Source organism: Muscardinus avellanarius (genome assembly GCF_963383645.1).
Source record: "Muscardinus avellanarius genome assembly, chromosome: 19".
Taxonomy (NCBI): domain Eukaryota; kingdom Metazoa; phylum Chordata; class Mammalia; order Rodentia; family Gliridae; genus Muscardinus; species Muscardinus avellanarius.
The window spans coordinates 34966249-35250903 of record NC_137805.1 but is presented as its reverse complement, the minus strand read 5'-3'; the positions used below and the strand labels follow the sequence as shown (position 1 = coordinate 35250903).

Below are 284655 nucleotides of genomic sequence, written 5' to 3'. Positions count from 1 at the left end.
CTCAGCTACTTAGGCCCTTTGCAACTTAGTGAGACCCTGTTTCAAAATAAAGAATAAAAAGCCGGGCGTGGTGGTGCACTCGTGTAATCCCCACACTTGGGAGGTGGAGACAGGAGGATCACAAAGGTTCAAAGCCAGCTTTGCTGGCTTAAGAGACCCTGTTTCCAAATAAAAATATAAAATAGGTCTGGGAGTGTAACCAGGAGGAAGAAGGGCTTCCAGGAACCCCAGTACCACCACGAGAAGAGAAAGAAAGAAAGAAAGAAAGAAAGAAAGAAAGAAAGAAAGAAAGAAAGAAAGAAAGAAAGAAAATAAATAGGACTGGGGTTCGGAAGTCGAATGCCCCTGGGTTCCAACCCAGTACCTGCAAATAAATAAACAAACAAACAAACAAAGTACGATGTTGTCTGAGAATGTGACTCATTATTCAAAGAGTGTTTGGAATTTGAGGACCTCTTGGGAATACTGGAGTCTGTTAACACATCCGGAGGTGCGTGCCTTCAAGTTTCAAGTCATTATGTATATGACTGGTTCACCGTGTGGGATATCCTGACTTGGAACAAGACGGAGAAGCTATAAAACATCTATTCTCTGCTAATTTCCATTATTTGGGAGGCAGAAAGATTGAAAGACCAAAGCCAGCCTGAGAAATTGAGTGAGACCCTGTCTCAAAAGAAAGCCTTGAGAAGGGTAGAGGCTGTGGCTCAGTGGTCGAGCGCTTGCCAAGCATGTGAGGCCCTGGCTTCAGTCCCAAACACTGGAAAAAACCCAACAATCTGAGTGAACAAAAAGCCAGGCTTGGCCCCTGTGCCATCAGTACAAGGGGCTTTTTAGCCATCAAAAAAAAAAACTGAACTCAAGTATGGACCTTATATTCAGTAAATTAGCTTGTTATTAACTTAATACATCTACTCATGTCATTTAATTAAACGGCTGTGGTAAGCTGGGCATGGTGGCACACGCTTGTAATCCCAGCATTCGGAAGGCTGAGACCGGAGGATCGCCGTTCGCAGACAGCCTCAGCTACTTAGTGAGGCCCTCTGCAACTCAGCGAGACCCTGTTTCAAAATACAGAATAAAAATTGGGCAGGGGGTGTAGCTCGGAGGTCGAATGCCCCTGGGTTCCATCCCCAGACCCGCAAAAAAAAAAAAAAGGCCAAGGTAGGTAGAATATTCTAACAGTTACAGGTGTCCTATAAGTGATATATCTAACCTTGTTATAGATGTCTTATAAAGGGATTGAATAGGAGAGACCTGATTTCATCAAGTTATACTGCAAAATCATCAATTTATATTAGAGGATAACTACTTTTTTTTTTTTTTTTTGCAAAACACATACTTCTACTGTGTCCATTGTGCAATGGAGGAAACTAAAGTTCAAAATAGCTGGATAACTCACCCAAGGTTCCACAGCACGTGAGTGTCAGAATGGGGGTTCAAATCTGGGTGGTCCGACTCCACACCCTCCTGCTCACTGTCACAAGGCTCTTCCACAGCACGTGAGTGTCAGAATGGGGGTTCAAATCTGGGTGGTCCGACTCCACACCCTCCTGCTCACTGTCACAAGGCTCTTCCTGGCCTTCCCGCCCCTCCCCCAGTGCACACCTGGCCAGACCAGGGACACCTCCTTTCTGCTGGGAAACCCCCTGGCTTTGGGGAAGTTAAATGCCCTGGTCTGGGACTGGGTTCCAGCAACACTGTTCCTGATACGTTCTTGAACCCCTGAGATCACCAGAGTGTGCATCTGATGTTCCCGCAGCTGGAACACTGTTCACCATTCAAGCTCTGCTCCTGTCAGGTCCCAGGGGAGCCTCCCCTGCCACCCTAGAGCCCCTCCACTCTGTCCCTGTTATTTTTCCCTTTAACACTTGTCACAATCTGCCAATGTATATTTACTGCCAGGTCCCCTTACCAGAATAGAAGCTCCCTAAAGACAGACGTGTGTTGTGTGTGTGTGTGTGTGTGTGTGTGTGTGTGTGTGTGTGTGTGTGTTACTGGGAATGGAACCCAGGGGCCTTCTACCTCTGGGCTACACTCCCAGACCTATACTTTATTTGGAAACAGGGTCTCACTAAGGTGCTGAGAGCCTCACTTACGTAGTTGAGGCTGTCTTCAAACTTGCGCGATCCTCCTGTCTCAGCCTCCCAAGTACTGGGGTTACAAGTGTGCGCCACCACGGCCGGCTTAAAGACAGACTTTTTCTTACTTTTTTTTTTTTTAATTGACTCTGAGATACACATTTTCCCACAGTTTAGCCTTTTGAAAATCTGGATGCATAATTGACAGCATGTCCTAGTTTAATTGGTAGTACTTTTTTCTCTCTTAGCTGTATCTCCAATAAATAGTGAGCCTTTCAAGTGACAGTGTCAGGCCTGGGGCATGACTAATGCCTGGCACTCCAGTAAATAAGTAAAAATAAAAAATGACGTGTGTGTGAGTGGTGCTGGGGATGGAACCCAGAGGAGTTTTACCTCTGAGCTTCACCTTTTTTTTTTTTTTTTTTTTTCAGATCTGGGGGTGGAACCCAGGGGCATTTGACCTTCGAGCTACACCCCCTGCCCTATTTTTTTTTCTTTATTTTGAAACCGGGTCTCACTGAGTTGTAAAAGGCCTCACTAAGTAGCTGAGGCCATCCATGAACCATGATCCTCCTGTCTCGGCCTCCCAAATTCTGGGATTACAAGCGTGCACCACCACACCCGGCTTACACACACACACAATCTGTAGGGAAGCTCTTTTTCCTTTGGCAAGTTAGCCAACTGACGTGGTTTATAGATCAGTCACCCTACTCAGGGGCCTTTTACCTATTCGCTTCTTGTATATCCAGCAAGATGAGGAGTTTCTGAAGAGTAAGAATCATCTTTTACCTTTTTCCCTTATCTCCCCACCCCTTCCCCGGGCCCTGATTCCCCTGCCAGGTTAAATGACCACACACTGGCCGTGCCTTGTGCTCCCGCACAGGGCGCAGAGTCCCCTGCGTGTGTCCTGAGGATGTGAGCGAGTCCCTCGGTCATCACACTCAGCGTGCAGTTCCAGCTGCCACCAGCTCTTTAGCACCACAGCTGGGGACCGCCCATCCCCTGCACATCGGATTTGAACAGCACATTGTCTACTTTGGGTAGGGGATCCTGAGCACCAGAGGAGGGACTAGCTGCTCTTTCCTGCCATTTTCTGAAGCCCCTGTGGCCAGTTAGTTTCATAGTTGCTTTGTTGAAATGTTGGGGAACAGAAGAGGGAGTGAAGGAGGACATTCTGATGTCCTCCTGAGTGACCTGGCCCCCACCTCTGCGCTGGGTCCTAGGAAACCGGCTTGGGTTCCAGAGCTCCAGGTAAGCCTCAGAGTTCCAGGAGGAGCTGGAATGGTTGCTGGTGGCTACTGGTTGCCAGCAGAGGGCGCCACAGGACCTCAGATTCTCTGTCCTTGATTGTGCTATATCAAAACTTGAAGAGTCGAGGTAATGAGGTGCCTGCCTTCTCTCTCAAATTTTCATTCACTTGAACTTTGCAGTTTAAAGTGTACAATAACATCAGGAATCAAAAAGTAAAGCTACAGGAGAAAGGGATCTGACCATGAGAGGCTCTAGGAGTGTTGAGAGGGGCGTCCGGGGTGGAGGTAAGACCCGTTTCTTGATCTGATGTCAGTGACAGCAGTGTGTTCAGTTGGTAAAAGCCCACCAAACTGTAATATGGCATATGTACATTTTTCTGTGCGTATGCTTAAACATCAATAAAAAGTTTGAAAAACTTTCTTTAAAATCTACCTCTGTGTGTATGCCGTAAGATAGACACTGGGTTAGGGTGAACTGGTCCACTTTCCACTACAATTCTTAACCTTCTCTGAGTCATGAGACCCCTGAGAAAGCCACAAGGTGCAGTTTAAGAACTTTTGCAGAAGAGAAGACGAGCAGGTGGTCCACAGAGAAAGAGATGCAAGTGGCCCTTCACCACGTGGAAGATGCTCAGCCTTCAAGATGCTGGTGAGGCTGCGCTGAGACGCCAGTTTTAACCTATCAGATTGGCAGAAATCCTAAAGTTTGACAGCGTACTCTGTGGATGGGCGGGGTGGGGAGGACAGGCAGCGGCCCCTGTCGAGCATTGTGAGTTGGAAACCCCTGTCGGCGTGGCAATAGCTATCAAAGTAATAAACCTACTGATCTGCTGGAGCCAGCCGGCAAAAGTACGGGTTCCGAAGAGAGGCGTGAGGATGAAGAATTGAACTCTTAAGAATTCGATTCCAAGAGGTTTTTTTTTTATTAATTCTAACATGGGGGGACCACCAGCCTACTATCTCTACTGGCCAACCCCTGTTCCTGGGTCAGTATCTCTACTGGTCGACCTACTGGCTGACGCCTACTTCTGGGTCAATTATCATCTCTCTCTCCCAGCCGCTCCACTCCTGGGTGTTTATAGAGTTACAGTCAATCAACATCCCCATGCTATCACCACCAGAATACAGTGAAGACCAATCCAAAGCACATACATTACAGGTAGGGTAATCAGTACCCTCGTGCCATCACCACCTGATTTTCTCTCAGACCTTTTACTTTGAACTTTCCATAACCCCAAACCTTGTTGACTCTGGGCGAAGGACAGTCAGCTGAGTCAGAAATATTCTTTTAGGGGAAAACCTTAATGGCTTCCCACACTGATCTACCGGGTAGGTGACATTTGCATATATATAAAGTGTCTAAATATATAATGACTTAAGTAAAAGGCTATCCATTGCAATAGTACTTGCAAGAGAAAAAGATCAGGAACTACTCAGCTATCAGAGGACTGGAAGCTTCTCAGGTAGAGGACTGGAGGAAAGGCCTGGTGTGCCCACACAGTGACCTACCATGTCGCCGGAACACTTCCAGAAAGCTCTCTGACACTAAACAAGGAGCTGTAAGGTAGTGAGGGCAAACAGCAAGACGGGCAGCAAAGAACAGTATTTGTGTATCTTGCATCTGTGCAAGGAAAAACAGAACAAGAAGAGATAAGGCGCTGGACGTGGTGGCGCATGCTTGTAATCCCAGCATTTGGTTGTTGTTTTGTTTTTTGGTGGTACTGGGGTTCCTGGAAGCCCTTCTACCCCCAGGCTACACTCCCAGACCTATTTTATTTTTGGAAACAGGGTCTCTTAAGCCAGCGCGGCTGTCTTCGAACCTGCACGATCCTCCTGTCTCTGCCTCCCAAGTGCGGGGATTACAGGCGTGCGCCACCATGCCCGGTGTTTAATCCCAGCATTTGGGAGGCTGAAACCAGAGGATCGCGGTTCGAGGACAGCAGCCTCGGCTACTTAGTGAGGCCCTCTGTAACTTAGTGAGACCCTGTTTCAAAATAAAGAATAAATAATAGGGCAGAGGATGTAGCCCGGAGGTCGAATGACCCTGGGTTCCATCCCCAGACCTGCAACAGAAAAAATAAATAAATAAGATGAAGAAGGAGAAGGAGAAGAAGAAATAATAAGGGTTTCAAACTCTGGTGGGCCAGGGCAGGAAAGCCAGAGTTTTTAGGTTCTGACTTGAAACCTGTCATGTATCGTCTCTGCGAAACAATTCAAAGAGCCCCTGCGCTAAAGCTACTTGGCTGAGTCTCTGGGCATTCATACTTAGCATCACTGTCCAGTTGTAGAATGGCAGAATGGGTTTGGTTTTTTTATTTTTATTTTATTTTATTTTTGTTGGTGGTACTGGGGTTCCTGGAAACACTTCTACCTCTGGGCTACACTCCCAGACCTATTATATATAGTTTTTTGGAAACAGGGTCTCTTAAGCCAGCGAGGCTGGCTTCAAACCTGCGCGATCCTCCCGTCTCCGCCTCCCAAGCGCAGAGATTACAAGTGTGTGCCACCACGCCCGGCTTTGTTTTATTTTTATTTTTTTGTTGTTACTGGGACTGGAACCCAGCGACATTCTACCTCTTTTTCTTCTTTCTTTTGCTATTTATGTATGTGTGTATTTATTTATTAGTACTAGAGATTGCTTTTCTTTCTTTTTTTGTGGTACTGAGGATTAAACTCAGGGATGTACCACCTCCTAACTCTTCTTATTCTTTTTTATTTTGAAAAAGTCTAAGTTACAGAGGGCCTCATGAGATTGCTGAGGTTGGACATGAAACGTTGATCCTCCTATCTCAGCCTCCCGAGTACTGTGCCATCACGCCTGGCTACTATTGGAGATGGAACCAAGAGACATTCTACCTACAAACTAACACTCCCAGCTCATTTTATTTGTTTGTTTGTTTATTGTAGGTCTGGGGATGGAACCCAGGGGCATTCAAACTCTGAGCTACAACCCCTGCCCTATTTTATTTTCATTCTTTATTTTAAAACAGGGTCTCGCCAGGCGTGGTGGAGCACGCTTGTAATCCCCGTGCTTGGGAGGAGGAGACAGGAGGATCGCGCAGGTTCGAAGCCAGCCATGCTGGTTTAAGAGATCCTATTTCCAAAAAAAAAAAAAAAGTATAAAAATAAGTCTGGGAGTGTAGTTGGAAGTAGAAGGGTTTCCAAGAATCCCAGTACCACCAAAAAAATAAAATAAAATAAAATAAACAGGGTCTCAATAAATTGCAAAGGGTCTCACTAAGTAGTTGAGGCTGTCCGCGAACCGTGATCCTCTGGTTTCAGCCTCTCGAATGCTGGGATTACAAGCGTGCACCACCATGCCCGGGTCTATTTTATTTTATTTTTTGAAACAGCATCTCCCTAGACTGCTGAGGCTGATCTTGAACCTGCAACCCCCGCCCCCAGTCTCAGTCTCAGTCTCCCCAGGACTGGAATTACAGACATGCACCACCACGCCCTTGGTCTTTTTAACTTGAATTATGCTGGTTTTGTTTTGTTTTGCAATACTGGTTAGGGATTGAACCCAGGGGCATTCTACCTCCAAATCTACACCCTCAGCCTTATTTTTTAGTCTTTATTTTGGAACAGGGTCTCACTGAGTTGCCACGGGTCTCACTAAGCAGCTGAGGCTGTCCTCGAGCCTGCCACCGTCCTGTCTCAGCCTCCCAAGTACTGGGATCGCAGGCGTGCACCACCACGCCCGGCTCACACTGGTCTTAGCGACAGTCTCCGACTGATTCTACACTTGAACTTTTGCCTCACAGTCTCTGGCTCAGCCAAACGCCCAAGAATTCTATCTTGGTGTGACGTGTGCTCTAAACCAACCTCCCCTCTTAAGTGTCGACACTCAACTATAATTTTGAAAAGTATTTCTTCATTCTTGGCTTCCAGGTCTCTGAGCCTCTAATCCCGCCTTGAGGGGGAAAAAAGGGTTTCACCAGAAAGGCACACTGTGCCCTCAGAGTGGTGAGACCTTGCTCCAGGCCTCGTCTCTACCCGTCCCCACCTCTTCCCCTCCTGTCTGAGACCAATCTCTGCTCTTGGGCACCACTTGGGCTCCCTTTCCCACCTTCTAAAAAAAACACAGGGTTTGTTTATTTATATTTTATGTGTATGCAAACACACATCATGTCTTCTTTTCTTTTTCTTTTTCTTTTTTTTTGTGTGTGTGTTTTTGTTGATGGTACTGGAGGTTGAACCCAGAGGCATTCTGCCTCTGTGCTACACGCCAGCCCTTTCTACCATTTTATACTAAAACAGGGTCCCCCTAAGTTGTCAAGGCTGGCCTCGAACCTGCGATCCTCCTCTCTCATCCTCCCAAGTACTAGGACTACAGGTGTGAGTCACCTGCCCGGCTTATGGTTTTTTGTTTGTTTGTTATTTTGTTTGTTTGGTTTTGGGTTTTTTTTTTTTTGTGTGTGTGTGTGTGTGTGTGTATGTGTAGTATGGATTGAACCCAGGGGAATTCTACCTCCAAATTACACCCAGTCCTTTAAAAAAAAAAAATTGTGCTGTTGTTTGGAAGTAGCATCTTGCTAGGTTGCTGAGAGCCTTGCTAAGTTGCTGAGGCTAGTCTCAAACCTTTGATGCTCCTGTCTCAGCCTCCTCCTCCCCGAGTAGTGGGATTACAGGCATGTGCCACCACGCCCAGGGCTCACATATCTTAATTGGCTCTATTCGTGATTCTAGATTTGGGCAGTGGTCTAGACCAAAAATAGTTCAGAATGCCCCATTCAGTTATCTGTAGAGTGCGTGTGTGTGTGTGTGTGTGTGTGTGTGTGCACGCGCATGTGTGTTCCTGGGGATTGAACCCAGGCATATTCTACCTCTGATCTACACCTCCAGTCCTAGTTAGGTTGTTGAGTCTCTACTTGCCGTGGCTGTTCTTGAACCTGCCATCCTCCCGTCTCAGCCCCCAAGTACTGGGATTACAGGTATGCACCAACATGCCCATCTTTTCTCATCTTAAAAAAAAAAAAGCAGGGTGTGATGACACACGATTGTAATCCCCGTGCTTGGGAGGCTGAGACAGGAGGATCGCACAGGTTCAAAGCCAGCCTCAGCTACGTAGTGAGGCTCTCAGCAACTTAGTGAGATCCTGTTTCCAGATACGGTATAAAATAGGTCTGGGAGTATAGCCTGGAGGTACTGGGTTCCACCTCAGTACCACCAAAAAAAAAAAAAAAAAAAAGAGAGAGAGAGAGAGGGGGCAGAGAGCAAAACCTAAAACCCACAAAGCCACCCTTCTACTCAAGTTCCCCCTAAAACTTGTGTCATTTTCTCCCCTTTAGAGACATTGTCTGTCTATCTCTCGCCTACTGTAGCCAAACTTGCCAAGGTCACGCATGACCTTCTTGTCGCAGATTCCAGTGGCTGTGGTCTCAGTTCCTATGTCGCTGAGCCCCCAGGACGGCTGCGGGGGTCCTCTGGCCTCTGCTGGGTCCCTTCAGGGGACTCTCTGCCACCCACCTCTGCTTCTGAGAGGCCTCGCCCCACCCCTCTGCTCATCTGATCCTCGCTTCCTGAATGGTTCTGTGTCAGTGAACAGAGAAAGCTACTCTGGCTTGAGTAAAAAAGGAATGTGCTAGAAGGATATCAGGACTCTTGCTCAACAAAGGAAATCTGAACAACCAGGCCTTATCAGCCTGGGAACCAGAGCCTTTCCCAGGTGCCACAGTCCCTGGGGCATGGCGGTCAGAGTTGATTCCTTGAAGAGCTTACCCTGACACATGAGCCCTTCTGTCCAAGATTCAAGTTCCCAGGAGACAAGCTCTGAACTTGAGCTCCTGTACTGGGGTCACAGCTTACCTGCCACTGCCCGGGGTCTAAGAACACCCTGAGCGAGGTCCTCTGCACTCAGCGGACCTCATCTGCCCCTCACACTTCCACTCTCCAACGCTGGGGGGTTCAGCCCCTCCATTTACAGCGCGGTTCTGCTGTGTCGGACCTGAGGGGTTCTCCTCTCTCCTCCTCTGTGCAAGCTCCCGGACGCCCTCCAGGGGTGGCAGATGAGCTTGGGAGTTCAGAGGCTGAACCTGCCCTTTGCCATCTCCGCTGCTGAGTGGCCACTCAGGACTGTCCCTGGGCCGTTTGATTATAGTGGAACCACTATAACCCTGACACTGACCTGCTTAGAATCCCAAGAGTTGCCACACATCTCATCACCCGGCCTTTCTCCACCTGTCTCCTAGCACGTCACTGGGGCACGAGGGCACTTCCAGGTCACCACGTGGCACCCACAGGTCAGGAGGAAACAGGAGATGCTATTGCCAGCCATGCCATCTCCCAGAGCTGCTCTACAGCCTGTGTGTCAGCAGGGTTCTGTGACCAGGAGGCCGGTGCTGTGCCCGGGCACCAGCGTCCTCCAGGTCAGCCTTGTGGCCTCTCAGAGCCATGGGGGTGGGTGACCTTCGAGGAGGCCACTCCGAGACAGAACTCTGAACTCTGGTCTTGCCTCTGCAGCTCCGCCGGCCTTCGCCCTTCCTGCTGGGGGTGGGGGGTCGTCCGTCATCCCAGACTGTCATCTCCACCCTCTGATTTGTAGAAAATCTACCGTCTCATCCCATGTGCACTTGATGGGCAGAGGGAAGATTTTGGAAATTAGTAAACCCGTGTGTGTGTGTGTGTGTGTGTGTGTGTGTGTGTGTTGCTTTACATTGAACCCAAGGGTGGTCTACTTCTGAAGTACACCCCCAGCCCTATTTATTTATTTACTTATTTATTTATTTATTATCTATTTATTTATTTAGAAACACAGTCTCCCTAAGTTGCTGAGAGCCTTGCTAAATTACTGAGGCTGGTTTCAAACCTGTGATCTTCCTATTTCAGCCTCCTAAGTACTAGGATTACAGATGTGCTCCATTATGCTTGGCAAAACCAGGTTTGCTTTTTATTTTTTTATTTTATTTTATTAATTAATTAATTTATTTATTTATTTTTACGGTACTGGGGATGGAACCCAGGGGCGCTCTGCCTCCAAGCAATGTCCCCGGCCCTATTTTTATTCTTTATTTTGAAACAGGGTCTCACTGAGTTGCAAAGGGCCCCACTATGTAGCTGAGGCTGTTCGCCAACCGCGATCCTCCGGTCTCAGCCTCCCGAACGCTGGGATTACAAGTGTGTGCCACCTCGCCGGGCTCCAAAACCAGGTTTTTAAGCTGCTATCTCACTGTGGACTCAAGAAAAACCAAATTCTAACCTCAGAGATGGACAAGAAAGGCCATTGCTTGGAAGCTGAGGAGCAGCCTGCCAACTAATAATTAGGAATTATCAGTAACAGAAACACACTGGTTCTCATCTCAGTAAACATTCTTCACAGCCATCTTGGCAGATGTGCCCCTTTTGGGATGATGGAGCATGCTGACTCACCAAGACTGTGTGGAAAGACTGTGTAGTTCCACAAAAGAAAAGATGGGGTGCTGCTAGACAGAGGAAGGGGGGACAGGCAGAAACAAGAAAGGTCCCGCAGCCTCAGGCAGCGCCTGCGGTTGGCACCTGCCTGGATCTCCAGCCCAGTCTCCTCAGTCCACACCTGTGTCCAGTGTCCTGCTAGTCCGTTGCCACAGATCCCTGGAGAAACCTGGTATCTTTCATACTGAACAGGTCGTGGTCCCTCTAAGCCTAGTGGTCGGGACTTTGCTGGTTTCTCTCAGTCTAATGGAATCAGGTTGAATTTGAGTCATCACTCCCCTCTGGCTCCTAGGTTACATAAGATCCTACCCCATATTTGGAAATGTGTCTATGTGTGTGTGTGTGTGTGTGTGTGTGTGTGTTACTTGGGATTGAGCCCAGGGACATTCCACCTCTGAGCTACAAGCTCAGCCCCATTTTTTTTTTTCCCAGTACTGGGGATGGAACCCAGGGGCATTCTACCTCCGACTACACCCCCAGCCCTATTTTTTGTTTTTTATTTTGAAACAGCGCCTCACTAAATTGCAAAGGGCCTCACTCAGTAGTAGCTGAGGCTGTCCGAGACTCACGATCCTCCTGTCTCGGTCTCCCGAATGCTGGGATGACAAGCGTGCGCCACCACTCCCGGCTAGGAAGATTTATTTTCTTCTGGTTTGGGGTTCCGCAGTCCAGGTAAGGCCGGGCATGGCAGCCGGAGGAGGACAGAGGGGAGCACATGGGCTGTGCTCAGATCATGGAGTCTGAAGCAAGAGTGCGAACAAGGGGAGAGGGAACCACATATAATGTCCAAGGTCGCACCCCAGGACCTCCTCCAACCACACCCTACACCCCACATAAACCCGTTACCACGGATTTCTCCACCAATAGGATTACATCCCTCGCGACTCAATTGCGTCATCTCCAAATATTAGCAAAGGAGCTCTTTAGGGGACGTTTTCCAACACCTACCATCAATCTCATCTGGGGTGCTCTGCGCCTTCGGGGAGCTTTGGCAAAGCCTAGAGGCACATCGGGGTTGTCACGACCTGGAGATGGCAACGGAGGCGCTGTGGACACCTAGGGGTAGAGGCCTGGCAAGCCACTCAGCCTCTGTGGTGCACAGGACGCCCCGCAGCACATCATGGCAGCCGTTCTGAGAAGCCCTGCTCGCTCCGGCTCCTATCACTCTCCTTCATCTTGCCAGTCTGGTAGTTTGAAATTTGTATTTTGGGCCTCTTTAGTTTTTATGTATTATTGAATTTGTTATAATGAGCATGAATTCTTCTTTAATTCTGTGTGTGTGACACAGACTAGGGATCAAACCTAGGGCCTCGTGTGTTTAAGCAAGCATTATATCGCTGACTTAGAACACCTGCCCTTTTCACTGTAGTTTATTTATTTATTTATTTATTTATTATTTTTTTTTTTTGGTGGTACTGGGGTTCCTGGAAGCCCTTCTATCTCCGGGCTATGCTCCCAGACCTATTTTTACATTTTTTATTTGGAAACAGGGTCTCCTAAGCCAGCGCACGCGGCTAGCTTCGAACCTGCGCGATCCTCCTGTCTCTGCCTCCCAAGCGCGGGGATTACAAGCGTGCACCACCACGCCCGGCTAGTTTATTTATTTTGACAGACTGGGAATGGAACCCAGGGGCCCTCTAAGACCGAACTCCATCCACAGCCTTTTTTTTTTTTTTTTTTTTTTTTTTTTTTTGCGGTACTAGGGATGGAACCCAGTGGCATTCTATCTCCTCACTACACCCCCCAGCCCTATTTTTTAGTGTGTGTGTGTGTGTGTGTGTGTGTGTGTGTGTGTGTGTGTTACTGGGGATAGAACCCAGGGGCTACACCCCTGACCTATTTTATATTTTATTTGGAAACAGGGTCTCACTAAGTAGCTGAGGCTGGCTTCAAACCTGTGCGATCCTCCTGTCTCAGCCTCCCAAGCGCTGAAATTACAAGCGTGCGCCACCACACCCAGCTCTTATTCTTTATTTTGAAACAGGGTCTCACTGAGTTGCAAAGGGCCTCACTAAGTAGCTAAGGCTGTCCGCGAACTGCGATCTTCCTATCTCAGCCTCCCAAATGCTAGGATTACAAGCGTGCACCACCATGCCTGGCTTTTTATTTCTTATTGGAAACAGGATCTCACTAGGTTGCTTGAGAGCTTCGCTAAGTTGCCAAAGCTGGCTTCGAACCTGTGATCTTTCTGTCTCTACCTCCAAGAACAGGGATTACAAGCATGCACCACCACGCCTGGCTATGCAGTCTGGTCTTAAGGCTGAATTGTATACGTATGTTCCTACTTGTGTCCCCTTCTGAGGTTTAGGAAGAAGTCATGTATGAGCCTTGAGATGCCAGAAGAACTTCCAGTTCAAGTCCTTCTCTGGCCTTCAGGGTTTCTCTATTGCTTTTTCAAGATAACCTTATGGTGCACACTGGGATCCAGGACCTGTCTCTTGGAATCCTCTTAGCCCAGAGACACCAGAGTGTATCCCACAGCTAACCTTAGAGCACTCCTAATACCCACCAGGGACTCATCTGCCCAGACACCAGAAGAAAACCCTCCTGCTCCTGTCTCAGCCTGGAGTCTGAGCTGCATTCCCCAGTGAACTTCCTGCTGAGGTCTTGTGCTGATGAGCGAGCCCCTCCCTGCTGCCATGCGGAGCTGAGGCCTCGGCTTTCCCTCCACTGGGTCCATCGGCTGGCAGTGGAGAGGAGCCCAGTGCTCACCCCACCTGGCACAGCAAGGACTCCCGAGCAGCCAGTGCCAGAGCCAGCCTGGAGTCAGTGTCCTTGGGGGCTGGTGGTATGACCTGGATGTGCCCAAGAAGGCATCCCACGTGCAGAAATGGTACAGGCTTGTCTGCAGCCTTTGCGAAGGGCATGAAGCTAAATCATCCAACAGCCAGCTTTCAAAGTGGGTGGACATCTGCTGGCCCTGGGGCTGGAGACACAACATCTGCCAGCAGTTGTGCGAGGCTGGTGGGCAGCCCAGCGTGCTTTTCCAGTAAGGCGAAGGGTTGTGAAGCCTGTCTGGTGTCAGGGCTATCTCCACTCTCTTATGTCCACTCAAATCTGGCCGGTGGAATACAGTGTCCAGGCTGCGAGGCCACGGGTACCTGAGACTCCCAGCATTGCTGACCTCGTGAGAGCCAGCAGCAAGAGGCCCATGGGGCGGGGAGACCCAGGGAAGGGTCTGAATTCTGGGACTGTCCTGCTACCTGCACCAGGGACAGATAAATCACTTGACCTCCTGTAGGACCAAAGCGGGACCATGACAGGCTTCATCCATACAGGAAACACACTAGGCCTAAGTTTCAGTTTCCCGGGAATACAACTAACAGTCAAGCGCCAGTTTTGGCACCTGGGTCAGGATGAAAAACTCCCAACCAACCCCGGGAGGCACGAACCAAATGGGAGGCACCTGTATCCTGTCCTTGCTTGTGATAACAGCAGCAAAGATTCCTTTTGGTCGAAAGATAATTCCTTTGTAAATCACAGCCCGAGTGGCTGAAATGTATAAAACTGCCTTGAAACAAAGACTCGGGGTCCTTGTCTAGACTCCACTGCAGTGGAGGGACTTGGACTTGGACCCTAACTCCAGCTAGTTCCCCAATAAACCCCTGTCTGGTTTTTTGCATTATTGTGTGTGGTGGTGGTCTCTCTCCCCCTGGGGTCCCGGACTCTGAGTATAACACTTCTTTTCTTTTCTTTTTTTTTTTTTTTTTGGTGGTACTGGGGTTCCTGGAAGCCCTTCTACCTCCGGGCTACACTCCCAGACCTATTTTTTTTACATTTTCATTTTGGAAACAGGGTCTCCTAAGCCAGTGCTTGCAGCTGGCTTCGAACCTGCGCGATCCTTCTGTCTCCGCCTCCCAAGCGCAGGGATGACAAGCGTGCGCCACCACGCCCGGCTGAGTATAACACTTCTTGGGCCTCAGCTTCCTCACTAACTGTTATTGGAAGCACCTTCCTTCCTTCCTTCCTGTCTTTCTCCCTTCCTCCCTCCCTCCCTCCTTTCCTTCCTTCCTTCCTTCCTTCTTTGTTGTTACTAGGGATTGTGTCTCACTAAATTGCAGGGGCTGGCTGCGAACCTGCGATCCCCCTGCCTCTGCCTCCCAAGTACCATGATTATAGGCGCGTACCACCACCCTGGCTCCTGGTTTTTAATGCAATTTTCTCAAAAACAGTGCCAATTAGATAAAGTTAGCAAAAACAAAAACAAACAAAAAAAATGAGTTTGAGATTTAGCATTTGGAATAATTCCCGTTCCTGGGTGCTAGCTTTTCTCATTTGTAAGTCATGGATGCTCAGAACATTGGTGGGGCTGTAGGGAGAGGATGCAGGCACCCCAAAAGCGGATGCAGGCACACCCAAAGAACAGCTATAAATCCCACCCGCCCCAACACCGCGCCATTGGAGACTTGGCTGGATCCTTACAGACAGACAGTCTGCTCTTGACCTGGATTAATGGGTGGTGTTTTGGAGAATGAACCCCCTAGGCCCGTTAAATCTGTGGGATTGGGTTGGGGTTTTTACTTCTTCAGTTTACACAGAGATTCAAACTCGCTCCCAAACAAGAAGCACCGTTTTAAGCATTTCCTTCCTTCCTTCCTTCCTTTTTTTAACCACAAAAAAGTTACTTTTTGGTTAAATCCCATTAAAAATCTTTTTTTTATTTTTTATTTTTTGCAGGCCTGGGGATGGAACCCAGGGGCATTCGATCTCTGAGCTATACCCCCTTGCCCTATTTAAAACTGTGGATTGAACCCAGAGGCATTCCACCTTCGAGCTGCACCCCAGTCTGATTTTTAAATTAATTATATGGAAACAGGGTTTTGCTAGGTTGGTAAGAGTCTCACTATTAGCCGGGCGCGGTGGGCACTCTTGTAATCCCAGCATTCGGGAGGCTGAGACCGGAGGATCGCGGTTCGCGGACAGCCTCGGCTACTTAGTGAGGCCCTCTGCAACTCAGTGAGACCCTGTTTCAAAATAAAAAATAAACAATAGGGAAGGGGTGTGGCTCGGAGGTCGAATGCCCCTGGGTTCCATCCCCAGACCCGCAAAAAAAAAAGTCTCACTACTCGTTGAGGCTGTCCTTGAACCTATGATCCTCCTGCTTCAGCCTCCCAAGTACTGCGATTACAAGCCTGCGCCACCATGCCCGGCTTAAGTATTTTCTAGTTCTATATATATTAAAGTTTTTAGCCAGGCATGGTGGCGCAGGCTTGTAATCCCAGCATTCAGGTGGCTGAGACCAGAGGACTGCGATTCGCGGACAGCCTCGGTTACTTAGTGAGGCCCTCTGCAACTCAGTGAGACCTGGTTTCAAAATAAAGAATAAAAAATAGGGCAGGGGGTGTAGCTCAGAGGTCGAATGCCCCTGGGTTCCATCCCCAGACCTGCAAAAAATAAAAAAAATAAAGAAGATTTTTAATGGGATTTTACGACAAAGTAACTTTTTTGTGGTACTGGTGAAGAGTTTGAGATTTGCCCACCTTCCCAAATAACGGAGAATACACAAGGGATGTAATTCCAAGCAGGGTTTAATGCTGCAGCATGTTCCTCACCGGCAAGGGGCCTTCCCGGATCGACGGCACTCACCCGTGGGGAGGGGGAGTCAGTCGCGGTCCGGCGGCCCCTAGCCTCTGGTTCCCTCTAACTTTATAGCCGGAGTAGGGGGTGGGCACACACACCAGAGCCCCCCAAGGAGAAGCCCGAGAAAGATACATCCAATCAATTAAACTGGCAAACAGGCACAACCACTAAGTTTAAAGCAATCACACATCCATTTGAATTACAGCAAATGGTTTCACAGAGCTTCCTCCCCACGTCATTGCCCGCCAAGGGTCTCCTTTGTCTTCCCTATGGGGGGATGTGCGCCCCTACTTCAGGAGCCGCCCCTAGCTGGCAAATGTTTCCCGTCAGATAACTTTTATGGCTTCCAACATTCCTTTCGTATCACCCCTGTCTAAAACAAATGGCTATCTCCTCTGCTTGGACAAACGGCTGTCTCTTGACACTTATCTCCGGTACCTCAGCCAGGGTCTTAAGCAGGTTATAACAGAAGTAAGAAGTTTGCCCATTTATTCAATTCATTGCTCGCTCCATTCATTGCTTATACAAACTGCTACATTCCTATTCTAACTTTATACACTACTATTCTACATTATGTCCTATTGCTATATAGGGAGACTTGTTATATAGTGTGAAGGAGATTTTCTTAACCAAACCCTTAGGCTGGGAAAGATTCCTCTTCTTGTGTTCCCACACTGGGAGTTGAATCCAGTAACATTTTACCTCTCAGCTATATCCACAGTCCTTTTTATTTCAAAACAAGGTCTTTCTAGGTTGCTGAGAGTGTTGCTAAGAGGCTGAAGCTGGCTCAAACCTGCAATCCTCCTGTCTCAGCCTCCCAAGTGCTGGGATTGTAGGTGTGCACCACCACATCTGGCTCAGAAAGCAATTTTGCAACCTCTCAGTTTACTTACCAATATACGGACTTGTGGGGGGCACTGAGGGTACACCCCAGGGGCACCCTATCTCTGAGCTATTGTTATTTTTCATTTTGAAACGGTCTCACTAGGTTGTCGAGGGCCTTGCTAAGTAGCTGAGGCTGGCCTCGAACCTGTGATTCTTGTGTCTCGGCCTCCCAAGTCCATGGATGGACCCCTGTGCCAGTCTATGGATTTGTTTTGTAATACTCTTTGCCAACTTCTTTACTTGCTTAGCTAAGTTTGATTTAACAAACCCCCTTGTGGGCCATTTAGGATATTTTAATTGTTTTGTTGTTACAAGGAATGCAACACAGATACAAAAAGGATGAAGAAAAACAGAGAGAAAATAAGAAAAATGCAGAAATTATGAACACAAAATACCTTAAAGCACATAAAAGGGTACTAGTGCACAGTAATTACCAGTAAGACTGTAAACAAAGGATTAATAATTAATACTTATTTTCAACCAACTCTGTGTGTGTGTGTGTGTGTGTGTGTGTGTGTGTGTGTGTGTGTGTTTTCTAGGAATTGAACTCAGGGGCATTTCTATCTCCAAGCTACACCCCAACCCTTTTTATTTTTAATTTTTAATTTATTTTTGGATTGAGGAGGTAGATAGGAAGTAGGCAGATAGGGAAGAGGCCTCCGTAGAAAAACTTAATTTCCTGAGGGGCAACGAATACTAATTAACTTCCAAGGCTCCTAAAAGAGACCAGCTCTTCCAAGGTTCAGAGATAAGAATGACCAAAGCTTTACAAAACCATCTGTTTACTAATCAACAAACCCAGGAGACATCACTGAAGCAAGTCTGACACTCCTACTGAAAGGAGACCCTTCAAAGGACATGCAAATACCCTGTGCAAATCCTGAGAGCTGCTTCTCAGACTCCAACCAACAGAGGACATGCAGACATATATAAACCCCTAGACCAGCCACCAGGATGGTTACCCACTCTGGGAACCCCTCCCCGTTGGGGAGCTTCTCTCTCTCTCTCTGTCTCTCTCTCTCTCTCTCTCTCTCTCTCTCTCTCTCTCTCTCTCTCTCTCTCACTCTCTCTCTCTCTCAGGTCACATTAGCTTTGAGAGAAGGTGGGGCGCAATTGAAGGCACTTGGCCTGGGCTACACTACACTTGGCTAGTGACCTGAAGGCCTCTGCTGGACATCAAGGCCGACCAAGGCCCCTAGGGGTGACCTGCACTTCTTTTCTGGCAGATCGCGTGGACTTTGGGAGAAAGCAGTTTGCAACTGAAGGCACTTGGCCTGGGCTACACTCAGGTAGTGACCTGAAAGCAGCTGCTGGACACCAGAGCCCCGATAGCCCTTGGGGGGGTTTGGCCACTTTTTCCTATTTCTTGTTGCTTCCAATAAACCTTTTATTCCCCTTCCTGTGGTCTGCGGGTGTCATTCTTCGCTCACTGCAGACAAGAATCCGGTAAGGAAACGCTGAGTTTCTTCTCAAGAAACCCTGTTTCAATTTTACCTCTGAGTTACACCCCCAGCCCTTTTTATTTATATTTATATTTTTTCAGTACTGCAGATGGGACCCAGGGGTATCCTACCCCCAAGCTATACCCCTAGCCCTATTTTTTATTCTTTATTTTGAAACAGGGTCTCACTGAATTGCAAAGGGCCTCACTGAGTAGCTGAGGCTATCCTCCAATTTCCTTCCTCCTGTCTCAGCCTCCCCCATACTGGGATGACAGGTGTGAGTCACCACACCTGGCTTCAACCAACTATAGGGAAGTCAACACAATCCTATTGAACCCTGCTATTACAGGCGGGACCCCATGCCGGGGCCTGAATTCAAAAGGAGGCCCATCACTGACTCCCTGAAACTCACCAACAAGGAGAGCTCAACCTGGAGGCGAATTCCCCGCCAGCCTGAACCTGCCACAGCGGTGCCCCAGATTCCCTGGCTCCCCATGCCACTCTGACTGTGTGACCCTGCCTGCCCGTCTTAGAGGAGGCTGCGTCAAGCTCACACCGGACCCAGAGGTTGCTTGTGGACCTTGGGAACGGGAAGCTCAGGATTCTCTGAGTCAGCCCCTCCCTGCTTCTTTGAAACGCCTTTGCCCTGTCGACCTCCCCTATTGGCCCAGAACCTCATATAACAAGTCTGTCATTTTCTCCGGCCTGCTATCTAAAGACCTTTGGGTCTTTGGACAAAGTACCCAGTCCCCGGGCCGCTGCACCAGTCTGTGGGTCCTGCCCTGGCAGGAGGGGCCCCCGGCCCCACGCCGGTTCATCACACCACGCACATGCCCAGACCTTCCAGCAGAGAGCCCAGGAACAGATGGCCACAGCAGGGGGGCAGCAAGGCCCAGACCTTGGAGGACAGGCTACGCCAGCAACACCAGAAAGGCCCTGCAGCTTTGAGAGGTGGGTGGGATGGAAGGGAAGATGAGGCGGCCGGATAGGGGACCGAGTCTTCCATCCTTCCAAAATGAGCCCTTAGAAAGGAGCTGCTAATTCTCAGAGTGGACTCCGGGAAGTCTGGTTAACCTGCAGGCACTTGTTTATGTTTTGTTTTGTTTTTTGGTACTAGGGATCAAACCCAGGGACATTCCGCCTTTGAGCTACAGTCCTATTTTACTTTTTGTTTTGAAGCAGAGTCTTGATGGGTTGCTGAGAGCCTTGGTAGCTGCGGTCTGTCCTGAGCCTGTGATCTGCCTGTTTTAGCTTCCCAAATATTGGGGTTATAGGTATGTACTGTCACACCGGGCTCAACCTGTGGATTTTCTTTTTTTTTTTTCTTTTCTTTTTTTTTTTTTTTTTCCAGAACTAGGAATTCAATCCAGGGGCAATCTACCTCTGAGCTACACTTCCAGCCCTATTTGGGAGTTGAACCCAGAGGCTTTCTACCTCCAAGCTACATCCCCAGACCTATTTTTTTATTATTTATTTTGAAACAGGATCTCACTAACTTACAAAGGGCCTCACTAAGTAGCTGAGGCTGGCCACGAACCTGCAGCCCTCCTGTTTAGCCTCCCAAGAACTGGGATTTCAAGCATGTGCCACCATGCCGGAATCATTATTTTTATTTCTTTACTTGGAAACAGGGTCTCACCAGGGTGCTGAGCCTTGCTGTGTTTCTGAGGCTGACTCTGAACCTATGATCTTCCTTCTCAGCCTCCCAAGTACTGGAATTATAAGCATGAGCTACCACGGCCGGCACAGGCGTTAATGAAGCAGGATCTCATTACGTTGTGGAAGACCTCATGAAGGAGCTGAGGCTGACCTCAAACATGTGATCTTCCTGTCTGGGATTATAGCTGTGCACCGTCATACCCAGGAGAACCCATGATTTATGTTGTTGGGGTTTTTTGTGTGTGTGTGATAATGAGGATTCAACCCAGGGAAGTTCTACCTCTGAACCACATCCCCAGCCCTATTTAATGTTTCACTTTGAAATAAGGTCTTCCTAGGTTGCCGAGAGTCTCACTACACTGTTGAGGCTGGTCGCTCAACCTGACATCATCCTGGCTCGGCCTCCCAAGTACTGGGATTACAGGTGTGTGCCACCATGCCCTGCCTTCAAAGTCTTAAAAATAACATCACCTCTGCCGGGCGTGGTGGCGCACGCTTGTCATCCCCGCGCTTGGGAGGCAGAGACAGGAGGATCGCGCAGGTTCGAAGCCAGCCGCGCGCGCTGGCTTAGGAGACCCTGTTTCCAAATATAAAATGTAAAAAGAGGTCTGGGAGTGTAGCCCGGAGGTAGAAGGGCTTCCAGGAACCCCAGTACCACCAAAAATAAAAAATAAAAAATAACATCACCTCTGAGAATCAGGACCATATCTAATGAATGAAGTCAGTGTTCTAGAAATGAGAACCAAGAGACTGTCTAAAATTCTGGGATGGAACCAGGTGTGGTGGGTGGTGCATGCCTGTAATCCTACTATTTGTGAGGTTGAGACAGAAGGATCACGGGTTCAAAGCCAGCCTTGGCAACTTAAGGAGGCTCTTAGCAACTTTGTGAGGCTCTGTCTCCAAATAAAAAAATAAAATAGGAGCTGGGCGTGGTGGCGCACGCTTGTAATCCCAGTACTTGGGAGGCTGAGACAGCAGGATCGTGCAGGTTCGAAGCCAGCTTCAGCAACTTAGGCTCTCAGCAACTTAGTGAGACTCTGTTTCCAAATAAAATATAAAATAGGTCTGGGAGTGTAGCCCGGATATAGAAAGCCCCTGGGTTCTCTCCCCAGTACCACAATAAAACAAAACAAAATAAAATAAAATAGGGCTGGGGTATACCTCAAAGGTAGCATATTCCTGCGTTCCATTCCCAACACCACAAAAAAATGGGAGTGTGTGGCTTGGAGGCAGAATGCTCCTGGGTTCAATACCCAGTACCAAAAATATATATGTTTATATACATATATACTTACTGTATATGTATATAATAAGTAAAACCCGTGGAATAGAGACTTTACAGAGGTGTGCCACCACGCCCAGCTAAGCATTCTCGCTGGGTATGGTGTAGCACGCCTGTAATCCCAGCACTTGGGAGGCTGACACAGGAGGATCATAGGTGCAAGGCCAGCCTCAGCCACTTAGTGAGGCTCTTTGCAACTCAGTGAGACCCTGTTTCAAAATAAAGAATAAAAAATAGGCTCGGGGGTGTAGCTTGGAGGTAGAATGCCCCTGGGTTCCATACCCAGTACCACAAGAGAGAGAGAGAGAGAGAGAGAGAGAGAGAGAGAGAGAGAGAGAGAGAGAGAGAGAATGCTTATAAATATAAAAGTGCCCCTCCCTCTGGACTGGGGACTGTTTCAAAATGAAAAATGAATAAAATAGGGCTGCAGGTATAGCTCAGAAGTAGAATGCCCCTGGGTTCAATCTCTAGTACCACAAAAAAAAAAAAGAAAGAAAGAAAGAAAGAAAAGAAAAGAGTAGGGATTTTCCCAGAAAGAAGCACCCTTTCTTCATATATTCCTCCCTGGCTCTCCCAAACCCCTTTCTGTCCGTGTCACAGCTCTTGGCCAACTGACTGTGCTGTAATTGCCGGGCTCTCCACAGAAGCACAGACACTCTCCCGGGGAAAGAAATTAAAATGGCTTTTAAACATTTGAAAGGATGGTCAGCTTCACTCAATTAATGAAGTTCAAGTCAAGAATGCTGGCTAAGAAGTGCAGATAAAAGGACAAAATTAGAAATCATGATTTTACAACCCCATTGCCGAATCAGTCCAGGCGCTTGCTGGGAGAGGAGAAATGGGTCTCCCCCCCACCCCCCCGAAGGATGCGATTGCCACCTCCGCCCAGGGTCAAACTCAGCATCACCGTGCGTGCGACAAGGGGCACCTCTCACCGTGCGCACAGGAGCTGCAGAGGGAGGCACACCGCACCTGCTGGGAAGTAGCCCCCGAATTCCTGCACCAGCAGGGGTAAGCTAATTCTAATCCGTCCTTGGCATCTAGATACTAGTTTATAAGGAACAGAAGGAAGAGTCCAGGAAGCTTCAGGACACATGAGCAATGGGAGAAGTCCCGGAGTGGGACATTGTATTAGGCAGCTGGTCCGGTCTCTTTATAATGTTTGGGGGGGGGCATTCTAAATTAAAAGACACTTAAGATCTGGGCCTGGTGGCACACACCTGTAATCCTAGTACTTAGGAGGCTGAGACAGAAGGATCACAGGTTTGAGGCCAACTTTAGCAGCTTAGTGAGACTGTGTTTCCAAAATAAAAAGGGCAGGAGGTGTAGCGTAGAGGTAGAATGCCCCTGGGCTCCATCCTCAGTAACACACACACACACACGCACGCGCACACACACACACACACACACACACACACACACACACACACGAAAGCAGGAACAGGAAGGAAGGCTGACAGAATCTCTGAACCAAGGAAACTAATGAAACAACTGGGAGTTCATAGAAAATGTAGCTTCAAGTTTCCTAGAAGCCAAAGCAAAAAGGGAAAACCATGGGCCACGTTATTTTTGCTACCTAGTAGAAAAAAAGGACGCAGATTCCTTATGAGCCATGCTGATAGCATGAGAGAGAGTCCTGAGTCCCAAACTGAGAAGCTGGCCTTCCTGATTACACTTACAGCCATGCACTGCAGAGGAGTATCTGGTCAAGAACGGGCCACATACAGAATGATGACCCCACAGGATCACTTTATTTATTTATACATACATACATACATACATGCATACATACATACATACATAATACATACATACATACTAGGGATTGAAGCCTGGCATGTTTAATCTCTGAGCCACAACCCCAGCCCATTTATTTATTTCTTTGTGGTTCTAGGGATTGAACCCAGGAGCATTCTACCTTTGAGCTACACCCACAGTCCTATTTTTTTATTCTTTATTTTGAAACAGGGTCTCGCTAAGTTGCAGAGGGCCTCACTAAGTAGCTGAGACCGGCCGTGAAACTGTGATCCTCCTGGCTTGGCCTCCCAAGTATTGGAGTTACAAACGTGTGCCACCACGCCTGGCTGGCTTGCTTATTTATTTATATATGTATTTATGTATTTATATATTGTAGAAGTGAGAATGAAACCCAGAGGCATTCTACCTCGAAGCTATACCCCCCCAGCCCTATTTTTTTATTCTTTATTTTGAAAGAGGGTCTCACTACGTTGCTGAGACTGGTTGCAAACCTGTTATCCTCCTGGCTCAGCCTCCCAAGTACTGAGATTACAAGCATGTGCCTTGCCACCACGCCCGGCTATTTTTTTGTTGTTGTTGTTTTTGTTTTTCGAAACAGGGTCTCGCTAGGTTAATGGGGGAGGTTAATTGTTGGAGGCTGGCTTCGAACCTGCGATTCTCCTGTCCCAACCTCCGAGTACCGGGATGCCAGGTGTGCGCATCATGCCCGCTCACCTCGCCACCCTAGCTCACGTAGCTCCTTTTCGTAATGTTCATGGGACAGGATTGCCTAGTGACACATTTCTCCCAACTTCCCCCTTGTTAAACACTAAACACTAGGGGCTGTGTTACGGCTACTGTTTCAAGGTCGGCTTCTGTATTTGCTCAATGGTCAAATGATGTTCTAGTAAGGGAAGCATGGGCGCCTTAAAGAACTCTATGCAAAGTTCCCACGGATGGTTAAGACAGCCAATAGCAAGGGCACTGTGCCAGGGACCAGGGCAAAATGGGCTCCTGATTGGTCTCCTGGGTGCAGGTGTGACCTTGGGGCGGTGGGTCTCTGAGCCTCACCTTCCTCACTGGGGAAAAGCGATTATTGTGCAGATGAAAGTAGACGGTGCGTGTAAAATGCCAGGGCTGACGGATGCTTGCCTGCCGTTGTTTACCTTCAGACCAAATCATAGCTTTCTGGTAAACGCACAGACTCAGAGCCAGGCTGCCTGGGTTTGAATCTCAGCTCCACTACTTAGTAGAGAGGTGACCTTGCCCAAGGTCACTGAGCCTCTGGGTGCCTTGGTTTCCTCCTCTGTAAAAGGAGCCTAAGAGGATTCTCTTGAGGGCCTGGCAGTGTAAAGGCCCAGGGCAGTGCCTGGGCACCCAGCAAGGGCCATGCATTTGGGAAAGAAATCATGGTTCGTTTCCTTCTGCCCTTAGAGACCCTTTAGGGAAAAGGTTAGACAATAGTAACAGTGTCGCAGACAGTTTGCAGGCACTAATTTTAGGAAACAATAGATCCTAAGCGCCAGTTCATCCCTCTTGGAGGACTGAGAGGTGTGGACGCACTTATAAGGGTGGACTCTTTGGCAGGTGCCTGGCCAGACCTGAGCTTTCCGGGGGGCATGGCCCACTTCCCTGGGGCTCCTCTGCCCTTCCAAGGAGCCCACAGAGGACTCATAGCTTTTAGGTGCGGGCCAGGGGCGGGCCTAAGTGGGGAGGAGGAGGAGGAGGAGGAGGAGGAGGAGGAGGAGGAGGAGGAGGAGGAGGAGGAAGAGGGGGAGGAAGAGGAGGAGGAGGAGGAGGAGGAGGAGGAGGAGGAGGAGGAGGAGGAGGAGGATGGCGCTCCCGGGATCCCCTGGCCCCTCCCCCACCGCTCAGTGAGTAATGACATTCTCGGGGAAGGGAGGGAAGGAGGCAGGGAGGGAGGGAGGGAGGGAAGGAGAGGGCCGGCTCCCAAGGCCATGTGATGCTGGGCGAGCGAGAGGCGCCGCCGCCAGAGCCGCCTTCTTCGCTCCTCGCATTCCGGGCCGCCATGGCGACCCCCAACAACCTGACCCCCACCAACTGCAGCTGGTGGCCCATCTCCGCGCTGGAGAGCGATGCGGCCAAGCCGGTGGAGGCCCCCGAGGCGCCCGACGCGGCCAGCCCCGCCCATTGGCCCAAGGAGAGCCTGGTTCTGTACCACTGGACCCAGTCCTTCAGCTCGCAGAAGGTAGCGCCCCGCGGGCTGCGCGGCGCCAGGGGCAGGGGGCCGGGCGGGGGAGGGGTCCAGGCGCGGAGACTGCGGGGGGGGCGGGGGGGCCTGGGGCTTGAGGGCCCGCAGGTCGGGAGAGGGCCCACAGGGCTCTTCAGGAGGTGTCTGGCCCTGCCTGGGCCCCAGAGCAGTCCCCAGTCCAGAAGCATCTGTGGTCTGTGTTTCCCTCCCAGAAAACCCGGGTCCCTTGGGTGGGTGGGGGGCTGGGAAGAGACACAAAGGCCGGAGAAGGGGTGAGCGCTGCGGGGAAGGCGGCCTGCTTGGGGGGACGCTGCGGGCAAGAGGGAGAACCTCTCCAAGGTCCAGCACGCTGCCTCCCTGCGCAGCTGTCCGGGACACCGCAGGGCCCCCCAGGCCCCGGCTCCGCGCCCCTCCTGCTGGCTGGGGCTGGAAGGCCCGTCCCCAGGTGCTACCCACTTTAGCGTGAGCTGAGAAGGAAGGAGTTAATCCAGCTTCTCAAACCAGCCCTGCCAGCCCATCAGATCTGGGTTTAGCTCTTAAAGGGACAGACTGGTCCCGCCCCTTGGACCCTTCTCAGACCGGGGCTCTGGGGGCAGCCTGGTGCACTGGGGCTCCCAGTTTCTGGGCACGAGCCCGGGACTGCGCTTGAGACCAGGGCGCGTCTAAGGGATGCGGTCTGCAGTCACCCACCCCGGGCGGCTGCCCTGAGCCGGGCACGGCTTCAGCACCATGGCCAGTGCAGGGTCCTCAGGGCCTAAACTGCCCTGGTGCCGGGACCTCCTCTTGAGATCTTTTTGTCCCATTCATTAATTTTCCAGATGGAAAAACAGATTCTGTGAAGGGAACAAGCTTTGGAACCCAAGGGCTTGGGTTTGTGTCTTGGTCCAGACTCCGTTTCGTCATCTGGAATGGGACACTGAGAATGAGCCACCCCTAACGCCAGCCCTTCCTCAGGGTTGCTGACAGCGGGTCTGTCGAAGGGTGGCATAACTTAGCATTCTAGGCCAGCGCCACTCGCACTCCAGGGTGAATGAGAAGCACCAGGCGGTCCCGGTTAAGGCACAGACTGCTGGGTTGTGCACCGGAGGCTCTGGTTCGTTTGCACAGAGGCCTAGAACCCTGTGTTTCTAACAGGCCACCGGGTGATGCCAAGGAAGCCGTGCTGCCAATCACCTCTGAGCAGCCCCGTTAAGATTCAGGACTTTGAGGCTAGGAGGACCCTAGTGGGAGAGAGCTATCTCCTCACCCCCTCACCGCGGAGCTTGGGACAAGTCCCTTGGCCTCTCCAGAGCCTCAGTGTTACAACCTGTCAAGTGCGGCTAAGGCCGGATGTGGTGTGCATTTCTGTAATACCAGCACTTGGGAGGCTGAGACAGAAGGATTGCAGGTTTGAAGCCAGTCTCAGCAAGCTAGCAAGACCCTGTTTCAAAATTTCAAAACATAACAAGAAAGGGCTGGAGGTGTAGCTCAGAGGTAGAATGCCCCTGGGTCCAGTCCCTAGCACCACACACACACACACACACACACACACACACACACACACACACACGGCTAACACACTAACACAGCCCTTCCTCAGAGGACTATTGTGACAGTGGGATGACATGGTACATGAAAGTGCTGATGGCGGCTGGGCACAGTGGTGCACATCTGTAATCCCACTTACTGGGGAAGCTGAGGCAGGAGGGTTGCAAGTTTGAGGCCAGCCTGGACAACTTAGTGAGCCCCATCTCAAAATAAAATTAAAAAAGGGCTGAGAATGTAGTTCAATCATACAGTAGATATCTAGCATGTGGAAGGCCCTGGGTTCAATCTCTAGTATTACAAATACTACTACTACTACTACTACTACTACTACTACTACTACTACTGGTAGTAATAATAATAATAGTAGTAGTAGTAGTAGTAATAATAATAATAATAATAATAATAATAATGCTATTGGTAAGCCAGGCCATGGGCCAAGGCTCTGTTAATAATGGGTGTTATAAAGCCGGGTGTGGTGGCACACACTTGTAATCCCAGCATTTGGGAGGCTGAGACAGGAGGATCGTGTTTCACAAACAACCTCAGCTACTTAGTGAGGCCCTCTGCAACTGAGTGAGACCCTGTTTCAAAATAAAGAATAAAAAATAGGGCAGGGTGTGTAGCTCAGAGGTAGAATGCCCCTGGGTTCAATCTCCAGTACTGCAAAATAATAATAATAATAATAATAATAATAATAATAATAATAAAATAATAATGATAATAATAATAGTAATAATGGGTGTTTTGATGTCATTAGAGTGCTAGGTAATGGGGTTGGGGTGTAGTTTTATGGTAGAGCTTCCATTTAGCATGTGCAAGGCCCTGGGTTTACTTCCCAGCACCAAAATATTAAAAATAAGTGCTAGGAAAGGGAGGGCCAGAGTGAACCAAGGTCATTCTGGGACTCGTCCATAAATTCCACACTCACTGGCTGACACCAACTGAAGCCAGGCCCTGTGTGAGGTGCTGGGGGGTTGTAGATGAACCCGACTGACCTCCGGACTCCAGCATCTTCTTCCAGCCAGACCCTCAGGAATCAGGCCCCAGCGGCTGGACCTGGACAGGAGGCAGAGAAAGGGGTCTTCTAATCCCGTCTCCCAGGGGAGCCTCCTGTGCTTGCCTCAAGGAGTATTTCCTACTCAGCTTGAGCTCAGGGCTTGAGTATATTCAGGGGTCAGGACCGCCCACCACAACCCTACTTTTGACCAAGTCTCTGACCATGCTAGCCCGGTCAGCATCCTGCCTGCCCTCAAAGGCCTCCCCCTGTCCAGGGCCTGTGGTGGATTCCAAAGGTGGTGCAGCCTCACAGTCGGATGGTCCTAGGCTCCAGTCTCGGCTTGGCTGCTGCCTGGCTGAGTGACCTTGGAGGAGTCACTTGACCTCTCTGTGCCTCAACGTTCTCATCTGGAAAAGGGGGCTTTTCATCCTCCCCTGAAGAAGTGCTGGGGCCGTTGGGGGACAGAGGCGTACGCTAAGAACCTGATGTGTAGCAGGAGCTCCGCAGGCAAGCTCCCTGCCTCCCCTCCGGCCCTGATGAGCCTTGCTTGCACACAGAGAGACTCCCCATTGCGGAGCATCTGAGAAGCCTGTCCTTAATGGCTCCTGAGTTATTAATAGCAGAAAATCGCCCACCTGCAGGGCGGTGGAAGCCGCATGGGGCGCTGGGAGCTGTTCTAGACCCAGAGGACAGCAGGACAGTCCCCAGGTCCAGAGACCAGTCTTGGAGACCAGTCAGGGATTTGAGCTCAGCTTTGCCCCAGACCAGCCAGGTAGCTCTGCATAAGTTGCTTGAGCTCTGGTGCCTCGGTTGCCCAATCTGTACATTGAGAAGAGCGACAGAGCCTCCTCCATAGGGTCCTTGCAAGGTTTTGGCAAATGGACCCAGGGAGTCACCTAGAATAGCATGCAACATGTAGGACGTGCTCACATGTGGAGTTCAGAGCATGGTGGCGCACACCTGTAATCCCATCACTGGGAGACGGAGGCGGGATTCGAGATCAGCCCCAGGAACCTAGCGAGACCCTATTACAAAACAAACAAAAGGGCTGGGAGTATAGCTCGGAGGTAGAATGCCTCTGGATTCCAACCCCAGTACCGCCACCACCAAGAAAACCAAAGACAAAAAACATGGCCTCAGCCAGACGCCAGGCCCGCCCCAGCCCTGCACCCCAGGGACCGGTGACGCGTGCGGGCGTCTCGCCTAGGTCTCACTTTCCTTGGCTCTTTCGGGTGAGCGCAGTACCCATTTCTGGAGTTGGCGAGGGTGGGATGATGTCACACGGTCACACACCTAGCACCATGCCTCACGCAACTGCCCCTGACCGCGAACTCTCAAGCGCCGCGGTGGGTGGAGGTTTGGGGCACAGGATTGGGGGGGGCTCTGAATGCATTTCTGCAAGGCCTCCTCCGCTCTGAGGGCAGGAGTGAGAGCAGGGGTCAGGAAGGCAAGGAGGCCGAGACTGAGAGGGGAGGCAGCGCTGGCAGCCCCACAAACTGGCTGTGCGGTCTGACCCATTGGGTCTTCAGGAAAGAGGGGCTAGGCGTAAGATGCAAGCCAGGCGCACGCCTGCGACTGGTGCACACCTGTAATCCCACTACTTGGGAGGCTGAGACAGGAAGATTGCAAGTTCGAGGCTATCACACAGTAACTTAGCTAGACCCTGTTTCAAAAAAAAAAAATTAAAAAGGGCTGGGGATGTATCTTGGAGGTAGAATGCCCCTGGGTTCAATCCCCTGTTTAAAAAAAAAAAAAAAGAGCCGGGCGTGGTAGCGCACGCTTGTAATCCCAGCATTTGGGAGGCTGAGACTGGAGGATCGTGGTTCGTGGACAACCTCAGCTACTTAGTGAGGCCCTCTGCAACTCAGTGAGACCCTATTTCGAAATAAAGAATAAAAAATTGGGCAGGGGGTGTAGCTCAGAGGTCAAATTCCCCTGAGTTCCATCCCCACACCCGCAAAAAAGAAAAAAGATACAGCGTTCTTCCCGCCTCCCTCCTTCCCTGCCAGGCAGGGAGAACAGCCCTTCCTCGCTATGCATTCTTCTGTGCTCAAACCTGCCAGCTTCTTAAGAACCAAAATTGCTACCCGCCAGCTGTGCGATCTCGGGCAAATCACATACGGTCTCTGTGTCTGCTTTCTCTTTTGTAAAATGAAGATATCAGTAGGTGCTAGGACCCATCTCTCTGGGGTTTGCAGGGATGCAAGGAGCTGATACGTGTAAAGCTCTCACAACAGCGCCTGGCCGGTGGGCGTGATATGGGAGTGAGCTGCTGGGGGTGCAGTTGTTTCCCACCACATCGAGCCTCTGAGGACCATCCCAGCTGCTGCAGTACAAGTGGTTGAGGTTCCCTTGCCCGCTGGTTTTGGTGGCGCATGCCTGTAATGCCAGTACTGGGGAGGCTGGGACAGGAGGATCGCAGGTTCGCGGCCAGCCTCAGCAATTTATTTATTTATTTATTTATTTATTTATTTATTTATTTATTTTTGCAGGTCTGGGGATGGAACCCAGGGGCATTTAACCTCTGAGCTACACCCCCTACCCTATTTTTTATTCTTTATTTTGAAACAGGGTCTCTCTAAGTTGTGCAAAGCCTCACTGAGTAGCGGAAGCTGTCCAAGAACCACGATCCTCCTGTCTCAGCCTCCCGAATGCGTGGATTACAAGCGTGCGCCACCACGCCCGGCTCAGTCCCTGCAATTTAACAAGGCCCTCCGCAACTTAGTGAGACTCTGTTTAGAAAGAAAGAAAGAAAGAAAGAAAGAAAGAAAGAAAGAAAGAAAGAAAGGGAGGGGAGGGGAGGGGAGGGGAGGGGAGGAGAGGGAAGGGAAGGGAAGGGAAGGGAAGGGAAGGGAAGGGAAGGGAAGGGAAGGGAAGGGAAGGGAAGGGAAGGTCGGGTGAGCCATGGTGGTGCGGGCTTGTTCTTGGCCAGCCTCCGCTACTTAGTGAGGCCCTTTGCAACTCAGTGAGATCCTGTTTCAAAATAAAGAATAAAAAATAGGGCTGGGGGTATAGCTTGGAGGTAGAATGTCCCTGGGTTCCATCCCTAGTACTGCAAAAAAAAAAAAAAAAAAAAAAAAAAAAAGAATAAAGTAGGGCTGGGGGTGTAGCTCAGAAGTAGAACACCCCGGGGTTCAATCCTCAGTCCCGGGGAGGGAGTTGGGGGGAAGAGTTCCCTTACCCCCATCTTCTCAGGTTCTGAGTTGTTTTGGACCTGTGGGGAGCCCCTAGACCAGCCTTTGATCTCTAGAGGTAAGGGACCCAGGTCTGGCTCCCCCGGGGCAACAGTCCTGAGACCAGGCAGATGTGAGGAGAGCAGGAGCCGAGGAGCCAGGCATGTGGCACACAACTGTGCCTCCCAGTACTCCAAGGCTGAGACAGAAGGGGTCACAGGTTTGAGGCCAGCCTCAGCAACTTAACAAGACTCTGTTTCCAAAAAAAAATTATATATATATATATATATATATATATATATATATATATATATATTTTGTGGGTCTGGAGATGGAACCAAAGGACATTTGACCTCCAAGCTATATCCCCTGCCCTATTTTTGGTGGTACTGGGGTTCCTGGAAGCCCTTCTACCTCCGGGCTACACTCCCAGACCTATTTTTTATACTTTTTTATTTGGAAACAGGGTCTCCGAAGCCAGCACGCGCGGCTGGCTTTGAACCTGCGCGATCCTCCTGTCTCTGCCTCCCAAGCGTGGGGATTACAAGCCTGCGCCAGCACACCCGCCTTATTCTTTATTTTGAAACAGGATCTTACCAAGTTGCAGAGGGCCTCACTAAGTAGCTGAGACTGTCCGTGAACCGCGATCCGCTGGTCTCAGCCTCCCAAATGCTGAGATTACAAGTGTGCACCACCACACCTGGCTAATTTTATATATATATATATATATATATATATATATATATATATATATATTTTTTTTTTTTTTTTTTTTTTTTTTTTAAGGGGCTAGAGTGTAACTTGGAAAGTAGAATGGCCCTGAGCTCAATCCCCAGTGCCAAAACACAAACCACAAAAAAAGCAAGAAGGAGGCAGAGGAGGGCCTCCGTTTCCACCTGGCCTTGCTGGGCCCTGGCCCCCAGCCTGGCCTTGCTGCGCTTGACCTTTTGCTATCCCCTCCCCCTCAGAAGCCCGCTGTGTCTCCCCAGTCCTCAGGAGAAAGACCCAGAATCCTCACAATGGCCTCGGGCCCTACTGCAGGTCCTGACCTTGCTCCAGTCGGGACAAAGTCAGAAAAGGCCTGTGGATCCGTCTCAGAATACTGATTTTAATGGAATAAAATAAAATGTATTATTACATTAGAAGAGAAAGACTGACTGTCTTGGAAAGGAAACCAATCATACTGAAATACAGCTATCGAAATATTTTTGAAACAAAGGTGTTACATAATGATATGTGTGCTCCTGCCTTGATCCCTTACGTAACCCAGCCTGGTGGAGGTCCCATCACCGCGACTGTCATCTTGAAGTCGCGAGTCGGAGGTACCGTAGCCATGGTGGAAGCGAGGCGCATGCACCGCGTCGCTTTAGCACCTACGCCCGGAAAGGAAGCGCGTGCCGGGTGGCAGTTTCCGTTACCGAATATAAATACATTGCTATTCTATCCTGAATTTGCTCAGGGCCTCTTGGCCCTGGAGTCTCCATTAAAGCCCCTTTCTGAGCGCTGCTCCTTCTCTCTCTCCTGCCTGCTGCACTCACCACCAGCTGAAACACATCCACGCCCTCGCCATAGGCCTGTGCACTAGGCGTTTCCTCTGCCCCTTACTGCTTCCGGAGCTCCCTTCCTGGGGTCCCAGTACAGACCACATCCTCACCTAGTTCAAGCTTTTGCTCCAGTGTCACCTCCTCAGAGAGGCCTGCCCTGATGGACCACCCTATTTAGAACTGTCCCCTAAGCCGGGCGTGGTGGCGCACGCTTGTAATCCCAGCATTCAGGAGGCTGAGACAGGAGGACCGCAGTTCGTGGACAGGCTCAGCTACTGCGTGATGCCCTCTGCAACTTTAGTGAGACCTTGTTTCAAAGTAAAGAATAAACACTAGAGCTGGGGGTGCAGCTTAGAGGTCAAATGTCCCTGGGTTCCATCCCCAGTACCACAGACAAACAGTCACCGAAGCCGAGCATGATGGATGGCTCGGGCCTGGAATCCCAGTACTTGGGAGGTTGAGACAGGAGGATCGTAGGTTTGATGCCAGCCTCAGCAATGTGAGGCCTCTGAAACTTACTGAGATCTTGTTTCCAAATAAACAGTAAAATAAGGCTCAGAGGTAGAATGCCCCTGGGCTCAATCTCCAGTACCAGAAAAAATAAAAATTAAACCATTTTTAGGGCATGGTGGCAAACTCTTATAATCCCAGCATTTGGAAGGCTAAGACAGGATGATCATAGTTTATAGACAGCCTCAGCTACTTAGTGAGGCCCTTTGCAGCTCATTGAGACCCTGTTTCAAAATAAAAAATTAAAAATAAGGTTGGGGTGAATGAAAAGTAAGGTCAGGGTAGAATGCCCCTGGGTTCCATCCTCAGTACCACAAAATAAAAATAAATAAATAAATAAATAAATAAACAAACAAACAAACCAACCATGGCTCAGAGACTCCAAGAGCGATTTACAAAGTCACATGGCAACCTGAACGGCTGGGTGGGCAGAGATGCCCACTCAGGACATCACGTAAACAAGGGCCTGGCTGAGGACGAATGGTACCCAGCCAGTCACAATGAAGTGGGCAATTCTCAGACTCCCTGGGGGAAGGAGGTTTACCCAGAGATGACCGCAGCCTTTCTCATGGGTTGGTGACTGCCTGAGGGGGTGGAGCCCCCAGGAGGCCGAGGTGGCAGATGGCCCTGGTGGCTGCAGGCCCTTCCCTCCAACTCAGCTTCCTCTTGGCTCCCCTCCCCCTCGGGAGGGCACGTGGCTCTGGCCCCAGCTCAGCTAAAGGTGAGAGTCTCCTTGGCTGCCTGCCAGGAGCCCCAGGACAGAGGCCAGGGGGTGGTCCCTGGGGCAAGTGTCCTGCCAGGACGGATATCCAACTGTCTGGACCTGCCAAGGGCAAAGCCCAGTTCCACGTCTGTTTCCAAACCCATTCAGAGGTCCCAGGGTGCCCAAGAAGCCCGCTGGCTGGGCAGTCTGACTGCTGGGGTCAAAAGATGCCAGGCAGACAGGAGGAGAAGGACGGCTTGCTGCTGCCTGGCTCCTTCTCCAAGGCACAGCTCTCCACACTCACAGCCACGCTAACACACTCACCCGTACCTGAGCACGCACGTACACTCACCCATGCACCCCCACTCACACACTTGCACACGCCCACACACCCACACACACCCAGATGCCGCCAGGCTGCGGGCTCTCTGCAGCAGCTCCTCCCCAGCGGGGACAGATCATTGGTCCCTCCTGCTGCCAGGACAGAGGTGGAGCCAGCCCGATCCCGGCATGGTTAGAAGTACAGCGTCAGCTCCCGGCGGGGCTGCAGGGCACCCTGGGCAAGGAATCCAACCCCCTCAGGGTGCTGATGAGAAGAAGGAGGCCCAGAATGGGGCCGGGGCAGCTCTAAGGTCACAGAGCATCACTGGCCAGGATGTTGGGCTGGGTCCCTGGCTCTCGGCCAGGGCTCTGCGCACCGTGGGCCCACCTGCGGATGCACCTTTGACTGATGAGCAGATTACCCTGTGGGTGAGTGAGTGTTGGGTGAATTACAGGATAAATCACCTACCCTCCTCACGGTCCACCCATGGGAAGGGGGCGCTTCTCTTAGCTGGGGGTGGGGAGGACTGCTCTAGGTCTGCAACCAGAGGTGCAGAGGAGTGTGTTCATGCACACACGCGCGTGCATGCATGTGTGCTCAGGAATGGCAGTGTTAGGACCCATGCATTAGCCTCCTTGTCCGGGACGGTCCACCCACTCCATTTCAACCTCACATCAGCCTTGAAGGGGCAGATCAAGTTCCTCATTTAATGGAAACTAGAGGTCAGAGAGGCCCCATGCCTTGATGGCGCAGCCAGTGTGGACACAATACAGCTGAGCTTCAAGTCCCGCCTGCCTCCAAAACCCAGTCCAATGCAAGGTTCCTAGGACACCTTAGTAACCCCACGGTGTGGCAGACACCATCCCACAAGGCTTAATGCGCTGACTTGCTGCTGGAGACACAGAAATAATTTGAAGTCACCCAGGGAATGCTGGGGTTGGGACTTGAGCTGTCCGAGGTCCTGCCCTGGCTCCGCGCTGCCTCTTTGGGGTCTGGGCGGGAAGCTGAGGATGCCTAGGTTCTGGAGGACCGCTTCGGGAAGGACATGGATGCTCCAGTAGAACCAGCCCTTGCCTCCCTCAGGGACACCCTCCCTCTCCCCTGGACACCCCTGGAAGGTGGGAAGGATGGAGTCCAGCATCAGCCCCTTGCTAGGGGATCTGGGACCAGCCATCCTTTCTGAGTCTCAGCCCACACATCGAAGGCAACTGGGCTAGACAACTCCTAACCATCTTCCAGCTCAGGGCCAGGAGCAGCATGTTCAGCTTCCAGGCTGTTAGCTGCCACCCGCACAAATGTTTGGCTAGGAATCCCTAGATACCTAAAGAAAGACTGAGGAGAGGGCAAGCCGTGGACTCCCCACAGGGAGCCCTCAGAGGAGGGAGCACTGGTTTGGGAGTCAGAAACGACTCCAGTTTTAATTCTGCTGCTAACCTGCTCTGTCACCTTGGGTAATTTGCTTGCCTTCTCTGGGCTTTAGTTTTCTCATCAAGAAAAATAGAGAACATTCCCGATGCTGCCTGCCCCCAGCGGCTGCTGGCAGCTGGAGATCCTAGTCATCCAGTGGCCCCCCCCCGGGCTCTGCCAGGCTTTCCCTCGCCAGGGACAGCTCCTCTCAGCCTCAGAATGTGGCCAAGCAGGGGTCTGGGCTCAGCGTGGCCTGATTTCTAGAAAGGCTGGAAACCTGGATGTTTAAAATTTAAGTCTCAATCCAGCCAGGCGTGGTGGCGCATGCTTGTAATCCCTGGGGGGCTATTGTGAGCACCCAACCACGCAACCAAGTGGGAAGGTGTTTGGGCACAATAAAGGGTTCAACTGATGTTGGAAATTATTTCCCACCTCTCTCTGTTCTCCCAAGTAACTTGGGAAATCTCACTCTTGATTCTGACGATGATTAGAATTTCTGTGTGTTTCCTGGCCAGATCCACCCCAGGAGGCCAGAACAAGTGTCAGATCATGATAACGATAATCACAAATTAAGTGTCATCTCTGTGCCAGACAGGAACTATTAACACTCCGTTCTCAATTAAGGAAACCCGGGCTCAGAGGCGGAAGGCACTTGCCTACGCTCAGGCAGCCAGGAATCCCGTCCTCAGCGTGTCCAGGTGTAGAGCCCAGCCCCTAGCCACCAGGCAACATCCTCCTCCCCCGTCTCCAGATATGTGCCCCTGGGACAAAGCCCCCCACCCAAGCGCCCAAGAATGGGCTGCAAGCAACAGTGTCCCCTCCTGTGTGTGACCTCTGACCCCTCCCGCACGCCCTGCCCGCCCGGTCAGAGCCCGCCCGGTCTGCCCGCCTTCCCCGCTCTGACCCTGGCGCCTGCAGGTGCGGCTGGTGATCGCTGAGAAGGGGCTGGCATGCGAGGAGCGCGACGTGAGCCTGCCGCAGAGCGAGCACAAGGAGCCGTGGTTCATGCGGCTCAACCTGGGCGAGGAGGTGCCCGTCATCATCCACCGCGACAACATCATCAGCGACTACGACCAGATCATCGACTATGTGGAGCGCACCTTCACAGGAGGTAAGGCGGCCCGGCCCAGACAGGGGCCCCGGAGCTTGGCAAGCCTGGGGAAGCCCACCGGGGCTGGGAGCAAGGCCCCGCCCGCTCCTAAAAGGGACCTTGGGGCTACATGTTGCGCTCAGGTGGCCCGCAGGAACCACAGCGCCATGGCGGGCCCCACCTGAGTCCCCAGAGACCCACTCCTCCTGAACTCCGGGAAAGGGCATGGCCCAGACACCACCTGGATTGAGACTTAATTTGTGTGTGTGTGTGGGGGGGGGTACTGGAGGTGGAACCCAGGGGCTTTTCTATCACCAGGGTACACTCCCAGACCTATTTTTTTATACTTTATTTGGAAACAGGGTCTCACTAAGTTGCTGAGAGCCTCACTTAGTAGCTGAGGCTGGCTTCAAACCTGTGTGATCCTCCTGTCTCAGCCTCCTGAGCGCTGGGATTACAAGCGTGCGCCACCACGCCCGGCTGGATTGAGACTTAAATTTTAAACATCCAGGTTTCTAACCTTTCTTGAAATCAGGCCACGCTGAGCCCAGACCCCTGCTTGGCCACATTCTGAGGCTGAGAGGAGCTGTCCCTGGCGAGGGAAAGCCTGGCAGAGCCCGGGGGGGGGGCACTGGATGACTAGGATCTCCAGCTGCCAGCGGCCGAGTCCTGGGAAGGAGGGGGCCCGGGGCTTCAGCATGACATTTGGAGGTTCTGGGGTGTGGGGGGCAGGTGGCCAAGGCAGGGCCAGTTGCCCCTCCAGCCCGGCCCTGTCGGTGCCCGCAGAGCACGTGGTGTCCCTGATGCCCGAGGTGGGCAGCCCGCAGCACGCGCGGGTGCTGCAGTACCGCGAGCTGCTGGACGCGCTGCCCATGGACGCCTACACGCACGGCTGCATCCTGCACCCCGAGCTCACCACCGACTCCATGATCCCCAAGTACGCCACGGCCGAGATCCGCAGTGAGTGCCGCGGGCCCGGAGCCCCCGCTTGGGACAGGTGTCCCAGCTCTCACTCGTGCCCGCCTCTTCCCCGGCGTCTTCCTCCCCCTCTCGCCTTCTCTGTCTGTCCCAGAGGTTTCTGTATCTCACCCCTTCTTGCTCTCTCTCCTCCCCTCTCCAGCTTCTGTCTCCATCATCTGTTTCTGAGTACGTCTCTGTCCCTCTCTGAAAGCCCCTCTCATGCCCCTTCCTGGGCCGTTGCTCTGTCCTGTCACCCCCATACAGAGACTCCTGGCCATCTGTCCTGCAGGGGCTTTTGCTGTCTATAGGAACACACACACACACACACACACACACACACGGTCCCAGCCATGGGCACCTGGGGCGGGCCCCAGGAAGGGACCCCGAGGATGGCGTCGAGGGAGCTGAGTGGTTTCTGGGTTGGGATGATCACCAAGGGAGGCGGCCCAGGGGTGACCAGGCCCCCAGCGGGGTCCCTGGCTTCTGATTCAAGGTTGCCCGGGTGCCGTCCTAACCACATGGACCTGCCCACGGCCTCGTTCGTCCTTTGTGTTCAGCAGCACGTGAATGGAGCTGGGTGGTCAGAGGGCCCGCCCACAGCCGCTGATAGACTTCAGCCAGGCTCCCTGCAGACACCTCGGGGTCTCGCAGATAGGACAGACTCAGGGTCGCTAGCAGAGCCTAGTTGCGTGGCGAATGGTCACCTTCCGTCCCTCTCTCGTTCTCCTCTGCCCCGCTGGCGTTCAGAGGCGGGGAGGGGCTTCAGGCTGTAGGATTCAGCCCCGGCCCTGTAGAATCCTCTTGAATGGGACTCAGGACTCACTGATGCGGTCTTGTCCCCCTTAGTCAACAACATGTATGAGGGTCCGACAGGGGCCGGGACAGATAAGGACAGACACCATTTCTGCCATCCCAGGGTCACGGTTTCTTGGGAGCAAAGACAAGGATTAGGTAATTAAGTGCCAGGCTTAGAAAATTCAGAGTTTCTCAAGAGAGCACTGTATCAAACCTTGAAAAGCTCATGCCTTGGGCCTTGTCCTGAGGGTGCGCTCGGGCGTGTGTGCCAACAAGCCTGTACAAAGATAGCCCCTGCAGCACGGTTAGTCACAGCAAGAAAAGATCACTAGAAATAGCCCAGCTGTGCTTGGTTCAGGGACTTGGCAAATAAGTTATGGCTTCCAAGTAACAGAATATTGTGCAGATGTCTACAAAATAACAGGCGTGTAGAATGCTCTCATACTGGTGAAAGGGGAAAGAGTCGATTACAAGCCGTCTAGTGTGCGATTGTTCATGTACCTAAAGGGGTGGCCCTTGAGCCCTCCCAGCAGGGCGTGTTTCTGGAAGGATGTATAGCTGCCAGTCGTGCCGGCCTTTGGGGAGCAGAGCTCAGGGTCTGCGGAAGCAGAGGATTTGCTGTTACTATACCATCTTTACTATTTGATTGTGTGTGTGTGTGTGTGTGTGTGTGTGGTATTAGGAATTGAATTCAGGGTTATTCTACCTCTGAGCTACACCTCCATCCCTATTTAATGGTTTATTTTGAAACAGGGTCTCACTAAGTTGCAAAGGGCCTCACTAAGTTGCTGAGGTTGACCTCAAACCTGTGATCCTCCTGTCTCAGCCTCCCACGTACTGGGATCACAGGCATGAGCCACCATGCCTGCCTCCCTCATCCCTTTTTATTTTTTGTTTGAAACAGGGTCTTCCTAGGTTGCTGCACATTGCTAAGGCTGGCCTTGAACCTGAAATCCTCACTTTTTCAGCCTCCTAAGTACTGGGGTTATAGGCATGCGCCAACACGCCCTGCTTGGTTGAATTTTTAACAAGTATGTGTGTATAACCTGTACAAAAATGAATCGGTCCAATTTTGTTGTTGTTTTGGTGGTACTAAGGATAAAATCTAGTGCCATTCTACCTCCGAGTAACACCCACTAGCCCTATTTTATTTTTATTTTGAAACGGGATTGCTCTACTTGCTGAGGCAGTCTTCGAACCTCTCATCCTCCTACCTCAGCTTCCTAAGTACTGGGATTATAGGTGTGTGCCACACACCCAGCCCAATAAGCTTTATCTAGTACCAAGCAGTGGGCAGCATGAGGTCTGGGGACCCTCGCAGTTGCCCACCCCAGCCTCTGGGGTCATGGGGACATCTGAAGACAAGCAGAAGGCAGTGGGGGGTGAGGACAGCCACACCGGGCTCTGGGGAGCACAGGCGCCGTCCACGAGGGCCCGAAAGCTGGTGTGTGGACGCCTGGCCCGCAGGCGGTGACAGTGGTCGTGTCTGAGGCTGGATCAGGCAGAGGGCAGTGCAGAAACATGGATGGAGGTAACAGGAGCGGGTTTGCATTTTACCAGCTCACTCCCCTGAGAGCAGATCGATGGCTATTTTTGGTGCGCAGGGATGGCTGCCTGGCCCAGGGGCGGACGCAGCTCCTGGGGGACGGGGGCCCCTTGCCCTCTCCTGGCCATTTGAAGGCCGTGAGGATCTAAAGCCGGCCCCCGCTGGCCCCTCCTTTGAGGAAGGAGAGAGCATCTGAGGACTTCAGCCCGGATGGGGAGGAGGGGTCCACGGGAGCCAGGCTGCAGTGACCCCCACCCAGCCCAAGGCTTCCTTGGGCCCCGCCTACCCGCCTAAAGTAATGAGACCCAGCGGCTGCCCCAGGCCACCCAGCGGCTGCCCCAGGCCACGGGGCAAGAGAGCTGTTGTGCTGACCTTCACCTTCCTAGAACATCAATGATACTTCCAGCCCTGAAGCTGGGAGGGCTGGGAAGCTGGGAGGGCTGGGAAGCTGGGAGGGCTGGGTGTGTTTCCCGGGGACGGTATTAGCCAGGGATGGGGTGGTGGGTGATGAAACCGCAGAGGGCAAAGGCTCCCTCACCCCATTCCTTCCTTCATCCAGCACTCAGAGCTGCTCTGTGCCAAGCCTGAGCTGGGCTTGGGCTTGTTCTGTTTGTATGGTTGGTTGGTTATTGAGGGGTTTTTTTTTTTTTTTTTTGGTACTGCTTTTTTTTTTTCTTTTCTCTTTTGGTACTGGAGATGGAACCCAGGGGCATTTTACCTCTGAGCTACATCCCCAGCCCTATTTTTTATTCTTTATTTTGAAACAGGGTCTCACTGAGTTGCAAAGAGCCTCACTAAGTATCTGAGGCTGGCCATGAACCCGGATCCTCCTGTCTCCGCCTCCCAAGTGCTGGGATTACAAGCGTGAGCCACCGCGCCTGGTTTGTACCGCATATTGAACCTAGAGGAATTCCAACTCCAAGCTATATTCCCATCTTTATTTTTTTTTTTTTATTTTGAAACAGGGCCTTGCTAAATTGCTAAGGCTGTCCTCGAACTTGCGATCCTCCTGTCTCCGCCTCCCAAGTACTGGGATTACAGGTGTGCACCACCACACCCAGCCCGAGCTGGGTTTTAAGGGAACAGAGATGAAGGGACAGAGCCATGGCTCTGCAGGACCTTAGATTCCAGCGGGACGGTTATACACCCAGAGCCAAGTATGTTAGGGTCACAGTTCCCGTGTACAGCAAGCAGTATAGGTGGTGCACCGCACGAGGGCAAGGGAGACTTCTTCCAAGGACCATAGGTAGACGGCATTGTGCCGTGGAAGCCCTGATTACTGGGTTTGCATTCCCTGGCAGAAGGCGAGAGAGAAAAAGACATCAAAGGCAGAATCCGCTTCAGGACCCAGGAGTGCTTCATGGAGGAGGTGATTTTCGGCTGGGCCTGGAAGGAGGTCTCAGGAATAGAGGCTACCACTATTACAGGAGGAAGAAGCAGAGTGTGCAGAGGCCCGGAGGTTCGGCATGGTCTGGCGCCATCAGGGAATGGGAAGCACTTGGAGTGACTGAAATGTACCATCAGGGGACGGGAGCCATGGGGGGGGGGGGTGCTCCGTGAAAGAGCAGGGAAGGAGGAGAGGAGATGGCTTCTGCGGCTCCTTGAAGGCAAGTGAGAGCTGGGACATTCTCTGAGGGTATGGAGAGGAGGAGCCGGGGATGAGCTTCAGGCAGAGGCTGTGTGTGCACGTGTGTGTGCGTGTGCGCATGTGCGCATGTGTGTGTGCACATGGGTGCACGGAAAGCCTGTCTCCGGCACAGGTGGGAAGAGAGGGAAAATGGGGTGGGTTAAAATCATCCAGGTGAAGCTGGGCGTGGTGGCGCGCACTTGTAATCTCAGTACTTGGGAGGCTGAGACAGGAGGGTTGCAGGTTTGAAGTCGGCCTTAGTAACTTAGTGAGACCCTGTTTCAAAATAGAAAGATGCCGGGCGTGGTGGCGTGCACTTGTAATCCCAGCATTCGGGAGGCTGAGATCGGAGGATCTTGGTTCACAGACAGCCTCAGCTACTTAGTGAGGCCCTCTGTAACTTAGTGAGACCCTGTTTCAAATTAAAGAATAAAAACGAGGGCAGGGGGTGTAGATCGAAGGTTGAATGCCACTGGGTTCCATCCCCAGACCCACAATAAATAAATAAATAAATAAATAAATAAATAAATAAATAAAGTAGGGCTGAGAGTGTAGCTCAGAGCTCAGAGGTAGAATGCCCCTGGGTTCAATCCTGGGTACTACCAAAAAAAAAAAAAAAAGACTGGGGATGTAACTGCAAGGAGGAGTACCTCTAGGTTCAATGCCAATTCAATAATAATAATTGTTATTATAAAGAATAATTAATAATAATTATTGAAGAATATATTATTATTGAAGATACTATTATTATTATTAAAGAAGGAGAAACATAAAAGGATCTGGGATTGTAGCTTAGTGATGGAGTAACCATGGGTCCAACCCCCAGTATTGCAAAAAACTAAAGAAAGAAAGAAAGAGAAAAGAAGAAAGAAAGAAGGAAGGAAGAAAGTGTGGGGAAGGGCCGGGCGTGGGGGTGCACGCTTGTGATCCCCGCGCTTAGGAGGCAGAGACAGGAGGATCGCGCAGGTTCGAAGCCAGCCGCGATGGCTTAGGAGACCCTGTTTCCAAAAATAAAATAGGTCTGGGAGTGTAGCCCGGAGATAGATGGGCTTCCAGGAACCCCAGTACCACCAAAAAAAAAAAAAGAAAAGAAAAAGAAAAAAAAGAAAGTGTGGGGAAGTATGTGAGAGATGAGGACGGGCTCGCGGGCCGGGGCTGGGTGAGGTGGGGGCCTGGGGACCCCTCCCCAGGCGTCTGCTCGGCTCTATGGGGGAGGAGGCGCTGCAGGGCGAGGCCAGGCGGCTGGGGGACGCGGAGCCCGGGTTTCGGGTTCCACTTGTTTCCGGTGTCTCCTGCTCATCCGCAGGTGACGTCTCCTCCTAGCCAGGTCTCTTGGCCCTTTGCCCCAGCAGGTGGCCCTCTGGTCCCTGTTCCTTCCCCCTTGCCCATCTCCACGCTGCGTCATGGAGATTCCTCTACGTGCCCGTCTCTCTTGCTAGCCGGAGCCCAGGGCATGGCGGTGTCTCGTCCAACCCTGCGCGGTGCTCACTGAGTCTCAGCGGTGGGTGCTGTTTGGGAGCACAGACTCCCAGTCGTGTGGGGAAGGCGTGGGAGGTCCTGGGTGTCGGGATGAGACCTTTCCTGTTCTCTTCTCAGGACACTTAGCCAACGCCACCACGGACCTCATGAAACTGGACCATGACGAGGAGCCGCAGCTCTCCGAGCCCTACCTTTCCAAACAGAAGAAGCTCATGGTGAGTGCCCAGCCCTGCAGGTTCCTGGGGAAGGGGCGGAACTGAAGGATGCCCTGAGGAGCATCCAGCGAGGACGGGAGGAAGAGGGAAGTGGCCGAGCCAGAGCATAAAAGGCACAGCATGGCCTGCCACCTTGCAGCAGGGCCAGTCTTGAATGCACCCATATCAGGTGGCTGTTGGCTGCGGACTGCCTGCTGGGCTGTGAGGTCTGGGGGGAACCTCCCAAGTGTGTCTGGGCCAGGGGGCTTCCCACTGGCTAAGAGCATTTCCCTGGAAGAAGGGCGCCTGTGAGCCGCTGGCAGCCACCCCTCCACGCAGCTGGAGGTGTGAGATACCATTCCCACGACAGGCACTGGGCGCACTGCTGAAGCCCCACACGACAGTGCTTTGTGACGGTGGCCGAGCAGGGCTGGGTTTGCAGAAGGGGGTTAGCGCAGCTCCTTCCCGCCCTGTGTCCTGACCCGGTGAGCCTGTCCTGCCACAGGCCAAGATCCTGGAGCATGACGACGTGAGCTACTTGAAGAAGATCCTCGGGGAGCTGGCCATGGTGCTGGACCAGATCGAGGCCGAGCTGGAGAAGAGGAAGCTGGAGAACGAGGGTGGGTGTCTGCCCAGTCTTAGCCTCCCGGCCCCAAGATCTCCGGAGAGCTCTTGGCTGGTTAGAATCATGAGCTGTGTGGTCGGATAGACCTAGGTTCAAGTGCTAGCTTGGCCTCTTGGCCAAGTGCTAGAGCCTCTCTGAGCCTTGGTTTCCCTATATACACGGGGATAACAGGACCTACCTGGCTGGGCGTGGTGGCACACACCTGTAATCCTAGTACTTGGAAGGCTGAGATAAGAATATCACAAGTTCGAGGTCAGCCTCGGTAACTTAACCGAGGCAGTCCACAGCTTAGACCCTGTTTCAGAAAAAGGGAGGGCTGGGGCATAGGTCAGAAATAGTATGCCCCTGGATTCAATCCCTAGTACCCCTCCCCCCCAAAAAAGAGCAGAAACCTAATGCCTCATACTGCTAGAGGCTGAAAGTCCAAGTTCAAAGAGTTGGCAAAGATAATGGTTTCTCCTTTTTTTTTTTTTTTTTTTTTGGTGGTGGTACTGGGAATTAATCCAGATCATTCTTCCTCTAAGCTACATCCCCAGATCTTTTTCTTTTTTTTTTTAATCTGGAAACAGGCTCTGGCTAAGTTTCTGGGGGTCTGGCTAAGTTGCTGAGGCTGGTTCTGAACCTGTAATCCCCCTCTCTCAGCCTCCCGAGTACTGGGATTACAGGTGTGCGCCGCCGTGCCCAGCTGGGGCTGGTTTCTTCTTGGGTTTGTTCATGATTCGTGGCTTGCGGGGTGGTCTGGGCTCAGCTTGTCTCTATCCCGCAGTGGCGTGACTGGCTATGCTCCGTGATTTTGACCAGCCAGCATTCAGTTGGCTAGTGTCAGCAGGGCAGTGGTCCAGTGACCCCTCATCCAGCAGACTAACCCGGGCTCGTTCACATGAGGCAATCACAGGGTTACCAACAACAGCTTGAGAGCTAAGACCTGAGATGCAAACCTTCTTCCAGCTTCTGCTCCTGTCACTGAAGTCCAAAGGCACAGGGCAAGTAACACTGCCAAGTCCAGATTAAAGGGGTGGAGACCCAGCAGGCCAGCCTCCTGGGCACAGAGCAGGGAGCAGGGGCGGGGGCAGGGGACCTAGAAAGGCAAACTGAAGGTATGCAGCTTTGGACAGTCGCAGAGGATGGCCTCGGGAGTAGAGGACGGAAGGGCCCTCCAGGGTCCGCAGGAAGCCAAGGCCTGAACCTCTGGAACCATTTGGGGCCTGGTGAGAGGACTGAGCTTTCGTGTGTAAAGGCTGAGATTTTCTGAATGATTCTTAAGATGATATTGTCAGCCGAGAAAGACTCAGGAACAGGGCTGAGAGGTGAGGGAAGACGAGACACCACAGCGGCCTCCACAGGGAGTGGGAAGCCAGCCTACTCAAGAAATGTGATCGGACCCGCAGCGCCCAGGGCTCTCCTGGGCTTTGCGGCCTGCGCTTAAGGCGTGACTAGAGACCAGCCGCAGGAATCAGAAAAGCGCCAGCCACCGGCCCGGGGCTTTGTTGACAGGAATTCACAACAGGAAGAAAGGAGAAATGCAGAGGTCAGCACTCCAGAGACACGCCGGACAGGCACATGTGGCCACGCATGGTACCTGTCAGTGTCGCCTACAAACACAGGCACAGCAGTGACCCCCACACGCATGCTCAGAGCATGTCTGCAGATGTACAGCCAGGTGCACAGGAGCGTACTCTACGCATGTACACATACACACCACGTGGACACGTGCACGCGTGCCCACAGTCACGTGTATACACACCCTTGCTGTGTGGACTGGTGCAGGGAGATGCAGGGGTGAGCACGCACACTGCAGGATGCGGACACACGGATGGGTCTACGTGCGGGCCCAAGCCAAGCATGCGCTATGGGAACGCGCCTGAGCGTAGCAGACACGTTACATCCGTGAACATTCACATGTGGGAGACAGAAGAGAGTGTGATGGTCACAAGCACAGACTCTGGAACCAGATGGCCCGGGAGTGAGTCCAGGCTCTGCTCTGTCACTTGCCAGCTGGGCGGCTTTGACCAAGTACTTTGCCTTTCTGTGCCTCAGTTTCCTCATCTGTACACTGGGGACAATAATCACACCTACTTGCTGGGGTTGTAGTGAGGATGCAGGGCGCTGCGCCCCACTCACTGGGGCATGCCCTACCGCCGGCCACCCCGGCTCATCTCCCTCGCTGGCTTCTCCGTGTGGCCCAGTGTCTAAACCACAGCCGGGCGTGGTGGCGCACGCTTGTAATCCCAGCATTTGAGAGGCTGAAACAGGAGGATCGTGCAAGTTTGAAGCCAGCCTCAGCTACTTAGTGAGGCCCTTTGCAACTCAGTGAGACCCTGTTTCAAAATAAAGAATAAAAAATAGGGCTGAGGATGCAGCTCGGAGGTAGAATGCCCCTAGGTGCCATCCCCAGTACCACACACACAAACAAACAAACAAAAAATCAAAAAGCACAGAGGGCCCCCTCCCTGCCTGATTCTTGAGTGTGTACACTCACTCCCTTGCTGGACCTAGGAAGTCCACCTCTCGTTCCTTGCTTCTTCCCCTCCGTCACCCCGTGGCAGTAGCAGGGGTTCCCGCCCAGTCCTCAGGAACGCTTCCTTGCCTGCGCCCAAGCCCCTGCCCACCTCCTGCTTTCTTAGCTTGCTGGCCTCAGTCCTGGCCAACCTGACTCGCCACTGCGTCAGCACCTGTACCCGGGACCCTGAACTGTCCTTAACATGGCTGCAGAACACTGTGATGTGGCTCTAAGGTCCCAGGCAGCCTTAACGCCGCTGCCGGCCTCCCCTGTCCACCTCCAGGCCCTGCCCTCATCCCACCACTTCCCAATCCTCATCGCAGATGCGCCTTTCTGTGTCACCCAGAAAGTCAAAGCACCAGGGAGAGAGCTTCCCGGCCCTGGTCCCACAGCTCCCCACCCGCCAGCAGCAGCGTCCACGTGCGCGCGGTGTCCTGCCAGCTCTCAGCTGCATCTTTGTCCAACCCCACAAACACCTGTGAGATTGAAATGTTTCTTACGAGTGTGTGTGTGTGTGTGTGTGTGTGTGTGTGTGTGTGTGTGTGTTGGTACTGGGGATGGAACCCAGGAGCCTTCTATCTCTGAGCTACACCTCCAGACCTATTTTCATATTTTATTTGGAAACAGGGTCTTAAGTTGCCGATAGCCTCACTAAGCTGCTGAGGCTGGCTTCGAACCTGAGATCCTCCTGTCTCAGCCTCCCAAGTACTGGGATTACAAGTGTGGGCCACCGCGCCCTCGTAACTAGCGGTCATTTAATTACTCTCTTACTCTGGGCTGGGTATCTTACATCCGACGGTCACTTAGATTGGGTGACATATGGTCACACACGGTAGAGTAGATTAGCAAGGACGAAGTGGCCTTGAAGTAGCCAAGGCTGAGCCCGTCCCAGGGCACCAGATCCATCCGCGCTCCTGCGCCCATGGACACCGCATCAGCGATGGCCCCCTCTCCTATTACATCTCTGCTGGATCACCCCCGTCAACACGCTTTCCCTCGCCCCCCACTTGGACAGGCGTCCTTGACGTCTCACGGCGCGGGCCAGTCCTTCCCAATACAGCAACTCTCCTTCAGAGAGCCACCTTCACTCACTGTTTCTAGGTCCTTCCAACCAAGCTTCATCATTGCCTGCCTGCCTTCTCTCTCACCCCTCCCTCCTTCCTTTCTTTTTCTCTTTTTTTTTTCTTTCACGATTGAACCCAGGGGTGTGCCATCTCTGAGCTACACCCCCCGGCCTTTTTTATTTTTTGTTGAAACAGGGTCTCCCTAGGTTGCTGAAGTCTTGCTAAGTTAATGAGGCTGGACTCGAACCTGTGATCCTCCTGTCTCCGCCTCCCAAGTCCTGGGATTACAGGCTTGCGCCACCACGTCCAGCTCCATCGGTCACCATGAGGGTCACACGTTCCACAAGAAACTTCCGCTAGAGCTCCACTCCCGCCACCCCTCCTGCGGTGCCATGAGCCTTCGGAGGGAGGCACGGAGTCTTGTCATGTGTTGGCGCCCAGCACACAGGGCACACCACCAGGTCAACGGCTCAGAGATAGAATGCCCCTGGGTTCCATCCCCAGTACCAGGAGGACACGCAGTGAAGGGGGCTCGGGTTTGGGGCGTGGGGGGCACTGGGTTCGTGAATTCCTGAGCCGGAAGGATGGGCCTGTCCAAAGGAGAGAAGCAGGTTTCCCGAGAGAGCACACCTCGGAGGGGGCAGCAGGGGTCAGAGGGCAGAGGGGCGTGGCTTACTGGGGAGCGCAGTGGGCGGAGCCGTGGTTCTTCAGAAGCCAAGATCCCAGAGAGTGGTTTAAACCTGGGCAAAGGAATTGGACCGGAAGCTGAAGTCAGGGAGGAGACCTGAAGGTTTGGGGACCAAAGATGCCCCAAAATTCCAAATCTAAACAACCGAAGGAGACACATTGTACCAAGTGTGCTCTAAATACACAGGCTAATTTTAGACGCCACTTGCACATGTTGATAAATAATATAAAGCCATATGGTGAGTTCTCTTCTTAGGCTTTTTCCCCCTCCCTCAGCGGTGCAGATCAAACCCAGGGCCTTGCACATCCTAGGAAAATGCCCTGCCACTAAGCTATATTCCCAGCCCAGCTTCTGTTCTTTGGGTTATATCAAAGAACGAATGTAGCTGGGCGTGGTGGTGCACGCCTGTCATCCTAGTGCTTGGGAGGCTCAGGTAGGAGGATCACGAGTTAGGGGACAGCCTCGGCAAGTAGTGAGACGCTCAGCCACCTATCAGGACTGTTTCAGAATAAAAAATAAAAAGGGATAGGAGTATAGCTCGGAGGTAGAATTCCCCTGGGTTCAAACCCCAGTACCACAACCACAAAAAAAAAAGAATGTTAGTATTCTATTATTCCTTAACTGTTTTTTGTTTATTTAATTATGTGCAGTACTATTTTATGTTTTATATTTTTATTTATTTTTTTTTGGTTTTTGTGGTACTGGGGATGGAACCCAGGGGCATTCTACCTCCGAGCTACACCCCCAGCCCTATTTTTTATTCTTTATTTTGAAACAGGGTCTCACTGAGTTGTAGAGGGCCTCACTAAGTAGTAGCTGAGGCTGTCTGCGAACCGCGATCCTCCTGTCTCAGCCTCCCAAATGCAAAGATTACAAACGTGCACCACTACACTCGAATACATATATATATATATATATATATACATATATATATATGTATGTATATATATACATACATATATATACATACACACACATATATACATATACATGTATATGTATATATATGTACATATGTATGTGTGTGTGTATATATATATATATATATATATAATTTTTTTTTTGGTGGTGGTACTGGGGATGGAACCCTTCTACCTCTGAGCTACACTCCCAGACCTATTTTATATTTTGTTTGGAAACAGGGTCTCTTAAACCAGCAAGGCTGGCTTTGAACCTCTGATCCTCCTGTCTCTGCCTCCCAAGCCTGGGGATTACAAGCGTGCGCCACCACGCCCAGCGGTATATTTTTATTTTGACACAGGTTCTTAGTAAGTTGCAGAGGGCCTTGCTAAGTTGCTAAGGTTGGTCTCAAATCTGCAAACTTCCTGTCTCAGTCTCCCAAGTACTGGTATTTCAAGCATGTGTCACCATGTCCAACTCCTTAACCACTTTATAATATGTGTTAATACCAGGCCCTTAAAAAAACAAAACAAAGCCGGGCGTGGTGGCGCACGCTTGTAATCCCCGCGCTTGGGAGGCAGAAACAGGAGGATCGCGCAGGTTCGAAGCCAGCCCCACGCGCTGGCTTAGGAGACCCTGTTTCCAAATAAAAATGTAAAAATAGGTCTGGGAGTGTAGCCCGGAGGTACAAGGGCTTCCAGGAACCCCAGTACCACCAAAAAAAAAAAAAAAAAAAAAAAAAAAAACCAGAACAGAACATGCTGGATGCTGGATGTGGTAGTGTACACCTGTAATCCCAGCACATGGGGGGCTGAGACAGGTTAGAGGTCAGCCTTAGCAATTTAGTGAGGCCCTGTTTCAAAACAAAAAGATAAAATAGTGCTAGGGATACGGCTTAGAGGTAGAATGCCCCTGCGTTCAATTCTCAGTACCAAATAAATACATTAAAATAAATAAATAAATAAGTAGAACAAGTCTTGGGTTCAGATTTTGGTGGGCAGTAATATCCAGCTGGAATTTTATAGCGTTTTTTTTTTCCATTCTGATTTGCTTACTTTCTCATTGAAGAGAGTTTACGGGGCGGGGGGAGGGAAATGGGGCTGGAGGTGTAGCCTAGGGGTAGGATGCCCCTGGGTTCAACCCCTATTATGAAGTACGGAAGGCAGGCAGGCAAAAGTGGAATAGAGGCAGCAGCCAGGCGTGGTGGCGCGCACCGGTAATGCCAGTACTCGGGAGGCTGAGACGGGAGGATTGCTGGCTGGAAGAGAGGCTCAACAGCACAGCAAGACTCTCCGCAACCTAGCAAGACCGTGTTTCAAAAGAAAAATAAAAGGGAGTTGGAGGTGTAGCTCGGAGGTAGATGCCCCTGGGTTCTGCCCAGTACCACACAACGCACGCACGCGCAGGAGAGAGGTAGTCCATACTCATATGGACATGGGCATTACTCATTCACGGGGAGGAGAGGCCTCGGGGACAGGGGCGGGGACGCGGTCAGGGGTGCCGGGAGAGGAGCGAGTGCGGTCCCTCTCTTCCGCTGCAGGCCAGAAGTGCGAGCTGTGGCTCTGTGGCTGTGCCTTCACCCTCGCCGACGTCCTCCTGGGAGCCACCCTGCACCGCCTCAAGTTCCTGGGACTGTCCAAGAAATACTGGGAAGATGGCAGCCGGCCCAACCTGCAGTCCTTCTTTGAGAGGGTCCAGAGACGCTTTGCCTTCCGGAAGGTCCTGGGTGACATCCACACCACGCTGCTGTCGGCTGTCATCCCCAACGCCTTCCGGCTGGTCAAGCGGAAACCCCCGTCCTTCCTCGGGGCGTCCTTCCTCATGGGCTCCCTGGGCGGAATGGGCTACTTCGCCTACTGGTACCTCAAGAAAAAATACATCTAGAGCCGGGCCCGGGGCTTGGCGTGTGACTGTCGGTGTCTCTGTGCTGTGTGATTCCCAACGACCTCAGTAACTCGCTGTCCCTGAACGCCGGACAGCACCTCCCCGACCTCGTCCCGAGTAGTTCTTGTCAGTGTGAAGACATTCCGTAGTTTAGAAGTAGATGTCGCCGACGCCGTGACTTGAAGCCGCGGCTCTACTAGAGGAAGGAGCGAGGGAGAGAGAAAACCAGAAACCAAACACGGGTGCCTTTTCTTTGGATTCAAGGTCTCAAGACGGAACTGTGGGGACTGGTTAGGATCCGAGGTGAGTCCCGGGATGCTCCATCCACCAGGGCCCAGGTTCTGGTAGGTGCTGGGGGCTCAGAGACCCTGACCCCTCGCCTCCCCTTCCCTCCTGCCAGGGAACTCTTCCACAGGACAGTCGACGCCAGGACCCGACTCCTAACCTCTGGCTGGGGCTGGAGGGCCAGAGACCCCCGTGGGAGGCCCCTGAAGATCGGAAGGGGCTCCTTTCTTCTCCTGGACGTGGGCTAAGACAAGCACTGGCTCGAGCCAAGGCAGTGCCCCCCCCCAAAAAAAAAAAACAGACCATGGTTGGGACGGATCCCATGGGCACACGCTCTCGCTCTGCTCCGGATGTGGCCAGCGTGTCCCGTTTGGCACTTCAGTAGAAACCCCGGAAGGCCACCGCCCCTCTCTCTGCCCTCCACTTCCTGCCTTGAGTTGAGTTTTTCCACCCTGGACGGTGGGACCTTCAGCAAAAGCCATGTTGACCTTCTCCCAGAGGTCAGTCCCAGCTCAAGCGCAGGGGTGGGTCCCTCTCCGCCTCCTTTCCCACCCACCTCCCCACGATTCCTGGGGATCCCCCATGCTGCACGCAGGGGGGTCTCTGCCTCCCCTCCTGCTGCCCCCTTGGCCGGGTCTCACTTCCCTGTGCCTTTTGCATGACGGGAAAGGGTCTGGGTGTCACTGCGGCTCATGCATAGAAACCACTGGAAGCCCCCAATAAAGCGCCCAGGAGGAGCAGTGGCTTCTGCTTGGAAACCTGTCTGTCCGCCCAGCTCTGGTCCAGAGCTGGGGCAAGAGGCGGGAGGCCCCTGGTTTCGGGTGATGGCCTTCACACGAGCAAACAATCGCGTCTCGGTCTCAAGTTGCTGGGTCTGGGCTGGCTCCTGGGCAGACTTTCCGTAGCTCCGACCTTGACCTACTCGCTTGTTCACTGACGTTTGCTGGCATCAATTTTCAGGGGGTTCCCGGGGCACATGCTCCCTCACCCTAATTTCTGAGTGGGGGGAAATGTTAAGATGCCCAAACAACATTAAACTAGGAATATAATTTGGGGAATATAAGGCAGTTTTAGTTTTTTTCATTTTTGTTTTTGTGGTGCTGAGGCTAGAACCCAGGGCTCTTTTACCTTACAAAGCCCTCCGTCAGTCACATCCCCTCCTCTCGTTTCTCCTTCAGTCCTAGAGACCTAAGTCATATCTCAATATACTGTAATGTACAGATTAAATCGTGTGTGTGTGTGTGTGTGTGTGTGTGTGTGTGTGCGCGAGCATGCGTGTGTGTTTGTGTGTGTGCCTCTATGTGTGGTGCTGGGAATTGAACCCAGGGGCATTCTACCTCTGAGCTACACCCTCCAGCCCCCTCTTTTTTTTTTTTTTTTTTTTTTTGCGGTACTAGGGATGGAATCCAGGGGCATTCTACCTCCAAGCCCCATTTTTTATTCTTTTTTTTTTTTTTTTTTTTTTTTTTTGCGGGTCTGGAGATGGAACCCAGGGGCGTTTGACCTCCGAGCTACACCCCCTGCCCTATTTTTTATTCTTTATTTTGAAACCGGGTCTCACTGAGTTACAGAGGGCCTCACTGAGTAGCTGAGGCTGTCCGCAAACCGTGATCCTCCAGGTCTCAGCCTCCCGAACGCTGGGATTACAAGCGTGCGCCACCACGCCCGGCTATTCTTTATTTTGAAACAGGGTCTCACTGAGTTGCAAAGGGCCTAAGTAGTAGCTGAGGCTGCCCACAAACCACGACCCTCCCGTCTCCGCCTCCCAAATGCTGGGATTACAAGTGTGCGCCACCACGCCGGGCTCCCCAAGCCCTATTTTTAATCTTTATTTTAAAACAAGGTCTCACTAAGTTGCGGAGGGCCTCACTAAGTAGCTGAGACTGGCTGCAAACCCGGGATCCTCCTGTCTCAGCCTCCCGAATGCGGGGATTCCAAGTGTGCACCTCCACGCCCGCTTGTGGTTTTCTATTAACCCTTTTTTGCTGGATGTGAGTTTCCGGGGCACTCCAGGGCGTCCTGTTTCCAGTCTTCCATTCTACCATTGTGTAGGAGCCGCCCAGTGTGCCCACTGAGACCAGGACTGCTCTTCCGGCCCGCGGAGGAGCCTCTGTCTTTACCCCTAGTCCCAGTGCTATGAGGAGCTCAAAATGACCAAGCAGCAGTCTGAACTTCTAACTGATGTCCTCTCAACAGCAGCATTCCCTCCTTGGTAACTGTACTTTCCAAACCATTAAAGCCCACAGTTAGGTGGGCATGGTGGTACACCCCTGTAATTCCAGTACTTAGGAGGCTGAGACAGGAGGATCACAGGTTAGAGGCCAGACTCACTCAGCAAGTTACTGAGACTCCCAGCAACCTAGTGAGACACTGTTTCAAAACAAAAAATTAAAGATGGGGCCGGGCGTGGTGGCGCACGCTTGTAATCCCAGCATTTGGGAGGCTGAGACTGGAGGATTGCAGTTTGCGAACAGCCTCAGCTACTTAGTGAGGCCCTCTGCAAATAATTCAGCGAGACCCGGCTTCAAAATAAAGAATAAAAAATAGGCCAGGGGCTGTAGCTTGGAGGTTGAATGCCCCTGGGTTCCATCCGGAGACCTGCAAAAAAAATTAAAGTTGGGCGTGGGGGCACATGCTTGTAATCCCAGCACTTGGGAGGCTGAGACAGGAGGATCGCACAGGTTCAAAGCCAGCTTCAGCTACTGAGTGAGGCTCTCAGCAACTTAGTGAGACCCTGTTTCTAAATGAAATATAAAATAGGCTGGGAGTATAGCCCGGAGGTAGAGGCCCCTGGGTTCCATCCCCAGAACCAAACTAAACAAAATAAATAGATAAAAAGGGCCAGGGGTATATCTTGGAGGTAGAATGCCTGTGGATTCAATTCCCAGTACCAACTATGTGTGTGTGTGTGTGTGTGTGTGTGTGTGTGTGTGTGTGTGTACATATATATGTGTACATATATCCACATATATGTATATATTAGTAAGTTGGGTGTGGTGGCATACATCCATAATCCTAGAACTTGGGAGGCTGAGATGGGAGGATTCCAGATTCAAGGCGAGCCTTAGCAACTCAGTGAGACCGTTGCAAAATAAAAAGGGCTGGGGTGTAGCTTAGAGGTAGAATGCCCGAGTTCCATCCTCAGGCAACAGTAATACACACAGTGGGCTCCGATGCGTGGCTCCCGCTTCGCCCCAGCAGCGTCTTCCAGCTGGCTGCTCTGAAGCTCGGGCACCAGCTCGGCACCGCGGCGCCGCGCTGCCTCCCAGCTGGGGAGGCTTCAGCCGCGTGTTACAGGGGCCGGCACGTCTAGGCCTCTAGGTAAGAGAACACGTGGCCAGACCACAAAAAAAAAAACCCAGAGGTATGATCACCTCATGGCAGTTCCTTTGCCGTCAAGTCAGCTTTGGTCGGAAGCAGTGTCTGGGGAAATACCAAGACTGGGCCCCAGGCACTCTCCGTGAAGGCAGGCGGTGCTCGGGGAAGGCGAAGCCCAGCCAGGCGCAGTGGCGCACGCCTGCCATCCCAGGAGGGTGACAGGCTCGAGGCGAACCTGAGCGATGAGACGGGGTCTTGCTTCACATGGCCAAGAGGACGCTACCAGGACAAGATCCATCCTTTGAACTGTTCTGGGAAACAGCCCCCCCACTCTAGGCTAGTGGGCCCTGAAACCTGGCTGCAGAGTCTGAGTGAGCCGGGTCCCACGCAGGAGCTGCGGGACGCGGCCTTGCACGCGTGCTGATGCGCACGCTGCGTCCACGCTCATCAGCTAGCTCTGTGAGAATGCTCGTGGGTCTCCTTTGGCCTGCTTTTCTGGTAAAGTAAGTTCTGGTGATGGTGGTCCATTGGGACCTACGGCGCGCTGGAAGGACATTTCAGAATGCCTCCCACGCGCGAAACTTAAGCACTTCACCGGTACTAGTCCTCTCAACGCCTAAGGTAGGCGCTATCCTCCATTTTACAGACGAAGAAACTGAGGACCAGGGAGGTTAAGACACTTGCTCAAAGGCGCACAGCCAGGGTGGAAGGCAGAGGCAGGATCGGACCCAGTGTGTGGATCTCCTCACTCCATTTGTTTTTTATTTTTATTTATTTATTTATTTATTTTTGCGGGTCTGGGGATGGAACCCAGGGGCATTCGACCTTCGAGCTACACCCCCTGCCCTATATTTTATTCTTTATTTTGAAACCGGGTCTCACTGAGTTGCAGAGGGCCTCACGAAGTAGCTGAGGTTGTCCGCGAACCGCGATCCTCCGGTCTCAGCATCCTTGAATGCTAGGATTACAAGCGTGCGCCACCACGCCCGGCTTTCCATTTGTTTTTTATTTTTATTTTTTGTGGTAGTGGGGATTGAATCCACGAGCATTCTACCCCCAAGCTATACCTCAACCCCAGTTTATATTCTTTATTTTGAAGCAGGGTCTCACTGAGTGGGCAAAGGGCCTAAGTAGTAGCCGAGGCTGTTCGTGAACCGCGATCCTCCCGTCTCAGCCTCCCGAATGCTGGGATTACCAGCGTGCGCCACCACGCCCGGCTCATAGAACACTGCTTTTAATGGTTGGCTCACCATTAGGTGACACCATTGGGTGTCATTGTCTACACCCAGCTAGACTGTAGCCCATGGGAGGCAGGGGTCTGTTTCTGGATTAATGAGTGTTCCCTGAGCCTGACCCAGCACCTGGCACACTAGATGTTCCTCAATGATTGGGAAGCCATCTTTCACTCCCAAAATAGGGCTCAGAGACGGACCTGGCCGGGGACACACAGCTGTGAGCAAGTCAGCAGGGCCCAGGTCTTTCTGCCTCCAGAGTCTGTGTTGGGGAGAATGTCACTCATTCTCTGCGGCGACCAGACTGGATGCCTCATAGAGTGGCTATAACTTACGTACCTGACTGGCACGGGCTTTTGACACTGGCACTGTGTTCTTGCCCTTGTAGCAACTGTAATAAAAGTCTTCTATAGCTGGGCGTGGTGGCGCACGCTTGTAATCCCCGCGCTTGGGAGGCGGAGACAGGAGGATCGCACAGGTTCGAAGCCAGCCCCGCGCGCTGGCTTAGGAGACCCTGTTTCCAAATAAAAATATAAAATAGGTCTGGGAGTGTAGCCTGGAGGTAGAAGGGCTTCCAGGAACCCCAGTACCACCAAAAAAAAAAAAAATCTTCTATACATTTTCATAGCAAAACCCCCTACACTGAGATTGTTGAGCCTGCACTTTTTTTTTTTTTTTTTTTTTGGTGGTACTGGGGTTCCTGGAAGCCCTTCTACCTCCAGGCTACACTCCCAGACCTATTTTATATTTTTTATTTGGAAACAGGGTCTCTTATGCCAGCGCGGCTGGCTCTGAACCTGCGCGATCCTCCTGTCTCCGCCTCCCAAGCGCGGGGATGACAAGCGTGCCCACCACGCCCGGCTGAGCCTGCACATTTTAAGTCTGGATGCCACCAGGTAACCATCTAAACAGGTAGTACCAATCTGCCATGCCCCTCCCCTAAATTAGCAGCTGGTCTGCACAGTGTGTTCAACTGGAAAGCTGCCCAGATGCTGTGTTAGAGGTTGCTGGGACAATTTCTAATGGTGTCTAAACAGTACAGGATGTCTTCTAACAAAAACGACCCTCCTAGCCGGGCGTGGTGGCGCACGCTCGTAATCCCCGCGCTTGGGAGGCAGAGACAGGAGGATCGCGCAGGTTCGAAGCCAGCCGCGCGCGCTGGCTTAGGAGACCCTGTTTCCAAATAAAAATGTAAAAATAGGTCTGGGAGTGTAGCCCGGAGGTAGAAGGGCTTCCAGGAACCCCAGTACCACCAAAAAAAAAAAAAGACCTTCCTGATAGCTATCAAAAATGTTTTTGAGTTAGGCATGGTGGCACACATCCGAGTACTTGGGAAACTGAGCCAGGAGGATGGCAGGTTCGAGGCCAGCCTCAGCAACTTAGCAAGGCCTTCAGAAACTTACTGAGACCTTGTTTCAAAATAAAAAAAATAAGCCAGGGGTGGTGGTAAATGCTGTGATCCCAGCATTCAGGAGGCTGAGACAGGAGGATCGTGGTTCGCGGACAGCCTCAGCTACTTAGTGAGGCCCTTTGCAACTCAGTGAGACCCTGTTTCAAAATTAAAAAAAATAAAAATAGGGCTTGGGATGTGTAGCTTGGAGGTAGAATGTCCCTGGGTTCCATCCCGTGCCACAAAAAATAAAAATAAAAAAATAGAAAGAAGCCGGGTGTGGTGGCGCACGCTTGTAATCCCAGCATTTGGGAGGCTGAGACCGGAGAATTGCCGTTCGTGGACAGCCTCAGCTACTTAGGCCCTTCGCAATTCAGTGAGACCCTGTTTCAAAATAAAGAACAAAAAATTGGGCCGGGCGTGGTGGCGCATGCTTGTAATACCCGTACTTGGGAGGCTGAGACTGGAGGATTGCACAGGTTCAAAGCCAGCTTCAGCTACTTAGTGAGGCTCTCAGCAACTTAGTGAGACCCTGTTTCCAAAATAAAATATTTTTTTTTAACAAACAAACAGCTCTTATTTATTTGGGTGGTGCTGAGGTCTGAACCCAAAGGCTTCCTACCTCCGGGCTACACCCCCAGTTTACTAAGTTGCTGAGGCTGTACTCAAACCTACGATCCTCCTGTTTCAGCCTCCCAAATACTAGGATTACAGGTGCGTGCCACCATACCTGCCAGCTGAGTGTGCTTTTATTTTTTGCAGTACTGGGGATGGAACCCAGGAGCACAAAATAAAATATTTTAAAAAAAGGTCTGGGAGTATAGCCCCGAGGTAGAAAGCCTCTGCGTTCCACCCCCCAAAAAAAAAAAAATTGGGCAGGGGGTGTAGCCCAGAGGTCAAATGCCTCTGGGTTCCATCCCCAGACCCGCAAAAATAAATAAATAAATAAATAAATAAATAAATAAATAAATATAAAAAGAGCTAGGGTTGTTACTTGGTAGTAGAATGCCCCTGGGGTTTGATCCCAGTAACATATGCACACACACAGTAACCTCTGCCATGAAGTACCCACACACACACACACCCAGTAACTCAGGGTCACTGACTTTCACTCAGTGGCCGAGGCTCGTGGGGCTCCGGGCTTCCTCCGGGGTACTAGAAAGGAACACAGAGACTGCTGGAATGTGGGACTTCATCATCTCCAGTTTACTTTAATTTGCTTGTTTACACGCGCGATCTGTGTGTACATAACAGTGGCAAGAGCCGATCTCTAAATACAATCTGGTACCCAGACGAGGACAGATGCCCGTGGAGGCGTCGAGGCGTCAGGGAGGCAGACCGGGCCGGCTGACTCCCGCACCTGTGCCCGCCCCCCAGCCTCTTGTTCAGCACCTGGGACGACGCAGGACAGCAGACGGTCAGTGGGAGACCCAGGCTCCCAGCACCCCCAAAGTTTCTCTGCCTTCCCTGAGAGGAGCCAGACCATCCCCAAAGGCCCGACAGGAAAGGAGGCGGGGAGGTTGCCCCTGCGTGCAGCCTGCTCAGGACTGCGCAGGTACCACCTCGCCCAGCTCCAGCAGGGTCGCCTCCCCGACACAGGAGAGGAACCGAGGCTACCCTGGTCATGGTCACTGGGGTGGGGCCAAGATCGGCCACCACTCAGGTTCGCCTGAGCCCAAAAGCTCACGTAAAGTCACTGTCGCTGGGCTCTGGGCCACCGGTGCGGCTCAGAGGCACTGCACCCGCTGCCAGGCCCTGCAAAACATCTTAAAAAGGCGCTAGGAATGAGCCAGTGGCGGAGGGCTCGCTCACTGGCAATCCCCACATAGAGTTAATTTTAGTACTAGGCCTGCATCAGAAGTCGTGAGAAAAACATTGTCAGATTAGGCGTGAGGAATGAGCTTGGGGAGCCGCCCCGGGCCTGTCCCCTCTGGGTGCTGAGCGCGGCTGTAGGAGAGACATCAGTGCCTTGGACAAGCCCTGCCACCTACAGCAGCCCCCGCTGCTCCGGGCCGGAAACTCCGGGGCGTGCAGCATCCGTCCCCTCTGGCCCACCTGTCGCATCTCACCACGGCGCCATGGCGGTGCCTCGGTGCCTGTGTCTCCTTCCCTTTGGGACAACATCTCCCGCGTTGATCGATAAAAGTGGCCCGCGGCTCAGTAGGATACGAAATACATATTTTAAATATATCTTTGTATAAAAAATTTACCCTGAAGATTTACCAAGTTCCCTACCGCCTCAGCTTGGGTTAAGTCAGTTTCGAGGACAGCTTATCAGTTAATGCCATTTTCTGGCTCAATTGTGGGTGGGGGAGTGTCAAAGCAGCTCCCGGGGTGATCAACCAAAGAGCCAAGGGCTTAGTCTGAGACCTAGGGTGACAGGTCTGGGAGCGGGAGGGACATCTGTCAGAGTGTGCAAATGTGCTTTATAGGTGGGGTGACAGGATTGCTTCCTGTCAACCCTTCCCAGCATTCTGACAGCAAAGGTCAGAGGATGACAAGACTGGAGACTGGGAAGGGGCAGGAAAGGGAGGGCAAAGGTCACTGATTTCGGCCAGTGGGGCAGGCCCAGGCTCTGTGCCCGTCAGGAGGCGGGGCCACGCTCAGGCCACCTAAAGCCAGCTCTGCAAGCCTCATAAAGAGGCTCCTGGCCTCTGGCCATCAGAGGGTGGGTTTTACTTCACAGCTGAATTATCATACCCTAACCCAGAAGTAAAAATGCCTTGGGCCACGGCACAGGGACCAATGGACCCAGACAAGTATGACCTGGAAGTAGTCCAGCCTACAGCAGTGAGGCGTGGTCGGGAAAGTTTCAGTGCAAATATGCACTCGGCAAAATTACTCGGACTCAGCCTAAACTTCATCAGATGGTCAAAACGTCTGCTTCCCAGTTCTACAGAGGGAGCAACCTGTGAAGTGAAATTTAACACTACAAGCTCAGACTTTGGTTTATAAAGAGTAAATTAGTGTTCTAAAAAAAAAAACAACCCTCCAAACAATCTAGCGCTGAAGCGTAGCGCACGTGCTGTGAGTTATTTTCAGGAGTTTCGTCAACAAAGAACAAATGTCATCGTTGATATTAAAACGATGAAGCATTCACTCGAAATAGGAGAGAAAAAGCAAGCTTATTGCTCCAAAAACCATTGTATAACAGTAGACAAAATGGACAGATCGCCGCCGTTCGTTACATAAAGGTCACCGATAGTCGGTCAAAGAGGCACTGCAGTTTAACGGGGCCGTGTCGGTGGCTGACACAGCCAGTGGCGAGTGTTCAACGTTATGGGTGAAACAAGTACTGTGATCAAAGGGTGTCTTTCGGGTACTGGGGTGCTTTATATAGAACCCTGCTGGAAATAAATGCCTACCCAAAATTGACCGGGGGAAATATGGCTAAAAACAGCATTACACACACAGCCACTAAAATCAAATGACAACTAGAATCAAGAAGAGGGCGGCAGGAGTCCTGAGCTCGGGCCTCCCCAGAGCCACCCAATGGAGGCTTTCCTGACTGTCCTCTCGCTGGGTCGTAGCTCTCGTCTCTAGGGACCAAGGGGGGTGTTCCAGAATAAGGTCAAGTCTTTCCAGGACTGAGGAGTGCCCGACAGGAACCAGCGGTAGCTGTGGCCCCGGTGATGTCACCAAGGGCGCCTGAGGGCTAAGTCCACCCCACACTGCCTGGAAAGTGGCATCCATAATTCAGCCAGTAACTAAACCAAACGCGGGCAAACACATCGGCCACCGTCCTGCTCTGCGGTCCCCTATTTTCCTCTTTTATTTCTTGTAACTGTCCTGTTTCAAATTCAAACTAGCGCCGTGGGGAGGAAGCCCAGGCGAAAAGGATTTCAGATACCAGAAGCCGTACGTCCCATACCAGCCCAGCAAACCGAACAAGGTGCCAAACACTTTCTGGGACAGATCGTGGAAATACACGGCCGTGCACAGAAACATCCACACCCAAATGAAGGTCAGGAAGCCCAGGGCCACGACCAGGGTGGTGATGGCGGCGTGCAGGCGGTGGCTCCGGTCCGTCTTCACCTCCTGCAGCACGGCCATCTCCTCCACGATCATGAGGGCACAGAAGGTGAGCAGGAAGGAGTGGCCCGAGATGTCGAAGCCGTGCCAGAAGCCCCCCTCCCTGTGGCACAGCTGCTTGTTCCCGTGCTCCTCCCAGACCCGCTCCAGCGCCGGCGACTGGTAGCAGCTGCCGGTGTAGTGCTCAACGCTGGAGAAGAGGGCCGTGCACACGTACCAGATGGCCGTGCCCACAAGCAGCGTGCTCAGCCGCCGCAGCACCAGGCCGACCCTCCCCGTCAGGTGGTAGTTGGTGAGGGTGATGAAAGGCAGCAGGAGGCAGAAGGTCCAGGCCCAGGCCACTTTGACAAAGTACCTGCCGGAGGAGGAGAGCAGAGGTGAGGAGGAGGGGCCGAGTGAGAAACGTCCCTTGAAGCCACAGCTCCTGACGTCGGCCGAGTTCCTGGGCCTCACTCCTGGTACCTTTTTTGTTTGTTTGCAGTACTGGGGATGGAACCCGGGGGCATTCTACCTCCGAGCTATACCCCCAGCCCAATTTTTTATTCTATTTATTTATTTATTTATTTATTTATTTATTTGCAGTACTGGGGATGGAACCCAGGGGCATTCTACCTCTGAGCGACACTCCCAGCCCTATTTATTCTTTATTTTGAAATAGGGTCTCACTGAGTTGCAAAGGGCCTCACCAAGTAGTAGCCGAGGCTGTCCATGAACCACGATCCTCCTGTCTCAGCCTCCCAAATGCTGGGCTTGTAAGCATGCGCCACCACACCACGCCCGGCTTTTTTTTTTTTTTTTTTTTTTTTTTTTTTGTGGTACTGGGGTTCCTGGAAACCCTTCTACCTCCGGGCTACACTCCCAGACCCATTTTTATATTTTTATTTGGAAACAGGGTCTCCGAAGCCAGCGCGGCTGGCTTCGAACTGCGCGATCCTCCTGTCTCTGCCTCCCAAGCGCGGGGATGACAAGCGTGCGCCACCGTGCCCGGCTTACTTTCTGGTGCTTTTAACTATGTAATCCTTAATTCTATGGGCCAGGTGCTATCATGAGCCCCAGTTCACATATAAAGAAACTGAGGCACAGAGAGGTATCATTCCAAAGTGGGCATGGTAAGCGGTAGGCTGGGATGATTCAAATCTGGGGTCTGGGCTGGGTGCAATGGCACAGTCTATAGTCTCAGCAACTGGGGAGGCTGAGGCAGAAGGATCACAAGTTGGAGGCCACCCTGGGCAGCACTGTAAGAAATTTTTTAAAAGTCTGGGGGTGTAGCTCAGAGGGAGAGCATTTGCCTAGCTTGTGCAAGGCCCTGAGGTCAATTTTCAGTACAGAAGGGAAAAAAAAAATCTTGGATCTGTAGTTTCAGCACGACATTAAATGCTAGGAGCTTTCAGACGCTTTCATTTTCTTTTGCTAAAGCGCTGGGGATCAAACCCAGGAACTCAGCCGGGCGTGGTGGCGCACGCTTGTAATCCCCGCTTGGGAGGCTGAGACAGGAGGATCGCACAGGTTCAAAGCCAGCCTCAGCTACTTAGTGAGGCTCTCAGCAACTTAGTGAGACCCTGTTTCCAAATAAAATATAAAATAAGTCTGGGAGTATAGCCCGGAGGTAGAAAGCCTCTGGGTTCCACCCCCAGTACCACAAAAAAAAAAAAAAAAAAAACCCAGGAACTCATACGTGCTGGCAAGTACTTGACCACTAAGCCACACTTCCAGCCCCCCACATTCGCGTTGCACAGAACACTCACAAGTGCCTTGGGAGGAAGGTGTTATTTGTCCCATGGATGGAATCTGAGGCTCAGAAAAGTTCAGTACTGAGCTGGGCATGGTGGTGCACACCTGTAATCCCAGTACTTAGGAGGCTGAGACAGGAGAATCACAGGTTCCAGGACAACCTCAGCAGGTAGTAAGACTCTCATCAACCTAGGGAGACCCTGTTTTAAAGTAAAAATGTAAAAAACAGGGCTGGCGTTGTAGCTCAGAGGTAGAATGCCCCTGAGTTCAATCCCCAGTACCACCAAAAAAAAAAAAAAAAAAAAAAAAAAGTGTAGTAACTTGCCAGAGCTCTACTCAAACAAGTAGCAAACACAGATTCAAACCCCTTTGGCCAGCCTCAAAACCTATGGTTTTTCTATCATAACAGCATTTTCTTAAAATGTCTTGGAACAAAGACCTTTTACTTCAGTCTAGAAGACCCAGGTTCCAATCCTGACTCGGATGCTGTGGACCAGCTGCAGGAAACACACCCAGATGAGACTTGAGGCTAGTACCACTCTCACAATCTATTCTTAGCGCCGCCACTGAGGGTGGGTGAGGTCGGAGGGGGGCCAAGGACAGAGTGCTTCTCTCCTAGGTTCCAGCGGTTTCTCCGACACCCAAGGGCCTGTTGCTAAACTCTGCCCTGGCGCTGATAAAGACGGACTCGCCGGAGCCAAGACCTGTCAGGCATTTGAAGGAGCTGCCTGGGAAAGAAACCAGGGGCTGAAGGAGACAATGGAAGTCGGGCTCACTCTCAGGGGATGCTGGAAACACAGCTTCTGACGAATCAGACTCACGTTAAGGGGATAGTTTCATCTTTCAATTTCCCTTTATTACTCCAAAAGTGTTGTATGCAAAAAATTTATAATCTAGGAGTTTAAAAAAAAAAAAAGGCGAGTGGAGTTAAGGAGATGTCCCAAAGAGCCCTGCTGAAATTGCTTCTCTGGGCCCCTGCCATGCACTTTGGGCCGCTGAGAAGGTCCAGGAGATCCAGGGGAAAGGTCATTGCCTGGAGGGCTCCAGGGCTGAGCCAGGATCTTGGCGTGGGGATTCAGTCCCAAGCTGGGACAGACTCTCAAAAGTATTGGCAGGAGGGAGGCAGAATCTCCCAAAGAGGACAAGGGCCAGCTCCTAGCTCTAGAGGCGGGTGGGCTGATTCATCCCACCCTACACACTCGCAGACACACGCTCCTGCCCAGCCCGTTAGGCTCCAGCTGTCCCAGCAGAGTCTGCAAACGCGGAATGCCGGGGCACCGCCGTCCCGGGGCCCCGAGCCGCGCACAGGGGTTGTCAGGACCGGGAGGACCGGGAGCACTCCCGCCCCGGGCTCCGCCGCCGGCCGCGGGCGCGATGGCGCGGCAGGAGGACTGGGAGCACTCACACGTTGAGGACGTTGCGCTTGTTGCTCAGGTAGCTCTCGGGCAGCGGAGAGATGTCCTTGAGGAGGGAGCCCACCAGCATGGAGGTCACCAGCGTCCACGGCAGGTAGCGCCGCACGTCGTCCCGCACCAGCGTCCCGCGGAGGAACCACGCGCAGCGCTCCAGGTGCTCCATGTCGGACCTCGTCGGCCACCGTCCGCCTCCCAGTGCCCTCGCGGCCACCGTCTCGCCCTCCGCCCCGCCCGGCGCTGCCACTTCCCTTCGGGCGCATGCGCAAGGCCCGCGCTCCGGAGCCCGCGCGCTCCCTCTCGTGGCCCCTGGCGGGCACTGCAGCGGGCGCGTCTGCAGCTCCGGGCGTGCTCCTCTCCCTCTGCCCGCCTCGCCCCCTGGCGACGCGCTCGGGACCTGCAGGCGGCGCTTGGCCTGTGTAGCTTTTTTAAAATTATTTTTCGGTACTGGGGATGGAACCCAGGGGCATCCTACCTCCAAGCTATACCCCTAGCCCTATTTTTTATTCTTTTTTTTTTTTGGTGGTACTGGGGATGGAATCCAGGGGCATTCTATCTCTGAACTACACCTCCAGCCCCCCCCCCCTTTTTTTTGCGGGTGGGGGGATTGAACAGCCCAGGGGCATTCAACCTCCGAGGTACACCCCCTGCCCTATTATTTATTTATTTATTTATTTATTTATTTATTTATTTATCTTGGTGGTACTGGGGTTCCTGAAAACCCTTCTACCTCCGGGCTACACTCCCAGACCTATTTTTATACTTTTAAAATTTGAAAACAGAGTCTCTTAAGGTTATTTTTTTTATTTTGAAACCGGGTCTCACTGAGTTGCAAAGGACTTCACTAAAAAGCTGAGGCTGTCCGTGAACCACGATCCTCCTGTCTCAGCCTCCCAAATGCTGGGATTAGGAGCCTGAGCCACCACGTCCTGCTTTATTCTTTATTTTATTTTTGGTGGTACTGGGGTTCCTGGAAGCCCTTCTACCACCGGGCTACACTCCCAGACCTATTTTATACTTTTTTATTTGGAAACAGGGTCTCTTAAAGCCAGCATGGCTGGCTTCGAACCTGCGCGATCCTCCTGTCTCCGCCTCCCAAGCACGGGGATTACAAGCGTGCGCCGCCACGCCCCGCCTTTATTCTTTATTTTGTCAGGGTCTCATTGAGTCGCACAGGGCCTCACTAAGTAGCTGAAGCTGTCCGCGAACCACGATCCTCCTGTCTCAGCCTCCTAAATGCTGGGATTACAAGCATGCACCACTCTGCCGGGCTGGCCTGTGTACCTTGCTCTGGTCTGGGCAAAAGCGCCGAGAGGAGTATCTGCTGGAGGCTGGGGTAGAATAAACGCAGCCCTGCAGGGACTGAAGCAGTGGTCACAGTATCATTCAGGCTCTCGTGGGCACCTGGAGGCTTCTCCTCCAGCCAACCTTAGTTTTGTCAGCTGTCAAATGGGGGAGAGAAGAGGTCAACCTTCCCAAGGCCAGTTTATGAACTCTACAGTTCATTAGATTAGGGTCCGCCCCTTAATTAAACTGCTTGGAATCGCAGTACTTGAGAGGCTGAAGCAATCATCGCTGGTTCCCCGCCAGCCTCAGCTACTAGGTGAGACCCTCGGCAACTTAGCGAGACCATTTTCACAATAAAGAATAAAAAATTGGTCTGGATGTGTAGCTCAGAGGTAGAATGCCCTGAGTTCAATAATACCACACCCACACTCACATCCACACACACATGAGAATCAATGAGTGGAGCTAAAAGTAAAAATTTCTAAGACTTAAGACTTGATAAGTCGGGTCCCGCACTCATGTGACCTTTGCACGGGCTTTTTTTTTTTTTTTTTTTTTTTGCGGTACTGGGGATGGAACCCTGGGGCTTTCTACCTCCGAGCTACACCTCAGCCCTATTTTTAATTCTTTATTTTGAAACAGGGTCTAAGCTGGGCGTGGTGGCACAAGCTTGTAATCCCAGCATTCAGGAGGTTGAGACCAGAGGATCGTGGTTCATGGCCAGCCTCAGCTACTTAGTGAGGCCCTCTGCAACTTAGTGAGACCCTGTTTCAAAATTTAAAAATAAAAATAGCCGGGCGTGGTGGCGCACGCTTGTAATCCCTGCACTTGGGAGGCTGAGACAGGAGGATCTCACAGGTTCGAAGCCAGCCTCAGCTACTTAGTGAGGCTCTCAGCAACTTAGTGAGACCCTGTTTCCAAATAAAATATAAAATAGGTCTGGGAGTATAGCCCGGAGGTAGAAAGCCTCTGGGTTCCATCTCCAGTACCACCAATAAATAAATAAATAAATAAATAATAAAAAAACAGGGCTGGGGGTATAGCTTGAAGGTAGAATGCCCCTGGGTTTTATCCCCGTACCACACACATACACAAAAACAGGGCCTAGGTTAGTGTAGCTCAGAGGTAGAATACCCCTGGGTTCAATTCTTAGTACCAAAAACCAAAACAAAAGAATTGTTGTTGTTCTTGTTATTATTGGCACTGGGCATCAAACCTAGGTCTCTGTCCATGTCAATACACGCTCTATCAATCGAAAGAAACATTATTTATTATTATTATTATTATTATTATTATTATTATTATTGTTATTATTATTTGCAGTACTAGGGATTGAACCCAGGGCCATTCTACCTCTGGGTTACACCCCCAGCCCTATTTTTTATTCTTTTTTTTTTTTTTTTTTTTTTGTGTGTGTGTGTGTGGTACTGGGGATGGAACCCAGGGGTATTCTACCCCCAAGCAACACCCCAGCCCTATTTTTTTTTATTATTCTTTATTTTGAAACACAGTCTTAACTGAGTTGCAAGGGGCCTTACTAAGTAGCTGAGGCTGTCTGCAAACCGTGATCTTCCTGTCTCAGCCTCCCAAATGCTGGGATTACAAGCGTGCACCACCACGCCTGGCTCCCACTTTATTTTGAAACAGGGTCTCACTAGCTGAGGCTGGCCACAAACCTTTGATCCTCCTGTCTCAGTCTCCCAAGTACTGGGATTACAGGCGTGTGACACCAGCCCCAGCCAGGGGCTATTCCCCTAATCTTAAGGAATGCCCAAACCAGGGGTAGTGGCACACTGCTGTAATCCTAGTACTTGGGAGGCTGAGACAGGAGAGTCGCCAAGTCAAGGACAGCTGCCACACCATAGCAAGACTCCCTAAAATCTAGTGAGATCCTGTTTCAAAACAAAAAATAAAAAGAGAGTTGGGGGTATATCTTGAAGCTGGAATGCTCCTGGGCGCAATCCCCAGTACCATAGAGGGAAGGAAGGAAGGAAGGAAGGAAGGGAGGGAGGGACGGAGGGGGTCTCTGGTCCCTGCAGCCTGGGAGATGCAGGGAGAGCGCTGGTGGGTTTGGTTTGGTGGGGATGCCTGGAGCCATGGAGGGGAGAGGAGGGCCAGGGACCAGTTCTTGGAAGAGTTGACTTCTCTCTGAGCCCAGGTCTGCAGTGTGGCCAGGGATCAGCGGGAGGAACTGTGGGAAGCCTCATTCCTGGAAAAGCACCCAGCAGGTGTCCCTTTGTTGGCTGGGGCTTCTGAGCTAATTCACTGGGTTGGGAGAGGGAGAGACAGCCCAGTAATTCTCCCAGCAGGTGGCTCTCTATTGTCCACAGCCAGTGGCCAGCGAGCCGAGCGAGCACTAATTCCTTCCTTCTGAGCTCTTCCCCGCTGCCACGCTGCCCTCATTATTAACCTCTGGCCGCAGGGGATGCCCAGCCACTCCCTGGAGTGAGGCGGCTGAGCCAGCTGGGATCTGCCAGAGGCCCAACTGGAAGCTGCTCAAGTCGTCTGGCTGTGACCCTGACGACTCAACCCCAGGCAACCCATCCTCTGGGCGGCCCACTCAGCACAGAGTCAGCAGAGCTGGGGCCCAGCTTGGCCGTCCGTGGGCTGCAGGAGCCATGGAAGGACAGGCTTGCCCAGGACCCTGCACGCCCCTGAGCAGCCTTGAGGACCCTCCACTTCCTCCCGTGGCCTTGTCTCCAGCAGACCCCAGCCCCACCTCCAGCGGCAAGGCCTGGGAGGAGTTGGCTTTTGTTGCCTGGAAAAGTCTTGGTAAAACTGGAGAGAGGCCGGGAGTGGTAATGTACACCTGTAAACCCAGTACGAGGAGGCTGAGACTGGAGGATGACAGGTCCAAGGCCAGCCTCAGCAGGTGTGAGACTCATTAACCTAGAAAGACTTCATTTCAAAATAAAAATAAGAAAGCCAGGCCTGGTGGCGCACTCTTGTAATCCCAGCATTTGAGAGGCTGAGACCCTGAGGATCGCGATTCGCAGACAGCCTCAGCTACTTAGTGAGGCCCTCCGCAACTCAGTAAGACCCGGTTTCAAAATAAAGAATAAAAAATAGGGCAGGGGGTGTAGCTCAGAGGTCAAATACCTCTGGGTTCCATCCCCAGACCCGCAAAAATAAAATAATAAAAATAAGATAGGTCTGGTGGTATAGCTCAGAGATAGAATGCATCAGGATGCTGGCCGCCTGCATGGTAGAGGGAGCCATCAGGATGGAGGGTTTTTGTTTTTTTTTTTTTAAGATTTAAAGAAGTTTATTAGAAAGATAGAAATACAGAAAATAGAAATACAGCCCCATGCCAAAATGGCATGGGGGGGGGGTGACTCAAAATGAATACACCCTGGATGGAGATTTTGATAGCGCAGACAGACCATGGAGTGTTTTTTTTTTTTTTTTTAACCTAAGGGTGTTCTACCTCTGACTATACCCCTAGCTCTTTTTTTAATTTTGGTTTTTAGATAAAGGGTCTCACAAGCCGGACGTGATGGCACACGCTTGTAATCCCCGCGCTTGGGAGGAGGAGACAGGAGGGTCGCGCAGGTTCAAAGCCAGCCGTGCTGGCTTAAGAGACCCTGTTTCCAAATAAAAATATAAAAATAGGTCTGGGAGTGTAACCCGGAGGTAGAAGGGTTTCCAGGAACCCCAGTACCACAAAGAAAGAAAGAAAGAAAGAAAGAAAGAAAGAAAGAAAGAAAGAGAGAGAGAGAGAGAGAAAGAAAGAAAGAAAGAAAGAAAGAAAGAAAGGGAGAAAAAGGGTCTCATATTGGGTATGTTGGCGCACTTTTGTAATCCCAGCATTTGGGAGGCTGAGACAGGAGGATCGCCATTTGCAGACAGTCTCAGCAGGCCCTCTGAAACTCAGTGAGACCCTGTTTAAAAATAATGAATAGAAAATATAGGGCTAGGGATGTAAGCCGAAGGTAGAATGCCCCTGGGTTCCATCCCCACTACCACAATAAATAAATAAATAAATAAATAAATAAATAAATAAATAAATAAAATTTAGGACTGGGGAGGTAGCTCGGAGGTAGAATTCCCTGAGTTCAATCCCCAGTACAAAAAGAAAGAAAAAAGAAGGAAAAGAAAGATGGTGAGCCGGCATGGTAGCACATCCTTGTAATCCCAACATTCAGGAGGCTGAGACAAGAGAATCATGGTTCACGGACAGCCTCAGCTACTTTGCAACTCAGTGAGACCCTGTTTCAAAATAAAGAATAATCCAGGCGTGGTGTCGCAGGCTTGTAATCCCAGCATTCAGGAGGCTGAGACCGGAGGATCGTGGTTCGAGGACAGCTTCAGCTACTTAGTGAGGCCCTCTGCAACTCAATGAGACCCTGTTTTATTAATTTTCTTATTTTTTTATTTTTTTGGTGGTACTGGGGTTCCTGGAAACCCTTCTACCTCCGGGCTACACTCCCAGACCTATTTTTACATTTTTATTTGGAAACAGGGTCTCTTAAGCTAGCGAAGCTGGCTTTGAATCTGCGCGATCCTCCTGTCTCCTCCTCCCAAGCGCGGGGATTACAAGCGTGCGCCACCACGCCCGGCTTGAGACCCTGTTTTAAAATAAAGAATAAAAAATAGGGCAGAGGGTGTAGCTTGGAGGTCGAATGCCCCTGGGTTCCATACCCCCCCCAAACACACACAAAAAAGAATAAAAAATAGGGCTGGGGGTGTAGCTCAGAGGTAGAATGCCCCTGGCTTCCATCCTCAGTACCAAAAAAAAAAAAAAAAAAAAAAAAAAGAAAGAAACAACAACAAAACAAAACAAAAACAAAGAAAAGATGGTGTTTTAAGGGTTTTCTAGCAGTTTGAGAAGTCAGCAAAACTAGGTGGTGGGGGTTTGACAGATGGGCCTCTGCTCTGCTCTTGGAGGGAGGGATGGAGGGATGGAGGGATAGAGGGATGGAGCACGGAGGGATGGAGGGATGGAGGGATGGAGAGATGGAGCACGGAGGGATGGAGGGATGGAGGGATGGAGCACGGAGGGATGGAGGGATGGAGGGATGGAACACGGAGGGATAGAGCACGGAGGGATGGAGGGATGGAGGGATGGAGCACGAGGGATGGAGGGATGGAGGGATGGAGCACGAGGGATGGAGGGATGGAGGGATGGAGCATGGAGGGATGGAGCACGGAGGGATGGAGGGATGGAGGGATGGAGCACGGAGGGATGGAGCATGGAGGGATGGAGGGATGGAGCACGGAGGGATGGAAGGATGGAGGGATGGAGCACGAGGGATGGAGGGATGGAGGGATGGAGCACGGAGGGATGGAGGGATGGAGGGATGGAGCACGGAGGGATGGAGGGATGGAGGGATGGAGCACGGAGGGATGGAGCATGGAGGGATGGAGGGATGGAGCATGGAGGGATGGAGCATGGAGGGATGGAGGGATGGAGGGATGGAGCATGGAGGGATGGAGGGATGGAGCACGGAGGGATGGAGCATGGAGGGATGGAGGGAAGGAGGGATGGAGCACGGAGGGGAGGAATGGAGGGATGGAGGGATGGAGCACAGAGGGATGGAGCACGGAGGGATGGAGGGATGGAGCACGGAGGGATGGAGCACGGAGGGATGGAGGGATGGAACGATGGGGGGATGGAGGGATGGAGCATGGAGGGATGGAGCACGGAGGGATGGAGCACGGAGGGATGGAGGGATGGAGGGATGGAGCACGGAGGGATGGAGGGATGGAGGGATGGAGCACGGAGGGATGGAGGGATGGAGCACGAAGGGGTGGAGGTCTGGGTCCTCGCCGGCCGCTGCGCTCTCAGGGTCCAGCCGCCCGCGCAGGAATGTGCGGCGGTGGCCGGGCGGGGGGCGCTGACGCCGGGGCTTTTCCGCTCCAGCTGCGCGGGCCGGCGACGCAGCAAATTCCGCGGCCACACCTGGGCCGGGCGCGGCTGGGCGGGCGCCCTCCAGCAACACCGCCCGCGGCCCGGTGTCCCCACCCGCACCCTCCCGTCCCCCGGCCCAGCCTCCCAGGCGCCGGGCTCAGGTGGGCGCCCCGGACCGCACCTCGGCGCCTTCCTCCGGCCCCACCTCCCACCCTCATGGGGCTCCTGGGACCCCGCGAGAAGCACTTGAGACCCCAGCGCGGAGGGAACCAGACACGTTTACCTAAAGCTGGCGCCCCACGCTCCCTCGCACCGTCCTTACCTTTGGGGTTCTTCCCCAGCGGCGAGGCCTCTGCCCATGGCGTTTCCCCGGCCCTGTGCAGCGTCTGGACCCCCCAGGGACCCTGCCCCTGTCGCTCAGCTAACCTCTGCTCGTTTTTTCTATTATTTCTTTTTTCTTTCTTTCTTTTTTTTTTTTTTTTTTTTTTTTGCGGGTCTGGGGATGGAACCCAGGGGCATTCGACCTCCGAGCTACACCCCCTGCCCTAGTTTTTATTCTTTATTTTGAAACAGGGTCTCACTAAATTGCAGTGGGCCTCACCAAGTAGCAGAGGCTGGCCTTGAACCACGATCCTACAGTTTCAGCCTCCCGAATGCTGGGATTACAAGCATGTGCCACCACACCTGGCTTCTTCCAGCCCTATTTTATTTTTATTTTGAAACAGGGTCTCACTAGATTGACGAGAGTCCCTCTACTTGCAGAGGCTGTCCTCGAACCTGTCATCCTCCTGTCTCAGCCTCTCAAGTACTTAAATTACAGCATGCACCACCAGCTTCTAATTAATTAATTAATTAAAGCTGAGGCAGCTGAGACAACTGAGGCTGTCTGTGAACCGCAATCCTCCTGACTCAGCCTCCCAAATGCTGGGTTTACAAAGCATACGCCACCACGCCCAGAGATCTATTATCATATTATGGGTAATGAATGCTCCTGAGTTCAATCCCCAGCACCACAAAAGAGAGAAGGAGGAAGGCAGGCAGGCAGGCAGGCAGGCTGAGGATGTAGCTTAGAGGTAGAAGTCACCATCTAATAAGGCAGATACGTGTCCACTCCTGCCCAACACCACAGCACACTCATCTTCAAATACAGATGTTTTCCCACCCCGGGTATGTAGAAACACACCCTACATGCAAATATACAAACTGAGACACCCAGGGACTGAATGAACTGGGGCAGGCTCCTGAGCCAGACAGCCGTGGGTGGGAGTGTGGGCCCTGCCATGTCCTCACCTAGGACCCTGGGCAGGTCAGTGGGAAGAGTTAGAAGACTTGTGGGGGCCCAGGAGGGGCCCGCCCGCCGCCGCCGCTCCGTGTCAGTGGCCGCCACAGGAGCCGCTGTTGAGCCTTTCATCAACCTGAGTTCCTTGCACTAATCCTAAGCATTTTGTCAACGGAATTCCACAGAGCTTCTGTTTGAAGAGCTTTGTGGCCAACATTGAACACACCGTGCTTTGCCCGCCCAGCACGTTTAGTCCTCCCTGAATTTCTCATAAGGTAGCACCTATTTTTGGTGGGGAGGACTGGGAATTGAACCCAGGGGTAGTCTACCTCTGAGCTACTTCTCCAGCACAAGTATTTATTTATTTATTTATTTATTTATTTATTTATTTATTTATTTATGTTTGTGGTATTAGAGGCATTCTACCACTGAGGTATATATCCCTAATCCTATTTTTATTATTTATTTATTTATTTATTTATTTATTTATTTACTTATTTATCTTGTGGTACTAGGAATGGAGCCCAGGGGCGTTCTTCCTTCGAGCTACACCCCCAGCCATATTTTTTTATTCTCTATTTTGAAACATTATCTCCCTGAGTTGCAAAGGGTCTCCCTAAGTAGCTGAGGCTGTCCGCGAACCACGATCCTCCCGTCTCAGCCTCCCAAGTACCGGAATTACAAGTGTGTGCCGCCATGCCTGGCTAATTTTTTTATTTTGAAACAGGGTCTCACAAGGTGGTGGTGAATTTGGTCGCCATCCTGAGGATCCAGTTGTGTACACGGGCCTTGCACACGTTAAGGCAAGTGCTCTACCACTGAGCCATCCCCAGCATCACTAGGTTTCTGACTCTTTCTACATCGCTGAGGCTGTCCTCAAACCTGCGATCCTCCTGTCTCAGCCCCCCAGGTCCTGGGATTATGGGAATGTACCACCCTGCCTGGCTACACCTAACATTTCTACCTGCTGCAAAAAGCCTTTGTAAGTAGGATCAGAGAGGGTCCCACAGGTGGGGTGTCCAGGTGTTCACCTATATGTTGCCCCCGGTGAGGTTTTCTGGGTGTCTTGTGGGCTGTCTCTTCCTCCGTGTCCGTGTGTCTGTCTCCATGGAGAGGCTGTGACGGGGTGCACAGACCATCTCTACCACTCACTGGAGGTGTGACCCCGGGCAAAGGACACAGCCCTCGTGCCTCAGTTTCTTCGTGTGCGTGGAAATGAGGATGGTAATACCTGGTCCTGAAGATGAGGGTTCAGCAGTGTGACGCGCAGCTCATGTGAGTTAGATGTGATGACGTGTGTAAAGGGCGGGTTTTCGTGGATTTCTGCACACTACTGACTGTACGTGCCGCGGGTGTACAACAGAGACGATATGAGGGAGTGAGCCCCTGTGATTGGAGGGAGGAGGAGGTGCTTACGGGAGTGTGCACATAAACGTGTGTACCAGTCACATGTGCATCCTCCTGTGTGCAGAGACCTGTTACCACGCACGTCCTAGGGCATCCACGGAGGCTCACGGAAGCCTCAGAGCCCTCGTCTACGCCATGGGCAGCCTTGCTACCTCAAAGGCAGCCTCGAGGATGTGAAGTTCTAAGCCTGGGTCCGTGCTGAGCGTTCTGAAGGAGTCGGGCATAACTTGCCCTCCTGCCCACTAAGTGCCCAGCCCTTGGCGTCTGCCTCCCTGGATGCAAAGCTCTTCAGAGATTTGCAGGCGGGAGGCAGAGATGAGGCTGGATGGCCAGGCTCTCTGTCCTGTGGCGTGGTGGGAAAGCTCTGCAGGGCCTGGGCCTGCAGCCCCTGGCTGCTCTGTCTTCCGTGGTCCTCGCCCCCAGCGTCCCTGGGACAACACTGTTGGAACGCCAAGGTGTGTGCTTTGGTCGGGGCCATGGGAGTGGAGGCCAGGCAGCTGCCTGGGGTGGGAATTGCAAGTGTCTGGGGAGGACCTAGATTGAGCAGTACCTCTCATCCCCAGCCCTGCACTGCCAACCGGGCCGGCCTCAGCTTGTCACCCAGACACTGGGTTCAGCCTGGGGATCCTCGGAGGTCGCTAGAAGAGGAGGCTGAGGGTAGAAATTCCGCCTTCCTTCTTCCTTCCCCTCCTCTTTTATTTTTTGTGATGCCAGGAATTAAACCCAGGGAAATTCTATCCCCGAGCTACACCCCCTGCCCTATTTTTTATTCTTCATTTTGAAACAGGGTCTCACTGAGTTGGGGAGGGCCTCACTAAGTAGCTGAGGCTGGTGGTGCACCTGCCATCTTCCTATCTCAACCTCCCAAGTTGGTGCACGCCTATAATCCTAGTACTTGGGAGGCGGAGACAAGAGAATTTTAGCCAGCCTTAGCAATTTAGCAAGTTCCTCAGCAAATTAGCGAGACTCTGTTTCAAAATAAATATAAAATAGGGCTGGGGGTAGAGACTGGAGGTAGAACATCCCTGGGTTCAATCCCTAGAACCAAAATAAAATAAAGCAAAACAAACAAAAACTAAGCCCGGTTTGGTGGTACATGCCTGTAATCCCATTACTTGGGAAGATGGGACAAGAGGATCACAGGTTCAAGACCAGCCTCAGCAACTTAGCGAGATCCTGTTTCAAAATAAAAAATAATAGCCGGGCGTGGTGGTGATGCACGCTTGTAATCCCCACGCTTGGGAGGCGGAGACAGGAGGATTGCGCAGATTCAAAGCCAGCCGCGCTAGTTTAAGAGACCCTTTTTCCAAAAATAAAATAGGTCTGGGAGTGTAGCCTGGAGGTAGAAGGGCTTCCAGGAACCCCAGTACCACCAAAATAAATAAATAAATAAATAAATAAATAAATAAATAAATAATAAAATTGGGCTGGGGGCATATATGTTGGAGGCAAAATGCCCCTGGTTCAAACTCCAGTACCAAAAAAAGAAAAGAAAGAAAGTGCCCTCCCGATGCACGGTGGTGTGGGGGCAGAGAGCATTCTCCCTGTGTCTGGGGTCTCCGCAGGCGGGGGCATTTCCTCCTGGGCTTGCGGTCCCTTTGCCACATCCCTGCCCTGCCCAGCAGCTCAGCCCCAGCCCAGGCTCTCCAGGTGGAGGAGGAATGGCCGGGATGACAGAGGTGGGAGAGCAGCCCAGGGCTGGCAGGCGGAGCCAGGGCCCCAGGCTGGCTGGGCTGGAAGGGGAGGGGGCCGTGGGACCTGGGTCAGCTGCCGCTGGCTCCCTGGGCGCTGTTAAAGTCGCTGCGGCCAGGCGGGCTGGGTGTCTGCAAAGGCCCCGCATCCTCGGCCACCTCCCGCCGCCTCCAGGGGCTGCCTGGCCTGGTATGCACCCTGCAAGCCTGCGCCCTGGGCCCTCTCTTCCCTCTTGGTTCTCTCTCTCTGTTTTTCTTTCTCCCTTTGTCTTTCTGTCTCTCCCTTGTTCTTTTTCTATTCTCCCCCTGACTCTAACACCCTTTCTCCCCTCCCGCGACTCTCCTTCCCTTCCTAGTGTCTTTCATTTCGTGTCTGTCTGTCTGTCTGTCTGTCTGTCTGTCTCTCTCTCTCTCTCTCTCTCTCTCTGGTTCTGGGGATGGAACCCAGGGGCATTCTACCTCCGAGCTACACCCCCAGCCCTATTTTTCATTCTTTTTTTTGTGTGTGTATGTGTGTCTGGGGATGGATCCCAGGGGCATTCTAACTCCGAGCTACACCCCCTGCCCTAGTTTTTATTCTTTATTTTGAAACCGGGTCTCACTAAATTGCAGAGGGCCTGAGGCTGTCTGAGAACCGCCATCCTCTGGTCTCAGCCTCCCGAATGCTGGGATTAAAAGCGTGCGCCACCACGCCTGGCTCTATTTTTCATACTTTATTTTGAAACAGAGTCTCACTGAGTTGCAGAGGACCTCACTAAGTAGCTGAGGCTGTCCACGAACCTCCTGTCTCAGCCTCCCAAATGCTGGGATTACAAGCATGTGCCACCATGCGCTCACGCTCCCCCCCCTCCCTCCCTTCCTCTCTCTGCCATCTTTTTGGCCTTTTTTTCTTTCTTGGTTTCTCAAGTGTCCTGTTCCAGACCTCTGTCACACTCTGCCGCCCGGTTCTTTCCTTGTCTCGCTCAGGACCCCAAAGCTGCGGCGGCTCAGGGGCAAGAGGGCTCCGCTGCAGGGCTCGGGAGAGGTTCCCGACCTCTGTGGGCATGGTGGTGGGAGCCTCCCAGCGGGCGTGGTGAAAAGACCCGCTGTCTGCTGTTCATCTCCTGGGCGGGCAGGAGGGGGTGCCAGGCTTTGAAGTGGTCGTGCTGTCCCACCTCAGAGCCTGGTCTGACTTAGCCACTGTCTGGGCATTTCTTCTTAACACCCAACCTCTCAGCCCGCGGCGAGAAGAGGAAGGTGTGCTGGGCATCTGTCTAGGCCAGAGCTGGGGCCAGAGGTCTTTGCCAGATTCCCAGAGCGTCCTCTGGGCTGGGGATGCCCGGGGAGGGGGCTTAGGCTCTCCACTCTTGTACCCACCCTTTGCAGGCAGACGCGCGACCCTGGCCAGCAATGGCCCTGCTGCCCTGCACGCTGGGCCTGGCGGGCCTGCTCCTATGGGCAGGTCAGACAGTGGGAACCTTGACGACGCCCAATACCACCCTAGCCGGGCCTGAGAGCACTGCTGGGTGGCCCCTGAGCGGCCTGGGTGGGCCCCGGTACCGCCGCAAGCGCCACATCTCAGCCCGGGACATGAGCGCCTTACTGGATTATCACAACCAAATCCGAGCCAGCGTGTCCCCACCGGCTGCCAACATGGAGTACATGGTGAGTCTCTGTGCCTGCCCTAAAGCCCTTCCCAGCAAATGCCAGCCAGACAACTTGCCGGACGGGCCCCGCCAGCCAGATCTGGGTGTCTGGCGTCCTTTGCAAAAAGCGGCAGTAAAGTATGCCCATTTTACAGGTACAGAAACCGAGGCAATTGCCCAGACTCTCCAGTGAGTCTGGGGACAGGAGCACAGCTTAGGGAGCATCTTTGTGTACCAGGCACTGCACATAAGCCTCTTCCTTCAAGAGGATATTTCAGGCCAGCTATGGTGGCACACACTTGTAACCCTAGTGTTTGGCAAGATGAAACAGGAGGATCACCAGTTTCGAGGACAATCTCAGCTACTTAAGAATACCCTATTTCCAAATGAAAAAATAGAGGTGGGTGTGATGGCACATGCCTGTAATCTCAGTACTTGGGAGGCTAAGACAGGAGGATTACAGGTTCAAGGCCAGCCCCATCAACTTAGCTAGACCCTGTTTCACATAAAATAAATAAATAAATAAATAAATAAATAAATAAATAAATAAATGCCAGGCGTGGTGGCACATGCTTGTAATCCCAGCACTTGGGAGGCTGAGACAGGAGGATCGCACAGGTTCAAGCCAGCCTCAGCTACTTAGTGAGACCCTGTTTCCAAATAAAGTATAAAAAATAGGTCTGAGAGTATAGCCCGGAGGTAGAAAGCCCCTGGGTTCTACCCCCAGTACCACTAAATAAATAAATAAATAAATAAGAACAGGGTATGATGGTGCATGCCTGTAATCCCAGTATTTGGGAGGTTGAGACAGGAGGATTGCAGGTTTGAGGGCAGCCTCGGCAACCTAGAGAGATCCTGTTTCCAAATAAATAAAATAGGGCTGGGGGTGAAACTCAGAGGTAGAATGCCCCCTGGGCTCAATCCCCAGTACCAAAAATAAAATAAAATAGGGCTGAGAATATAGCTTAGAAATAGAATGCCACTGGGTTGAACCTTCAGTATCAAAAATAAATAAAAAAAAAATAAATAAATAAATAAATAAATAGGGGTACAACTCAGAGGAGGAATCCTCCTGGGTTCATTTCCCAACACCCCACACAGACACATACAGAGAGAGGGGGTTGGGGAGGAAAGAGAGAGGAGAGAGAGAGAGAGAGAGAGAGAGAGAGAGAATTTCATCTTAATTTTCCAAATGAAGAAATTGACACTAGGAGAATTAATTTGCCCACGGTCACCCAGCCGGGCTCCCAGCAGCTCTTCGGGCTTAACCAAAACAGTACCCAGCCAGAGTCTGCTCCACACAAGGACCTGCAGGAGGGCGGCTGAGGTTTTCTGACATCCCCAGACTCCCCCTTCCCAGCAGGCTTGTGGAGGGAGGCAGGGTTTAGCACCTGGGCTGAGGGCCAATGTCTTCCCCCAGAGAGGCCAGGCTGGTGTCTCTGGCTCCCGCCCCAGAAGCCAGACCCCTGGGGTGGAGGAAAAATCATTGCTCTTTATCACTGCCCTACCCTAGACCCTTGTGCTGGCCTGGAGAGACAGGCCTGGGCTCTCTTTAGGGAAAGACCGCCGGTCCATCCCATCCAAGGCAAACGCACGCTGCTTCCCAGCCCAGAAATGCTATGTGTGTCTGTGTGTGTGTTACTGGGGACGGAACCCAGGGACATTCTACCTCAGAGCTACACCCTTAGTCCTATTTTATTTTTTACTTTGAAACAGGGTCTCACTAAGGCTGAGATCTTCCTGTACTAAGAGTAGAGGTGTGTACCACCACACCTGACTTATTTATTTTATTTTGAAACAGCATCTCGCACATCCTCCTGTCTCAGCCTCCCAAGTCCCGGGATGACAAGCCTGGGCCACCATGCCCGGCTCGGTCATTCACTTCTGTAGGAACTCCTGCTGGGCGAGGTTCAAAGCCTGCTAAGCCTCCTGGATACTGAGAAGCCTTCATCCCTTCCGGATACTGATGGAGCCTTCATCCCTTCTGGGGGGTATCGGAGAAAATAAATATTAACAAGACACATATACAACAGCAGGAAGTAACTTGGGAGGGGCAGGGACAGGAGCCAGGGTGGCAGGCAGTGTCGGAGGTGGAGAGAGACATTTATTTGTTCATCGACTGACTCATACATTTATTAACACAGGGGCTGACACACAGAGGCCCTCCATTTTTCAAACAAAGGCTGGAGCACCAGTGATGTGTCTGTGGCTCTGCGCCGCCCAACTGGCTTTTTTTTTTTTTCTTGGTGGTACTGGGGATGAAACCTGGGAGCATTCTACCTCTGAGCTACACCCCCAGCCCTATTTTTTTATTCTTTCTTTATTTTGCGGTATTGGGGATTGATCCCAGAGGCATTCTATCTCTGAGCTACACCCTAGCCATATTTTTTATTCTTTATTCTGAAACAGGGTCTCACTGAGTTGCAAAGGGCCTCACTGAGTAGCTGTGGCTGGGTACAGACCGTGATCCTCTTGTCTCAGCCTCCCAAGTGCTAGGATTACAAGCGTGCACCACCACGCCCGGCCCAAATGGCATTTAATTCTTGCTTCTGGTATAGAATAAGGAGAGCTATAAGTCTCCTCAGAGACTTCAGGTAGCATTAAAAAATGCTTTTTTTTTCCTTGAGTTTTTCTTTACAAACAGGGTCTCTCACTAGGTTGCTGAGAATTTCGCTTAGTCACGAGGCTGGTTTTGAATCTGGAATTCTCCTGTCTCAGCCTCCCAAGTACTGCCCTAGTTTTTATTTTGAAACCGGGTCTCCCTGAGTTGCAGAGGGCCTCACTAAGTAGCTGAGGCTGTCCGTGAACCGCGATCCTCCGGTCTCAGCCTCCCAAATGCTGGGATGACAAGCGTGCGCCACCACGCCCGGCTTGTTTACTCTTTTCCTAAAAGATAGGAGTCAGACAACTCCAGGGGGTGCTGGGCCCTCTTGGCATCTTTACTTCTCCACTACCTGACTTTTGCCCACAGAAAAGACACCTGATTAACGTTTCCTCGCTACTTAAGAAAGCCGGGGTCCTACACCACTTGCACCAGGACTGTGTGATGAATGGCTTGGTCAGTTCTCATTTCCCAGATGGATTGTCAGTCTTCAGTGCCCAGAAATATTGCTCAACATCTGATGAGTAAGCCAGGCACGGTGGCGCACGCTTGTAATCCCAGCGCTTGGGAGGCTGAGACAGGAGGATCGCAGGTTCCAGGACAGCTTCAGCAAATAGTGAGGCCCTCTGCATCTTAATGAGAGCCTGTTTCAAAATAAAAATAAAATAGAGCTAGGATGTATGGGGTGTAGCTCAGAGGTAGACTGTCCCTGGGTTCAATTCCCAGTAACACACACAGGCACGCACGCTGGGGTGATGGAACACACTTGTAATCCCAGTACTTGGGAGACTGAGACAGGAGGATCGCAGGTTCTTGGCCAGCCTTAGCAACTTAGCGAAGCCTGGTTTCAAAATAAAAAAATAAAATAATGTGTGGGTAGCCTGGCGTGGTGGCGCACTCTTGTAATCCCAGATTTCGGGAGGCTGAGACCGGAGGATCGCAATTCGCGGACAGCCTCAGCTACTTAGTGAGGCCCTCTGCAACTCAGTGAGACCCTGTTTCAAAATAAAGAATAAAAAATAGGGCAGGGGATGTAGCTCGGAGGTCGAATGCTCCTGGGTTCCATCCCCAGACCCTCAAAATAAATAAATAAATAAATAAATAAATAAATAAATAAATAGGTAAATGATGTGGGGGTGTAACTCAGAGGTAGAATGCCTATGGAGTCCACCCCTGGTAGCACCCCCCAAAAAAGTAAAGGAAGAATAAAGAATAAGTAAATTGTAAGATTCGGTGATCTCTCCATTCCTCTACGGATGCTGAGAATCCCCCAGGAGGCAAACGCCCAGAGCCCAAGGCCATGAGCATGAGGCGCAGGGAAAAGAAGGGCGCGCTGGAGCCAGACACCTGGGTGTGGATGTCTGCCATGGACCGCGGTTCTCGGAGGTCTCTCTGAGCCTTGGTTTTCGAATCTGCCAAAGTGGGTTTGGTGTAGACTCCCACGGGGCAGGGGTGCGATGGCAGCAGGCCCTGCGCATCTCTGGACAGTCGTGGCAATGGCGATTATTTCCCCAGGGGGAAGTTCACGGCCTTTCTTCCTCCAGGTCTGGGATGAGCGGCTGGCCAGTTCTGCTGAGGCCTGGGCCGCCCAGTGCGTCTGGGCCCACGGGCCCTCCCCGCTGATGAGATACGTGGGCCAGAACCTCTCCATCCATTCCGGCCGGTGAGTAAAACCTTTAGCTTCCCTTCATTCAGCCATTTAACAAGCGCACTGTGAGCACTGGCTCCTGTCCCACGAGGAGCCGGCATGGTAGCTGGGACTGACAGGTGACAGCGGGGTGAGCAAAGAGGCCCCTAGGTCGTGTCAGAGAGCGGGATCCATGTGAAGACTTAAAAAAAGGCAAAACAATAGCCGGGCGTGGTGGCGCACTCTGGTAATCCCCGCGCTTGGGAGGCTGAGACTGGGAGGCTGAGACGGGAGGATCGCGCAGGTTCGAAGCCAGCCTCAGCTACTTAGTGAGGCTCTCAGCAACTCAGTGAGACCCTGTTTTCAAATAAAATATATAATAGGGCTGGGAGTGTAGCCCGGGGGTAGAAAGCCTCTGGGTTCCACCCCCAGTACCACCAAAAAAAAAAAAAAAAGGTAAAACAAGGGAATAAGAGCCCTGGGGAACAGGGCTGGGGGCAGAGGTGGTAGGTGAGCAGAGTCTGAGAACATTCTGGCCCTTCAGGCCAAGCCTGGGGACCCTGGTGCTTCTGGCCCTGGGAAGTTATTTCTTTGTTCTGAACCTTGGCGCTCCTGCCCGTAAAACAGAGGTGTTGGCCGCGCTCCGCTCTTTCCTGACCTCGATTTCATAGGCCACCAGTAAAACTCCGAAGACATTTACAAGGGGCTGCCATGCCACAGTCGTCCCCTTGTTTTGCCAGCTAAGGACTCTAGACAGGCAGCGACCTTCCGGGTGGCGGTGACCCCGGCGGAGTGGGCGGGCGGGGCCGGGCGCTTCTGTCTGCACCTCTTCCTGGACCATTTGGGATGGCTGCCAGGCCTTGGAGCCATGAGGGCCCCCAGAGCCCCCAGAGGCTGGGTGGCACAGTCCCTACCCAAGGTCGCACTAAACTCTTCCTACTTGACTCCGGCCCTTCCCACAGCAGTCCTTCCTGAGCTCAGGGGAAAGAAGCTGCCGTAATTACCACGAGTGAGATTTCTGGATTTTCCCCCTTATTGAGCTTTTGAAAAAATCCTCTCTCTCTGTGTGTGTGTGTGTGTGTGTGTGTGTGTGTGTGTGTGAGAGAGAGAGAGAGAGAGAGAGAGAGAGAGAGAGAGAGAAAGAGAAAGAGAAAGAGAGACAGAGAGAAGAAATGAGAATAAGCCAGGCGTGGTGGTACACACTTATAATCCCAGTCCTTGGGAGGCTGAAACAGGAAGATCACAGGTTCGTGGCCAGCCTCAGCAACTTGTGAGGCCCTCTGCAACTTACTGAGACCTTGTTTCAAAATAAAGAATAAAAAATAGGGCTGAGGGGTATAGCTCAGAAATAGAATGTCCCTCCCTGGGTTCCATCTCCAGTACCCGAAAAGGAGAGAGAGAGAGAGAGAGAGAGAGAGAGAGAGAGAGAGAGAGAGAGGGAGGAATATAAATATTGGACATTGAACCCAAGAGCATTCCACCTCTGAGCTATACCTCCAGCCTTTTTTTTTTTTTTTTTTTTTTTTTGTGAGTCTGTGGATAGGACCCTGGACCCAGGGGCATTCTACCTCCAAGCTACATCCCTGCCCTATTTTTTATTCTTTATTTTGTTTGTTTGTTTGTTTGTTTGTTTATTTTTGTAGGTCTGGGGATGAAGCCCAGGGGATTTGACCTCCGAGCTACACCCCCTGCCCTAATTTTTATTCTTTATTTTGAAACTGGGTCTCACTGAGTTGCAGAGGGCCTCACTAAGTAGCTGAGACTGTCCTCAAACCACGATCCTCCTGTCTCAGCCTCCAGAATGCTGGGATTACAAGCGTGCGCCACCACTCCCGGTAGCCTCCTTTTTTTTTTTTTTTTTTTTTTTTTTTTGCTATTGAAACACAATCTCCCTCTAAAACACACAATGTACTTAAACATATCGAAGTCAATCACTAAGCCAAGCAAGGGAGGGGCGGGAATGGGGGTGGGAATTGGGTAGGGGTTAAATCAGCGATGAGTACATGTTTGTACACACAAGATTTTTACCCCAATAAGTTGTATGAATATAATGCACCAATAAAAAATTTAAAAAAATTAAAAGAATAAAAAAACCTACAATCTCCCTAAATTGCTAAGGCTGACCTTTGAACCTGCGATCCTCCCATCTCAGCCCCACAAGTACTAAGATTTCCAGTGTGCGCCACCGCGCCCAGCTCCCTTTTGAATATCTGTGCCTCAGTCAAACGCGTCTGCTGCGTCTTCAGACTGCAGGGGCTGCTCAGGTTGACACACAAGCCTTCTCCCCGTCTCACTCCTCTCCTGCCCTAAAATTTTAGGGAAGTTTTCCTCTCCTAAAAATGCCAGTGCCTCGGCCCGGGCGGCCCCCTCCCCTCACCCCGGGTCCTTTGTAGAGCAATGACAGGTACATACTTTGCGATCACTTACCTGTGCAGGTCCAGGTAAGCGCTCTGCAAGGCCCATCCCAGTGACCATTACTTTTTTTTTTTTTTTTTTTTTTTAACAGTACTGGGAATGGAACCCAGGGGCATTCTACTTTTAAGCTACATCTCAGGATGGAACCCGAGGCATTCTACCTCTGAGACACACCCCCAGCCCTATTTTTTATTCTTTATTTTGAAACAGGGTCTCACTGAGTTGCAAAGGGCCCCGCTAAGTAGCTGAGGCTGGCGGAGAACCGTGATAACTCCTGTCTCAGCCTCCTGAATGCTGGGATTACAACGTGCACCACCTCGCCAGGCTCCTTGGTGACCTCTAGATGGCACCTGGAGGGAAGGCCTGATGTGTTCACTAGTTCTACAGATGGACAAGTTCAGGTGGGGGAGAGAAAGCGCCTCCCCCAGGGCCACCCACAGTGCGAGGCAGCCCCAGCTTCCTCCCCTTCTCCCTCCCCAGGTACCGCTCCGTGGTAGATCTCGTGAGGCCCTGGTCAGAAGAGAAGCGTCATTATGTGTTTCCGGCCCCAAGGGACTGCACCCCGAACTGCCCCTGGAGCTGCAATGGCCCCGTCTGCTCCCACTACACCCAGGTACCTGCTGGTGGGGCTCAGGGTCCATGCGGAGCAAGTCCTGGTATCTCAGAAGGAGAATGAGGGGCACAGAAATGGGAATTAAAAGCTTGATGCACGCCTGTAATCCCAGCATTCAGGAGGCTGAGGCAGGAGGATCATGGTTCGTGGACAGCCTCAGCTGCTTAGTGAGGCCCTTTGCAACTCAGTGAGACCCGGTTTCAAAATAAAAAATAAAAAATAGGGCTGGGGGTGTAGTGCGGAGGTAGACTACCCCTGGGTTCAATCCCTGTACCACCACAAAAAAAACTATTTTGAGAGAAATGATATGACAATATTATAATCTATGGGCATACCACCCTGAATATCCCCAATCTCGTCTGATCTCGGAAGCTAAGCAGAGTCAGGCCTGGTTAGTACTTGGGTGGGAGAGAAATGATATATAACAGTATAAATGCGTCCAGGCCCTTGCTCCCCTTGGGGACGGGCAGACTCTGCCCTCCCACAAGACTTAAGCTGATATGTCCAATAGAACCACGTCCAGGGGCCATCTCCTCCAGCAGCTCGGCCCGCCGTCCTCCTCAGCCTCCTGTCTGTTTCCTCAGATGGTGTGGGCATCCTCCAGCAGGCTGGGCTGCGCCCTCCACACCTGTGACAGCATCAGTGTCTGGGGCAACACCTGGCACCAGGCGGTCTACCTGGTCTGCAACTATGCCATCAAGTAAGCCTGCGCCAAGCAGAGGGCTCAGGCGGGAGGGCGTCGGGAGGACTGATGGAAGGGGACTTGCACAACCCCGTCCTCTATTCGGGGTACCCTCAGGAGCGCACTTCAGTACTGTATTGTATTGGTTGATTTTTATACTGGGGACTGAGCCCAGGGGCATTCTACCTCTGAGCTACATCCCCAGCACTTTTACTTTTTTTCTTTTCTTTTTGGTGGTACTGGTTTTCCTGGAAGCCCTTCTACCTCTGGGCTACACTCCCAGACCCATTTTTATATTTTTATTTGGAAACAGAGTCTCTTAAGCCAGCAAGACCGACTTCGAACCTGCGTGATCCTCCTGTCTCCGCCTCCCAAGCACGGGGATTACAAGCGTGCGCCACCATGTCCGGCAGCCCTTTTGCTTCTTTTTCCTTCTTCTTCTTTTTCTTTTCTTTCTTTCTTTTTTTCTTTTTCTTTTTTTTTTTTTTTGCGGTACTGGGGATAGAACCAGGGGCATTCTACCTCTGAGCTATACTCCTAGACCCCTATTTCTCCTTTCTTTCCCTCCCTCCTTTCTTTCTTTCTTTCTTTCTTTCTTTCTTTCTTTCTTTCTTTCTTTCTTTCTTTCTTTTTCTTTCTTTCATTTTTTGCGAATCTGGGAATGAAAACCAGGGCAATCGACCTCCAAGCTACGTCCCCTGCCCTATTTTTTATTCTTTATTTTGAAACCGGGTCTCACTAAGTTGCAGAGGGCCTCACTAAGTAATTGAAGCTGTCCGCGAACCACGATCCTCCGGTCTCAGCCTCCCGAATGCTGAGATTGTGTGCCACCACGCCCGGCATTGTCACACACTTCTAATCCCAGTATTAGGGAGGCTGAGACAGGAGTACAGGTTCACAGCCATCCTCAGCTACTTAGTGAAGCCCTCCCAATCTTAGTGAGACCCTGTTTCAAAATAAAGAGTAAAAAATAGAGCCAGGCATGGTGGTACACGCTTGTAATCCCAGCATTTGGGAGGCTGAGACAGGAGGATCGCGGTTCATGGACAGTCTCAGCTATTTAGTGAGGCCCTCCACAACTTAGTGAGACCCTGTTTCAAAATAATAAAATATAGGGCTGGGGCTGTAGCTCAAAGGTTGAATACCCCTGGGTTCCATCACCAGACCTGCAAAAAAAAAAAAAAAAAAAAAATAGGGCTGGGGGTGGAGCTCGGAAGTAGGATGCCCCTGGTTTCAATTCCCATCCAGTACTGCAGAAAAGAAAGAAAGAAAGAAAGAAAGAAAGAAAGAAAGAAAGAAAGAAAGAAAGAAAGAGAAAGAGAGAGAGAAAGAAAAGAAAGAAAGAGAAAAGATATGAGGTGGCTTAGCCCGTCACTGAGTGCATCAGTCTCCTGGGTGGGGGTGATGGGGAATGAGAAAGTGGCTTGCTTGGGCCTCCGTTTGCGACTTCTCTGTATCCCTGAGAGGGAGGGCTCTCGGTTGGTTTTGCAGATGGAGAAACCCATGCTTCCAGTGGTGACTCCCCCAAGGTCACACGGCCAGCGGACTCCAGTGCTGCCGCTAGGACATCTATGTGGAGGCGGCTCGCCCAAAGCTTCTCCGCCCCCCTAACCCCGCTTCCCTGGGACCTTTTCTCTTCCAGGGGCAACTGGATCGGCGAGGCGCCCTACAAGATGGGGAGGCCGTGCTCCGCCTGTCCCCCCAGTTACCAAGGCAACTGCAACAGCAACATGTGCTTCTCTGGGCTCAGATCCAACACCCTCCGGTGGACCTGAGCCCTCCCAGGGCCGCGGGCGCCTCCAGCTGGGCTTGATCCTCCAGGGACCCTCCCGGTCACGGGATCAAGGAATCATTTAATCAAACAAACGACAGGCCTTGTTTTCGCCAGCTGGCAATCCCAGTACTTGGGAGGCTGAGACTAGTAGAGCGCAGGTTCCAGGACAGCCTCTGCCACTTACAAAGACCCTGTTTCAAAATAAAAAGGGCTGGGGGTTTAGCTCAGAGGTAGAATGCCCTGGGTTCAATCCCTAGTACCATAATTAATAAATTAATTAATTAATTAATTAATAAAGTAAAGAGAGAATAGGAGTTGGGTCTTTCCTACCAATCCGGCTTTTCTTCCTAAATCCCGCTTCCAAAAGATCTAGTGTGCATCAGAAAGAAGGTACTGGGGATGGAACCCAGGGGCATTCTACCTCCGAGCTGCATACCTAACCCTATTTTTTAATTCTTTATTTTGAAACAGGTTCTCACTGAGTTGCAAGGGCCTCACTAAGTACCTGAGGCTGTCTACCAACTGCGATCCCCCTGTCTCAGCAAGCTTGTGCCACCACGCCTGGCTTGACTTCCCTCTTTCCTTAGTTACAGCTTTCTTTTCTCTGGCTTCTAGGAGAAAGACCTGCATTTTTTTTTTTTTTTTTTTTTTTTTTTTTGGTGGTACCGGAGGTAGAACCCAGAGGCTTTCTACCTTCGGGCTATGCTCCCAGACCTATTTTTTTTACATTTTATTTGGAAACAGGGTCTCACTAAGTTGCTGAGAGCCTCACTAAGTAGCTGAGGCTGGCTTCGAACCTGCGCGATCCTCCTGTCTCAGCCTCCCAAGTGCGGGGATTACAAGCGTGCGCCACCACGCCCGGCAGACCTGCATCTTTTTTCTAAAAGTTCGGTTCTCTGGGAGCCAGGGCTGTGTGGAGCAGTATTTGCAGCTTAGTTCTGTAACTCTGCAGCTTCCTACCCAAGAAAATACATCAAGGAGATGTATATGTTAAATAACCTGGAACCTGAAACCCACCTTCCTTCATCCAACCCCAGCCAACCCAGGCAGTCCCAAGGACTTGTGGGTTCCTCCCAGAGCTGGGCGTATTTCAGGTCCAAGAGTTTTTAAAAGCGGTGAAATAGGCTGGGTGTGTTGGTGCATGGCTGCAATCCCACTTCTTGGGGGGCTGGGACAGGGGGGCTGTAAAGCCCCCAGCAACCTAGTGAGACTGTTTCCAAATAAAAAATAAGTTGGTCTGGGGGTGTACCTTAGAGATGGAATGCCCCACTGTTCAGTTCCCAGCAACACACACACACACACACACACACACACACACACGTAGAAATAAATTTCCGAGCTGGGCATGGTGGCACACATTTGTAACCCAGCATTTGGGAGGCTGAGACAGGAGGATCACGATTCATGAACAGCCTCTGGTTCTATTTAGTGAGGTCCTTGGCCACTCAGTGAGACCCTGTTTCAAAATAAAGAATAAAAAATAGGGCTGGGAGCCGGGCGTGGTGGTGCACGCTTCTAATCCCAGCATTTGGGAGGGTGAGACAGGAAGATCGTGGTTCGCGGACAGCCTCAGCTACTTAGGACCTCTGCAACTCAGTGAGACCCAGTTTCAAAATAAAGAATTAAAAAAATAGGGCGGGGGGTGTATGTAGCTCAGAGGTCGAATGCCCCTGGGCTTCATCCCCAGAACACACACACACACACACACACACACACACACACACACACACAAAATAGGAGGGCTGGGGGTGTAGCTTGGAGGTAGAATGCCCCTGGGTTCCATCCACAGCATATATATGCCGGATGTGGTGGCACACCCTTGTAATCCCAGTATTTGGGATGTTGAGACCAGAGGATTGCGGTTTTCAGACAGCCTCAGCTACTTAGTGAGGCCCTCCGCAACTTTTTGAGACTCTGTTTCAAAAATAAAGAATAAGCCAGGCATGGTGGCGCACGCTTATAATCCCAGCATTCCGGAGGGAGGCTAAGACAGGAGGATCACAGTTTGCGGACAGCCTCAGCTACGTAGAGAGGCCTTTCGCAACTTGATGAGACGCTGTTTAAAAAATAATTTTAAAAAAGACTAAAAAATTAGACTGGGGGTGTACCTCGGAGGTTGAATGCCCCTGGGTTCCATCCCCGGACCTGCCAAAAATTAAAAAATAAAAAAGAAATTTTCATGGCATTGTAAGAAAAGACTATATTCAAAAGTGGCTTGGCGGGATGATTTTACCTTTTTTATTTTTATTTTTTGGTGGTCCTGGGGGTGGAACCTAGAGGCTTTCTACCTCCGGGCTATACTCCCAGACCTATTTTATATTTTGTTTGGAAACAGGGTCTCACTAAGTTGCTGAGAGCCTCACTAAGTAGCTGAGGCTGGCTTTGAACCTGTGCGATCCTCCTGTCTCAGCCTCCCAAGCGCTGGGATTACAAGTGTGCGTGGGGGCGGTGCCTGGCCGGGTTGGGGGTGAGGGTTGGCACTTGAGATTTCGAAGAAAGACTGACTCTACAAAATGGAGCATAAAGCTATTCCTCTGAGAGAAAAGATCTGATTATATTCTCACAATTCACGGCAGGGAAATGTGCTCGTAGGCATCCCATCCATCTCTGTGCCCACCGCGCTGAAGCCGCCACACGGTCCAGCCCCGTGTTACAGGTGGGGACCCAGAGTCTCAGAGAAAGGTGTGACTCGGGGCGCCCCTCAGCCTGCCTTCCAGGCCCTGGATTCAAGTCTCCTCCAGGGCGCCTGCAGGACCAGGAAGCAGAGAAGAGAGCTGGCCTGGGCTCCCTCTGCCTGGCCGTCCTTTCCGGTTTTGGGGTCACAGCCTCCATTTTAGTCACCTGCCAGGCCACCCTCCAACTCCAGTCCTCTCTTTTCCTCTCAGTCTCTTTATAATAAACCATTTCTCCTTTCGCCAGCCATCCCACCCAGCCTCCCTAACACACAGAAGTTCTTTTGTCTCCAGAGATAGTAAAATCTCCTCCCTCGGACCTTGCCCTCCAGATGGGGCCCACTCCAGGCCCAACAGTAGGGAGCGCCCTTCAAAAAGCTGCTTCAAAAGGGAAAAAAAGCTGGGCATGGTGGTGCATGCTTGTTATACCAGCATTGGGGTGACAGAGACCAGAGGATTGAGGTTCAAAGACAGCCTCCGCTACTTAGTGAGGCCCCTTCGCAACTCAGTGAGACTCTATTTCAAGAAAAAAAAAAAAAGAAAAAAAAATAAAAAGAGCCGGGCGTGGTGGTGCACACTTGTAATCCGAGCATTTGGGAGGCTGAGATGAGAGGGTCGCGGTCCAAGGACAGCCTCTGCTATTTAGTGAGGGTCTTTGCAACTCAGTGAGACGCTGTTTCAAAATAAAGAATAAAAAAATAGGGCTGGGGGTATAGCTCAGAGGTAGAATGTCCCTGGATTCCATCCGTAATACTGAAAAAAATTAAAATGTTTAAAAATCCTAAAAAGTAAAAAATAAAACAGGGCTAGATGTGTACCCCAGAGGTAGGATGGTCTCGGGTTCAATCTCCCCTGACCCGTACCACAAAAAAAAAAAAAAAAAAAAAAAAGAGCTGGGATGGAAAAACTGCCCTTTCTTCTAGATCCTACCCCGACTAGTCCTGGATAGAGTTGTTTTCTTTTTTCTGGTTCATTCCCACCCAGGCCAGGATTTCTGCATGTCAGTCCTCTCCCCTAGTAAAGGGGTGTGTGTGTGGTGTGTGTGTGTGTGTGTGTGTGTGTGTGTGTGTGTGTGTGCGTGTGTGTGGCACTTGGGATGGAACCCAGAGGCTTTCTACCTCTGAGCTAAACCCCAGACCAATTTTCTTTCATATATATATATATAATTTTTTTTTTTGCAGTACTGGGGATGGAGCCCAGGGGCATTCATCTGAGCTACATCCCCTGCCCTATTTTTTATTCTTTATTTTATGAAACAGTCTCACTAAATTCCAGTCTCAGCCTCCTGAACACTGGGATTACAAACCTGTGCCACCACACCCGGCTCTTTTTTTTTTTCTTTTTTTTTTTGTGGCACTGTGAGGATTGAACCTTGGGGCATTCTGCCTCTGAGATACACCCCTACCCCTATTCTTTATTTTGAAACAGGGTCTCAAGCCAGGCGTGGTGGTGGCGCACGCTTGTAATCCCAACATTGGGGAGGCTGAGACCGGAGGATGGTAGTTCTCCGACAGCCTCAGCTACTTAGTGAGGCCCTCTGTAACTTAGTGAGACCCCGTTTCAAAAAATAAAGAATAAAAATAGGGCAGGGGCTGTAGCGCGGAGGTCGAATGCCCCTGGGTTCCATCCCCAGACCTGCAAAAAGAAGAAGAGGAAGAAGAAGAGGAAGAAGAAGAAGAAGAAGAAGAAGAAGAAGAAGAAGAAGAAGAGGAGGAGGAGGAGGAGGAGGAGGAGGAGGAGGAGGAGGAGGAGGAGGAGGAGGAGGAGGAGGAGGAAGAGGAAGAAACAGGGCCTCACGTAGTTGCAGAGGATTCCGGTGCTATGCCTCTTTCTGGTTTCTCCTTTCAGTTTATCTGAGGGTCAAAGACAGGGGAAGGCACGTGGGTGGGGAAAAGAGGGGAGAGAGGAAACACTCGTGAGAGAACAGGAGGAGGGGCGAGCAGCCCCTGCCAGACCCGCAAAGGCTCCGTCAGCCACCCCCCCCCCAAGAGATAGCTCCGTTTTGGAGAAGAGAAAAATGGGGTAAGTACCAGTTTCCAGATGTTCCAGTTCCAGTGAAATAAGTGCTCGAAGTTCATTGTTTGCAAACAATACCCTTCTTGGGCGTGGGTTTAAAATGTCCTTTCTTGTAAAACTGTAAAACGATGGTGATTTAAATGCTAAATTAAGATGGATGTGGTGGGGCACGCCTGTAATCACAGCATTCGGGAGGCTGAGACAGGAGGCTCGCGGTTCGCGGACAGCCTCAGCTACTTAGTGAGGCCCTCTGCAACTCAGTGAGACCCTGTTTCCAAATTAAAAAAAATAATAACAAATAGGGCTGGGAATGTAACTTGGAGGTAGAATGCTCCTGGGTTCATTCTTCAGTACCATGCACACACATACACACATAACAGAATAAAAATAGAGTTGGGGTTAGGGGGTAGCTTAGAGGTAGAAGGCCCCTGGGTTCAATCCCCAGTACCACAAACAACAACAACACTGAGTCTTGCTAGGTTGGTGAGAGCCTCACTACTTGCTGAGGCTGTCCTCAAACCTGTGATTCTCCTGTCTCAGCCTCCTGAGTACTGGGATCACAGGGGTGGGTACGACACTATACCTGGCTCTTTTTTATTTCATTTTGAAACAAGGTCTTGGTAGATTGCCCAGGCTGGCCTCGCAATTTTCCTTTTCTTTGTCCAAGATTTTATTACACATCTTTACACAGCAACATCCAGACTCCAGACACAGCTTCAAGGATACCCTGTTAAGCTGCAGGCGCTCTGGCTTCCGTCCTGCAGTTCTGAGATGGGGGCGATGGGCAGGATCTCATCTTTGGGTCCCGTGGTGCTCACGTGGTCTGGCGGAGCCTTCTTGGGACTGGGCAATGGCGCACAAACCTCCTGTGGCCACCTTTTCAGCGTAAAACTCTACCCAAAACCTCTTTGGAACTAGAACGGTCACTTCCCGGATATGACGACTCTTCCTGCCAAGAACACTGTGTCTTGGTGGCCAAGATAATGATTTCTGTCCTGGTTGGTGTCACTTGGACTTCAGCTCCAGAATAGCCACCTTCAGCCAGCTCCCAAGTGAGAAACCCATCCAGTTCAGCTTTGAAGATGGTGTCAGCGACAAACTCCCTCTTCTGGGAAATCTGCACCGCCATCTCGCCGCCTCCCGCCGGGGCCCAAGGGAAAGGCTGGCCTTGCACCTGGCAATCATTCCGCCTCAGCCTCCTGTGTGGCTGGGATGGCAGGTGTGTGCCACGGTGCTGCCTACGTGTTACTTTTTTTTTTTTTTTTTTTTTTTTGGTGGTACGGGGGTTCCTGGAAAGCCTTGTACCTCCGGGCTATACTTCCCAGACCTATTTTTACATTTTTATTTGGAAACAGGGTCTCTTAAAGCCAGCGCGGCTGGCTTTAAACCTGCGGGATCCTCCTGTCTCCGCCTCCCAAGCGCGGGGATTACAAGCATGCGCTACCACACCCAGCTACATGTTACATTTTTATTTTATTTTTGATGGTACTTGGAATGGAACGCAGGAATGTTCTACTTCCAAGCTACAAACCCAGCTTTTTTTTTTTTTTTTTTTTTTTTTTGCAATACTGGGGATGGAACCCAGGGGCATTCTACCTCTGAGCCTCAGTCCTATTTTTTATTTATTTATTTATTTGTTTATTTATTATTATTATTATTTATTATTATTATTATTACTACTACTACTACTACTTTACTGGGGATGGAACCCAGAGGCATTCTACCTCCAAGCCTCAGTCTTATTTTTTATTCATTATTATTATTATTATTATTATTATTATTATTATTAATTATTTTGCAGTACTGGGGATGGAACCCTGGGGCATTCTACCTCCAAGCTACACCCCAGCCCTATTTTTTTAATCTTTATTTTGAAACAGAGTCTCACTGAGCTGCAAAGGGCCTCACTAAGTAGCTGATCCTCCTGTCTCAGCTTCCCAGGGGCGGGGATTACAAGCATGCACCACCATGCCCAGCTATTTATTTTGAAACAGGGTCGCACTGAGTTGCAAAGGACCTCACTAAGTAGCTGAGGCTGTCCGAGAACCGCGATCCTCCTGTCTCAGCCTCCCAAGCACTGGGATCATAGGTGTGCACCACCACGCCCGGCTCCTTTGGTGACTCTTGGCTCATCCGTCCCACCACTACCAGGCTTGACTCTGGAGCCAGGCTGCCTGGGTGTACATTGAACTTGCTGTGTGCCATCAGTGGTTTAGTCTTATCTGTAAAGGGGACACTAATAGGTTCTGCCTCATGAAGCCGCTCAGAACATTACATGAATGAACGCAGAAAACACTTGGAGAGTGCCTGGCACATAGCAGGCGCTGTAAAAGGGTCTGCTCTGAGCACAGTGGTCACTGGACTGGATCCGGCACAGCCAGACCATGCCCACGCCGAAGGGGTGTTGGGGGGGTACTGGGGAGTGAACCCAAAGCATTCTACCTCTAAGGTACACCATCAGCCTGATTTTTTTTTTTTTTTCAGTACTGGGGAGGGAAACCAGGGGCGTTCTACCTCTGAGCGCACACACACACCCCCCGCCCTATTTTTATTTTTTATTTTGAAACAGGGTCTCACTAACTTGTGGAGGTACCCACTAAGTAGCTGAGGCTGTCTGTGAACCGTGATCCTCCAGTCTCAGCCTCCTGAATGCTGGGATTACAAGCGTGTGCCATCACGCCCAGTTCCCCAGCCCTATTTATTCTTTATTTTGAAACAAGGTCTCACTAAGTTGTAGAGGGCCTCACAAGTTTTCTGATGCTGTCCTGAAACCTGAGATCCTCCCCCCGTCAGCTTCCCAAGTACTGGGATTACAGGCGCGTACCACCATCATCCCCAGCCCACCACCTGCTTTTGCTGTTTTTTGTTTTGTGGTACTGGAGATTGAACCCAGGGGCATTTGATATTTTAATTGGAAGTAGGGTCTCCTTACATTGCTGACAGTCTCACTTAAGTTGTTGAGGTTGGCTTTGAACCTGCGATCCTCCTGTCTCAGCCTCCCAGGTAGTGGGATCATAGGCGTGGGCCACCGTGCCTGGCTCCAGCCCCTGTTCTTATAGATGAAGTTTAATTGAAATACAGCCTTGCCGGGTGTGGTGGCGCACGCGTGAAACCCCAGCATTCGGGAGGCTGAGACCGAAGGATCTGACAGCCTCGGCTACTTAGTGAGGCCCTCTGCAACTCAGTGAGACCCTGTTTCAAAATAAAGACTAAAAAATGGGGCACGGGGTGTAGCTCGGAGGGCGAATGCCCCTGGGGTTCCACCCTCAGACCCGCAAAAAAAAAAAAAAAAAAAAAAAAAAAACCCTCCCCTTCCTAAGGGTGCTTTCCACATTCAGCAGCTGAAATGTGGGGTTGCTGCAGAGATGCGCAGACATTTGCTGTCTGGCTCTTGAGAGAAAAAGTTTGCTTAGCCCTGGGTCTTTTGATTTTTGGTATTGAGGACTGAACCCAGGAGGCTTCTACCTTCATACACACCCAGACCCTTTTATTATTATTATTTTGTTTTTGAAACAGGGTCTCACTAGGTTCGCTCTTGTCTCAGTCTCCCAAGTACTGAGGTTACAGGCCTGTACTACCACGCCCGGCTTCCTGAGACCAGTATTCCCAGAGCTGACCATTCTAGGGGCAATACACAGAAGAACTGGACCACACTCTTTTTTTTTTTTTTTTTTTTTGGTGGTACTGGGGGTGGAACCCAGAGGCTTTCTACCTCTAGGCTATACTCCCAGACCTATTTTATATTTTATTTGGAAACAGGGTCTCACTAAGTTGCTGAGAGCCTCACTAAGTAGCTGAGGCTGGCTTCGAACCTGCGCGATCCTCCTGTCTCAGCCTCCCAAGCGCGGGGATGACAAGCGTGCGCCACCACGGCCGGCAGGACCACGCTCTGAGCTAGGATGGGAAAGTCTGGTGGGTCTTCCTACAGAGGGATTTCTTTTTCTTTTTCTTTTTTTCTTTATTGGGGATGGAACTCAGGGGCATTCGACCTCCGAGTTACACCCCCCCCCAGCCCTAGTTTTTATTCTTTATTTTGAAACAGGGTCTCACTGAGTTGCAAAGGGCCTCACTAAGTAATACCTGAGGCTATCCTCAAACCGTGATCCCAGAGTGATTTTGTTCTAAACTTTATTTATTATTTATTTATTTATTTAGGGTACTGAGGATTGAACCCAGAGGCATTGTACCTCCAAGCTACACCCGCAGTCCTATTTTATTTTTATTTTGAAACTGGGTCTCGCTCAGTTGATGAAAGTCTCACTGTTTGCTGAGGCTGTCCTCGAACCTGCGATTCTGCTGTCTCAACCTCCCAAGTACTGGGATTACAGGCATGTAATGGGCCACCACGCTCCACTAAAACTGTCTATATTTTACAGCAGCTTTGGGTTTGCAGCAAAACTGGGTGGAAGACACAGAATTTTTCCTCTGTGTCCACATATATAGAGCTTTGCCAGTAGCAACAGGACAGGGGTGTGGGTTGTTAGTGTACTTTGCTTTTTTGGTTTGGTACTGGAGATGAAACACAGAGGTGTTCTCTCTGAGCTATACTCCCAGGCCTTTTAATTTTTTTTTTTTTTTTTTTTTTGGTACTGGGCATTCTACCTCTGAGCTACACTCCCAGCCCTTATTTTGATTTTATTTTTGAAACAGGGTCTCTCTGAGTTGCAAAGGGCCTCACTAAGTAGCTGAGGCTGACTGCAAACCACTGTTCTCCGGTCTCAGCCTTCTGAATGCTGGGATTACAAGTGTGTGCCACCACACCCAGCTTCCTTAATTTTTTAATTAATTAACTAATTAATTAATCAATTAATTATCTTTGTGGTACTAGGGATTGAACCCAGGGGTGTTCTACCTCTGAGCTACACCCCCAGCTCTATTTTATTTTTATGTATTTATTTATTTTTGTGGCACTGGAGATTGAACCTAGGGGCATTCTACTTCTGAGCTGCACCCCAGCCCTATTTTTCTCCTTTATTTTTATTTTATTTTATTTTATTGCAGGTCTGGGGATGGAACCCAGAGGCATTTGACCTCTGAGCTTATACCCCCTGCCCCACTTTTTTTTTGAGGGTCTGGGGATGGAACCCAGGGGTATTTGATCTCCGAGCTATACCCCCTGCCCTATTTTTTATTCTTTATTTTGAGACAGGGTCTCACTGAGTTGCAGAGGGCCTCACTATAAGTAGCTGAGGCTGTTCGTGAACCGCGATCCTCCAGTCTCAGCCTCCCAAATGCTGGGATTACAAGCATGCGCCACCAAGCCTGGCTCCTTTATATTTATTTATTTATCTATCTATTTATTTATTTATTTAGCCTTACTGGGGATGGAACCCAGGGACATTTTATCTCCGAGCTACATCATTTTTTATACCCAGCCCTATTTTTTATTCTTTATTTTGAAACAGAGTCTCACTGAGTTGCAAGGGGCCTCACTAAGTAGCTGAGGCTGGTCTTGCTTGAACTGCGATCCTCCTGTCTCAGCCTCCCAAGTACTGGGATTACAAACAAACATGTGCCACCACTCCTGGCTTTTATATTTATTTTGAAACGGTTTTGTTTTGTTTTTTAATTGTGGTACTGGGCGTGGAAATCAGGGGCTTTCTACTTCCAGGCTAAACTCCCAGCCCTATTTTACATTTTATTAGGAAACAGGGTTTCACTAAATTGCTAAGGCTGGCTTCGAATCTGCCGTGATCCTCCTGTCTCAGCTTCCCAAGCGTGGGGATTACAAGCGTGGTCTGGCTGAAACAGGGTTTTGCTGGATTGATGATCACTCCTTGCTAAGACTGTTCCTCAAACCTGCCATCCTCCTGTCTCAGCCTCCCAAGTCCTGGGTTTGCAAGTAATACTATTATTATTATTATTAATTATTATTATTATTATTTTTTGGTGGTACTGGGAGTAGAACCCAGAGGCTATACTCCCAGGCCTATTTTATATTTTATTTGAAAACAGGGTCTCACTAAGTTGCTGAGGCTGGCTTCGAACCTGTGCGATCCTCCTGTCTCAGCCTCCCAAGCGCGGGGATTACAAGCGTGCGCCACCACGCCCGGCTAAGTAATACTATCTTTGAACAACAATCCAATTAAGGTCTTGACCTCCTTTAGTCCACAAATTCCGTGGGTGCAGGGAACACCCCAGCTTTGCCCTTTCTCATGTGACTGGAGTCTAGTACAGGGCCTGGCCCATAGTAGGTGCTCAATAGACCTGCTAGATGATTGCGAAATGGGGGGGGGGCGATTCACTCTCTTCTCTGTATTCACTGAGACTCTGGGCAAACGTCTTCCCTCTGGGCCTCAATTTCCTCCTGTCAGGGTTCAGTGTAAGCGTGACAGTGCCTGTGGGCTACTCCCAGCATCCCAGAGACCCTCGCCAAACTCAGTTCCTCCCTCCCCCTTGATTTCCCACTCTGCAGCCTTGTACCACACCCATCGTTGAGAGCCATAAAACCCCACCCAATCTAGACTCTCCACTCCCAGCCCCTCCTGCTCAGCCCCTTCCCTCCAGCTGTGGAACACAGGCTCCCCACCATGGGTTCCAGGTCCCCCTAACCCCAGGGTGCAGGACTGGGGCACGAGTGGACCTGAGGTCTGGCCAGGTCGCTGTTGTCATGGCGATAGCGACAGTCCCTAGCCGGAGGTTCCCTAAGTGACTGGTTACTCTTTAACGTATCCACCCACCTTGGGTGATTAGAAGAATCAATAAGATAACCGGTTGGTGGCAGCTGGCTGGGCTCACTACCTTCCTGGTGCACTGGCTCCTGGTGGCTGCGTCGCTGCTGCGCGTGGGCCCCGGCTCCTCCATGCCCCCCCAGTGTCCAGCTGGACGCGCCCGGCCATGGTCAGTGTGAACGCGCCCCTCGGGGCTCCAGTGGAGAGCGCGTATGGTGAGTAGGGTCTGGGGCTGGGGTTGGAGAAGGGCTGGACAGGACGACTGTGCTCAGGCTTTGAAGGCCAGAGGAATTCCTGCCCCCATGCTTCTGATGGACTCGAAGACCCTTCGAGGGCTCCGCTAGGTGGGTAGGAAGCCGGAGCGGGCCTGGGGCTTGTTTGGTCACAGTCTCCAATGTGGGCTTGGCCTGGTCTGGGCCTGAAGTGCTATGAGGGGCTGCCGGAGGCCTGGGGCAGGACCTCGGTTCACTTTGCCTGCCAAAAGACTTCCTTAGGTCTTTCCAAAATCCCATAGAGGATGGGGGTCCAGATGCACCCACAGATGCACGGTCTCTGCAGACAGCTGAGGCCCGCAGGGGGCCGGGCCCAGGTCATCTAGGTGGTGCATGGATTAGCTGGGGTTGAGACCTGAGGGGCTGAAAGCCGGGGAGACTGGGCCTGGTGTCTCCCTACCTCCCTGGGCTAGGAAGAGTTCCCCCAGGGGAAGAGGCCGGAAGCCCCATCTGGGGCGTGGCGTTGGGAGCTGGGAATGGGCTGGTGCCGGGTGTGGGGGGCAGCTTGACCCCCAAACCGCAAGTCACGCACTCGCCCCGCAGTAGGACAGCACAGCTGGGACGAATACGTTGAAAGAAAAGCTCCGTGCGGGGATGGGGATGTGGGGACGTGCGTGTTGTTTCTGACAACCAGACGCATGTAGGCAGCTACGTGTGCACACCTATTTGTCTAGAAAATTTTGTGGGAGGGCACCCAGAAACTGGTGACGGTTTTTTGCTTCTGAGGAGGAACATCTAAGAGGAGATTTGCACATTCTGAATTTTAAAAACTCAGTGCGTTTTGTAAACGTATTTGAGTGGTACATCCTCAGCGCAGTGCGCACAAGGTTAGGCCGAAGAGAGCAAATGCAGTTCGAGTTGTGCGATTAGACCACTCACCATTTTTGCACTTTTTTTTTTTTTTTTTGTGGTACTGGGGGTGGAACCCAGAGGCTTTCTACCCCCGGGCTATACTCCCAGACCTTTTTTATATTTTATTTGGAAACAGGGTCTCACTAGGTTGCTGAGAGCCTCACTAAGTAGCTGAGGTTGGCTTCGAACCCGTGCCATTCTCCTGTCTCAGCCTCCCAAGTGCGGGGATTACAAGCGTGCGCCACCACGCCCGGCTCCATTTTTGCGCTTCTGTTCCTTTCTCTGGAGACTATACTGCGGCCCTGGGCTCTTCGGGTCACCGTGTAGCCAGGCTGTAAAGCCCTAGACACCACCCACATTGTATACTTAGTAAATATCACTGTCCTCGGTAGCTGAGGACCAAGCCCCAGAGCCACAGGCTCAGGGACTGTTCTCCTGGCTAGTCTGGGGATTCTCTGCTTTTATCCACTTTCAAGCGTGAGAACCCACGCAGTGGGTCAGAGGCTGAGGAGTCGATGGGCTGGGGACCCGATCAGCAAGGCAGCCGTGTGACCTTGGGCAAATCACTTCTCCTCTCTGAAGCTATTTCCTCCTCTTAAAATGGAGATTGTTTAACTGGGAGAGGGAGATTAGAGGTTGTAGTAGCAGGGCCAGGCGTTCCTCTTGTTGTATTTTTGTGGTACTCGGGTTTGAACCCAGGGGCATTCTACCTTGGAGTTACAACCCCAGCCCTTCTTAGTTTTTATTTTGAAGCAGGGTCTTACTAAGTTGCTGATGTTCAAGGCTGGCCTTGAACCTGTGATCCTCCTGTCTCAGCCTCCGGAGTACTGGGGTTACAGGTGTGTGCCACTCTGCCTGGACTAGGCATTGCTTAATCCACAGTTGGGAGACTTGGTTGAATCTGTGGCCAGAGAAAGACTCATTGGCTCCCAAAAGGGGCAGGTCAGTCAGCTCCTGGGAGAACTGCTCAGGTCTTCAGCTTAAAGCTGGGTGAGCAGAAGGCCCCAGAGTGCCTCCCAGAGGATAATATAATAATAACTAACCAGACGTCTCTCACTGTCTTGGAGGAAGTCCCCCATGTTCAGTGCTCACCATACAGCCCGAGTTCATTAGATAGTCGCTGGCATGGTCAGATGGTAGATGAATGGATGGGTGGATGGATGGGTGGATGGATGAATAAATTGTTGGTTCAGCTGGGCGTGGAGGTGTACGCTTGTAATCCCAGCGTTTGGGAGGCTGAGACAGGAGGATCGTGGTTCACGGTCAGCCTCAGCTACTTAGTGAGGCCCTTTGCAACTCAGTGAGACCCTGTTTCAAAATAAAGAATAAAAATTAGGGCTGGGAGTATTCTCCAGTACTGAAAAAAAAAAAAAGTTGGTTGGATGCACTGAATAATCTGGATGGGCAGATGGCGTGTTTTGACTAATATCACACAACTAGAATGGGCGTCTACTCTATTCCAGAGGCCAAACTCTGGTGTGTATGTGTCTGCATGGTTTGTGTATATGATTTGGCATGTTCTATACCTATTATCATATTTAATTCTCATAACAGCTGTCTGAACTAAATAATATGGTTATCTCTAAGGACAGAAGAAGAAACTAAGATCAGGATGATGATGATGATGATTTTGGTGGTGGTGGTACTCAGGATTGAACTCAGAGACATTCTATCCAGCTATATCCCCAGATTGATTGATTGATTGATTGATTATTTATTTATTTATTTATTTTGAAACAGGCTCTTGCTAGGTTGCTGAGAACTTCACTAAATTGCTGAGGCTGGCTTCAAGGCTGCAGTCCTCCTGTCTCAGCCTCCCAAGTACTGGGAGTGCAGGTGTGTTCCACCATGCCCTGCTAGGTCAAGATCAATTTTTTAAAAATCCTTTGACTTGAGATCTACATACCCAGCCATTGCATATCCCTTGGCCAGGCTTCTAATATGAGTGGACTGAAAAAAGAGGGCTCTAATGGTTAGATTCACAGCAAATATCTTTAAAAAAAAAAAAAAAAGGACTTTCTGTTTCTGATAACGTAAACCCAGGTTAGCATCCTGGAACTGCATCTCCCCCCATTTTTGTGGTACTGGGGATTAAACTCAGGGGCATTCTACTTCCAAGCTACACCCCCAATTCTATTTTTATTCTTTATTATGAAACAAGTTCTCACTAAGTTGCGAAGGGCCTCACTAAGTAGCTGAGGCTGGCTGTGAACCTGAGATCCTCCTGTCTCAGCCTCCCAAGTACTGGGATGACAAGCGTGCGCCACCGCTCCTGACTTGTGGACCATTCTCCAACTGCCCCATGCCTTGTGGGTGTCAGCAGCATCCCTGGCTTCTGTCCAGTAGCATCTCTCCTCAGCTGTACCAACTGAGGATGTCTCCAGATGGCCTGACGTCCCCAGAACACACCAGACACCATTGTGCGACTCACAAGCAGGACTAGCTGCTGACTGTCCGCCACAGCTGAGTACATGGTGGCTCGTGTGCTGTGGGACTTGCTTTGGGTGCCGGGAGCTAGGTCAGAGCCGAATCCAAGGCTGCCCTGAGCCACTGTGGGGATAAGATGCCCTGGTGTGTAAGTTCTGGTCTGAATGGATTCCTGCCTTTATTATTGTCTTACCCTGTCCTCTTCTTCCTCCTCCTCCTCTTCCTTCCCCTTCTCCTCCTCCCCCTTATACTAGGGATCAAACCCAGGGGCATTCTACCACTGAACTACACCCCTAGCCCTTTTTATTTGCTTTGAAACAGGTACTCACTAGGGTGTTGATTCTCTTACCTGCAGAGGCTGTCCTCAAACCCGCAGTCCTTCTCCAAGTACTGGGATTACAGGCGTGCACCACCATACCCAGCTACCCTGTTCTTAGCTATTTATTTTGGCCCTTTGGTAGTTTATCATTCTTAAGTGCCTCAAATTTTCTTGCAGTCGGTCTATATTTGTCTTACTGTTTTTGGTATACCACAGGCATCTATAAATCCTGTCCTGTGTAGTCTTTGATGGAGGTTAATAGAATGGATAAAGGAACAGGAAGATGGATGGATGGATGGATGGATGGATGGATGGATGGATGGATGGACATCTAGGTAGGTGGCTAGGTAGAGAGATTGATGGCTGGGTGGATGGATAAATGGATGGAACAGACAGAGAGGAGGACAAATGAATAACTAGGAAGATGGATAAGTAGATGGATAATGAGTAGATAGATGGGCAGGTGGATCTGGAGGACGATCGATGATTGAATAAGGAGATGATGGAATGGATGGAGATGTGGATGCATGTGACAAATGAATGAATAAGTAGCTGAATGGATGAGTGGGGAGCCAGGCATGGTGGCCGTGCTTGTAATCCCAGGACTTGGGAAGCTAAGGCAGAAGGATCACAGGTTCGAGACTTAATGAGGCTCTCAGCAACCCAATTAAAATAACAAAAAAATAACGCCAGGTGTGCTGGGCGTGGTGGAGCACGCTTGTAATCCCCGCGCTTGGGAGGCTGAGACAGGAGGATCGCACAGGTTCGAAGCCAGCCTCAGCTACTGAGTGAGGCTCTCAGCAACTTAGTGAGACCCTGTTTCCAAATAAAATATAAAATAAGGCTGGGGGTGTAGCCCAAAGGTAGAAAGCCCCTGGGTTGCCAACTTAGTGAGAACTTGTTTCAAAACATAAAATAAAAAGGGCTGGGAGTGTAACTCAGAGGTAGAATGCCCTTAGGTTCAGTCCCCAGTAACTAACACACACACACACACACACACACACACACACACACACACACACGAGATGGATAGTTGGATGGGTGGATGGATGGATGGATGGCCTAAACCCTCTAGGTTTAATCTCCAGTATCAAGAAAAAACCCTGTTCTCCTGCTGACAGAATGACATCCTCCCTTTTCCAGCTCTGTGTAACAGCCAGAGGTGCTGTGAGACACAGCTGCTGGCAGCTCAGAGTCTGGGGTCCACCTGGGCTCAGATCTCCACCCCCCCACTTCTGTGGCCTTGGGGAGATTATTTAGTCCTCTAGACCTGGTTGTGATGAGTGAGGGGGCGGGAATGCTGTTAGCCTCTCCTTTGTGAGGCTGTAGTGAAGCTTTAATATGGTAATATCTGTGCTGGGCGTGGTGGTGCCTGCTGGTAATCCCAGCTTTTAGGAGGCTGAGATGGGAGGATCACAGTTTGGATAGCCTCAAGTACTTAGTGAGACCCTGTTTACAAAATGAAGAATAAAGCCGGGCGTGGTGGCACACACTTGTAATCCCAGCACTTGGGAGGCTGAGACTGGGGGATAGTGGTTCGCAGACAGCCTCAGCTACTTAGTGAGGCCCTTTGCAACTTAGTTAGCCTCAACTACTTAGTGAGACCTTGTTTCAAAAATAAAAAATAAAGCCGGGCATGGTGGCGCACGCTTGTAATCCCAGCGCTTGGGAAGCAGAGACAGGAGGATCACAGGTTTGCAGCCTCAGCTACTTAGTGAGGCTCTCAGCAACTTAGTGAGACCCTGTTTCCACATAAAATATAAAATAGGTCAGGGGTGTAGCCCGGAGGTTGAAAAGCCCTTGGGTTCCACCCCCAGTACTACAAAAACAACAACAAAAATAATTTAAAAATAGAACCGGGGATGTAGCTAGGAGGTAGAATCCCTCAGTAACACACACACACACACACACACACACACACACACACACACCCCGGCAGTATCTGAAACATGCCGTGTGTCTGCACACAAGCTGAGTGTCCGCACCTAGAATACAAGGTATGCTGGGTGCGGGGCTCATGCCTGTCATCTCAGCAACTCGGGAAGCTGAGGCAAGAGGAGAGGGGGTTCGAGGCCGGCCTAGGGGACGTGACAAGACTTTACCTCAATAAATACCAAAAAGGTCTGAAGATGTAGCTCAGTGGGAAAGTGCTGGCCTGGCATGCTTGAGATACTGAGTTCCATCCCTAGTACCACAAAAAAAGGGTGAGTACCACGTACATTTGAGCTTCTGCTCTTCTTACACTCCTAGCGTGTAAGCCTGTGAACAGGCTTATTTCCTGCCTGATATAAGTGAAGCATCTTTGCTGTGGAGAGCTGAAGGGGAGAGGCAGCTGGTTCTCGAATGTGACCCTCTGGCTGGAGGATGCAGTTGTCTAGCTCTAAGGCTTAGGTGGCCTGTGGTGCCTGGGGTCTGTTACCCGGTGTTTGGGGGCTAGTTCATGGGCCCCTTCAGGGTGGAATAGCAAATAGGGGGCAATAGCCAGGCGTGCTGGCACACACTTGTAGTCCTAGTACTTGGGAGGCTGAGACAGAAGGATCGTAGGTTAGAGACCAGCCTCAGCAACTTAGTAAGACTCAGAACTTACCAAAACCCTGTTTCCAAATAAAGGATAAAGCTGGGCGTGGTGGCCGCACGCTTGTAATCCCTGCGCTTGGGAGGCTGAGATAGGAGGATCGTGCAGGTTCGACGCCAGCCTCCGCTGGCTTAAGAGACCCTGTTTTTATTTTATTTATTTATTTATATTTTATTTTATTTTTTATTTTTTGGTGGTACTGGGGGTGGAACCCAGAGGCTTTCTACCTCTGGGCTATACTCCCAGACCTATTTTATATTTTATTTGGAAACAGGGTCTCACTAAATTGCTGAGAGCCTCACTCAGTACCTGAGGTTGGGTTCGAACCTGCGCGATCCTCCTGTCTCAGCCTCCCAAGCACGGGGATTACAAGCGTGGGCCACCACGCCCGGCGACCCTGTTTTTAAATAAATAAATAAATCATATATATATATATATATATATATATATATATATATATATATATATATTAGGTATGTGAGTGTAGCCTGGAGGTAGAAGGCCCCTGGATTCTATCTCCAGTACCACAAATAAATAAATAAATAAATAAATAAATAAATGCTAGAAAAGGGTTTGGGGGATAGATCAGAGAAAGAATGTCCCTGGGTTCAATCCCTAGGACCACAAGGAAGGAAGGAAGGAAGGAAGGAAGGGAGGGAAGGAGACACCTATTCTGACCACAGAGTAGGGAGGTGGCCCTCGGCAGCTGCTGTGAGCTCACTCAGCTCCTCCATCTCCTCTCCTGAGAAACCAAGGGTGACCATCACCTGTTGAGTAGTTGTCAGCTGATGGGCAGCGGGGCCCTCGGAGCTGAAAGAGAAGCTCAGGGCTCGCTCTGGGGACAACGAACCAGGGGCCTAATCAACCCACAACCTCTGACTCAATCAGACGCTCCATTTTGATTTGAATGAAACATTTCGTCGAAGGACCCCATGGATTAAAGATGTCTGAGAAGCTAGGAGACCAGACCAATGTTTTCTTGTTTTGTTTTTGGTGCTGGGGATTGAACCTAGGGCATTCTAACTCCAGGCCACACCCCCAGTCCTATTTTTTATCCTTATTTTGAAACCGGGTCTCACTGAATTGCAAAGAGCCTCACTAAGTAGCTGAGGCTGTCCTCAAACCACAATCCTCCTGTGTCAGCCTCCCAAATGCTGGGATTACAAGTGTGCACCACCACGCCCGGCTTTTATTCTTTATTTTGAAAAAGGGTCCCACTAAGTTGCAAAAGACCTCACTAAGTAGCTGAGACTGGCTATGAACCTGCAATCCTCCTGTCTCATCCTCCCAAGTACTGGGATTATAAGCATATACCTCCATGCCTGGCTTTTTTTTTTTTTTGAAATGTAGTCTGTCTAAGTTTGCTAAGGCTGGCTTCAAACCCCTGTGAACCTCCTGTCTCAGTCTCCCAAATAATGGGATAACAGGCATGCGCCAGCACACCCAAAACCAGACCAGGTCTGATTTTGATGCAGGAGTGGGTTGGAGAACTTATTGAATTGCATTAGTTTGGGCAACAGAAAGAGCTCAGTGGAGCTGCACCTGATGGCACACATTTATAATCGCAGTACTTGAGAGGCCGAGAGTGGGAGCACAGGCCCAGGGTCAGTGTGTGGTAATTTAGACCCTGTTTTGAGATTTTAACAAAACAAAACAAAATAGAAGGGCTGGGGTATAGTTCAGAGGTAGAATTAGGGTCCCTGAGTTCAATCCCTAATACTATAAAAAAGAAAAAGAAGTAGCTCAGTGGTTGAGCATTTACCGAGCATGCACACACATCTGGGTTCTACCCCAGTCCTGGGAAAAAAATTGCAAGTCTAGCCAGGCATGGTGGCGCATGCTTGTCATCCCAGCATGCGGGAGGCTGAGACCCAAGGAACGCGGTTCGTGGACAGCCTCAGCTACTGAGTGTGGCCCTCTGCAACTCAGTGAGACCGGGTTTCAAAATAAAGAATAAAAAAGAGGGCAGGGGCTGTAGCTCGGAGGTCGAATGCCCCTGGGTTCTATTCCCAGACCCGCAAAAAAAAAAAAAAAAAAAAAGCAAGACATATAAATAGAATAAAATAAAATCTAACCAGAAGATTGAGTTTAGCTGGGTGCAGTGGCCCACACACCTGTAACCCCAGTATTTAGGAAGCTGAGACAGTAGGATTACAGGTTCACAGCCAGCTTCAGCAACTTAGTGAGGCCTTTTGCAATTTTGTGAGACTGTGTTTCTCCTTTCTCAAAGAAAGGAGAGAAAGAAGAAAGAAAATAAAGAAAGGAAGGAAGGAAGGAAGGAAAGGAAGAAGGGAAGGAGAGAGAAAGCAAAGAAAAAAAATGGGCTAGAGTGTAGCTCAGAGGCAGAGCGCCCCTGGGTTCAATCCTCAATACCACACACACATACACACACACACACACACACACACACACACACACACACACACACAGACTTAGCTTAACATTAGGGTTTTGAATTGTAACTTTGCAAAAGATTAGATGGTAAATATTTTCGGTTTTATAAGCTGGATCTGTGGCAACTACTCAGCTCTGCTGTTGTCACACAAAGTAGTCACAGAAAGAAATGAATGAATGAGGCTGTGTGCCAATAAAACTTTATCTACAAATCAGGCAGCGGGCCAGAATTGGCCCAGAGGTTGTACTTTGCTGACCCTGCACAGTGTGCGTGTGTGTGTGTGTGTGTGTGTGTGTGTGTGTGTGTTACTAGGGATTGAACGCAGGGGCATTCTACCTCTGAACTCTACCCCAGCCCTATTTTATTTTATTTATTTATTTATTTTTTTGGTGGTACTAGGGGTGGAACCCAGAGGCTTTCTACCTCGGGGCTATACACCCAGACCTTTTTTATATTTTTATTTGGAAACAGGGTCTCGCTAAGTTGCTGAAAACCTCACTAATTAGCTGAGGCTGGCTTTGAACCCGTGCGAGCCTCCTGTCTCAGCCTCCCAAGCGTGGGGATTACAAGCGTGCGCCACCACACCTGGCATTTATTTTATATTTTTGAAACAGAGTTTCACTAAGTTGTTGAGGGCCTCACTTAGTTCCTGAGCCCAGCCATGAACTTGCAATTCTCCTATCTCGGCCCCCCAAGTACCAGGATTACAAGTGTGCACCACTATGCCCAGCTAAGTACATCTATTTATTTAGTTGTGCTAGTGACTGAACCCAGGGACGTCCTATCTCTAAGCTACACCCCAACCCCCCCCCCTTTTTATGGTACTGGGGATTGAACCTAGGGGCATTCTACCTTTTAGCTACACCCCCAGCCCTGTTTTATTTTTTCATTTGGAAACAGGGTCTCACAGAGTTTCTGAGGGTCTCACTAAATTGGGGAGGCTGGCTTCGAACCTGCAATCCTCCCAAGTAGGGGATTATAGATGTGGGTCACCACGCCTGGCTCTCCTAGGCACTTTATAAAAATTAACTCTTTTAACCCTCACAGCTGCCCACTGAGGTCGATATTGTCATCTCTTCTGAGCAGAGACTACAGGGCTCAAAGAGGTTAAATAGTTTGCCCCAAACCACACAGCCCAAGAAAGGCAGAACTCCAGGCATTGGAGCAGTGAGGGCCCTAGTAGCTGATGGTAGGAACCCAAGCAAACTGGGAGATAAGAACTTATCTCCTGGCCTGGTTGTCTGGGGACTCCAGCTCCTTTCTTCTTAGCTGGAAGATTTTTTTTTTTTTTTTAACACCTGCACTTCACCATGATACGTGGAGTTTTCTTTCCTTCCTTCCTTGCTGGCTGGGGATTGATCTCAGGGATACTTAGCACAAAGTGGCACCCCCTATTTTCTTTTGAAACAGGGTCTCACTGAATTGCTTAGGACCTTGCTAAATTGCCTTTAGACCTGCAATTCTCCTGTCTCAGCTTTCCAAGATTACGAGTGTTGCAACACCATATTTGGCTTAGAATTGTTTGTTTGTTTGTTTGTTTGGTGGTAGGAGTTGAACCCAGAGCCATTCTACCTCCCAGCTACACCCCCAGCCCAAGACGTAGCCACATAACCAAGACCTTCAGAAGAACGGAGGACAACAACCTGGGAAACTGGGCTGAAACAGCTGGAAAAGCCGCCCTGGGCGGTGGGAGCCCAGGTGGCAAAAGCCGTTCTAGGAGCCTTGCTGTGTTTTACTTTGCAATCATTTACAAGTACAGCTTCAATCAAGGAATTGAATTAAAAAGAAAAGAGAGTAATAAAACAATTATTCCTCGCCGCTGCCTCTTCCTTTTCCTCCTTTTTTTTTTCTCCTTCTCTTCTTCTTCCTCCTCCTTTTTCTCCTTCTTCTCCCCCTCCTCCTCTTTCTTCTTCTCCTCCTTCTTCTTCTTCTTCTTCGTGTGGTTACTGGAGATGGAACCCAGAAGCATTCTACCTCCAAGCTACAGCCCCAGCCCTTTTTATTTTTTTGTTTTGAAGCAAGGTCTTGCTAGGTTGATGAGAGTCTCCCTAAATTTCTGAGGCTGGCACCAAATCTGTGCTCCTGTCTCACCTTCTCAAGTACTGGAATTACAGGTGTGTGCCCCGGGGTCTGGCTTAAGCAGTATTTCGAACACCCTGGAATGTACCCAAGAACAAGAGTGGAGACAGAAAGTCACGGAAGGAAAACTCAGGGTTAGAGGAGTTCAAGATGACAGAGAAAAAGAAAAAGAAGTTTAAGGTGTAATTGTTTCACTTCCTGGCTGTGGGCTCGGGCTCCGCCCCCTACCCCATACTGGGGGTTCAGCTTGGGAGCAACCTACCTCCAAGCCACACCCCCAGCACTCTTTATTTTTTATTTTGAAACTAGGTCTCACTAAATTGCCGGGAGTCTCACTAAGTTGCTGAGGCTGACTTTGAACCTGCGATCCTCCTGTCTCAGCCTCCCAAGGACTGGGATTACAGGCATGCATCTTGGTGCCAGGCTAATCCTCCACCTCCTACCGTACAGTGCAGGGGATCCAGCTGGCTTGCGCTGTCTGGATCCCCAGAGTAGAGGATGGTGCTTAGTGCACAGTTGTGGCTCCGGCTCCGTAAATATTGTTGGGCCAAGCAAGTACAGATGGGGACAGCGGAGCATCCGGAGGGCCGGTGGTCTGGGGAGGAAGCGGCAGCCCCGGCCCTGGGTAAACAGGCCTCCCTCGGCCCAGACACCGGCTGTTTGACCACTGTCTGCCGAGGGACAGGCCAAGCCTGGCCGCCACACTGCCAAGGACCCAGGATTCTCTGGGACGTCGCAGAGGCTGCCACACCCCAGGGAGGGTTCCTGAGGGAACAGGTCGAAAAGTTATCCAAACAGGGAAGAGGAAGGGCGGAGGCGCGGGAGGGAGGCCCTTCCCTGGGCAGAGCCTGCGGGGCTGGCGCTGGGAATGGTTGCAGCTGGCCCCAGTCCCAGTCCTGCCTGCGGAGGGCTCTCAGGCGCCCCGTGTCTCCCGGCCGGTCACAAGTGGGTCTCAACATTTCATTGGAACAATGTGGATTTTTCCTCTTGCCACACTCCCCCCTCGCCACGCTGGAGAAGCCCGGAGACCAACCAAGCAGCCTGGGTTTCCACCCCAGGGTGCTTCGAGGTTGAGGCCTCTGGAGGGGCAGCCTGCCGGCCCTCCGCACTTGCTTAACCCAGGCACCTCATGACTGCCCTGGGGACTGGCTTCCGGGTGAGATTTTGTTTTGTTTTTGGTGCTAGGGATTGAACCCTGCGGCATTCTACCTTCTAGCTATGCCTCTAGCCCTTGTTATTTTGAAAGTGGGTCTTTTGGGCAGGGTGTGGCGGGGCAGTCCTGATATCACAGCAGTTGGGAGGTAGAGACCTGAGGATTTCAGGTTCTGGGCTTACCTCTGCAATGTAGTGAGACTCTGTCTCAAAATAAAAAATCAGCTGGGTGTGGTGGCCCACACTTGTAATTCCAGCGTTTGGAAGGCCAAGACCGAAGGATCCTGCAGGTTCGCAGCCAGCCTCAGCTACTTAATGAGGCCCTCCTGCAATTTAGTGAGACCCTGTTTCAAAATAAAGAATAAAAAAATAAGGCTGGGGGTATAGTTCGGAGATAGGTTGCCCCTGTTTTCAATCTCCAGTACTACATAAACAAACAATAGGGCTGGGAGTATAGCTCAGAGGTAGAAATCACTTAGGTTCCATCCCCAATACCAGAAGAAAAAAATAAAAATAAAAAAATGGCATCCCAATTCCAGTGTGGTGGTACATGCCTGTAGTCCCAGTATTTGGGAGGCTGGGATAGGAGGATCACAGGTTCATGGCCAGCTTCTGCAACTAAGTGAGGCCAGTACTGCAAAAAAAAAAAAAAAAAAGAAAAGAAAGAAAGAAAGAAAAGGAAAAAAGAAATAAAATAGGGCTGAAGGTGTAGCTCAGAACTAGAATGCCCTAGGTCCAGTCTCTAGCATTACAAAAATAAATAAATAAATAAATAAATAAATAAATAAATAAATAAATAAGCCAGGCATGGTGGCGCAGGCTTGTAATCCCAAGCGCTTGGGAGGCTGAGACAGGAGAATCTCACAGGTTCGACGCCAGCCTCAGCTACTGAGTGAGCCTCTCAGCAACTTAGTGAGACCCTGTTTCCAAATAAAGTATAAAATAGGTCTGGGAGTATAGCCCAGAGGTAGAAAAGCCCTTGGGTTCCACCCCAGTACCACAAAAAATAACAAAACTTAATTAATTAATTAATTAATTAAAAATGGAATTGACTGCTAACTTCTAAAAATCCTGACTTCCAGATTCTTTAAAAAAAAAAAAAAATGGAAAGCTTCAGTACACGGATTTCCCCCTGGTCGCGAGGCAGTGGTCTGCGGGAACTTGGTTGCCTGCTCCCTCTCCAGTTCACCACGGTCCTCCCCGTTCCTTGGGGTCTCTAGGCTGATTTATATTACTGAATGCAAACTGCTGTGTTTGCTGTGTTGTTTCTTCGAGAAGAAAATTGCTCATACGCCATCTGTTTCACCTACTTCCCATCACCTGTCTGCGAGGGCACTTGTGTTTGGGGCCCTGACTGCTAAGACCAGGGGAAGCTAATTATAGGTACCAACACTCTCCTGTTTCATAGGCTAATTTTACTCATTTATTTTGTGTGTGTGGTGCTAGGGATTGAACCCAGGGGTATTCTACCTCTGAGACACCCCCCACCCTTAGTTATTTGTTTATTTATTTATTTATTTATTTTGCGGGTCTGCGGATGGAACCCAGGGGCATTTGACCTCCAAGCTACACCCACTGCCCTATTTTTTATTCTTTATTTTGAAACAGGGTCTCACTAAGTTGTGGAGGGCCTCACTAAGTAGCCAAGGCTGTCCGTGAACCATGATCCTTTGGTCTTAGCCTCCTGAATGCTGGGATTACAGGCATGTACCACCATGCCCAGCAAGATGTACTGTTTTATTTTATTTCTTTTTTGTGGTACTGGGATTAGAACCCAGGGCCATTCTACCTCTGAGCTATACCCCCAGCCGTGTGTGTGTGTGTGTGTGTGTGTGTGTGTGTGTGTGTGTGGTATTGGGGGGTGGAATCCAGGGTTTTTTCTACCTCTGGACTATACTCCCAGTCCTATTCTATACTTTAGTTGGAAACAGGGTCTCACTAAGTTGCTGAGAGCCTCACTAAAAGCTGAGGCTGGCTTTGGACCTGTGCGATCCTCCTGTTTCAGCCTCCCAAGCGCTGGGATTACAAACCCGTGCCACCACGCCCGGCTCTTGTTCTTTATTTTGAAGCAGGGTCTCACTGAGTTGCAGAGGGCCTCACTAGTAGTAGCTGAGGCTGTCCGTGAACCGCGATCCTCCTGTCTCAGCCTCCCAAGCGCTGGGATTACAAGCATATGTCACCACGCCCGGCCGAGTTGTACTGTTTTAAATGTGACTTCTAGAACATACATGATTATACCTGTGACTCATATATTTTTACAGGACAAGGCCAATCTAGTTCCTTGGATTCTGTGGCACCGACCCAATTCCCTGCTAACTAACTCATCTGTCTCTATTTTCTATTTTATTTATTTATTTAATTATTTTGCGGTGCTAAACCTCGTATCTATGACTGGGTCTTCTCCCCCCCCCACACACACACACACAATTGTCTTTGGTGCCCCTGCCCTGGTTGCTGGGGCCCGGCCACCTCTCTATCAGGACCCAGGCTCCAGAACGCCAGGCTGGCCTTCTAGAATTCTCCAGGGTGGGAAATCTCAGGCCCAGCCCCCAGCTGGCAGCCTTTGTTTTTTCTTGATCAGATATTCACACAAAACAATGGCTAATTTGAAACTTAATTATACACTCATTCTTCTGTCTGCAGCCTGCTAAATGAATCCCAAAGCCAGCGATTTGGAGGGTGGAGTTGGGGTGGAGAGATATTTACTTTCTCCCTTCTGCTGGGCGGGGCAGAGCAGGTTGAGTGTCTACACTGAAGTCTACAGTGAGGGCGCTTTCAGAGCAGACGGTGTGGGCAGCTCCTCTGAGAATCCCCAGGGCCTGGGGTGGCTGGGGAAGGAAGCGTTTGGCAGGGTGGAGGATGTCTTTCAGACGAGGCCTGTGGTAGTGGCTGAGAACCTGTGGGGCCTGGGAGACCAGGGTCAGAACTACACCTGCTGTATGACCTTGGACAGGTGACTTGACTTCTCTGGCCTCCAATCTTCAGTAAAATGAGGATGTTCATGAGAATAGAACCGTTCCCACCTTAGCGAGGAGTTCAAGGACATTTAGCATATGGCTTTATACATCAAGTCACTGGGATTGCAGGTGTGCGCCCCACGACCAGCTGTGTGTGTGTGTTTTGCTGGGGATGGAACCCAGGGGCAGTCTACCTCCAAGCTACACCCCCAACCCTATCTTATTTTTATTTTGAAACAGGCTTACTAGGTTGAGAGTCTTACTACTATTGATGAGGCTGTCCTCAAATCTGTGATCCTCCTCAGTCTCCCAAGTACTGGGGTTACAGGCTCGCACCTCCACACCCGGGTCCAGCTGTTTGTTTTCATGAGAAATACAGCATCGCCGGGCGTGGTGATGCACACTTGTAATCCCAGCGCTTGGGAGGCTGAGACAGGAGGATCGCACGGGTTCAAAGCCAGCCTCAGCTACTTAGTGAGGCTCCCAGCAACTTAGTGAGACCCTGTTTCCAAATAAAGTATAAAATGAGTCTAGGAGTGTAGCCTGGAGGTAGAAAAGCCCCTGGGTTGCACCCTTAGTACCACACACACACAAAAAAAAGAAATACATTATCATTTTAGATTTAGAGCAGCGATGGCCTCCCTGAGCCCATCACCTGCCCCTCAGCTCAGAGATGACCACTCTCTCAACATCTGTTGATTTATTGTTACTGGCCACACACCTGCAGTCCTCCTGTCTCAGCCTCCCGAGTACCAGAGGCATTCAAGCTATACCCTCCCCCAGGCCTATTTTATTTTATTTATTTATTTTTGTGGTGCTGGGGATGGAACCCAGAGGCTTTCTACCTCTGGGCTACACTCCCAGACCCATTTTATATTTTATTTGGAAACAGGGTCTCACTAAGTTGCTGAGAGCCTCACTAAGTAGCTGAGGCTGGCTTCGAACCCGCGCGATCCTCCTGTCTCAGCCTCCCAAGCGCTGGAATTATAAACGTGCGCTACCACTCCTCGCTCTATTTTTTTGTTTTTTTTTTTAATTTTGAGACAGGGCCTCACTAAATTTTTGAGGCCGGGCTCGAATCTGCAATATTTTTTCTCAGCCTCCCAAGTACTGGGATCACAGATGTACACCACCATGTCCTGCTATACACAACATTTTATTTATTTGTGTGTGCTCGTGTGTGTGTGTGTGTGTGTGTGTGCACGCATGTGCATTGGTGTATGTTACTAGGGATGGAACCCAGGGGTGTTCTACCTGTGAACTACACCCTCAGCCCTTTTTTATTTTTATTTTGAAACAAGGTCTCACTCAGTTGCAGAAGGCCTCATTATAGTTGCTGAGGCTGACCTTGAACCTGCGATACTCCTGTCTCAGTCTCCCAAAGTATTGGGATCACAGGTGTGTGATCCCAATGTGTGTGTGCCACCACATCCAGCCATTCACAGCATTATAAATTACCTTTTTTCTTTTTTTTTTTTTTGGTGGTACTGGGGTTCCTGGAAACCCTTCTACCTCTGGGCTACACTCCCAGACCTATTTTTATACTTTTTTTTTTTTTTTTTTTTGGTGGTACTGGGGGTGGAACTCAGAGGCTTTCTACCTCCAGGCTATACTCACAGACCTTTTTAATATTTTATTTGGAAACAGGGTCTCACTAAGTTGCTGAGAGCCTCACTAAGTAGCTGAGGCTGGCTTCAAACTCGTGCAATCCTCCTGTCTCAGCCTCCCAAGAACAGGGATTACAAGCGTGCGCCACCACCCCTGGAGTATTTTTATACTTTTTTAAAATTTGGAAACAGGGTCTCTTAAGCCTGCGAGGCTTAGAACCTGCGCGATCCTCCTGTCTCTGCCTCCCAGGCGTGGCGTGCGCCACCACAGCCTATAAATGACATTTTAAATGACAGTGTTAGCTGGGCGTGGTGGCGCAAGTTTGTAATCCCAGTGCTTGGGAGGCTGAGACTGGATCACAGGTTTGTGGCCAGCCTCAGCTACTTAGTGAGGCCCCCTACAACTTATTGAGACCCTGCTTCAAAATAAAGAATAAAAAATAAGGTTTAGGGTGTAGCTCGGAGGTCGAATGCCCCTGAGTTAAATTCTCATAACACACACACACACACACACACACACACACACACACACACACCACACCACACCACACACACACGCACACTAAAATAAAAGAATGACAGTGCTGTCGCTGACAATATTCTGCCACTCAGCCACTTCCCCGGCCCCAGTTCAATTTTCAAACAAAGAGCCAGAGAAAGAAACAGTTGAAGCTAACTTTAATGATATATTTTATTGAATTCAATATATCTGTAATATCATCTCAATACCTAATCAATAAATACATACTTTTTTTGTGGTACTGGGGATTGAACCCAGGGGCATTCTGCCTCCAAGCTCTACCCCCAGCACTGTTATTATCCTTTATTTTGAATCAGTGTCTCACTAAGTTGTGTGTGGAGAACCTCACAAAGTAGCCGAGGCTGGCTGTGAGCCTGCGATCCTCCTGTCTTAGTCTCCCAAGTACCACGCTCAGCTTAATAAAAATATTTAATTAGATATTTTTTAATTCCTTTATATCAAGTCTTCAAAATACCAGTTGTATTATATTATATTTTATTTGCAGTACTGGGGATGGAACCCCAGCCCGATTTTTATTATTTTTTTGAAACCGGGTCTCACTGAGTTGGCGAGGGCCTCACTAAGTAGCTGAGGCTGTCCGTGAACCGCAATCCTCCAGGTCTCAGCCTCCCGAATGCTGGGATTACAAGCGTGCGCCACCACGCCCGGCCCGCTTGGATTTTAACGAGGGCAAGCACCATTGTATTTTGAGTGTTTGCAATTTGTAAGCAGTGTGCTAACCAGCCTTGCCCTATTGAGCTTTTAACTGAAATTTCTTTTTCTTTTTTCTTTCTTTTTTTCTTTTTTGCGGGTCTGGAGATGGAACCCAGGGGCATTCTACCTCCGAGCTACAACCCCATCCCTATTTTTTATTCTTTATTTTGAAACAGGGTCGCACTGAGTTGCAGAGGGCCTCACTAAGTATCTGAGGCTGTCCGCGAACCGCGATCCTCCTCTCTCAGCCTCCTGAAGGCTGGGATTACAAGCGTGTGCCACCACCACGCCCAGTTTTAACTGAAATTTCATTAAATTTATTAATTAATTTTGGAAGAGTTGATACTCTGCTATTTAATGAATCTTTTAACCTTGACCATAGTTGCTTTTATATAAGTCCTCATTTGTATAGGTCTTCCTTTGTTTTTTTTTTTAAATTAAATTTGATCATTTTAACATAAGCAAGTTGTATTTTTTAAAAATCCCAAGTACTGGGATTACAGGCATGTACTATTATTTCTGGATTAAATTGCATCTTATAGCCAAGTGTGGCGGTGCATGCTTATAATACCAGTACTTGGGAGGCTGACACAGGAAAATAACAAGTTTGCGGCCAGCCTCAGCTACTTAGTGAGGCCCTCTGCAACTCAGTGAGACCTCGTTTCAAAATAATATCTAGCTGGGTGTGGTGGCACATGCTTGTAATCCCAGCGCTTGGGAGGCGGAGACAGGAGGATCGAGCAGGTTTGAAGTCAGCCTCGCTGGCTTAAGAGACCCTGTTTCCAAATAAAAATAATATAAAAAATGGGTCTGAAAGTGTAGCCCGGAGGCAGAAGGGTTTCCAGGAACCCCAGTACCATAAATAAATAAATAAATAAGAATATCTGCAACTCAGTGAGACCTGGTTTCAAAATAAAGAATAAAAATTAGGGCAGGGGGTGTAGCCCAGACATCGAATACCCCTGGGTTCCATCCCCAGACCTGAAAAAAAAAAAAAAAGAATAAAAAATAGCTTAGAGGTAGAGTGCCCCAGTACCACCAAAAATAAATGAATGAATGAATAAATAAATAAATAGCATCTTCTGATACTAGTATATACAAACTAACTGATCTTAAGATATTGAAAACATATCTACAGGCTTGCTGAATTATCTAGGAGGTCTGTTTTTTTGTCTTGTCTTATTGCATTGGTAGGGACTCTGCTAAAACAGCAAATTGCAGTAGTAATGAGGGTCTGTAAGGGAGGGTTGAGTTTGTCCAGGTGCAACCGAGATACACATTAGCCGCAGCTGAACCAGCCGGGAAGTTTGCTCCTTACTTTTGTAAAGGGCTCAAAGTAGGCCCCTGAGGTCACTGTGGGAGCCCTTCCCCTGACCAGCCTCAGAATCCCAGGCTCCTTCCAGCCGCTGTTCCTCCATCCCATGGAGGTCTTTGTCTTCATGGTCCAATGTGGCTGCCAGAGCTCCAGCCAGACATCCATGTTCATGGCAGAAAGACGAGACGAAGAACAGAGAAGAAAATGTTAAAGTCATGTTCTAACTGTCTTTAAGAAAAGTTCCTGGAAGCCAGGCACAGTGGCCCACTTGGGAGGCTGAGACAGGAGGATCGCAGGAAAACATAAACTTATATACTATGGGACAACTTAGAGCTCTTGCCCAGGGCAACCTTATTTTGTTTCTGACTTTAAAAGGACACTTTGACCCCCACCCCTTGTTTTGGTACTTGGAGTTGAACCCAGGAGCATTCTACCTCTGAACTAAACTTTCAGTTCTAGTTTTAATTTTGAAATAGTGTCTCACTAAGTTATCGAGGGTCTTGTTAAATTGCTGAGGCAGGCCTTGAACTTGTGATCCTCCTGTCTCAGTCTCCCAAATACTGGGATTACAGACATCCTCCACCATGCCAAGCACTTTGACTTTTTTGGGGGGGGGGTACTGGGGATGGAACCCAGGAACAATCTACCTTTGAGCTGCACTCCCAGCCCTATTTATTTTTTATTCTTTTATTTTAAAACAGGGTCTCACTGAGTTGCAAAGGGCCTAAGTATCTGAGGCTGTCTGTGAACCCGATCCTACTGTCTCAGCCTCCCAAATGCAGGGATTACAAGCGTGCACCACCACGCCCAGCTTGACCCTTTTAAGTATGATATCTGCTTGAGGGTTTTGGGAGATAATATTGAGCTGTTAAAAGAAAGCTTCTATCTGGGCGTGGTGGCGCACGCTTGTAATCCCCGTGCTTGGGAGGCTGAGACAGGAGGATCGCGCAGGTTCGAAGCTAGCCTCAGCTACTTAGTGAGGCGCTCAGCAACTTAGTGAGACCCTGTTTCCAAATAAAATATAAAATAGGTCTGGGAGTATAGCCTGGAGGTAGAAAGCCTCTGGGTTCCACCCCCAGTACCACACACACACAAATTTTTTTTTCTTCTAAATAAGTTAGCAGCTTGTTCATTTCTCCTCCTCCTCCTCCTCCTCCTCCTCCTCCTCCTCCTCCTCCTCCTCCTCCTCCTCCTTCTCCTTCTCCTCCTTCTTCTTCTGGTACTGGGGATGGAACCCAGGGACATTCTACCTCTGAGCTACATCCCCAGTCCTATTTTTTATTCTTTATTTTGAAACAGGGCCTCACTAAGTTGTGGAGGGCCTCACTAAAAAGCCGAGGCCGGCCACAAACCTGTGTACTGGGATTACAAGCTTGTGCCACCATGCCTGACCTTTTTTTTTTTCTTCTGTTTATTAATTTTTTGGGGTTGTGTGTGTGGGTGCACTGGGGATTGAACCCAGGGGTATTCTATCTCTGAACTACATCCTCAGCCCGATTTCTTTTTTCTTTTTTGAGGTACTAGGGATGGAACCCTTCTACCTCCGGCCTACACTCCCAGACCTGTTTTATATTTTTATTTGGAAAGAGAGTCTCTTAAACCAGAGAGGCTGGCTTCGAACCTGCCTGATCCTCCTGTCTCCGCCTCCCAAGCGCAGGGATTACAAGCGTGCACCACCACGCCCGGTGAACCCAGGGGCATTCTGTACCTCCAAGTTATACCACCAGACCTAATTTTTATTCTTTATTTTGAAACAAGATCTCACTGAGTTGCAAAGGGCCTCACTAGTAGTAGCTGAGGCTGTATGCGAACCGCGGTCCTCCTGTCTTAGCCTCCCAAATGCTGAGATTACAAGTGTGTGCCACCACGCCTGGCTCTGATTTTTTTTTTTTTTTTAATAATTTGGAAACAGGGTCTCATTAAATTGTGGAGGCTGGCTTCAAACCTGTAAAACCAACCACGATTGTCCTATTACATGCATTTTAACAAATGTAATTGTTCCTGTTACAACTAAAGCCAATGACAGTTGTCCATGTACGGTCCTTTTGGGCAAGGATGCTGCGGGCCTCGGCTCAGCTGACCTGAGTGCTAGGTTCTCACTAGTGGCACATAGATGAGGCTTGGGCGGCTGCCATTAAGGAAAACATCTAGGACTTGGTCATTTCACCTGCTGCCCAGGTAGCTTTCTCTGTCCACACTGTCTAGGTGATTGACTGATTGATTGACTGATTAATTTTGTGGTATTGGGTGGGGGCTGAACCCAGGGGGTATTCTATCTCTGAGCTATATCCCTAGCTGGATTTTATTATTTTATTATTTTTTATTTTTGATGGTACTAGGAGTGGAACCCAGAGGCTTTCTACCTCCGGGCTATACTTCCAGACCTATTTTATATTTTATTTGGAAATAGGGTCTCACTAAGTAGCCGAGGCTGGCTTCGAACTTGTGCGATCCTCCTGTCTCAGCCTCCCAAGCGCAGGGATTACAAGTGTGCGCCACCACGCCCGGCTTGGATTTTATTTTTTTATTTTGAAACAGTGTCTTGCTAAGTTGCTTAGGGCCTCAATAAATTTCTGAGGCTGGTCTCTAGCCTGTGATCGTCCTGTCTCAGGCTCCCGAGTACTGGGACTACAGGCGTGCGCCACCACGCCCGGCTACGTGGAGGATGTTTCATTCTTCTCCTGTGAGTTCAAACACTTCCTCAAAGTCACGTGGATCTTGGCCCTGCCCTCATTTATGGCTGAGGCTCCACAGCACTCACCTGCGCTCGGCACAGTTCTATTCCTCTGTATACATCCACACTGAGAATCCCACAACCCAAACGCACACACAGCATCACCCACATTTTGCACATATGAGAACAAGACACAGGATTAGGGTGCAGCTCAGTGGTCGAGCACTTGCTTAGCGTGTATGAGACAGGAGGATGCAGGTCTGAGGCCAGCCTTAGCCACGTAGCAAGACCTCCAAAGTAAAAATAAAATAAAAATAAAGTAGGCTTGAGAGTGTAGCTCGGGGGGGGGGGCAGAATGCCCCTAGATTCGATCTCTAGTACAAAGAGACGGAGACAGAGAAAGTGGGTATGGTGGTCATGCTTATTTATAATCCCAGCACTTGGGAGGCTGAGACAGGAGGATCGCAGGTTTGAGGTCAGTTTCAGCAACTTAGCAAGACCCTGTTGTTAAATAAAAAGAATAAGGCTGGGGATGTGGCTTGGAGGTAGAATGCCCCTGGGTTCGGTCCCCAGTGTCTGTCTCACACACACACACACACACACACACACACACACACACACACGGGAAAGGAACAAAAAGGGAAAAAGGATGAAAAAGAAAATAGATACAGAGCAGTAATTACTTGTTTTCCTATTACTTTTTTATTTTTATTTATTTTATTTTATTTTATTTTTATGGGTCTGGGGATGGAACCCAGGGTCATTCGACCTCTGGGCTACACCTACTGCCCTATTTTTTTTTTTTTTTTTTTTAGTGGTACTGGGGATGGAACCCAGGGGCCTTCTACCTCCGGGCTATACTCTCAGACATAAAAAAATATATATATATATATATTTTTTTTCTTTCTTTTTTTTTTTTTGTTGTACTGGGAATGGAACCCAGGGGCCTTCTACCTCCGGGCTATACTCCAAGACCTATTTTATATTTTATTTGGAAACAGGGTCTCTTAAACCAGCTGAGGCTGGCTTCGAACCTGCACGATCCTCCTGTCTCAGCCTCCCAAGCGTGGGGATTACAAGCGTGCGCCACCACGCCCGGCCACTGCCCTATTTTTTATTCTTTATTTCGAAACTGGGTCTCATTGAGTTGCAGAGGGCCTCACTAAGTAGCTGAGGCTGTCTGCGAAATACAATCCTCCGGCCTCAGCCTCCTGATTGCTGGGATTACAAGTGTGCGCCACCACGCCCGGCTACTTTTTATTTATTTATGATGTTAATGTTTTACTTGGTAGTAATTAAGTTTTCTTCTATTACAAACCTAGGTAAAAAGAAGTGAGTGGGATGTAAGGAAAATGTCATGTAATAGTAGAGGGATCTATCTTTCTTTCTTTCTTGTACTGGGGGTGGAACGCAGGGGCTTTTCTACCTCCAGACTACACTCCCAGACCTGTTTTATACTTTAGTTGGAAACAGGGTCTCACCAAGTTGCTGAGAGCTTCACTAAATAGCTGAGGCTGGCCTTGAACCTGTGCGATCCTCCTGACTCAGCCTCCCAAGTGCGGGGATTACAAGCGTGCGCCACCATGCCCGGCAGTAGAGGTATTTTTAGATATGACAAGATTCATAATGGTCTTGGGGGTAAATCTCCGAAGCTTTGGAAAGACGAGAGTCAGGTCAAGTGAAGCTCAGCTGCTTCAACAAAAGCCGTCCTGAGTTTCAGAGGCTCTACACAGTGGCAGTTGATTGCTCTCTTACTGTGCACTTCCCTCCGGGGCCAGCAGGGGGCTCTCTCTTCCGCTAATGGTGTTAACATGGGCTTTCAGCACCTGCTCTTAACACTGCTGCCCAGTAAGATCCAGTTAGTATTCACTCGCATCTTCTTGTCCGAGACAAGTTGCATGGTCACGGCCAACTTGTAGGAAGCAATACAGTGCAGAGCTACCATGTGCCGGAGAGGAGAGAAGCCCGAAAGAGCTAGAAAGTCAGGCTGAGTTGGGACCCACTGGGTTCCTCTGACTTTCACCCCTGCGACCAGCCCCCCTCCGTGCAGCCTTCTGCACCCGCTCCCAGAGAAGGGTGTTTGCTCTCCTGGGGGAAGACAGCCTGACCACACCAGGGATAGCAGACGCTTCTCCCGGCCCAGCTCGGGTTCCTCTTGGCTGGGGTGACGTGCTGTTTTCTTGGTGGCTTCAGCTGAACTCGGTGGCCCCGTCTCTTTGAAGGGAAGTAAGGCAGTGTGGGCTGCGGTCGGCCTGGGATGTGGTTTGACACGGCTTTGCAAAGCCATCCCGGGAAGGGTGTCTCGGAAGGACCGAAAGTAAAAGGCAGGGTCCACGTGGGTGTGACTCCTCACACAGTGCTCAGTTACTTGGTGACTGGGAGGCTTCTTGGAGGAGTTTCTTTTTTTTTTTTTTTTAGGGTTTTGTGGGTTTTTTTGTTTTTTATTTATTTATTTTTAATTGGTGCATTGTAGTCACATATCAATCACATTGGAGTACAAGACTTGAGAGGATATACAAGCACACATCATCCAATCAGCCCTCATCCAGTCCCCATCCCATTCCCTCCCCCTCCCTGGATCCCATGCTTCTTTGGTGATTTACTTTGATACATTTGTTTATGTACTTCCTGTGTTTTAAAGAGGCTCCATCCTCCTCTATTCCATACCCTCTGATTGGTCACCTTAGTTGCTTCACTATAGGGTCCTTTCTATAGCTCGACCTCTTCCTGTTGCCCCTTTCCTCCTAGTTATTGCTGATTAGGGGAAGCATCTGATTTATATTTTCTGTGATATTTCTTTGTGCATGCCGTGTTACAAGTACCGATCCCACTCTTGACGGCCCCAGTAGTGGCCTGGCTACCCGGTGGACTGATCCAGACCTCGCTGGCTCAAGCAGCGGCCTTGCTTCATGGGAGGCCCCGATTCTGGTCTCGCTGGCCCCAGTAGTGGCCTTGCCTCACGGCAGGCTCCGATGCCGGCCATTGACCCCGGCACCGGCCTAACCCCTCAGCAGGCTCCGATCCCGGCCTCGCTGGCACCAGCACCGGCCTAACCCCTCGGCAGGCTCTGATCCCAGCCTCGGAGGCCCCAGTAGTGGCCTTGCCTCCTGTCAGGCTCCGATGCTTGCCGTTGGTTGGAGGAGTTTCTAACGTGGGGTTTGAGGTTGATGAGAGTCTCACCTGGATTTTTTTTCCTCCTTCGGTACTGGGGATGGAACCCAGGGCCATTCTACCTCCAAGCTACACCCCTGGCCCTGTTTTTTTTTTTTTTTTCTTTTCTTTATTTTTTGGGGGAAGATTTAAAGAAGTTTATTAAAAAGATAGAAACACAGAAGACAGGGGGGTGATTCAAGCAAATTCAGCCTTTATTCTTTATTTTGAAACAGGGTCTCACTGAGTTGCAGAGGGCCTCACTAAGTAGCTGAGGCTGTCCGCGAACTGCGATCCTCAGGTTTCAGCCTCCCGAATGCTGGGCTTACAAGCGTGCGCCACCACGCCCGGCTGCCCCTGGGTTTTTAATAACAACCTTAGATGATTCTTACGAACACTGGAATTTCTGAATTACTGAAAGAAAATTTCCTGCAAACCTAGAGGCTTAAACACACTGGTTCTCAGTAAGGGGAAATTTCAACCTTCAGGGGATTTTGTAAATATCTAGAGGATTTTGAGGTGTCACCTTGGGGGAGGGTTGTCACGGCTACTGACATCTAATGGGTTGAAGCCAGAGATGTTGCTAAGCAGCCTTCATCGCATCTGAACACACCAGCTCTTATTAATTCATTTATTCATTCATTCATTCATTCATTTTGGCACTAGGGATGGAACCCAGAGACATTCTACTTCCAAGCTACACCCACAGGCCAATTTTCATTTCTTATTTGGAAACAGGGTCTCACTAGGTTGTTGAGAGCCTCGCTAAATTGCTGAGGCTGGCTTCGAACCTGGGATTCTCCTGTCTCAGCCTCCCAAGTGCTGGGATTACAGGCGTGCGCCACCACGCCTAGCTATGCAATTTCAAATGAATAAAAACTGGTAAGAAGAAATAATAGGTATAGGAATAGGGAATATAAAGGTGAGGGATGCAGAGAACCTACATGAACATGTAAGAAAGTCCCCACAAAGAGAGTGAAAATTAAGTCTAGGTATGAAAGTTTGTTGTTTGCCAGTCGGGCAAAGAGCCAAGGAAACATCCCAGGTAGCAGGAGAAGGATGTGCAAAGGTCCCGAGACAGGAAGAAAAAAAAAAAAAAACCGAGATGGTCACCACGGGAAGTGGGGCCAAGGGGAGAGGAGAGATACAGGGACAGACAATGAGGCTGGGACCTGCCCCACAGTCTGTTGCAGAAGTTCTGTGAGCCTGGCTCTAAATGCACAGAAAGTCGTAAATGCCGAAGTCGGGGAGGGAGGAACCTGATCTGGTGGGTGGTGGGCAAGCCTGAATGGGAGAGAAAAATGAAACACGGCTGTAGACCTGCGGAGACGATGGCGCCTGCCACCGCCGGGTATGGCAGAGAAGAGATGGGTGATGGTGGAGATTCTAGACGCTGTCGGAGGTGGCAAAGACTGGCTGGTCTGAGGACCTGGCAGAGTCAGAAAGATAGCCACTCTAGAATTTACCCTTAGATAACCGGTGTGGGGAGCGGTGGCGCACACATTACGGATATTACTATTCTCTCCTAAGGACCAGGAAGGGAAAGAGAGGGGCCCTGCTGCACAAAGCTTCCAGTGTGCCTATCCCAACCAGGGTCACACTTTACCCACCCTCCCATACCCACACAGTTCTCATGGGGCGGGGATGATGCTTACTGGGAGCCATGCATCATTAAACAGGCCCCTGATGCTGTTTGGTGGCGAACACCTGTGATCCCTGTACTTGGGAGGCTGAGACGGGAGGATCGCGGATTGAGGATAGCCTCAGTAACCACTGAGACGTTTGTCAAACAAGAATAAGAAGAGGGCTGAGGGTGTAGCTTGGAGGTAGAAGGCCCCTGGGTTCAATCCCCAGTACCCCCTCCCATACACACACAGTTCCTGAGTGCAACGGTGGGCTTTGGCCTGGAGCCCACACAAAGCCTGGGAGCTTCCTCAAAGCACCTGCGCACAGATGTTGGGAACAGAAGTTTCCTAGATGTTGGAAACCAGCCCTGTGCAGACCTTGAGAGGTGGTTTCTAAGTCTTTTTGTTGCTGGGCGTGGTGGCGCACGCTTGTAATCCCTGCGCTTGGGAGGCGGAGACAGGATGATCGTGCAGGTTCGAAGCCAGCCTCTCTCTGGCTTAAGAGACCCTGTTTCCAAATAAAATATAAAAAATAGGTCTGGGAGTGTAGCCCGGAGGCAGAAGGGTTCCATCCCCAGTACCACCAATAAAATAAATCTTTTTGTTGTTGTGCTGGGGGATGAACCCAAGGACATTCTACCGCCAGGCTTATTTGTTTGTTTGTTTGTTTGTTTACTTAATTTTGAAACAGGGGCTCACTAAATGGTCGAGGCTGGCCTCGAACCTCCTAACCAGTCTCGGTTTCCCAAATACTGAGATTACAGGTGCCCACCACAGCACCAGCTCAAATCTTGCCTTTTGATTGGTGCGGTCATAGAGAGCTGTGATTGGTGATCGTGGGGGACTCTGGCTATAGGGAGACACGGAGAGCCTAGTTCTTCTGGGGCTGTGATTGGTGAAGGCCGCGTGACGTCTACGAGCTAGCTGCGAGTTTCGGAGTGCGAGTCCCCGCGTGGCCACTAGGGGGCGCGCGAGAAGCGCAAATCCGCCGGTGGGTAGCAGCCGCCTCCCGGGATGCCCTACTGGGGGCGTCCGGCTGGCTCGCCTGCTCTGGGGATGCGGCGGGGCGGGGAAAGTGAGTCAGGGCTCCCTGCCCTGGCCGGCTGGCCACGCTTGCCTGCCCAGCTCTTTGGGCCCCTTCCTCTGGCGCCCAGCCCCGCAGAGGACATTGGCTGACCCGAGGGGTGGGGCTGCGGGTTCGCGGAGGTTTGCAGAGGCTCAGATCCAAGCTGCAAAATTGCGGAGTGTATCCAGTGAGGCCTGCAGCCCCCTCCCGCACCTGCGCCTGGAGTTTTTCCTAAGGCGCAGGGCACTGGGTTACAGCTGTCCCCGCGGGGGAGGCCTGCGGCTCGCAGCGCCCTTTCTGCAGCCGCCCCAGCTGTGCGCACCTGCTGCTCATGGCCCTGAGCCGCCATTTGAAATTATGCTTGTTGGGAACTTCCCTGCGAGGTCTCTCTCCACCCGCCTGGCCACCGAGTGTTTGCTGTGTAAGGGAGGGACAGAGTTGCCACATATGAGCTGGGACTTGCGGCTACATTTGGATAAACGACAAACATTTTTTTTTCCATTGTTTTTTTTTTTCCGGTGTTACTGGGGATTGAACCCAGGGGCGTTCTACATCTGAACTACACCCTCAGCCCTATTTTATTTTATTTTGTGTGGTACTAGGGATTGAACCCAGGAGCTTTCTACCTCCAAGCTATACACCCAACCCTGTTTTATTCTTTATTTTTGAAACAGGGCTTCGCTAAGTTGCTGAGGCTGGTGGTGAACCTGTGATCCTCCGGTCTCGGCCTCCTAAGTACTGGGCTTACACTCATTCACCACCATATCCAGCTAAGTTAAAGATTTTTTTTTTTTTTGCAGTACTGGGATTGAACTTCACCAAGGGAATTCTAACTCTGAGCTACACCTCCAGACCTATGTTTTATTCTATATTTTGAAACAGGGTCTCACTAAGTTGCAGAAGGCCTCACTAAGTAGCTGAGGCTGGCCTCAAATCCAGATCCTCCTGTCTCAGTCTCCCAAGTACTGGGACTACAAGTGTGCGCCACCACACCTGGCTAAGTTAAAAAAAATTTAAAATTTAAAAAAAATTTAAAATTAAAAAAAAAATTCAATAATGCCATAATTCCAGTATTCCAATAACCCAAGCACCTGAGACGTGTTCTCAGTGGTAGAACACTTCCATAACATTTGAGAGGCCCTGGATTTCCAAACAAATCTTTTGTCTCCTTATTGATTGGCTGACCTACACGCCCCAACCTTTCTCTTTTTTATTTTGGGACAGGGTCTCCTTAAGTTGTCCAGGCTAGCCTTGAACCTGCAACCCTCTTGTCTCAGCATCCCGTTTATTGGGAACGCAGGCACATGTCACCACTCCAGGCTCAGCCAGTCCACATACATAAAGTACCAGCTGGGTCGTGGGATAATAAATGGTAAACAGGCCCCAGATAATTGCCAGCTGATTAGCCCCTTGGTGATCTAATGCGGGAGGACAGAGGAGCCCCGGAACCCGCCCCGTCGGGAGGACATCCAGGGACAGCTGCCCAGGATGGGGCTGAGAGGACGAGGAGGTGATGGGGGAGCGTGCCGTGCTCTGCCAGCGGCCCGGCCATGGGATCTGCAGGTGGCGGGGTTGGGGCAGATGTGCAGTGCGGATGGGGCGGTCGGAAGGAGCTGAGAAGGACTCTCACGTGAGCCCAGTGCCACCGTCCACCAGACAGACCCGGAGCGATGCCAGGGTGCCGCCGCTGTGCGCTCCCTAAGGATGGGGCCGTCTGAGAGGGAAAAGCCAAGCTTCTAACTTGGGTCCAACAGACTCCAAAGTTGGCACTCTTCTGCAACAGCCACGGAAGATGAAGAACTCGAGTCTCAAAGGCAGCAGGGCTCTCCCCCAGGGGCTGGCTGGCCGGTCCAGCAGAACACAGAGACAGCAAGAGGCCCGGGGCAGAATCAGGGCTCCGTGTCGCCGCTGTCTGGGTTGGGTCTCTAGAAGCCCCTTGCTGAGCCCCCTGGCTAATTCCTTGTATGGGTCCTGGACGGGTCGCAGTTACCATGGAGACCGCCTCCCCATCCCTGAAATCGCATTGTGACCAGCATTAAGGGATTAACTCTGCCCGCAGCCCTCGCAGGGTCCTGGGTGCCAGGGTGGCACAGGAGCTGGCCCAAGGATGAAGAGGTTGCCCACAGAGCGGGACCCCAGAGCACCGGGAGGAGGATGTCCGACGGGGGCCAGGGCTTCCCCCGGGACCCACCAGGTATGGTCCTGTCCCGCACCTGCCTGGAAGGAGCCTGGGGAGGCAGGAGGGAGATGGGAACTCAGGGAAGGAACCCAGACTAACCCAGACTTGGGAGCAGGAGGAACTCCATCCCCTCCCCGACCCAAGGCCAAGGGCCCTGACGGGTGAATGATGTTCTGGTCAGAGCAGGATCCAGGTCCCCCCAACAACATGAGGGGAGGCCCAGAGAGACTGCTTTAGGGGTACTCCAAGGCTGCCTGTCTAATCTTCACTTGGGGAGACTGCAGGAAAGTGGATTTCCCCAAAGTCAATGATCTGAACTAGGTCAAGAACCCAGAGGGAGCTGGGCATGGTGGTGTAGGTCTGTAATTTACTTTTTATTTGTTTTGGTAGTACTGGAAGTGGAACCCAGAGGCTTTCTCCCTCCGGGCTACACTCCCAGACCCATTTTATATTTTATTTGGAAACAGGGTCTCACTAAGTTGCTGAGAGCCTCACTAAGTAGCTGAGGCTGGCTTCGAACCCGCGCGATCCTCCTGTCTCAGCCACCCAAGCGCGGGGATTACAAGCGTGCGCCACCACGCCCGGCTAATCTACTTTTTATTTGAAAATAGGGTCTCACTAGGTTGCTGAAAGTCCCACTACTTGCTCGGGTTGTCCTCGAACCTGCGATCCCCCTGTCTCAACCTCCCAAGTGCTGGGATTACTGCAGTAACTTTGAAGAGACTCTGTCTCAAAATAAGGTATAAAGACTGCAGGCGTAGATCAGTGGTAGAGCATTCCTAGGTTCAATCTCCAGTACCACACACAAGAAAGTAAAAATTTTAACAAATTCGGTAAATAATCATCACACATATGTTAGTAATAGGACGGGTATGGCCAGGTGTGGTGGTGCACACCAGTACTTGGGAGGCTTAGATAGGAGGATCACAGGTTCGAGGCCAGCCTCAGCAACTTAGACGCTCAGCAATTCAGCAAGACCCTCTTTCTTTTCTTTTCTTTTCTTTTCTTTTCTTTTCTTTTCTTTTCTTTTCTTTTCTTTTCTTTTCTTCCTTTTGGTGGTACTGGGGATGGAACCCAGAGGCTGTGTACCTCTGGGATATACTCCCAGACCTATTTTATATTTTATTTGGAAGCAAGGTCTCACCAAGTTGCTGAGAGCCTCACTAGGTAGCTGAGACTGGCTTTGAACCTGCGCGATCCTCCTGTCTCAGCCTCCCAAATGCTGAAATCACAAGCGTGCGCCACCACGCCCGGCCCTTCATCTGGGGATTTAAAAAATACAAATGTCCTGGTCCCACCTCCCTCCACCCTAAGATGGGATCCTTGGTTGGCGATGAGGCTTGAGCATTTATTTTTTGTGGGGTGGTGGGGATGGGACCCACGGCTACCTGCATGCTACGCAAGCGCTCTGCCGCCGAGCAGCCCTCCCAGCCCCCTGCCCAAGCGCCTGTTTTTATTATTATTATTATTATTATTATTATTATTATTATTATTATATTTATTTATTTATTTTTTAGTGGTACTGGGAATTGAACCCAGGGTCATTCTACCTCCAAGCTACACTTCCAGCCATCTTTATGCTTTTGTTGTAAAGCAGAGTCTCACTAAGTTGCTTAGAATCCTGCTACGTCTGAGGCTGTTCTCAAACTTATGGTCCTCCGGTCGCAGCCTCCCAGTTACTGGGACTACAGGCCTGTGTCACCACACCCAGGAGATACACACACACACACACACACACACACACACACACACACTTTTTTTTATATTGGGGATGGAACTCAAGGGCATTCTACCTCCGAGCGACACCTCTAGCCCAATTTTGTATTCTTTTTTAAAACAGGGGCTCATTGAGTTGCAAAGGGCCTCACTAAATAGTAGCAGAGGCTGTCCGCGAACTCCGATCCTCCTGTCTCAGCCTCCCAAATGCTGGGATTACAAGCGTGCGCCATCATGCCAGGCCACCCAGGTATATTTAAAAAAAAAAAAAAAAACAACTGATCCTACTTCACTCTCTGGATTGAATCTCTACTTTATGCTAGACAATATTTCTCAAATGGGAAACTAAGGCCAGGGAAGAAAAATAACCTTATCCAAGGTCGTGCAGAGGCTGGAAGCAGAGTTGGGGCCAGGCTCCCGGAAGCTTACATGTAATCTTTGCGCAAATAAGAAGAGCGCACCCCCTCTGCGCAGGTAAAGCTCATGGGCTTTGGAACAAGGGCTGGATTTCCACCCCAGTCAGTCATCCCGGCTGCAGAACGTTTGGGCAGTGAGCAATCTGTACGATCCTGGCCTCGGTGGCCTTTAGCCAAATCCCTGGAACCCCTCATGACAGGCTACAGGGAGATTAAGGATGACTTCTGGGTTTTACACTCATTTCTCAACCCCCTCCCCCAGGCCAGGGCCCTGGCCAGGCAGGGCCCCGTCACCCCTCAGGCCCCAGCATCGCTGGACAGGCCCCATCTCACGCCCAAGGTCACCCCCGCAGAGAGTCGGGCACATAAACAGGAGCGAAGCGCAGAAACGGGAGGCCGCGGCACCCTTGGCCCAGATGTCACAAGCACCTGCAATGGCAGAGAGCCGCAGGCCGCCCTGCCCGCGCGTCCTGGCTTCCTTCCTGATCGTTCTTAGACCTTCCTTTCCCCCAGCTGCTTAGCTCTGCGGCCAGCAACTCCCACAAGGCCCTGCGCGTGCCCTTCGCTGGCCAGCATGCCCGGAGCACTCACCTACCACGCACAGCCCCGGCACGGCAGGGGGCCACGGGGCTAGCCACAGATTCTGGGGCCACCGTGGCCTTGAATCCTACCTCTTGCTTCTTATCAGCGGTGTGAGCTTGGGCACGTAACTAAATCTCTCTGTGCCTGTGGTCTATAAAATGGTGATTAAAAAAAAAAAAACCCGCCTACTTGAGAGTGATAATCTGTGCGCTAACGTGGAAAGCCCAGAGCAGCTGTATACACACTGGGGATGATGGTCCAGGCGCGTTTCTGGCTCTGTTTCATCCTGACCACGCTAGGACTTAGGTATTGTTTCCATTTTGGAAGAGAAGAAAGGGAGCCTCAGAGGGGTGGAGAGGGGTGGCCAGCATGCTGCTGGCCCTGCTCCTCAGCGGGCAGCAGGACACGAGGCTAGGTAGAGACCCTGGACTCGGCCTCCTGGTGGCCGTCAGGCACCTCTGCTTCCTTCCAGCCCTGGGAAGGGAGGAGGATGGCAGAGGGCAGCGTTTGCAGAGCTGGAGACCCTGCGTGCTGGACTGACTTGTGTCCTGGGGAAGTCACTCCCCGCTGTGGCCTCCATCTCCCCGTCTGTGCGCTGAGTGAGGCTCTCAACTCTCCCTACTCTCAAATGAACTATTGAGAAAGATCACACCTAGCACACTTGTAATCCCAGTACTTGGGAGGCCGAGACAGGAGGATTGCAGGTTTGAGGCCAGTCCCAGCAGCTTATCAAGAGCCTCATCAACCTAGCGAGCCCCTGTTTCAAAAATAAATATATAAGCCGGGCGTGGTGGCGCACGCTTGTAATCCCAGACTTGGGAGGCTGAGACAGGAGTTCGCAGCCAATCTTGGCTACTTAGTGAGAACTTGTTTCAAATTAAGAATAAAAAATAGGACTGGGAGCTGGGCATGGTGGCACACGCTTGTAAACCTAGCATTCGGGAGGCTGAGACTGGAGGATCGAGGTTAACGGACAGCCTCAGCTACTTAGTGAGGCCCTCTGCAACTTAAGTGAGACCCTGTCTCAAAATAAAGAATAAAAAAAAAAGGGCAGGGGGTGTAGCTCAGAGGTCGAATGTCCCTGGGTTCCATCCCTAGACCCGCAAAAAAAAAAAAAAAAAAAAAAAAAAAAATAGGGTTGGGGGGTGTAGTTCAGTGATAGAATGCCCCTGGGTTCACTCCCAGTAGTATAAAAAATAATAAATATATATTAGGGTTAGGGGTGTGTCTTGGAGGCAGAATGCCCCCGTGTTCATCCCCAGTACAAAAAAAAAAAAGAAAAAAAGAAATAAAAATCACACCTAAAAGGGCCTCACATGGATGTACTCCCTGAGCTCCTAGGGACCCTGAAACCTGGTCTGAGACGCCCCAGCCCATAATCCTCTCAGCTCTGATGCCCTAGGATTCTAGATTGCTAAGCTCAAAGCCACTGGTTTGCATCCCGATTTGGAAAGCACCCTCTACCCCCATTCCCCGCTGCCTTTATCTCTCTTTGGTAATAGAGCAAATTTGCTCAGGACCCGGCAGGGGCACAAGCAGACTGTTGACTCGAGCAAAACTCCCCTCCGGCCGGCGGCGGGATGCGGGGAGCCGCCGGTCTCTTGCATAACCCGCAGGCCTCTTGCCCATCCCAAGCGTTTTCAGGGTTAGGGGTGAGGCAAACCGCAAACTCATGCCCAGTTAATTTTTTAAGGCAAAATCAACAGGCTCAGCAATGATTAGCAGGCAGGTAAGTTCATCTTAATCACACCGAGGAGAGGGAGGGAGGGAGGAAGGAGGCCCGTGGAGGCCCAGGGATGGGGCCCAGTTATCAGTTAACCACAGGAACGTCGTTTCCTTCTAAACCTGCTGGCCTTCAGCCCCAACTCCCTCATCTTCCTCTCAGAAATGCTCCCCAGGCAGCCCCGGGGGCCGCCAGTCATCCAGTGAGCAGACGCATGGCCATTCATGGTCCCCTGGAGAAAATCAAAGGGGTTCTTCTTCTTAAGGCCAACTTAGCTGCCTCCCCCAAGTGGCCCAGAGCAAGTTCCTTCCACCTTCTGGGGCTCAGTGGGGGCCCCAGGCCTGTGGTCCAGCTGCACGATTCCACCTGCAGCAGCTGCTCCTGGCTCAGAGCCTCAGGTTTCTAGCCACCCAGTGGATGGGTTAGGGAGATAGCCCTTCCAGTCCTGGAGCTCGGCGGGGTCTCGAGGGATGTAGCCAGGGGACGTAGGCAGGCAGTCAGGAGCTCCGGAGCAGAGAGACCCACGCAACCAGAGCGCCTACCTGGTACCGCTTGTCAAAGCCAGCAAGCATCAGGTCCTGGCTCCAGGCAGAGAGCTGTCCTCTCAGATGGGGGGAGGTCCCCAGCGGAGGCTGGGGCGCAGGAAAGGCCTGGCAGCCCCCGGCTGCCCCCAGGACTCCCAGCCCCGCTCTCGGGAGCTGCTGAAGGAGCAGCAGGGCCAGCCTCGGGCTCGGTGGCTGTGTAGACTGGAGTTTGGTCAGCGGTTGGGGACCTATATTGTGAGATAGTTAGGACTTTGTCCACAAACTGGAATTTGAAATTTCAAAGGGGCAAAACTGAAGGGCCCTACCCCAGAGTGGAGATGGCCCTTGGCTTCTTTCCCCCACGACTTTTGTTCTTTGTCTTCATAAGTTCCGGTTTCCCCTGCCCTGTGCCCCGGCGGGCGGGTTGGGGAAGAAAGAGCAGAGATAGTGGGGTGGGGAGCCCCAAGGGGGAGCCCCAGGTGGCCCTGATGTCAGAAGGATGCCTCTGTACCTGCATGTACTGGGGACAGAGTCTAGGTCCCTCAGATCTTTGGGTGTCCCAGAAATACCACATGGAACCATCTAGAAGCAGCCACGAGCTCCAGGATTCTCTAGTTCTTTTGGGGACTCCAGGAATAGGGCGGCCCTTAGGCAGCCCCTCTCCAGCCACACTGCGCGGCCTTGGGCAATTCTCTCTACCTCTCTGAGCCTTGGTGTTGGCTCTAACAGGTGAAGCTGTCGGGAGGCATCAGGTAAAATAAAACAAGTTGAAGGTTCTTAGCACCAGACCCAGCCTAGCATCTCCCAATAAATGTTCAGCATTTTTATAATCTAGAAGGAAAACGTGGTGTGTAGCAGCAGCGGCCTCAGCTCCTGCCCACGGCGGGCTCAGGGGCCACCTGTCCGTACCGTGGCCCGGCTCACGGGACAATCTTTCCCTCCCTTCTCGAAGCCTCCGAGTCTCCTTAAGCTCCAGGCGAGCTCCGAGGTCCTCTTTTAGCCTCCAGGAGTGGCTGCCCCAGGAGCCTGGGCCTGTGGCCCAAGAGGAAGGAACAGAGATAAAGAATAGCTTCCAGTTTGTTTAACAGCATCGGGGCCCGGGCTTGTGCGTGGCTGGGCATGGCGAACCTGGAACTTTCTGGAGCAAGGATTCTGGTTCCCAAGGATCATGTGGCCAGAGCTCATGGAGTCTGTGACCAGAAACAGTAATCGCTAATGTTACACCCTGCATGTGCCCCTGACATCTTCAGGGGATGGGTGCCAGGACCCCCTCAGATATCAAAATCCACGCTCAAGTCTGTGGTATAGTCTGCTGCAGTGACCTCAACACCTACTCCCACGTGTGTGTGTGTGTGTGTGTGTGTGAGAGAGAGAGAGAGAGAGAGAGGGGGGGGGGGCTAGGGATTGAATCCAGGGGCATTCTGTCTCTGAGCTATATCCACAGACCTAGTTTGTTTTCTTTTTGGAAACAGGATCTCAAGAAGTTGTGGAGGGCCTACATTGCTAAAGCTGGCAGCAAACCTGCGATCCTCCTGTCTCAGCCTCTCAAGTCCTGGGATTACACGCGAGCACCACCATGCTTGGCTCCCATACACTTTATTTTATTTTTGCCCGACTGAGGACAGAACCCTGGGGCATTGTACCGCTGAGCTACACCCTCAGCCCTATTTTTTAGTCTTTATATTGTTGAAATGGTCCCACTGAGTTGCGAATGGCCTCGCTAAGTAGCTGAGGCTGGCCATGAACCACGATCCTCCCATCTCAGCCTCCCAAATGCTGGGATTACAAGAGTGCGCCACCACGCCCGGCTTCCCATACACTTTAAATCATCTTTCGATGACTTCACTACGTAATGTCATATGAATGCTATGTGAATAGTTGTTATGCTCTGTATGTGCGTGTGTGCATGCGTGAGAGACAGACAGAGGCAGACATACTGGGGACTGAACTCGGGATATTCTCCCTCTGAGCTACAACCCAGCCCTTCCTATTTTGTTTTGAAACAGGGTCTCCCTAGATCGCCGAGAGTCTCGCTACATTGCTGAGGCTGGCCTCAACCCGTGATCCTCTTGTTTCAGCCTCTCAAGTATTGGAATGACAGGTGCACGCCACCACGCCCGGCTTACATCCTTTTTAGGGAAAGGAATAAGGAAAAGAAAAAAAAAAAAAAGGTATCTGTATGACGGCCAGGTGGCGGGCACGGAGGTGCACATCTGGGGTCCCAGCTGAAGCAGGAGGAATAACTTGAGCCCAGGAGTTCAAAGTCAGCCTGGGCAACACAGAGAGACATCATCTCAAAACAGCCAGGCGTGGTGGCATGTGCCTGTAACTCCAGTACTTAGGAGACTGAGACAGGAGGATCCCAGGTTTGAGGACAGCAACTTCGTAAGGCCCTTAGCAACTTAGTGAAAGCTGTTTTATTTTATTTATTTATTTTTGCAGGTCTGAGGATGGAACCCAGGGGCATTCGACCTCCGAGCTACACCCCCTGTCCTATTTTTTATTCTTTATTTTGAAACAGGGTCTCACTAAGTTGCAGAGGGCCTCACTAAGTAGTAGCTGAGGCTGTCCGCAAACCGCGATCCTCCTATCTCAGCCTCCCAAATGCCGGGATTACAAGCGTGCGCCACCACGCCTGGCTGAAGGCTGTTTTAAAACAAATAAAATCAGGCTGGGGGTATAGCTCAGAGATAGAATGCCACACTGGGTTCAATCCCCAGTACCACAAAAAAACAAACCCATTCTGTTATATGTTCAGTACAGACACAATTTTTTTCTCCGCGTATTTGCAATCCGAGGTTGGTTTAGCCCTTGGTACACAACCTGTGCAGAGGGCCAACTGAACGCCCACAGTGGGCCTCTAGTGCCCACACCATCCCCTCGAAGAAGGTGGGGACCCCATTTTTTCTGGTGCTGAAAGTAAAGCTGAGGAAAGTGGAGCCTGAGGTCACAGAGTTTAGCAAATTGTGGGGCCTGGATTTGGACTCGAGTTGTCTGATTCAAGGCTGGTTTATGGTTCTGAAGTTGCAGTAGGGGAGGGAAGGAAGGCGAAGAACCTTAGAGTATTACCGCGTTTCCTCGCCACAAAAGAACTACGAATTAGGCCTTTGTTTTCCTGTTGGTACTAAGGATTGAACCCGGGGGCGTTGTACTTCTGAGCTACACCCCCAAGCATTTTTTAATTTTTTGAAACAGGGTCTCACTAAATTGCTGAGACTGGACTCAGACCTGTGATCCTCCTGTCTCGGCCTCTTGATTACTGGGATTAGAGGCATGTGCCACCACACCAAATGAAAATTGGGCCCATTTTACAGAAGGAAAAAACAGCAATTAAAAATAATTTTTGCCTGAGCCAGGCGTGGTGGCGCACGCTTGTCATCCCGGCATTTGGGAGGCTGAGACAGGAGGATCGTGGTTCACTGACAGCCTCAGCTACTTAGTGAGGCCCTTCACAACTCAGAGCCTGTTTCAAAATAAAGAACAAAAAATAGAGCTGGGGGTGTAGCTTGGAGGTAGAATGCCCCCTGGGTTCCATCCCCAGTACCGGGGGAAAAAAAAATTGCCTGACCCAGTGCCTAGGAGGCTGAGACAGGATCACAGGTTCGCAGCCAGCCTTACCTACTCAGTGAGCCCCTCTGCAACTTAGTGAGACCCTGTTTCAAAATAAAGAATAAAAGCTGGGCGTGGTGGCGCAGGCTTGTAATCCCGGCATTTGGGAGGCTGAGACAGGAGGATCGTGGTTCACTGACAGCCTCAGCTTCTTAGTGAGGCCCTTTGCAACTCAGTGAGACCCTGTTTCAAAATAAAGAACAAAAAATAGAGCTGGGGGTGTAGCTTGGAGGTAGAATGCCCCTGGGTTCCATCCCCAGTACCTTAAAAAAAGGAGGTGGAAGTGTGCCTCTTACAGCTGACAAGTGGCAGGATGGGTGGGTGCGTTGCTGGATTGCACGGGGGAGCAGCTAGCTGGGCTCGGCCCTCGCAGGCCCTGCCCCATGGCTGTACACTTCTCTCCTGTTTACCCTTTAGTTTCAGCTTCTCTTCCTACCGGGTCCAGCGCCGTCCCCAAGGCCGCTGGAGCTGGCTCAGATGTCCCCGGGTTGGAGCCCAGGAGGACCCCGCAGGGTCTCAAGGCTCCTTCAGGCCCTTATGGAAACTTGAGGGGTGGGGTGGGGGGAGGGCTCTCCCTACTCCTCTCCCTCAGAGTCTTGTCTTAACCAAGAAACAACTGGGCCCAGGATCGTCTCCCCATTTTACAGATGGGGACGTTGAGGCCCTGAGAAGAGATGTGATTTCAGCAGTGACTATTTCCAAACCCAGGTCTTCTGGCGCCCATTCCAGCCTCTTTTCTCCTCCAGGGCAATTCCTCCCCTCCCCATCATCTCAGCTCTGGGGGTAGGATGGAATGGGGGAGGGGATAGCTACTCGGGTTGAAGAGAGGGCTTCTCTCCCTGGAGCACAGGCTCCTCTCTCCCTATTTGCTCACTCTTTTTTTGTGTGTGTTTACCAGGGATTGACTCCAGGGCTGTTCTACCCTCCACGCTACCCCCCAGCCCTTTTTATTTTTTATGTTAAAATAGGGTCTCACTAAGATGCTGAGGCTGACCTCCAGCCTGTGATCTTCCTGTCTCAGCCTCCCAAGTACTGGGATTACAGGCGTATACCGCGGGAGCATCCTCCTGCCCTTGCTCCGGGCTCTCACCGCGTCCCTCCAGCCTGTCCTTCCAGCCAGCAGAGCAGAACAGACTCCCAAGTTCCCAAAGAAGTCTCTGCCTTCCGCGTTACCATCCAATATCCCGGCTCCACTCAGAGCCCTGGAGATTGCCTGCAGGGGAGAGAGAGAACAGGGAGCCAGGGGCCCAAGAACGGCAGGACGGGCTGCAGAACTCTCCAGGCTCAGTAAAGAAGAAAGTGAAACCGGGCGTGGTGGCGGACGCTTGTAATCCCAGCATCTGAGAAGCTGAGACAGAAGGATCATAGGTTGGATCGTATATAATAATAATAATAATAATAATAATAATAGTAATAATAATAGTAATAATAATAGTAATAATAATAAATAAATAGGGCTGGGAGTGTTGCTTGGAGATTGAATGCCCCTGGGTTCCATCCTAGTAACACACACACACACACACACACACACACACACACACACACACACCAGCACAGCCCTGACCAGGCACAGGCACTTTCTGAATGTAACTGCGGGGACACAGCTGGGAAGTCTGCCCTGAAAGGAGGTAGGCAGAGAGAGGAGAGAGAGCGCGTGCTGGATGGGGGATCAAAACGGAGAGAGGGCAGAGGCGAGGCGGAGGGACGTGGGCCAGACTCTGCTCGGTGCTTTTCTTCCTCCATCTTATTTATTTATTTACTTATTTATTTAGCGGGTCCAGGGATGGAACCCAGGGACATTTGGCCTCCGAGCTACACCCCCAGCCCTATTTTTTATTCTTTCTTTCTTTATTATTATTTTTTTGCGGGTCTGGTGATGGAACCCAGGGTCATTTGACCTGCGAGCCACACCCCCTGCCCTATTTTTTATTTATTTTGAAACCGGGTCTCACTGAGTTGCAGAGGGCCTCACTAAGTAGCTGAGGCTGTCCGCGAACCGTGATCCTCCTGTCTCAGCCTCCGAATGCTGGGATTACAAGTGTGCGCCACCACACCCGGCTTCCATCTGTTTTAATACTCCAGCCACTCTTTGAGGTTGATTGTGCGTTGTACAGTGAAGGAAACTGAGGCTGCAGGAGGAGAATCATTGACCCAGGATGACAATGAGCCGGTGTTAGGCGCCTGGATGTAAATCCAGGTCTGTGGGGCCGCAGCCTGCAGCCCTCCTCTGGGGCTGCTCTGGGAGCGGTGGGGGCCGTGGGGACAGGGAGCTGGGAGGGAACCTAGCGTGTGAGTCCCGCCTTCCCAGACTCCCAGTACATTCTGTTCCTGGGCAGGTGGGAAGCTGGAAGGCTGCTCCGGGGAGCAGGGTGCGGGGCCCCACAGCTGGGCCTGGGGTTACGCCTCCAGTTCCTGAGCCTCAGGGATCTTTATCTCTCATGGCAGGAGCACGGAGGGTTGGAGTCCACTATGTGGAAAGTGACTGAATTAAGGAGCCGAGGTGGTTGACTGTGGGTGACCGAGCATCTCAGAACGTCCTGCTTAGGGTGACCGGCTGGGGAGTGGCTGAGTCAGGGTCAAAGGAATGCCTACAGACACAGACGCCGGCCCAGGAGGATTGATAACTGAATGCTGGCGCTTTTGGGGGGCCCCAACAGTTGTAATTAGCACCCCGGGTGTCAGTCAGAAACCAACAAACATCCAAATCCCCGCAGCCCCGCCCAGCCCATCCAGCAGCAGGGGATGATTAACCATTAACCCCCAGCCCTCCCCGCAGCCTCCGCCCCTTTGCAGAGGCTAGGCCCAGACTCCGGGCTGGGCCTCCCAGAGGACAGTTTGAAAGGAAGGCTGGCAGAGAGGGGCCCCGGGAGGAGGCAGGGGGAGGGCGGGGGCTGGGGCGCAGCCCAGCGGCTTCTGGGTGGGCATCCTGGGCAGGGTGGGCGGCCGAGAATTGCGTCAAGAGAGAATGCGCCTTTCCAAAACCCTCGTGGACATGGACATGGCTGACTACAGCGCCGCGCTGGACCCGGCCTATACCACCTTGGAGTTTGAGAATGTGCAGGTGTTGACGATGGGCGCTGGTAGGTGGGGGCAGGTGTGCCCAGGTACGGGAGCGGGCCTTTGGCCGTTGGCTTGGGAATGGGAGGAGAACGGTAGAAATGGCACGTTGATCCTGGGGGCTGGCACAGGTGGTGCCCAGGGAAGCCCGGGTCCAGAGACCAGAGGCGTTCCGGGTGAGGGGGGCTCCTAAGGGCAAATGTCCAGCAAAAGCAGATCACGGGATTCCTCCACCCGGGCCCTGCCACAGTCCCTGTGGCTGCACCCTGCCCGCTCTCTCATGGCCCCGGCCACAGAGATGTGGCGGCGAGCTTCCCCGTGGCATCCGGCTCCAGTAATCCAGCCCAGCGCGGCCCCTTCAAGCCCTGGCACTAGGTCCGGGAGATGAAAAGGGGCATCCTGTCCTGGCCTGTCCCCAGAGACAGGTCAGAGGCCTCACTGCGTTTCAAAGGGTCGTTGGGACTTTCCCAGGGGAATTGGAGTTTGGGGAAGAATGGGGTTCCCAGGGGAGATTTGCTTACTCCAAGGCCAGCCCAGGGGTATGTGTGTGTGTGCGCGCGTGTGTGTGTGTGTGCATGTGTGTGTGTTCTTGCGTGTGATTCTGAGTTTCCATGTAAGCGCGTGGGTGGGGCCGTATATTGTGTTGGCAGATGTGTACCTTCAGGAGTGCATTTGAATATCCGTGTCCCTGTGTGTCTGTGTTCTCTGCTTCTATTTTTGTGTGTGTTCATCGACTGGGTCAGTGTGCTGTTAGGGCTTCCTCTGTCTTTATGTCATGTAAGCGATGGCGTGTGTGTGCGTGTGTGTGCGTATTTCTGTGCTGTGCTGACTGTGTATGTATGTGTTTGTGGGTGCGGACGTGGACGGCGTCCTGTGCTTTCCGCCTGTGGGGCCCTGTGGCCTTTTGCTGTGTGCTTGTGTCTGCATCTGCTGCGCCCGTGTGTACCCCAAAGCTGGCGGGGGTCACTCCGCTGTGCTTCAGCATGCTGACACATTGTGCGGGGTTTTGATGTCGCCGGTCGCCAAATGAGATTCACGCTGGCAGCGTGTCATTTGCCTCTGAGCAGATTTTCTTGCCTGTGTGTGTATCTCCCGGGGTTTATACACGGGCTCCCACATCAGGGAGAACAGTCTGTAGGGAACGGCTGATTCTCTTCTGTACGGAGGTGGGAGAAGGGGGAGCTCTGGAGGCAGGAGGCTCCGGGCCAGCCTCAGAGGACAGGTGGCAGCAGGCGGAGTCCGGCCGATGCCTTCCTCCTGTGGCTCTGGCCAAGGTCTGCAGAGCTTGAGGTCGGGGCAGCTAGAGAAAGGAAGTGGCTGCCGGTGCTGCCCATGGTCCATCTCACCATCAGCACCGTGTGGCCTTGGGCCTATCACCCCTCTTCTCTCGGCCTCTGCATCTACTCCAAAATGGGCTCTTCCACCCCAGGGCTAACAGCCGACCAGCTTTTAGAAGGAGGAGCCCCGGATCATGTGAGGGGCTAAAGAGAGAACAGTCTGGACATGGCAAATGGGTTTTTCCTATTTACTTATTTATTTACTTATTTATTTGGTATTGGGCGTTGAACTCAGGCATTCTACCTCCCAGCTACACCTCCAGCCCTATTTTTTATCTTTATTTTGAAACGGTGTCTCACTAGGTTGATGAGAGTCTCACTACTTGCTGAGGCTGTCCTGGAACTTGCGATCCTCCCGTCTCAGCCTCCCAAGGACTGGGATCACAAGTGTACGCCACCACGCCTGGCTCGGCAAGTGAGTTTTTGCCACTCTAGACGGGGTGTCCAGTGATCCCACAGGGGACAGTATGTGCTGGCATACTTCTGGCCACCGCACAGCTCCAACAGAGGCCAGGCCCGTTGACCTGGTGTCCTGAAGACAGATAGCCCCAGCTCTGGAGCCAGAGTTGGTAGCCCGGGCCTACCTGCGCCATTGTCCCCGCTGAGCCTCCAAGCCCTTATCTACAAAATGGGGATAAGCAGTAGCCTGCCCCCAGGCTTCCAGGGGAGAAGCTGCCAGGGCTTCCCAGTGCCTAGCCCTGGTGGCCGCCTTGGACTCAGCCTGGGCGTCCCCAGGACTCAGCATCTGTGAGCACAGCCTGTATCCCTCTGGAATTTGCAGTGATATAGAGGTTGGAGTTACGTGAAATTGTCCTCAAATATTTGGGGTACATGCATTCTGAGCTGGCAGCTCAAAGGCTCTAAGGATTCCCAACCCCTGCCCTCAATTCAGAAGTAGCAGGGTGTAGACGGTGTATGCAGCGGGGGCGGGGGTGTCCTTATTTCTTTCTCCTCCCTTACCTCCCTCCTACTTTTTTTTTTTTGTAGTCCTGGGGATTGAACCCAGGGGCATGCTACCTCTGACCCCACTCCTATTTTTTATTTCAACTTTTTTGAGGTACTGAGGATTGAACCCAGAGGCATTCTACCTCTGAGCTAAACCCTCAGCCCTCTTTTTTTTTATATATATTTATTTTGAAACAGGGTCTCGCCAGGTTGATGAGAGTCTCACTACTGTCCTGGAACCTGTGATCCTCCTGTTTCAGCCTCCCAAGTACTGGGCTTACAAACATGTACCATCACTCCTGGTTTCCTTTTTTATTTTGAAACAGGGTCTTGCTAGGTTGCTGACAATCTTGCTTAGTTACTGAGGCTGGCCTCAAACCTGTGATGCTCCTGTCTCAGCCTCCTAAGTGCTGGGATTACAGGCCTGTGCCACCGTACCCGGTTTGCCTGCCTGCCTGCCTTCCTTCCTTCCTTCCTTCCTTCCTTCCTTCCTTCCTTCCTTCCAGCTTCCTTCCTCCCTCCTTCCCTCCCTCCCCCTCTCCCTTCCATCTTTTTGCAGTACTGGGGATTCAGCCCAGAGGCGCTCTACCACTGAGCTACAGCCCAGTCCAGCACACCGCACCAAAACCCATCCTCCAGTTGGCCGTGGTGTGATGCTCCCGTGGAAGTCGCTGTCCTCTCTGAGCCCCTGCAGCCTCACCTGGAGAATGGGGTGCTCTGCTGGCTTTAGAGGTCCATCTGAAGGCACCAGCCCATTCTGCCCTGGAGAGACCCTGTCCCCAGTCTCTGCCTGGATGACGGAGCTGCGGGGTCAGCTCTCCCTGGGGGTCGGGGGAGGAGGTGCCGAGGGAGAAAGGGCACCCAGGCAGCTTAACAATTATCCCCGTCTCCAGGAATAATTCACCAGGTGGAGGGGGCCGCACTCTGGGCACACTCGGGAGTCCTAGGAGGTGTCCAGCCAGGCGCCAGCAGCAACGGGCAGCGGGGCCAGCTGCGAGCCCACGCCGCCGCAAATCATCTGTCGCAAGAGTTCCCCTGGCTCGGTGTTCATTCCACACACGCCGATAGAGAGCTGACTGGGTGCCAAGACTTCCCACGTACTGATCTGCTGAACCCTCAGTACAGCCCTGGGGGACTTTACTAGCCCCCACCCCATTTACAATTGGGGAGAAAAAGGCAGAGAGACATTGACCAACGGGCACAGGTCCAAGTGGGCGAGCGGGGATTAGATCCTGGACTGAAGGGCTTGACTAAAGGTGCCCTTAGGAATCCAAGATCGGACCCAGAGTTTTTATGGAAAAGCTGTGTGTGTTTTTAATTTTGAAACAGGGTCTCAGCCGAGCGTGGTGGCGCAGGCTTGTAATCTCAGCATTCGGGAGGCTGAGACAGGAGGATCGTGGTTCGTGGACAGCTCCCCCAGTTACTGAGTGAGGCCCTTTGCAACTCAGTGAGACTCTGTTTCAAAATAAAGGATAAAAAGTAGGGCTGGGGGTATAGCGTGGAGAGAGAATGCCCCTGGGTTCCATCCCCAGTACCACCAAAAAAAAAAGGAAAAGAGAAAGAAAGAAAGAAGGAGAGCAAGCCAGCAAGTCAGCCAGCCTCACTGAGTTGCTGAGTTTGGCAAATTGAACCTGTGATCCTCTGGTCTCAGCCTCCCAAGTACTGGGATTGCTGGAGTGTACCACCACACCCACTTCCAAGGCTGTGCGTGTGTGTGTGTGTGTGTGTGTGTGTGTGTGTGTGTGTGTGGTAATGAGGGTGTAACCCAGGGGCTTTTCTACCTCCGGGCTATACTCCCAGACCTATTTTATATTTTGTTTGGAAACAGGGTCTCACTAAGTTGCTGAGAGCCTCACTAAGTAGCTGAGGCTGGCTTCGAACCCGCGCGATCCTCCTGTCTCAGCCTCCCAAGCGTGGGGATGACAAGCGTGTGCCACCGTGCCCAGCTCCAAGGCTCTAATTTTTAATGGGAAATTTGCTTATCAAAAAGAGCTGGTTGTGGGCAACTTAGTAAGACCCTGTTTCAAAATAAAATGAAAGGTGGGCCTGGTGGCACACGCTTGTAATCCCAGCATTTGAGAGGCTGAGACAGGAGGATCGCGCGGGTTCGAAGCCAGCCTCAGCTACTTAGGCCCTCTGCAACTCAGTGAGACCCTGTTTCAAAATAAAGAATAAAAGATTGGCTGGGGGTGTAGCTCAGAGGTAGAATGCCCCTGGGTTCCACCCCCAGTACTGCAAACAAAAGGGGGGGTTGCTTAGTCGGGTTTGGTGCTCATGCCTGTAATCCCAGAATTTGGGAGGCTGAGACGGGAGGATTGCAAGTTGGAGGCCATTACACAGTGACCCTATTTCAAAATAAAAAATTAAAAAGGCTGAGGGGGTGTGGCTGAGGCAGAGCATGCCCAGATTCAGTCCCTAGTACCACCTAAAAGGAGAGGAGGGCTCAACTGCTAAGATTTTTTTTTTTTAATTGATGATGGAACCCAGGGGCATGCTACCCCTGAGCTACATTCGCAGCCCTATATTATGTTTTATTTTGAAACAAGGTCTCACCAAGTTGCTGATGGTCTTACTAAATTGCTGAGGCTGACCTTGAACCTGAGATCCTCCTGTACCAGCCTCCCAAGTGCTGGAATTACAGATGTGTGCCACCAAACCCCTGCATTTCTTGCTGAGATTTTTTTTTTTTTTTTTTTTTTTTTTTTTTTTGGTGGTACTGGGGGTGGAACCCAGGGGCTTTCTACCTCCGGGCTATACTCCCAGACCTTTTTTATACTTTATTTGGAAACAGGGTCTCACTAAGTTGCTGAGAGCCTCACTCAGTAGCTGAGGCTGGCTTCGAACCTGCGCGATCCTCCTGTCTCAGCCTCCCAAGCGCAGGGATTACAAGCCTGTGCGTGCGCCACCACGCCCGGCTTTTATTCTTTATTTTGAAACAGGGTCTCATTAAGTTGCGGAGGGCCTAAGTAGCTGAGTCTGGCCATGAACCTGTGATCCTCCAGTCTCAGCCTCCCAAGTACTAGGATTACAAGTGTGCGCCACCATGTCCAACTTGCTCTTCCTCTCTTTTCTCCTCCTCCTTCTTCTTTTTTTCCTTATGGTAGTGGGACTTAAACCCAGGGGCATTCTACCTCTAAGCTACACCACCAGCCATATCCATATTTTATTATTTATTTGAAACAGGGTCTCACTAGGTCTCACTAAGTTGCTGAGGCTAGCCTCAAATTTGTGACCCTCCTATCTCAGCCTCCCAAGTACTGGGATCATGGGCATGTGCCACCACACTGGCCAGGTTTTCTTTACTTCCTGAGAAAGTGGGGCAGGCAGCTTCCTTCTGAAGCAGGCCCTCACAGATGGCTCTCTGAATTCAGCCAATTTATAGGTGAAAAACTGAGATTTCAAAAGGTCACATGAAGAGTAGGGCATGATGGCTCATGCTTGTAATCCCAGTACTTGGGACGCTGAGTCAGGAGGATCGCAGGTTCAAAGCCAGCCTTAGCAACTTGGCTCCCAGCAACCTAGTGAGACCCTGTTTCCAAATAAGAAATAAAAAATCAGACCGGGGATATAGCTGAGTGGTAGTGTGCTTGCCTAGCATGTGCAAAGACCAGGGTGTGATCCCCAGCACCATAAAAAAGCAAAATAAAACAAATAAAAAATTGGGTCAAGCGTGTTGGCGCACGCTTGTAATCCCAGCATTTGGGAGGCTGAGACAGGAGGATCAGAGTTCACGGACAGCCTCAGCTACTACTTAGTGAGGCCCTTTGCAACTCAGCGAGACCCTGTTTTCAAATAAAGAATAAAAAATAAGGCTGGGGGTGTAGTTTGGAAGTAGAATGCTCCTGGGTTCCATCCCCAGTACCACACACACACACACACACACACACACACACACACACAAAATGGGGGCTGGGGTGTAACTTTAGCGGTGGAATGCCTCTGCGTTTAATCCCCAGTTCCAAAATAAAAAAGCCACTTGATGCCCCCGAGGTCACTGAGGGAAGAGGTGGCAGGGCAGAAATGGCCTCTGGGCCTGGAATTGGCCGAAGCCCTGGGAAGATGCCCGGCTCCTACTGGCTCCTCCCCTCTGCCCCGCTGCTCCTCACGCCCTCTCTTCTCGCGCAGACACGTCCCCGGCGGAAGGCGCCAACCTCAATGCCCCCAACAACCTGGGTGTCAGTGCCCTGTGCGCCATCTGCGGGGACCGGGCCACGGGCAAACACTACGGGGCCTCCAGCTGTGACGGCTGCAAGGGCTTCTTCCGGAGGAGCGTGAGGAAGAACCACATGTACTCCTGCAGGTGAGGACCCTGCCCGGCCGCCGCGTCGCCAGCGGGGCTCGTGCCTCCCCCGCCGTGGCTCTTCGAGGCCTTTGGGGCTCTTTGGACTCAGGTGGAAACATCTCCAAAGACCCCCACTTACTGACTTAAGTAAAGAGGATGGACTGGCGGGGCATGATGGCACATGCCTGTGGTCCTAGTGTTTGGGAGGCTGGGACTGGAGGATTGTAGGTTCGAGGACAGCCTCTGCAAGGAGTGCGGCTCTCATCAACCTAGTGGGTCCCTGTTTCAAAAATAAAAATAAAATAGGGCTGGGGGTGTAGCTCAGAAGTAGAATGCTCCAGAGTTCAATCCTCAGTACTACTACTAGTACTAGTACTACTACTACTACTACTACTACACACACACACACACACACACACACACACACACACACACAGAGTAAAATACATAAAAAATATAAAGGGCTGGGTGTGTAGTTCAGGATAAAGAATGCTGTGGGTCTAATCCCCTGGTGCTACACACACACACACACACACACACACACACACACACACACGAAGGTGGTCTGTCCTCCACCTGATACTATTTCCAGGACAAATGGGATTCGCCCTCAGCATTTGCACCTACCCGAAGAGCTTTCAAGGCCTCGGAGAACCTTCCTCTTTGAGAGCATCTCCTGGCCAGGCGTGGTGGTGCACACCTGTAATCCCAGTAGCTGGGAGGCTCAAAGAGGCTCAAAGACAGCCTCGGTAAGGAGTGAGACTCTTATCAACCTAGCGAGACCCTGTTTCAGAATTAAAAATAAATAAATAAAATAGGGCTAAGGGTATAGCTCAGAGGTAGAATGCTCCTGGGATCAATCCCCAGTCACACACACACACACACACACACACACACACACACACACACACCTCCCATTTTGGATAACAATACTAAAATCAAAGTCACCATCTGCTGTGAGATTCCATGCCAGCCCCCTCCATCTGTCCCTCATCGTCACCTGCCAACACTGTCTCAGGTGATGACCGTTAGTTTCCCGGGGAAGCTGTGGACTGGGGGCGGGGTGGTGGCGGCTGTGAATACGCCCCAGATCGGCCAGCTTAAATCAGCGGGAGAGCCAGCGTTGACCTCGGGACTCCAGCCTAACCAGTGTGTCCCTGGCTCCGCCTCACCTCCCCACACCCAGATGCTTCTGTGGACGAGTGTCGCGGCGTCTGAGCCCTAGCCAGGAGCCAGCCGCGGCGCGGGCTTTCAAAAGATGTGGCTGACTAGCGGTGCTCTGCCACTCAACAGCTGCCACGTCAGCTCTATTTCTAACCACCTGTGTGATCCGGGGTCACACGGTGCCCCTCTGAGCCTCAGTTTCCCCCTGTTCAGCAGGAGAGGTTGGACTCTCAGAGAGTCCACAGGACCCCGCTAGCTCCTGATCTGTGAGCATGATCATTCCTGGGAGGCAGAGAGGCAGCCCAGGAGGCCGGGGCTCCCCCGAATGGCGAGGGTCCTCGTTCTGTCCTCCGAGGGGGATGCTGTGTTTTCCTCCATCCAACCATGCCAAGCTCTCTCCAGATTTAGCCGCCAGTGCGTGGTAGACAAGGACAAGAGGAACCAGTGTCGGTACTGCAGGCTCAAGAAGTGCTTCCGGGCTGGCATGAAGAAGGAAGGTGAGCCTCGGCCCTCCCCGACGCCCCACTACCGCGCCTACACCCCCGGCTCCCCTGCCTGCATTTACAACCGTAGCCACACTTTATGGCTCTGGCGATAGGCCCCAGAGTGACTGGCTAATGGCTGAGAGGAGGGAGGGTCTGGAAACCTGACCACAGGGAGCGGCTGGGCTTGGTCTTGAGAAAGATTCCAAGATAAGCTCCTGCTTAGCCATCGCGGTTCCCAGCAACGGCCGCCTCTGCCAGTGCTGCCAGGAGGCCGCCAGGCTGGTGTCTTTCCTTAATCTAATGTTTTGCACATTAAAAAAAAAAAAAAGCACAGCCAGGCGTGGTGGTGCACACTTGGAATCCCAGCTTTTGGGAGGCTGAGACTAGAGGATCGCAATTGAGGACAGCCTCGGCTACTTAGGCCCTTTGCAACTCAGTGAGACCCCGATTCAAAATAGGGCAGGGGGTGTAGCTCGGAGGTTGAATGCCCCATCCCCAGACCTCAAAAAGAAAAAAAAAAAAAGAAAAAAGAAATCGCAGCACGCTGCCTCCACCTGAGTCCACTAATGTGAGCTTCCCTGGAGCTCTCTGTCCCAGGGACAAGCACTCCAATTCCTTTAGTCCTCATCCTTGGGTATCAGGGGATCCCAAGTTTTTTTTTTTTTATCCTAGAAAATGGGGACCTAGGGAGATCAGAGCTTCATATCCGGCTTTCCCCATGGTCCAGAGCTCGGGCCATTCTCCCCCATGGCCAGAACTGTTACTGTCCCCCTGTCCATGGACAAGGAAGCCGAAGCCCACGCTGGTGACTCACTCGCGTGAGGTCCCACACCCGGTCAGCAGGAGATCTGGGGTGTGAACCCACACTTCCTGCCACTCGGACAACCCCATCCAAGCCTGAGGGACACTTTAAAATGGTTTTCATTCAAAGCTCAGAAACTGAAAATGTTTTAACTACTTTTCAACGTAACTTGAGTTGACTTTAAAATCTCCTGTTTTCCTTCTCTTGATTGACCTGTTGCTGCTCTGGGTCTAGCCCCAGATCTGGGATCCCTAGATCCCACAATTGTGCCATACAGGCCAAATCCTCAGTCTAATCCTACACACACACACACACACACACACACACACACACACCCCTCCCCACCCCACGCAGAAGCAGGAACCTGGGACCCAGCCCACTCCCAACCTCCTGAAAAGGAGATGGCTTCCCCCTCTGGCTCTGTCCCCCTACGCCCCTGTGATCTCTGCCCCTTCTCTTGGAAACGTCTTCTGTATCTCATCCCTGTAGGACCTTAGCTTGGGCTCACGAGTTAAGGGTGAGAAATCTGGGGCTGATGTTACTGCTCCCGACACCACGATTCTAACACTCCCCAGTGGCTCTCCACGGAGGAGCGGGGTTTCCAAATGGCCGGCACTCCGGCCCTCCCCTGCCCTGCCCTGCCCAGTGTTCCTGGGGGCTGTGGCTGTCTCTCCCCACCCTCACCTCTAAGCTGAGGACCGCTTTGTGGGATGGGAAATGCTATGAGTAAGAAATGGTGCCCTGTATGAACATTGGAGACAAGATCAAGAACTACAGGGTAAGGGCTTAACGCTCCGTGGTCTTAACAGTCCGTGATTCCATTATCCTAGTAGCCTAAGATTTGAGGCACTACACCTGTCCAGAGGTGGCATTCAGAAGGTACTGTGGTTGAGAGAATGAGTCTTTTCATGTAAAAATAGCAGGTGGGAGAGGACTCAGCAGCTGCCTGAGCTGATGGCTGCCCACCTTGGCTGTCTGTGACCTGCTCCAGCATGCTGCCCAGCCATTTTATGTGTCCCTGTAATGCAGTTACATTCACCTGTGTAAGTTGAGGGAAATTTCTACCCCTTCTGGGTTCCCATTTTCCCATCTCTATAAAGTAAAAATATAATGGATCACGATCCACAAAGCCAGCCACGAAGCCAGGAGAAATGGACATATTCCAGGAAAATGGGAGGTTCGTCGTCCATGGCAAGAGTGGGCTAGTAAATGCAGGTGCTTATCTGCAAGCCTGAGTTAACTGGAAGACCACGACACACGCTCGGTGGCTTTCAGAATGGGTCGGGGAAGCAAAGTGTTCTGTGGTCAAGCCCTGGGAAGTTAGGGCGTGGCTAGCTCCATCAACACATCTCCGCAGCCTGGTGGGGAGTTCTCAAGGGCACGTGTCAGTGGAAGCCTCAGTGACCAGGGTAATTGGGACGTGTTTTCGTTTCTTTAGGAGGATTTGGGGGCCAAAAACCAAAAGTAGCCCTTGAGGACCAGAAAGTGACAGCGGGGAATGCAGAAATGATAGACCAGCTGGGTATAAAAGAAGCCATCAAATCCCTCTCCACTTCACAGGTGGGAAAGCTGAGGCCTGAGAGGTGATGGAACAGATCAGGGGTGAAGTTGGGTCTAGAACTCAGGCCCCTCCAGGGCTGAACAGATACCAGGCTCTCTGGATTGAAACTCTGAGTGAGCTGTTTGTGAGGCAGGTTCTGGTCCAAATTCCTGACACCCTGTGGGCCACAGGCAAGGGCAGGAAGTCTCACAGGCTTGTAGGTGTAGTCAGAAGATAATTCCACAATAGCTGGAAGTGGGTTCCCTGGAGGGGCAAAGATTGGCAGCAGGGGAGTTCTGGGGGCCTGTGAGCCCAACAGCAGACAAAGAATTCCGAGATGTGACTGGAGGTGGGGATGGGAGCAGAGAAGACACGTACCTGGCCTGGGCTTTCGAGTCCTGGCTCCTGACATTGGAAATTCAGGCCAGAAAGCAAGACGAGGGGTGGCAGGAGGGGTAGCTGATGATGGGGTTGGGGGGGCTTCCACAAAAGCCTGGCTCAGCCCTACGGGCTCCACCCGGGTTCTCTAGGAAGACCGGCTCATCTCCTCTCCACCTCTGCCCCAGTGGGTTAATAATCAATGGAAGTTACATTAGGTCCCCGACCCTGCTAATACTGAGCAAACATTTGGAAAACATCATTCCGTGACTGAGCTCCGCCGGGCGCTGATAAGGCCGGCCTAACCTTGAGGAGCCCAAGCCGCAGCTGCTGACCACAGCGCTTTCTTGGCGCCGCCTCCCATGGCACCTGGAGGGCGCTGGCTGACGGTGGGCAGGGCAGGGCCGGGCTGCCAGGGGAGGGGTGCTGCAGATCCCCGCAGGACCCCACCTGACTCTGGCTCCTTTTAGACTGTTGGGCATTTGTTCTCAGATTCCGACCGCGTGTGAAATCCAGAGGAAGGTGAAGAGCAGGATGTCAGCGGTCTGTGGAGAGATAGGCGGCTAGTAAGAATGAGCGCTAACTCACCCAGCGTCTCCTTTCCTCCCCGCAACAAGTGTTTACTGAGCACCTACTGTGTGCCGGGCTGTGCTCAACTGCCATGAGCGGAAAAGATGACGTTTTGCAGCTTTCCATCTCAGAGAGAGAGAGATAATAAAGAAATTAGCAAGTGCCTTGAAGGAAAATAAGGCAGGGTAAGGGGCAGAGAGGAAGGAGGGAAGGCCACATCCGACGGCGTTGAGAGGGTTCTGATATTGTGGTGTCCTTTTTTTTAATTATTATTTTTATTTTTGGTATTGGGGATCGGACCTAGGGGCCTTCCACCTCTGAGCTGCACCCCAGCCTTTTAAATTTTATTTATTTATTTATTTTTATTTATTTCCAGCACTGGGGATGGAACCCAGCGGCATTCTACCTCCGAACTACACCCCCATTCCTATTTTTTTTAATTCTTTATTTTGAAACAGGGTCTCACTGAGTTGCAAAGGGCCTCACTAAGTAGCTGAGGCTGTCTGTAAACCGTGATCCTCCAGTCTCAGCCTTCCGGATGCCGGGATTACAAGCATGAGCTACCACGCCCAGCACCTCCAGCCTTTTTTTTTTTTTTTTTTTTAAATATTTATTTATTTGGTGGTACTGGGGAATTGAACCTAGGGGTGTTCTACCTCTGTGCTATACTCCCAGCCCTACTTTACTTTTCTCACTAAGTTGTGGAGGGCCTTGCTAAGTAGCTGAGGCTGTGAACCTGGGATCTGTCTGTCTCAGCCTCCTAAATCCTGGGATTACAGGCATGTGCTACCATGCTCACTCCTTCCTTCCTTCCTTCCTTCCTTCCTTCCTTCCTTCCTTCCTTCCTTCCTTCTCTTCCTTCCTTTCCTTCCTTCCTTCCTTCCTTCCTTCCTTCCTTCCTTCCTTCCTTCTTTTCCTTCCTTTCTTTATTTTTGTACTAGGAATTGAACCTATGCACATTCTACCTCTAAGTTACCCTCAGCGCTTTTTATTTTGAAATAATCTGCTGAGTCACTGAGGCTGGCCTTGCACCTGCAGTCCTCCTGTCTCAGCCTCCCAGGTACACTGTGCCTGCCCAGCTAAGGGGGCATTCTTACACGGAGTGGAGTGAGGAAGCAGTTAAGCTCGGGAAGAGAATTCCACCCAGGGAAGGGCCTGGGGGCGAGTTGTTACATGGGGCCGTGGGGAGCAGAGAAGCAGGTCTGTGGGGACAGAGGGCCAGGGAGTCAGTGTAAGGGTGAGCCGAGAGGAAGGCCACCTTGACAAGCTGCAAGGTGGCCTTGGTTTTGAGCAGCAGAGGGATGTGGCCTGAGGCTTGGGGGGACCCCTCTGTCCTCTGAGGGGAGAAGGGCAGGGGCGGGGAGAATGAGGAGGGCCCGAGCCTGCCTGGGAGAGGCGCAGCCTGGCCGGGCAGGGCGCCTGGGAACTAGAAGAATGGCTGCCCCCCCCATGTCCTGAGATGGGAGGGACTGCATATACAAAACAAACTCAGGAGACAAAACTTTGCATAGGGAAACTGAGGCCCCAAGAGAGTGTGCCACCTCCCCAGCATGGAGGGGGAAAATTCCAGGTCTCGGCGGCGTCTTCCTCTTTAGCAAAGCCTTGTTCCAACTACTAGGGCTGGGCTGGGCTGGGATGGCGGACGGGACCATCTGGTACTTGAGGCTGGACCATCTCGGATGTGCATGGGCTGGGGGTGCAGCGGCCTGGATCCCTGGTTCTGGAGAGTGCCCGGCACCGGCAGGGGGGAGGCGGCCTGGCCTTGACACCTGGAGCCCAGGGCCTCCTGCTTTGGGGTGAGCTTCTGGGCTCAGGGCTTCTGCCGTGGTCTTACATACCCCTGGGGATGGACAGCTCGCTCCTGCAGCCTGCCCATTGTGTGCGGGGACAGTTCTGGTGTCTGGAAAGTTCCCCCCTGAGTGGGTTTGAATCCATCTCCCCTCCAAGCTGGGCTCTGTCCTCTGGGTGTCCCCCTCACCCCCAGCTGTGTTTCCTGTGCTCTGGGACAGCCCTGGGTTGAACTCTCCTCTCACACCTCCGCCACCCCTTCCCCAGCGCTCCCTGCCCTCTCCTCACCTCTCCCTGCCTCCCCGCAGCCGTCCAGAACGAGCGGGACCGGATCAGCACCCGGAGGTCGAGCTACGAGGACAGCAGCCTTCCGTCCATCAACGTGCTGCTGCAGGCCGAGGTCCTGTCCCAGCAGGTACAGGGCCCCCCGCCCAGGATCCGCAGCCACGGAGGAGCCCTGCGTCCTCTGCCTTAGCCCTTCCTGACCAGGCCCTGGAGCAACACACAGATGGGGCCGGGGATGTCACAGACGGGAAATGGAGTCCAATGTCACCGTGCTGCTTTAGTAACAAAGGCAGAACTCGGACCTGTCCTGCTCTCAGGCACCACCTGGTCCCCCCACTGTCCACGTGCCTCAGGCCAAGCAGAGTCTTGGCTCTCACGGAGGGCCTGAGACCAGTCCCGAGGCAAGACAGGAGTGGACCACTAGCCCGAGGTGGCAAGCTGGGGCTCCGCCAACCTTGCTGTGCAAAGCTCAAGCAAGTCACAGGCCTCTCCGGGACATGGTGGCTTCATCCAGGAGATGAGGGTGATATTTTTTGCCCTGCTTCTCTAGGACTGGGACACTGCTGGATCTCTAAGGAGCTGCAGGAGGGGGAGGCAGGTCTGGCGGCAGGTGAAGTCCCTTTCCTCATCTCCATGTTAATCCCAATACTGAAAAAAAAAATTTTTTTTTTTGGTACTGGGGATGAAACCCAAGGACATTCTACCTTTGAGCTACTCCCTTTGGGCTATCCCAGCCCTAGGTTTTTTTTTTTTTTTTTTTTTTGAGGGTTTGGGGATGGAACCCAGAGGCATTCGACCTCCGAGCTACACCCCCTGCCCTATTTTTTATTCTTTATTTTGAAACCAGGTCTCACTGAGTTGCAGAGGGCCTCACTAAGTAGCTGAGGCTGTCCATGAACCGTGATCCTCCAGGTCTCAGCCTCTCAAGTGCTGGGATTACAAACGTGCGCCACCACACCCGGCTGTTTTTTTTGTTGTTGTTGTTTTTGGTTTTGGGTTTTTTTTGGTGGTACTGGGGTTCCTGGAAGCCCTCTACCTCGGGCTACACTCCTAGACCTATTTTTATATTTTTATTTGGAAACAGGGTCTCTTAAGCCAGCGAGACTGGCTTTGAGCCTGCGCGATCCTCCTGTCTCCACCTCCCAAGCGCGGGGATTACAAGCGTGCGCCACCACGCTTGGCGTTCCAGCCCTAGTTTTTATTCTTTATTTTGAAACAGGGTCTCACTGAGTTGCAAAGGCCCTCACTAAGTAGCTGAGGCTGTCCTCGAACCGCGATCCTCCTGTCTCAGCCTCCCAGCATTCCCAGCACTTTTCCTGTCTCTAGCAGATCACGTCTCCCGTCTCCGGGATCAATGGCGACATTCGCGCGAAGAAGATTGCCAACATTGCAGACGTGTGTGAGTCCATGAAGGAGCAGCTGCTGGTGCTCGTGGAGTGGGCCAAGTATATCCCGGCTTTCTGCGAGCTGCCTCTGGATGACCAGGTGAGGAGGGCGGACGTGGGTGGTGGATGGGGACGGACGCTGGACCACGAGGGTCTAGCTCCGCACTGGTTTGACCTGATTAAATCAAACATACACTGTGCTCATATGTGCCCAGAATTGTTTAAATGGCTGTATAAATGCAAACTCTTTTAATCCACCCAAAGACTATGAGGTAGGGACTATTATTCTTCCCGTCTTAAAGGCGAAGGCACTGGGACACAGAGAAGATAAGTAACTTGCTCGAGGTCACACAGCTCTAACCAGCCAGGAAGTGGGGCCAGGATGTAGCTCAGTGGCAAAGCGCCTGCTTTGCAGGTGTGGCGCTCTGGGTTGGATCCCTGGTTCCAAAAAAGACAAAAAAGGACCCCTTCAAAGTCTACCGCTCCTGCACAGACCTCCTGGGGGATGTTGACAGGGGACCCAGGGCCAGAGATCAGGAGATTGGAGTTTAAGACCAGTTCTTTAGGTGATCCTGGACAAATTACTTCTCTGAGCCTCCATTTTCTTATCTGCCAAGGGGAAATTATTCATCTTTAGTCAAGAGAACTAAGATTCTGGAAAAGTGCAGGGTCACCGGGCCTGGTGGCGCATCCTTGTAATCCCATTCTTGGGAGGCTGAGACAGGAGGACTGAAGGTTCATGCCCTTTAGTGAGGCCCTCTGCAACTTAGGGAGACCCTGTTTCAAAATAAAGAATAAAAATGAGGGTGTGGCTCAGAGGTCGAATGCCCCTGGGTTCAATTCCCAGCGCTGGGGGAAAAAAAAAAAAAAGTGCAGGATCATAAAACAGGGCTAAGCCTGGCATGGTGGCGTACACTTGTAATCCCAGTACTTGGGAGGCTAGAACAAGGATCGCAGGTTCGAGGACAGTCTCAGTAAGTAGCGAGGTGCTCATCAAACTAGTGTGACCTTGTTTCAAAACAAAAATAAAAGAGGGCTGGGGTGTAGCTTGGAGGTAAAATGCTCTATTCAATCCCCAGTACAAAAAACAAAAGCAAGAGCCAGGTATATTGCTACATGCTTGTAAACCCAGTACTTGGGAGGCTGAGACAGGAGGGTCGCAGGTTCTCGGCCAGCCTCAGCTACTTCGTGAGGTTCTCTGCAACCTAGTGAGACCTTATTTCAAAATAAAATAAAAAATAGGGCTGGGAGTATATCTCAGAGTTAGAATGCCCCCGAGTTCCATTCCCAGATGGCAATAAATAAATGAATAAATAAATAACCAGGGCCAACAGGAGGACCACAGTACGAGTTTCTTTCTTGCAGACACCAAGATGGTTTAACCTAGCATTTTAGTTTCTAAAGTACCTACTCTGAAATACTAAAAATGTCCCAGGCCTGGAGAGGGTGGGGCGTATCTAAGGACAGAGCCCACCTCCACCGCCGTTTCCCCTGCCTGGGAGGGGGGTGGGCCCGGCCCATCTGCTGACTTTGGAAGAAGCAGCACTTGGCTGCTTTGCATAAGAGACTCACAACGTGCCAGGCTCAAAGCTTCTGGGGTGTCCTGCAGCCAGGTCCTTTGGCCTACAAACTCTCAGGGCACGTATAAAATCACCCCATGGGTTGCTCTGGCCTGGCTGCTTTTCAGCCTCGCCGGGGACTGGACCCGAGATCTCATCTCTGGATTGCTACCTCCTTGGGGAGAGTCTGTGGGCCAGGATCCTGTCCACGCAGCTCCTGCCTGCTCCCTGCTCCTCGTGCTCTGGTCATGGTCCCTCCACCATAACCAGGGTGTCTGCATTAATGTTTAACCCCGCCCTGTTCCTTCCCAGGGACTTAGCAAAGCAACAAGATACCCCTAAGCCGAGCAATTGTTAACCTCGATTTCCCACCCAGACCTCCCTGGCTGGGGCTCAGAGCATTCCCAGAGGGCAGTGACGGGTGGCCAATAACACAGGCCAATCATTAACCCCACCCCAGCCTGGCTGCCCACCCTGAGCACAGCCGCTACGTCGGGGTTGGACCTGGGAACCCATTCATGGTGTCTGAGGAGCCCATCTTACCCAGACAGGCGGGGCCTGCTGTCCTCCAAAGGACACCATGCTTCTGGGGACACTGTCCCAGAAACCAGCTTCCAAGTTTGGGTGACATTGATCCACTGAGACCTAGAAGGCTGGGCATGCCCAGTGAGGAAGTTGGCCAGAGTCTGGGTGTGCCCGGCCCTCTGCTTCAGCCTCCTGGCTTGAGAGCCCCGGGCCAGTGTCCCTTACCTCCCTTCCCACTGTCAGGGAGCGCGCATGCTCCCCGGACAGCCTTCCCAGCCTCCTTCTTTCCAGTCTTCCTTCTGGCCTTGGCAGGAGGCTGCCCCGGAGAGGCTGGACCTGGAGCGGTCAAGCTGCCTTCACCTGGTCCTTCATCCAGTCAAATAAGTTCACTGTGCACTACCCAGTGCCAGGCCCCGCCGGCCTCGCCATGGTCCTGCCTCCTTTGAGAGGCCCACAGGACCTCCTGGCTAAGCCTCCGGCCTGCCTGGTGCTTATTTACTAGCTTATTTTATTTTATTTATTTTTCGGTACTGGGGCTGGAACCCAGGGGCATTCTACCCCTGAGCTAAACTCCCAGCCCTATTTATTCTTTATTTTGAAACGGGTCTCTCTAAGTTGAGTTGGGGAGGGTCTCGCTAAGTAGCTGAGGCTGTCCTTGAACCTGCAATCCTCCTGTCTCATCCTCCCAAGTACTGGGATTACAAGCATGCGCCACCACACCTAGATCCTCTGTTTTATTTTTTTGTACTGAGGATTGAACCCAGGAGCATTGTACCTCTGAGGTATATACCCCTAGCTCTCTTTTATTTTTATTTTGAGATAGGATCTCACTAAGTCGTGGAGGGCCTCACTAAGTTGCTGAGGCTGGCTGCAAACCTGCGGTCCTCCTGTCTCAGCCTCCTAAGGGCAAGTGCCAACACCTCGCCGCTGCCCTGTTGTTCTTCAGCACACCACCCTCAACCTCCTTTCTATCCCCTTCATCCCTCCTTCCATTTCTACCTCCATCTCCTTCCTCCCTCTTTTCTTTCTTTCTTCCACAACCTATCACCCTCTACTTTATTATCTGTCCTTTCTCCCCAAAAGAGAATAAGTTCCATAAAGTTAGAGACCTTGCTGCTCTGTAGCTTCTTTTTCTTCTTGCTATTGCGTGCCCATTGCGCCGCTGGCACTTAGTAGGCGTTTAACATTTGATAATCAAGCTGAGTGTGGTGACACGTACTTGTAATCTTGGTACTCGGGAGGCTGAGACTGGGGCATCGCGGGTTCAAGGTCAGCCTCAGCAACTTAGGAAGACCCTAAATTGAAAAAAAAAACAAAAAAAAAGCTGGGGTGTAGCTCAGAGGTAGAATGCCCCTGGTTCGATCTCCAGGACCACACAGACAACAAAACAAGATTTGAAAGCCGAGAGAATGGACAGCCAAACGAGTGAGCAGCAGCCTTTAACCTCCCAGATGGCCTTGCTACAGAACCTCCAAACTCCCAAGCTTCCCCCTGCAGAGAAGACCGAGGCTGCCCGGCTGCCGTGTTTTTCTCTGGCCCATCTTTGGTCCTGATGCAAGCACTAAGCATGGCCGGGCAGGCGCTGTTCCCCTGTGAGCATGCTGGGAGCACCGCCGCCTTCACAGGCTACTGGCCTCCTGCAGGGAAGGGCCTGGTAGCTGGCTCTTTGCCTCCGGAAAGACACCCGTATATATCCAAGTTCTCCAAAGCTCTCTAGAGTCCTAGAATTTTACTAGGCCAAGTGGACAGATGCTCTGGAGATCTGGACCAGTCATTTCCCAGACTCGATGGAACTTCCGACTCAACCAGGGGACCTGTTGAATGCATATTTCTGGGCCCGCTCCATACACACAGAATTGGGTATATAGATTTGGGGGCCCAGGCCTAAGAATCTGCGTTTCCATGCAGGGGTTCCTGTGATTCTCTGTAGATGGTCCATGAATAGGAATTAGTTGTTTGATTTTTTTGGTACTGGGGATCGAATCCAGGGACATTCTACCTCCAAGCTATAGCCCCAGCCCTAGTTTTTTTTCTTTTATTTTTTGAAACAGTGTCTTGCCAAGTTGCTGAGGTTGGCTTCCAACCTATGATCCTTCCGTCTTAGCCTCCCAAATACTTGGATTGCAATCATGAGACACCCTGCCCAATTAGTAATTTTTGTATGTATGTGGCACTGGGATTGAACCCAGCTGCATTCTACCTCTAAGCTACATCCCCAGCTCAATTTTTTGTTTCTTATGTCTTATTCTTTTTTCCTATCTTCCCCCACCCCCAGGTTTCTGCCTAATCCTTTCCAGGTCCCTGTTTTATCAGTTATAAAAAAAAAAAAAAAAGGCAGCAGTTTGCCGGGCGTGGTGGCGCACGCTTGGAATCCCCGTGCTTGGGAGGCGGAAACGGGAGGATGGCACAGGTTTGAAGCCAGCCACGGGCGCTGGCTTAGGAGACCCTGTTTCCAAACAAAAATGCAAAAATAGGCCGGGCGTTGTGGCGCACACTTGTAATCCCCGCGCTTGGGAGGCAGAGACAGGAGGATCGCGCAGGTTCGAAGCCAGCCGCGCGCGCTGGTTTAGGAGACCGTTTCCAAAATGAAAATGTAAAAATAGGTCTGGGAGTGTAGCCCGGAGGTAGAAGGGCTTCCAGGAACCCCAGTACCACCAAAAAAAAAAAAAAAAAAAAAAAAAAAAATGCAAAAATAGGTCTGGGAGTGTAGCCCGGAGGTAGAAGGGCTTCCAGGAACCCCAATACCACCCCTCCCCCCCTAAAAAAAGGCAGCAGTTTTACGATACCCATTTTGTAGTTCAAGCAAGTTTCTTATTTGGAAACAAGGTCTCACTAGGTTGCTGAGAGCCTTGCTATGTTCTAGAGGCTGGCTTAGAAACTGCGATCCTCCTGTTTCAGCCTCCTAAGTACTGGGATTACAGGCGTGCACCCCCACACCTGGCTAATAATGATATTTATTTATTTATTTATTTATTTATTTATTGGTGGTACTGGGGTTCCTGGAAGCCCTTCTACCTCCGGGCTACACTCCCAGACCTATTTTTATACTTTTCTTATTTGGAAACAGGGTCTCTTAATCCAGCACATCTGGCTTCGAACCTGCACGATCCTCCTGTCTCCGTCTCCCAAGCGCGGGGATTACAAGAGCGCGCCACCACGCCCGGCCTAATAATAATTTTAAAAAACAAGTGCACATAGAATGTTGCCTACAATTTCTCCAGGGACAGAGGCGAGGTCCAAGGGGGAGCCAGCTACTCAACTAAAGATGGAACAGTTCAAGGGCAGCGTCATCACGAGGTCTCCCAACATTCTGGGCATGTCCCCTCACCCCCAGGTTTCTGCCTAATCCTTTCCAGGTCACCAGTTTATCAGTTATAAAAAAAAAAAAGGCAGCAGTTTTAGGATACCCATTTTATAGTTCAGGCAAGTAAAGGCAGCGGGAACACGAAGCTGCTTTTCCATGGTACCGAGCTGGCCAGGAGCAGCCTTCCCCGGGGCATGGTCCACATGCCGTCCTCTCTCCCTTGCAGGTGGCCCTGCTCCGAGCCCACGCCGGCGAGCACCTGCTGCTCGGAGCCACCAAGCGATCCATGGTGTTCAAGGACGTGCTGCTCCTAGGTGAGGAGGCCCCTGCCCAGCCAGAGGCCGTGCCCTGCATGGCGCAGCCCCAAGCAAAGGGGCCCTCCATGGGGGGCACTCGGGGGCGAGGGAGACAGAGGGAGCAGGTCCCACCCCAGGCTTACCCAGGGAGGTCCCAGGACTCAAGTTATCAACTGGGTCCCCCACTGATGCAAGCCAATATGGAGGCAAAGAATGAGACCTCCCCCCCTTAAAGCTGATGCCCAGCCAGGGTTCTCCCTGGTGTCATCCCTGCATTCCGATGTTCTTTCTGAACTAGGGATACAAGGTGGCCAGGCAGGGCACAACCCGCCCACCTCACCTGTGCCTCCAGGACATATCGTCATCATTATTATTATTATTATTATTATTATTATTATTATTATTATTATGTGGTCCTGGGAATAGAACCCAGGCTCATTTATTTACTTTTTTTTTTTTTTTTTTTTTTTTTTGCGGTGCTGGGGATGGAACCCAGGGGTGTTCTACCTCCGAGCTACACCTCCATCCTTATTTTTTATTCTTTATTTTGAAACAGGGCCTCACTAAGTAGCTGAGACCGGCCACAAACCTGCGATCCTCCTATCTCAGCCTCCCAAGTACTGGGATTATAAGTGTGCGCCACCATGCCCAGCTTTTTATTTTATTTTTATTGTGAAACAGGATCTCGCTAGGTTGACGAGTCTCACTACTTGCTGAGGCTGTCCTTGAACCTATGATTCTCCTGTCTCATTCTCTTAGGTCCTGGGATCACAGACAAGTTCCACCACACCCAGCTATGCTTATTATTATTATTATTATTATTAATACTGGGGATGGAACCCAGGGGCATTCTACCTCCAAACTACACCTCCAGCCCTATTTTTTATTCTTTATTTTAAAACAAGGTCTCACTGAATTGCAAAGGACCTCACTAAATACCTGAGGCTGTCCATGAACCGCAATCCTCCTGTCTCAGCCTCCCGAATGCCCGGATCACAAGCGTACGCCACCGCGCCCAGCTTTCTACTCGGTATTTTTAAATGCCTGCATAACACACTATATGCGGGGAATTGTGCTAACTACAAGTATTACCTTTTTTAATACAATGACCCTAAGAAGGAAGTTCTGTTATGCATCCCCACTTCAGAGATGAGAAAACCTAGGCACAGAGAAGTTAAGTGACCACCAAGACACAGCCAGCTGTCAGCGGCAGAGCCACTCAGCCGGGCCAGTCCAGCCCCAAGATTTGGTCCCTTCACCTTGATGCTTTTGTGCCTCCAACTGGCCCTTGAGTGGCCTCGGTCGTGTTGGTGAAGGGAGCTCGGATGATAGGAAAGGAGATCTAACAGCCTCCTTCCAGGCTCTTCCCGATGGCTTCCAGCACTTCATCCTCTTAATCTTGGCCCGGATCTCCCTTCTGCAAGACAGGCAGGAGCGTGCCTACAGGTCCTCCTCCCAGGGCACCAGCTGCGCTGCCGCCTGCAAGCCACAGCTGGAGGGGAGGGCACGTCATCTTCTCTCCCTCTCTCCCACCCAGGCAACGACTACATTGTCCCTCGGCACTGCCCCGAGCTGGCGGAGATGAACCGGGTATCCATTCGCATCCTGGACGAGCTGGTGCAGCCCTTCCAGGAGCTGCAGATCGACGACAACGAGTACGCCTGCCTCAAAGCCATCATCTTCTTCGACCCAGGTACCACCCTCCCCTCCTGACCCAGGCCTCAGACTTCCACCGGATCCACGCCGCTCTGGTTGTCATGACAACCAGAACAAGCACTTTCCATCAGCCCCTTGCGTAGATGGGGCAAGTCAAGGTTCAGAGGGATGACGGGACTCGACACAGTGACTCCAAGGGCCTGAGTATCCTCTTTCTTTTCTGTCCCTTTTCTTCTTCTCCTTCCCTCCTTTTGTTTTTTCTTTTCTTTCATCTTTGCTTCTTTTCCTCAAACAGTTTATTTTGAGCCAGGTGTGGTGGTGCATGCTTGTCATCCCAGGACTTGGGAGTGGAGACTGGAGGATCACGGGTTCATGGCCAGCCTCAGCCTGCTACTTAGGGAGGCCCGCCGCAATTAGAGAGACCTGTTTCAAAATAAAGGATACAAAAATTGGGCTGGGCGTGGAGCTCAGAGGTAGAAAGCCCCATGTTTATTTTGAGATAATCTCTATACAAACTGAAAATGCAAGTATTTTTTCCCATCAGACCACAGTTTTCCTGTTGCCAGGAGAAATATTTCTGATTTCTTGTGTGTGTGTGTGTGTGTGTGTGTGTGTGTGTGTGTGGTAATGGGGATTGAACCCAAAGAACACTCTACCTCTGAGCTACACCCACAGACCACTTTTATTTTGAAACAGGGTCTCACTAGGTTGCTGAGAATCTCACTACATTGCTGAGGCTGTCCTCAAACCTGCAATATTCCTGCCTCAGCCTCCAAAGTACTAGGATTATAGGTGTACACCACCATGGCCTGGAGCATTTCTGGTGTGTATGTGGGGGGGGTACTGGGGATAGAACCCAGGGACATTCTACCTCTGAGCTACACCCCCAGCCCTATTTTTTATTCTTTATTTTATTTATTTATTTATTTATTTATTTATCTATTTATTTGGTGGTACTGGGGTTCCTGGAAATCCTTCTATCTCCGGGCTACAGTCCCAGACCCATTTTTATATTTTATTTGGAAACAGGATCTCTTAAGTCAGCAAGGCTGGCTTCGAACCGGCGCCATCCTCCTGTCTCCGCCTCCCAAGTGCGGGAATTACAAGCGTGCGCCACCACGCCCAGCCTTTATTCTTTATTTTTGAAACAAAGTCTCACTAGGTTGCGGAGAGGCTCCCTAAGTAGTTGAGGCTGTTCGCGAACCTGCGATCCTCCTTTCTCAGCCTCCCGTGTACTGGGATGACAAGCGTGCGCCACCACGCCCGGTTGCTTTATGAATTTTGTTTATTTATTTACTTACATACTTACTTACTTATTGCAGGACTGGGGATGGAACCCAGGGGAAGTCTACCTCTGAACTACACCCTCAGCCCTATATTTTATTCTTTATTTTGAAACAGGGTCTCACTAAGTTGCTGAGAGCCTAAGTAACTGAGGCTGGCTTCGAACCTGCGTGATCCTCCTGTCTCAGCCTCCCGTGTACTGGGATGACAAGCGTGCGCCACCAGGCTCGGCTGCTTGTGCATTTTATTTATTTATTTATTTTTGGTGGTACTGGGGTTCCTGGAAGCCCTTCTACCTCCGGGCTATACTCCCAGACCTATTTTATATTTTTATTTGGAAACAGGGTCTCCTAAGCCAGCGCGCGCGGCTGGCTTCGAACCTGCGCGATCCTCCTGTCTCCGCCTCCCAAGCGCGGGGATGACAAGCGTGCGCCACCACGCCCGGCTGCTTGTGCATTTCAGATGGCGTTTCCCTCCTATCCGGGCTAAGGATTTTGCTCTTCTCCCCCCATGGGCATCTTTTCTCCCCACCCCTCCATGTGTTTTAACTGCTACTTTCACCTGCTGTTAGTTCTCCTTGCGGCTTTCAGCTGTGTGTTTTCCTGCCTTTGTTTCTTGCCCTATCAGCTGACCAGAGTCTCCACCCCCTTCACTCAGCAGAAAGAAGATCCTGTGTCCCAAGGGCCTTTGGCTCTTTTCTTGCTTCTCTGCTAATGACTTCTGCAACTGTGTTGTTTAGGTTTTGTTTGTCTTATGCCTGGGATGGAACCCAGGGCCATTCGAGCTACGTCCCTGGCCCTATTTTATTCTTCATTTTGAAACAGGGTCTGGCTTAGTTGCTTTGGGTCTTGCTAGATTGCTGAGGCTGGCCTTGAACCTGCTGTCCTCCTGTCTCGCCTCAAATTCAGAGATTACAGGCACTAACCTCAGCAGCGCCTGCATTTTTGCAGAATGCCTTTGAGCCACGCTTCTGTGCAAGGCCTCCTTTCCCTTCCCACCGTTGCCCAGAGGCCTGCTTTCTTCCCTCTCCACTTGTGTGTCAGAGAGGCCCTACTGTGTGCTGGGCCTATCCTTAACATTAGGACCCTATCTGCATACCGATGACCTCTAGTGATAATAATGAACGCTCACTGAAGTCCAGTTTTAGACGTCTATGCAGATCATCTTCCTTAACTCACATGGTACCTATGAGACAGGATTTATTATTAGCATCCGTTTGCAAATAAGGAAACTGAGCGCAGAGATTGATTTGACCAAGGTCACTCAACCAGGAAATGGCAGAACTCCGACTCAAGCTTCAGACTCGTATCAGCCTCTGTCTACCTCTCAAGTCATGCTCGACTCCCCACTTCCTGGAGGGGGCGATTTCTAGTTCTGGTTTTGTCTAGACCCTGGCCCCGGGGCTGGGCAGGTGGTAGCTTCTGGGTGACATGAGCGAGTCACTGGTGCTGAGTGAGAGCCAGCAGCCTGGCTCAGAGGGCAGGGTACCTAGTCCAGGCCGGGCGTGGAGGAATCACTCCAAGAAAGTTTGTTGATTGAATAAAAGAATTCACAGATGCAGGGCAGTGGAGAGAGACTAGTGGTTATGGGAGCAAATGTTTTCTTCCTTTTTCTTTCTTCATCAAAGAGGAAGTAAAGGCATTACTTTTCTGAAGGTTGAGATTAAAGCATCGGATGACTGATGTTCCCTTCTGGGTTAAGGATCTAGAAGTATTCCCTGACTTTTTTTTTTATTTGTCTCTGTATCCATCCACTCATCCATCCATCCCTTCATCTAGCTATCTACTCAATAAATATTGATTATTCTGCTTATTGAGTGAGTCGGTCATGAGTAAAGCTCTTCAGAGAGATTATTAGCTGGGTGAGGTGGCATGCCTATAATCCCAGTACTTGGGAGGCTGAGATAGGAGGATCACAGGTTCGAAGCCAATCTCAGCAACTTAGTGAGACCGTGTTTCAAAATAAAAATAAAATAGGAGCCGGGTGTGGTGGCGCACGCTTGTAATCTCAGCATTCGGGAGGCTGAGACCGGAGGATCGCGGTTTGTGGACAGCCTCAGCTACTTAGTGAGGCCCTCTGCAACTCAGTGAAACTAGGTTTCAAAATAAAGAATAAAAAATAGGGCAGGGGCTCTAGCTCGGAGGTCAAATGCCCCTGGGTTCCATCCCCAGACCTGCAAAAAAAAAAAAAAAGGGCTGGAAATGTAGGTCAGAGGTAGAATGCTCCCGGTTTCAATCCCTAGTTTTAAAAAAGTAAATAAGAAAGGAAAGGAAAGGAAAGGAAAGAAAGGGCTTCCTCTGCCTGAGTCTAGGAAGCCCTAGTTTGTCCGAGAGTACCCTGGTTGTTTGAAGACCCCGAATCCTTGTCCCAGTACTACTGACGACTCCCTGTGTGGCACTGGGTCACCAAGCCCCCCAGTCTGGGCCCCACACGTCAGGGGACATTTGGGCCCTGCTGCCCTCCCTCCTCTCCTTCCCCTTGCAGATGCCAAGGGGCTGAGCGACCCGAGCAAGATCAAGCGGCTGCGCTCCCAGGTGCAGGTGAGCCTGGAGGACTACATCAACGACCGCCAGTACGACTCGCGCGGCCGCTTCGGCGAGCTGCTGCTGCTGCTGCCCACGCTGCAGAGCATCACCTGGCAGATGATCGAACAGATCCAGTTCATCAAGCTCTTCGGCATGGCCAAGATCGACAACCTGCTGCAGGAGATGCTGCTGGGAGGTGCGTGCCGGGCCCGGGCGCCGGGCGCCTGCCGGGGGGGCCTGAGCACCGCGCCGCTCCTTCATGTCCTCCGTGTGTGGCTCTGGGCAAGTTACTTAAACTGCCTGAGCCTCAACTTCTTCATCAGAAAGATGGGACGAGGGCCAAGGTCCGCTGGTTTGGGCTCTGAGAGCCTAGCGCTTGTCAGTCACTGTTTTTTGTTTTTGTTTTTTTTTTTGTTTTTTTTTGTTTTTTTTTGCGGGTCTGGGGATGGAACCCAGGGGCATTTGACCTCCTAGCTACACCCCTTGTCCTATTTTTTATTCTTTATTTTGAAACCGGGTCTCACTGAGTTGCAGAGGGCCTCACTAAGTAGCTAAGGCTGACCGTGAACCGCGATCCTCCTGTCTCAGCCTCCCAAATGCTGGGATTACAAGCCTGCGCCACCACACCCGGCTCGTCAGTCACTGTTAAAGCACTGGAGACTCAGCCAAGAACAAATCTTGGCCCTGGAGGCTGTGTGTGTGTGTGTGTGTGTGTGTGTGTGTGTGTGTGTGCGCACGCGCGTGCGCTGACACTTCTATGCCTAGACCAGATGGATGAAGCTCGGCGAGGTGGCGCACATCTGTAATCCTGGTACTGGGAGGCTGAGACAGGAGGATTGCAGGTTTGCAACTAGCCTTGGCAACTTAGAGAGAACCTGTTTCCAAAGGAAAAATAAAAAGGGCTGGGTCTAGCTCAGAAGTAGAATGTCCCTGGGTTCAACTCCCAGTATCAAAGAAAAAAAGCTCATTTTATTCCCTTGTGGACCCCGTGAGTGCGGGTTGTTAGGAATCAGGTATTACTAAGACCAGAGTCAGGCGCTTGGGTCTGTTATCTTGGGGAGGATAATCTCCCCGGAGCTGTTATCTCACCTGTAGAATAGGATAATAGTGGTGTCCATCTCTAGGGCTGTGGTGAGGAATTCATTATGTTAATCACGAAAGGTGCTATAAACTTGTACCAGGCGAATGATGGGCGCTTATAACTCTTATAAAACAGATGTACTTTAAGTGCTTATGACAAGCCTTGAAATTCCATCACTGTCATCTTAATGACCATGGCCTATTACAAAGCCACACCCTATGTGGTATTATCACTTCCTGACTTGGGTGTGTGTGTGTGTGTGTGTGTGTGTGTGTGTGTGTGTGTGTGTTACTGGGGATTGAGCCCAGGGGCATTCTACTTCCTAGCTACACCCCAGCCCTGTTTTATTTTTTTGTTTGTTTGAAACAGTCTTATGCCGGGCGTGGTGGCGCACGCTTGTAATCCCCGCACTTGGGAGGCGGAGACAGGAGGATGGCGCAGGTTCGAAGCCAGCCGTGCGCTGGCTTAGGAGACCCTGTTTCCAAATAAAAATGTAAAAATAGGTCTGGGAGTGTAGCCCGGAGGTAGAAGGGCTTCCAGGAACCCCAATACCACCAAAAAAAAAAAAAGAAAAAGAAAAAGAAACAGTCTTACTAGGTTGCTGAAAGTCTCCCTATATTGCTGAGGTCCACCCCCCTAGGGGCTTTCTACCTCTGGGCTATATTCCCAGACCTATTTTATATTTTATTTAGAAACAGGTCTCACTATGTTGCTGAGAGCCTCACTAAGTAGCTGAGGCTGGCTTTTTTTTTTCTTTCTTTCTTTCTTTTCTTTCTTTTTTTTTTTTTTTTTTTTGGTGTGTGTGTGTGTGGTACTGGGGGTGGAACCCAGAGGCTTTCTTCCTCCGGCCTATACTCCCAGCCCTATTTTTTTATATTTTATTTTGAAACAGGGTCTCACTAAGTTACTGAGAGCCTCACTAAGTAGCTGAGGCTGGCTTTGAACCTGTGCGATCCTCCTGTCTCAGCCTCCCAAGTACTGGGATTATAGGCAAGCGTCATCATTCTGTGTGTGTGTGTGTGTGTGTGTGTGTGTGTGTGTGTGTTAAGCAGTGTTCCCAACACTTTGTTAGGCTGTCAGAGAATAAAGGAATATATACCTGGCCGGGCATGGTGGCACACACTTGTAATCCCCGCGCTTGGGAGGCTGAGACAGGAGGATCGCGCAGGTTCAAAGCCAGCCTCAGCAACTTAGTGAGGCTCTCAGCTACTTAGTGAGACCCTGTTTCCAAATAAAATATAAATGGGTCTGGGAGTATAGCCCGGAGGTAGAAAGCCTCTGGGTTCCATCCCCAGTACCACCAAAAAAAAAAAAAAAAAGGAATATATACCTGTAATTATAATGTTCATAGAGAGAAGTGGTTACTTTAAAAAGTTGAGTCATAGATGAATTACTATAAGAAGGAGAGTGAGGAGACTCAGGAAAGGATTCCAAAAGGAGGAACTCTCTAAGCTGGGGTTTGGACTTACAGACACAGAGGTGGAGAGGGCGTCTCTACTGGAAGCCCCAGTGTGAGCAGAGCAGAGAGACAAAGGTTCATTATAATATTTAAAATGAGCTCATTAATATTCAAATAGCCTCAGAGCTCCTCATCCTCTCCTTGTTGCTCTGATTCCCTTGGTCTTTGGGTCTGCTCGGTGCCCTCATGAAGCCCATGGAGGGAGCGGTAAACCCTACTTTGCCAGCCCAGGAGCAGGTAGGTTCCCGATATGGCGCTGTCAGTGCTGGATGGGCCGGTGCGTCAGCCACGACCGCCCCTGAGAAGATGGTGCCTGAGGACCGACGGTCCTATCCTGGGCTCCTCATTCTGATTGAAACCCCTCTCCCTGCAGGATCCTCCAGTGACGCGCCCCATGCCCACCACCCCCTGCACCCTCACCTGATGCAGGAACACATGAGCACCAACGTCATTGTGGCCAATACGATACCCACTCACCTCAGCAATGGACAGATGTGTGAGTGGCCCCGGCCCAGGGCGCAGGCAGGTGGGCAACCTGGGCTCTCCCCTGCCGGGGGTGCGGACGGGGCAGGAGGCGGAGAAGAGTGAGTCCAGAGGGTGGCACTGGGGTGCAGCGGTTCTCTGGGCTCCAGGGTGGAGAACAAGAGGTGGCGTTGTGCACGTGTTAAAGTTGTTTATTCAGTGAGGCTGCTTCTTAAGTCAGTGAGGTGACTGGCCATCTCTTTGAAATGAAGGAGGCCATGCATTGGGTAAGAATTCCAGTAGATGACACTGTGTTCGCTGAGCCGGGCGTGGTGGCCCAGGTTTGTAATCCCAGTATGTGGAAGGCTGAGACCAGAGGATCGCAGGTTCATGGTCAGCCTCAGCAACTTGGTGAGGCCCTCCTCAACTTAGTGAGACCCTGTTTCAAAAATTTAAAAAAAAAGGGGGGGCTGGGCGTGGTGGCGTACACTTGTAATCCCAGCATTTGGGAGGCTGAGAGGCTGAGACTGGAGGATCGTGGTTTGTGGACAACCTCAGCTACTTAGTGAGGCCCTCTGCAACTCAGTGAGACCCGGTTTCAAAATAAAGAATAAAAAATAGGGCAGGGGGTGTAGCTCGGAGGTTGAATGCCCCTGGGTTCCATCCCCAGACCCACAAAAATATATATTAAATAAATAAATAAATAATAAAAGGCTGGGCATGGTGGTGTACACTTGTAATCCCAGCATTCAGGAGGCAGAGACTAGAGGATTGCGGTTCACAGACAGCCTCAGCTACTTAGTAAGGCCCTTTGCAACTCAATGAGACCGTGTCTCAAAAATTAAAAAAGACTAAAAATAGGGCTAGGGGTATAGCTTGGAGGTACAATGCCCCTGGGTTCCATCCCCGGTACAGAAAGAAAGAAAAGAAAAGAAAAGAAAGAGAGAGAGAGAGAGAGAGAGAGAGAGAGAGAGAGAGAGAGAGAGAGAGAGAGAAAGGGAAGAAATAGGGCTAGAGGTGTAACTCAGAGGTAGAATGCCTTTGAGTTCAATTCCCAGTACCATAATAAATACTAAGCCGGGCATGGTGGCACAGGCTGAGACTGGAGGATCACAGTTCACGGCCAGCCTCAGCTACTTAGTGAGGCCCTCTGCAACTCAGTGAGACCCTGTTTCAAAATAAAGAATAAAAAAAAATAGGGCAGGGGATGTAGCTTTGAGGTCAAATGCCCCTGTGTTCCATCCTCAGACCCTCAAAAATAAATAAATAAATAAATAAATAAATAAATAAGAAATAAAGCCAGGCGTGGTGGCACATACCTGTAATCCCAGTGTTTGGGAGGATTGGGCTGAGGCTGTCGTAGAACCACGATCCTCCCATCTCAGCCTCCCAAATGCTGGGATTATGCTCTCATCATTTTTTAAAAGAGGAAATTAAGTCTCAGAGAGATAGGGAGACCCTTCCTAGAGTGCTTTGCTGTTTGGAAGGCTGGGATTTTGAGCAGGTCCTCTCTGTTGCTTTGCCCTTCAGCCACCCCTGAGACTCCGCAGCCCTCACCGCCAGGAGGCTCAGCGTCCGAGCCCTACAAGCTCCTGCCGGGCGCCATCAGCACCATCATCAAACCCCCCTCCGCCATCCCCCAGCCGACCATCACCAAGCAAGAAGTTATTTAGCAAGCTCCCGGGGGCGGGGTTCTGCCGGCTCCCCCAGCCCCCTCGGAGAGCGCCTGGGACCGCCTGATCCCAGGAGAGGAAGGCATGAGCACAGGGCCATCTCAGAGCAGCCTTGGGAAGGGCGAAGGACCCAAGGACGTGGCCCGCGGACCACACTCACGCCACCCTTGACCGCGCTCTGGATGACAGAGCCTGGCCCTGGAGACACCCCGCTGGAGCCCGCTGCTGCCTCCTCGGACAGCTCACTGCCCCCTTCCTCCTGTCTACCCCAGCTGCTCGCCTCTGGAGCTGGAGCTGAGAGGAAGTCTTCTGAAGCTCCACCCTTCCTCCGCCCCCCACCCCCTCATAGGAGCTTCTACCCTGGTACTGGTCACAGCGCCCCAACCCTGAGCCCGGGAGGCCTGTGCCCCCCTCTCCTGCTGCCCCCACCTCAGACGCCCCGTCCACCTTCTTTGAAACCCCATCTTCTCCAAAGCCACTCTCCAGAGGCTGAGGAAGTCTCAAAACCCTCTCCCGGTCATCCCAAGAACCCTCTGTAAGCAGGCAGGCTGGCCAGGGGACAGGGAGCTGCGAAGCTTGGAGATGCCTCCCCTCCAGCCCCTCTGTGCCTCGCTTGTGTAGGGACGGGGTGGGTGTCTGGAGTGATGGTCCTGCTAGGCTTTCAAACCAAGATGGTGACTGGGACAGGAACTTGGAGGGAGGGCGGGGTGGTCAGAGAAGCCATCTAGGGAGGCAATTTCAGAGGAAGAGCCGGTTCTAGCTGGTAGAGAGGGTAAGACAGGACATTCCAAAGGAGAGCCCCCGGGGCTGAGGCCTGGGGGTAGGGAGAATGGTTCTGGAGAGGCTGTGAAGAGAACGGTCTCTCTGGAACTGAAGCTGGCTATACTGGGAGGCGCAGGGCTTTGAATGCCAAGAGGAGGCCAGGAGAAGCTGGGCTGTGAGGGATGAAGACATAGAGATTGGAAGGTTGGGGGGGTGGAGGTGGGAGGGACCCACGATGTGATGCAGGTGGGTGAGTGAGTGCCGGGGCCCAGGGATACAGAGGAAGGGCTGTGTCCATCCTCAGACATAAGAGTTGACATCCATCCTCTCATGGACTCCTCCTGCTACTGAGAGATTTTTTTTTAGAGAAGATGAAATAAAGTTTTCAGAGGTTAAGTGCTTTTTTATTTTCTGAAACTCATAACCAATCAGTGGCGGGGTCAAGACATGAACTCAGGTCCCCTGGATCAAAGTAAGAGACTTGCCCATCCGAAAGGATCCCCGCCTTCACTGTAACCTGACAGGGACTCTTCCTGGCCATCAGCAGCTTCAGAACAGCCCACTCCCAGGACTCGGGTGGACAGAGGCCGCACTGAGGTTCCAGAATCATGTTTGCTGATAAATATTAAGAATTGATGACTCCTGGCCTTTTTCTGTTTTTTTTTTTTCCTCTCGACTTCCCAAGTCAGTCTGGGGGATGGACAGCAGGGGTCCAGTTCCTGGGGGACAGGCCAACCTGGCCCGTCAGTGTAGGGATGGACACTTTGGGTGAGAGGCAGGGCGGCCATAGGAAAGCCCGCATTTTAAGCTTTTTCTGGGGTGATCACTCAGTGTACATTCTAGAGACATTAAACCCCAGGATGGAGCAGCCGGCACCTCATCCCTGTAGAATCTTGGTGGATTGAGAGAGATTCTAGAAAAAGAAACTGGAAATAAAAAAGAGATGTCCTGGGGCCGGAGGTGCGGTTAGGTAGGAGAGGGAACAGTCAACACTGGCTACCACCCCCCAGCCATGGCTGAGTCTTCCGAGTGGATGGAGGGCAGTGTCCCCGAGCCCAGAATCCCCACCATTCACAGTCGTTCCTCTTTGTAAGAGAGGCACCGAGAAGCCATGTGTTTACCCACACCCCAGGGCAGCCAGGATTGGCCTCCTCTCTCCCAAGCAAGCCAAGCCCCAGATCCCAAGAGAGACCAGCCCCAGCTCAGAGCTCGCAAGTCTTCCACGGCCACCCTCACTCCGGCAACCCCAGCGCGCTGGCTCAGGCTGGTTTGCACAAGGCAGTGAGGCTGGGACCTAGTCATCCCGGTCCTTCCGGTGCTCCGATCCCCACCCGCACTGTGGCGCAGGCCTCTGTGTCGGGAACAAAGTGGAGATAAGAAGTTCCCGTGGCCTTTCATGACACTGACTTTCCATTCCACGTTAATCACTGTTGCAATGCAGGAAACGCAAAAATAAAGACAAGTTTGCTTTTCTGATTCTAAGCGGAGGACGCCATACTGGAACTTTTTTTTCCTACCTGAGTCATGGTCTTAAAACATGAAATCTAATGGACCAAGTAAGGGTTGGTGGGGGAAAGTACGGGCACCAGATTCCCTCCACCAAGACACCTCCTTTCCTCAGGGAGTCTCAGAAGCTTCCAGAAGCCACACAGCTCTCCTAGAGCGGACACAGGGGAGGATTGGAAATAGACGCCCCCTTTGGTTTCTTGCAATGACAAAGCCAATTACCTTTACCAGATTTTTTCTGTGATCTGCCCTAAGATGAACTGTGAAATTCACACCAAGAAATTCTGGAAGCGGCTGGGTCCCAGCAGGCCGAGCCGCACCTTCCTGTGGGTGTGTGAGCGTCCTCGGGCCCCACGCTGACCCCCGAGTCCCTGTCACTGCCACCTGGGAGGGCGACGAAGCAAAAAACATTTCTTACCTTTATGTGTTTTAACAAAAGTTTATAAAACAAAATAAATGGCACGTACGTTTTCTAAGTTCCCGCGTGAATGTCTTTCTTTTTTTAGGTGTTAGAAATAAGAATAAGGAGCCGGGCATGGTGGCCCAGGCCTGGAATCCTGGCACTTGGGAGGCTGAGACAGGAGGATCGCAGTTTCAAGACCAGCCTCAGCAACCTAGCGAGGCTAGGGTTTGTTTCAAAATGAAAATAAAAAGGGCTGGGGGTATAGCTCGGAGGGAGAATGCTGGGTTCAATCCCCAACCCCAACATATCTCTCTCTCTCTCTCTCTCTCTCTCTCTCTCTCTCTCTCTCTCTCTCTCTCTGGTTGCAACCAAGGATTGAAACCAGGGGCATTCTACCTCTGAGCTACAAAACCCCAACCCTATTTTATTTTTATTTTGAAGCAGGGTCTCGCTATGTTACTGAGAGCCTCATTAAGTTTCTGAGGCTGGCCTCGAGCCTGTGATCCTCCTGTCTCAGCCCCCGAGTATGGGTATTCTAGGTGTGCGCCGCCATGCCCAGCCAGTCCTGCTCGCTTGCTTGCTTTCTCTTTATCTTTTTTTTTCTTTTCTTTTTTTCAGTACTGGGAACTGAACCCAAGAGCATTCTACCTCCAAGCTACACATACAGCCCTATTTTTATTCTTTCTTTCTTTCTTTCTTTCTTTCTTTATTTATTTATTTATTTTTGGTGGTACTGGAGTTACTGGAAACCCTTCTACCTCTGGGCTACACTCTCAGACCTATTTTTATATTTTTATTTAGAAACAGGGTCTCTTAAGCCAGCAAGGCTGCTTCTCCTCCTCCTCCTCCTCCTCCTCCTCCTCCTCCTCCTCCTCCTTCTTCTTCTTCTTCTTCTTCTTCTTCTTCTTTTGGTGGTACTGGGGTTCCTGGAAGCCCTTCTACCTCCGGGCTACACTCCCAGACATGTATGTATGTGTGTGTGTATATATATATATATATATATATTTTTTTTTTTTAACAGGGTCTCCTAAACCAGCGAGCGCAGCTGGCTTCGAACTTGCATGATCTTCCTGTCTCTGCCTCCCAAGCGTGGGGATTACAAGCGTGCGCCACCATGCCCGGCTTATATATATATTTTTTTAAACAGGGTCTCCTAAGCCAGTGCAGCTGACTTCGAACCTGCGCGATCCTCCTGTCTCTGCCTCCCAAGCGCGGGGATTACAAGCATGCGCCACCACGCCCAGCATTATTCTTTATTTTGAAACAGGCTCTCACTAAGTTACCGAGGGCTCCCACTCCCCTAAAGAGCTGAGGGTAACCACAAACCTTCGATCCTCCTATCTCAGCCTCTCAAGTACTATCTCAGTACTCCCAAGTCGAGAAACCTATCTCAGTCTCCCAACCAGCTAATCCTGGCTTCTTTTTTTATTTTTGGTGGCACTGGGGTTCCTGGAAGCCCTTCTACCTCCGGGCTACACTCCCAGACATATTTTTATACTTTTTATTTGGAAACAGGGTCTCTTAAGCCAGCGTGTCTGGCTTCGAACCTGCGCAATCCTCCTGTCTCCGCCTCTCAGGCGGGGATTACAAGCATGTGCCACCACACCCGGCTAATCCTGGTTTCTTGACTCCAAGTTTTTGATACATATATATGGAGAGAGAGGGGGGGGGGAGAAAGTTGGTCCTCCTCCTAGAGAGGGAAGAAGGGAGAGGATGATGGAAAGATCTAGAAGAATGGCAAGAGAGTCCAAGGGTCTGTCATCTGCCCTCAGGGACCAAGATAGAGTCCCCTTCTGGGCCACCTCAGTCTGCTAGCCATTGGCGATGCATAGACAGACATGGGGATATTTCACAAAATCAAGTGCTGTTTTAGAAAAGGGAGCGAAGCAAGGAACAGGCCTGAATCTCCAGCCAGGTCTGTAACCACTTAGCTCCTTTCCCTTGAGGGACGCGGCCTCGGGTTGTGGCCATCACAGACCAATTTTTAGTGTATCTTCCCAACTCTGTTCCCCCACAGCAGGTTAATAACTCGAAGTTGGCCACAGTGGGAGCATTTACACCCCAGCCATGGGCAGACGGCACAAGTCAGGCTCTTTTTCCTGGAGGCCCTTGTTCTAGCACACCCGCATCCAGTGATGGGCGGACTGGGGCCGCCTGACTGCGACCCTGGGGGAGGGTAGAGTAGGTGACCCTCAGCTCTTCCCAGAGGGAGGGGACACCCGTTCTAGTCATCAGTGTAAGTTTGGGCAGAGGGCTTCACTTCTGCAAACTCATCTTCAGAACAGGAAAATCTCCCTCAAAGAATGTTGTTAGGATTCATCTCAGTGAGCTGACATTACACCGTAAGAGGGCCGGGCGTGGTTGCGCACACCTGTAACCCACTACTTGGAGGTTGACACGGGATGCTCTCCCAGGTCCTGGGCCAGCCTCAGAAATTTAATGAGACCCTTTTTCAAAAGTAAAAAATAGCCGGGTGTGGAGGCGCACGCTTGTAATCCCAGCATTTGGGAGGCTGAGACAGGAGGACGGCGGTTCGCAGACAGCCTCAGCTACTTAGTGAGGCCCTTTGCAACTCAGTGAGACCCTGTTTCAAAATAAGGAATAAAAAATAGGGCCGGGGGTGTAGCTCGGAGGTAGAATGCCCCTGGGTTCCATCCCCAGCACTGCAAAAGAAAGAAAGAAAGAAAGAAAGAAAGAAAGAAAGAAAGAAAGAGGCGAGGTGTGGTGACCCACTCCTGTAATCACAGACAGGACTTGAGAGGCTCAGACAGGAGGATCGTGGGCTCAGCAGCTTAGCGAGGCCCTCCGCAACTTAGTGAGGGCCTGGTTCAAAACAAAACATAAAAAGGGCCGGGAGTGTAGCTCGGAAATAGAATGCCCCTGGGGCTCGATTCTCACTACTGAAACAAACACACAAAAGTCTGAGTTCTATCCACGCAGCCCTCTTTTGGGAAGAGGCTAACCATTACGTTCTCTGGCCTCCAGTGCAGGATCGGCGCCTGCCTGATCCTCACGGCCACTCCTGCCCTCCCTGGTCAGCACCAGGAAAGGCCTTCGCTGATCTCGCTGTGAAGGCCCTGTCCATGCCCAGCCGGCATGGCCGTGGGAGTGGGGGCCGGAGCAGGCGATTTCAGCCCTAATCGTGCTTAATAAATCCCTATCAAATCATAAACCCTGGGCTGCCATAAATTCCCCTGACCTTGGATCCTCCACGTCATCAGCCCTTTGCCCCACTTGATCTCAAATCTCGGCACAGGGCAGTGACTCCACATTTGATTTCCATTTCGGTTGCTAAATAACATCAGCTGCAGCGTCTTCATTGCAGAGATGACGAAACCTAGGTCCAGAAAGATGAGGGACGCATCCAAAGCCACACGGCCTGTGAGGCGCCCGGCCGGGACCCCAGGTGGGCTGGTTAAGAGTTGGGCTTCTGGGTTCCAGTAGAAGGGAGGCTGAGACAGGAAGATCACAGGTTTGAGGCCAGACTTGGCAATTTATCAAGACCCTCAGCAACCTTGTGAGACCCTGTTTCAAAATAATTAAAAAGCTGGGCGTGGTGGCGCACGCCTGTAATCCCAGCATTCAGGAGGCTGAGACAGGAGGATCGTGGTTCGCGGACAGCCTCAGCTACTAGCGAGGCCCTTTGCAACTCAGTGAGACCCTGTTTCAAAATAAAGAATTAAAAATAGGGCTGGGGATGTAGCTCAGAGGTAGAATGCCCCTGGGTTCCATCCCCAGGATCACACACACACACACACACACACACACACACACACACACAAAGTAATTAAAATAGGACTAGGGGTGTAGCTTAGAGGGAGAATGCCTTTGGGTTCAGTCTCCTGTATCAAAATATATACACATACATAGGGCCTTCTGAGAAGTCTCCCCTCTCCTAAGGAGCCATACTACTAAGGCTACCAGAAGCTTCTCAGCCCATCACACCCAGCAGAGCCCCAGCGCTCAGAGCGGGGACCAGGAGTAGAAGGGACCTTGGGTGACAGGCAGCTCTAAGACTCAAAGAAAGTCTGTGCAGCACGAATGACCTGTCATTCCAGCTCGCTGAGGCCGCCCTGCTCCCTCACCGTGGAAGCCAGGTCACCTTTGATCTGCAGATCTCAAATCGCTGTGTCATATGGAAGCCCGAGATGGGATCTAAGTAAGAGCTGGCTCCCAGGGTCCCGCGCACCTGTGCGATGACAGTGGAACCGGACCCGAATCACGCCGCAAGGACCGTGCGTGTGGAGTGCGTGGAGAGCGTCCGCGCCCAGACCCCGTGGGCACAATCCCCCGACAGCCCTCGGAGCCAGTTTTTCTTCTGTTTTTGTTTGTTTTTTGTGGTGCCAGGGATTGAACCCACGAGCCTCCTAGCTGCACTCCAGCCCTACTTTATTTTTAATTTTTTTTTTATTTTTTATTTATTTATTTTTTTATTTTTTTATTTTTTTGGTGGTACTGGGGTTCCTGGAAGCCCTTCTACCTCTGGGCTATACTCCCAGACCTATTTTTACATTTTTTATTTGGAAACAGGGTCTCTTAAGCCAGCGCACACGGCTGGCTTCGAACCTGCACCATCCTCCTGTCTCCGCCTCCCAAGCGCGGGGATTACAAGCGTGCGCCACCACGCCCGGCTTTATTTTTTATTTTGAAGCAGGGTCTCAGTATGTTATGGAGGGCCCCAATAAATTGCTGAGACTGGCCACGAACCTGCAATCCTCCTGTCTCAGCCTCCCAAGTATCGGGATTATAGATGTGCGCCACCATGTCCGGCTCCCAGAGGCATTCTATCTCTAAGATACACCCCCAGCCCGATTTTATTTTGAGACTGGGTCTTGCTAAATTGCTGAGACTGGCCTCGAATCTGTGATCCTCCTGTGTCAGCCTCCCACGTACTGGGATTGAGTGTGTACCACTTAATGAAGCTGGCTTCATTCTGCTTTATAAATAAGGGAAGGAAGCCGGGCGTGGTGGCGCACGCTTGTAATCCCAGCATTCGGGAGGCTGAGACCAGAGGATCGCGGTTCGCGGACAGCCTCAGCTACTTAGTGAGGCCCTCTGCAACTCAGTGAGACCCGGTTTCAAAATAAAGAATAAAAAATAGGGCAGGGGGTGTAGCTCGGAGGTCGAATGCCTCTGGGTTCCATCCCCAGACCCGCAAAAATAAATAAATAAATAAATAAATAAATAAATAAATAAATAAGGGAAGGGCTTAGGAGGAAGGATCTTGCTCTTAGCCCTTAGCTGGTGTAACAGCTGAACTGACTGTGGAGTCAGATCATTGTCTGACTCCAGAGGCCACAGTGAGGTGATGGGGAGGCAGGAGGGTCACAGGTTTAAGGCTAGTCTCAGCAACTTTTAGTGAGGCCCTCCACAATTTAGCGAAACCCTGTTTCTTTTTTTTCTTTCGCTTGCTTGCTTGCTTGCTTGCTTGCTTGCTTGCTTGCTTGCTTGCTTGCTTTTTTTGTGGTACTGGGGATTGAATCCAAGGGTATTTTACCTCTGGACTACACCTTCAGCCCAATTTTATTTTTTACTTGGCAATAGGGTCTCACTGAGTTGCAAAGGGCCTCACTAAGCTGCTGAGTCTGCCCTTGAACCTGCGATCCTCCTGTCTCAGCCTCCCAAGTACTGGGATTACAGCTATGTGCCACCACACCTGGCGACCCTGTTTCCAAATAAAAAAGTAAGGCAGGGGTGTAGCTTGGAAGTGGAATGCTTCTGGGTTCAGTCCCCAGTACCACATAAACAAACAAACCAGACTGGGGGCATAGCTCAAAGGTAGAACACCTGTGGGTTTAATCTCTACTATCCCCACCCCCAAATAAAGAGAAATAGCCATGGACAGGTAGTACCTGGAGAAGACTGAAGAAGCAGCAGATTTGGGTTAGAAAATGGAATTTTGTGAGCCAGGCATGGTGGCGCACACTTGTAATCCCAGTACTTGGGAGGCTAAGACAGGAGGATTGCAGGTTCTCGGCCAGCCTCAGCTACTTAGTGAGGCCTCTGCAACTTAATGAGGCCTTGTTTCTAAAATAAAGTATAAAATATAGGGCTGGGGGTGTATGTCAGAAGTAGAATGTCCCCTGGGTTCCATCCCCAGTACCGCAAAAACAAAAAACAAAAAAAGGCATGTTGTTGTTTTGTTTTGAATCTGTTGCTCAGATGCCTATAAAACATCTAAGGGCCGGGCGTGGTGGCGCACGCTTGTAATCCCAGCATTCGGGAGGCTGAGACTGGAGGATCGCGGTTCGTGGACAGCCTCAGCTACTTAGTGAGGCCCTTTGCAACTTAGTGAGAACTTGTTTCAAAATAAAGGGGAAAAAATTAGGGCTGAGATATCTGGGAGTGACGGCAAAGTAAGAAAACCCAGGCTGGCTTGTCCCATAGGCCAGTCCTTGTTTGTCGAATGAATGAATGAATGAATGAATATCATTGCATCCAGGTGCCGGAGCTTCACCTGCAGATTCAAGCCGGGGAGGTGAGAACGGGGTATTTTTAGAGAAGTTGGGGCCATAAAACTTGTTCCAGTTCCTGACCTGGGCAACGCCCATCCCAACCCCCAGGCCTGAGATTGCTCCTGGCCTTGGGAAGGGCCCCCAGCTTATCTCAGGGAGAGTGAAACCGTAAAACCCTTTATGGCTTTGAGATCACGTCTGGCCGGGGCTACAATTGTCGCCATAAACCTGAGCGGGCCCAGCGAGAGGGCGCTGGCTGCGAGGAATCGGGACAGTTGAGTAACGTCAAGGGAGTGGCCGCCGAGAGCCGGGCACTTCGGGGCCTGTGGCCAGGGCCCCCCACACTTATCTCAGCCTTGCAGAAACCCAGAGGGAGAGAGAAGCTATTGTGATATTTAAAACAGTCCACAAAGTGCTCTTTTCTACAGCATAGTATCCCTGCAATTAAGATGTGTCGTGTGTGTGTGTGTGTGTGTGTGTGTGTGTGTGTGTGTGTAACTGGGGGTGAGAGGCATTCTACCTCTGAGCCACATCCCCAGCCTATTATATATATATACATATATATATATACACACACACACACATACATACATACATATACATATATATACACACATACATATATATCTATATATATCTATATATCTATATATCTATATCTATATCTATATCTATCTATCTATATATATATATATATATATATTTTTTTTTTTTTTTTTTTTTGTGGTACTGGGGTTCCTGGAAACCCTTCTACCTCCGGGCTACACTCCCAGACCTATTTTTTATATTTTTTATTTTGGAAACAAGGTCTCTTCGAACCTGCGCGATCCTTCTGTCTCGACCTCCCAAGCATGCGCCACCATGCCCTGCCATATATATATATATATATATATATATATATATATATATATATATATATATATATAATTTATTTTTGTGTTACTGGGGGTTGAACCCAAGGGCATTCTACTTCCCAGCTATACCCATATCCTTATTTTATATTCTTTATTTTGAAACAGGGTCTCACTAAATTGCAGAGGACCTCACTAAGTAGCTGAGGTTGGCCACAAACCTCTCTCTAATCCTCCTGTCTCAGCCTCCCGAATGCTGGGATTCCAAGCATGCGCCCCCACGCCTGGTTCCGCTGACCCCTTCTGATAAGAGTGCAGAGGCACCTGCAGTCAGATGGAGAAGAAAATCCAGAGACCTGGTGTAGCTTCTTTTAAGAAATGCTAACGGGGTGTGGTGGCACACGCCTGTAATCCCAGTACTTGGAAGATCAAGACAGGAGGATCCCAGGTTCAAAGCCAACCAGCGAACTCTGCGAGATTCAGCAACTTAGGTGAGACCTTGTTTCAAAACAAAAAAATTAAAAAGGGCTAGTGGTATAGCTCGGAGATAGAATGTCCCTGAGTTCAATCTCTAGTAGCACAAAAAAATAAAATAAAGAAAGCTGGAAGCTGGAATTAATGTAGCTCGGTGACAGAGTATCTGCTTAGCACCTACAAGGCCCTAGGTCCAATCACCAGTGCTGCAAACATCATATAGATATCACATATAGACAGATATATATATGATATATACATCATACACACACACACACACACACACACACACACACACACACACACTGAAGATTCTAACTGAAATAGTGGCCTGGACTGGATGCTAATTACAAAGAAGGTTTAGGATCCTGTTGAATTTAGTAACTTAATTTATCTCGCCTGTATTTTCCTTTTTATGTATGCGCAAGAGTGATATATGATTTTTAAAAATTAAAAGTGGCTGGTGCTGGGCATGGTGGCGCGCGCTTGTCATCCCAGCATTTGGGAGGCTGAGACAGGAGTATTCTGGTTCGGGGACAGCCTCAGCTACTTAGTGAGCCCCTTTGCAACTCAGTGAGACCCTGTTTCAAAATAAAGAATAAAAAATGGGGCTGGGGGTGTAGCACGGAGGTAGAATGCCCCTGGTGGCTGGGGATGTAGCTCAGTAATAGACCATATACTTAGCATGAGCAAGACTCTGAGTTCAATCCCCAGCACTGAGGGGAAAATAGAGTAAATCTCAGGCATGGCGGTGCACACCTGCAATCACAGTACTTGGGAGGCTGAGGCAGGAAAATTGCAGGTTTGAAATGAATCTCAGAAATGCAGTAGCAAGATCTTGTTTCAAAATTAAAATAAAAGAGGACTGGGAGTCTAGCTCAAAATGTCCTTGAGTTCAACCCCTGGTTACAAAAATGAATAAATAAATAAATAAATAAATAAATAAATAAATAAATGTCTCAAAGAACTCTTTTTTTTTTTTTTTTTTGGTGCTGGGGACTGACCCCAGGGGGCATTCTTCCTCTAAGCTACACTTAAGCTCTATTTTATTTTATTTATTTATTTTTCAGTACTAGGATAGAACTCAGGGGCATTCTATTTTCAAGATATACCCCCAGCCCTGTTTTTTTTTCTTTATTTTGAAACAGGGTCTCATTAAATTGCAGAGGGCCTAAGTAGCTGAGGTTGTCCATAAACCACGATCCTCCTGTCTCAGCCTCCCAAATGCTGGGATTACAATCCAGGAACCCCAGTACCACCAAAATAATAATAATAAGGAGGAGGAAGGAAGGAAGGAAGGAAGGAATGAAGGGACTTCCTGGTTGCAGGGCTTACCCAAGCCTGAACATGTAGTCAAGGAATGAAGCCAGAGGTCTTTACCTGGGTTTGTTTATTTGTTTTTGTGGTGCTAGGGATCGAGTCCAGGGACATTCTACCTCCAAACTCCACCCCCAACCTGTTCGTTTGCTTGTCTTGAAACAAGGTCTCACTAGGTTGCTGAGAGTTTCATCAGGTTGCCGAGGCTGTCATCTTTGTGATCCTCCATCTCAGCCTCCCAAGTACTGGGATTGCAGCATGCGCCCCCAAGCCCGACAGCCTGGGCCTTATCCAGACCCACGTGCCGTGGGACCCAGGGCCGGCAGAGGCACTGTCCTGCTTAGAGGAGGGGCCAAACTCCACCCGGAGTGGCTCCCATCACCATCAGACCCCACCCTCCCTGAGCGAAGTCTCCCCCATGACTTCCCATCCTGCTTGAGCATCCAGCTCCTCACCAGGGCCCCGAGGCGCCCCTCGTCTCCCCATCCAGCCCCTGGGCCTCCTTTCTGCTTCTCAGCCAGGAGAACTGTTCCCATTTCACAGTCGTCCCTCGAGTTTTCTTTGTCTGGAACATTCTTTCCTCTGTTCTTCCCAAGGTCATTTCCTTGTAACCATCCGGTCCCGGCTCCAGTGTCACCTTTTGGAGAGGCCTTCTCTAGATATAGCTAAATATCTGAGATTTTTATCCAACAGTCTCTGTTGTAACCACTTCAATCTGCCATTATTACAGGAAAAAGTCACGAGCAGTACATACGGGAAGGGGCATGGCCGACTTCCAGCCGACTCCATCTGCAGAGGTGGGCGGCGGGCGGGATTTGGCCAATCATTCCAACACTTGCTTTAACTCAGCTGTCTTGCTTGACTTTCTTCATTGCATTTAGTGTGTGTGTGTGTGTGTGTGTGTGTGTGTGTGTGTGTGTGGCACTGGGGATGGAACCCAGGGCCTTTCTACCTCCGGGCTATACCCGCAGTCCTATTTTTATATTTTATTTGGAAACAGGGTCTTATTAAATTGCTGAAAGCCTCACTAAGTAGCTGAGGCTGGCTTCGAACCTATGAGATCCTCCTGTCTCAGCCTCCCCAAGTACTGGGATTACGAGCGTGCGCCACCACGCCCAGCTCTCTTCGTTGCATTTAAAACTTTCCAGCGGAGCCGGGCGTGGTGGCGCACGCTTGTAATCCCAGCATTCGGGAGGCTGAGACCTGAGGATCGTGGTTCGCGGACAGCCTCAGCTACTTAGTGAGGCCCTCTGCAACTCAGTGAGACTCGGTTTCAAAATAAAGAATAAAAAATAGGGCAGCCAGGGGTGTAGCTCGGAGGTCAAATGCCCCTGGGTTCCATCCCTAGACCGGCAGGAAAAAAAAAAAAATTTCCAGCCAGGAATGGTGGCACACACCTGTGATCCCAGTACTTTAAGAGGCGGAGACAGGAGGATCGCAGGTTCAAAGCCACCCTCAGCAACTTAACGAAATCCTTGTTTCCAAATAAAAAATAAAATAGGGTTGGGGGGTATAGCTCAGAAGTAGAGTACTCCTGGATTCCATCCCTAGTAAAACACATACTTTCTCCACTCCTTTTCTCTCTCTCTCTCTCTCTCTCTCTCTCTCTCTCTCTCTCTCTCTATTAATAGTCTTCCTCTGCCCCTCCCTCCCTAGGCCGTTGGCTCCCTCAGAGTGGACACTTGGTCAGTCTTGTCCAATGTTGCTGTAGCGGTACCTGCCAAGATGTCCCCAAGGACCCACTGCCTGGTGTTCACACCACAGGCAGTCTCCACAAACTAAATAGGCTTCCTCTGTCAACATGAGGATACTGTGGTACTGAAGGAGTGTGACTTCTGAGGCTCAGTCACAAGGCACCGTAGCTTCCATCTGGCCGTCTTGTATCGCTTGCTCTGGGGAAGCCGGCAGCCATGTTATTAGGATGCCCAAGTGACCCGTGGAGAGGTGCCGAGGCGCCAGCCAGCTGCCAGACACTTGAATTAGGAAACCGGAAGTGGATTGTACAGCCCCAGCCAACCATCCAGGTGACTCTGACTACACACTCAGGGCGCTTTTATGCCAGAGCCATCTAGTCGAGCCGTCCCTGAAGTCCTGTACACAAAAACCGAGATTGTATGTGCTTATTTCAAACTATCATAATCCATTTGTAGCCATAATAACTGTCACTTAGCCTCCTGTCTGATATTAATTAATATTGGTTTGCATATGCTCAATTAATATTATTTTACAAGCTGGGTATGGTGGTGCTGCTCTGTGATCCCAATACCTGGGAGGCTGAGACAAGAGGATTGCAGGTTCAAAACCAGCCTCAGCAACTTAGTGAGGCTCTCAGCAACTTAGCATGATCTTGTCTCCAAATAAGAAATAAAATAGGGCTGGGGGTGTATCTCTGAGATAGAATATACCTGGGTTCAATCCCCAGTGCCACAAAATAAACAAAAAATAAATAAATAAAATTACTTAATAAATAAGGTTAGTATTCAATAGTTATAAGAGGACACAATATAAAATTTGAAAAATAATTATACAATGATATTCATATAAATAAATGTAAATTAAATAATATCAAAGGACACAATAAAGACTTTCCTAACCCAGTAACAGTCCTTGGACAAGATATCTCTATAAGCCGGGCGTGGTGGCACACGCTTGTAATCCCCGCGCTTGGCAGGCTGAGACAGGAGGATCGCACGGGTTCAAAGCCAGCCTCAGCTGCTCAGTGAGGCTTCCAGCAACTTAGTGAGACCCTGTTTCCAAATAAAATATTTTTTAGAAAGGTCTGGGAGTATAGCCCGGAGGTAGAAAGCCTCTGGGTTCCACCCCCAGTACCACCAAAAAAAAAAAAAAAAAGATATCTGTATAAGACTTCTGCTTACTATGGTGGCACACACCTGTAATCCAAGTACTTGGGGAAGCTGGGACAGGAGGATCCCAGGTTTGAGGACAGCCTCAGCAACTTAAAGAAGCTCTCAGCAACTTAGCAAGGCCCTGCTTCGAAATAAGATAATAAATAAAAAAGGGCTGGTGGTATAGCTCAGAGGTAGAACCTCCTGGGTTAAATCCCTAACACCAGAAAATAAGAAAGGAAGGAAAGGAAGGATGGAAGGAAGGAAGGAAGGAAGGAAGGAAGGAAGGAAGGAGAGAGAGATCAAAAGGGAGGGAGGAAGGGAAGGAGGGAGAGAGGGAGGGAGGAAGGACTGGTATGATGTAGCTTGGAGGTAGAGCACCCCTGGGATCAGTCATGAAAGCACCCCATGGATCAATCCCCAGCATCATGAAAAGTGAATGGCTGGCTGGCTGGCTGGCTGGATGGATGGATGGGTGGATGGATGGATGGCTGGATGGCTGGATGGGTGGATGGATGGGTGGATGGATGGATGGATGGATGGATGGATGGATGGATGGATGGGTGGATGGATGGGGGCGTAGTTCAGAGGTAGGATGCCCCTAGGTTCAATCCCCAGTATGGAGGGAGGGGGGAGGAAGAATAGAAGAATTCATCGAATCATGAGATCTTAAGCTTCTGGGATGTTTGGTTTCTGTGCTTATAACACAAAGTCTAGGATGATATGATTCTGAGATCTTGGGCTCCTGTCTCACCACGTTTGTAATTCTTCAGTTTTGTGATTCTGCCATCTTGCAATTCATTGATCAGCGTGTGTCTTTGCTTACAGCCCTTCTTGGCCCGGCACAGTGCTGAGAGCCAGGGATTCAGGGGCACACGTCAAGTACAGTTCCTGTCCTCTGGTGGCTGGAGAGCTGGTGGGGAACGGGGGCAGATGGGCAGGTGGCCATGGGGTGCTCTGTGACGGCCATGAGCAGAAAGAAGTCCCCACAGAAAACAGGAAGGGAGGGCTCTCCCACCAGGGAAGCAAGCACCAGTGTAGACTGTCCCAAGTGGAGGGAACCATAAGTGCAAGGGTCCGGGGGTTAGGGAGAGAGCGCGCACAGCACATCTGCTGAGCTTCAACAGAAGGGGAGGGGGTGCCGAAGAGTGGGGAGAGACTGTGACCCCATGACAGAGGACCCGGCAGAGCGTGTCAAGGAGTTTGAACTTTATCCTGAGGGCAAAGGGAGGCCAGTGGAGAGTTTAAGGGGAAGAGGACACGGTCTGCTTGGCAGTTTGGAAAGATGCCTCTGGCTGCCGTGTGCAGGTTTGGAAGGAGGAGAGCCAGGAGGGAAGGCTGGAACGAGACCCCAGGTGAGAGAAGACGAGGCCACCGTGGATGGGAGATGGGGCTGATGGAGATACTTCTTCCGTGGTGTGATGAACAGACTGGGGCGGGGGTGGGTTACACCAGCAGCCCAGCTAGTCCTGGGACCCCTGCCTTTCACAGATTCTCTGGTTCGGCATCCAACACTCCACAGTTTCTTCGACACAGAATGCCCCCTTTGATATCACTGTATATTTATGATCCCCGATCTCACGCCGCCCTCCATCCCTTCTCCGCAAGCCTTAGTTTCCCTTGTTTGCAAATTGGAGATCAGCACTGCTTTCCCTGCAGAGCAGCTGCAAGGGTGAGGCCTGGGGTGTGGCCAAGCACCCCACAAGTCCGTTGTGGTGTGTGTGTGTGTGCATTTGCCTGAAGTGCTGGCATTTCAGGAAAGAGCTGGGTCTGGAGTGGCCAGAGCAGAGGAGGAGAAAGTCTGCTCCCTGGCTGCTCCTGGCCTCTGGGCTTCTGCCTGGGCGCGGGGCGTCTAGATTGTCTTGCAACCTCGCTTCCAGGCTTTGGCAGGCCTACAGGTTGGGGTGGGGTTTATCTGCAGCTGCCCAGCTCTCCCCTCTCCCTCTCCTGATTTTTCAATTCCCCCCAAGGTCTTTAGACACCTGCTGGAGGTAGCCAGGCAGGACCTGGGCTTCGGTGGCAGGTCAGAGTCAGGCCAAGTCCACCACGTTGGTTTCACCCAACCTGCAATCAACCCCCTTCACCCCACAGACTGCACGGCCCCCTCTCCTCAGGCAGCTGTCCCTGGACTCTGACAAGAGCTGGTCTTTAAGCCGGGTGTGAAGGCGCTTGCCTGTAATCAAGGTCCTTGGGAGGCTGAGACAGGAAGAACACAGGTTCATGGCCAGCCTCTGCGACTTAGTAAGGCCCTTGGGCAATTTAGTGAGACCCTCTTTCAAAAATCACAATAAAATAGGGCTGGAGGTATAGCTCAGAGGTAGAATACCCCTAGAGTCCATCCGCAGTTAAAAAAAAAAAAAAAAAAGCCATCCATTAGAGACAGAAACTCCCTTGTCTTCCAGAACAAAACCACGTGGTCTTCAAAGCATACCCGGGGCGCATGCGGGCTCCTGTGCTACTGTTGCTTCTAATTCAGTTCAATCCATAAAAGATCTATTGAAAAACAGAGCAGTGGGCTGGCAGGGCCTCCCAGGCCTGCTTGTTCCTGGGAGGAGACAATGTGGTTTAAAAAAAAGGGTCCCTGGAGCGCACAGTGGTTAGTGGAGGAGTTGGGCACAGTGCCCAGGGCTGGAGCACCCTGTACCTACCTTCCTTCCTTTCTTTTTTCTTTCCTTTCTCCTTCCTTCCTTTCTCCCTCCCTCCCTCTCTTTTCCTGTGATGCTGGGATTGAACCCATGGGCACTCTACCTCTGAGCTATACCTCTAGCCCTGTTTTATTCTTTGTTTTGAAACAGGGTCTCACTGAGGCTCAGAGACCTCACCAATTACTCAGGCTGACCACGAACCTGCAATCCTCCTGTCTCAGCCTCCCAAACTGAGACTACAAATGATGGGGGCCGCCATGCCTGGCTCTTTTTTTTTTTTTTTAATTTTGGTACTGGGGATTGAACCCAGGGGCATTCTACCTTCTAGCTACACCCCAGCTTCCTTTTAAATTTATTTATTGATTGATTTACTTTGTGGCACTGGGGATCGAATCTGGCGGCTTTCTACCTCCAACTTACACCTCCAGCCCTATTTTATTTTTATTTTGAAACAGGGTCTCACGAGGTTGATGAGTCTCGCTACTTGCTGAGGCTTGGCCTCAAACCTGTGATCCATCCTCGGAGATCCAGCCTCCCAGGTACGAGTGCGTACCACCACAGCTAGCTCACGCTGTACATTTCTTTGCACACAGTAGGGGCTTTACAAACAGCACTGAAATCAAGTGAAAGGAGGGGCCCAAGGGACGTGGGTCTTAAACCTTTCTGACCAGCTCAGGCAACTTTAGGAGAGGAGCCCTGGGGAGCAGGGCCGGGGCTGCGCTCAGGGAAGAGAGGAAGACCAGCGTGCCACTGCCCTTCTGGACCTTTGGACGTTTGCTCTCCCCAGGGTACACAGCAGAGCCAATCAATCGAATAAACAATCACGGTCAGATCAACAGCTCAGCCAGTCAGGTTCTCGTGGAACTCCAGGCTGCGGCGTGTGCTGTTCTTGTGGTGAAATGCCCTTTCCTGGTATCTGAACCTACTTTCTGTGACTCTAACGAAACACTTGCAACCAGGTGATCCGTAAGGGAGGTTTATTTAGGTCACAGTTCTGGGCGCTGGGAAATCCCGGAGCACAGCGGGCATCTGGTCAGGGCCTCCTCACTGCATCACAACATGGCGGGCGTCCCGCGGCGGGTGCCCGAGAGAGCTTGCTTTTATAACAGTGGCACTCCTGCAATTGCCCTGTAATCCGTGGGCAAAATAAGTTAATTAATTTAAAGAAATAAAAATAAGATAGGGATAGAGGTGTAGCTCAGAGGTACAATACCTCTGGATTCAATCTCCAGTACCACAAATAGAAAAGAGAAGAAGCTGGGCACTGGGGCGCACGCCTGTAACCCCAGCATTCGGGAGGCTGAGTCAGGAAGACTGCGGTTCGTGGACAGCCTCAGCTACTTAGTGAGGCCCTTTGCAACTCAGTGAGACCCTGCCTATTTCAAAATGAAGAGTACAAAGTAGGGCTGGGGGTGTAGCTCAGAGGTAGAATGACCCTGGGTTCTATCCCCTGTACAGAGAGGGGGGGGAGGGAGGGAGAGAGGGAGAGAGAAGGAGGAAGAGAAGGAAAACAAAGAAAAGGAAGGAAGAAAAGAAAAAAGAAAAGAAAGGAAAATAAAATAGGTTTTCACTAGGTCTCACTACCTGGCTGGCTGGTCTTGGACCTGCCAGCCTCCTGCCTCAGCCTCCCGAGTACTAAGCATGCGCCACCATGCCCGGCCGCACTGGGCCCCTCTTGATGGCACAGTGAGCAGCAAGGAGAGGCCCTGCTGGACACGGTCTCCCCAGGGTTGAGTCTTTGAGGGCAGGATTCCGCTATCACCACGCAGCCCCATGAGCAGATCAACAGACTTTGCTAACTGAGCCAATAGAGCCTTCGAAAATATCTTTAAAGCAGGCGTGGTGGCACGCGCCCCTAGGGCTTCACTAGGTTATCCCAGTACCTGAGAGGCAGGAAGATCACAGGTTCCCGGCCAGACACAGCAATTAGATCCTGCTTTAAAACTAAAAATAAAGTAAGTCTGGGGTGTAGCTCAGAGATAGAATGCCCCTGGGTTCGATCCTCAGCATTGCAAAAATAAATAAAGAAATAAGAAATAAAATCTGGACTTGGTGGCACATTCCTATAATTCCAGTACTTGGGAGGCTGAGACAGGAGGATCTCAGGCTTGAGGACAGCTTCAGCAAGTAGTGAAACTCTCAGCAACCTACTGAGACCTTGTTTCAAAATAAAAAGAAAGACAAAATGAGGCCAGGGGTGGAGCTCCAAGGCAGAATGCCCTTGGGTTCAATCCCCAGAACCATATACAATACAATAAAATAAAATGGCCTACGATGTAGCTTGGAAATAGAATGTCCCTGGATTCGACCCCTGGTACCAATGAGTAAATAAATAAATAAATCACTATTTGAGCTGGGTATGGTGACGCACATCTATAATCCCAGTACTTGGGAGGCTGAGACAAGAGGATCATAGGCTTAAGGCCAGCCTCAGCTCTTTTGAGAGATACTATTTTAAAATAAAATTTTTAAAAAGCCAAGTATGACAGCGTAATCCTGTAATGCCAGTACTTGGGAGGCTGAGACAGGAGGATCACAGTTTCGTGGCCAGCTTCAGCAATTTAGTGAGGCCCTCAGCAACTTAGTGTGACCCTGCTTTAAAATTTAAAAAATACAATAAAATATAAAAAGGGAAGGCCAGGTGCCTGCTTGTAATCCCAGCATTTGGAAGGTGGAGACCAAAAGAACGGGGTTCAGAGACAGCTTCAGCTACTTAGTGAGGCCCTCAGCAACTCAGTGAGACCTGTTTTAAATAAAAAGACTAAAAAATAGGATGGGGAGTGTAGCTCAGAGGTAGAATGCCCCTGGGTTCTATCCCCAGTAGTGCAAATAAATAAATAAATAAATAAATAAATAAATAAATAAATAAATAAATAAATAAAGGTTGGGGAGTAGCTCAGAGATAGAATGCCCCTGGGTTCAATCCTCAGTACAAAAAATAAAAATAAAAATCACTATTTGAGATGGGCAGGTTGGCCCATGTCTGTAATGCCAGCTACTCTGGAGGCCAATACAGGAGGCTCAAAAGTTCCAGTGTAGCCTGATCATTTAGCAAGACTCTCTCTCAAAATAAAAAGTGATGGGGCCGGGTGTGGTGGTGCACGCTTACAATCCCAGCATTCAGGAGGCTGGGACTGGCGGATCGCGTTTCGTGGACCGTCTCAGCTACTCAGTGAGGCTGTCCGCAACTCAGTGAGACCCTGTTTCAAAATAAAGAATACAAAATAGGGTTGGGGGTGTAGCTTGGAGGTCAAATGCCCCTGAGTTCCATCCCCAGTACCAATAAATAAATAAATAAATAAATAAATAAATAAATAAATAAGTAGAGATAGGGATATAGCTTAGTGGTAGAGTGCTTGTCTAGCATGTATGAGACGCTGGGTTCAGTCTCTCATACCACACACACACACACACACACACACACACACACACAATCACTATTTGAAACTTGGTAAATTCATGCAATGGTACAATGTACAGCAAAGAAGCAGAATGAATACTAATTGTGAAAAATGTGCTTGAATCTCAGAAACTTACCCCAAGCATAGGACCTGTGTGACTCCATTTCTGTGACCTTTCACAACAGACAAAATTGACCTCTGGCGCTCAGAGATGGGATGTCCCCCTCGAGGGGGCAGTGCGGGCCGGGAGGGGCAGCGCCTCTGGGCCTCTGTGATCTGTTCTTCACTCGGTGCCAGCAATCTGGTGGCATTCTCTTTCTGATAACTCATTAAGTTGTGCATAGAAGCTTTGTGCATGCGTGTGCGCTCATGCTATGCATGTGTTGCTGGGATTGAACCCAGGGGCAATTCTTCCTCTGAGCTACACCCCCAGCCCATTTTTAAATTTTTTGGGGGAGGGTCTGGGGATGGAACCCAGGGGCATTCAATCTCCGAGCTATACCCTCCACCCTATTTTTTATTCTTTATTTTGAAACAGGGTCTTACTAAGTTGCCAAAGGCCTCACTAAGTAGCTGAGGTTATCTGCAAACTGCGATTCTCCAGTCTCAGCCCCCCAAATGCTGGGATTACAAGCGTGCGCCACCACGCCTGGCTCCATTTTTAAATTTGGCAGGTTTTTTTTTTTTTTTTTTTTTTTTTTTTTGGTGCTACTAAGAATTGAACCCGGAGACATTCTATCTCCTAGCCATACCCTGAGACCAATTTTATTTCTTTTCTTTTTCTCTTTTCTTCTTTTTCTTTTTTTTTTCTTTTTCTTTTTTGGCTGGTCTGAAGATGGAACTCAGGGGCATTTGACCTCTGAGCTACACCACTGCCCTATTTTTTTATTCTTTATTTTGAGACAGGCTCTCACTAAATTGCAGAGGGCCTCACTAAAGTAGCTGAGGCTGTCCGCAAACCACGATCCTCTGGTCTCAGCCTCCCAAATTCTGGGATTACAAGTTTGTGCCACCATGCTCGGCTCCAGTTTTATTTCTAATTTGGAAACAGGGTCTTACTAGGTTGATAAGCGTCTCACTTATCAACCTCAAACCTGTGTCCTCAAACCTGTGATCCTCCTGTCTTAGCCTCCCAAGACCTAGGATTATAAGTGTGTGCCACCAAGCCCAACTTCATTTGACAGTATTGCTCTGGAGTAAGCAGGACTGTGTTTAGCTATGAAAGAAATCAAAGGCCGAAATAATCCGATTCCAAGTGCAGGGAGCTGATGACTCTGTTGAACAGATTAAAAGCCATCAATTGCCCAGGTGTGGTGACATAGCCTTGTAATCTCAGTACTTGAGAGGTTGAAACAGAAGAATTCTAGGTTCACTGAGTCCAACCTCAGCTACTCAGTGAGGCCCTCCTCAACTTACTGAGACCAAAAATAAAAAATACAATAGGCTAAGAGAAGCTGGGCGTGGTGGCGCACGCTTGTAATCCCCACGCTTGGGAGGCTGAGACAGGAGGATTGTGCAGGTTCGAAGCCAGCCGCGCTGGCTTAAGAGACCCTGTTTCCAAATAAAAAATATAAAAAATAGGTCTGGGAGTGTAGCCCGGAGGTAGAAGGGCTTCCAGGAACCCCAGTACCACCAAAAAATAATAAATAAATAAACAAACAAACAAACAAATAAATAAATAAATAAATAAAAATAGGCTGAGAGCATATCTTGAAGGTAGAATGTTTCTGGGCTCAATTCCCAGTACCACAAACCAAAAAAAGAAAAAAGAAAAAAAAAAAAGAAGTCAGTTGTCAGATATGCTCAGGCTTGAAATTGTGGTGTGTTTCAAAATAAAAAATAAAATGGGCTGGGGAGGGGGAATAGCATGGAAGTAGAATGCCCCTGGTTTCAAAGTCCAGTACCAAATTAAAAAAAAAAAAAAAAAAAAAAAAAAAAACATGTCTCCGAGGCCAGTATGCTGAAGGCTTGATCTCCAGCCCGTGGCGCTACCGGGAGTTGGTAGGACCTTTAGGGGGTGTGGCTTAGTGGGAGGGAGTTAGGTCATTGGGGGCGTGCCCTTAGGATACTGGCACCAGCCCCTTCCTCTTTCTTCTTTTTGCTTCCCGGCCACTCTAAGGGGAGCGACCTCTTCTGCCATGTGTTCCTGCCCTGATGTACTGTCACAGGCCCAAAACAAGAGGGGCAAGCGGCCATGGACTAAAACCTCTGCCACTCTGCAACTATGAACACAAAGCTTTTCACGTGTGTGTGTGTGTGTGTGTGTGTGTGTGTGTGTGTGTGTGTGTGTTACTGGGGATTGAACCCAGGGGCATCCTACCTCTGAGCTATACCACCAGCCATCCCTATGTTATTTATTATTATTATTATTATTATTATTATTATTATTAATAGTAGTAGTAGTAGTATTTGTGGTACTGAGGATGGAACCCAAGGGCATTCTACCTCTGAGCTACAACCCAGGCCTATTTTTTATTCTTTATTTTGAAACAGGGTCTCACTGAGTTGCAGAGGCTGTCTGTGAACCTTAATCCTACGGACTCAGCCTCCCGAATGCTGGTATTACAAGCATGTGCCACCATGCCTGGCTTATTTTTATTTTGAAGCAGGGTCTTGCTAGGTTAATGAGAGTCTCACAACTTGCCGAGGTTATCCTCAAATCTGCAATTCTCCTGTCTCAGCCTTCCAAGTACTGGGATTATAGGCACGCACCACCGCACTCTGCTTATTTTTTTGTTTTGAAACAAGGTCTTGCTAGGTTGCTGAGAGACTCGCTAAGTTGCTGAAGCTGGCTTCGAACCTGTGATCCACCTATCTCAGCCTCTCAAGTACTGGGATTAAAGGAATGTGCCACCACTGTCAGGAAATATGGAGATAAAGAGAACACAGCTTGACATACTCTTTTCTTTTCCTTATTTCTTTCTTTTTTTTTTCTTTTTGTGGTACTGGGGATTGAACCCAGGGGCAGTCTACCTCTGAGCTACACCCTCAGCCCTATTTTATTCTTTATTTTGAAACAGGATCTCATTAAACTGCTGAGTCTGGCCTCGAACCTGTGATCCCCCTGTCTCAGCCTCCCAGGTACTGGGATTACAAGCGTGCGCCACCACACCTGGCTCAGAATAGGCTCTTTATTTGGAAGCCTGGGAGGGGGGGTGCTGACTGGGAAAGAGAGAGTCCATGAGAATCTGGGCTTCTTCCTTACAGCCTAGGAGCTTTTTATGGGGCGTTGGAAGGGAGGAAGAGCAAAGCAGCCATGTATTCCTCGGATGGGTGGGCTTGACACCAGGCCAGGACGGGTAAATTTATGGGAGCAGGTTATAGGGGGATAGTTGGGGGCATTTTCTCTTTTTTGCTTTCTTGCCATTCCTGGACTCCTTTGTTCTTGGTCTCCTCTGGCCAGACCTCACAGCCAGACCTCACAGTGCCCACAACCACATCCGGCAAACCCTTCCATCTTGAAGTTGATTTATGTCAGGTTTCTTGTCACAGTGATGGAAAGCCGACTAGCACACCTTCCTGGGCAGCTCCCCACCCCATTTCCACCCTCCGTGCTGCAATATCCCCTTGGGCTTCACCTTTGACAGCCCATAATTGCCTTGTTTGCTTGGTTTTTTCCTTATTTGAATTTATTGTCTTTTGTGTGTGTGTGTGTGTGTGTGTGTGTGTGTGTGGTACTAGGGTTCCTGAAAGCCCTTCTACCTCCGGGCTACACTCCCAGACACCATTTATTTATTTATTTATTTATTTATTTATTTATTTATTTATTTATTGGTGGTACTAGGGTTCCTGAAGCCCTTCTACCTCCGGGCTACACTCCCAGACCTATTTTTACATTTTTATTTGGAAACAGGGTCTCTTAAGCCAGCGCGCGGCTGGCTTTGAACCTGCGCGATCCTCCTGTCTCAGCCTCCCAAGCGCAGGGATTACAAGCGTGCGCCACCACGCCCGGCTATTGTCTATCTCTTCATGAGGACAGGACTTTCCCTGTCTTATACACCACCCGGCACTGTAGGCGCTTAAGAGCATTTGCAGGGCATAATAGCGCACGCTTAAAATCCTGGTACTTGGGAGTCTGAGGCAGGAGGATCACAGATTCATGGTCAGCCTCAGCAACTTGGTAAGACCCTGTTTTTCTTAATAAAATAAAAAATAAAAAAATAGGGCTGGGGGTGTAGCTCAGAGGTAGAATGCCCCTGGGTTCAATCCCCAGTACCACCATACACACACACACAAAAAAAAAAATTTAACTTAAGTCGGGCACGGTGTAGCATGCTTTTAATTCTAGATACTGGGGAGGCTGAAACAGGAAGATCAAAAGTTCAAAGCCAGCCTGGGAAAACTAGTAAGACCCTGTATCAAAATAAAAAATAAAAAGAGCTAGGTGGGTAGTTCAGTGGTAGAGTACCCCTGGGTTCAATTCCCACTACTTGAAAAAAAAAAAAAAAAACTGCTGAATAAGTGAAGAAAAAAAAAAAAAAAGAAGTAGAAGGGAAGGACCTTTGGGATGTCCAGGAGAAGCAGGGTAGGGGGCTGACCGGGGTGCAGTGTTCTCAGGGCTGGGGAAGGCCGAGTGGGGAGAGCCAGGGTGAAGGCAGGGCGGAACACCCCCACTTTACAGAAGAGGACTCTGAGGCTCAGAGCTGACCAGGGACCTCCCTAAGACATCCTGGGTCACAGCCGGAGTTTAGAACCCAGGTCCCAATTCAAGATTCAACACAGCCTCAGTCTTAAGCACCCACATGTACTAAGTCGTGGGGAAGTACCACCTTCCCTCTCTCATTTGACTGATAAAGAAGCCGAGACGCAGCCCCAGCGTGGTCGTGGCACACGCTTGTATTCCCAGCATTCAGAAGGCTGAGACCAGAGGATTGTGGTTGGCAGACAGCCTGGGCTACTTAATGAGGCCCTTTGCAACTCAGTGAGACCCTGTTTCAAAACTAAAAAGACTAGCCGGGCGTGGTGGCGCACGCTTGTAATCCCCGCGCTTGGGAGGCGGAGACAGGAGGATCGCGCAGGTTCGAAGCCAGTTGCGCTGGCGTAAGAGACCCTGTTTCCAAATAAAAATATAAAAATAGGTCTGGGAGTGTAGCCCGGAGGTAGAAGGGTTTCCAGGAACCCCAGTACCACCAAAAATAAATAAATAAATAAAAATAAATAAATAAATAAATAAAATAAAAAGACTAAAAATAGGGCTGAGGGTGTAGCTCAGAGGTATAATGCCCATGGATTCCATCCCCAGTACTGCAAGGAGGAGGAGGAGGAGGAGGAGGAGGAGGAGGAGGAGGAGGAGGAGGAGGAGGAGGAGGAAGAGGAGGAGGAGGAGGAGGAGGAGGAGGAGTCAAGGCACAGACACATTGAGTAATTTGCCCAGCTTCCCCAGCTGGGAAGTAGCCATGCCTCAGGTCTTCCCCTGGCTCCAGAATGCGATTCTCCACCCACAGCCTCCAGCCTCACACCAGGCCCTTGCTCGGACCCCAGAGAGAGCTGTGAGTCCAAACCCTCACCCTCTCTAGAGCTTTGGGCAAAGCCAGAAATTCCTTGAAACCCTCCAAAGCTCGAGTTGCTCCAACGCCAATCTAAAAGCAAGCAAAACAACCCTGCTTTCAAGGCTGCTGTGAGAAAAAAGTGATAAAAAATAATTATACTACCTGTACATGATAAAAATAATTATAGGGCTCCTGGCAAACAGCCAGGGCTGTAGAGATACTGACTAATGATAGCAGGAATTTATGGCCCACTGGGGTGATAGGGGCAAGTCACGAGTCACAGTAGGGTCACAGGTAGAAAGTTCCCAGCAGCCCTTTCCTGGGGCTGCAGGAGGCCACGCCCACAGCCCGGTGGGCCACCTGGAGTCACCCATCTGGTTGGGTCTGGTGCCCTTACCGCTTCCCTTTCTGAACACCTGTCGGCAATTAGGTTCAGGTGTCAGTTCTCAGGGGAAGGCAGAGATGCTGCCGGTGGCGGAGGTGGGACAAGACCCCGCAGGGACATTTACCCAGAGCCATGCGGTGACTGGGACACCAGGGACGCGCCCAAGCGCAAAGAAGGCCCTACAGCTGGGTGCGGTGGCACATGCCTGTAATCCCAGTACTTGAGAGGCTGAGACAGGAGGATCGCAGGTTCAAACCCAGCCTAAGCAACTTAGCGAGACTCAGCAACTTTAGGGAGACCCTGTTTCAAAGCAAAAAATAAAAGCTCAGAGACCAAAAGCCTGAGTTCAGTCCCTAGTACCACAAAACCAAACAAGGAGGTCCCTAGGGTGGGGGGACCCTGGTTCCCCAACTCCAAGGGTGGTGGTCTCACCACCACATGCAATGATGGGGGCTGGTCCCTTCGGCCTCTCATTCCCTCAGGAATCTAGTCCTCCCTGCAGGTGTTTAAAGACAATTCTTAGACATTAGAAACCTACCTTAGAGCCCTAGTGTTGTTTTTATAAAAATGGAACCTGCCGGGTATGGTGGCGTACGCTTATAATCCCAGCATTTGGGAAGCTGAGACAAGAGGATCGCAGTTCAAGGACAGCCTCAGCTACTTAGTGAGGCCCTCTGCAACTCAGTGAGACCCTGTTTCAAAATAAAGAATAAAAAATAGGGCAGGGGTATAGCTCGGAGGTAGAATGCCCCTGGGTTCCATTCCCAGTACCTCAAAAAATAAATGAATAAAAATGGAACCTACTAGCCGGGTGTGGTGGCATACATCTGTAATCCCAGTGCATGGGAGGCTGAGACATGAGAATTGCAGTTTCAAGACCAGCCTCAGCAATTTAGGCAAGACCTCAGCAGCTTAGTGAGACCCTGTTTAAAAATAAAAAAATAAAACTGCAACCGGGCACAGTGGCACATGCTTGTAATCCCAGTACTTGGGAGGCTGAGACAGGAGGATCACAGGTTTGTGGCCAGCCTCAGCTACTTAGTGAGACCCTCTACAACTTAGTGAGACCCTGTTTCAAAATGAAGAATAAAAAATTGGGCTGGGGCTGTAGCTCGGAGGTAGAATGCCTCTGGGTTCAATCTCCAGCACCACAAAAATAAATAAATAAATAAATAAATAAATAAATAAATAAATATAAAATAAAATAGCACTGGAGTTGTAGCTCGGAGGTAGAACATCCCTGGCTCAACCCCCAGTAACACACGCATGCACGCAAAATATGGAATCCACCTATCACAAAAACTCAAACGATACAGAGAAGTGGGGAAAAAAATGTTCAGGATGCCGAGATTTTATTCCCTGGAGAAAACTGAGCCTTAGAAGAAGCGGCACAGCCTCCCTGGCCCAAGCACCCGGTCCCCAGCTGCCGGCTCACTGCATTCACAAGCTGTGCGCTTAGTAAGTTTCTATGCCACATATTTGTGAATTATCATTCCACGAAAAATATTTTTTTAAATTCATAAAAAGCCATATAGCCAGGTGTGGTGGTGCATACTTGTAATTCTAATACTTGGGAGGCGGAGACAGGAAGATCGCAGGTATGAGGACAGCCTCAGCAAATAGTGAAATTCTCATCAACTTAATGAGACCCTGTTTCAAAATTAAAATAAAAAAAAAAAAAACAGGGCTGGGGGTGCAGCCGCGTGGGCATCACCAGTATCATAATTATCACCCTTCCGAATGTCTGCATTGCAGGTTGACTGGAGCGCCCTCGAGTGTCTACATTTTGTCACCGCACCTCGGTGACTGCAAACCACGCGCTTTACCCGCAATCCAGGTCTCCGTTCCAAAGGGCAACGCTTTACTTTAACTTTCGCTCTAGGACCATATAAAAAAAAAAAGTACCCAACTCCACATCAGACCAGCGGGTCTCAAGTTCAGCTCAAGCCTGGCCACCGGAGCCCCCGAAAGGCCTCGGGGGGGGGGGGACCCAGGGGGTTCCCCTGGGTTCCAGCGCAATGGCGAACACCTGCTAGCTCCCAGGACCTGCAGCAGTGCCGCGGGAAGGTGGCGCGCACGGGCCAGGGGATGCGCTCGCGTTCATCCTCATCACGGCTCCCCCTTAGCCACCACCTCCCGCGCCCGGCCCCTTCTAAGGCGTAGAAGTTCACGTTGGCCCTTCATCTTTAAGATGACCTCGGAGGCATATAGTTCTGTGGCTCCCCCACCCCGTCCGCCCCAGCAGTGAGCTTTGGGCACCTTTCCATGTCCGTAAATATAGCTGGGTCGGTGAGTGCTTGATTCAAAGGCCACTGCCCAGGTGAAGATAATACCGGTTAACATTTATTGAGTGCTCTGCGACACACCAGGCCCTATGCTAATTGTTCAACGCAGACTAGCTCTCATGTGATGCCCAAGGCAATTCCAAGGTAGCTTCTACTGCTATTCAGAGGGAGAACCTGCTGCAGCTCAGAGAGGCGCTGAGCCCAGCCAAGGTCAGGCGCAGGTGTGCTTGGCAGGGCTGGAGTTGGAACCAAGAACTGCCCCCCCACACCCACACACACACTAGAGATGGACCCAGAGGCCTGCTACCACTGACCCACACCCCGACCCTTTGATGTATCTGTGTGTTTGCTATCTTACTATTTATTTATTTTGAAATGAGATCTTGCTAAGTGTCCTAGGCTGGCCTCAAACTTGCATTCCTCCTGCCTTAGCCTCCTATGTAGCTAGACTCCGGACATGATGGTTTATGATTTTTTTTTTAATTTTCATATTTGATGGTACTGAGGGTGGAACCCAGGGGCTTTTCTACCTCCGGGCTATATACTCCCAGACCTATTTTATGTTTATTTGGAAATAGGATCTCACTAAGTTGCTGAGAGCCTCACTAAGTAGCTGAGGCTGCCTTCGAACCTGTGCCATCCTCCACCACCGGCTCATGATTTTTTTTTTTTTTAAGCACTAGGGATTGAATCAAGAAACATTCTAGACGAACGTGGTGGCGCAGGCTTGTAATCCCTGCGCTTGCGCTTGGGAGGCTGAGGCAGGAAGATCGCGGTTCGCAGACAACCTCAGCTACCTAGTGAGGCCCTCTGCAACTTAGGGAGACCCTGTTTCAAAATAAAGAATAAAAATAGGGCAGAGGTGTAGCTCGGAGGCCAAACGCCCCTGGGTTCCATCCCCGGGCCCACACAAAAAATAAATAAATAAAAAGTTGCTTTCTTTGCTTACGGGTGGGTGCTGGGTATCTGGAGCGGTAACAGCTCTGTTACCCAGGTACTAAGCTAGGTGCTTGTTTGGATCTAACCCCTGCAAAGCCTGGTAAACTTGATTGTCATTCTCCTTCCTTGTGACAGATGAGAAAACGGAGGCGCATGACCAGTCATGGCTGAGGTCAGCAGTAGATAGCTGCTGGTGTGATGTTGGTTTGATTTGGGGTCCAGGATTGTCCCTTGGCTGCAGGCTGGGGAAGCGGCCCAGCCACAGGGGCACCTCCTGGTGACCAGCGTCAGTCGCTCTGAATTTGGGAGGCAGAGCCCAAGTCAGGGATGCCGAGTCAGGGATGCCACGGCTGTGCTTAGGAAGGGCGGGACCTGCAAGAACAGAGGGAAGAAGGGAGGGCGTGGAGCCAGGAGGAGGGCCCGCCTGGCCTTCTGTTCCTCCACACCAGGCCCCGCTGGAACTGGCTACGAGCCCCCCTGTGGGCGAGGGGACAAGCTGCAGGGCGAGGTGGCTCCTGGGGTAACACTTCTCAGGAGAAGGGGGACAGAAGCCAATTATGGAAGCATCCAGGGATGGGTGTGCAGGCCCCATAAAGGACTCAGGAAGTTCCCCGAGGCGTCAACACTTCTTGCCTGCCTAATGAACAGAATTCTAGGGCGTTCTGGAACATTCACTTTGCAGGCGTGTGTGTGTGTGTGTGTGTGTGTATGTGTGTGTGTGTGTGTGTGTGTGTGTGTGTGTGTGTGTGTGTGTGTTACTGGGGACTGAACCCAGGGGCATTCTACCTCTGAGCTATACTCCCAGCCATATTTTATTTTATATATGTATATATATTTTTTTCAGTACTGTGAATGGAACCCAGGGGCACTCGACCTCTGAGGTACACCTCCTGCCCTATTTTTTATTCTTTATTTTGAAACCGGGTCTCCCTGAGTTGCAGAGGGCCTCACTAAGTAGCTGAGGCTGTCCACGAATCGCGATCCTCCGGTCTCAGCCTCCTGAATGCTGGGATTACAAGCATGCGCCACCACACCCGGCCACTTTCATTTTTTTTATTTTAAAAGAGGGTCTAACTAAGCCTATGAGGCTGGCTTGGAACCTGCGATCCTCCTGTCTCAGCCTCCAAGTACTGGGATCACAGGCATGTCCCACCACACCTGGTTTCAACACCGGTTTCTGCTCCAGCCTCTGCTTTGGGGGACAAGCCCCAAGCTGACCCCTGTAGCTCCTCTCTGCCCGACCATGGCTGGTCTGTGAGAACCACTCAGACAGCCATTCCAGAGGTGCCCAAAGAGCTGGGCGTGGTGGTGCAGGCCTGTAATCCTTGGGAGGCTGAGGCGGGTGGATCACAGGTTCAAGGACAGCCTCTGCAAGTAGTGAGACTCCCAGCAACCCTGCCAGACCCTGTTTCAAAACCAAAAAATAAAAAGGGTGGGAGGGGGGAGGTGTAGCTCAGAGGTAGAATGCCCTTGAGTTCTATCCCCAGTAACACACACACACACACACACACACACACACACACACACACACACTTTATACTGAAGTGCCCGGTGGGTGTCGATGTTGGCACAGCACACTTATGGCTTCTCTGCCAGTGGAGCCAGGCAGCCCCTTTCTCTGTCTCAAGATGTCCCTGGTCACGCATCCACCTCCCCGCCCTGAAGTCCCACTCAGCACTTCCCTCCCGCAAGACGCCCTCCACCCTCCACCCTCCGTGGGAGGTGAGACCGCCACCTAAGAAGCCTCTGCTCCTTCTTCCTGTCGCAGGAGAACTGCAGACACAAGTGGGGTAATAATAGCCGGGCGTGGTGGCACACTCTTGTAATCCCAGAGCTTGGGAAGCTGAGACAGGAGGATCGCACAGGTTCAAAGCCAGCCTCAGCTACTGAGTGAGGCTCTCAGCAACTTAGTGAGACCCTGTTCCCAAATAAAATATAAAATAGGTCTGGGAGTATAGCCTGGAGGTAGAAAGCCTCTGGGTGAAACAGGATGATCACAGGTTTGAAGCCAGCCTTAACTAGGGGTATAACTTGGAGGTAGAATGCCTCTGAGTTCAATCTCTAATAAGAGGGGGGGGGGATAAACTGGGTATGATGGTGCACACCTGTAATCCCAATACTTAGGAGGCTGAGACAGGAGGATCAAAGGTTCAAGGCCAGCCTCAGCAACATAGTAAGACTCTAAGCAAACTAGAAAGACTTTGTTTCCAAACAAAAAATTAAAAGGGCTGGGGTTGTAGCTCCTGGGTTAGAATGCTCCTGGGTTCAATCCCCAGTACCACAAAAAAAATAAATAAATAAATAAATAAATAAATAAATAAAAAATGAGGGCTAATCATCAATGTCGGGGTTTCGAGCGCTCACGGCCACATGTTAGCTGTTGTGAGCTTTGGACTGTGCTCTCTGGCACGGGCTGTCAGGCAGAGCTTGGAGGGCCATGCTGTGCGAGGCACACACCGCCTGAGCTTTGGTTTTCTCGCCTCTTGGGTGGCAGTGACGATCCCTACCCATTGGGGTTGTTGAGATGTAGGAAGGGACCCGGCAAATTCCCAGAGCTTTGCCAGGTCTGACACAATCTCAGACCTCCGACCCCTCCTCGGCGTGACCACTTGCAAAGTGACTTGATTCTGGGACTCAGTTTTCTCTCCTGATGACTGCTGCTCAGAAAATCCTCTACCTCACACCGTGAATACGTATCCAACGCCCAGCACCGAACTCGATCCAGGCCGAGTGTTGTTATCACAGCCGAAGGTGGGTTGAACTTTAGGCTGCCACTGATGGGGAAGGGGTGTGGGATCTCCAACTTTCCCCGTCCCCTCGACATTCCAGGCCCTGTTTTGGAAAAGCTTCAGGCCGGCTGGGATCCAGGGCTCCTGGGAACAGAGAGGACGTCCTGTCCCTCCAAGTGGCCACGCCGACTCAGGTTGGGAAATCAGCGTGTGACCACAAAAACACAGCTGGGCTCTTACTTCTTCTGGGAAACCCACACGGCCTGCACCCCCGAGGCTGGGAGCCAGCTGGTTTGCAACTCGTGAGCCCATGGCCGGTACGCCAAGGAGCCGGAGTCTCTGGCACCTTAAGACCCACCGGCCCGGAGGTCACGGGCTTCGCACGCCTCTCCGAGCGAGATCAGGCATCTTGGCACTTGCCAAGCCTCTGACGCCTCCCTGCCCTGGTCTGATCACTCCACCAGCCAAGCCAGGCTCCGGACCACTGGTTGGGCAAGCTGCGACCTCAGACTAGGTCAGACCCGTCGGGTGGACGCATTTTAAAGCAGAGGACATCCTGTTCTTCAGAATCTCACGAACCCGAGCGTGAACCTCCTCTGCCCCCCAGCGCATGCCTCCCCCTCCTCCGCTGCCCCTTGCTTATTTCATAACTTCGGGAACGTGCCTTCACCTGTCTGGGTTCCAGGTGTTCTCCCATTCGCCAAATGCAGACGGGCACGCGCCCCCGCCTCCCGGGGCTGTAGCGAGACTCGGGTAATGAGTGTCCAGCCCTGGCACACATGGCAGGAGCTCCGCAAGGGGCAGTTATTGCAAACAGGGCTGCTAGACATCAAAGAAAGAAACAATATGACAGGTATGGGTGTATGGGATCTGGACAGCAGATGAGAGACCCGGAGGCAGACTGCCCAGGTCCAAACCAAGCTGACCAGCGAGTGTGGTGGTCCACGCCTGTAATCCCAGGACATGGGAGGCTAAACCAGGAGGATCACAGGTTTGAGGCCACCCTTAGCAACTTAGTGAGACCCTGTTTAAACAAAAAATAAGCCAGACGTGGTAATACACGCTTGTAATCCCAGTACTTGGGAGGCTGAGACAGGAGGACATAGGTTCGCGGTCATCCTCAGCTACTTAGTGAGGCCCTCCACAACTCAGTGAGACCCTGTTTCAAAATAAAGAATAAAAAATGGGGCTGGGGGTGTAGCTCAGAGGTAGAATGTCCCTGGGTTCAATCCCCAGTACTGAAAAAAGAAAAGTGGTTGGGGGTGTAGCTCAGAGACAAAATGCCTCTGGATTCAATCCCCGGTATCACACAAAATAAAATTTTTTATGAGTTTCAATCAATTGCAATTATCAATCTTTTATTTATTTATTTATTTATTTTGCATTACTGGGGATGGAACCCAGGGGCAGTCTACCTCTGAGCTATACCCTCAGCCTCATTTTTTGTGTGTGCTTTTATTTTATTTATTTATTTACTTTTTATTTATTTTTTTAATTCTTTATTGAAACAGGCTCTCAGTGAGTTGCAGAGGGCCTCACTAAGTAGCCGAGGCTGTCCGCGAACCGCGATCCTCCGGTCTCAGCCTCACAAGTGCAGGGATTACAAGCGTGCGCCACCACGCCCGGCTCTTTTATGCTTTTATTGGTGCATTATAGTGTCCCATCATCACGTAGACCGTATTAGCAATGACATACATGCACACAGTACTTCAGTACTTGGTGCCCCCACCTCCCCATCCCTCCCTCCCAGTACCAAGTACCCAGATCGACAATGGTATATTCACGTGGATACATAGAGCCGATGGTAGTGCATGGATTGCAATTATTGTCTTTGTTGTAGCTCAGATTGTCCCAGCTGAAGGTCACCCTCTAAGTCCTTTCGATCTGACCCTGGTAATCGCTTCCTTGTTGTCTGATATGAAAGATATTCCAGGCTCGTCTAGTATGTTTCTCATTACACATCTGGAACCTGCCATTTCTTCAAGAAACCTATCTTTACTGTGTGTGTGTGGTACTGGTAATTGAACCCAGGGACATTCTACCTCCGAGTTACACCCTAGCCCTATCTTATTTTATTTATTTATTTATTTATTTATTTATTGGTGGTACTGGGGTTGCCACGAATCTCACTAAGTTGATGTGGCTGGCTTTAAATCTGCGATCCTCCTGTCTCAGCCCTCCAAAAACTGGGAAGATAGGCTTGTGCCACCACACCCAGCTCAAGAAATCTATTTTTTAATTAAAAGAAATGGCATGTCACACCAGGCCTGGTGGCACATGCTTTTAATCCCAGTACTTGGGAGGCTGAGACAGGAGGATCGAAGGTTTGGAGCCAGCCTCAGCAACTTAGTGAGGCCCTGTTTCAAAATAAAAGAATAAAATAGGGCTGGGGGTGTAGCTCAGAGGTAGATATCCCTGAATTCCATCACCAGTACCACATACATACACAAAAAGAAAGAAATGGGATTCCAAAACTATTATCCGTATGCTCGCTGCTAATAGATTGGTCAATTGTCAGGCCTCTTACGTGGATAGAGAAGGTACTAGGCAGATGCGTGTTTATGAGAGTGTGCACATGCATATATATTTCTTAAAAAATAGTCTCTTTAAACCAGTCATGGTGGTGCATGCCTATAATCTCAATATTTGGGAGGCTGAGACAGGATGATTGCAGATTTGAGGACAGCCTCGGCAAATAAATAATGAGACATTCAGCAATCTACTGAGGCCCTCAGCATCCTACTGAGACCTTGCTCCAAAACAAAAAATAATTTAAAAAAATTGAGCCAGGGCGTGGTGACACACACTTGTAATCCCAGCATTCGGGAGGCTGAGACAGTAGGATCATGGTTCGTGGACAGCCTCAGCCACTTAGTGAGGCCCTTTGAAATTCAGTGAGACCCTGTTTCAAAATAAAGAATAAAAAATAGGGGTGTAGGTGTATCTCAGAGGTAGAATACCCCTGGGTTCCATCCCCAGTACCTCCCCCTCCAAAAAAAAGAAAAAAAATAGGACTGGGGATATAGCTCACAGGTAGACTGCCTCTAGGTTCAATCCCCAGTGCCACCCCCCCCCGACACACACACATAAAATCACATTATTAGATAAAGACACCAAGACCTCAGAGGAATGGGGACTTGCCCAAGTTCACTCTGCTAATGAGAGACTACTGTCTTGGATTCTCCTGTTTTGGGGCTGCCAGTCCTGATGGAGCCACGGTGGGAGGAAGTCTGCAATGCTAATCCTGAGGGCTGGGCTTGAAGCTCTTCATGACATCGACTGTCACTTTCTTTCACGAAATAGGAGAATCGCACAGAATTTAGCCAGGAGTGATGGCACACGCTTCTAACCCCAGTACTTGGGAAGCCGAGACAGGAGGACCGCAGGTTCAAAGCCGGCCTCACAACTTAGCAAGGCTCTTTGGAACTTAGCGAGACCCTGTTTCCAAATAAAAGATAAAATAGGACTAGGGGTGCGGCTCAGAGGTGAAACGCTCCTGGGTTCAATCCCCAGCCCCCCCCCCCCACCACACACACACACACAAAGAGAACTTAATGAGCTAATGGAAGAAAAACACCAAGCCCACGGTAGTATGTTTTCGGGAAATGCTGGCTTATTTTTTCCCGTCCCGGGTCCTCTGTGTCCCCATCCATAAGCAAGCTTGACAAAGCGCTCGCGTTCCCGCGTCCTCAGGCCACTTGAAGTCCCACCGTGTGGCCGCCAGGTGGCGATAGAACGCCGACAACGCGGCGAGGGCCACGCATGCGCATCCCGGCGAGCCCCGCCTTCCCGGCCCTGCACGTCACTTCCGGCGCGCGGGCCGGGCCGGCCGGGCGGAGAGTGCGGGTCTGTTCTGTGCGCGCTGCCAGTCGAGGCTCCAGCCGCCGATTGACCCGCGCTCCGCCCCGCGGCCGGCCGGTGAGTGCCCGCGAGCCGGTGCGTGCACCCTGGGGGCCGAGAAGAGGCGGCCCGAGAGGGAGGGATGACCGGAAATGGGAGCCTGAGCCGCCGAGACCCCAGGAAATGGGGACACCTGGGGAGGGGGCGACGGCCGGAAGTAGGGGCCTGGGAAGGCTGTCGACGGGATGTGGGGTTCCCCAGGGCTCAGAGATGGCTTCCTGGCCCCACGTCTTTGGGGTGTGGGGAGGAAGGTGATGCTTCGTAGAAGGGTGGGCCCCGGTGGGGCAGATCGCCCGTCTTCACCTGGCAAATGGTGTTTGCGCCCCATTGGGGTGTCCACCCATCGGCTCGTTCGCGGGGCGAAGGCTGAGCTCTGGTGCGCCCTGGAGATGACACCGGGAACTCCAGGTTGGGGGAGAGATCGTGCGCCCAGGGCTCACACCTGTGCACCCTGTGGACACGTCACTCAGTCTCCCATCTTCCTGCCCTTGCGGAGCGCTGCCTTGTGCCCAGCAGCGGGGAGAGTGGGGGCCGTGGCAGGCAAGTTCTCCGACCCGGTGGGATTCACTTAGGGACAGTTAACCCCTTTGTAAAAATAGAAGCAGTAATCATGTGCCCACCAAGAACTGTGGCGATTAAAGAAGGAACCGGGATGTAGCTCAGTGGTAGGGCGTTTGGTGCCATGTGTGAGGCCCCGTGTTTAATGCTCGGCGCAGCCACCAAAAAAAACAAAACAAAACAAAACAAAAGATAAAGATTGAATGAGAGAACATTAGCGCAGGGCTTGATACATGGTAAACGCTCCAATGCTGTTTTAACTCTTTACCCTTCCACTATGATGGAAATTTCTACAAGGCAAAGAATTTGATTGCCTGCTGCTGAGGCCCCAGCACAGCGCCTGACACACATGACGCTCAGTAATTATGTGATAAACTCAAACACCTATGACATTGGACTGCAGTGTCTAAAAGAGACACAGGAACCTCGTGCTGTGGGAAACGGAGGGAATCAGCCTGGGGCAGTCAAGGAAGGAGGAGGCGACATTGCAGCTGGGCCTTCAAGGTGATGAGTTATCTGGATGGGAACACATGGAGAGTGGAGAGTCCTGACGGTGTCCGAAGTGCATGGGGTATCCCGGGAATGGCGGATCATTCTTGAGTTGGGCTGGTGGGGAGAGGTGGGAGGTGAGACTGGAGAGGGCCTTTGAAGCTGGGGCTGCAGCACATGGACGCTACAGTCCGTCAGATACGCGCTCAATGGGAATTTCAGGCATCTGTTGGCGATTGCCAACAATACATACCCAATAAATAAATGCCCGGGGTGGGTCCGGTGAAGTCAGAACTATTGTTCATTCCTCACTTAGCATGCCTCTGACAAGCTCATTAAACTCATACAACAAATATTTATGGAGTTCAGACTATGTTTTTAATACCCTGTTAAGAGCTGTGTTTATAGTGATGAGCTAGACAGATAAGGATATAACTCACACACTGCTTACAGACAGGAGCAGGAGAAGCGCTGTGCTAAACAGCTCCTGTGGGGGCGCCCAGCCAGGCCAGGCTCTGAAAGCGGACTGCCTCCAGCCACCTCATCCTTCACCTGATTACTGCAGCAGCCTCAGTATGGTCTCTGTTTCTGCCCTCGCCCCTTTACAGTCTCAAGGGAGCAGAGTGATCCTCTTAAAATATAAATCAAAGCCAGGCCATGCTTACAATCCCAGGACTTGGGAGGCAGAGACAGGAGGATCACAGGTTAGGGACAACATCAGCAAGTAACAAGAACCTATTTCTAAATGAAAATAAAATAGGGCTGAAGGTATAGCTCAGGGGTAGAATGCCCCTGGGTTCAATCCCCAGTCCCCCCACCAAAAGAAATGTATATACATACATACATACATACCACACACACACACATCAGGCCAGATGTGGTTACATACATCTATAATCCCTGTACTTGGGTAGATGAGACAGGAACACAGGTTCCAGGCCAGTGCATGGTAACATAGACCATTTTAAAATAATAATTTAAAAAAACAGGCATGGTGGACGTGCCTATAATCCTAATACTTGGGACAGACAGGAAGATTGCTGGTTTGTCACCAACTTCAACAACTTAGACCCTTTTTCAAAATAGAAAATGGAACTGGGGGTATGGCTTGGCAGAATGCCCCTCTGGGTTCAATCCTCAGTACCACAAAAAAAGAAAAAAAAAAAGAAAACAAAGCTGGACACAGTGGCACACACCGCACACCTGTACTCCCAGTACTCAGGAGGCTGAGATAGGAAGGTTGCAGCCTTGAGATCTGCCTCAGCAACCTAGCAAGAGCCTGTTTCAAAATAAAAAGTGAGCCAGGCATGGTGGCATACACTAGTATTCACAGTATTCGGAGGCCGAGAGAAGAGGATCACAGGTTCGCAGCCAGCCTTGGCAACATAGTGAGGCCCACCCTGTTTCAAAAGTTAATAATAAAATTGGGCTGGGAGTATAGCTCAGAGGTAGAACGACCCTGAGTTCCCAGGACTAAAAAAAAATAAAACAGTAGACTATGATAGTCTACCTGATAGTAGGCTATGTGATTTATCATGCTTATAGTCTGTCTCCCTGACGTGGCTCAGTGAGGTAGGATTCTTTGTCATGAGAGCTCAGTATCTGTTGAGTGAATCAAGCAGCCCCTGGCTGACACTTCAGCGTGAGAGCGTGGGTCAGGTGAGGAGCCAGAGAGACCGCAGGTGCCTGGGATGAGAACACCTTTGAGAGTGAGTGAGCCACTCCTTGGGCCAGAGGTTGGTGTGCAAGAGATGGAGTGGGCAGACCAAAATCTTGGAAGGAGCGGCCGCCTGGTCACTGTGGCTGCAGGTGCAGGCAGGACACCCAGGCGTGTGCGGGCACCCCTGAGGTGGCCCTCGCTCTCCTGGCGCTCATAGGGTTGGTAACAGCCCGAGGACCAGGGCTCGAGCTTGGGAGCAGGCGAGACCTGTTGCTACCTTATTCCTAGAAGGCCTCAGGCAGCTGTTCTGTTCTTCATTCAATAGTTTTTGTTTTGCTGTCCTGGGGATGGAACCCAGGGGCATCCCACCTCCGTGCTACACCTCCAGCCCTATTTTTTTATGCTTTATTTTCAAACAGGGTCTCACTGAGTTGCAAAGCTACTCACTAAGTAGTAGCTGAGACAGTCCGTGAACTGCGATCCTCCTGTCTCAGCCTCCCAAATGCTGGGATCACAAGCGCGCGCCACCACGCCCGGCCTTCATTCTATCTCTGAACTACACCCCAGCCCCATCTTTTTAATTTTTATTTTGAAACAGTCTCAAAAAGTTGTGGAGGGCCTCACTAAGTAGCTGAGGCTGGCAGTGAACTTGCAAGCCTCCTGTCTCAAGCGTGCGCCACCATGCCCGGCTTCATTTTATTCCTTAGTAATATTTAACCAGTCGTGTGTGTGTGTGTGTGTGTGTGTGTGTGCGCGCGCGCGCGTGCCACTGGGGATTAAACCCAGGGGCATTTTATTTACTTTTTTACTTTTTCAAAATTTTTATTTTTTGGTGGTACTGGTGAAACAGGGAGTTTGAGAAGAAACTCGGCGTTTCCTTACCAGGTTCTTGTCTACGGTGAACAAAGAATGACACCCACAGACCTCAGGAAGGGGAGTAAAAGGTTTATTGGAAGCAGCAGGGAATAGGGAAAAGTGGCCGAACACCCTGAAGGGCTCTCCTGGCTCTGGTGTCCAGTAGCTGCCTTCAGGTCACTACCCAAGTGTAGCCCGGGCCAAGTGCCTTCAGTTGCAAGCTGCTTTCTCCCAAAGTCCACTCGATCTGCCAGAAAAGAAGTGCAGGTCACCCCTAGGGGCCCTGGTTGGCCTTGATGTCCAGCAGAGGCCTTCAGGTCACTACCCGAGTATAGCCCGGGCCAAGTGACTTCAATTGCACCCCACCTTCTCTCAAAGCTAATGTGACCTGTGAGAGAGAGAGAGAGAGAGAGAGAGAGAGAGAGAGAGAGAAGCTCCCCAACGGGGAGGGGCTCCCAGGGTGGGTAACTGTCCTGGTGGCTGGTCTAGGGGTTTATATATGTCTGCATGTCCTCTGTTGCTTGGAGTTTGAGATTCTGAGAAGCAGCTCTCAGGATTTGCATAGGGTATTTGCATGTCCTTTGAAGGGTCTCCTTTCAGTAGGAGAGTCAGACTTGCTCCAGGGATGTCTCCTGGGTTTGTTGATTAATAAACAGATGGTTTTGTGAAGCTTTGGTCATTCTTATCTCTGAACCTTGGAAGAGCTGGTCTCTTTTAGGAGCCTTGGAAGTTAATTAGTATTCGTTGCCCCTCAGGAAATTACGTTTTTCTACTGAGGCCTCTTCCCTATCTGCCTACTTCCTTCTACCTCTTCACTGGGGTTGGAACCCAGGAGCTTTTCTACCTTCGCGCTACGCTCTCAGACCTTTATTTGGAAACATACTTTATTTGGAAACATATACTTTATTTGGAAACAGGATCTCACTAAGTTGCTGAGAGCCTCACTAAGTAGCTGAGGCTGGCTTTGAACCTGTGCAATCCTCTTGTTTCAGCCTCCCAAGTGTGGGGATTACAAGCGTGCACCACCACTCCCAGCTCTAGTCCTATTTTATTTCCGTTTTTACTTTGAAACAGGGTCTTACTCAGTTGCAGAAGTCCTTGCTAAATTCCTGAGGCTGGCCTTCAACCTGCAATTCTCCTGTCTCAGCCTCCCAAGTACTGGGATTATTGTACACCTCTGTGCCCAGTTTAACCAGTCCTCTGATATGCAGTTAAGAAATTCCAGTCACTTATCATTATAATCAATACTTGTAAAGGACAGACATGTGCATTATTCTGCATACACATATATGTCCCAGAAATGCAATTACTGAGCCATATGTAGTTTAAATTTTGATAGATAAACCGGGCGTGGTGGCGCATGTGTGTAACCACAGCATTGGGGAGGCTGAGAATGGAGGATCACGGTTCATGGACAGCCTCAGCTACTTAGTGAGGCCCTCTGCAACTTGGACCCTGAATAAAAAGAAATAAAAAATAGGGCAGGGGGTGTAGCTCGGAGGTCGAATGCCCTGGGTTCAATCCCCAGACCCGCAAAAATAAATAAATGATTTGCTAGATACTTGAAAGGACAAAGTTTGACCACACCAGAGACCACCATGTAGCCAAGAGATTTATTGGAGGGGCCGGTATGAAAGGAAGACAGACAGACAGACAGACAGAGGGGGAGAGAGAAAGAAGAATCCGGGAAGAGGGAGAGTGCGTGCTAGGATCAGGGTTATATACGGGCTTGGGGTTACAGATTGGGGGCTCATAGGCTAGGAGAAATGCCCTTGGAACTAATTGGCTAGAGTCCCAGGGGAGGGGGTCGAGTGGCCAGCTAATTGGCTTGGGTCAGCGGGGAATGTCCCTTTCACTGACTGGCCAAGGGCACCAGGAGGGGGCAGGTCTCCCAGGTAAGTGACCAGGTGCAGTCAGAGGGGGATGGTAACTTAACTGGTCAGACCAGGGCCTTTCAGGAAACTTAGCTTATGGGGGGGGTCCTGAAATTAGAACCTAATTCATCTAACAATACTGACAAACTGCCCTCCACAGAGCTGATGTCAGTTTATTTTCCTAGCAGGATCTTGGAGTACCTGGTTTTTCTTTTCACCAGTGTGAATCTAAAAGTTGTTTTTGTTTCGTTTCGTTTTATTTTGCTTTTGATCCTGGGGAGTGACCCCAGGCTTGCCCACCACTGAGCGACATTTCTCGCCCCTTTTCGTGTGACAGAGGGTCTCTAGGTTTCTCAGGCTGGCTTGGAACTTGCCATCCTCCTGTTCGCCTCCCAAGTAGCTGGAGTTACAAGCGTGCGCCAGCACGCCCGGCTCATAGTTTTTTTTTTTGTTTTTTTTTTGCGGGTCTGGGGATGGAACCCAGAGACATTCGACCTCCGAGCTACACTCCCTGCCCTAGTTTTTATTCTTTATTTTGAAACCGGGTCTCACTGAGTTGCAGAGGGCCTCACTGAGTAACTGAGGCTGTCCGCAAACCGCGATCCTCCAGGTTTCAGCCTCCCGAATGCTGGGATTACAAGCGTGCGCCACCACGCCCGGCTTTTTTTTGTTTTTTAATTCAGTCATTAATGACAAAGAAGGACAAGCACCCACTCATACACTTCTGACGGAGGCCATCATGTTTGATGAGTGCATATTTGACCGTAGCTGCCTGGGTACCTTCAAGGAGATTCTCACTGCATCATTCTGGGCTGGACCTGGGCCTGAGGTTCAGATAGTTCATTCTTTGAGAACCACCGCCCTGAGGTTCCTTGGCTCTGACATAAATACTCCTGACCAGCTGTGCATGGTGGCTCCTGCCTGTAATCCCAGGGCTTGGGAGGCTGAGACAGGAGGACCGCAGGTTCGAGGACAGCCTTAGCAATTCAGTAAGATTCTCAGCAACTTGCAAGACCCGGTTTCCAAATTAAAAAAAAAATAAATAAATAAGAGAAGGGGTGTAGCTCAGAGGTACAGTGTCACTGGGTCTAATCCAGTACCTCAAAATCCATATATTCCTGACCCCACGTATGCCTGCAGTTCTGGGTTTGGGCCGAGCAGTGCTGCTTTCTTTACGTGCGGGGCTTCTGTGTTGGCAGAGACCCTGGTGGCTAATGTCAGAAGAAAGCGACTCTCTGAGAACCAGCCCTTCCGCGGCCTCGCTCTCGGAAAATGAGCTGCCGCCGCCGCCCGAGGCTCCCGGCTACGTGTGCTCGCTGACCGAGGAGCTGGTCACCAAGGCCCGGGAGGAGCTGCAGGAGAAGCCGGAGTGGAGGCTCCGGGACGTGCAGGCGCTGCGGGACATGGTGCGCAAGGACTACCCGCACCTGAGCACGTGCCTGGACGACGCCTTCCTGCTGCGCTTCCTCCGCGCCCGCAAGTTCGATTACGACCGGGCCCTGCAGCTGCTGGTCAACTACCACGGCTGCCGGCGCAGCTGGCCAGAGGTGTTCAGCAACCTGCGGCCCTCGGCCCTCAAGGACGTGCTGGGCTCCGGGTTCCTCACCGTGCTGCCGCGCACCGACCCCAGGGGCTGCCACGTCCTCTGCCTCCGCCCAGGTACCTCCCTCGACCTGGCCAGCCGGCTGTCTGTCTCCCACCCTGCCTCCTCTCCAGCCCCCACCCCTTGCCTTAGGCGTGTCGTGTACTGTTTCGTTGCTGGTGGTTTTTTGCTTTTGTTTTTGTGGTACTGGGGATGGAATCCAGGGACATTCTACCTCTGAGCTACGCCCCCCAGCCTTATTTTAGTTTTTATTTTATTTATTTAATTAATTAATTTTTTTTTGGTGGTGGTACTGAGGCTCCTGGAAACCCCTCCACCTCCAGGCTACACTCCCAGACCTATTTTATATATTTTTTTAAATTTGGAAACAGGGTCTCTTAAGCCAGCGCGACTGGCTTCGAACCCGCGTGATCCTCCTGTCCCCACCTCCCAAGCGCGGGGATTACAAGCGTGTGCCACCACGCCTGGATTAGTTTTTATTTTGAAACTGGGTCTCAACAAGTTTCAGAGGGCCTCACTAACTATGTGAGGCTGGCTGTGAACCTGTGATCCTCCTGTATCAGCCTCCCGAGTACTGGGATTACAAGTATGTGTCACGATACTTGGCTGTCATAGTGTGTGTGTGTGTGTGTGTGTGTGTGTGTGTGTGTGTCTATGTGTTGTACCAGGGATCGAACACAAGTGCCTTCTACCTCCCTCCCCCAGTCTTCTTCTTATTATTATTATTGTTATTATCATTATTATTTGTTTCTGAAACAGGGTCTTGTTAGGTTGTCGAGAGTCTCATGATTGCTGAGGCTGTCCTCAAACTTGTGATCCTCCTGTCGCAGCCTCCTAAGTACTAGAATTTCAAGCGTGTGCCGCCACACCTGGCTGGTAATTTTCTTTAACGTACAAAGAAGCACAAGTAGAGCCCAGAGTGAACTGTCGCCACGTCTTCTCACGTCACATCTAGTTCTCCGTATCGACCCCGCTCATCAAATGATGAGAGTGGGCAGCGATGCAGGGACCGAGAGAAAAAGTCAGAAGGCCTTTCTGTTTATTCTTCTCGTTTCTTCGGCCACACTAGTTTGCGGCTGGGGTGGCACAGCCACTGGGGTACCGGGACTCCAGCCCCTGAGCCTTAATCCTGTTCTCTCCCATGCTGCAAAATGCACGGTCAGCGGAGCGGCGTCCCCTCCCCGCCACAGCCTCCGCGTCTCCCGTCAGAACAGAGCTTGGAAAAACCGGAAGGTCGCAGCGAATTGAACACAAGCTCCACTCCCAGCCCTTTTAAAATCTGTCTTATTTTGGTTTGGGTTTTGTTTTCTGCGGTACTGGGGATGGAACCCAGGGGCATTCTATCTCTGAGCTACACCCTAGCCATATATTTTATTCTTTATTCTGAAACCGGGTCTCACTGAGTTGCAGAGGGCCTCACTAAGTGGCTGAGGCTGTCCGCGAACCGCGATCCTCCTGACTCAGCCTCCCGAATGCTGGGATGACAAGGATGACAAGCGTGCGCCACCGCGCCCGGCTTAAATTTGTCTTACTTTGAAACAGGGTTTTGTTAGGTTGCTGAGTCTCCCTAAATTGCTGAGACCGGTCTCAGAACCTGCGATCCTCTTGTCTCAGCCTCCCGAGTGCCGGGATTACGAGCGTGCACGATTGCATCCGGCTGTGAACTTTTCTAAGAAAGGAGCACACGTGCCCAGTGTGGTGACCCATGCCTGCAATATCCCAGTACTCAGGAGGCTGAGACAAGAGGATCGCAGGTTCGAGGACAGCCTCAGCAAGTAGTGAGACTCTCAACAACCTAGCGAGACCCTGTTTCAAAAATAAAAATAGGGCTAGGGATATAGCTTGCACATAGAATGCCCCTGGCTTCAATCCCCAGTACAAAGAAAAGAAAGAAAGGGACACACGGGAGTGGTGGAATTTTGTTGAGAATAGTGATTAACTATAAAGGAAATTGTAAATTTTGTCTTTTTTCAAAAGAGAAGAAAGAATCATTAAATATATGGGGAGGGTTAAAAGCATCTGCCCTGGAGCGGGGAATCTGATGCCAGTCTCCTGGGACATACTGGTCTGCCCCGCCCTGGGCACCCCGCCCTGGGCACCCCTGCAGGTTAGGACTCCTCACTGGGTGGCAAAGGACGGGAAGCCAGTTTACATCTGTTTATTTATTGTGTTTGTTTTCCTGGGGATTGAGCCCAGGGGCATTCTACCTCTGAACTACACCCTCAGCTGTGTGTGTGTGTGTGTGTGTGTGTATTACTGTTCCTGGAGATTGAACCCAGGGGCATTTTACCTTTGAGCTCCACCCCCGGCCCCAATTTTTCACTGTTTTTTTTTTTTTCTTTTTGAAACAGGATCTCACTAAGTTGCAGAGGGCCTCACTAAGTATCTGAGGCTGGCCATGAACCTGCGATCCTCTTGTCTCAAGTACTAGGTTTACAAGCATGCGCCACCATGCCCAGCTTTATTTTATTTTGCACTCAATTTTATTTCCATTTCTGAGTATGCCACTGGGTTTAGAGATAAGAAATATCAGAGACGGGCACTGTGGCTCGTACCTGTAATTCCAGTCTTGGGAGGCTGATGCAGGAGGATTGCAGGTTTGCAGCCAGCCTCAGCAACTTAGTGAGACCCTAAAATAAAATAGCTGTGCGTGGTGGCGCACGCTTGTAATCCCCGCGCTTGGGAATTGGAGTCAGGAGGATCGCGCAGGTTCGAAGTCAGCCTCGCTGACTTAAGAGACCCTGCTTCCAAATAAAAATAATATAAAATAGGTCTGGGAGTGTAGCCCGGAGGTAGAAGGGTTTCCAGTATCCCCAGTACCACCAAAATATAAATAAAATAAAACTGGGGATGTTGCTCAGAGGTAGAATACCCCTGGATTCCATCCTTAGTACCACACACAAAAGAAACATCAGCCGCTGTGTCGGTGTCCCATTTATAACCAGGGCACAGGAATATCTTTCTTTTCCATTTTGAGACAGCGGTTTTGGAGGAGAGACAAGCCTTGTCTGACCGCTTGTTTGTACTCACTTCTGGAACCTTTCTCGTCTCTTCTAACCCTAGACCGATGGATACCGAGCAGCTATCCAATCACTGAAAACATCCGAGCTATATACTTGACCTTAGAGAAACTCATCCAGGCTGAAGAGACCCAGGTGAACGGGATTGTCATCCTTGCAGACTACGAAGGAGTGAGCTTATCCAAAGCATCTCATTTTGGCCCTTTCATTGCCAAAAAAGTGATTGGCATCCTCCAGGTATGGCCCGTTGCCTCCTGCCTGCTCCGGGGTCGCTACGGCTTTCCCCGGGGCTCTGTCCATTTCCTGCAGGTCCCACCGACAACGGGAAATGGTCTACAGTCCCGTTTACCCCGGCGCCCCTCAGGGTCTCCCGTCATCTCCGAAAATACTGCCCTAATGCCCTCTATCTGGACAAAACCAGTTCAGGGCAAGAATCCAAAAATCAAGGCTGGCAGCCAGGCATCGTGGCGCACGCTTGGAATCCCAGCATTCGGGAGGCTGAGACCGGAGGATCGTGGTTGGCGGCCAGCCTCAGCTACTTAGCGAGGCCCTCCGCAACTCAGTGAGACCCTGTTTTAAAATAAAGAATAGGAAATAGGACTGGGGGTGCAGCTCAGAGATCGAATGCTCCTGGATTCCGGTGCTTTCTGTCTTTCCTTGTTTAGTGCTTTTGGTCCAGAAGGCAAAGGAGGAATTCTCCTAAGAAAGGAAACTGAAAGCCGAACCTGGCGGCTCACGCTTGGAATCCCAGTACTTGGGAGGCTGAGACAGGAGGATCGCGCAGGTTCGAAGCCAGCCTCAGCTACTTAGTGAGGCCCTCTGCAACTTAGTGAAACCTGTTTCAAAATGAAGAATAAAGCCAGGAATGGTGGCACACGCTTATAATCCCAGCGCTTGGGAGGCTGAGACAGGAGGATCACACAGGTTCGAAGCCAGCCTCAGCTACTTAGCGAGGCTCTCAGCAACTTAGTGAGACCCTGTTTCCAAATAAAGTATAAAATAGGTCTGGGAGTATAACCTGGAGGTAGAAAGCCTCTGGATTCCACCCCCCCCCCCAGTACTGCCAAAAAAAATAAATAAGAATAAAAAATTGGGGCTGGGAGTGTAGCTTGGAGGTAGAATATGCCTGTGTTCAATCCCCAGTACTGCAAAAAAAGAAAGAAAGAAAACAGACACTGCTTGTGCCTGTGGCGCTGGAGTCTCTCCTGCCCTCTGTGGACCTGCTGGGGTGCTGTGGGTCCGCTCAGGTTTTGCATTTCAGAATCTGAGTTGCTGGAACTGTCAAGTTCCTCACCTACATACCTGCATGAGGTTTCATGGTTGGCAACGTGTTGCTTCACCTTACCCTTTTTAGTGCCTTCAAGGAATCCTCTGGAGTTGGGCAAAACAAGAATTCTTTTTCCCCTTCGATAGATAGGAAAACAGATCCAGGGAGGTATAGCCTGGCCAGAGTGGCTCGGGCTCCCTGTTCGTGCTGACCCCGTCCTCGGGGTGCTGTGAGCCGTGGGCGGCAGTGGTAGGGCACTGCCCTCCCTGGGTTCCACGAGCGTGCTTACGGCCCCGCTGTGCGCCAGGCTTATTATCTAAGCACAGATTCCCAAACATACTTGGTTTACTGTTCGCCTTTCAGGAAAAAAAAATGACTCTGTACCCCAGAAATCTGCTTTCTTTACAAACAAACAGAAAGATCCAGCGACAAGATTATCATTTTAAATTTCATCCGAGCATCTTCCCCGGATCCATCGCCCACTTGGGAACCTGTGAAACAAACCAAGGCCGTGTTTGGGCGTCGTCGTGAATTTGGTTTCTAGCTTTGAGCCAATAACCTGGCTTCCCTTCGCCTGTGTTTTGGCTTTTTGTGCGTGTGTGTTTTTCTTCTGCGGTGCTGGGGACGGAACCCAAGGGCCCCGCGCGTAGGCGGGCCTCTACCACTGGGCACACCCAGCTCCGCTCAAAATTGATGCCTCCAGCTGGACGCAGTGTACGCTCAGCGTCAGGACACAGGTGGCTCAGCGTTTCCTTAGTAATTAGTAGTAAGATCCAGAGGAACGAGAATTCCAGGGTTAAGCGAGTTTGGAAAATAGGGAATAGCATGTCCCTTTCGTGTGAATTTCACCACAAACGTGGGAAACCTGTTCTTTTTTCTTTTTTCTTTTTTGGTACTTGGAATCGAATCCAGAGGCATTCTACCTCCAAGGTACACCCACAGCCCGATTTTATTTTTAATTTGGAAACAGAGTCTCACTAGGTTACTGAGCGCCTCGCTAAGTTGCCGAAGCTGCCTTTGAACCTGAGATCCTCCTGTCTCAGCCTTTCAAGTACGAGATTACAAGTGTGCGTCACCACACCCAGCTCTTAGTTTTTATTTTGAAACAGGTTCTTGCTAAGTTGCTCAGGCTGATCTCCAACCTACTATCTTCCTGTCTCCACCTCCCAAGCACTGAGATTCCAGCATGTGCCAGCGTGCCCGGCCTAACCCTGTTTGACTAGATGCCCAGCTCAGACCCACCCACCTGCCGTAGAACCCTTCTTTGCATCATACCTAAGACACCCTGAGAAGTACACGTAGGGCCACACTGACCTAGCAAGTCTCATACTTTCCCATCCAGCTAGACGCGGACCTCGTTTGCCCCAGAGGAGCAGCTCTCTACCTGTCTGCCGATGGTTCTCAGGGCTGCCTTTAAGCACAGTCTTGGAATCAGACCAGACGGTGTGGGCCTCAGTGCGGAGGCTTACCTGGGGGCGGCGGCAGAAGGGACGGCTTGCCGATGCTACGACTGTTCTAACACCCTTCCCTATTCACCCACAGGACGGGTTTCCCATTCGGATAAAAGCGGTCCACATAGTGAATGAGCCTCGAATATTTAAGGGCATTTTCGCCATCATAAAGCCCTTCCTGAAGGAGAAAATAGCAAACAGAGTAAGTGGCTGCGTGCGACGTGGTATTCTCTCGCTTTTCCTGGGCCTAGGAACGCTGTGGTCGCCCAGAGTCTGGGCCCTCGATTTTATGCTCTTTTCCCAAAAGGAAAGCGCATCCGTATCCAAAATCCCACGGTTGCCAGGGAAGGAATTTAAAATCCAGATTGTGATCCCCAGGCTTTTTTCCTGAAGATTTCATTAGTTCAGGGGCGCAGCCCATGGCTCTGTGGTTTTAGTCTCCACAGGTAATTCCGATACTCACCCAGGTTTGAGAACTAGTTTAGTGGCCTCCTTGCCTGTGTGTGAACCGTGTTGGGTGCCGAAGATTCTGGTGGGAAGTTTTACCCAAGCGGCCTTTACGTCTGTGAATGCCTCATTGTCTCCCAGGACGTGCTCTCCCTCGACAGTTCACTCACCCATTCAAAAGTATCAGCCAAAGCTGGATGTGGGGGCACAGGCCTGTAATGATAGTACTTGGGAGGCTGAGACAGGAGGATCACAGGTTTGAGGCCATCCTCGTCAGTTTAGCAAGATCTCCCGCAACTTAGTTTTTTTTTTACACTCCCTTATTTAACAGGGAGTGTAAAACAAACAAAACAAAAAACTGTCCATCAATTTTGTGTACAAGGTGGACATAACAAACCCAGATCCCTGCCCTTAAGGTAGTTATACTCTGGAGAGAAAAGCAGACAGTGGGCTGTGTTACCTCGTGTTAGAGCCCAGTGCTGCCGGGGGGAGCATCTGCAGCGATCCACAGGGGTGGCCAGAGGCGGCGCTTCAGCAGGTTGGCCTCTGAGCAGAGGTGGAGGAGGAGCCGGGACCCCTGGGCGGCCCGCAGCTGGGCGTGCCCGGCAGGCTGGAGGAGCCCCCGGGGAGGGAGGCCGGGGTGGCCGCGCCAAGGGAGAGGAGGGCGGCATGGGCAGACAGCGATGGGGCCGTTGGGTGGACGCACTTCCAGTCTGTGAGATGGGCAGGTGCTGGAAGGTTTTAGATAGAGGGCAGACGTAACCTGGCTCACCGAAAGGAGCTCAGTTAGTAGTGAGCGCAGAGAGACCAGGTAGGAGGCTAACGTGGGAGCCCGGGCATGAGAGACCATGGCTTCAGACCCTCAAGGCGATGGTGAAGTGGTGGGGTCTGGATACATGCGGAAGGCCTGGCCCACAGTCTGCTCCAGGCCTGGGGCACGGTTCCCTCCACCTTCCTGCGCTCAGCATGTTTTAAACACTTCCCACCAAGAGATGGCCTGTGACCGCCGCCCCGGGACGCGCGCCCCTCTCCTGTGCTTCCTCCGCAGTTCTTCCTCCACGGGTCTGACCTGAGCTCGCTCCACACGAGCCTTCCGAGAAGCATTCTCCCCAAGGAGTACGGGGGCTCGGCCGGGGAGCTGGACCCCGCCCGCTGGAGCGCGGTGCTGCTGGCCTCCGAGGACGACTTCGCGCAGGAGTTCTGCCGGCCCGTCCCCCGCGACGGCGTCCGGGGCCAGGCGCTGCCCCCCGAGGGCCCGGCCGAGGCGCAGTGGGACGACTCCGTGCGGGCCGCGAAGTCACAGCTGTACTCCTGCTACTAGCCGGCCGCCCGAGCCCGCCCGTTGACCTCCCTCCTGCCGTCTGCGGACGCACAGGAGAGCTCAGGTGCCACGCACTGTCTGGGGCCTGGAATGGGCCAGCAGCCGGAGGGAGGAACCACCATCGAGCCTCGCGGTGAGCCCCACACAGGGGGGGCCTTTGGCTACTTGACTTGTTCCAGGAAAACGTCTCCAGTGATTCCCAAACGCTTGGACGCTGGAAGCTGTCTGTGATTCTTCTGTATCTCAGAAGCTAGAAAATGCACTTCAGTCCCACTTTCCAGAAGAAACAACCCGACTGGGCAGGCCGCACTGCCCTTCTGAAGTGACCTGGCCAGCCGCAGGTGGCTTCCAGGCCGTCTTTCACAGGAACCCCAGCCGCAGACCCTTGCTGCTTACCAGGAGACGTGGAGTTCCAGCGCCACCCGAGCAGCCTTGCCGGTCAGGCTTAGCAGGTGGAGACTTGAGCGCACCCCTGGGATTCACTGGCTGAATCTTGCAATAGAACCCCCCTCCCCAAACCCACAAAGCCTTAGCCCTGGTCCTCACCTGAATGCTGGAGAAGGTGCACGCCAGAGGGATATGCTTTCGCTCAGTGTAAAATCCGGGATTCGAGGCCTGGGTAGCTAGAAGAATTCTGGCCTAGGAATCAAGGACCTGGGCTCCCGGGTGTGGCCGTGGACAGGGCCCGGGCCTCTGTGGGCCACAACTTTCTCATCTGTCACTTGAGATGGGATGAAGTGACACCCGGGGCCCTTTGGCTGCCGAGCTTCTGTTTTCTGGTTTAGCTCCTGTTAGGTTTCCTGCGGGAAAGGCGGATATCCAGATGCAAGTGGCCGGATCCTCTTTCTTTGCAGTACTCACGGCCTTTCCATAAAGCGTCACTCTTTTTTAAAGAACCTAGTGTGTGTGTTCCTGGGACCTGGCGAGCCAGCTCTCTTTCCGTAGTGCTGGTTAAACATTTAAAGAGTGGATCTTGGGAGGCCAGGCAGGGTGGCCTGGATCGTGTATAAACCCCTCCCATCTGAGATTCTAGCAGTACGCTTTCCCCTGGCTACAGTGGTTACAGCACCTGGGCGTCTCAAGCCTCATCCCTGGGCCCTGCCCTCCCACGTCCGCTGGAGCTTGGTCTGGTGTACGCGGACCAGTTAGCCCGAATGTGAGTCTCGTACTTCAGCACTTTAGACCCTCCCTGTCAAGATTTCAGCCTTAACCCAGGTATCAAAGTAGGTGGTTCAAGCCGGGCGTGGTGGCACACGCCTGTAATACCGGGACTTGGGAGGCTGAGACAGGAGGATCGCAGGTTCGAGGACAGCCTCAACCACTTAGTGAGGCTCTCAGGAACGTAGTGAAACCCTGTTTCCAAATAAAAATAAAATAGGGCTTGGGGTATAGCTCAGAGGTAAAATGCCTCTGTTTCAATCCCCAGGACCACAAGAAACAAACACAAATAGGTGGCTCATTTGGTGGCTTTTGACCGTTCTCTTTTCCGTTTACTCTACGTGATCATGGTGTTAAGCGGTGACAGGTAATATTTGTCGTGCGTGTGCCTTCTCTGTGCATTATTAGACTGAACAGGCGAGGGCAGCTCAGTTAGGGAAAGAACTCGGAAGCTCGAAGGTCTGTTGTTACTGAGCGATTCAGCTTCACCGTCCTTTTAAAATGTCTGAATAAGTCGTTGGTGGAAATTTATTTACTTACCTCGTTAAAGCTAATTCTAAGCCAGGCACGCTGGCACAGACCTATACTCCCAGCACTCGGGAGGCTGAGGCAGGAACCACAGGTCCAAGGCCCAACTCAGTGAGGTCCCTGCCATTCAGTGAGAGCCCGTTTCCAAGTAAAATATGAAATAGGGCTGGGGGTGTAGCTCAGAGGTAGGCTGCCCCTGGGTTCAGTCTGCAGTACCACAAAAAAAAAAAAAAAAAAAGAGGAAGAAAGAGAATTCCAATTCAACCCTGAGTCCTCCAGGGTCCTGGCTGACCTAGAGGTGCCAAAACACATACCCCTGGCTGCCCCTTTCCAGCTGATGTGTGACTCGCTCTGCTGAAAAGAGCTGAGCACGACCAGTGGGTTGACGGGAAAAGACATGGGATCCAGTGGCCTTGGGGAGGGCTGCTTAGAGCCCCCTTAGGAGCCGGGCGTGGTGGTGCACGCTTGTAATCCCAGCATTCGGGAGGCTGAGACCTGGAGGATCGTGGCTCGCGGACAGCCTCAGCTACTTAGTGAGGCCCTCTGCAACTCAGTGAGACCCAGTTTCAAAAGAAAGAATAAAAAATAGGGCAGGGGATGTAGCTCGGAGGTCAAATGCCCCTGGGTTCCATCCCCAGACTCGAAAAAAAAGAAAAAGAAAAAAGAGCCCCCTTAGGTGCCGAGGGGAAGGGGCGGGGCAGAACCTAGGCAGAGGCGAGTCACTGCCCGCCATGCCTGGCAGGAGAAACGGTTCAAAGACCACAGAGGATGATGCCCACTCCTGGGCCTTCCCGGGAGGCAGCAGCCTGCGTCTCGCGGCCTCCTGGAGCTGCTGGGCTGTTCTGGCTCCTCGGGAGGTGTGAAGCTTGCTGTGAAAACTAGCCCGGAACTTATGCTGACCAGGCGCGGTGCTCCGAACCTCACTGGGGCCGACAGCAAGCATCATAGAGAACTGGGGGAGAGAGTTGTCCTTCAGGGAACTTACGGCTCACAAACCCCTGGAGATGAACTTTCCCCTACATCCAAGCAGTGCAGTATTGGGACGGGAAGGGGACGGTAATCAGGAGAGCTGAGTTCCAGCTGAATCTCGCAGTGGCCACTTGACCTACATTCTGCACGCTGAGCCCTCCTCCCTGGCACCTAGCTAGCTGGCTTTCCTGGCACACGGGCACCATCCTCTTCATTTTTAGAGGCTTCTTTCTTTTCCCATCTGGGTTATTTAGGAAATTTGGATCTGAATAAATCAGTATGTAAAGCTTCCAAATTAATGTGTTGGCCTGTGAAAGTATAGGGGTCTTCTTTCCCCTCTTCCCCCCACTCCCGTAAAGAGACTTCTGGAAAAACCGAGCTTTTTCCTAGAAACCTTCCTACCCTCATAATGAAAAGCAGGTCTACAGGAACAGCCTGAGGTCGACCAGTTCTCCCCTCCGGCTGTGGCTTTTCTGCTTGCTCTTGGCGAAGGTGGCTTTGCCTCCCTCACCCTTCCTTCTGCTTTAACAAGGAATTGCTTGTCTTAGGCTTGTAAGCATGTTGTGTTTACAAGATACTGTTTTTCTAGCCAAGCATGGTGGTAATCCCAGTGCTTGGGAGGATGAGGAAGGAGGATCACAGGTTCAAGAAACTTAGCAAGACTCACGGCAACCGAGCAAGACCCAGCTTTTAAAAAGGGCTGGGGGTGTAGCTCAGAGGTAGAATGCCCCTGGGCTCAATCCCCGGTACCAAGAAAAAAAATTACTCTTTTTCCAGAAAGAGTTGGGGTGGTTAAGAGGCATTTTCCCCTGGATTCCTGTGAGATATTAAGCCTTACTATTGAATGGGAAGTTTCTGTAAATAACCATTTCATCCTCAGATCATGGGATTACTTTTTTTTTCATTTGGGCAGTAAAAACTATAGTACTGTTGTGGCATTATTACAATACCTCATTCTAAAGCTGTCAGCTATTCAGGTTTTCTGTTGAAACCTCCTTTCATTCAGAGAGGAAAATGTTAGCTAAGTGAATATGTGGCCATCCTGTAACCACAGGAGGCACGGAGGCCCCAGATGTGTGGACGGCTCAGGAGATGTCTCGGGAAGGCCTCAGCAGTGGAACCGGTTAACTTCGGGAACCTAGAGATCCTCTCCCTTGGCTCAGAAATGGCTTGCTTGAGCCAGACGTAGGTGGGGTTAGGGGTAAGGTTAGGGCATATGCCTATAATCCCAGTACTTGGGAGGCAGAGACAGGAGGATCACAGGTTCAAGACCAGCTTCAGCAACAGCAAGAGTCTCAGTAACTTAAGCAAGGCCCTGGTGTAGCTCAGAGGTAGAAAGCTCCTGGGTTCAGTCCCGAGTATGACGGGGAGTGGAGAGAAATGGTTCGCTTGGAATGTGAGAAGCAAACGTCAAATATTCAACAGGAGCTCAGCTCGCAGGAAGGTCCGAGGTGGCTTGTGGGAGATGATAGCGATGAATTTGCTGGGTGGCGGCGTGGTCAGTCTGGCAGGACAGGGGCTGCTGCTGTGCCTCCGGCTCTGCCCATGATCAGTCAGGAGCCTGTTACAAGTGTCCCACGTGGAGCTGCGATGCTGCCCGGCCAGGGAGGAACTAGGCACGTTTCCCGCACAGCCTGGGGTACCATTTCTTGGCCACGAGTCACATTCCTCGCTTCAAGCTGAAATTCAGTTTGGCTCTGAGTGTAGGGACACATGGTGGCGGCCTCGTCTACTTCAGTGTTTGTCTTGACCAAAAGTTTATTTTTCTAGTGCATTTTTCTAAGTCAAAGTGGTGAAAACATGTAATTTTAGTATGCATGACTGGGTCTTAATAAAAATCCCCGTAAGGTTGATTGTGTGTGTGCAGTTCTTTTGTGACAGCGAGTTTGGATGAAGATTTTGGGGTTCACTATTCCTTCCGGGTGAGGCCTTGCAGGGACCCTGTGGCGCACAGGCTGGCTGCCTCCAAAGGTCACAGGTGCTCAGTGCAGCGACATGCACAAAGGGGTCACGCACAGAGGGGTCACAGCTAGGAGCAGAGGTCACATAGAGGTGATATGCAAATGACTCGGTCCTCCACCCAAGGCTGCTTCTTGGGCCTGGCCTTGGCCCCGTCCCTCGACAGGATGTCACGGGGCACAGGAGGTAGGTACGCAGCGTATCCTCTCATTTCATCGTTAGATACCCCTAATGAAGCAGTAGTATTGCTTCTGTGGAAAAAATGAGGCACAGAAAAGTTAAGCAGCAAGCCAGGCAGTGTGGTGCACACCTGGAATCCCAGTACATGGGAGGCTGGGACGGGAGGATCACCAGGTTCTAGACCAGCCTCAGCAATTTAGTGAGACTACTTCAAAATTCAACAAAAAGAGCCGGGCGTGGTGGCGCACGTTTGTCATCCCAGCATTCGGGACCCTGAGACTGGAGGATCGCGGTTCGAGGACAGCCTCAGCTACTTAGTGAGGCCCCTTGCAACTCAGTGAGACCCTGTTTCAAAATAAAGAATAAAAAAGATAGGGCTGGGGGTGTAGCTTGGAGGTAAAATGCCCCTGGGTTCCATCCCCAGTACTGCAAAAAAGAAAAAGAAAAATTAACAAGACTGCAGGTGTAGCTTGGTGGTAGACAACCCTGGGGTTAATCCCTAGTAAATAAATGAATAAATGTGGCTTACCCAGGGGCACAGAGCAAACAAAAGAGCAGAGGTGGGCTGGAGCCAGGTGGCCTGACTGGAGCCCCATATTGGGAGGCCTGGCCTGGGAGCTAGGCGGCGCCCATCTCTCGGTTCTTACCAGGTAGATAAACCACCCAAGAGAACAGAGGGAAGGGAGGCAGGAACCTTTCATAGAATAAGGCAGTAGCAGAAATGAGTTTAGTTTCTGGAATCATAATGCAGAACAGTTACCTCTGAGATTCAACTGTTAACATTATTTTTCGTAGTACTGAGAACTGAACTCAAGAGGCCTACTTCTACTTCCAAGCCCTATTTTATTTATTTTTATTTTATTTATTTATTTATTTATTTTTGCGGGTCTGGGGATGCAACCCAGAGGCATTCGACCTCCGAGCTACAGCCCCTGCCCTATTTTTTATTCTTTATTTTGAAACCGGGTCTCACTGAGTTGCAGAGGGCCTCACTAAGTAGCTGAGGCTGTCCGCGAACCGCGATCCTCTGGTCTCAGCCTCCCGTTTATTTATTTATTTATCTATTTATTTATTTATTTATTTATTTGTAGGTCCGGGGATGGAACCCAGGGGCATTCGACCTCTGCCCTATTTTTTATTCTTTATTTTGAAACCGGGTCTCACTGAGTTGCAGAGGGCCTCACTAAGTAGCTGAGGTTGTCCGCGAACCATGATCCTCCAGGTCTCAGCCTCCCGAATGCTGGGATTACAAGCGTGCGCCACCACACCCGGCTTTATTTATTTTTATTTTTAAACAGGGTCTCACTAAATTGCAGAGGGTCTCACTTAGTTACTGAAGCTGTTTCCGAATCTGCGATCCTCTTGTCTCTGCCTCCCAAGTACTGGGATTACAGGCTTGCGCCGCCACGCCCAATCTGTAACATTTTATTCCAGAAGCTTGTCTAAGCAAGCCCTGACTCCTGGAGGCGCAGCAGGTGTGACCTGGCGACTCTGGTGCCACTCACGCCCAGCGGCTCCCCTTGCGGTGTTCACGGAGGAGCATACGCCCTGGGCCGGAGCAGATGGCGGCGGTGGGTGGGTTGAGAAACCCCGGCGCAGGATGCAGGCTAACTGCGGACCTGATGACACAGGACGCAGGTGCTCGCGCTGTGGCCAACCAGCTCTTGGGCTCGGCCGGTCTCCAGGAAGTCGCGGAACTAAAGCTCAACTGGCTGCTCTCTCAGAAAACAGAAGTTCATGGCGCCTGCCCTTCTCGATTCACAGCGGCGTCATGGGGGTCGACAGAGGGATCCTCTATCCTCTGAGTCAGGGCTTTTGCAGTGTCTGCTATCCCTAGCACTGGTGTGGCACTCCACAATCAGTGGAAGCAAACTTCACACTACTGCATTTATTATATTTACTTATTTATTTTGCAGTACTAGGGATGGAACCCAGGGGCATTCTACCTCTGAGCGACACCCCCCCCCAGCCCTCTTTTTTATTCTTTATTTTGAAACAGGGTCTGACTGAAGTTATAAACGGCCTCACTAAGCTGAGGCTGTCCGCGAACCGTGATCCTCCTATCTTAGCCTCCCAAGTGCTGGGATCACACCACACCCAGCACACTATTGCATTTAAAACTGGTGAGTTAGCCGGGCATGGTGGCGCACGCTTGTAATCCCAGCATTTGGGAGGCTGAGACCCGGAGGATCACGGTTCGCAAACGGCCTCAGCTATTTAGTGAAGCCCTCTGCAACTTAGTGAGACCCTGTTTCAAAATAAAGAATAAAAAACAGGGCAGGGGGTATAGCTCGGAGGTCAAGTGCTCCTGGGTTCCATCCCCAGACCCGCAAAAATAAATAAATAAATAAATAAATAAATAAATAAATAAATAAAAACTGGTGAGTTAGCTGGGCATGATAGCTTTAATCCCAGGACTTGGGAGCCTGAGACAGGAGGATCATAGGTTCAAGAACAGCTTCAGCTACTTAGGCCCTGTTTCTTAATAAAATAATATAATAGGGCTGGTAGAATGTCCCTGGGTTCCATCCCCAGTACCATAAGAGAAAGAGAGAGAGAGAGAGAGAGAGAGAGAGAGAATCACCACTCTATGGGATGTAAACAGTATCTGGTTGCTGATTGGCCCACACAGCTATGTGGCATCTATTATTATTCAACCGAGTACACAGGGATCACGTGGCTTGAGTCACCCAGCAACAATGTGGACATCACTGAGAAGACTGGCTGAGCTGGTGCCTAGGAAACGGGGATGAATCAACGCAACAGGAACGAGGACGAACACGGCCCCGGTACTCACCTGTGATCCCAGGACTTGGGAGGCCGAGACTGGAGGATCACGGGTTCTCAGCCAGCCTCAGCTACTTAGTGAGGCCCTCCACAACTCAGTGAGACCTCGTTTCAAAATAATAAGAAATAGGGCTGTGGGTGTAACTCGGAGGTAGAATGCCCTGGGTTCCATCCCCAATACCACACACACACACACAAAAAAAAGCAACTTAATGAGACCCTGTTTCAAAACAAAAAATAATATATAGCCGTGGGTATAGCTCAGAGGCAAAATGCTCCTGGGTTCCAGTCCCAGAACCACACACAAAGCCACGTGTGGTGGTGCCTGTCTGCAACCCTAGTATTTTTAGAAGGCTGAAACAAGAGGATCGCAGGTTTGAGACCAGCCTCAGAAACTTAGCAAGACCCTATTTCAAAACAAAAAATAGAAAAAGGGCTGGGCGTGTAGCTTGGAGCTAGAATGCTTCTGGAGTTCAATCTCCATTACCAAAAAATAAAACTGGTAAATCGGGTTGGGGGTGCATCTCAATGGTAAATGTGTGCTTAGCATGCACGAGGCCCTGGGTTTGTTCGATCCCCAAGCCAAAAACATGAAAATACAAAATGGGTGAGTTATACAACCTTCAGGGGTCAGCTTTTCATGGGGATAATTCTTTTTTCTTTTTTCCTTTTGTGGAACTGGGGATTGAAATATCCTTTGGCAGTGTCTTTGGCTATCATGAGAAAGTTTTATTTCCCAGCTGAGTACTTTATAAGAACAACCCAGACCCGGGCCTTCCAGCTTCCTCTCAGCCCTAACGAAGTAACAGCCACTGCTCTTACCTTTAGAGTCCCTGGAGCCCGCTGAGCCCTCAGCCACAGTCCCGAGGGGCAGACACACCTGCTCCCAGTGAAGACGCGCCAGGTGTCACCCAGCATGAGCCCACACCGTGAGGGCTGAGGACTCAGAGCCCGGCCCTGCCCTCGAGTATCAGCCTGGCTCACTCTAAACGTCGGCATAATTTACGCTTCTGTGTAATTCCCACTCACATGTGTGATTCACTTGAGTCTTGAGTGAAGAGCCGAGTTTCTCTTTTTTTTTTTTTTGGTGGTACTGGGGTTCCTGGAAGCTCTTCTACCTCTGGGATACACTCCCACGGGCTACACTCCCAGACCTACTTTTTAACTTTTTATTTGGAAACAGGGTCTCTTAAGCCAGCGTGGCTGGCTCCGAACCTGCTCGATCCTCCTGTCTCCGCCTCCCAAGCGCGGGGATTACAAGCGTGCGCCACCACGTCCGGCCAAAAGCCGAGTTTCTTATTAACAGTGAGACTTAACTCCTTCATAAGATATGACCAAGCAGAAGAGAAACAGTCACCCCCCCCCCTTTTTTCTTTTTGGAATCCAGGGACATTCTACCTCCAAGCTACACTTCCAGCCTTATTTCTTATTTTTTATTCTTTATTTGGAAACAGGGTCTCAGACTTATGGAGGGCCTCACTAAGTAGCTGAGGCTGTCTGCAAACTGAGATCCTCCTGTCTCAGCCCCCAAATGCTGGGATTACAAGTGTGTACCACCACGCCTGGCTCCAGCCCTATTTTTTCTTTACTTTTGAAACAGAGTCTCAAGTTGCAGAAGGCCTCAAGAAGTAGCTGAGGCTGTCCCCAAACCCAGATTCTCCTGTCTCAGCCTCCCAAATGCTGGGATTACAAGCGTGCACCACCATGCCCAGCAGTACCCCCAATTTTTTTTTTTTTTTTTTTTTGCGGGTCTGGAGATGGAACCCAGGGGCATTCGACCTCCGAGCTACACCCCCTGCCCTATTTTTTATTTTGAAACAGGGTCTCACTAAGTTTTTTTGTTTGTTTTTGTTTTTTTGGTAGTACCGAGGGTGGAACCCAGAGGCTTTCTACCTCCAGGCTATACTCCCAGACCTATTTTATATTTTATTTGGAAACAGGGTCTCACTAAGTTGCTGAGAGCCTCACTCATTAGCTGAGGCTGGCTTCGAACCAGTGCGATCCTCCTGTCTCAGCCTCCCAAGTGCTGGGATTACAAGCGTGCGCCACCACGCCTGGTTCTCACTAAGTTTTGGAGGACCTCACTAAGTAGCTGAGGCTGTCCATGAACTGCGAACCTCCGGTCTCAGCTTCCCAAATGCTGGGATTACAAGCGTGAGCCACCATGCCCGGCTTAGTACCCCCAATTTTTTTTTTTGGTGGTACTGGGAGTGGAACCCAGGGGCTTTCTACCTCCGGGCTATACTCCCAGACCTATTTTATATTTTATTTGGAAACAGGGTCTCACTAAGTTGCTGGGAGCCTAAGTAGCTGAGGCTGGCTTCGAACCTGTGGGATCCTCCTGTCTCAGCCTCCCAAGCGCAGGGATTACAAGCGTGTGCCACCACGCCTGGCTAGTACCCCCAATTTTTTTTTTTTTTTGGTGGTACTGGGGTTCCTGGAAGCCCTTCTACCTCCGGGCTACACTCCCAGACCTATTTTTACATTTTTTATTTGGAAACAGGGTCTCCTAAACCAGCGCGCGTGGCTGGCTTCGAACCTGCGCGATCCTCCTGTCTCTGCCTCCCAAGCGCGGGGATTACAAGCGTGCGCCACCACGCCCGGCGTACCCCCAATTTTTAAAGAGAATTTACTTCAAATTAATATCAAAGTTATCATGAAAAAGAAATTTTGAGCCAGATGTGGTGGCGCACACTTGTAATCCCAGCATTTAGGAGGCTGAGACAGGAGGATCGCGGTTCAAGGACAGCCTCAGCTACTACTTAGTGAGGCCCTTTGCAATTCAGCGAGACTCTGTTTCAAAATAAAGAATAAAAATAAGGCTAGGAGTGTAGCTCAGAAGTACAATGCCCCTGGGTTCCATCCCCAGTACTGCAAAAAAAAAAAAAAAGTTAAAAAAGCTTTATTGGACTTTGTTACAGTATTTTACAATTTAGTATTGCTTTTATTGTGAATTACATAAAGTGGAGGATGGGGCTCTATAATATATTTGAAATTTAGAACCTTAACACTTATTCCGGCTTCCCTGCTGGTAAGGAAGGTGGCGGACTGGCAAGATCCAAGGCCCAGGCTACCCACCCCTGGAATCTTTTTTTTTCCTTTTTTGCAGTACTGGGGATGGAACCCAGGGGCATTCTACCTCCGAGCTACACCCCCAGCCCTATTTTTATTCTTTATTTGGACACAGGGTCTCACTGAGTTGCAGAGGGCCTCGCTGAGTAGCTGAGGCCAGCCAAGCACGGGGATCCTCCTGTCTCCGCCTCCCGAGCGCTGGGATGACAGGCGCGCGCCCCACGCCGGGCTTGGAATCCGTTTCCTGGCAGCGCATTAACTGTTGCTCATCTACCAAAGTCTTATCCAGAGAAGATATTCAGGGTAATTTCTGAATGAGATCAAGACGGCGCCCTTGTCCGACTGCAAGTATTATTTACTTATTTTGTGGTATTGATGGAACCCAGGGGCATTCTATCTCCAAGCTACACCCCCAGCCCTATTTTTTATTCTTTATTTTGAAACAGGGTCTCCCTACCGTATGTGAGGCTGGCTGCAAACCTATGCTCCTCCTGTCTCAGTCTCCCAAGTACTGCGATTACAAGCGTGTGCTGCCATTTTCAAAGGAATGAGAGCATCCCGGCCGGGTGCTACACACCCATGACTGTCAAATGACAATGGCCACGAGCTCACGCAGCTGCTAAAGGGCGGGCCATAAAGGCCCAAATATTTAATCAAGAACCTTTGGAGTGCAAATATATAAAGTGACACGCGTCCTTCTTTACATACTCAAGATCATTCCACAGACATTGCAGTGTTTTAGGGGAATCTCCATTTTATTAAAATCTTCAAAGCATTTATCGAAATTAACATGTCCAGCAAAGCCACAGACGTGTATCAGGCAGCATCAACGCCGTGGGATTTTTTAAAAAGTAAATAAAAGGAACACAACATGTCGAAGCAGTCGCCTTATCGCCAGCTGCTCCTCTGCAGAAGGACTCACGGACATAATCCTTCCAGGAACTACTATGACAGACCGCTGAAGAGTCTGTATGGTGAACAGTGTGCTCGGATCTCGTGGCAAAGACCTTCACGGAGGAAAACGGCATAGAAATACATCATCGTATATAAGGTATATATATATATTTTGCTTTTTAAGGAGACTGCAATAGAAATATATTAAACGATATCCTCAACTATCCAACAGCCTTCTGTCTTATATTTAAACCCCAGCTGGAGGTGCCTACGGGTCTTTATAAAGAACTTTCTCCACAGCGCAGCTGTGGTTGTCTTTAAAACTCGAAAACAGTTCCTTTGTGCTATGTCCTTACAAATAAACATAATGTATGCCAAAATGGAAAGTTCTGATTCTGCATCGGGCGTTTTCAATCCTGCCCTCTGAGAGAAACCTGAAGAGAGTCACGTTTGCAAAGCGTTCACTGAGCAGTTTAGTTGGAGCAGACTTGAAGAGGGACGCGGGCTTTCGCAAAGGCGCCCGAGGAGCCATCGGGGTTCAGCTGAAGTCCCTGTTGGTGAGGACGAGCGGCGCCACGAGGGTCCACACGTACAGGGTGAGGCACAGCCAGCTGAAGCTGATCTTGACCCACACTGCTGGCGACTTGCTGGCCATGGTCTGGAAACTGGCATCGGGACTAAGAAAATAACAAGAGTCAGGCCAAGGAGCTAGGTACTGGCATGGTGCAGACCTCACCCCACCCCTGCCAAGGCCAGACAAGACTCCCCAGGGAAGCGCGCTACCTCCACCACCCCAGCAGGGTCCTGTGGAACCGGAGGAAGCTGATGTTTTTAGATATTCTAATCAAAGAATTCTGTCTTTCAAGTAGCATTTTTCTTCTCGTCCGCATGAAAGACGAGGTTCTTAGTACCGTCTGGCTGCTCTAAAAGCCTAGGCTGAAATGCCCCTCTGAACACCAGGCGTGGTGGCGCACACTTGTAATCCTAGTACTTGGGAGGTTGAGACAGGAGGATCGCGGGTTCCCAGCCAACCTCAGCTCCTGAGTGAGGCTCTCCACAACTCAGACCCTGTTTCAAAATTAAAAAACAGGGCCGGGGGTGTAGCTCGGAGGCAGAACGCCCCTGAGTTTTATCCCTAGTACTGGGGGGTGGGGGGGCAAGAGCACGAAACACAGCATCACCAGCGCTCAGAGCAGGGCTCTGTGGCCAGCGAGAGGAGCCTTCACAGGCAGCGCGCTGTCGAGCGTCCCCCGCCCTCTGCCTGCCGCCTACCTGTTCCATCCGGTCAAGGTCATCATGATGTACAAGGACGCCCAGCAGAGCATTATGTGGAAGAAGGAGTAGCTGTACTGCACTCCCTCCTTCTCGTTGTCCACAGCCCGCCGAGGCTGCCCATCTTCCTCGTCACTGGACCCGTTGGCAGATGTGTCACGGAGGATCACACTGTCGCTCCCCGAGAGCGTCAGCTTGTTTACTTGGCTATTGCTGGAATTGCGGATGCTGAGAAATGACCCCAAGGGAGACACGTCAGAAAGGGCCACGGATGAGCTGCACTCTTTGGCCTGCAGCCGCGAGGCTACCTGCAGGCTGCTCCTCCCTTGGGGACTGAAGGCCTTCTGAAGGGCCTGCTCCCAGTTTCCCGCTGCTCCCTGTGGTTACAGGCTTGTTGCCGCACGTGTGCCAGTTACCACACCACGGCTCAGCCCCAAAGCACTACCCAGGCAGAGTCTCTCCTGGTACTGCGCACGGGGGCTCCCTGTGCTTGGCACCCCCCTTCCCAGCTCACTTCCGCACCCCTCCTACTGATTCGAAGCCTGTCCTCTGGAGAGACTGCCCAGCACCCTGCCACTGGGCTGGGTCAGGGCCTCCTCTCCACGGCTCCTGCACAGACTTCCGCCCAGCACTTTTTTTTTTTTTTTTTTTTGGTGGCACCAGGGTTCCTGGAAGCTTTTCTACCTCTGGGCTACACTCCCAGACCTATTTTATATTATTTTATTTGGAAACAGGGTCTCTTAAAAGCCAGCGAGGCTGGCTCCGAACCAGTGTGATCCTCCCGTCTCCGCCTCCCAAACGCAGGGAGTATTACAAGCTTGCGCCACCACACCCGGCTATTCTTTATTTTGAAACCGGGTCTCACTGAGTTGCAGAGGGCCTCACTAAGTAGCTGAGGCTGTCAGTGAACCGCGATCCTCCGGTCTCAGCCTCCCCAGTACGGGGATCACAAGCATGCGCCCAGCTCGCCTAGCACTTCTGTCCCTGCCTCATGACTCCTCAAGGCCTGACGAGAGCTGCTGATTCCTAAGCATGTCTAGCTGTGGATGCACACTACGAGCATGAGCCAGATGAGTAAAGATATAAACAAATAAAGAACACAACAGGATCAATTCAACAGAAAAAAAAATCTGACAAACTTCAATACCCTTAAGACCCTTTCAGGATTAAAAAAAAAACCACTCAAAGTAGGAATACAGAACATTCTCCAACTCATAAAGTGCACCCAGGAAAACCAGTGCTGATACCATACTTAATGGTGAGCACTTAAAAGCTTTCCTCCTGAGATCGGGAACAAGACAAGGACCCCACTCTCTACTTTTCTATTCAACACTCTATCAGATTGGGCAAGAAAAGAGAAAATTTTCCAAACTTGAATAGAAATAAAACTATAGTAGTAGTGACTTGACCCTGTATGCAGAAAGTCTATGGAATACCTACACAAAAACTACCAAAACCAATCATTAATCCAGCAAGCTTACAAGAAGATCAATATATAAATAGCAACTATATTTCTGTATTCTAGAAATGAACCCCAAAGTTCAACAATTCCATTTAAGACACCCTCAAATTGAATAAAATACAGCCAGACGGCCCGGCGAGGTGGCGCACACTTGTAATCCCTGCGCTTGGGAGGCGAAGACAGGAGGATTGTGCTGGCTTAAGAGATCCTGTTTCCAAATATAAAAAAAAAAAATAGGTCTGGGAGTGTAGCCCGGAGGTAGAAGGGCTTCCAGGAACCCCAGTACCACCAAAAAAAAAAACCAAACTAACACACAAACAAAAATACAGACAGGCATGGTGGTGCACTTGTAATCCCAGTACTTGGAAGGCTGAGACAGGAGGATTTCCAGGTTGGCAGCCAGCCTTAGCAACTTAGTGAGGCTCTCAGCCACTTACCAAAAACGAGCTTGTTTCAAAATAAAAAATAGGGCTGGGGGTCTAGCCAACTGTTCGTAGAAGAACCCTGGCCTACATTCCCAGTGTGTACGTACACGCATGCGTACATATGTACGTACGTGTATATACACACACGTAAATGCTCACCCAAGCTTTAGAGCCACTATGCTAGCTTTCCTGAGTCCAGTGGGGATTTTTATCCCTCTTTGTAAAGGAGAAGGTGTCTCTTTGTAAGGCTAGGAGAATTAAGAGGATTTTCTGAGCTTTTAGAAATACACACAGCTCAACAAATGAAGTGATGACTTGACATTAGAGAAAGCTAAAGGTGTCCCTGCTTTTTTAAATCCATCGCAGAGTTTTGAAAGAAAAATGGCTTTTTCATTTTACTCGTAACTTTCAGAAGAATTTTGTACTAAGTATCTTTTAACTTACCTAGAATACACAAGGCAGATAACAAAGATGAAGAGCCCCACACCTTTCTCTCCATCCAGAAAATGCCCGTTGCTTGCTGGCGGGGCAGCGGTGGGCGGGGCCGCGGTGGCGTTGGCGGGGGACAGGGCGGGCGCCGCGACGACGTGCCTGAGGATGCTCAGCAGGGGAGGGTTGCAGGAGCGATCTGCGAACAGGAAGCTCAGCACTGCTCATCCTGCTCCAAGAGGGCTAAGCTGCGCACACGCACTCGGGGCTGATGTGAAACATGGCAACGCTCTATTTAAAAGTACTTGGGAGGCAGAAACAGCGGGGTCACAGGTTCGAGGACAGCCTCCGCAAGCAGTCAGACTTGCACTGACCTAGCGAGATGGTTTCGAAATAAAAATAACATAGGGCTGAGGGTGTAGCTGGAAGGTAGAATGGCCCTGGGTTCAATTCCCCAGTACCATGGGCGGTAGAGGTGGTGGGCAGACTGGAAACTTGGCAATCAATAATGGTGTTACAAGCAGTAACATCATTTACTTTTTTTAAAAAAGCAAACAGTGCCTATCCAATTTGCTAAACGTCAATTGTGATTTTACTAACATTTTGTGGTTTAACTGGCAGATCTTTTTACTTCTATGGTATCAAGACCTTACACACAGGAGCTTATACAGGGCTTCACTGTAACATAGTTAACATAATACAATTAATTCAGGAGGGCATGGTGGCGCATTCCTGTAATCCCAATACTTGGGAGGTTGGGTAAAGGAGATCATAGATTTGAGGCCAACCGTAACAAATTAGCAAGATCCTGATTCCAAATAAAAAATAAAATAGGGAGGGAGGTAGAGCTCAGAGGTAGAATGCCTCTGGGTTCAATCCCTAGTAACCCCCTCCCCACAAAACAGAGTAAATAGAATAACTTACTAAGAAACAATTCTATAATAGCTCTAAGATTTCCTACAGTGGTTGCTGGTAGAGCCTGTGATACCAAAGTAAAGTTAAAATAACTCAGCCAGGCATGGTGGTGCACCCTTGTAATTCCAGTACTTGGGAAGCTGAAACAGGAGTATTTCAGGTTCATGGCCAACCTCAGCTACTTTAGTGAAGTCCTCCTCAACTTAATAAGACTCTGTTTCAAAATAAAGAGTAAAAATAGGAGCCGAGCGTGGTGGCGCAGGCCTGTAATCCCAGCATTCGGGAGGCTGAGACAGGAGGATCACGGTTCGCAGACAGCCTCAGCTACTTAGTGAGGCCCTCTGCAACTCAGTGAGACCCTGTTTCAAAGTAAAGAATAAAAAATAGGGCAGGGGATGTAGCTTGGAGGTCAAATGCCCCTGGGTTCCATGCCCAGACCCGTAAAAAAAAAAAAAAGGCTGGGAAGCCGGGTGTGGCGGCGCGCGCTTGTCATCCTAGTACTCGGGAGGCTGAGAGAGAATCCCGGGTCCATGGTCAGCCTCAGAAACTTGTGTGGCCCTTTGCAACTCAATGAGACCCTGTCTTAAAATAAAGAATAAAAAGTAAGGCTGGGGGTGTAGCTTGGAGGTAGAATGCCCTTGGATTTGATCCCCAGTTCTGCAAAAACAAAACAAAACAACAACAACAACAAAATAATAATAATAATAAAGGGATGTAGCTCGGAGGTATAATGCTGGTGCTAGGTTCGGTCCCCCGTACAAAAAAAAAAAAAAGAAAAAGAAAGAAAGAAAAAAGATAACTTTACAAGGGTCCAACAAGGTTGCCCCTGTCCACAGCTCCTACCGGTGTGATTCAATCCACGTTTTTTACGTTAGATAAGGCCTGGACTATCTAAAAACCTGTGCCCTTCACTCAAGCTGCCAACAATGACTAGTTATGCACAGACATGAGAAATCAACCCATAAGGTACCATCTGCAAATCTACAACGAGTACGGCATGGTGACAGTTTTTCCTTTAGTCCTGAGGCTCCAGTTTCCCACTCACTGGAGGAGGACTTACTCCTTTCATCAAATGGACGTGCTACTGACATTCTTACCAGGCTCATTGGTCATGGCTGACCACGTGAGGTACAGGGTGTAGAGAGTGATGACGGAGGACTGCAGGAGGCCAGAACAGGGCTGGTGTTCCTAGGGAATAAAAGGAAGATGCCACGGGATCACGAGGCGCACGCCTGCAATCCCAGGACCTGGGAGGCTGAGACAGAACTGCACAATCGCGGCCAGCCCCGGCTACCGAGTGAGGCCCTCTGCGACTCAGTGAGAACTTGTTTCAAAATAAAGAATAGAAAAATAGGACTAGGGGTGTTGCTCAGAGGTAGAACTCCCCTGGTTCCATCCCCAGTACCACAAAAAAATACAAACTAAAAAAATCCTGTGTTTCATGCCAAGGCTTTCCATTTTCTTGTCCCTTGGTATAACGGGACCAGAAGAATCCAAGCTCAGCTCCACCACCTAACGAGCTAGAGGTCCACCAACTGAGTCTTCAGTTTTCCCACATTTAAAAGGAGAGGCGGCATCTGGATATTTTCTTATCTAAAATTCTATTAACTTTTCATAGTCTTTTTTTCCTTTGTGGAGAGGTGCTGTAGATATTAACCCAATTCTGTGTGCATGCTAGACACACACTATACCACAGAGGCACACGTCAACTCCTGATAGCATTTTAAAACTACAAGCATGGTGGTGCACATCTCTAATCCCAGAATTTGGGAGGCTAAGTTAAGAGAATCTCAGGTTTAAAGCCAGCCTCAGCAACTTAGTGAGACCCTGTTTCAAAATTTTAAAAAAGGCTGGGGTGTAGCTCAAAGAAATACCCCCTCAGGTTCAATCCCTAGTGGCCCCCCAAAAGAAACTCAAGAGCATTTTTGTTTTTTAAACACTAAAATTCTTTTCTATTTTAATTCCCCTATCTTAGCTAATTACTCATAAAAATCATTTCCATGACTTAAATACTTTTATAAGAACTTGAATTTTTTTTTTTTTTTTTTTTTTTTTTTCTGGTACTAGGGATTGAATCCAGGGTCTTTCTATCTTCAAGCTATATCCCCAGCCCTATTTTTCTTTTTCTTTTCTTTTCTTTTTTGAATGGGGTGGGGGTTGCTGGGAATTGGACCCAGGGGCATTCTACCTCCAAGCTACACTCTCAGCCCTATTTTTTACTCTTCATTTTGAAACAGGGTCTCAGTGGGTTGCGGAGGGCCTAAGTAGTACCTGAGGCTGGCTGTGAACTGTGATCCTCTTATCTCAGCCTCCCGAATGATGGCTCTCCTCAGCCCTATTTTCTTTATTATTTTGAACCAGGATCTCACTAAGTTGCTGAGGCTGTCCTCAAAGCAGCAATTATCCTGTCTCATCCTCCCTAGTACTAGGATTACAGGTGTGAGCCACTATACTCAGAACAACTCTAGTTCTCAGGTTCTATCTAGGTTTTATTTGATGATAATTAATTATGACAGAGGCACTCAAGAGCATAGCATGCGCTATTACGTTATAATTATGAAGATATAATATGGAAAAATAAAGAGGTGGGTAAACTTAGAAATTCACTAAGTGGTTACCTAGGTTTTAATTTTAGCATCAATTAAAAACCTTTCACAGAATCTGGGCATGGTGGTGGCGCTTGTAATCCCAGCACTCGGGAGGCTGAGACAGGAGGATCGCGGTTCACGGACAGCCTCAGCTACTTAGTGAGGCCCTCTGCAACTCAGTGAGACCCTGTTTCAAAATAAAGAATAAAAAGTAGGGCCGGGGCCAGGCGTGGTGGCGCACGCTTCTAATCCTCACCCTTGGGAGGCGGAGACAGGAGGATGGCTTAGGTTCGAAGCCAGCCTCACTGGCTTAAGAGACCCTGTTTCAAAAAAAACAACACTGGGAGTGTAGCCCGGAGGTAGAAGGGTTTCCACAGGAACCCCAGTACCACAAAAAAAAAAAAAGACAAAGAAAAAAACAACTTTCACAGAAGGAAGATGCAGAAGACAGCCATACCTGAATTTTTGGGTGGATAGATAGAATGGAAACCGCAACACAAAGAATCAGGTTAATACTGATGAAGAACTTGTTTTCCGTGCAGCCGTCTGCTTTGGTGTAGTACGTGTAGAACACAGCAACGAAGATGATTGACAAGACATAAAATAAGCTGGTAACTGACAGCAAAGCTGGGAAAAGGAAAACAAACGTGAATGCCCATAATCCTAAGAGCAGCCTAGGAAAATACAATTAAGACCAATTTTCTAGACCAGTTTTCTTCTACTCTATTGCCCTCCGTAACAGTGAGACCCTGTTTCAAAATAAAGAATATATAGCCGGGCGTGGTGGCGCACGCTTGTAATCCCCGCGCTTGGGAGGCAGAGACAGGAGGATCGTGCAGGTTCGAAGCCGCCGTGCGCGCTGGCTTAGGAGACCCTGTTTCCAAAATGAAAATGTAAAAAATAGGTCTGGGAGTGTAGCCCGGAGGTAGAAGGGCTTCCAGGAACCCCAGTACCACCACCACCAAAAAAAAAAAATATATATATATATATATAAAATAGGGCTGGGGTTATAGCGCAGAGGTAGACTGCCCCTGGGTTCCACCCCCAGTGCCCTCTCCCCACACACACAGGCATTCACTCTTACGATTGTCAGTACTTTAAGGCAAAATTCCAGAAGCCCCAAGTAAAGGTTTCAGATTTGTTTAATTGGCTGTTAATTTCCAAAATCCATGAAGCAACAATATTCACTTCTTGGATTACGTAGTTTGGTTTTATGGGTTGGATGATCAGATATTTGATAATTTCAGTTGGAGTAAACAGCTGTTAATTGTGTACCAGCAGGTTTTTTTTTGTTTGTTTGTTTGTTTTGGCAGTCCTGGGGATAGAATACAGGGGCATTGTACCTCCAAGCTACATCCCGGGCCCTATTTTTTTTTTGTCCTTTTAATTTTGAAACAGGGTCTCACTGAGTTGCAGAGGGCCTCGCTACATAGCTGAGACTGTCAGCAAACCGTGATCCTCTGGTCTCCACCTCCTGAATGCTGGGATTACAAGCGTGCGCCACCACGCCTGGCAAAAAATGACTTTTTGCTACTTTCAAATATCTTCTGAAATGGTCCTTTACCTTCACATGGATAATTAACATTTAGCTGTGTAACACTGAAATTAGAAAACAGGGCACACAGTATACATAACTAAACTTATACTTAATTCAAAGCAGACTTGAGAAAATTAGTTTCTGTTTATCTCAGTGGGCTTTACATGCATAAAATTCAACTTTCTACATTAAGTCACTAGCACAATTCTGTATTTCTATACTTAGCGCTTATCCAAAGTACAGCCAATCTTCATCTCATTAAATTCTTCTAGAGTTGTGTGATTCAAAATATATTCAAAAATTTTAACTTAAATTGAAAAATGTATTTCCAGATATAGTGGCACAGAACTATGATCCCAGCTACTCAGGAAGCCAGGGAAGGAGAATCACAAGTTCAAAGCCAGCCTGAGCCACTTAGCAAGGTTAGAAATGAAATAAAAGAGGGCTGGGATATAGCCCAGTGGTAAAGTGCTTGCCTGGCATGCATGAGGCTCTGGTTCAATCTCTGGTACTGGAGGGAAAAAGGAAAACAGAAAACAGAGTACACAGGTAAAAACAAATACTTGGGAAACTAAGACAGGAGGACTGCAAGCTCAAGGCCAGCCTCAGCAACTCAGTAAGAGACGGTTTCAAAAGAAAAAAGGCTGAGTTGGGCGTGGTGGCACACGACTGTAATCCCAGCATTTGGGAGGCTGAGACGGAGGATCGCGGTTTGTGGACAGCCTCAGCTACCTAGTGAGGCCCTGTTTCAAAATAAGAATAAAAAAATAGGGCAATGGGTATAGCTCGGAGGTTCCACCCCCAGACCCACAAATAAATAAAAATAAATAAACAAACAGAAAAGGCTGGGTGTAGCTTGAAGGCAGAATGCCCCTACATTCAATCCCCAGTACAAAATAAACAATTAAGTATCTTTGTCTTTCTTTTGCAGTGCCAGAGATTAAACCCAGAGCATAGGCAAGCGCTCTACAACTGGCTACATCCCCAACCCTGATCTTTATAAATTTATTTTTTGTTTATATAAATTTATTTTGTGTGTATGTGGTGTGGTATTAAGAGATGAAACCTAGGGGTATTCTACCTTTGAGCTATACTACCCCCAGTCCTATTTTTTATTCTTTATTTTTGAAACAGGTCTAAGTCACATAAGGCCTAAGTAGCTGAGGCTGGCTTCGAACCTGTGTGATCCTCCTGTCTCAGCCTCCCAAGTGCTGGGATTACAAGCGTGTGCCACCATGCCCAGCTTTTTCCAAATTCTTGACATGAGCATCTATTATTTATAATGAGAGAAGAGAACAGCAGAGATGAATCTCAATTGTTACTTTATTGAAGCGTGGCAGCCGGGCATGGTGGCGCACTCCTGTAAACCCAGTACTTGGGAGGCTGAGACAGAAGAATCCCAGGTTCACAGCCAGCCTCAACAACTCAGTGAGGCCGTCTGCAACTTGGCAAGACCCTGCTTCAAAATTAAAGGATAAAACTGGGCTAGGTATATATCTTGGAGGTAGAAGGTCCCTGGGTTCTATCCCCAGTACACACACACACACACACACACACACACACACACACACACACACACACACAGAATAGGAATGACTGGGATTATAGCTCGGGTTTGCATGCCCCTGGGGTTCAATCCCCAGTACTCCCTATGCACAAAATAACTAGAATTATTCCACTAAATAGGTGCCCAGTCATCAATCTCAAAATAAATTGGAAGAATCCAATGATTTAAAATACCTGTGCTACTCTGGCAATTGATTTTTTTTTTTTTTTTTTTTTTTTTTTGGTGATACTGGGGTTCCTGGAAGCCCTTCTACCTCTGGGCTACACTCCCAGACTTTTTTTTTTTTTGGAATCCGGGTCTCTTAAGCTAGCATGGCTGGCTTTGAACCTGCGCGATCCTCCTGTCTCCACCTCCCAAGAGCGGGGATTACAAGCGTGCGCCACCACGCCCGGCCTTGGCAATACATTTAATTCACAACTGACTCACTGGGAAATGGCAGTTTTTTAAAAGGCAGCTCTAAGGTCGGGCACAGCGGTCCACGCTTATAATCCCAACACTTGGGAGGAGGAGACGGGAGGATCACAGGTGCACGGCCAGCCTCAGCCACTCAGTGAGGCCCTCTACAACTCAGACCCTGTTTCAAATATAAAGAAAAAAAACAGGGCTGGTGGTGTAGACTGCAGGTAGAATGTCCCTGGATTTCAAACCCAGTACCGCAACAATAAATTAAAAAAATAAATAAAAATAAAATGTAAAAGGCAGCTCTACATTGGGAGTTTGTACGTTTACATCAGTGGAGACTTTATTGTGTATGTAACCTGCTTAAGGTAGCAGTATGGCTCTCAGCGGTGAGTTTAGATACCTACCGGCATACCAGGCCCTTGGGTTTCCTGTTTCCATTTTATTGACCCACGACTCATTCCAAGAGTGAGCCAGGTCTATCAAGAGCACCAACTGGATTAAGATGTATAAGGCAGCCCCTGCCATGCCAACATAAAACCAGACTACAAGGCAAGAGAACAGAGTTACTCTTCACAGCAGGAGCAGTAACATTTCAGCTACTACAGTTCAACATTGGGCAGAGCTTTCAAGTAGAGGCAGGAAAGACATTCTGTCTCAAGGCAAGGTTATCCCAAACTCAAAGGCCTCTCTGAGAAGTGCTCTTTTGGGCTTCAGACCTTTTAAAACGTGTTCCAGTTTATTCCCAATAGTTCTATACGCCTTCGCTTATGAGAAGGGGGGAATCCTCCTGTTACTCAGTGCAATGTTACGGAAGCAGGTTAAAACAGGGTTCATGATGCCGGGCGTGGTGGGCACGCTTGTAATCCCCGCACTTGGGAGGCAGAGACAGGAGGATCACGCAGGTTCGAAACCAGCCATGCACGCTGGCTTAGGAGACCCTGTTTCCAAATAAAAATGTAAAAATAGGTCTGGGAGTGTAGCCCGGAGGTAGAAGGGCTTCCAGGAACCCCAGTACCACCAAAAAAAAAAAAAAAAAAAAACAGGGTTCATGGAAGCTGCCCACGCCTGCTAATTCCAGTATATGGGAGGCTAAGATAGGAGGTTCACAGGATCATGAGCAGCCGCAGCAACTTAATGAGGCCCTCTGAAACTCAGTGAGATCCTGTTTCCAAATAAAAAATGAAACAGGGCTGGGGAGAGCTCGGCAGAATACCCTTGGGTTCAATCTCCATCAACACACACACACAAAAATAATAATAATAATGATAATAATAATTAATAATAATAATAATAGAGCACAGGAGTTACCAGCCCTCGTGTTGACAAACTTCCTGGCTGTTTTGCCAAGTGAGATTAGCAAGCGATTCCAAAAAAGCCGAGAAGTGCCCTGATGCCTCCTGACTCTGATCACTACTGAGTAGTCGCGCAGCCTCAGTCAGTGACTGGTTCTACAGAATCACCAATGGAAACGCAGTTCCACACAGTCTGCACATCTTAGAATTGACCCCTCAGTCGTGCGCCGTACCTGAGGCGAAAGAGCCCCCAGGAATATAGAAAGATCCAACCATGATACCAACGATGGCAGCAATTTTGAAGAACCAGAACCTATTAAAATTTAAAAGAGAATTTATGAAATGTCAATTTTCATTCTTACACTAAAAAAAGCGAATTTCTGAATGCAAAAATAAAGGCTATATTAATAGCATTACCAACATAACTATTTGAAACCAGGCTACTTCATCTAAAGGATAACATGAACACAGAAAATAACTAATTCCCATGAATAAGAAACATGTTAAGCCAGGCTTGAACTGCTGGGGAGGAGGGCCACACCACAAGGTACTAATCAATCTCACATACCCATTGTGTACTGCTGCTCTGGGGTCTTTACTTGTTCTTACTTTTAACATGAGCAAAGAGAAGACAAAGAAAAAGATGGCCAAGGCAAAGTTGATCCGATACACAGCCTTATAACCGACCAGGACGTAGCAATCTTTATCCGCATTTCTATCAGTCGCTTTGATTTTAAATCCTCCTTCACAGAATCCAGGAATCTGGGAAGAAAACAATTTCAATGTCAAAGGAATAGCCACATTATTCAGAGACTCTATCCCATTATAAGAGAGCTTGGATTTCAGCCGGGCGTGGTGGCGCACGCTTGTAATCCCCGCGCTTGGGAGGCTGAGACAGGAGGATCGCACAGGTTCGAAGCCAGCCTCAGCTACTGAGTGAGGCTCTCAGAAACTTAGTGAGACCCTGTTTCCAAATAAAGTATAAAATAGGTCTGGGAGTATAGCCCGGAGGTAGAAAAGCCCCTGAGTTCCACACCCAGAACCACCAAAAAAAAAGAAAGCTTGGATTTCAAAAATGGCCACTTCAGAAAACTACAAGACTGACTCTTAAGATTTTCCTCACTGATTCCCAAGTGACAAAATATTGTGTTACCAAACAGCACAAGCCAGGTGTGGGGGTGCACACCTTTAATCCTAATACCTGGGAGGCTGGCTTAGGAGAATCACAGGTTCAAGAGCAGCCTCATCAACATAGTGAGACTCTCGGCAACCTAGCAAGACTGTTTCAAAACATACCAAGGGCGGGAGGTGTAGCTCAGAGGTAGAATACCCCAGCTCACAAAAATAAATTAATGAAATAAACTATATATGAAGGATGCTGTGGCCCCTGCCCACCCCTCAGATAAGGATGCCCTGTTCTACTTACCTTCTTCAGATGAGCGTCCATCCCCGGGGCCAGCATGATGCAGGACACGACCGTGCCCAGGATGAGAATGAAGGCGTAGATCACGCGGGTCAGGGTGGAGTTCTTGCTGTTGGGGCAGCAACCGCACAGCAGGCACGATGCGCCACCGCAGAGGCAGGGAACCTGCAATGGCAGCACAGCCGCTGAGCGCTCCCGCAGCGCGCCGACGCCGGGCGAGCCGGGCGCCGAGGCTTCCCGCTGACGCCGCGTGTGCCTCAAGAGTGGGCTCTGGACTCGGTCCTATTCCCGCCACTTTGCCTCGGGAGTCACATCATCTGACCCTACTTCTCCACCTATAAATGGAGCCAACCACGGAATCTTCACACTCGGCTATACTGTTTTTTCTTTTTCGCAGGTCTGGGGATAGAACCCAAAGGCATTTGACCCCCCTGCCCTATTTTTTATTCTTTATTTTGAAACAGGGTCTCACTGAGTAGCTGAGGCTGGCCGCGAACCGTGATCCTCGGATCTCAGCCTCCCATGGGATTTCAAGTGTGTGCCACCACGCCTGGCTGCTGCTGCTGCTTCTTTTTTTTTTTTTTTTTTTTTTGTGGTACTGGGGTTCCTGGAAGCCCTTCTACCTCCGGGCTACACTCCCAGACCTATTTTTTATATTTTTATTTGGAAACAGGGTTTATTAAGCCAGAGAGGCTGGCTTCGAACCTGAGCGATCCTCCTGTCTCTGCCTCCCAAGCGTGGGGATTACAAGAGTGCGCCACCATTCTGGGTTTCTTTTTTTTTTTTTAATGAGACTTCCTTTCCCTGCTTTTTCTTTCTTTTTTCTTTTCCTTCCTTTGGCAGTATTGGTATTGGAACACAGAGGCATTCTACCTCCAAGCTATGCCCCAGACCTCTTTTTTTTATTCTTTATTTTGAAACAGGTCTCACTGAGTTGCAAAGGACCTCACTAAGCAGCTGAGGCTGTCCACGAACCCAGATCTTCCTGTCTCGGCCTCCCAAATACTGGGATTACAAGCGTGGGCCACCACGCCCGGCCTAACTCCACTTTTGATCTCTGAGAATCCTAGTTACCAAAGTTGATGTTAAGGCATAGGGCAACATTACAGGGAAACCTTCTTATAAATAATTAGAGTTGAGACTGTACCCTTTGGGAGAGCGCTTACCTAGCACATGTGAGGCTCTGGCTTCAATCCTCAGTACCAGAAAAGTGGGGGGGGGGGCCAGATTGGGGAGGAGAGCAAGAGTCATTTAGCTCCATTCAAAAGAAATCTGGAGGCTCCTCAAAAAGTTAAACTATAGCCGGATGTGGTGGTCCTCGCTTGTAATCCCCACGCTTGGGAGGCTGAGACAGGAGGACGGCACAGGTTTGAAGCCAGCCTCAGCTACTTAGTGAGGCTCTCAGCAACTTAGTGAGACCCTGTTTCCAAATAAAGTATAAAATAGGTCTTGTCATGATGTGTTTTTGTGTTTTATAATTTTTATTAAGTATTTAGGCATTAGTTATAATAACAGTGGTTGTGCTGTGTGGTTATAAATTGAAATGGTGTGATCAATAAAATAAGATACTTTGATTAAAATGCTTTAATAATAGTATAAGTTAGTTTAAAATTATTTGCCTTTCTTAGTATCCTTCAAGAAGTTAAAAGACAGCTCAGGCGGGAAACTGTAGCCGTTTCTGTGAGAGATTAGAATAAAGCAGTTACTCATGACCCAGGCACATCCTGGTATTCCGGGCAAACATATTCTAGATAAGAGACCCCGCTCACATACCCTGGCTCTCTCCCTGAACATCTGTGTACTTGCATAGTGGCTTTGTAGCTTAAAGGTTGTAAATGTAAAAATGTTTAGGCTGATTTAATAAAAATGACTTGGCAAAATAATACTATATAAGAAAGCCCCCTTGCTAGAATCGGGGCCCATGCTGACTCTGGCTGTGCCAGATGTGCTTGGGTCCAGGTTCGAACCTGTAATAAAGTGACCTATATGAAATCGACTGGCTCTGGAGCTTCTGTCTCGCGGGGTTAAGACACAATAGTCTGGGAGTATAGCCTGGAGGTAGAAAGCCCCTGGGTTCCACCCTCAATACTACCAAAAAAACAAACAAAATAAAAAAAAACCAAACCTAAAAAACTCTAAACACTAACCTTTCCTAGTTAACTGAAGGCGCCCACCAACTAAAACCCAAGAGGGCAGTGCAGTCCTTCCTATGCCATACCACATCAGCCCTACTCTTCCGCCATCAATTCCCCATGGCAGTCAGACCCATCTTGTTAGGACACAGATCAAATTGTGTCACTCTTCTTTTCGAACTCTATAATGGCTGCCTTTATCATTCATGAGTAAAAACCAAACTCCTAAAAAGCCAAGCCTGGCTGGGGGTACAGTGCAGTGCTGGGGCAAGCATGTGCTCACTGGCATCACAAGGCCTGGACTTCCAGGGCCATGGGTGCGCTCCCCTCTACTGAGCTGATCTCCGTGCTCCCTACTGCCTTTCTTATTTAATTTCCTGTATCTCTCCTCACTCATTCCACGCTCTGACATATTGAACTCCTTACTGTTTCCACTGAATTAAAGGGTTCATAAAATATTGAAGCTATATCTAGATAGATGCTTAGATGGCATCAATTCAAATGGTACTTCTAAATCAATGCCATGGCACATACTTGTAATTCAAGTACTTGGGAGGCTGAGATAGAAGGATCACAGGTTTAAGACCAGCCCCAGGAACTTAGTGAGACCGTTTTAAAATAAAGAATAAAAAATAGACCTGGGGGTGTAGCTTGGAGATGGAATGCCCCTAGGTTCCATCCCCAGTGCAGCTAATGAAAAATAAAAAATCAATCAAACAAACAAACCGTAGATCTTAGTTTCAAATCACAGCTAAAATGTATTTCAGAGCCAGAAATGGCGGTAGTAGACAGTAGACAGGAAGATAACAGGTTCAAGGACAGCCTCAACAATGTAGGGAGACCTATAGATCGGTTTCAAAATCAAAAGAAAAAAAGGTTTGGTAGTAGCAGGGTGTGGTAATGGCTGCCAGTGCTTATAATTCCATTACCCAGAAGGCTAAGAACGGAGGATCTCAGGTTCACAGCCAGCCTCTGGTACTTAGTGAAGCCCTCCCCAACTTAGACTCTTGTTTCAAAAATTTAAAAAAAAAAAATAGGGTTAGGGTGTAGTTTGGAGGTAGAATGCCCCTGGGTTCCATCCCTAGTAAGAAGGGAAAAGGGGGGGGTGGACTGGTAGCGAAGCTCTGTTCAACCCCCAGTACCACAAAATGTATCAAGATAGGAAAGACACATTTGTTTCCAAATATCAATAAGCATACACATTTAAATTTTATTTTGTAAATAGCAGACTTACCCACTAGTGACGGTAAAAATCAACTGGTCAAAATTTGTTTCCAATGTAATAAATAAAAATCACACACAACATGGTAAAGAATTACTTTGTAATACTTTGGGCGCACTGGGTCAACTCCATAAAATGTATTTTAGATTAAGACAAACAACTGGAAAGCCACTGCTCAAGGAATGTTTAATGACCTAATAACTTCATTTAAGATCATCCTTCCTCCTCGCAGGGCGTGGTGGCGCAAGTTTGTAATCCCAGCATTCAGGAGGCTGAGACAGGAGGATGGCGGTTCCCGGACAGCCTCAGCTACTTAGTGAGGCCCTCTGCAACTGTGAGACCCTGTTTCAAAATAAAAAAAAAAAAAAAAAAAAAAAAAAGGGCAGGGGGTGTAGCTCGGAGGTCGGTCAAATTCCCCTGGGTTCCATCCCTAGACTCGCAAAAACAAAAAAATAAGACCATCCTTCCTCAAAGGATGGAAAGTACATCTGTCCCTAAGAAATGGAAGTGGAATGTGCTGAGACTGAATCCTTGCTCAATTACATAGCCGGGAATATGGAAACAATTAAAAAATGATTTCAAGCAACCTGCTCCTCTGAAGCTGGTCTAAGAGAATTCAGCATATTCTCTTCCACAGACCCTACATTTCCTTTGTGTGTGTATGTTGCTTTATTTTTATTTTTTAAGCTGGGTATTGAACGCAGGGGCATTCTGCCTCTGAACTACACCTCCAGCCCTATTTTATTCTTTTATTTTCAAACAGGATCCCTAAAGTTGCTGAAGCTGGCCGCAACCTGCCTCCTGCCTCAGCCTCCCAAGTACTGGGATTGCAGGAATACACCACCATGCCCGGCTTAAGATGCCCTTTTTCAAGCAGTTTACCGCTTACAAGTTACTCAACGCATCTACCCATTCCATCCTCACAATGGCTTCGTAGGGGCATACTCGGGTGTCTGTCCTCACTGATAAATGACTAGCAGGGGTCCCAAACTGTTCAGGCCATGGCTTCCGGTTCTGAATAAGCCACGGATCCTTCCCGTGAACAAGAGCGGCGGCAGGCTTGGTTAACATCTCGGTTGTCAAATACTCTAGTTTTGGCAAATCTCGTGCTATGGAATAAAAACATTATTCAAGCCACCCCAAACTAAATGAGTCCCCCCTTAAGAATAGGCGCCACAAAGCGAACCGTAGCGCCCCCCCCCCCCGCTGCGGAAGCTCCCATTCCTTGGTCCCATTCCAGCTTCGTAGGAACCCGGAGTCCGGAAGGCCCGCGGGGGCGGAGCGATCAGAACTGTAAACAATGGCGACCCGGCCTCCTCCGGCCCCCCGCTTACACCCGAGGCGAGCCGAGCCGCCGGGTCCCCACCTGGGGGTGTCGCAGCCGCGGCCGAGCCGCCCGCGACCTCGCAGCCCGGGGCCGAGCCCCTCTCCCCGTGGCGCCGAGGCCTGCTCGGATCGGGGCTGGGGTTCGCGATCGCCCTTCCCGCGGGCCGGGCGAGGACCGAGGCCTCGGGACTCACCCAGCTGGCGAGAGAGAAGACGCCCAGCACGGCCCCCATGGCGACGCCGGGGTGGAGGCGGCCGGTCCCGAGGCTTGCTGCGCGGTGGAGACTGCGAGCTCAGGCGTCGCCGCAGAAACGCGATGGTTCCCGAGACCGGAAGTACGACCCGCCCAGGCCAGACACGCGGTGCGTCACGGTGCGGCCCCGCCCACCGCCCCGCCCCTGCCAGGGCACTTCTGATTGGTTGCGATGAATAGGGGGCGGGGTTAAGCCCGGGACGGGCGGGGCTGGATATTCGAAGGCTCCACCTCTAAATCTCGTATTATCTTGGAGGCTGGTGTGTAAAGATCATGGGAGGGGAGCCACAAAAGTGCACGGAGAGGCCATGTCTACCCTCATACAATTTGTGACCTACTTAAGAGAAGGCTTACGCCGTAAATGCACCAAACCTTAGCCTGATGGGTGCTCTGAAGACCCTGTTTCAAAATAAAGAATAAAAAAAAAAAAAAAATAGGGAGCCGGGCGTGGTGGTGCACACTTGTAATCCCAGCATTTGGGAGGCTGAGACAGGAGGATGGTGGTTCAAGGACAGCCTCAGCTACTTAATGAGGCCCTTTGCAACCCAGTGAGACCCTGTTTCAAAATAAAAAGACTAAAAAATAGGGCTAGGGGTATAGCTCAGAGGTAGAATGACCCTAAGTTCCATCCCCAGTACCACAAAGATAGATAAATAAATAAATAAATACATAAATAAGGCTCGGGGGTGTAGCTCGGAGGTTGAATGCCCCTGGGTTCCATCCCCAAACCTGCAAAAAAAAAAAAAAAAAAAAAAAAAAAAAAAAACTTAGAAGCTGGGCGTGGTGGCTCAGTTTGTAATCCTAGTACTTGCGAGGCTGAGACAGGAGGATCGCACGTTCGAAGCCACCTCAGCAATTTAGTGAGACCCTGTTTCAAATAAAAATTAGGGCTGAGGGTGTTGGTCAGAGGTAGAATGCCCCTGGGATCAATCCCTAGTACAGAAAAAAAAAAAAAAAAAAAAAAAAGATATTAGGCCGGGCGTGGTGGCGCACGCTTGTAATCCCAGCATTCGGGAGGCTGAGACCAGAGGATCGTGGTTCGCGGACAGCCTCAGCTACTTAGTGAGGACCTCTGCAACTCAGTGAGACCCAGTTTCAAAATAAAGAATAAAAATTAGGGCAGGGGGTATAGCTCGGAGATCAAATGCCCCTGGGTTCCATCCCCAGACCCACCAAAAAAAAAAAAAAAAAAGATATTAGACCTGGGAGTAGTGGCTCTTGCCTGCAATCCCAATACTTGGGAAGCTGAGACTGGAGGATCTCAGTTTCACAGCCAGCCTCAGCAACTTAGTGAGACCTTGTCTCAAAATAAAATATAAACTCGTTCAAAGGTAGAATTCCACTGTCAAGCCCAAGTATCATATACACACATACACAAATAGGACTGGGGGGTGTAGCTCAGGGATAGAATCCCCCTGGGTTCAATCTCAGCACCAAAGTGTGTATGAGTGTGTGTGTGTGGAGAGAGAGAGAGAGAGAGAGAGAGAGAGTGTGGGTGTGTGTGTGTGTGTTAGTGGCGGCTGGGGATGTAGCTCAAAGGAAGAGCGCTTGCTAGCATGTGGGAAGCTTTGGACCTCAGCACCAAAATAAGAGAAAGGCAGGCAGGCAGGCAGGCAGGCATAGGTTTAGTTGGGAAGTAGCCATGGAAAGCTTATCCGGGGAATTTAATTTGTGAACCAAAGAATCCAATTTAACAAAGAAAAGATGGGCATTAACCAGGCATGATGGCGCACACTTGTAATCCCAGTACTTGGGAGGCTGAAATAGAAGGTGCAAACGTTCCCAACCAGCCTCCACAAATAGTGAAGCCCTTAGCAACACAGTGAGACCTTGTTTCAAAATAAAAAATACAATAGGGCTAGGAGTATAATTCGGAGGTAGAATATCTCTGGGTTCACTCCCCAATACCACCAAAAAGGAAAAGAAGCAGAGAAAAGACATTGTTTCCTATGGCAAAGTGAAACGGGGGGGGGGGGGGGGGTAGTTGACACAGAGTTTTCCTTACCGGGTTTTTGTCTAAGGTGAGCGAAGAATGATACCCGCAGACCTCAGGAAGGGGGTTGAAAGGTTTATTGGAAGCAGCAGGGAATGGGGGGAGGGTGGCTGAACACCCCAAAGGGGCTGGAACTCTGTGTCCAGCAGCTGCCTTCAGGACAATACTTGAGAGTAGCCCAAGCCGAATTGCCTTCAGGTGCAAGCTGCTTTTTTCCAGAGTCTGCGCGAGAGAGTAGCCCGAGCCACGTGCCCTCAGATGCACTCTGCCTTCTCTGAGGGCCAACACGACCTGCGAGAGAAAGAACAGCTCCCCAAAAGGGGAGGGGGTCCCAAGAGGGAAAAGCCCAATTTGCTATCCAACCAGTGGCTTTGCCGATGCCTGCTAGTCCTCTTTTGGTTAGAGTGACTTTTGGGACCCAGGAATTCTGGGAAGCAGCTCTCAGAATTTGCATAGGGTGTTTGCAAGTACTTGAAGAATCTCCTTTCAGACTTGCTGGTGAGGGGCTCCTGGGTTTGTTGATTAGTAAACAGATGGCTTTGTGAAGCTCTGGTCCTTCTTATCTCTGAGCCTTTCAAATTTCAGATATTTGTCACCTCTAAGGAAACTCAGGAAAATAACTTTTTTTCTACTGAGACCTTTTCCCTATCTGTCTATTTCCTTTCTATCTCCTCAAAAGGACAAAACCTCCTTCTTTCGTTTTGAGACAGGGTCTAAGTTGCCCAGGCTGGCCTAGAACTGGTGTTATAGTATGTCTTTAAAGTCATGAGTGTAGTGTTGTGTGCCGTGTTAATAAAAGCTAATAGTCAATAATAGGTAGCTAATTTAGTTCTGTATGGTGTTTAATGATTAGTTAATAAGTTTTAATGTCATATATGGGTTTGTGCTTGTGAGTTTTGTGTTAGAAACTGACAGGCAGAGAGCAGCTAAACGGGAAGTATCCTAAGCAGCTGCCCAGGCCTAGCCCGCCTGTGTGGGTTTTAGATAAGAAACCCCCACCTATGCCTGGTTTGAAGTTAGATGCTTCAAGAGTTGGTTTAAGTTTTATAAGTTTGCTGTGACTAAAATTAAGATTAATAATTGTGGCAATAATGTTATGTAATAATATTATTGTATGAGATAATAGCAATCAATACTATTATGATCAGTAGTATTGTGTGCCAATAGTTCAATAGTATTGGGTGTTAATTATAAGCCTATAGTTATGAATTTAATAGCAGAAATTCATAATAGCTAATAATAAGAATAATATGAGTGATTATAAAAGTGTTTTTATAATCTTTATTAAAAATGTTTTCATTATATGCCGGGCATCGTGGTGCATGCTTGTAATCCCTGCGCTTGGGAGGCGGAGACAGGAGGATCGCGCTGGTTCGGAGCCAGCCTCGCTGGCTTAAGAGACTCCGTTTCCACATAAAAATGTTAAAAAATAGGTCTGGGAGTGTAGCCCGTGGGAGTGTATCCCGGAGGTAGAAGGGCTTCCAGGAACCCTAGTACCACCAAAAAAAAAAAAAAAAAAAAAATGTTTTCATTATATAGAAGTTCCATAAGTTGTAAGCTCAAATGGCCAATATTAACGGGCAAATTCCTAGAAAAGCTAAAAGTATAGGGTATCCGCCCCAGCTAAGAGCATCCCCTATCAGGGCTGTAAACCTAGATAAGAGGTCCTCTGCCCCTACACCCGTTATCTTAAAAAATGTCTGTACAAGTTACGCAAAAAATGTAAGCGGGAAATTTACAAAATGTCATCAATGATGTACAATGACCTGCAGTTTAATGTAAATGGTATAAATTTGGCCCCTGAGCGGAGCTCTGGGCCCATGCCATTTCTGCTGTGCCAGAGGTGCTTGGGTCCAGGTTCGAACCTGCAATAAAGTGTGGCTTTGCGGATGGATGATTGGCCTTGGACAGTTATTCTCGCCTGGTTAGCTCACAACACTGGCACTCCTCCTGCCGCAGCCTCCTGGGTAGTTTTGGAATATAGGTGCATGCCGCTATGCCCAGTTTATATGGGTCTTTTAAAGGGAAAGGGGAGATTCAACAATTTACCTGATATCTATGCCTCTCCTCTCCTGTCCTTTTCTGAAGTTGTTTTTTTCCAAGTTTATCTTAAATCCCAGCACCACAGGTCTTGTAAATAAACGTGCTCTGAAGCCCCCTTCCAGGATCATAAGCTCTATAGATAAAGATCCTGCAAAGAAAATGGAGATTTACCCCTGAGCAGCTGCAGTTCCTAGGGAGATAGATGCCCTTCCCCACCCCAGCAGCAACTTCCCCGACACAGGTAGGACCAGTGTGTTGTGCAAACTACCCAGCTTTTGCCTTGGTTCTTCCCCCTTAAAGCCCAGAAAAGTTACTACTGACACTTAAAGAAGACAGGCTTTACATCTGTATTCTGGTGTGGCGTTCTGAAATTCACCGTCTGTTCCTTCTCCCGCTTCGTCCTCACCTGCTAGCTTTTTCTTTTCTTTTCTTTTCTTTTCTTTTCTTTTCTTTTCTTTTCTTTTCTCTTCTCTTCTTTTCTTTCTTTTTTTTTTTTTTTTTTCCAGTACTGGGGATGGAACCCAGGGGTATTCTACTTCCGAGCTACACCCCCAGCCCGATTTTTTATTCTTTATTTTGAAACAAGGTCTCACTAAGTTTCAGAGAGCCTCAGTAAGTAGATGAGGCTGGCCACAAATCCGGATTCTCCTGTCTCAGCCTCTCAAATGCTGGGATTACAAGTGCACACCACCACACCCAGCATCTGCTAGCTCTTTTGGACCCTGATAGCAATTCTATAAGTTACATAAAGAAAAATGTGAGCTGGGCGTGGTGGCGCAGGGTTGTAATCCCCGTGCTTGGGAGGCTGAGACAGGAGGATCGCACGGGTTCGAAGCCAGCCTCAGCTACTTAGTGAGGCTCTCAGCAACTTAGTGAGACCCTGTTTCCAAATAAAATATAAAATGGGCCTGGGAGTATAGCCCGGTGGTAGAAAGCCTCTGGGTTCCACCCCCAGTACCACCAAAAATAAATAAATAAATGAATGAAAAATAAATAAAACCCAATACTTAAAAAAAAAGAAAGAAAGAAAGAACGGGTGTATTCATTCGAGTCACCCCTCCATGCCACTCTGGCATGGAGCTATATTTCTATTTTCTGTATTTCTATCTTTCTAATAAACTTCTTTAAATCTTCAAAAAAAAAAAAAAAGAGAGAAAAGAAAGAAAGGAAGGAAGAAAAATGTGTCCGAGCCAGGCACACATCTCACACATCTGGATTCCCAGTACTCAGGAGCCTGGTAGGAGGATTGAAGGTTGGAAGTCAATGTGCATTAATTTAGTGAGACTGTTTCAAAATAAAATAATATAAAATAAAATAAAATAGGACTGGGGGGTGTAGCTCAGAGGCAGTGTCATGGGAGAAGGGGTGATTCTATGAAGGGTCCAAGAAGTTCCCAAAGAGGAAAAGCCACTTCAGGGCTGGTGGGGTCCTTGTCTTGTGTGATGGAAATGGATTTTAGCTCATGCCATTGTTGTAACCTAGCAAGCGAGAAAAACTGTCCATAGCCAATTATTAGTCTGTTGAGCCACACTTCATTACAGGTTCAAACCTGGACCCAAGCGCATGTGTCTCCACATAAGAGGCAAAGGTGCAGTCTCCAGTCAACAACCTCCTTACATCGCATTGCGCTACAAGGTCATTAGTCATTTCCATTGTATCAGCCTGGACATTCTTGACATTTACAACTTGTATACTTAAAAGCAACCATAAAGCACACAACCGACATGGGAAGAGGGTCTCTTATCTATGGAATGTCTGTTCAGACACAAGGGCAGTGGAGCTGGCTCTGGGCTGGCACTTCCTCACTCCCACCCGGTGCCTGGTTCTTCTCTTAAAACTGTTAAGAGGAAGACAGGCTTTAAGGTAGAGTCAGCATTATTTAGGGCTGGGTTAAAACTCTATTGAAGTACAATCTCTAAAGGTACGCTAATTCTAAAGGTACGCTAATAAGATGGGTAAAAGATACCCATCTTAACACATCTATACTATTAAATCAGACTAGAACCTAAGCATTTGATTAAAGGCATATCATAACATTTCTTCACTTTAAAGCAACTTATATAGACAATTAACAGGGGCCTGGGGCAGAGGATCCCTTATCTGAGGTATGCAGCCCGGGCACAGGCGATTGTTAAAACTTAAACTAAGCCTTAATACCTAACTTAAAAGCAAGGCACAACACCATCCAGAGACAAAGAGGTTTACTTAGGAAAATAGGAATAGACATTCAAGGGAGAACGTGGGCTATCTCAAGAAAGAGACATATTTCGGGGGTTTGTGGCTGTTCTTAAAGTTTTCTTAAAGGAACCTGGTGAAGGGTAGGAATGGGCAGGTGTGTGAGGATGGCACCGGCTGATCACACGCTGGTTTTGGTGGTCTGGCCATCTTCTGGAGCCTCAGGTTGATCCTGGTGTCCATGATCTGATCAGTAGATGAGCAGGCGGGTCCTCCAAATAAGAGGTCTCTCAAGATAGCCCGTCTTGTTAGCAGTTAAGCAGACAATTATAGGTGGGCTCTCCCCACCCCCCAGTTAACTCTAGGACTTACACATTTCCCAGGAATTGGGGAGAGGGAGGCCTGGAAGAGAGAACTAGTTCGGGAGTAAACGTATGAAGTGAAAGGTTAGAGCTGCCCCAGCCCCCAAAAAGGGGCAGGGCGGAAAGCTAGGAGGTGGAGCCTGACTACGCCTCCCGGTCAGGAGGAAGAGAGTTCAGAGGGGAGCCAGATAGAGAGAGGGAGGGACGCACTCTCTCTCCCCCCATGCCAGCCCCCATGTCAGCCACGCGGGGGCTGGAGGCCGACTTCCCACGAATAAAGACATCCGTAATACCGATTATGGATCTCCGCGTGTCTCTATGCGACTGGGACACCCCAATCTATCTTTCATGAAGAACTTTAGCACCAGGTTCTTATATTAAAGATCTATTTTACTTCTCCTTCCTATCTGTCTCCTTCCTGCCTATGTCTTTTACTTCTTCTATCATACGTCAGTAGAACACCACTAGGTTCAATTTCCAGTGCCAAAGAAAGAAAGAAAGAAAGAGAGAGAAGGTCCTGGGCGCAGACAAACTACCCTAACTGTAAGTTGTACATTACTGGGCTGAATGCAGTTGTTTGATTGTTAGGGTAAGTAACAACCACAGGGACTTAGAGTAGCTGAGGATGCATGTTCACGGTCAGCCTCAGCTACTTAAGTCCCCGTTTTCTTGGTTGGTTTGTTTGTTTTATGTTTTTGCAGGTCTGGGGATGGAACCCAGGGGCATTCCTCTGAGCTACACCCCCTGCCCTATTTTCTGTTCTTTATTTTGAAACCGGGTCTCACTGAGTTGCGGAGGGCCTCACTAAGTAGCTGAGGCTGGCCGCGAACCGTGTTCCTCCGGTCTCAGCCTCCCGAATGCTGAGATTACAAGCGTGCGCCACCAGGCCTGGCTAATTTGTTTGTTTTGCTGTGTTGTTTTGGGAATAAAACAGTGCTTTCTACCTTCTGACTATACCCCTAGCCATTCTTATTTTTATTTCAAAAGAGAGTCTCGCTACATTTCGAGACCGACTTCAAACCTGCAATCCTCCTGTTTCAGCCTCACAAGTATTAAGATTGCGGATATGCACCACCACGCCTGGTTTAGAGGCTACTCTAGCTCAGAGGTACTTATTCTTCACTTAGGTCTGCAGATGCAGAAAGGATAAAGCTTGGCATCTCTGCCTTCAGTTTTTTGGGAGTTGATGGTACTGGGGGATTGAATGCAGGGTCGCACACATGGTAAGTGATACGGTGAAATATGTTGCGGTGTGTGAGGGAAGAAATAATTCCCCCAACACAACCACACAAAGGTAAAAAGTGCAGGTTCTTGTCCTGAGCTAAGGATAAATATACATAGCTCGGACACTTGCTGAAGATTAAAAAAAGTTTATTAAAGAGATAGAAAGACGGAAGACAGTTAAAGCCCCATAACCTTCAGATTAAAAAGATAAAAATACAGAAGACAGTTAAGGCCCCATGCCATTTCTGGCATGGGGGTTGACTCGAGTGAATACACCAAAAGACCCCGCATGCTGAGTGTTCTTACCCTGACCAAGTCTGCGCAGGTCCTTTGATATGTAGATGTGCTGCCCTATCTCTAGCCCAGTTTTCTGCTGTCTCCATCCCAGCCAGATCTGCCTCTCGGAGGCAGGGGCTGGGATAGCAGCCCTGTCTGGGGCACAGACCCCCACACCTTTTGTTACCCTCCCAAGATGTGTTAAGTTGCTTCTCCAGATCTGGGATTTCCTCCCATCCTTCAGCCAGTCTGTCTCTCTTTAGAAATGTAAAGAGGCCCTTTTCCCTGGCTCCAGGCTTTCTTCTCTTTAGAAATGTAAAAAGGCCCTTCTTCCTGACACTCCTGGCTTCCTTTAGTACAAACAGTATATTTTCAAAATTGGAAATCTTTCCCAATACTGGTACATTAATACATTTTGAAACCTCTTCCCAATACTAGTACAGTCAGCAGCCACTCTACCCTACACTACGTCCCCAAAACTCATATCAGTACTCCCAAAGACAAGAATGCCCTACTCCCTCTTTCCAATGTAGCTAGATTACTTAAATTCTGTTACCATTACTTTTGTTTTGTTTTGTTTTGTTTTTTGTTTTTTTGAGTTGTACTGGGGCTTGAACCCAGGGCCATTCGACCTCAGAACTACACCCCCAGCCCGTATTTTGTCGTCTCATTGTGAAACAGGGTCTCGCTAGCTTGCTGAGACTCACAAGGTAGCTGAGGCTGGCCACGCTCCTCAGATTCTCCTGTCTCAGCCTCCGAGTGCTGGGATTACAGGTATGCCCCACCATGCCCGACTACCAGTACGTTTTCTGTTGTTTTCTATGGGGAGAGTGGTTGGACTGGATTTCCTGGGATCCCTAGAGTCAGGCCGATGGCCTAGGACCCAGGCAACACTATCCCCAGGTGTACAGTTCTTTGGTGACTTTTGAAGGTGGCTCGGCTACATCCTCCAATAAAAGAGGTTAATGGCTTTACAGGCCTTGCCCAGTGCAAAGGCTAGCATTCCTGCGTCATTTTTCTCTTGGCATTTCCAGAGGGCATCTTCCCAGGCCACAGCCAAATACCTGTATATGCCCTAGTCCCTCTCTCTCTTTTTTTTTTTTTTTTTTTCTGGTACTGGGAGTGGAACCCAGGGGCTTTGTACCTCTGGGCTACACTCCCAGACCTATTTTATATTTTATTTGGAAACAGGGTCTCACTGAAGTTGCTGAGAGCCTCACTAAGTAGTTGAGGCTGGCTTCAAACCTGAGTAATCCTTCTGTCTCAGCCTCCCAAGCGCTGGGATTATAAGTGTGCGCCACCGCGCCCAGCTGCCCTAGCCTCCTAATGGCCTCCTGACTCTATTTTGAAATGCTTTTAAAAGTAGCTTTTCAAGCCAGGCGCCAACTTGTAATCCCCGCGCTTGGGAGGCTGAGACAGGAGGATCGCACAGGTTCGAAGCCAGCCTCAGCTACTTAGTGAGGCTCTCAGCAACTTAGTGAGACCCTGTTTCCAAAAAAAAAAAAAAAAAAAAAGGTCTGGGAGTATAGACCGGAGGTAGAAAGCCTCTGGGTTCCACCCCCAGTACCACCAAAAAATAAATAAATAAATAAAATAAAAGTAGTTTTTCAGTTGGGTATGGTGCCACATGCCTGTAATCCCAGTACTTGGGAGGCTGAAGTAGGAGGATCACAAATTCGAGGACAGCCTCAGCAAGTAGTAAGACGCTCATTAACCTAGCAAGATCCTGTTTCAAAAATAAAAATAAATGCCAGGCGTAGTGGCACACACTGTAATCCCAGTACTTTGGAGGCCGAGATAGGAGGATTGCACAGGTTCGAGGCCAGCCTCAGCTACCTAGTGACGCTCTCAGCAACTTAGTGAGACCCTGTTTCCAATTACAATATAAAATAGATTCAGGAGTGTAGCCCAGAGGTAGAGAGCCCCTGGGTTCCAGTACCACACACAAAAAATAAAAATAAAAATAAGAGCTGGGCGTGGTGGCGCAGGTTTGTAATCCCTGCACTTGGGAGTCGGAGACAGGAGGATCGTGCAAGTTCGTAGCCAGTCATGCTGGCTTAAGTGACCCTGTTTCAAAAATATAAAATAGGTCTGAGAGTGTAGCCCGGAGGTAGAAGGGCTTCCAGGAACCCCAGTACCACCAAAAAAATAAAAATAAAAAAAAAATAAAAATAAGAATCAGTGGGAGGCCGGGCGTGGTGGCACACGTTTGTAATCCCAGCATTCGGGAGGCTGAGACCAGAGGATCACAATTCGCAAACAGCCTCAGCTACTTAGTGAGGCCCTCCACAAGTTAGTGAGACTCTGTTTCAAAATAAAGAATAAAAAATAGGGTGGGGATATAGCTCGGAGGTCAAATGCCCCTGGGTTCCATCCCCAGACCCGCAAAAAAAAAAAAAAAAAAGAATCAGTAGGAGGAAGTTTTTTATTAATGTATGTGTCTAGCTGGGCTTGGTGGCACATGCTTGTAATCCCAGTACTTGGTAGGCTGAGACAGGAGGATCGCAGGTTTGCAGCCGGCCTCAGTTACTTAGGGAGGACCTCTGCAACTTACGGAGACTCTGTTTCAAAATAAAGAATAAAAAAATAGGGATGGGGTAGCCGGGCGTGGTGGCACACGCTTGTAATCTCTGCACTTGGGAGGCTGAGACAGGAGGATCGTGCAGGTTCGAAGCCAGCCTCAGCTGGTTTAAGATACCATTTCCAAATAAAATATAAAATAGGTCTGGGTGTGTAGCCAGGAGATAGAATGCCCCTGGGTTCCATCTCCAGTAGCACCAAGAAAAAAAAAAAATAGGGATGGGGTATAACTTGAAGGTAGAATGTCCCTGGGTTCAGTCCCCAGTTCCACAAAAAAATGTGTGTGTGTGTGTGTGTGTGTGTGTGTGTGTGTGTACATGTGTATGTGCTCTAAATAAATGAGGAGCAACTTGAGCTAGGCATGGTGGTGCACGCTTGTAATCCCAGCATTCGGGAGGCTGAGACCAGAGGGTCTTGGTTCAAAGCCAGCCTCAGCTACTTAGTGAGGCCTTTTGCAACTCAGTGGGACCCTGTTTCAAAATAAAGCACAAAAAATTGGGTTCCATCCCCAGTACCCCCCCCAAAAAAAAGTAGCTTTTTAGCATAATTATTTTCCTGGATTTTACAACACACATCAATCAGATCAAGTCACGTTATCAAGGACCACTGAAACTTCCAGGTAGCTCTTAATTTTTTTTTCTTTTTTTCTTTCTTTCTTTCTTTCTTTTTTTTTTTTTTGGTGGTATTGGGGGTGAAACCTAGGGGCTTTTCTACCTCCGGGCTATACTCCCAGACCTATTTTATATTTTATTTGGAAACGGGGTCTCACTAAGTTGCTGAGAGCCTCACTAAGTAGCTGAGGCTGGCTTCGAACCTGTGCGATCCTCCTGTCTCAGCCTCCCAAGCACTGGGATTATAAGCGTGCGCCACCACGCCCAGTTTCTAAGTAGCTCTTAAAATTCTTTCTTCTTTCTTTCTTTCTTTCTTTCTTTCTTTCTTTCTTTCTTTCTTTCTTTTCTTTCTTTTGTACTGGAGATTCAGCCTAGAGGCATTCTAGCTCCAAGCTACACCTCTAGACCTTTTAATTTTTTTTTATTTTGACAAAGGTCTCGTTGTGCCTTGCTTTAAGTGTTTTAAGTTAGATATTAAGGCTTAGTTTAAGTTTTGCTAATACAAAATTTGTTATAATCATTAGTAAGATCAATAATTTAGTGTGTTATTAGAAATTATATCGTAATAGAGTTTGATTCTATAAGTTTTATTTCAATCTTAAATTTATGTGTTCCCCTTGAGATTTAAACCCAGGAACAGGGTGCAGAATAGTTTATGGCCACTAAAGAACAAGCGTCTGTGTCCGGACTGCGTACCTCAGATAAGGGACCTCTGCCCCAGGCCCCTGTTATCTTAAAAACTGTCTCTATAAGTTGCTCTAAAGTGAAGAAATGCTATGATATGCCTTTAATCAAATGCTTAGGTTCTAGTCTGAATTAATAGTATAGAGGTGTTAAGATGGGGCCAATGAATTAGCGTACCTTTAGAGATTGTACTTTAGTAGAGTTTTAGCCCAGCTGTGAATAATGCTGACTCTATAAGTCTTCCTCTTGACAGTTTAAGAGAAGAACCGGGCACCGGGTGGGAGTAAGAAAGCGCCAGCCCGGAGCCAGCTCCACTGCCCTTATGTCTGAACAAACATTCCATAGATAAGAGACCCTCTTCCGTGAGCCCCTGCCACCCCTGAACATCCATGCTTCTCAGGCAATTTAAACATAGGAGTTATAAATTTGAAAAGTGTATACCCTCCCAAGCCTGCTCTCCCTCATCTCCTCTATTTAATTGGCAGATAGAAAGACAAATGGGGAAGGTAAAATAAAAGCAGCGGCCGACTCACAAATCCCCGCTATCTCACATCTCAACATCTGGGTAAACATACCCTAGATGTGGGACCCCTTTCCCAGGTCAGTTGTGTGCTTTATGGTTGCTTTTAAGTATACAAGTTGTAAATGTCAAGAATGTCCAGGCTGATACAATGGAAATGACTCATGACCTTGTAGCGCGATGCTATGTAAGGAGGTTGTTGACTGGAGAAGGGGCCCTTGTCATTATCTGCTGAGCAGAGATGCTTGGGTCCAGGGTCGAACCTGTTAATAAAGTGTGGCTTTTCGGACAAACAATTTGGCTATGGACAGTTATTCTTGCTCGCTAGTGTACAACAGTCTCACTAAGTTGCTGACACTGACCTCAAACCTGAGCTCCTTCTGTCTCATCCTCCCAAGTACTGGTATTATAGATGTGTTCTACTGTTTCTTTCTTTCTTTTTTTTTTTTTTTGGTGGTACTGGGGTTCCTGGAAGCCGTTCTTCCTCCGGGCTACACTCCCAGACCTATTTTTATATTTTTGAAACAGGGTCTCTTACGCCAGCGCGGCTGGCTTCGAACCTGCGCGATCCTCCTGTCTCCGCCTCCCAAGCGCGGGGATTACAAGCGTGCGCCACCACGCCCGGCTGTTCTACTGTTTCTAATGTTTCCCTTAAAATTCTTGAATCTACTCAGGCGCAGTGGTGCATACCTGTAATCAGAGCTACCCAGGAAGCTGAGGCCGGAGAATGGCAAGTTTGAGGCTAGCCTCGGCAACTGAGATGCTGTCTCAAAATCAGTATAGATAAGCCAGGTGTGGTGACCCATACTTGTAATCCTAGTACCTGGGAGGCTGAGATAGGAGGATCGCAGGTTTGTGGCCAGCCTCGGCAATTCAGTGAGGTCCTCTACAACTTAGCGAGACCCTGTTTTAAAATAAAGAATAAAAGATAGGGCTGGAGATGTAGCTCGGAGGTAGAATGCCCCTGGGTTCCATCCCCAGTACTGTAATAGATAGATAGATAGATGATGGATGGATGGATGATAGATAGGCTGGGCGGTGTAGCTCAGGGGTAGAATATTTACCTAGAATGTGTGAGCCCTGTGGTTTAATTCCCAGCACTGCAAAACAAAAACAAGAATAAGAGTCAGGTGTGGTGGTGCATACCTGTAATTTCAGTATTGGGAGGCTGGGACAGGAGAATCAGAGGTTCAAAGTCAGCCTCAGCAAATTTGTGAGGCTCTGAGCAAATTGGTGAGACCCTGTTTCCAAATTAATAAAAAAAAAAAAATGTGATGGCAGTTTGGCTTGCAGGTAGAATGGCCCTAGGTTCAATCCTCAGCACCACAAAATGAAACACAAACCAAAATAGCTGGAAGCTAAGCCAGGCATGTGGTGATGCGTGCCCATAGTCCCAGCTGCTCTAGAGGCTGAGGCAGGGAGGATTGCCTGGACCAGCCCACAAAATAGCAAGACTGTGTGAAAAGACAAAATAAAACAACTACTTGAATTCTTATTTCTGGGCACTGCTAGACTGGGCTGAAGACAGCTATCACTGATAAAAAGCATCAATGAAATTATATGAGGAAGCCTGGTGCACGCTAGTAATCCCAGCATTTGGGAGGCTGAGGCTGGTCATGGTTCATGGCCAGCCTCAGCTACTTAGTGAGGCCCTCTGCAACTCAGTGAGACCCTGTTTCAAAATAAAGAATAAAAAATAGAGCAGGGGGTGTCACTCAGAGGTAGAATGCCCCTAGGTTCTGTCCCCAGTACCGCAAAAAAAAAAAAAAAAAAAAAGAAATATGTAGCCAGGTGTGGTGGCGCACACTTGTAATCCCAGTAATTGGGAGGCTGAGACAGGAGGATTGCACAGGTTCGTGGCCAACCTCGGCTACTTAGTGAGGCCCTCCACAACTTAGTGAGACCCTGTTTCAAAATAAGAAATAAAGCCAGGCGTGGCGGCGGACGCTTGTAATACCAGCATTCGGGAGGCTGAGACCGGAGGATTGCAGTTCACAAACATCCTCAGCTGCTTATGCCCTCTGCAACTCAGTGAGACCCGATTTCAAAAATATAAAGAATAAAAAAGAGGGCAGGGGGTGTAGCTTGGGGGTCAAATGCCCCTGGGTTCCATCCCCAGACCTGCAAAAAAAAAAAAAAAAAAACTAGGGGGTGTCGCTTGGACGTAGAATGCCTCTTGGTTCAATCTCCAGAACCAAAAAAAAAAAAAAAAAAAAATGAAATGAAATGTGTATGAAATGTGTATATTTGTGGTGCCAGAATGGCCTTGTCCCTTTCTTGTTCCAACTACAGACTGGTCTTGTTTGATATTTATTTATATTCTGTGACCAGTGTTAATGTTCAGCTAGGAACATTGTGTCTGGCTACCCATGAAATAACCCCCCACCTTTTGGCAAAACTGGGAATTGAACCCAGGGCCTTGTATATACTAAGCGATCACCCTACCACTGAACTATACCCCCAGCTCTGGTTTCTTGCTTTCTTACCTCCAGCCTTCATCCTTTCAAATATCTAGCTCCTGAAGCTGGCAAAGCTGGTAACGGCAGATCTTTAAGACCCAATTTACCACCTTATGCAGTACCACTGCAACATATTCTCTTCTATTTTTGGTACTAGGATTAAACTATTTTTGTACTCGGCATTCTACCCCAGAGCTATACTCCCAGCTCTATTTTATTTTTATTTTGAAACGGGGTCTTGCTAGATCGATGAGGGTCTCACAACTTCTTGAGGCTGCCCTTGAACCTAAGATTCTCCTGTCTTAACCTCCCAAGTATTAGAATTACAGGTATGTGCCACCATGCCTGGGGTGTGTGTATGTGTGTGCGCGCGCTTGTGTGTTGCTGGGGACTGAACCCAAAGCCTTATGCATGCTAGGCAGGTGTTGTAGCACTGATCTACATCCCTGGCCTTTCTTGTCTTCTAGAATACAGGTCTCACTGTCGCCCAAGGAAGCCCCTCACATACTTACAAGTCCATTGTCAAGAGTAGGTTGTCGCACGCTTGTCGTCCCATTGCTTGGGAGGCTGAGACAGGAGGATCGCGCAGGTTCGAAGCCAGCCTCAGCTGGCTTAAGAGACCCATTTCCAAATAAAATATAAAATAGGTCTGGGAGTGTAGCCTGGAGGTAGAAGGCCCCTGGGTTCCATTCCCAGTACCACACACATACAACACACACACACACAAAAAAAAAAGAAAGAAAGAAAGAAAGAAAGAAAGAAAAGAAAAAATAGGGCTAGGGCTGTCATTCAAGGTAGAATGTCCCTGAATTCCATCCCCAGTAGCACTAAATAAATAAATAGAAATAAATAGGGTTCCAGGGGTAGCTCAGTATTAGGGTGTAGCTCATGGGTGGCACACGCTTGTAATGCCAGTACTTGGGAGGCTGAGACAGAAGGATCACAGGTTCGTGGCCAGCCTCAACTACGTAGTGAGGGCCTCTGCAACTTAGACCCTGTTTCAAAATAAAGAATAAAAAATAGAGCTGGGAGTGTAGCTCAGAGGTAGAATGCCCCTGAGTTCCATCCCCAGACCTGCAATTAAAAAAAAAAAAAAAGTACGTTGTTTTGCCAGGCATGGTGGCTTGTGCCTCAATCCCAGTACTTGGGAGTCTGAGACAGAAGGATCACAGGTTGAATGACAGGTTCAGCCCTTTGCAACTTAGTGAAACCCTGTTTCAAAATAAAAATAATAAAATAGAGCTGGGAGTGTAGCTCAGAGGTAGAATGCCCCTGGGTTCAGTCCCCAGTAACACACCAAAAAACAAGCAAACAAACACTAGTTTGTTTTCCCCATACATTGTTTAGTTTTGTGTGTGGCACTGGGAATTGAACCCAGGAACATTCTAGCTGAACTACACCGACAGCCCTGCTTATTTTTATACTTTTATTGGTGCAATGTAGCACCAATGTATCATCGTGATTTAAAGCAATACAAACACGCACACACCTCACTTGGTGTATTCCTATCCACATACCTGCCCCCACTCAGCTCCTCCCTCTCCATTCACGCTAGAGACATTCGTAGTGAAACCTGGTGTGGACATAACTTGAAAACAAGGGCTCACTAAATTCATGTGTGCTGGATTTATTTATTTATTTATTTATTTATTTATTTATTTATTGGTATTGGGAATGGAACCCAGGGGCATTCTACCTCTGAGCGACACCCCCAGCCCTATTTTTTTTGTGTGTTGTGTGTGTGGGTCTGGGGATGGAACCCAGAGGCATTTGACCAAGCTATATCCCCTGACCATTTTTTTATTCTTTATTTTGAAACAGGGTCTCACTGAGTTGCAAAGAGCCTCACTAAGTAGCTGAGTGGTGGCACATGCTTGTAATCCCCACGCTTGGGAGGCTGAGACAGGAGGATCGCACGGGTTCGAAGCCAGCCTCAGCTAGATAGTGAGGCTCTCAGCAACTTAGTGAGACCCTGTTTCCAAATAAAATATAAAAAAGGTCTGGAAGTATAGCCTGGAGGTAGAAAGCCTCTGGGTTCCACCCCCAGTACACACACACACACAAAAAAAAAAAAAAAAAAAAAACACTGCGTATTAGAGCATCCAGTGGAATGAAGTGTCCTTCTGTCAGATCTCCGTCCAGGTTGTGTGTGCGCATGCCGACCTCATCCATCAGCCCTTTAAACATGTGGCAGCATTCCAGACACTCAGCGCTGTGTGTTGCTTTTATTCCCTTAACGTATTCATTCAATAAATATTTACCAAGCTCTTACCATGGGCCAGGCGCTGTTCCCGGTGATGATAAAACATGGGACAGAACACAGTGCCTGTCCTTAAAAGAGCTTCTGCCCTGGTGTAAACAGACAGCAGCACCCACACACACACATCACCGTCGAGCACTGACTCGATTCGTGAGGAAAAAGAAAAAGGCGAGAATACAGAGGGTTTTTTTTTTTTTTTGAGGGGGGGAGTCTACCTATCTTTTTCTTTAAGACTGGGTCTCACTATTGTTGTCCAGATTGGCTCTGAACTCAGGATCCTTCTGCCCTAGCCTCACTGAGGAGACGGGATGGTTTTGAGGGTGCATGGTTGTAATTCCAGTCCTTGGGAGGCTGAGATGGAGCATTGCAAATTCAAGGACAGCCTGGGCACCTTAGTAAGATCCTGTGTCAGTAGCTAACTAACTAACTAACTAACTAAACAAACAAACAAACAAACAAACAAAGCCGGGCATGGTGGCGCACGCTTGTAATCCCCACGCTTGGGAGGCTGAGACAGGAGGATCACGCAGGTTCGAAGCCAGCCTCAAGCCTCAGCTGGCTTAAGAGACCCTGTTTCCAAGCCGGGCGTGGTGGCGCACGCTTGTAATCCCAGCATTCGGGAGGCTGAGACTGGAGGATCACTGTTCGTGGACAGCCTCAGCTATTTAGTGAGGCCCTCCGTAACTTAGTGAGACTCTGTTTCAAAATAAAGAATAAGAAATAGGGCTGGGGGTGTAGCTCAGAGGTAGAATGCTCCTGGGTTCCATCCCCAGACCCGAAAAAAAAAAGAGAGAGAGAGAGAGAGAGACCCTGTTTCCAAATAAAATATAAAATAGGTCTGAGAGTGTAGCCCAGAGGTAAAAAACCCCTGGGTTCCATCCCTAGTACCACACACACACACACACACACACACACACACACACACACAGAATAAAAAATAGGGCTAGGGGTGTCGTTCAAGGTAGAATGTCCCTGAATTCCATTCTCAGTAGCACAAAATAAATAAATAAATAAATATAAATAGGGTTACGGGTGTAGCTCAGTATCAGGATACTCATGGGTTCAATTTCCAGTACCTCATCCACCCCAACACATACACAAATAAATAAATGAATAAATAATAAAAAAGAGAGTTGGTACAAGTCTTTTGGGGGAAGGGACCTAGGAGCAGAGCCATGAGGGGAGAGAGGCAATAAGCCACTGGGGTGTCAGGAGGAAGAGCGGTCGAGTGGGAAAGTGGAGGTCCTGAGACAGGCACACTGGAGTTAGAAACCACAGAGCAGGGGTGGGGTATGACATGAGCGTGGCTTTCTTGAAGTTCTGGGTTTGATTCTCAGCAACCCCAAAGCAAAACAAAACAACCCTAAGCCGCACTCTGTGATGCACACCGTAATCCCAGAATTTGAGAGGCCGAGAGAGAAGTATTACAGATTGGAAGCCTTTCTTTCATTCTCTATTGGGGATTGAACCCAGGGGGATTGAACCCAAAGAAAGGCGTTTACCTCTCAGCCACACTCACATTCCTACTTTATTATTTAGTTAGTTGTTTTTTGTTCCCGAGGTTTTTTGAACCCCAGGGGCATTCTACCTCCTAGCTACACTTCTAGCCCTATTTTAATTAATTAATTATTTTTGCAGTACTGGGGATGGAACCCAGGGGCATTCTATCTCTAAGCTACACCCCCCAGCCCTATTTTTTATTCTCTATTGTGAAACAGGGTCTCACTGAGTTGCAAAGGGCCTCACTAAGTAGCTGAGGCTGTCCACAAACCCAGATCCTTCTGTCTCAGCCTCCCAAGTGCCGGGATTACAAGCGTGCGCCACCATGCCCAGCTCCTATTTTATTTTTGTTTTTTCATTTTCTTGTGGTACTGGGGATGGAACCCAGGAGCCTTCTATTCCTAGGCTAGATCCTCAGATCTATTTTTATTTCTTATTTAGAAACGGAGGTCTCACTAAATTCCTGAAAACCTCACTAAGTTGCCTAGGCTGGCTTTGAACTTGTGATCCTCCTACCTCAGCCTCCCAAATCCTGGGATTACAAGTGTGGGCCACCACACCTGGCTTATTTATTTATTTATTTATTTATTTATTTATTTTTGTGGTACTGGGGGTGGAAGCCAGGGGCTTTTCTACCTCCGGGCTATACTCCCAGACCTATTTTATACTTCATTTGGAAACAGGGTCTCACTAAGTTGCTGAGAACCTCATTCAGTACCTGAGGCTGGCTTCGAACCTGTGTGATCCTCCTGTCTCAGCCTCCCAAACGTTGAGATTACAAGTGTGCACCACCACACCCGGCTTTATTTTTTATTTCTAAACAGCTAAACTGCTGAGACTGGCCCCAACGGCGATGGCTAGTTTTCTATTCTTTAAATATTCCCAGTCTAGCCAGGTGCGGTTCCAAGAGCCTGTAATAACAGTACTTGGGAGGCTGAGACTGGAGGATGGTGAGTTTGAAGCCAGCGTGGGGTAATTAGGCGAGAGCCTGTCTCAAAATAAAAAATAAAATAGAGCTGGGTGTGGTGGCGCACGCTTTTAATCAGTACTTGGGAGGCTGAGACAGGAGGATCGCGGTTCGCAGACAGCCTCAGCTACTACTTAGTGAGGCCCTTTGCAACTCAGTGAGACCCTGTTACAAAATAAAGACTGAAAAATAGGGCTGGGGGTATAGCTCAGAGGTAGTATGCTCCTAGGGTTTCATCCCCAGTACCACAAATAATAATAATAAAATAATAATAATAATAATAATAATTAATAATAATAATAGATCTGAAGGTCCCGTTCGGAGGTAGACACCCCGGGAGGGGGAGAGTTGACCCTCTCCGTACCTAAATAAATAAACAAATATTGCCGATTTAGCAAGGCTTTGCCTGAGGGCTCTCCTCCCCCAAAGGGTTCCCTTTTCGTGTTACAGAGAGAGAAACCGAGGCACACGCAGCTTCCCAGCCACGAGTCCACCCGCTAGCCTCGCGGGCCGGTTTTCCCACTTGACCCGGGCTAAGATCCAGGCTGTCAAACCCGACTCCATCATCTCCCGGCTCCCCGACCCGCGAAGGCGGCCGGCCGCGAGGCCCCGGGTCCCCTCCGAGCCGCCGTAGCGCGACGCCGCCGAGCGCCGCCCGGTCGTCAAGGCAACGGCTCCGCTGCGCCGCGCTGCGGGCTGGGGCGCCGCGGCCCCGGGGAGGCGCTGCGCGCCGGCGGCCGCGGCTCGGCGAGGCGGCGCGGCGGCAGGTGAGCGCGGGTCAGTCCCCGCGGCGGGGAGCAGGGCGGCGGGGACCCCGGGGCGGGGCGCGGGGACCCGAAGGTGCGGGGGGCGGCGCCTGCTCTGCCTCTGACCCGCTCCCGCGGTCTGGCGGAGCGTGCGTTCTTTGGGCTTTGTTGATTGTGTTTTGGGGCATCGCTGGGCCCTCTGGAAAGTTTTAATTCTTTCTCCTCTTTTAAGCCCTTCTTATCTGTGGGTCGGGGGGATAACTGGAAACCGCAGGAAATGTACGCGCGTGCGGTTCTTCTGGGGCCAGGGAGGTCCGTCAGTTTTCTGGTCGGCAAGATGAGGATGACGATGGCACTTGGCTTAGTTAAGGGCATCATACAGGAAATATATGCTTAGAATCATTGCAAAGAAGTTCTCAATACTGGGGGGCTCTTATCATCACTACTACTCCAAGGAGCACCACGGTGCACTTACTGTGAGCCCGGGCCTGGGCTGATCGCCAGGGGTAAAAAAGTGAATGAGAAGCTTGTCCTCGGGGAACTGTAGTGTTACCGAAGGAGACAGACCCGTAAACAGGAGTTCACTGGGATCCTGACTCTGATGTTTGGACATTCGGGGCACCGTGGATACAGAGAAGATGGTTCATCTCGATTTTCAGAGGTGAGGATGGTCAAAGAGAGATCCCCAAAGAAGGTGACTTCCCAAAGGAGACTTGAGGTCTGCCTTTGTGTTGGCCAGAAGATGAGGCTGGCAAAGTGCACAGCTTTGAGGCTGGGAGGGCCGCGCGTGCAGAGCCCCCGGGGGCGGGAGGGGGTGCCGCCGTCCGCGGATCTGCCAGGATTTCAGGCTGCTGGAGACAAGATTCTGAGAGGTGGAGGTGCTTCGGAACACCTCCGAAGCTTTGAGGGATGAGCGGCTGCCCTCTGTCAGTTTGGGGGGGGGGGTTGGACTTCATTTTGGGGACAGAAGGAGCCATCAAAGAAAGTGTGTGCGTTTTTTTTTTCCCCCCACTGGAGATTGAACCCAGGTGCGTTGTACCTCTGAGCTACATACACCCCCAGCCCTTTTTTATTTTTATTTTTAAATTTTGAAACAGGGTCTCGTTCAGCTGCCGAGGCTGGTCTGGAACCTGCGATCCTCCAGTCGCACTATTCCAAGTACTGGGATTACAGGTGTGTGCCACCATGCCTGGCCATCCAAGGGTTTTAATTAAGAAGATTGAGTGTGTGTTCACATGCACACATGTGTGGGAATGTGATTGGTTAGTGGTATGACTTCAGAAAGATCAGGATTTTTCTTTTTTCTTTTCTTTTCTTTTGTCTTTCTTCTTGGTCTTATCACTCCTTTCAGTTATCTTTCCACTTCACAGCTATTCATTTATGGTGATTCAAAAAATAGTTATGAAGCCAGGCGTGGTGGCACACACTTGTAATCCCAGTACTTGGGAGGCTGAGACAGGAGAATCAGTTCACAGCCATCCTCAGCAACACAAGACCCTCAGCAACTGAGACCCTGTTTCAAAATAAAAAATAAAATAGAGCTGGGGGTATAGCTCAGAGGTAGAATGCCCCTGGGTTCAGTCCCTACTACCAAACACATTAAAAAAGTTAATAAATATGGTCTTTTCATTATTATAACAAAATACCTGAAACTGGATAACGTTATAAAGAAGAGAGGTGGTCTATTTAGCTCATAGTTCTGGAGGTCCTAGGATCCATATCTGACACTGGCCTTTTTTGAGGAGGGGGATGCTAGGGATTGAATCCAGGGGCACTCTACCATTCAGCTACCACCACTTCCTCCTCCTCCTCCTCCTCCTCCTCCTCCTCCTCCTCCTCCTCCTCCTCCTCCTTCTCTCTCTCTGTCTCTCTGTCTCTCTGTCTCTGTCTCTCTCTGTCTCTCTCTCTCTCCCCTCCCAGGGCATTATACCACTGGGCTACACCGCAGTCGTGTTTGTTTGTTTGTTTGTTTGTTTGTTTTTTGTTTTGGTGGCACTGGGGGTGGAACCCAGAGGCTTTCTGCCTCTGGGCTTTACTCCCAGACCTATTTTATATTTTATTAGAAACAGGGTTTCACTGAGTTGCTGAGAGCCTCACTAAGTAGCTGAGGCTGGCTTCGAACCTGTGCGATCCTCCTGTCTCAGCCTTCTAGCGCGGGGATTACCAGCATGCTCCACCACGCCCGGCTGTCCTTTTGTTTTTTATTTTAAGACAAGATCTTGCTAGGCTGGCCTTGGATTTGTGATGCTCTTGCCTCAGCTTCCCAAGCCACTGAGATGACAGGCCAGGCCACCATGTCCAGCTTGACAGTAAGGTGCTACCTGTGAACACTATATTCAGACGGAGCTTCCACCTTCTTAACACCTGGCAGTGGAGATGAAGTTTCATCACTGGAATTCTTGGGGACACACTCTGACCATGTCCAAGGCACATCCGTAGCCAGGATCTCTTATGTGCCAGGCTGTTGTAGGCAGAAAGGAAACTGTTTTTAGCTCTCATGGAGATCACATACTAGTGATGAGAATGTCCATCACACAAGTGGTTATAAGTGTGACGAGAGTGGTGAACCTGGGCTCATGTGAAGGCCAGTGTAACCTAGTTTGAAAGTTCAGAGAGAGCCGGGCGCGGTGGCGCACTCTTGTAATCCCAGCATTCGGGAGGCTGAGACTGGAGGATCACGGTTGGCGGACAGCCTCAGCTACTTAGTGAGGCCCTCTGCATCTCAGTGAGACCCAGTTTCAAAATAAAGAATAAAGAAAAAAATAGGGCAGGAGGTGTAGTTTGGAGGTCGAATGCCCCTGGGTTCTACCCCCAGACGGCCCCCCCCCAAAAAAATAAAGAAAGTTCAGAGAGAGCCAGGCGTGGTGGCGCACGCGTGCACTCCCATTACTTGAGAGGCTGAGACAGGAGGATGGTGGTTCACAGACAGGCTCAGCTTCTTAGTGAGGCCTTCTGCCACTTAGTGAGACCTTGTTTCAAAAATAAAGAATAAAACATAGAACTAGGGTGTAGCTTGGAGGTAAAATGTTCCTGGGTCCATCATTTTACGAAAAAGAAAATTTAGAGAGGGTCTTGTTAAGATGTTCAGAGGAGCAATGTTGGCTGTATGGGGTGGGGGAATGGTAAGGGGATATTTTTCCAAACATGTTCTCCTGTGCATTCGTGGAGGTGAAAGCGGTCTTGCCACACTGGAACTTAAAATCTATACTGGCCAGGTACAGCGGTGCACATCTGTAATTTCAGTACTTGGGAGGCTGAGACAGGAGGATCGCAGGTTCAAGGCCAGCCTCAGCAAGTAGTAAGACTCTCAGCAACCTAGTAAGACTCTGTTTCAAAAATGAAAATAATGCCGGGCGTGGTGGTGCACGCTTGTAATCCCAGCATTTGGGAGGCTGAGACCGGAGGATTGCGATTCAGGGACAGCCTCAGCTACTTAGTGAGGCCCTCTGCAACTCAGTGAGACCCTGTTTCAAAATAATAGAGCAGGGAGCCGGGCGTGGTGGCGCACGCTTGTAATCCCAGCGCTTGGGAGCCTGAGACAGGAGGATCGCACAGGTTCGAAGCCAGCCTCAGCTACTTAGTGAGGCTCTCAGCAACTTAGTGAGACCCTGTTTGCAAATAAAATATAAAATAGGTGTGGGAGTATAGCCCGGAGGTAGAAAAAAGCCCCTGGGTTCCACCCCCAGTACCACCAAAAAAAAAAAAAATAGGGCAGCAGGTGTAGCTCAGAGGTTGAATGTCCCTGGGTTCCATTCCCAGAACTGCAGTCAATCAATCAATCAATCAATCAATCAATAAATAAAGTAGGACTGGAGCTTAGAGGTAGAATGCTCCTGGGTTCAATCTCCAGTCACACACATGAACACATACTCATACACACAGACACACACAGACACACACACACACACACACACACACACACACTCTAAAAGAAAGAAATAAAAAAAAAATAGGGCTGGGCCTGTAACTCAAAGGTAGAATGAATGTCCCTGGGTTCAACCTCCAATACCAAAAATAAAGTAAGATAAAATAAATAGGACTAGGGGTATAGCTCAGAAGTAGAATGCCCCTGGGTTCAATCTTCAGTACCCCCCCCCCATATGCACACAAAAAGACAATACTGGGAGACATCCATACAGAGGAAATTTTTTTTTAAAAAAAGAAAAAAGACCCAGATGGTTCAGAGCACCTGCCTCTCACACTCTTGGGAGACCCACGACTTCAGCTATACCAAGAAGAAGTGGCCGGGAAGTGGGAGGGGAAGCAGGAGAGGGTAGTAACCGAGGCCAGGGGAAGAGGTCCTGGTTGCTCCGTGCTGCTGAGGTGCTGCTGAGCCGGGGATCCCGTGGGCCAGCAGGCGGAGGTCGGCCGGGACCTCATTGCGCAGATTTGCTGGAATGGCGGGGGCGCTGCCAAGGTTCAGTGAGATGGATCAGTGGGAGTTGGAGCGTGGGATGTGAGAAGACAGAGTGTGGGCAGCTCAGAGAAGTTTGGCTGGGAAGGGAGGGAGAGAGAAGGCTGCCGAGCAATTGAGGTTTTTCTAAGCATGAGGGGGGGGGGAGAGCGAGAGAGCGCACTTAAGTGCTGTTGGCAGAGGGCCAGTGGGAGGGAACGGCTGAGAAGATACAGACGCCAAAGATGAAAGTTGATAGCACAACTTTCCCGAGCAGGTGGGCGTCGAGGACTCGCAGCACAGGGCCTCTAACCGTGTAATGGAGGTGTGGGGAGAGGCAGTTGCCAACGGAAGCACACCAGTGTAATGCAGGACGAACCAATCAATCGGAAGCGTTACTGTGAGCCAGGTGTGCTGGTGCCCGCAGTTGACTGCCCTGCTGGGGCCTCTGAGGCAGTGTCCTCCGAGCCGGGCCTCTCTGGCGTCCTGCAGGTTCTCTTTACTCTGGCCACACAGGCTGCTCGGCAGGCAGCTTGTACCATCGTGGAAGCTCTGGCCACCATCCCCAGCCGTGAGCAGCAGGTCCTCCACCTCCTCACCAGGTAGCATTTCAGGGAACTAAGGTATAGTGCTTAAGGTACACTGTAGCTTGTGTGCGTGCGTGCGTGCGTGCGTGCGTGCGTGTGTTACAGGAGATTGAACACAGGGGCATTTCATCTCTGAGATACACCCCCAGCCCTATTTTTGTTTTTTTATTTGGAAACAGGGCCTTGCTAAGTTGCTGAGGCTGGCTTGGAACCTGCGATCCTCCTGTCTCAGCCTCCCAGGTACACAGGTGTGTGTCACCACACCTGGTTTGTCATGCTGTGTTTGAATCCTGTATTTTGGTTTGCCTAAGCCCAGAGTTTTTATCCTTTTTCTTTTTCTTTTTTGATGATGCTAGGATTGACTCCAGGAGCATTCCGTCTCTGAGCTACACCCCCAGCCCTATTTTATTTTTTTTTATTTGGAAACTGGGTCTTGCCGGGCGTGGTGGCGCACACTTGTAATCCCCGCGCTTGGGAGGCTGAGACAGGAGAATCGCACAGGTTCGAAGCCAGCCTCAACTACTTAGTGAGGCTCTCAGCAACTTAGTGACACCCTGTTTCCAAATAAAGTATAAAATAGGTCTGGGAGTATAGCCCGGAGGTAGAAAGGTTCTGGGTTCCACCCCCAGTGCCACCAAAAGAAAAAAAAAAAAAAAGGGAAACTGGGTCTTGCTTAGTTGCCGAGGATGGTTTTGAACCTGCGGTCCTTGTGTCTTCAGCCTCCCAAGTACTGGGCTTACAGGAGTGCACCACCACACCCAGCTCCAGAGCTTTTTCTCTTAATCACTACTTAGATGATATAATCCTCTGCCTGTGAGATGATTAGATGCAGAGAAAATCAAGTTAAAATACTTAGCTCTAATAAGGTTAAGTGAACCAGCAGCTACAAGATAGAGGGAGAGCGATGGCTGTTTTCGTTGCTTTCTGTTTTTTGGTGCTGGGATTGCAGGGCCTCAGGTACGCTAAGCGCATGCTCTACCACGAAACTCCACCCCTAGCCCACGAGAGCAGTAGCTTTATGTTCGCGGTGACAGAGAACGCAACTCAAAGAAGACAGACTGACAAGTGAAGACGCCTCGTCTGGCCTCATAGAATAAGAAAGAGTTGTTTGGAGATGGGGCTGGGGTGGGTGAACGCAAGGGTGACAAGGGCGTAATTTCCCGTGGGCAAATCACAGTGTTGATGTCGGAAAAGGGGCAGGTAAGACCAGATGTTTGAATACGCCATCGGGAAAAAGTATGCAGAAATGATGACTGTGACGTCTTTATAATACTGAAAAACTGAAGACGATTGGCTAAGTTATGCTGCAGTCAATGTGAGAGATACTTCAGCCATTCAAAAGGAGTTCGGTGGGAACTATATATAGTAGGAAGGTGTTTGCCTCATATGGATAGGTGTACAAAGCAGATTACACTGCAGTGTGTATATATATATAATTTTTTTTTTAAGTACTGGAGGTGGAACCCAGGGACATTCTACCTCTGAGCTACATCCTCAGCCCTAATTTTTAATTTTTATTTTTAAAAAATTTTTATTGGTGCATTGTATTTATACATCATAATGAAGCAAAAAACTTGTGTAGACATAAATGCACACCTCACCCAGCCGGCCCCTCCCCGGCCCCACCCCACTCCTTCCCCAGCCCTCCCGCCCGTGCTTGGCTGAGTGGTTGACTATGATATGAATTAGTACATCGTGTGCTTTGAAGGGCCCCCCCCATCCCCACAGTTAGGCTGCCTTACTTGCTCCTCTGTAGGATCTCCTTTTCTCCTGGAGTTCCTCCTGTGATCCCTTTCACCTTAGCTTTCACATATTAGGGAAAGCATCTGATTCCTTACTTTTGTGACTGGCTAATCTCACTTAGCATAATGTCCTCAAGATCCATCCATTTCCCTGTAAAGGCTGCAATTGTGTTTTTTTTAATGGCTGAGTAAAGTTCCATCGTGTGCAAATCCCACAGTCTTGTACTCCATTCATCTGCTGATGGACGTCTTGGCTCAGCCTTTTTTTAATTCCTTATTTTGAAACCGGGTCTCACTGAGTTGCGGAGGGCCTCACTAAGTAGCTGAGGCTGTCCGCGAACCGAGATCCTCCTGTCTCAGCCTCCCGAGTGCTGGGATTACAAGTGGGCACCACCACGCCTGGCTGTTTCTGTTTTTTTTTTTTTTTTTTTAAGTGTATACATTTCTATAGGAAAAGTGCCTGGAAACATTAGTTCTTCTAAAACTTTAAAATGTTTTCTTGTGGTAATATACACATGAGATTCGCCTTTGTAGCCATTGTTAGGTGTATAGTTGAGTACCATTAAGTATATTCACGTTGTTGTGTGAGCGATCTGCAGAACCTTTCCATCCTGCAAAGCTGGAATTCTCAACGACTAAGCACTCCCCAGGTCGCCGTCTCCCCAGGCCCTGGCGGCCAGTGCCGCGCTCTCCCTGGACGAGTTGGGTCTCAGATGCTTCGCGGCTGTGCAGTCGCCCAGCATTTGACTCTTGTGACAGGCGTGTTCCACTCCACGCAGTGTCCCCGGGCTCCTCCTCGCAGCGCACGTCAGAGCGCCCTTCTTTGAGGGCTGAGAGATAATTCCGTTGCACGCCTGCAACATCTGATTCCCCACTTACCCCTTGCTGGACGCCAGGCTGCCTCCATCTTTTGGCTGCTGTGACTAATGCTGCTGTGACTCATGCGTGTGCTAGAAAAGGCTACTCTTTATGTCTTTTGTGAGATCACAGGGAAATGTATTTTTCTTTTCCTTATGCCTTTTGTGTGTGTGTGAGCTTGAAATTCTTTCTTTTTTTCCCTTCCCTTTATTTTTTCCATTGTACTTCTGAGCAATGTCCCAAGACAGACCGTGCTCCTTTTTGGAAACAGAGGCTCACTAGGTTGCTGAGGGCCTCACTAAATAGCTGAGGCTGGCCTCAAACCTTCGCCCCTCAGATACTGGGATTACAAGCGTGCACCACCACGCCCACCTCTTTCTTTCTTGAGCATGAATTGCTTTTATAATCAGAAGGAGCCAGGATATATCTTCTTTAGGGAACTGGGGGAGTAAAAGTGAAAGGCGCACAGCGGCTGGAATGGGACGGAGAAGGCAGATATAAGAGACATTTCAGAAGGAGACTCAACAGGATTGACCCCTCGGCAGTAAGGGAGAGAAGGACGAGGTGAAGCCTTACTGGCCCCTGCTGGGAAGGGGCCCAGGCCTGGCAGGGACCGACAGGAGAGGAGGGAGGGAGGAAGGCTGCAGCTACCCCTCCCTTTGTTCAGTAGTTTGGACTTTTTCCAGAAGGCAGAGAGAAACCATTGAAAGGAAGGGAAGGGAGCTGGGACTGTAGCTCAGTGCTAGAATGCTTCTGGGGCACGCCGGAGCCCGGGCTCCATTCCCCAGCCCAGAAGAAAAAAAAGGAAGGGAAATTATTATTATTTTTATTTTTTTATTTTCTGGCGGGTCTGGGGATGGAACCCAGGGGCATTCTACCTCCAAGCTACACCCCCTGCCCTATTTTTTTATTCTTTATTTTGAAACAGGGTCTCACTAAGTTGCAGAGGGCCTCACTAAGTAGCTGAGGCTGTTCTCGAATCGCGATCCTCTGGTCTCAGCCTCCCAGATGCTGGGATGACAAGCGTGCGCCACCGCGCCCACCCGGCTAAGAAGGAAGGGAAATTAGGTGATCAGATTTGCATAAAGAAGCAGCACTTGGCAGCTGGGTGGTGGCCTCTCATCCCAGCTGCTGTGGAGGCTGAGGCAGGAGGCACTGCAAGTTGGAGGCCAGCCTGGGCTGTTTATTTAAAATGTTCTGTGTGGCACTTAGGCTTGAACTCAGGGGCACTCTACCTCTGAGCTACACCCCCGGCCCTGTGTGTGTGTGTGTGTGTGTGTGTGTGTGTGTGTGTGTGTGTGTGTGTGTGTGCGCGCGTGTGTGTGTGTGTGTTTTACTGGGGATTGAACCCAGTAATTCTACCTCAAGCCCTAGTTTTAATTTTTGTTTTGAAACAAGGCCTTACTACTTGCTGAGGCTGGCCTCAAACCTACAGTCCTTCTGTCTCAGCCTACCAGGTCCTGGGATTACAGGCTTGTGCCACCATGCCCCGCTTCCCCAGCCCTTTTTTATGTTTTGTTTGGAAACAGGGTCTCTTCTGGGTATGGTGGTGTATGCCTGTAATACTAGTACTTGGGAGGCTGAGGCAGAAGGATTTCAGGTTTTCCATCAGCAATTTCGGGAGACACTCTACAACTTAGTAAGGCCCCTGTTTTTCAAAAATAAAATAGGAAGCTGGGCATGGTGACATACTCTTGTAATCCCAGCATTTGAGAGGCTAAGATGGGATGATCATGGTCGTGGACAGCCTCAGCTATTTAGTGAGGTCCTTTGCAACTCAGTGAGACCCTGTTTAAAAAAAAAAAAAAAAAGAATAAAAATAGGGCTGGGGGTGTAGCTCGGAGTTAGAATGCCTCTGGGTTCCATCCCCGGTACTGGGGGGTGGGGAATAGGGCTGTGCTTAAAACTCAGAGGCAAAATACCCCTGAGATCAATCCCTAGTACCATTTAAAAGAAAAAAAGAAAAGAAACACATCCTTAGTAGCTTACTGAGAGTCTCACTAAGTTGCAGAGGCTGTCCTCAGACCTTCAATCCTCCTGCCTCAACTTCCCAAGTACTGGGATTACAAGTATGTGTTACCACACCTAGCTCAGCCTGGGCAATTTAGACAGACCTTGTCCCAAAAAAAGGTCAGTGGCAAGGCCTGAGTGTGTTGGAGGCCTTGGGTTCAACCCCTAGTACCATGTATGTGTCTGCATCTCACACACACACACACACACACACACACACACACACACACACACGTAATGGGATCAAATTAAACTAAGAAGCTTCTGAACAGCAAAGGATACAATCAAAGAGAGAAGAGAGTGGCCGGGAATGGTGGCGCATGCTTGTAATCCCGGCGCTTGGGAGGCTGAGACAGGAGGATCACACAGGTTTGAGGCCAGCCTCAGCTACTAGTGAGGCTCTCAGCAACTTAGACCCTGTATCAAAATAAAATAGGTCTGGGAGTATAGCCCGGAGGTAGAAAAGCCCCTGGGTTCTACCCTCAGTACCATAAAAAAATAATAAAAAAATAAAAAATATGGCTGGGGATTTAGCTCAGAGGTAGAATGCCTCTGGTACCACTAAAAAGAGGGAAGAGAACCCACAGAATGGGAGAAAGCATTGCCAGCTATTCATTTGGCAGGATTAATATCCAGAATCTCTAAAGAACTTACAAAGCACAAGAAATCAGTTAAAAACTGGGCCAATTATCTGAATAGATCCTTCTCAAAGGGAGAACTACAAATGGAATGCAAATAAATATATGAATAACGCTAAATATCATTAGCTAAGGGCTATCAGGGAAATGCAAACCAGAACTACCTCGAAACACCACCTAACCCCACTTAGAATGGCATTTATTACAAGAAAACGATGCCGGTGAGGGTGTGGAGAAAAAGGAACCTTCACACACGTTGACGGGGATGTAAATTAGCAGATACTATGGAAAGTAGCGGTATGGAAGTTCCTCAAAACAAATAAGCAGACACAAAATCCAAAACTGGAAAGTGACGGACCTCAGGGTGCAGCTCTCCCCCGCCTGGCACGCCCGCAGGTATCTGCTAGTCACAGCAACCAAAATATAGACTCAGTTTTGGTACCCATCAACAGATAAATGGGTAAAGAAAATACGGTACATGTACACAAATCAAATATTTTTCAGCCCTAAAGTAGAATGAAATCAGCAGGGCATGGTGGTGCACACTTGTCATCCCAGCATTTGGGAGGCTGAGACTGGAGGATCTTGGTTCAAGGACAGCCTCAGCTACTTAGTGAGGCCCTCTGCAACTCAGTGCCCTGTTTCAAAAGAAAAAGTAGGGTTGAAGGTGTAGCTTGGAGGTAGAATGTCCCTGGGTTCCATTCACACACACACACACACACACACACACACAAGAAATCCTGTCATTGGCCACAAAATAGGTGGAACCAGAGGCTCTCATATCAAGTGAAATGATTCAGACACAGAAAGAGAAGCACTGCATGTTCTGTCTATGTAGAAACTAAAACAAAACAGAACAGAAAGCCCTCCTGGGCAGGTGCAGTGGTGCACACCTGCAATCCCAGCACTTCGGAGGCAGTGGTAGAAAGGAGGATCACAAGTTAGAGGCTGGCCTGGGCAACTAAGCAAGACTGTCTTGAAATAAAAGGGACTGGGGGTGTAGCTCAGTAGTAGAACACCCCTGGGTTCAATCCTAGTACCTCCTCCCCCCAAGAAAATCCATCTGAAAGCAGAAGAGTGATCACTAGGAACCAGGAGGGCGGCGGGGGCCTGGACAAGGATGGGAGAAGGGTCCATGGTGCATGCATGCAATCCTGTGGTGCATGCATCGTGCGTGCATGTGATCCCAGCATTTGGGAGGCTAAGTCAGGAGGATCGTAAGTTCGAGGACGGGCTCAAGTATGGAGACTCAGCAACCTAGCAAGACCCTGTTTCAGAACAAAAAATGAAAAGGGCTGGGGGTAGATCAGGGGTAGAATGCCCCCGAGTTCACTCTTCAGTATGTCGTACGTGCATGAGCGCGCACACACACACAGTAAAGTACACTAGCATAGTAAGGAATCATTACAAAACAAATTCTCAGGGCTTGGAGATGTTGGCCCACGACCTCTCTCTACACCCACAAATGCGTATTCTCCATCTCCCTGCAGAGCATTCGGAGACAGGGAGCTGACGTGCTAACCTTTGTAAACAGCCCCGCGCTTCGCAAGGGCTGCGTTTCTAAGAGGCACGAATCCATGATCTGATTCCGGGCCCCACAATGCCGTTCCAGGGATTGTTCCCACTGTCACAGGAGGAAACGGAAGATCAGAAGATTCATGACGCCCTTCAGATGCCACAGCTGAGAACGTAGGCTCTCCCCTTTTCTTCTTAGAGTTTAGCCTTTTATTCTTTATCTGCTTTTTTTGGTACTTGGGAAAGGAACCCAGCTTGCAGGGCCTGCCTGCAGGCTAGGCAAATGCTCTACCACTGAGATACAACTGCAGTTCTTTTTAAGATTTTATTTTGCAGCAGGGTGTGGTGGCTCACGCTTGTAATCCCAGTACTTGGGGAGCTGAGACAGGAGGATCACAGGTTCGTGGCCAGCTGCAGCAATTTTTTTTTTTATTTTTTTGTGGTACTGGGGGTAGAACCCAGAGGCTTTCTACCTCCGGGCTATACTCCCAGACCTTTTTTATATTTTATTTGGAAACAGAGTCTCACTAAGTTGCTGAGAGCCTCACTAAGTAGCTGAGGCTGGGTTCGAACCCGTGCGATCTTCCTGTCTCAGCCTCCCAAGCGCGGGGGTTACAAGCGTGCGCCACCACACCCAGCTCAGCCGCAGCAATTTAGTTAGGCCTTCTACAACTTAGATTCTGTTTCAAAATAAATAAAAAAAAAAAGGCTGGGGGTATAGCCCAGAGGTAAATGTCCCTAGATTAAATTCCCAGTACTACAATAAAGCAAGCAAGCAAGCTGGTCATGGTGGTGCACACTTGTAATCCCAGCATT

At 50.1% G+C, this 284655-nt stretch overlaps 6 protein-coding genes across 19 annotated transcripts; 4 read left to right on the top strand and 2 right to left on the bottom strand.

Annotated features, from left to right (window-relative positions):
* Positions 1-25352: 25352 nt before the first annotated feature.
* Positions 25353-51070, top strand: GDAP1L1 (ganglioside induced differentiation associated protein 1 like 1; the record flags this gene model as incomplete). Of its 4 annotated transcripts, none has more annotated exons than XM_080716693.1 (6): positions 25353-25532; positions 36637-36829; positions 37595-37768; positions 43333-43430; positions 43915-44029; positions 50727-51070. In XM_080716693.1, 6 exons carry the CDS (start codon positions 25353-25355, stop codon positions 51068-51070), a joined length of 1104 nt encoding a protein of 367 aa, XP_080572819.1. The 4 variants fall into 4 exon arrangements, with proteins under 4 accessions (XP_080572819.1, XP_080572818.1, XP_080572820.1 ...); XM_080716692.1 differs by having other exon boundaries at positions 37541-37768; XM_080716694.1 differs by lacking the exon at positions 37595-37768.
* Positions 51071-61066: 9996 nt separating this feature from the next.
* Positions 61067-64651, bottom strand: FITM2 (fat storage inducing transmembrane protein 2; the record flags this gene model as incomplete). Its single annotated transcript, XM_080716397.1, has 2 exons — positions 64464-64651; positions 61067-61682 (listed from the first exon to the last, which is right to left on the bottom strand). The coding sequence occupies exons 1-2, from the start codon at positions 64634-64636 to the stop codon at positions 61067-61069; spliced, it is 789 nt and encodes a 262-aa protein (XP_080572523.1). The 5' UTR covers positions 64637-64651.
* A 12723-nt stretch (positions 64652-77374) lies between these two features.
* On the top strand, positions 77375-87324 carry R3HDML (R3H domain containing like; the record flags this gene model as incomplete). The annotated part of the gene is made up of 5 exons (XM_080716503.1): positions 77375-77629; positions 81757-81875; positions 84735-84867; positions 85452-85567; positions 87192-87324. The coding sequence occupies 5 exons, from the start codon at positions 77375-77377 to the stop codon at positions 87322-87324; spliced, it is 756 nt and encodes a 251-aa protein (XP_080572629.1).
* Positions 87325-98848: 11524 nt separating this feature from the next.
* On the top strand, positions 98849-170972 carry HNF4A (hepatocyte nuclear factor 4 alpha; the record flags this gene model as incomplete). 8 transcript variants are annotated; one of them, XM_080716263.1, is made up of 10 exons in its annotated part: positions 98849-98897; positions 146595-146769; positions 148318-148412; positions 153787-153893; positions 155093-155248; positions 160763-160850; positions 162370-162525; positions 166257-166493; positions 169211-169333; positions 170830-170972. In XM_080716263.1, the coding sequence occupies 10 exons, from the start codon at positions 98849-98851 to the stop codon at positions 170970-170972; spliced, it is 1329 nt and encodes a 442-aa protein (XP_080572389.1). The 8 variants fall into 8 exon arrangements, with proteins under 8 accessions (XP_080572389.1, XP_080572387.1, XP_080572390.1 ...); XM_080716261.1 differs by having other exon boundaries at positions 169211-169363; XM_080716264.1 differs by lacking the exon at positions 98849-98897 and adding an exon at positions 128536-128575.
* Positions 170973-214009: 43037 nt separating this feature from the next.
* TTPAL (alpha tocopherol transfer protein like) lies at positions 214010-221904 on the top strand (the record flags this gene model as incomplete). 3 transcript variants are annotated; one of them, XM_080716555.1, is made up of 4 exons in its annotated part: positions 214010-214454; positions 217462-217553; positions 220228-220338; positions 221632-221904. In XM_080716555.1, the coding sequence occupies 4 exons, from the start codon at positions 214010-214012 to the stop codon at positions 221902-221904; spliced, it is 921 nt and encodes a 306-aa protein (XP_080572681.1). The 3 variants fall into 3 exon arrangements, with proteins under 3 accessions (XP_080572681.1, XP_080572680.1, XP_080572679.1); XM_080716554.1 differs by having other exon boundaries at positions 217462-217637; XM_080716553.1 differs by having other exon boundaries at positions 217462-217655.
* Positions 221905-233935: 12031 nt separating this feature from the next.
* SERINC3 (serine incorporator 3) lies at positions 233936-251676 on the bottom strand (the record flags this gene model as incomplete). Of its 2 annotated transcripts, XM_080716550.1 has the most annotated exons (10): positions 233936-234128; positions 234724-234951; positions 237055-237238; positions 239052-239142; positions 241000-241169; positions 244453-244590; positions 245574-245653; positions 245909-246102; positions 246767-246928; positions 251638-251676. In XM_080716550.1, the coding sequence occupies 10 exons, from the start codon at positions 251674-251676 to the stop codon at positions 233990-233992; spliced, it is 1425 nt and encodes a 474-aa protein (XP_080572676.1). In that variant the 3' UTR covers positions 233936-233989. The 2 variants fall into 2 exon arrangements, with proteins under 2 accessions (XP_080572676.1, XP_080572677.1); XM_080716551.1 differs by lacking the exons at positions 237055-237238; positions 239052-239142 and having other exon boundaries at positions 234724-234848.
* Positions 251677-284655: the final 32979 nt, after the last annotated feature.